Source organism: Fulvia fulva, chromosome 5, assembly GCF_020509005.1.
Source record: "Fulvia fulva chromosome 5, complete sequence".
NCBI lineage: Eukaryota > Fungi > Ascomycota > Dothideomycetes > Mycosphaerellales > Mycosphaerellaceae > Fulvia > Fulvia fulva.
This window is the reverse complement of record NC_063016.1, coordinates 2,801,155-3,078,993: the sequence shown is the minus strand read 5'-3', so window position 1 is coordinate 3,078,993 and position 277,839 is coordinate 2,801,155. Positions and strand designations below refer to the sequence as shown.

The window sequence follows — 277,839 nt, the reverse complement described above, 5'->3', positions numbered from 1 at the left end:
ATACCCTTATAGTTCTAAGACTTCGAAGACGTCTATAACTATAACGAGAAGGCGCGCTATAGACTCTTTACTAGTATATACTATATAATAGATCTAAAGCTTAGTACGACGCTACTCTTTAAGCCTCTATACTATTAGTCGTAGACTAAGCTAGAGGAGCTTAGAAAGTATATCGCTAAGGCGATTAAGGAGGCGTAGATTAGGCGCTCTACTAGCGAGGTAGGTACGTCTATTCTATTTATCTTTAAGAAGAACGGTACTCTCCGCCTCTACGTCGACTATCGTAGCTTAAACGAGATTACTATTAAGAATAGGTATCCCCTTCTACTAATTAGTAAGACTCTTAATCGCCTATAGGGATCCGAGTATTTCACTACTATTAACTTAATAGATACGTACTACTATATATCTATTAAGCGCCTCGATAAGTAGAAGACGGTATTCCGTATTCATTACGGCTACTATAAGTACCTAGTTATAATATTTAGGCTAACTAATACGCTAGCGACCTTCTAGAGGTAGATTAACCGTATACTTATAGAGCTCGTAGATAAAACCTATAGTATATACCTTAATAATATCCTCGTCTATAGTAAGACGAGAGAGAAGTACGTACGTACCGTACGCGCTATACTAGCGCGACTTTATAAGTATACTTTATTTACTAACTCTAAGAAGTATTACTTCTTTTAGAAGGAGACTAAGTTCCTAGGATTTATTATAAGTACCGCCGGCGTATTAATAGATAGAAGTAAAGTTATTACTATTTAGAAGTAGCTAGGGCTCTTAACTTTTTATAACGTATAGTTATTTCTAGGATTCTATAACTTCTACCGCCGTTTTATAGAAGCGTACTCGAAGGTCTATAAGGCTTTAATAGACCTTATAAAGGACGCTAAGAATAGTAAGAAGATAGGTTCTCTACCGTAAGGCGACGCTAAGAAGTAGACGTTCCGCCGACTAAAGTAGGGCTTTCTAGAAGTACCTATTTTAAGATACTTTAACGCGTTACTACGTATACGCGTCGAGACCGATACGTTAGGCTTCGCGATTACGTATATCTTATCGTAGCTCTTCGGGTCTAAATAGTACTCTACCGCTTTCTACTTAAAAAAGATAATCCCGGTAGAAATATAACTACGAGATCTACGACTAGGAACTACTAGTAGTAATAGAAGCCTCTAAGTATTAGCGACCGTCCTCGAAGACGCTACGTATACGGTATAGGTACTTATCGATTATACTAACCTTAATAGATTTATAACCGTAAAGTAGCTAAATAGTAGGTAAGCCCGATAGGTAATATTTCTGTATACCTTCGACTTCGTAATCGAGTATTAAGTAGAGAAGATAAACCTAGCTAATAGGCTATTAAGGCGAAGTAACTACGTAGGCGTTACCTAATAGACGTCGAACTTACTACCTACTTTATAGAGTAAGCTAGCTTTCTAGAATAGTACCTTATAGAGCAATAATATAGCGATAGTATTATAAGTAAGGGCTACCTACGGCTCGCTTAGAAGTACTTCCAAATACTCTATTAAGTATCTAAGATCTCTTTCTACTAGAGTATACGTAGCGGTAATAGCTAGAGAGAACCTCTATAGCTCTATAGATAGTATACTACTAGCCCTTACTAAAATCTTATAAAGATACGACCTAGAGTATATCGAGCGCGTAGCGAAGGCAAACCGTAAAGAGGTCGTAGAGTTTACCGTCTAGAATAGTATTCTATATTACGCTAAGGAGCTATATATACTACTAGACTATATACTTAGGACGTAACTATTACGGATATACTACGACGACCCCTTAGCTAGTTATTTTAGGGAGATCAAGACTTAGACTTAAGAGTTACTATTACGGAAGTACTAGTAGGCCTCTTTATTAATAGATATAGCTAAATATATATAAGAATACCGTATCTACTAGGTATTAAAGACGCGGCGCTACTATCTATATAGTACACTATAGCCTCTTCTAAGGCTAGATAGACCTTAGTAAGAGATACTATAGACTTTATAACCGGCCTACCGCTAAGTACGCGCGGTAATTAGGTATTCGACGTAATTCTAGTAATTATTAATAGGTTCTCTAAGATAGTTCTATATATCCCGACTACGAAGTAGTATACGGTCGCGAAGCTAGCGCGTATCCTTCGCGACGAAGTTATATAGTATTACGGCGTTTCTATAGGAATTATTAGTAATTAAGCGTCGGTATTTACTAACTAGTTCTAGAGTAACTTCTACTACGAGGCGTATATAGTACATAAGCTTAGTACTACGTTCTACCCTTAAACTAATAGGTAAACTAGAAGGGTAAACTAAACCCTTAAATAATATCTAAGGTACTACTACTATAAGTAGTAGAGTAAGTAGTCGGAATAGCTAGTACTAGCGGAATTTATAAGTAATAACAGCGTATCGTAGTCGCTATATATTAGTCTCTTCGAGGTTATATATAGCTAGCGTCTAGAGTTAGCGCTATATATAGCGAGGCCTCGGGACGAGGCCCCTAGAAGGGAGGTACTAGTAGCTCTAGTAACTACGAACCGTATACGTAAAATATACGTAATACTAGAGGAGCGCTAGAACGTAGTAGCTAAGTAGTAAACTAAGTACTATAATAAGTCCTATACGCTAATAATATACTAGGTACGTAATATAGTCCTACTATCGATAGAGAACCTTAAGCTCGACGTCCTTCCTTAAAAGCTTATATATTGGCCGAGCGACGATTACGAACTAGGGGACCTAAATCCGGAAGTAATTATAGATCCTAATATAAACTCGAACGTCCTTTACGTACTTTAGGGTTAGCTAGTCTAAGATCTTAGCTAGTAGCTTAGGATCTAGATAGCGGCCGCTCGGGCTAGTAATATAGCCTACGATCTTTAGGGTCTTATAAAGCCACTACGACTTCTCCCCTACGACTACCGCTCCGGCCCTCTCTAGGTCCGTAAGAACAAGATTAAGGGACATAATATATTCTACGACCTATCGTCGAAGGCTAGGCTCTACCTTAGCGTTACTATAGTCCTTAGTAGGACCTTTTACGCCGATATCGTTAAGAAATAGTTTTGCTCGGTAAGAAATATAGTCTATTAACACCTTAGTTACTACCCGTACGAACTGAGTAACTAAGTTCGTCGTACCCTATAGTACCGTTATATACCGTATAAGCCTAAGAGGCGTTATAAAGGCCGTTAAGTCTCGGCTGCTTTCGTTAAGCGTGATCTAGTCGTACCCCGAAAACAAGTCTACTAAAGAGGCTACTCTATACCTAGTAAAGTCTTCCGAGAACCCGTCCGTATCTAGGGGAATGTTCGTATCCCTTATCGTCACCTCGTTTAAGAGTATAGTAGAGTTAATCAACCTATATAGTATAGCTTCGCTATTTAGCTCGACCTTCTTCGCTACTAAGAACTAAGTATTCGTATAAGCACCTTAACTATACTTAAGAATTCTATTCTTAATTCGAGCGCGGATTATCTATTCTATAATCGCTCGTAAGCTTAGGTATAACCGAATATTCCGCGCCTACTACGGTTTGTACGCAATCGTTATAATCTTCTAAGGAGGTACAATATTATGTCTAATCTGCCGTATATAGCTAAAATCCTACGCTAGGACACCTTCTTAGTTAAAGAGCATTTTATTAAACATTTGTCTTTCCTTAGCCGATAGAGCGATACTAACCTTAATACTAGCGAGCCTTTTAGGTGTAATCCTCGAGCCGCGCTCGATACTAGAGAGCTTTTTAATATAATACCTCCTATCGAACGGGCCTTACCCTACTAGTATTAGAGATTCCTAGTAAAGGGCCTTCCGCTTCTAATCTATATCACTATCTACTTTCGACTAAGGCCTCTCGTAAACGCTCGTATTAATAGGTCTTTTCTTATTAGCTTTACGCTTATATATAGTAAATATATACGGCATCCTAATACCGGGTCTATATAACCCTACGTCTCGTTTCTAAGCCTACCTATTAATCTAGCCCTGTTTTAGGATCTCCGTATACTAGTCGCCCTATACGGAGTATATATTTATAATAACCTACCCTCCTAGAGCGTTAGTAGTCACCTTAGCGCTTAAGTATTAGCAGTTCCCGAGTAGTCCTAGTAATTCCTTCGAATATAGGCTAAGGTCGAGGACATTTTCTCTTTGTTATAATACGGGGCCGCGGTAGTTCTTAAAGTAGTCGAAGACAGTCGTGTCTATAGGCTTTAGGTTTAGCTTCGTTATGCCTTCTTATCGATGTCGATACGCCGTATTGTTAGAACACTCCGCCCCTAATATATTTACTAAGGTCTCCCCGACTAGACTCGAAAAGCAGACTTGTTTTAAAACCGGACTTCTAATGCTTATAGCGGGTTGACTACCGTGAATTAACCCGCGTTCGTATTTTTTGAGGACTATAGAAGTTCTTAAAGAGTTTTGTACTTGTTAGTACCTATAATAGCCGTAAACATTACACTTTTACCTTTCCTACTAGCGATTGTTCCCTCCTATAATCTATCGTCGTAGTTACGGCCTATTAGTCGTACCTTCCTATACTAAGGGCGGCTAAGGATCGTAGGCGAATCTAGATTAGCGGAGACAAACATATCGATCTAGTATATACTAAACACCTAAGTATTAAGCTTTGAAATTACCCCCTTAAACTTCGCTCTTCTACCCGCTCCTCGAAAGGACAAGTAGGCGCTAGATACGATAGGCAAGCTAAACTTATATACTATCCTCGGGCTAATAATATTGACTTTAGATCCCTCGTTAAGTAGGGCTCGAGTCTGTCCTTTACTAGTCCTAAGCTCGGTAACTACCTAAGGGCTAGGTACTATTATAGAATCGTCTAGTATACTAGAAAGACCGATCTTTTTAATGTTCTCGTATAACTCGGCGGTAGGGACAGTATCCTTACTATATAACATCGTTAAGAACACACCTATAAAGCGAGCTTAATAATCATCCCGAAAGACTTCTTTATTAGCCTCTTCTTCCTCGTCTTTATAGGTAGCGATATGACTCGTACGGACTTTAGTCCCTTCTTAGCTAGCTAACTTATAGACGGTAGTAAGCTTAGACTATAGATCAGGGGTATTTGCTACTCTCCTAAACAAGGCAGTCTTAAACTAGCGACTATACCGAAACTAGTCCCGGGTATTAACGTTTAGAAACGTAGTCTAAAGAATTTGATCAATCTAATAGGTCACTCCCTCCTCCTTAGTAACGGGCCTATCTCCTATACTATACTATCGGACGTAGTTATTAATCCTTATCGTCTTTATATTCTACAGCCGTTTACGCTATACGAATAGGGTATTAGTAGGCCCTACCGGCTATTCCGAGGGCGTAGGCCTTAACTTAGCTCGAGGCCTAGGTGCCCTCCTTCTATAAGTCTCCCCTAACGCTATCGTTAACTAGCTTCTACTAGCCCTAGAACCGGCGTCTTTAATCTTCTCTACCTCCTACTAATCGAGTTCTTCCTACCGGATCTCCTCTTCGAGTTCTCATTATATAGCTTTAGCGGCCTCGGCTCGTACTCTTAATGCCTATATACTAGACCTAGTTCGAGGATTCGGGTTCTTTATAATTCCTACTAGAGCTTTGCCTCGAGATATGTTACTCTAGATTAGGTAGGCCTTAACCTTAACCTCGTCGTAGTTTATAATCCTACTCCCCTATAGCGCCGGTTCTTCTTCCTTAAGCTATATCTAGTAGCTACTAGCGGCCGTTAGTTACTACCTAGATCTAGTATCTTAAGGGCCGTATTCTATAAGGTGTCGGTTATTAGGTAGAGGTTTAGAGTAGTTAGGAAGCTTTATACGTAAGACACTAGTATAATCTCGACCTATCTATTGTTTCTAAAGCGTAGGGATTTTTATGTCCTTATTAAATAGAATCGGGCCATAGTGTTCCTTAAGCTACGAAAGTATATAAAGGAGCTTAGGCTTACTATAGTCCCGTCGGAAGTTAAACTTAGGGGGATTTAGATCAGTCTTCTTTCCTAGGTACTACTAGTTATTCGTCGCTAAAAAGACATACCCTTATAAGATAAGGAATAGTATCGCGGGACACCTATTAGCCTAATATTCCGTACTACTATAGTTGTAATAGTACCTATTAAGCGCTTTAGACTACTCGCGGTTCTATAACTACGGGCGCTATATTGAGTAATCCTACGGTTTAGGTACTCGATCGGGGTTCTCTAGTTATATAGACCTTTGATTTTTACTAGGGTTAAAGGATCTAACCTCCGCTACGCGACCTCGTTAGTAAGCTCGAATGCTTATTTCTACTATTTTCTAAATAAGGTCATCGTCGATAGTAGTAGAAACAGCTATTTTATTAAGTTTATTAATCTTAGGGATTAAGCGCGGTATCTACTTTATAACTAATCGATAGAGCTACGGTAAAGTAAGTAGAAAGTCCGTATATATGGCCTTCTATCCTTCTTTACTATTAGCAATACTTATCGCCTCGTCTAGTATCTTTTAAAAGCGCCGAAACTTCTTAGGCTACTTCGGATAGAGTCTACGATTCTTATAAACTACCTTAGTAACTGACTCTAGGAGCCCCTAAAGTAGAAGACGGCTACGGGAGCTATTCTCGAGGTCTTCGGGATCAATTAGGTTACTAAAGGCTACGAAGAGACGGATAAACTCCTTTATATCCTACTCCCTAGGGCTTTTCCCTTTCTCGGCCCGGACTATCTCTTTAAGATATTCTCGACTTCCTAATATCGAATAGGTATCGGATCTCGAAAATTTAGCTAAGAAGGACCTCCTAAAGGTAGTCCGCCTTACTTACTATCCCCCTAACCTTATTACTAAACGTCGGATAGTAGTCTCGTAGTTACTATTACGGTTCACCTTATAAGGCTATACTTAGTATTACGTAACCTAGTACGCTAGCGCGCCCGGACCCTAGACCCTAACCTTAACGTTTACTTTATCGCGGCTTCGCGACTTTCTTATCTTCTCTTCTTCGTAGAACTTATTCGATTCTAAGGTATTGATACGTTTGCGCCCTATCTTACGCCTTATCCGTATTATTAAGTTCTACCGCCCTTAGATTACCGAGCCGTACGATAATAGACTACGTATCGCTACTACGACCGCGTACGACCGAGACTTAAATAGCCGTAGGTACTAATACGACTATCGGACTAGACGAGTTATCCTTTATCCTAAGACTTAACCTAAACCCTCTTACGAAGGCGTTCCTCCGAGAAGCCCGATAAAAGCGGAACGGCGTACTTAGCGTAGCGTAGTAAGAGGTAGAAGACGAGTCGTAGTAGGATCCGTATTTCGACGATACCGTAGGTATAGAACGACTACGTAATATAGCGTAATGTTGAGAACATATAGGCCGTAGGACAAGTATATAGGTGTAGGTATGTTATATAACTAGATCACGTAACTAGGGTTTGCTAGCCTATAGGCTAGTAAACATCTAGACACCTAGCATCTACCTATACTAATACTAGCGATACTATATATAGATATACGCTATCCTATTAGGTCCTTCTTCGTCTTTCGTATAATCCGCCGTCTTCTACTACTACGTAACTCGTACCTGTTTAATAGGTTATAAGCCCGGGTTAGTAACTCGGTATTTCACCCTCGATAAAGTCGTATTAGAGTTATTCCTCTTTAGAACAAAAGGAAGGTAGACTAGAGGCCGCACCCGTATTGTATCGGAAGCTAAAGCCGTACTATAGGTGTATATAAGACGTATAAGAGCCTAGTGAGGCACTATTAGACTCCGAGTTAGGGAGCCTATACTAATACCTTAGACAAGTAGGCGAGCTTACTAAGAAGAGTCGCTCTCCGGACATCGCGTTCGTATCGACTAACTGTTCATTCTAAGAGAGCCGTAGTGTCTTAGAAACCCCCTCTACTAAGAGAGTTACGCTATAGTGTCTTAGTACTAACACGATCCTTCGACTTTCCTCCCCTTCCCGGCGGATAGCTATCCTCTCCGCTATTAACCTCGCGTTCGTTTTATCCTATTTCGATCCGATCGCGTACGACCGAATACATCCTTTTACCTAAGGGTAGCTAAACTATCCCTTAACTTACAAAAAATAGAGAACGAGACTAGGTTTATAAGAAAGAGAGTAGTACCTATTCTAATAAGAGAGAACCACGAAACATGGTTCAAGCTAATAAGAATACACCTAGTATTAAAGTAGGTTAACTAGGTCCTCGAAGACATTATTACGGACATTCCTACTACAACCCTATCTATAGCGACACCCTCTATATTATCGGAGTCATCCCTTCCTTTAGATCAAGCGATAAGGAAGGCATCGTATAGACGGCATAATATAACGGCCCTGTATAAGATGTATATCTATCTGTTGATAGATAACTAAGAGATAATATACGAGATCCGGTATACGAAGGAGTTATAGGAATAGGCTAAAGCTAAATATAAGAGAAGACTTCTCGCTACTAGAAGAAGTTTGCTTTAGCAATACACTAATTTCGTGATAACAGAGAACTAGTCAATAGATAACACCTAGTAGGAGCTTAGCTCAATTATAAGGAGGGCTGTTTCAATCTCGCCTTAGTTCTAAGACATTAAGACTAAGGACAGAAAGATCTAGTAACTCTTAGTAGCTCTACTAGACTCATTTGGCTCAATTCGCGATGTAATTGATGCCTAGGTAAATCTCTTACTATAAGACATTCTTACAATTCTTAGGGAGAAGCAAGAATCAATAATTTATTAAGGGATAGTTATATTCGCTAAGAAGGGTTTCTAGGGCAAGCTTACGTACTATCTCTATAGTAGTGACCATTTTATAAGCAAGTGCCTATACCTTTCTACAGCTTAGTAGGCTATTAGAAACAAGGATAAACTAGCTAGGGTTACCTACCCTACTAAGAGACAACCGTCACTACCTCGTAGGATGTTATTATTACTAAACCTTCGTGATGTCCTTAAGGTAATAACGGACCTTACAAAGTAGATGAAGGAGAGCCGTAAGCTAAAGGCCTCCTCTAGTAAGCCTATAAGGGCCTATACGACCTAGGAAGACGTATTAGACTCTAAGATACTATCAGAAGATGATAATGTTAATGAGGTTGCCTATTCTACTATAGAAGCTAAAGGTAAGTACCCCTCGTCCGAGTAGTTACTTAACTCTTGTGCATCATTATATATAACTGACTAAGATTCACTATTTAGGACACTAAAGTCTCTTTAAAAGAGGAAGTGGATCAAGGTTAGGGGTGGCTATCTATAAGCTATATATATAGGAAGTATAGTAATAGGTAGTCCTTCTAGAAAGTAAATTGTCTTAGAAAATGTCCTGTTTGTTCCTAGCCTTAGAGTTAGTCTTGTTTCGTAGAATTAGTTTAGCTAACAGTTTGCTATCTAACTACCTAGTTTCACCCTAAAATCCTTATCTAGTAAACCCGTTGTCTAGACTAAACTTTGAGGAGGAGTACCGTTTATCTACTCGATCTCGGAAATTCTTAAGCTATAGTATGCTAGTATACTCTCTTAAGAACGTGACGGTACCGCTTTAGCTAATACTAAGTCCGAAGATTAGTAGGAGCTATAGTATAGAAGATGTGTACACCTTGGTAAGGGACTACTAAGAAACCTATACAGAGTCACTAATAAGAAAGATCCTATTCCTGTTCCTTCTAAACACTAGAATTGCAAGGTCTACTCCCTTACAAACATAAGAAAGTTCAAAGGACCTACTATAGAGAGGAAAGGGGAGAGGCTAGCCCTCATCTCTATTGATATATATAGGCCTTTTCAGGGCGTAGTCTCTAGGCTAGGATATAAATATTAGCTTAAGATTGTAGACAACTTCTCTAGGAAGAAGTAGGTAATCCCTTTAAAGGCTAGGAGCGACGCTCCTACAGCCCTACGGGATTAGAAGGTCTAGGTAGAACGGTAGTCAAGGTGCTTTCTGTCTACGATCCGTAGTAATAGTATAAAGGAAATTCTCGCCTTACTAAAAGAGTAGGAGAGGGAGTTTAGCACTTAGATAGACACAACTAATGCCTACAACTCTCTTCAAAATAGACCTATAGAAAGGTCAATTCAAGCCTCTAAGAACATAGTCCGGGCTATACTTAAAGACTCTAGTATGCTAGTTAAGTTCTAGCTAGAAGCTTTATAAGTACAGACTGTAATTAGAAATAGACTGCCTAATAGTCCGATCATTAATAGTATTGCTCTTTTACTAGAAGAAGTCTTTACTAGCTAAGTACCGTTAGTCGACTATTTCCGCGTCTAGGGATATAAAGCTATAGTCTATATAGACCTAAGAGCCCAACCTTAAGGCTTAAGGAGAGACAAGTTAATGAATCGAGGAAAAGAAGCCGTGTTTATAGGCTACTTAGAAAATACTACAAAACAATAGCTGTTCTAGGATCCCGATATAAAAGCTATAAAAGCGTATAGTCACGTCGACTAGTTTGAGAATAAGAAGGGGGGAGATATAGATCTTAGTATCACCTTCACTAACTAGCCGAGTCGAGCGCTATAGCGTAATCCTATTAGGAGGAAGCCCTTTAGGGCGAAATTTTCCGATAGGGGATTATTAGAGACACCGTTACGAAGGCTAGGAGAAAATATTAAGGCGGTTTTAACACTATCGAAGGCCGATAACGGTAGATCTATACAGAACCTACCTAAGTCATTAATACTATAGCAACCGCTATTTGTACAACTTCCCCCTCCCCTAAAGGACATTAGGGAATACTAGAAGTTTAGAGATTAGGGTACTCTAATAAAAGAAAAAGAAGATGTCGTTCAGTTCGACCTATCCGAACACCTAGCGCCACCTTAGGTTATAGGGCTTAAGAGGTTAAGGGGGGACGGAGATAATAACTCTAAAGAGTATAAGGCTAAACACTATAAGGCTCTTATTGCCTAGATGTTCTATCTAGACCCTATAATAAGCTAGGTAGAGGAGATTCTGAACGACGTAGAAGAACATACATTTGCTACTATTAGGTAGGCCATAGCCTATTAGTAGGAAGTGCTAATCCCAAAGTCCTATAAGGTAGCCGTAGGAGACCCCGAATAGGGACATATATAGAGAGAGGCAATCGAGAACGAACTTATTACCTTAGTAAGCAATAACACCTAGGAAGCAGTTGTACCGCTAAAGGGTACGAATCTAATTACTTCTAGGTAGGTCTTTGATGTGAAAAGAATGATTAGTAGAGCTATTAAGAAGTTTAAGGCAAGACTAGTTATAAGAGGGTTTTTATAGAAATATAGGGTTGACTTCGAAGAGACCTTTACACCTACTATTAGCCATAATACTCTCCGAGTATTCATAGCAGTAGTATATAAGAGAGATCTCGAGATGCACCTAGTAGATATAAATAATACTTTTACCTAAAGTAGCCTTCTTAAAGACATCTATATAATCCCACCCCTAGGAGTTGAAGCACCTCGAAACATAGTGTTCAAGGTCCTATAAAGCCTTTATAGGCTTAAGCAAGTAGCTAGAGATTAGAACAAGCTCTATATTACGAAGCTAGAGAAGATTAGATTTACCTAGTCCTAGGTAGATCTATGCCTACTTATCTATACGGATAGAGACCTTATAGTCCTTACCTATATAGATAGATAGATATTTCATTAAGCTGTTGTAGTGCCCTTTGGCCTATGCAGCTATGCTATCTTGTTTTTGTATATATAGAGGGGAAACCGTGTTGGTGAAAACCCCTCCTCCTTCCCGCCTGTCTTTTCCTCCTCGTTGTCGTCTTAAATTTCCCTTGTTAGGGGTACGCTAGTGTCATGGGCCTGCCCTGATGACTACCCTATCTGCAACCCCCCTCGCTTCCGCCTCTTGTCTATCCACTCCTCCGTCTCGCTCGCGAGGCTAAACTGCTGGAGGTATCCCTGCTGTAGTATCCACCGAGAGATTCGGCGAATGTTGCCTTTGTCCCTAATAATTGACTTGTAGTCTCTCCTTCCCGCTTGGTGCCTCCAATTTCCCCTGCCTCTCGCCCACTGCGGGCATCGTAGTAGCATATGTTCTGGGTTTTGCGATGGGTAGCCACACTGGCAGGCTGGGCTATAGATGTCTAGTGCGCGTCTCCTGAATAGGTAGGCCCTTAATCCAATGTGTTCGGACCTGATTTGGATCGCTATGCTTGCTTCGGCCCTTGTCAGGTCCCTATATAGCTGGTAATTGTGTCTCTGGAAGGCTCGGAGCGCTATCGGGGCTGTTGTCTTAGGGGGCTTCCTTTTCCAGTCCTGCTCCCATAGGCAGCTCGCTATCTGTTCCGCTAGGTTTTGGGTCTTAGCCTTGCTCCCGCCGGCCTGGCGAGTCCTACGCTCCTCCTCCTTTCGTGCTAGCCATTCGGTGCTTGTCTGTACGGCCGTAAAGGTAGTAAGGTCATCCTCTTTTTGGCTTGTCCTATATCCTGCCCCTCTCCGGTAGCGGCTTTCTATCTTATTCTTTGCCTCCTAGATCGTGGTTTGTGCTAGGTAACCTGTCGTCTTTGCCGCGTATTGAATTCTCATTCCCCGGATGTACTGGCCGATTGGTGGTATTCCTGTCTCCATTTCTACCGTGCTTGTTGACGTTGTCTTGTATGCGCCTAGTACCCTACGTAGGTTGCCTGCCTATGTCCTGTTTAGGGGTTGCTCTATCCGTTTCGGGATCGGCTTGCCTGCGCCTCCTGTTCCCCAAATCTGTGCCCCGTATAACATAGCTGGTCTGACGATCGCCTTATACATTACTCTTGCCTTGTCGAATGTTGCTCCCCATGTAGATGCCGTAAGCCTCTTTATCGAGGCTTCATTGACTTGCGCTCGACTCTGGGCTTTCTTAATCTGTACATTCCAGCTTAGCTTCGGGTCGAGCCAGATCCCTAGTACTCGTAGCTCCGCTGATGGCTTGGTCTCGTAGCCTTGGATTCTTACCGCCGCCTTCATATTATGGTGTGTTCTCGCTTTACTGAAGTGTATAAGTTGGTACTTTTTAGGGGCGAACCGGGCACTATGCTTCTTTGCCCACTCCTCGCATTTCTTGTGCCTATCTTCAAGGAGGCGACAGTTCTCTTCTGTCGAGTCTGACCAGGCTAGGATGTTTGTATCGTCTACGAACCCCGATGCTGAGGTTTGCGGAGAGGTGAGTAGGGGGATTAGATCCGACATAAATATCAGAAACAGGATAGGGGAGAGAGTAGATCCCTGAGGTATTCCAGTCTCTGCCTTCACCGGGTCGGACGTGTACCTTCCTAGGACTAGGTATGTCGTCCGTTCCTGGAGAAAGGAGAAGACGAACGACGTTGCCCACTGGGGGATGCCTTTCTGCTGTAGGATATGTATTAGCCTTTGGTGTGAGACGTTGTCGAAGGCCCCTGCGATGTCGAGGGCAAGGAAGGAATCGTATTTAGCAAGCTAGCTACGAGATAAGGTGACAAGTCTTAACCGCGCTTTCCTACTCATCTAGCACTACCGTGTAGCCTCGTTTCGAGAGGTTAGCCCGGAGCAAAAGCTTCCCTCTACGCCCTCCCTCCCTGTTTGCTCCTTAAGCCAATATCCACCTCCATAGGCCTAAGCCCTTTAGTGCTCTCTATTGACCGACATGCGCATCCGTCCTCTCGGGCTGTACAGACAGTGTCAGCCGTCGCTGCCAGTGTACACCACGCCCCAGGTTTTGACGCCCTTCGCGTTACCGCAGCCTATCTCTAGAAAGCGGCCGTCCATGCCTCGCAGGTTTGCTCGGGGCACACACCACGCCGGGCAGCGTACTCCTTGCGTTTCCACCTACTAACCAATATGAAGTTCCTTATTACCCTGCCCTCGATCCTCCCCGATCACAGAACTAATCCACTTGCATTGTACGTCTTTTCCCCGTCCTAACAGCCGTCTTTTCCTTGCTCAGGCTATCGTCTTTTCCTCGTCGCAATCTACCATATCAGACTAGGTGCGTTGTGTAGCGGGACAGGCAGTGCCTTAGGCAAAACCCTCGTTCCCATACCGGGTGTTCAACAGGCCCTTACAGGCTTCGTCGCGTGTCCACCTACCCACCGCATTGCCCGCTCTCAAACACCAGATTGTTTCGTAGTCCGCTCGACGCCGTTGCATAGTCCGCTCAGTTGTTGTTCTGTAGTCCGCTCGTCTAATGTTCGTCGCTTAGCCCGCTCGGTTTGCGGTCTCCGGAGGTGAAAATTCTGCACTCATACCAGAGGTGTCCTGTCGAGTGTATAGGCCACGGTTCCGCGCCCTTCTTACACGTAGAAAGAAGAGGGACTCGCTCCCGACACGAGTACACGCTCGTCGGATGGTTTTTATACCCGTTTTGCTGGTAGTCCTCTGTTCGCCGCGGCTTCGCCTACGCTACGCGCCCGTCGCGCCCACGACGCTCCAGCGTGAGAATACTTGGCTCTCTCGTAGCTAGACGAGAGGTTCGTAGCCGACACCACGTACAGGTGATTCTCGTCGTCGACCTCCTTACCTATATAGATAACATACCTATTATAGCTCCGAAGCTATTAGATGTTCAGTGGTTTAAGGCTAAGCTTAGAAAAGTGTTTAAGATTAAAGATCTTGGTGAACCTACGAAGATCCTTAGAATAAGGATTATAAGAGACAGGTCCTAAGGCACTTTAAAGCTTAATTAAGGACACTATTTCTACGCTAACTTGGCCAAGATGAACATAGCTAGAGAGAAGGCTACGCTAACCTACTCACCTATAGAGAGCTACGAGCATTTAGTGCCTACGGTACCTATAGATAAGAGGTGCAACAAACAGGATTACTAGAGCTATAATAGTACCTAGATGTGGCTAATGACAATGACAAGGCTAGACTTAGTATTCCCCCTCAGAAGAATTAGCTTATATGTTACTGATCCCTCGTAGTAGTATATAAAGGCTTTAAAGAAGCTCTCCTAATACCTACGGTCGTACCTAGACCTAGGTCTTATATATAGATAGGGAGGGGGCAATCTCTAGGGATACTCGGACTCTAACTACGCTATAGACAAAGTGGATAGAGTCTTAACTCTAGGATACGTATAGCTCCTTTATAGATCACCTATGTCCTAGATAAGTAGGAAGTAGAAGTCTATTGTAACATCAATAATAGAAGCTGAGTTTATAGCTATAAACGTAGCCGTAAAGTAGTCACAATTTCTTAGGCTAGTCAAGCTTATAGGTAATAACTAAGCCGCTTTGACACTTGTTAAATATACCTATATATATAAAAGGTCAAAGCATATTGATGTTATATATAACTATGTTAGACATCTCTAGTAGTAGAAGAAGATTATAGTGGACTACTACTATATAAAGGACATAGCTACTAATAGGTTAACAAAGCCCCTTAATAGCTAGTAGTTCTAAAACTTTATAAGGTAGCTCTAGCTTACGTAAAGGGATTGTAAGAGACTATGTAGCCTAAGTAGGAGTGTTAAGAATATATAGGCCGTAGGACAAGCATATAGGTATAGGTGTATTATATAACTAGATCACGTGACTAGGGTTTACTAGCCTATAGGCTAGCAAACATCCGGACACCTAGTATCTACCTATACTAATACTAGCGATACTATATATAGATACACGCTATCCTATTAGGTCCTTCTTCGTCTTTCGTATAATCCGCCGTCTTCTACTACTACGTAACTCGTACCTATTTAATACGTAAGAGATATAGAACGAGACTTAGGGTCGCGGAGATACTAAGTAGGCTCGTTAGTAAGAGGAAGAACGTCGGCGCTAGAAGCACTAAGAGCTACTACGTAATAAGTATAACCGACGTTAGTCTAAGAAGGAAACTCGACTCCGTATAGGTAGAGAGGATAAGACCTTATAATAGGGTATACGTACGCGGAAGGAGGAACATCTTAGCTACCGCTATACGATACCGATTAACTTTACCTAGAAGGGCGAAGAGGTAGAATATAGGCTACGGTACAACCCTACCGAGTTCTAGATCGCTATAGCTAAGGAGCTTTCTTACTCGGTTACTAAGAACCTAGAAGCCTAGCTAGATATCCTAGACGAACACCGTCTCGCCTACCTCGGTCTTAAGGAGGTACGGGAGGTATTAACTACTTAGAAGAGTCGGCTATAGGCTAAGGCTAATCGGTATAAGGATAAGTTAGTATCGGTCTAAGTAATACTCGACGAGCTTAGGGACGATAAGGACTTAGTAGCTAAGATCGCTTACCTAAAGAAGTTAGGTAAGAAGGCGGCCGCTAAGATTAAGAACTTACGTAGTCGTAATATAGATCTAGCTAGTAAACTCGAAGCGACCTAGACTAAGTTAGCTACTAAGTAGAGCTTATGTAAGCGTACTACCGCGTTTATTACGGATCTATAAGCCTAGCTAAAGGAGCGCGATAACTATATCGCTTAACTAAAGCCTAAGGAACCGACACCTCTACTACCTCCTATAAGGTAGAAGTCCGCCCTCGAGAAGCTACTCGACGGCGAGGACTCTAGTATTAAGATAGGTATAACGAAGACTAAGAAGGCTACCTCTACTGTCATGGTCTCCCCACAGAGTGTACAGAAGGTGGGGACAGAAGAGCCTCAGAGTGCTCAGAAGTCGTCAAGAAGTGACAGTCCAGCTTGGTGTGTGAGCGCCAAGAATCACATGCCCCGCAACATTCGCTACGGGACCCAGCCCTCCAAATTCACCCCTCTACCAAACCTTGACAGATTCACTTCGGCTCGTGACTGTGTGACTCACGGCACTCCCGCGAGCACCCGCGACTGCGCTGGACCCTGGAAGAAGCACGTGGAAGACTCGGAACGTAGGGCAGGTTGGAATAAGGTTTTGAGCAAAGCTGCTGAGCGCGGCTTCGCACGGGTTAGCCCTGTTGATGCGGGGACACGCACTCGCGAGGGTCGCGTATAAATATCTGGCCTTCCCCAGGCCTCTCTTGCTTTCTTCGTCTTTTGTTTTGTGTAGCAATCATACCATACCCTTTTGCATCTGCACTTCGCACCTGCATTCTCGCTTTCACCCTTGCATCTCACAGGCCAGGCTCTCGCCCTGACATCACAAAAGACCAACAAACCGTCAACCACTCGAGTCATCCTCATGGGTGACCACGCCACCGATAGAGGTGTCAACCTCGACAACCAAGACACTCCATTCCACTTCAGTGAGTGGACTGACATCCCCTTCTCGAACGCCGCTGCCTTCGGTGCCTGGGCAAACGCCAACCCCGACACCGCCTACGCTCTCATCAACCGCACCGTCTCCTCTTTCCGCGAGACCGCCCAGCAGGTCGAGCAAGCAAACAACCAAGCAACATACCTTCAAGGTATTGTGAACACCTTCCAGAACCTCGCCCCGCACGCCGACGACAACCGCCGCCAGCACTTCTCCAAGAAGGTCAACGACCCAGACGAGTTCGACGGCAACAAGAGCAAGTTTGAGGCATTTGAGACACAGCTCACCATCAAGCTGTTGGCTAATGCCGACCACTTTCCGCAAGAGAAGGACAAAGTCACGTACGTCTTCTCCCTCCTTCGGGGAGACGCCGCGGCTCAGGTACAACACTACATCGACAACGCCACGCAGACTATCGGCTGCCCGGACGTCCTCACCTTGATGCAGGACCTCCGTGCTGCCTTTGGTGATCCAGACCGTAGAGCCACCGCCCAGAACGCCATCCACAACCTCCTCCAGAAGAACAAGAGCTTCGCCGAGTACCTCGCGGCCTTCAACCGCGACATCGGGTTCACCGGCTACAACGAAGAGACCAAGAAGAGCACTCTCCGCCGTGGTTTGTCAGCAGAGCTTCTTCGAGCCCTCGAGGACAAGGACGTCGGTGCTATGAGCTTCCGTGAGCTCGTCGAGACCTGCCAGCGCCTCGACTCCAACATGAAACACACCGCCTCTCTCCTCGCTTCCCGTTCTCAAGGTCGTCAGCCTCGTGGTCCCGGAAGCCACTTCGCTGCTCCACTAGGCGCCGCCGCTCCTACGGCTCTCCCTCCCGTCTCTGTAGGTGACGCTATGGATCTCAGCGCTGGTGCCGCCGTCCCTCGAGTCCAGGGCCTCGTCAACGGTAAGCTCACTCCCGAAGAGAAGCTTCGCCGTCGCCAGGCCGGACTCTGCACCTACTGCGGCGGTCCAGGCCACATCGCAGCCAACTGTCCGCAGCTCGCTGCTCGTAACGCCCGCAACCCGGTTCGCGGCGCTGTCGGCGCTATCGAGCCTGCTCCTGCTGCTCCCGCTGAGCAGGAAAAAGCCTAGGTCTTCCTCATCGACGCGATGAAGACCAAGAACAACGTTTACCGAAAGTGAAGAGAGGAAAGAAGTTGAGGATCAATACAGCACAGCTAGACCTGTACGACGAGACGGGCAAGGACCACGCTTGCAAACCGTTCGTCACGAATGTAAATATCGGCTCAAAGAAACTCTCTTCTTCCAATCTCACTCTCATGGACACTGGCGCACTAGGCGAGTCTTTTATGGACTATAAACTCGCGACCTCTCTCAACCTCGAACCCCAGGAACTGAAGTACCCTCGCACCCTTGAACTCTTTGACGGCACGGAGACTACCACTGGTAAGATTACTCATGTTGTACACACGTCAATCACCCTCGGAGGCAAGCGTATGTCGATCACCAGCTTCCTTACGTCCCTACCGCATCAGAAGTTTATCCTCGGCCTCCCCTGGTTCAGACGACACCGACCTATCATCGACTGGACTTCCCTTACTGTCAGCTTCCCTCCAGAAGTTCCTCCGGCACCTCCGCCTTCTCCGCCGCCTCAGCGCGGTCCTGAGTATACCAAGATCTTCCAGGTGAACGCCGCTGCCTTCACCACTGCTGCTAAGCAGCCCAAAGCTCAAGTCTTCGCCGCCTCTCTCCGCGATATCGACATCGCCCTCGAGAAGCTCGACAAGAAGCGTACACCTACCGACCCTGCTACGAAGGTCCCTCCTTGGGCACACCACATCCTCCACGTATTCGATGCTAAAGCCGCAGACGAGCTGCCTCCTCATCGCCCTCACGACCACAAGATTGAGCTAGAAGAAGGTGCAGAGACACCGTTCGGACCGTTATATTCCATGTCCCGAGAAGAGCTTATCGTCCTCAAGAGATACCTCGAAGAGAACCTAAAGAAGGGGTTCATTCGAGCGAGCCGTTCCAGCGCTGGCAGTCCCGTCATGTTCGTCAAGAAGCCCGGCGGTGGTCTACGCTTCTGCGTAGACTACCGAGGCTTGAACGCTGTTACAAAGAAGAACCGCTACCCAATACCGTTGATTCAGGAGACGCTCGAGCGCCTCTCTAAGGCCAAGTACTTCACCAAGCTCGATGTCATCGCTGCGTTCAACAAGTTACGAATGGCAGAAGGACACGAGTATCTCACAGCCTTCCGTACTCGCTACGGGCTGTTCGAGTCGCTCGTTATGCCCTTCGGCGTTTGTAACGGGCCTAGTACCTTCCAGAACTTCATTAACGACATCCTTCAGGAGTTCCTCGATCAGTTCTGCACTGCCTACATCGACGACATCCTAGTCTATAGCGAGACCAAGGAGGAGCACCGCGAGCACGTCTGTAAGGTCCTTCAGAAGCTCGCAGACGCCGGCTTGCAGCTCGACATCGACAAGTGCGAGTTTGAGAAGACCGAAGTCAAGTTCCTTGGTTTGATCATTACCGCAGACGGCATCAAGATGGACCAAGAGAAGATCGACGCTATCGTCGAATGGGATGCTCCTACGAACGTCAAAGAGGTCCAGGGTTTCCTAGGCTTTGCCAACTTCTACCGCCGCTTCATCCACGCATTTTCGGGCGTGGTACGCCCTTTGACGAAGCTCACGCGCAAGGGTGAGAAGTTCGCCTGGACCGACGAATGCCAGGAGGCTTTTGACTTGCTCAAAGCGAAGTTTGTTGAGAACCCGCTTCTACGGCACTTCGATTTCGAACTGGAGACCCGTGTAGAGACCGACGCATCCGACGGCGTGGTGGGCGGTGTCCTGCTACAACGCCGCTCGCCTGAATCCCCCTGGTTACCTGTCGCCTTCCTCTCCAAGAAGATGACCGCCACGGAGTGTAACTACGAGATCTACGACAAGGAGCTTCTCGCCATCGTCAAAGCTTTCGAAGAGTGGCGCCCCGAGCTCGAAGGCTCTGCTATGCCCGTCCAAGTAAGCTCCGACCATAAGAACCTCGTCTACTTTATGAAGAGCAAGCTGCTCAATCGTCGCCAGGCCCGCTGGAGCGAGTTCCTCTCCCGGTTCAACTTCGTGATCTCGTACACGCCCGGCAAGGCCAACTCGATGGCCGACGCCCTTACCCGCCGCCCTGGTGACTCTCCAGTTGATCGAAGAGGGGGCCGGCAAATCGCAGGGCAACAAGTCATCAAAGAGCACAACCTCTCTTCCGAGCTTCGAGAGTACCTATCGAATGGCCAGCCTACGCTCGCCGCTTCCTTTGCTACTCTCGTGCTCGCTCCTGCCTACCTTGACGAGAGTGACGATGAATCCGAGCCTGAAGAATACGCCTCGGACGCTGAGGACTTGAACGACGATGAAGAGGGCTCAGTAACGACCGACGGCTCATCCGAATCAGACTTTAAGGGGTTTGATAATGAGGAGCAGCCCGAAGGCATCATGGCACGAGTACGAACAGCGTACGATGCCGACATAGACGCCCAAGAGTTAGTTCAGGCCCTTGAATCTGGCGCGAGGACATTCCCGGGCTTCTCGCTGTCCGAGTGCGAGCTCCAGGAAGGTGTCGTCTACTTCCGTAAGAAGCTTTACGTACCGCAGCCCGAAGGCTCTAATATCCGAGCTGAGATTCTTCAAATCATCCACGACTCCGCCTCTGGGGGTCACCCAGGCGTAGCCAAGACCCACAAGCTCCTCGCTAGGTATTACTGGTGGCCGCATTCCTGGAAGGACGTCCGCCGCTACGTGCTGAACTGCGCTGCTTGCCGAAGAGCCAAAGCTAACCGCCACCGTCCCCACGGTCTCTTGCACCCTCTCCCGGCTCCTGATCGTCCGTGGAAGCACATCACTATGGACTTTATCACCGATCTTCCTCACGGCAAGACCTTCAGCGGCGTGAAAGCAAAGGCCCTTCTAGTGATCGTGGACCGTCACTCCAAGGACCGGTACATGATCCCGTGCTGGAGCATGACCGCAAAGGAGACTGCTCGCTTGTTCTACGAATTCGTCTGGCGCTTTCAAGGCCTCCCGGATAGCATCACCTCTGACAGAGGCACCCAGTTCATCTCGCACTTCTGGAAGCGTCTGTGTGCTATCCTGGGCATCAAGCATAACCTCTCGACCAGTTTTCAGCCACAGACCGACGGCCAGACCGAAATTACGAACGCTATCCTCGAGCAGGTCCTTCGTTGCTTCGTCGACTACCACCAGAAGGATTGGCCTCAGCATATCCCTGCGGTGGAGTTCGCTACTCGTAACTGGGACTCGGAGACTACTGGCTACTCTCCCTTCTATACTACGAGAGGTTACCACCCTCGTACAGGCATGGAACCAGAAGAACCTCTCCCGCCTACCGAAGACGCAAACGAGCAAGCAGCAGACGAGTTCGCTACTATGCTCTCACAGATCCATGAAGAAGTTCACGACGAGATGGTGTACGCACAAGCAATCTACGAGGATCAAGCCAATCGTCGTCGCCAGCCAGCTCCCGACTACCAAGTAGGCGATATGGTCTACCTCAACTCCAAGAACATCAAGACAGACCGCCCCTCCAAGAAGCTGAACTGGAAGAACCTAGGTCCTTTTGAGATCACCGAGCGTATCAGTTCACACGCCTACCGTCTAGCTCTTCCTGCGAACATAAAGATCCACGACGTCTTCCATCCCGTACGCCTTCGGCCGTCGGCTGAGGACCCATTCCCGAACCAAAACCAAGACATGCCAGGTCCTCCCGATGAAGTAGAAGTCGACGAGCCTGTTAACCTACCTTCTGACGACTATGCCGTCCGCAAGATCCGGGGAATCCGCGTAGAGCCCAACGACGTTGAAGGACTACCGCCGATCAAGTATGAAGTCGAATGGCAAGGTTGCCCTGAGTGGGATACCTCATGGGAACCTATCCAACATATCATCTTCAATCGTCAAGCAATCGAAGAATACCACGCCCGCGCAGACGGCCCAGAAGTCAACATCGGCAGGCTCTTCGAATCTGAGCTTTTCGACGGGGCTTACCAATGGTGTATCGACCATGACATCAGGCCTAGGCCTGGTACTGAAGCTGAACATCCTCGATATGTGGAACTACTACGGCTTCGTAGGAACTCAGCTTTGTTCGGGGGGGCTACTGTCATGGTCTCCCCACAGAGTGTACAGAAGGTGGGGACAGAAGAGCCTCAGAGTGCTCAGAAGTCGTCAAGAAGTGACAGTCCAGCTTGGTGTGTGAGCGCCAAGAATCACATGCCCCGCAACATTCGCTACGGGACCCAGCCCTCCAAATTCACCCCTCTACCAAACCTTGACAGATTCACTTCGGCTCGTGACTGTGTGACTCACGGCACTCCCGCGAGCACCCGCGACTGCGCTGGACCCTGGAAGAAGCACGTGGAAGACTCGGAACGTAGGGCAGGTTGGAATAAGGTTTTGAGCAAAGCTGCTGAGCGCGGCTTCGCACGGGTTAGCCCTGTTGATGCGGGGACACGCACTCGCGAGGGTCGCGTATAAATATCTGGCCTTCCCCAGGCCTCTCTTGCTTTCTTCGTCTTTTGTTTTGTGTAGCAATCATACCATACCCTTTTGCATCTGCACTTCGCACCTGCATTCTCGCTTTCACCCTTGCATCTCACAGGCCAGGCTCTCGCCCTGACATCTACCGTAACTAGCGGTAATAATAACACTACGGTAGTCTTAGTTAACGCCGCTATCTAGCGTAGTAACGGCGGTACCCGTAACCCGATTAACTCGAGGAAGATTCCTATATTCTTAGCTAATATACCTAATTATAAGGATGAACTCGGATTTATAGAGTAGAAGGAGAAAGTAGAGGACTATATAACTATAGAAGAGTTATATAGCCGATTTTATATAGTATACTTAGTAGTGTTTAATAACTTTGTCGTCGGTAATACTAACGCCCGCCTACGGCTATATAAGAAGAAGGGTCGACGACGAGAATCACCTGTACGTGGTGTCGGCTACGAACCTCTCGTCTAGCTACGAGAGAGCCAAGTATTCTCACGCTGGAGCGTCGTGGGCGCGACGGGCGCGTAGCGTAGGCGAAGCCGCGGCGAACAGAGGACTACCAGCAAAACGGGTATGAAAACCATCCGACGAGCGTGTACTCGTGTCGGGAGCGAGTCCCTCTTCTTTCTACGTGTAAGAAGGGCGCGGAACCGTGGCCTATACGCTCGACAGGACACCTCTGGTATGAGTGCAGAATTTTCACCTCCGGAGACCGCAAACCGAGCGGGCTAAGCGACGAACATTAGACGAGCGGACTACAGAACAACAACTGAGCGGACTATGCAACGGCGTCGAGCGGACTACGAAACAATCTGGTGTTTGCCAGCGGGCAATGCGGTGGGTAGGTGGACACGCGGCGAAGCCTATAAGGGCCTGTTGAACACCCGGTATAGGAACGAGGGTTTTGCCTGAGGCACTGCCTGTCCCGCTACACAACGCACCTAGTCTGACATGGTAGATTGCGACGAGGAAAAGACGATAGCCTAAGCAAGGAAAAGACGGCTGTTAGGACGGGGAAAAGACGTACAATGCAAGTGGATTAGTTCTGTGATCGGGGAGGATCGAGGGCAGGGTGATAAGGAACTTCATATTGGTTAGTAGGTGGAAACGCAAGGAGTACGCTGCCCGGCGTGGTGTGTGCCCCGAGCAAACCTGCGAGGCATGGACGGCCGCTTTCTAGAGATAGGCTGCGGTAACGCGAAGGGCGTCAAAACCTGGGGCGTGGTGTACACTGGCAGCGACGGCTGACACTGTCTGTACAGCCCGAGAGGACGGATGCGCATGTCGGTCAATAGAGAGCACTAAAGGGCTTAGGCCTATGGAGGTGGATATTGGCTTAAGGAGCAAACAGGGAGGGAGGGCGTAGAGGGAAGCTTTTGCTCCGGGCTAACCTCTCGAAACGAGGCTACACGGTGGTGCTAGATGAGTGGGAAAGCGCGGTTAAGACTTGTCACCTTATCTCGTAGCTAGCTTGCTAAATACGATTCCTTCCTTGCCAAACGACGCTAGGGGTGAAGGCGATAGAGGAGCCAGCAAACGAACCACGCCGTAACTGGAAGAAGGCACGCTGGGACGACATAAGAGGCTTCCTAATAGCGAACCTACCACAGCATAGAGAACTCGAGACGACAGCTCAGCTAGATCAAGCAGCGGAACAGATTACCTCGGTCATATGGCAAGCAGCGGAACAATACACGCCGTTACTCCGGCCCTCAACGCAGCAGAAGGCCTTCTGGACCCCTGAATGCTCTACGAAGGTAAGGGAGGCTAGAAGGGCAAGGCGACAGTGGACGAAGGAGCACACCCAAGAGACGTGGGAGCAATACTGCCACGCGACACAAGAGAAGAAGGCACAGATAAGACGCGATAAGCTGCAGGACTGGAGAGCGACGATCGGGCTCGTTACAGAAAACCCGGAACAGATGTGGAGACTTGCTAAATGGGCACGACTACCTGAAGAGCAACAAGCCCCTCACTTCCCCCCAATCGTAGACCGCGAAGGGATTGCCCAGGCTACGCCCCGGGGCAAGGCAAAAGCGTTAGCCGACCATTTCTTTTCGACGCAAGTAGAGGCAGACCTTACGGACATCGACCCGAGCACATACCCGGAACCCCTGGACATGGATTGGGCGGTTAGCTCTAACACAGTAACAGGAGTCATAAGTAAGCTAAAGGGACGAAAAGCCCCAGGCCCAGACAGGATACCAAACGTACTGCTAAAAGAGTGTAGAGAAGAGATCGCGCCGAGCCTTGCAAACCTATTTACCGCGTGCCTACGGCTAGGGTATCACCCGAAGCCGTACAGAGAGTCTATGACAGTAGTGCTACGCAAGCCACAGAAGGAAGACTATACTCAGCCCAAGTCGTACAGACCAATAGCACTTCTAAATACGATAGGGAAGGTCCTAGAAAAGATAGTAGCCCAGAGACTTACGCAGCTTGCCGAGGACAACCACGTACTCCCAGCAACACAGATGGGGGGAAGAAGCCAGCGATCGACACTAACAGCAATGGAGCTAATTACGGAGCAAATTCAGACCCTCTGGCACTACGGCAGGAACCGAGCGGCGTCCTTACTATCCCTCGACATCGCAGGGGCCTTCGACAACGTCTCACACCAAAGGCTAATACATATCCTACAGCAGAAAGGCATCCCCCAGTGGGCAACGTCGTTCGTCTTCTCCTTTCTCCAGGAACGGACGACATACCTAGTCCTAGGAAGGTACACGTCCGACCCGGTGAAGGCAGAGACTGGAATACCTCAGGGATCTACTCTCTCCCCTATCCTGTTTCTGATATTTATGTCGGATCTAATCCCCCTACTCACCTCTCCGCAAACCTCAGCATCGGGGTTCGTAGACGATACAAACATCCTAGCCTGGTCAGACTCGACAGAAGAGAACTGTCGCCTCCTTGAAGATAGGCACAAGAAATGCGAGGAGTGGGCAAAGAAGCATGGTGCCCGGTTCGCCCCTGAAAAGTACCAACTTATACACTTCAGTAAAGCGAGAACACACCATAATATGAAGGCGGCGGTAAGAATCCAAGGCTACGAGACCAAGCCATCAGCGGAGCTACGAGTACTAGGGATCTGGCTCGACCCGAAGCTAAGCTGGAATGTACAGATTAAGAAAGCCCAGAGTCGAGCGCAAGTCAATGAAGCCTCGATAAAGAGGCTTACGGCATCTACATGGGGAGCAACATTCGACAAGGCAAGAGTAATGTATAAGGCGATCGTCAGACCAGCTATGTTATACGGGGCACAGATTTGGGGAACAGGAGGCGCAGGCAAGCCGATCCCGAAACGGATAGAGCAACCCCTAAACAGGACACAGGCAGGCAACCTACGTAGGGTACTAGGCGCATACAAGACAACGTCAACAAGCACGGTAGAAATGGAGACAGGAATACCACCAATCGGCCAGTACATCCGGGGAATGAGAATTCAATACGCGGCAAAGACGACAGGTTACCTAGCACAAACCACGATCCAGGAGGCAAAGAATAAGATAGAAAGCCGCTACCGGAGAGGGGCAGGATATAGGACAAGCCAAAAAGAGGATGACCTTACTACCTTTACGGCCGTACAGACAAGCACCGAATGGCTAGCACGAAAGGAGGAGGAGCGTAGGACTCGCCAGGCCGGCGGGAGCAAGGCTAAGACCCAAAACCTAGCGGAACAGATAGCGAGCTGCCTATGGGAGCAGGACTGGAAAAGGAAGCCCCCTAAGACAACAGCCCCGATAGCGCTCCGAGCCTTCCAGAGACACAATTACCAGCTATATAGGGACCTGACAAGGGCCGAAGCAAGCATAGCGATCCAAATCAGGTCCGAACACATTGGATTAAGGGCCTACCTGTTCAGGAGACGCGCACTAGACATCTATAGCCCAGCCTGCCAGTGTGGCTACCCATCGCAAAACCCAGAACATATGCTACTACGATGCCCGCAGTGGGCGAGAGGCAGGGGAAATTGGAGGCACCAAGCGGGAAGGAGAGACTACAAGTCAATTATTAGGGACAAAGGCAACATTCGCCGAATCTCTCGGTGGATACTACAGCAGGGATACCTCCAGCAGTTTAGCCTCGCGAGCGAGACGGAGGAGTGGATAGACAAGAGGCGGAAGCGAGGGGGGTTGCAGATAGGGTAGTCATCAGGGCAGGCCCATGACACTAGCGTACCCCTAACAAGGGAAATTTAAGACGACAACGAGGAGGAAAAGACAGGCGGGAAGGAGGAGGGGTTTTCACCAACACGGTTTCCCCTCTATATATACAAAAACAAGATAGCATAGCTGCATAGGCCAAAGGGCACTACAACAGCTTAATGAAATATCTATCTATCTATCTATATAAGAAGAAGGTAACCGGTTAGCGTAAGTTAATAACAGTGCTAAACGACTCTTACGGCGAGTACTATAAGCTTAAGAAGTACAAGAAGGCTTATAATAACTATACCTAAGGTAATCGTACATTTAACGTATTTTATACTAAGTTCCTAGAGCACGGGTACTACCTAGAGAAGATAGATAAGGAACTTATCGACGATATCTAGGACAAGCTAAACGACATGTTAAAGTAGGCACTAGTATATCGCGACGACTTTAATGACCTCCTAGCCCTTTAGCGATACCTTCGCGATGTCAAACTAAAATTAGACGATATTAGGGGTTCCGGCGGAGGCGGTAGCGGCCGTAATAATAGTAGCCGTCGCGGTAGTAACGAAGGTAAGCCTAAGTATATCTACTATAACGAGAAGATTCGTAAGGAATATAATCTTAAAGCCGCTAAGTACGATAGTTATACCTTCCGTAATCTTACTAAGGAAGAAGTAGCTAAGCCTAAGGAGGATATGTTCTACTACGTATATAAGGCTATAGACTATAAGGGTGCCTAGTCGCCTAAGTGTCCCTTTAAGAAGTATAAGAAGACTAGTAGCGACGCTAATAACGCTACGAAGAACGTATCGATCTAGGTCGGCGACGTACTAGTAGAGCTTAAGGCTACCGAGTCGTAGGAAGCCTAGGCTCTAGTCGTATACGTACCGACTAGTAGCCTATACTCGCGCCTAGTACTAATCCTCCGAAGACGGTACTACTAGAATCTCCTAAGGTTACGCCCTTATTATATTACCGTTATAGAGGAAAGAGGAACCCTATATAGTAGGAAATAGTAATTAGTAACATCCCCGTAATCTTTAGTCCGGAGGTTATACTATATACTATAAAGACGATAGACCTTCCGCTAAGAAGCTCGTACATTATAGTAGTAGGCGTAGCGGGTAGTAAGCTAGTACGTATTCTTATAGATCCCGGTACCGAGTCGCTATTTTATAATACGAAGTTTACGAAGAAACATCTATTATAAACACGACTGCCTTAGGCTTAGAAGATAGACCTAGGAGCTAACCCTAAAGTATCTAGTTAAGCTACGGGATGTATTAAGACCAAGCTCGACCTAAACGGTTATGTCGAGGAAGTTAGTTACTTCGTTACTAACCTCGACTACGAATTCGTGTTTAGTATACCCTAGTTCTAGAAGTACTACCCTATACTAGACTAGGGAGCTAATATATTTATATTTACTAAAAAGTACTATACGGATTATTACGATCCTTACCCTACGACTATCGGCGGTACAAAGGTTTGTATATAGCACGCTATCCCTTATTTATAGACTCTAGAACCTAACATCTAGGTATCTAGTATAACGATTAGCGAAGCCTACGAAGAAAACCTAGACGAAGGTTACCTTATTTAGGAAATAGGGACTCTTAACCCTAATAAGCTAGAGCCTATAACTAAGGAACATATTTACGACATTAGTATACGGCTAAGTACTATATTAGCTAAAGACAAGGCTATCTATATAAATAAGAAGCAAGCGACTATACGAGAAGTCGAATCCTTACTACCCTTATAGCTAATAGACCTAAAGCACGGATTTGACCCGTCTGTCGCTAAAGGCCTACCTCCCTATCGCCCCAAATCAGATTTAGCGATTGAATTCGTTAAAGGCGCTAAGCTACCTTTCAAGCGTCCTTATTCTATATCGAAACTAGAGCTCGATATAACTAAAGCCTACGTCGATAAGGAAGAAGCCGCTAGTAAAATCCGACGCTCTACGTCCTAGATCGCTAGTCCTATCATTATTATTAAGGAGCTAGGTAGAGGACTCCGTGTCTACGTAGACTATAGAGCTTTTAACGCTATTACCGTTAAGAATAGGTACCCGATACCTTAAGTCCGTAAGACCCTAGCTCGTATAAGCGGCGTATAGTAGTTCACTACCTTAGACATTATTATAGCATTTAACGAGCTACGTATCCGTAAAGGCGACGAATAGAAGACAGCCTTTACTACCCGATATAGTACCTACGAATGGCTTGTAGTGCCATTTAGTCTCTATAACGTACTAAGCGCGTTCTAGGTATATATTAACAAAGCATTATATAGACACCTAGACGACTTCGTGTCTATATACCTAGACGACTACATCGTGTTTACGTATAGTTCATTTAAGGAACACGTGAAACACGTACGTACTATTATTAAGTGTCTAATTAACGCTCGACTTCCTATAGACGTCTATAAGTACCGCTTCTTCTAGAAGAGCGTCAAGTTCTTAGGACTAATCATTACTAATAAGGGCATTTAGATAGATAAATCTAAGGTCTAGACTATTATAGATTAGGCTACTCTATAGAGCTTAAAGGATGTACTGTCCTTCCTTAGGCTAGCTAACTTCTATAGGAGGTTTATTAATAACTTTTCCGGTATCGTTATACCTTTGACCGACCTTATACGCGGTAACGTACTTAAGAATCGTGTACCCTTCGTATAGAGCCTAGACTACTAAAGTGCGTTCGAGACCCTAAAGGTAGTATTCTATAAACGCCTAGTATTAGTACATTTTAACATTACTAAGCCCTACGTTATAGAAACTAATTCCTTAGATAGGTATAGAGCTAGCGTATTGTCTTAGGTTAGAGAGGACGGTGAATTGTATCCTATCGTATTCTACTCGATAAAGATAAACCTAGTAGAATATAATTACGAGATTTACGACAAGGAGCTAATAGCTATTATTAGAGCGTTCGAGGAATAGAGGCCGGAGCTAATAAGCGCTCCCTCTAAGGTTCTTACCGACTATAAGGGCTTAGAGTAGCTCATAACGACTAAGTAGCTAACCCGCCGATAAGCGCGCTAGAGCGAGTTCCTATCCGGGTTTGACTTCTAGATAGAATATTGCCCTAGTAAGCTTAGGACAAAGCCCGATAGCCTTACGCGCCGTAGACAAGATATAGACGATAAGGATGATATAAAACATAGGTAGTAAGCTATATTAAAGCTACGTAATCTCCCTCCTAATATACGTAAGCGCTTTAAGCTATTAGCTATAACTACTCCGCGTACTACGGCCGACTAGTATTAATTAGTACTTTACGTACTTGAAGTAAACAAGGCCTCTATTAAAGAACTTATCGAGGAAGCCTATACTAAAGACGAGCTAGCGTACGGTATTAAGAAGGCCCTAGACGATAATGCTCGTACTTTACTACTAAGCCTAGAAGGCTCTAGCTATATCTCGCTTAGTAACTATAAGTTAGACGGTAACCTAATTAAGATCTAAGGACGTATATACGTACTGTATAAGCTTCGTCCGGAGCTAATAGCGAGGTACTACAATACTCTATTAGCTAGGTATTCTAGGCGTAAGAAGACAGTCGACCTACTTACGCGTATATACTACTAGCCTAGTCTAGTAGTAGATGTCGCTAAGTACGTTAAGAATTGTTACCTATATATACGATCCAAGGCTTTTTATAATACGTACTAAGGTATACTCCGACAGTTACCTATACCCTCGGGTACCTATAAGGAGGTAGTACTCGATTACGTAGTAGAGCTACCGGAAAGTTATAGTACTAAGGGCGTGAAGTATAACGCTATCCTTACCCTGACCTATAGACTTACTAAGAGGAAGCATCTTATACCCGTAGTAGATTTGACCCCTAAGGTAGCGGCCGACGCCGTATTAAAGTACGTGATTAAGGATTAGGGCCTATTCGATACGGTAGTATTAGACCGTAGTAGTTAGTAGGTAAGCTAATTCTAGAAGGCTCTTATAGCGCGTCTAGCTATACGTATAAAGATCTCGACTACCTTTTACCCTTAGACTAATAGGTAGTTAGAACGTACGAACTAAGCTATAGAATAGTACCTAGGCGCGTACGTTAACTATACGTAGGACGATTAGGTCTAGTAGTTACCTATCGTAGAGTTTGCCCTAAACAATTAATAGAGCGCTACTATAGGTATATTACCGTTCTTCGTAACGCTAGGCCGTAATCCTCGAATAGAGGTATTACCTTAGGCTACGAGCGGTAACGGTACTAAGCTTCCGAAAATATAGGCCTTATCGAAGTAGTACGTAGAAGATTTCGCGACTTTTATAGAGAACGTTAACGTATACTATATTATATAGCTTAGATATACCTAAGAGTAGTACGTAGACACCGTAGCGAATAAGCGTAAGCCTATACTAAGATACGCGATCGGCGATAAGGTTTAGCTAGATACTAGAAACATCCGTACTTAAAGGCCCTATAAGAAACTTGACTATAAGAATATAGGTCCCTTTACAATTACCCGTAAGATTAACGTAGACGTATACGAGCTCGACCTTTAGGAAAGTATACGTATATACCCGAGGTTCTATACTAGCGTACTACGCCTAGTAAACGACGACCTATTCCCTAATTAAAGCTTAGGTTAACTACTTATCGAGGCCTCCGAAGGCGATAGCGAGGAGCTAGATAAATACGCGGTTAAGGCGATTATAGACAGTAGATAGACTAGTAGAGCTAAGAAGTATATAAAGTATACCGTCCGTTAGGAAGGTAGTACTATTATAGAAGTGCCTTATAGCAAATTAAAAGGTAGTACCGAGGAAGCGATAGTAGATTATTATTATAAGAACCCGTTAGCGGCCGGTCTACTACCTAGATAGCGTAAGCCTAAAGGTTAGATATTAGACGACCTAGATATCGTTACTAATAGTCGACCTTACGACGCCCGCGTAATATAGATATAACTTAAGGCAAGCTAAGGCTTGATATATAGTTAGCTTGTCTAAGATATACTACGGTATAATATAGACTCGACTTAAGGCTTACTACGGCAAGATATATAGTCTCTCTACGGTTAACCCGACGTAAGCTAGCGCTTCCTAATAGTACGGTTCTTCCTTACGGATATACCCTACGGCGATATATTTCCGCGTACGAGGGCGTACGGCAGTTTAAGAGGGGGAGGGTATCACGGTCTACCTCGTAAGGCTACACTTAGTGTCACGTGACCTAGTACGCTAGCGCGCCCGGACCCTAGACCCTAACCTCGACGTTTACTTTATCGCGGCTTCGCGACTTTCTTATCTTCTCTTCCTCGTAGAACTTATTCGATTCTAAGGTATTAATACGTTTACGCCCTGTCTTACGTATTGTACGTATTAGTTCTAGTTCTATACTTAGAGTTAGGGAAGGTCTTCGACCTTAAATGTCCTAGGGACCCTATAGACAATAACGGTATACTATTAGTAGGAGACTCGTACTAACTTCGCGACTTTAGTAGTCTACTCCTTATAGGTCTCTAGTTTTTGTCTATTAGACTCTTATACGGTAAAGAGTCTTACTACGCCTATTGCCTCTACCTTCGCTCTAACTACCTCCTTTTAGCCGATTCTGTTAACAATCTCCTTACTTATTAGGGCTACGATTTCTTGTTTCTCCGCCGGATTAGTAATGTATAGGCGTACCGTATTACTTGCCTTCGTAGGGGGTTAATTCTTACCTACTACTACTATTATCTATATAGTTAGTCCCTAGGCTACCTTCTGTATTACTTGTTAGATTGTCCTTAGGATTTAGTATAATAGCGCTTTTAGCGCTCCTAGTAGCTATACTATAGTGTTCTTATATACCCGGGCTAGGTGTTCGTTATCCCCTAGTAAGTTTTCCGCCTCCGTATATAGGGTCGTCTACGCTATATTATTTGTCGTTAGCCTCTACTTTCTATATAGTAGGCCTTAGCTTATATCCTAGGTTTTTTCTTAGTTTATTCCCCGGTTTAGCTCTTAGTATAGAATGTTCGTAATACTAAGGCTCTCGTTAGTTACTATTCTCCGCTACGATTCGGGGTGAGGTCGCGCTTCCTAATTAGGTAGTTATCCTTCGTAACTCCGTAACTCTAGGGTCTACTATTAGGGGAACGGAACCTTAGTTTTAGGGTTCTTTATACTACGATTACGCCGCCGCTAGCGTAGGCGGGTCGCTACTACTTAAGTAGATTACTCGTCTTAATAAGGGCTATTAAGTAGATAGTCCTCGTCGATGTTCCGCTCTTAAAGATCCGTTTAGTCTCTTTAACGCTATAATTATATACGTTAGTAGTAGCTTTATAAAGCTAGAAATATATTATTACGCTTCCTTTAAAAATATTAGCTAGATTCTTAAGAGAGAGATTATTATTATCTAGCTCCTTATTAGTAAGATCGAATAGAGAGCCGTACTTAATTAGCGCTATAGTAGTAATAGTTATACGTATAGTAGAGGATATCAAAATGATAGTAAGAGCTATATAGATAGAAGAGATCGAAGAGGTTATTATAGTTAGTAAGAAGGATTAATTTACTTAGATAGAATATCTTATATTAACGAGAGGTAGCGACCGTACGTATAAGCTATATAGTAAGTATATACGACCTTATCTTAATAGAACCTCTAAGAAAGGAGCGAACCTTACTATTACTTACCTTTTGCTTTAGGCCTTACTTTACGATCGTATCTTTAATACCTTTCCTAATCGTAGCCTAGGCTTTACCTTACTTTATATATATAATATATACTAGGCTCCCGTACGTCCTAAGCCTTACTATTCTATATATTACCTTCGGGCTCTATTAACTATAATTACTTTTTAAAATATCTTTAATCCTATAATCCTAGCCTATCCCTTCTTAGAGAAGATTCTTCCTAGCTAATCCCTCGGTACTATATATATATATAATTAACGTTCCCGGTAGTTCTCTCTTAAGTATTGTATATTAATACTACGATAAGGCTATTACTATATATTAATACTATTACAAAATCTTACGATAATATATGTCTTCTATAATAGACGGCGATATTAATACCCGCGTAAATTGGACGTACAATACGTATTAAGCGTATTATAATTAAAGAAAGAAGCGAGGTCTCCTATAGAACGCGAAACTGCTTTAGCTATTTCTATTTCGAGTTGTTGCACAAAAGTCTCTAACGGTCGTCCGTATAGGTGTCAAAAGGATTCAGAATTTCAGAGCGGAAGGAAACGAGACGAAACGCCACAGCCGAGCGCTAGACTATTTCCCACGTGCTCGGGAAGGGAGACGTCAGGTTCAGCTATGGAGTACATGTAGGAGGTAGGAAGTGCTCACACCACCATCAAATACTGTCTGTATACACCTGCTCCAAACAGGAAGCGCCGAGGCTAAGCAATACCACGTTACTCGAGCCCGAGCCTCCACTCCGCTTGTGCCTCCTCCCGGTGAGCGCGTACGATGGCCGCTTGCGGTGCTAGCAGCGGTGCTGTCCGGGTTTGCAATGCTCGAGTACCCACCCTCTCGGAGGTCTGTAGACTGTGTGCACCGTGTGGCTGCAGAGAGGCAACACTATCACCCAACGCGGTGCGGAAATCTGGTGATGCGGGGGCCACTGGGTCATACAGTACATACATACTCATGCTTCAGCTTCAGCTCACGCGCCTCGCGTCGTGGACACACCGCATGGGACATTGCCAACACCGCTGGAGGAGCAGAATTACATCATACGAGAGTATGTTTCTGTCCGGATGATGCTTCTACATGTATGTACATAGCTGACATTATTGTGTGCCGGTACTGAGCCACGACTGTGCCGCCATGTCTCGCACAATTTATCCGTCCACAGGGATCAAGGATCACACAACGGATGCCCTAACCGAAGGCCAGGTGCTCCTCTACCGCATACAGCAGACCTTCCGTGCAGGTATTTTACACATGTGGCAGCTGGCTTGCAGGAAGCGCATATATGGCGTCGATCTCATTCATGCCCTTATCACATCGGCCTTTGGCCATCTCATGCATTCATTGCCTAGCTGCGGGCCTTGGCTGAGAGAAGACGCAGACCCTGCCTGCATCTCACAGCGCTTCCCGGGATTGACCAGGAACTATTCATCCGAACTTCTGACTTTGCGGGAGCCACCTCAACAACCATGTTGTCTGCGCTGGCGGGAGCTGTAGACAGTGGGGACAAGTTCGTACACGCAGAGCGGCACTTCTGCGCTGAATCGCAAGTCATGATGGTCAAGTATGGTAACGTGGTCTCTGCAATACAACCCAAGCGCAGTCAGCGTCGCGGCTCACTCACCGCAAGACTTCCAGCGGATCAAGCTACCTGGTGAGCACGCTGCCTGTGATCGGATCGATCTGCGTTGGAGGTGTGAAATAATGGTAATGGTCGGGAGCACAAATGCACCCAAGTGCGAGCCATCTCCGCGTGCAGCACGGAGGACCCGCCTATCTCGGATTGTATCAGGAGCCCTCTCCTTGCTGCAGAGAGTTTTCTATCCTGGATGTTCAGGCATCTCGTATCCAAGTACGAAACCAACATGAGACCGCTGCCTTCACCACTGATGCTAGGCCCCGGTCTTTGCCAAGGCCACGCGAGCCAATCTTGGGTTAGGGAGAGTGGAACTGAGTATCTCGCGCCTCACTCTTTGTGTTTCGCAAAAGATGGTCGACTTTGCGCGTGTGGAGCGGTTCATGCGCACAACTTCACTCCTCGTTGCACAACAGTGATAGAGTTTTGGTAGCGTGCTCTGCCACGGTTCTTTGCGGCTTGCGTGCGCCGATAACCTGGATTTCATACTCGATGCGACCTTCATAGCGGTAAGCGCTTCGATTTGCCCTGCTTGCCCTATTCCGCATCCAGTGTCACAGGGAAAACAGCTTCCTACGGCTGATTGCACCGTGTGCTGGCAGGGGAGAAGGTACCAGGTCCAAGGTGTCCCACAGCGCAACAAATAGTTCGACTTGCCCGGCCCATGTTTGTCCACACCTCTTGACTAGGGCCGTATACTACTGCGCCCGGCAAGTCCCACACGCGACGCAGTCGATTCCTGACGTCTTGCAAAGCAGTGACTGGCCTGCACCACCCTTGCGATTCGCTACCGAGAAATCGTCTACTTGTTGCTGGCTTTCGACGCCTTTGTGCAGGTGCAGCAATGCTCGAAACCAGGGTGTCTTCATTCGACTCCGCTTGCTTTAGCGCTTCGAGGTGGTGTAGCGGCGAAGGACATGATGTAGACGGAGGTATCCCTGCTTCGATTGGACCGACCGCTGTTTACATTTGTTGCTATACACTGCAGTGCTTCACCCTCCGTGCCACACGCTCTTGTCCACTCGTCCCTACGAGTCGCCCAAGACGAATATAATCCGTTCTCGTACCCAGATTGCACGCAGCGCATGATCTTCGGCTCGGGTCCACTATCTCACACAGCATTCTTGCCGGGTGGATTTGGTCTCACTACGTCGCCGCAAAAGGCGATTGACACTACTCAAATCCCGTACCGGACTCAAGGAAAGCATCAGCCTGTATCATGCATGCATGAGTGGGTACATAATTGCATATCAGCACCAGAGTCAGCCAGGCAGCTCCTCGAGCAGCTCCATTCGAAGAAAAGTCCCAAGTGCCGGCCACGGACCAAAGATTCTCTACATTACAGCTTGGTCACCACTACAGCATCAGCATCTCAAATCAACCACAACAGACAGCATCCTCCAGGTCTGTACGAGACTGTGTCTGATGGTTATCGCTTGATTAGCTTTCACAGCACCAGGATCTATGTCGCATTCAGGACGGCCTTTGCCAACTCAACCGCCATATCAGGGCTACAGTACCGGTAACATGGCGCAAACACAGCATCCGCCGTCCTTACCACGTGCCAACTTCGCAGGACGACCGGAACAACGACGTCCAGGACCACAGCTACCTCCAATACAGTCGGTGCCAGCGAACTTTGCCTCGTATGACAATGGTAGACCAATGCAACTTCCACCAATGCAGGTGCCGCGGGCCGGAGCGATCTCGTCACCCAGTACCGCATCGATACGTTCAATACCAGTCGCCCAGCTACTGTCGACCGATCCACCGTCACCACCGAGGTCACATCCTCTTGCACAAGCTACTCATGAAACGTATCAGCCATCGCCACCAAGGGCTCACATGAGATCCCCTCTTGCAGGCTTTCCACCGCAGCACCATCACTCCTACCCACAAGCACCATACCACCGCCACGAGCACAGCATAGGCGCAAATCGAGCACCAGCACCGTCATACTCGACAGACCAATTTCCTAGACGACAATACACCCCGGCGCCAGGGCCACCACCCCACAGCTACCCTCAACGACCATCCCAGCAGACCAGTCCTTCTCTGAGCGCTCACTCTTCCCCGAGCTACACCCACTCGGAAACCTCCCCTCGCTCCTCCATTGGCCCCTCGACCACAACCTCTCTTACCCAACGTCCTCAAATCTCCAAGCCTCCACCACAGTTCACTTACAACCTCTACATTCGGCAACAGCCCGCTGCTGCCCGCGCCTGCGGTTTCGGCGAACGAGACCGCCGCGTGATCGACCCACCACCAATCTTGGAACTAAAGATAATGAACCGAGAAACAGGAGCTCCCGAGCAGGACCCCAATGCCATGTTAGCCTTGACATGCTCGCTCCTCTCCCCGGACGGGAACGATGACGAGACAGAGTTGCCGCCAGCGCATCCCGATATGCCATCCACACGTCGACTGATGGGAACGCTCGTCGCATCTCCTTACCAAGCCAAAGACGAGCGCGGAACCGCTGGGACGTTCTTCGTCTTCCCTGATCTCTCCTGTCGAAGCCCGGGAAAGTATCGCTTACGCTTCAAGCTCCTGCGTGTGGATCCGACGAACACGACCCCAGGCTCCATAAGTGGCAGCGTAGCGGGCATTACGACCGAGGTCTTCAGCGTTTACACCGCGAAAGACTTCCCAGGAATGCGGGCGAGTAGTGCACTCCTCAAAGCGTTGCGGCGGCAGGGCTTGAATGTCGGCGTGAAGAAGGGGAGTGAGGCGAGGAAGGGAAAAGGCGGTGGGAAGGGCGCAGGAGGGGCGAAGAAGGAACATGATGGGAGTGAAAGTAGTAGTGAAGAGGAGGGTGATGGTGGTGGTGGAGGTAGTGATGGCGGAATGCATAGTAGCAGTGGGGATGCGAGTCCGAAGACGATGGCAAGGAAGAAGGGGAAGAGGAGGAAGAGGGACGAGTGAGATGATATACGTGATGCGCTCTTGTGGCAGCGGCGGATCTACACTACAGCTCTTGGCTGTGAAGAGCGGTCAACGATCCGGGCCTGATCTGGACTGCGTCTCGATCATTTGGCGTTTGTGTGACGTTACACACAACCGCGAAGACCTTGATCAACGACACTGCACGGCTGGATCTCAACTGCCGACAGGGACACGACATGTACATGAATGACGTTCAGACTCTGGTACAAGGCACACTATCATCTCCGCATATCTTTCGCTCGACATTTACAATTCCTTTTCGGTGGCAACATATCGTCGCATTCAGCGACGACAGCATATTCTATCTTTCAAGCGGTGACAGAGCATAGCGACGGAGTGTAGCGGAGCGGAGCATCGTCTTCATTGTGGATGAAGCGACTGTTGGTGGAAATGTCTCGGCTTACTCACGATCGGTGGCCTGACATGACGATGTGTTCTCTTCTGTTACCAGTACCCAGAGGTGGACTCCTGTAATGTAAACTAGGATAGACTTGACCATGACGTGATGATGCTTTTCTGCAAGCTTTGCTATGGGCTGTCCTGTTCCGGAGGTCCTGGTCTGAGAGATGGTCTTTGCTTTTACTCTCTACGTCCGGGGCGGTGCGGCTGTCGTTGACCTGCACAGGGCAACGATACTGTATCTCAGTCATGACTCGCACGTCGCGACTGTCCTGACAGCCAGGAAGTTTGGCTGCGGTCCATGTACTGACATTGCGGCCGAGCTCATCCACTCGTGAGACCATGTGTCCGCTGCAATTCAACCTGATCGCGATCTGTTGCATAGCAGTGAGGCAGATTCTCGAAATGATTCTGCTGCCCGAGCATCACATAATTACCTCATCTGGAATCTGGACAACAACCAAAGTATATTCATCAATGTCATGGAGCATCCCAGGAACAGTCGCGAATCCCGCCAGGTGAACAAAGCATATACACGAGGCGGCTAGGGTACCGATGAATGCGAGAAGCTTGTAGCGTTCGTCACTCATGCAACCATCGATTCTCGGAGGATGGACACTCATTCGCCGACAATCCAGGTCTTCTCAATTGACCTCGCCGACTTTTCAATTCCGCGGCGGATGCGTCTAGGGATTAAGCATCGACACGTGATTGCGCCAGCAGCATCCCAGCATTGGCTTAGTATTCCTCAACTATCCTTTTGCATTCTCGTTGACAAACCTATTCACCCTGGTCACAGGGCTTCAAACTGGATTACGTTCACAAAAATTGCCTGTGCAAGCCATGCAGCGACAGACCGGACCAGTCAGACTCTGTCTGCGTTGTTAAACAACGTTTAAAACTAGACAGGGCCTCCGCACTGACTTGGACCGACAAAAGGTGCAAAGGGATGGGAGATGCATCCACCAATGGCATAGGTCTGTCATGACGAGATAGTAGAGTTGTCATCTCAATGTAGGTCCTGCAGTACTTCTTGTGCGCTATACGGCGGAAGCCCTGGGCACCGCCACGGGCATGGCGATTTAGCTCTGAAGACCCACCGGAATGAGTGCAAGGGCAAAGTAACAGTACTGTCTCTGTGGTTGTTGCAAGCAGCGGGCGGTGCCTTTGGGTAGTAAGAGCTTCGCCCTGACTGTTCACTCACCCTCATCACTTCCCCGGACCCCAGCTAGCCGATCGGACCCCAGTGACCCATCAAGTTCCCAATCAAGTTCCATCAAATGTCGACAGTCTTGCACGTCGCCGTTGCGCCTCCGGGAGGGCACATCGGCGGCGCCCTTACCCCTGCCTTGTGAGGGACCCCCTCCCACTCGTTGCCGGCTCGAGTGCGCGGAAAAGATAGATTCTAAGCGGTTTTTGAGGTGCAGTTTGGAGTTGTAGTAGCAAAAGCTCAATCAATATAAGCGGTAAATGATGGGGTCCGGTCGGCCAGCTGGGGTCCGGTGAAGTGGTTAGGTTCACTCACTCTAGTGTCTTAGGCTTCATACACCGCCTTATTCCATGTCATAGGAAAATCAAAATTGTAAGGATCCAAAGATCGAGGCTCTTCACGGTTAGCGTTGCGACTTCAAGCGTTCTTTCAGCGTTCTAGAAACAGTGTTGTCGTCGCAACGAACATACAGGCCTGTCCGAGGGAAAGTAAGCAGCTAAGGCAGCCAATAGCAAGGTGGTTTGGTGACTCACAAGAAACAATCATACGGAAGGATAGCCTGTATCTGCGAGGAAGACCTGTCGATATCGAACTTTCAATCCATGGCATTCCTATGATCGAGAGAAGCCGGTGTATCTCATGCGACTTTGCTCCTGACTCCCGTTTCCCGGACTCCATGTGGTGTATCTCTATACTCAATCCCATCTTGATCAGGACAGCCAATGCGCCTGTGCCTCAGACCTCTGAAATGCAATACGGAATCAGACCAGCGTTCCCTCTCACTCAAGCTGATGTCTTATCGCCATTCGTCAGTCCATGTGAAGAGTCCTCGTACAGCCCTGCTGTTGGTGACATGCGACCAGTAGGGCTGCCACCCCGGAGAACCTCGTCGAGCATACCCGCGCTAGCCGCAATGAAGCCAAGGTATGGCTTTGAAGGGTTTAGGACACGAGATAGATACTCCGGATGATATTGGACACCAACGAACCACGGATGGTCTTTGAGCTCGATGACTTCCTGTCTGACGCCTGTCGAATCCTTGCCGATGAACGTCAATCCGTTCTGCTCAAGTTGGGCGGTGTAGGCGGGATTAACCTCATATCGATGACGGTGTCGCTCATCGACGCTGTCGTTCTTCAAACCATAAAGTGCGCGAAGCTTGCTCCACTCTGTATCTGGCTGCCAGAATGTTGGTTTGATTCCAAGACGCATGGTAGCGCCCATATCTCCTGGGTGATGCTCTGGCATGTCAATGATGACTCTGTCACTGTCCGCTCCGTCAAACTCAGACGACGTTGCTTGAGGTAGAGGCACATTGCACACGGATCGAGCGAATTCGACCACTGCGATCTGCATTCCCAAGCAAATGCCAAGGTATGGTGTATTGTTCTCCCTCGCCCAGTTCGCTGCTGCGATCATGCCTTCTGTACCTCTGCTGCCGAAACCGCCCGGTACGAGGATGCCGGAAGCTGTACAAACATCGTGCCAAGCCTTGTGGAACTTTGCGGGATCCTTCTTGTTCGTGTGTTTCTCCAAGTGCTCCGCATCGACGTTCTTCACCCTCAACTTCTTCCGGCAGAACATGGCGGCATGCTCCAGAGATTTGATGACTGAACAATAAGCGTCAGGCTGATCGAGGTATTTGCCAACGAGCACAATCTCCAGCTCTTCACGAATATGCTCAAGTCCCAGCGTCAGTCGCTTCCAGGTATCCCAGATCTTGACTCCTTTTTGACGAAGCTCCTGTGGTAGCTTGAGGACATCCAAGCGAAGCGCTGAAGTCATGAGCTGTACCAATTTCTGCTCGTGGAGCAGAATCGGGACTTGGTATGTGGATGGCATGTCGCGGACTGCGAGGACGTTCTCGTTCGTCACCTACAGCGAACAGTATTAGCCATATTCAAGCACCATGTGGCAGTGTCTGAGCAACTTCTGCTTGACTGGAGATGCAGCAAGCAAGTCTAAGACGGACTGTGCCTTCTCTCCGCATTCACTCACGTTACAGAAGCGTGCAATTTTCTCGATTGCACCAGATTCCAGAGGATATTCGCAGCGGCAAGCGATCAAGTCCGGAATAAGACCTGCTGAGCGGACCGCTTTGATGGCCATCTGAGTAGGCTTGGTCTTTTGCTCCCCGTGCACGACTGGCACGTAGGAAACATGGATCTGCATGAAGTTGTCACGGCCAGCATTTCTGCGTAGCTCGCAAAGCGCTTCAACAAAAGCCATGCTCTCGATATCTCCGACTGTGCCACCAAGCTCGACGATGCACACATCTGGCTCTTCACCTGTATCATCGACTGTCACCTTGGCGACTCTCTCGATCCATTGCTCAATCTCGCCAGTCACATGCGGGACCACCTGTACGGTCTTGCCAAGGTATTCTCCCTTGCGCTCTTTCGAGATGACCTTTTCGTAGATCTTGCCCAATGTGATGTTGTTCTGTCGAGTCAAGGTAATGTCGAGGTATCGCTCGTAGTTGCCCAGATCAAGATCAACCTCGCCACCGTCGTCCAGTACGTAGACTTCGCCGTGTTCTCGAGGGTTCATAAGACCTGCGTCGACGTTGATGTAAGGGTCGATCTTGATGCTGGAGACCTACGTGATAGAAACGCGTTAGCTGTACTCGACAGCCACGTTGGCTCGTTGCAAAGTGTGAATATTGAAGCAAGAAGCACTTGAAGAGCCGCGTGTTTCGAGCACTCCGCTGCTGTCTGAGCCACGTACCTTAAGTCCCATAGACTTAAGCAGCAGCCCGGCAGAAGAGGCTATAATGCCCTTGCCGACGCCGCTGATGACACCTGTAGCACTATCAGTATGCCAGAGTCCGCAGTATCGATTCTTTGTGAGGTGGTTTGAAGGAAAGGAAACATTCCGTTTTGCTGACGCTACTGATATTGCGATGGAGATGGTATTGTTCTGCATGAAAAGTTGCAGTATAGTATGGTAAGCCACTCACCTCCAGATACAAGAACGTACTTCATCTTGTCGTTCTGCTGTCGTCTACCTTAGCGTCGCCTCGCTCGCTTGTGGCGAGGGGAAAGAGAGGAGGGAGAAAGACTCGAACTTCCCGCGACACTTTTTCAATCTCAGACGCGACTGCCTTGCTTGGCGGGGTTGCACGCGCGCCACGCGAACCACCAAGTCGGGATTGTTTCTTTCACGTGTGTGGCTGAAACCTTGTTCGCACATCCTGCTTCATCATCGATATAGGTAGCATTGCGTCTTTTCGTACGGCAATGCTTCGTGGAGACGGGGGCGTCTAAGGTGTCGTTCAATGGGTAGCAATCAATCAATCAATCAATCAATCAATCAATTAATCAAAAATGTGCTGTTAGCGGTTATGAACCTCTAAAGGTAAGCGTAGCGGAGTGGAGCTCTCTACTAACCCTTCTAGACTATAAAGTAGCGTGCGATCCACGCTACCGCTACCCGACGTACAGTGCTTATTATACGACGACATAGGCGTTAGCGACGAGTATATGTTTACGAGTTCGCTAATAGGTATAGTACGGTAGGTCACGTGACCCTAAAACTTGAAAGTTGACTAATCAGAGCGGGCGCCAAGGCTAGTTGAGGGCTAGTATAGAGCTTCACTCCCTCGCTAACGCCTTACCTATGTACTCGTAAGCTCGTACTCCGGTATAGCTAGCGCTCGGTCGCTACGCTTAATTAATTAATTAATTAATCTATCATCCTCGAAGACCTCCCTAGGCTATATTAGTAATAGAGTAAGGCAAAGCGGCTCTAGATCCTAATAGCGGAGACGTATATAACATAGTGTTACGCGGTACTACTATATAATAGAATAGTAAAGTAACGGGCTAAGCGTATAATATTTAACCTCGGTTATACTATACTAATAAGACTATTCTACTTATATATAATCGTCTACGCTATTACTATTAACTACTATAGTCGCTATTACTATTAACTACTATAGTTACTATTCTTCTAAGCCTTCTCTAGGTTGTCCTTCGCCTACTATACCCTACGCCTAGCGTTAGTAGTAGACCTATTACGCTCTACCTATTCGATACTACAACGACGAGACTCTTATACTCTTATTAAGTCTAAGTTTAGATATAACTAATCTCTCTCTACGCGTAGATAAACACCGTAGTAGGTATTTAGCTATAGATTAGTAAGTAGCGTCTACTACGGATTACTAGTAGTGCTCTCCTTTATTATTTCCTAGATATCGCGTTTACTAAACGGTATAGTAGTAGCTTTATTACGTTTACGTTATAGCCTATTAAGCTCGGCATTATTAAGTAATACCCACTATAGTACTAGGTCTTTATTCTCCTACTCCTCGAAGACCTTACCCTTAACGAGCTACTTAAACCTAGCTCTATCGGCTTTATAACGGTCGTAGTCCGCTTGTCTTATCTTCGCGAGACCGGACTTTAGAGTACTAAAGTAGTCCTTATCGAAACCCTTATAAAATAGTAGTCCCTTTAGTAATATAATACGAGATGTCGCGATCCGAGCGTATATATAGGCAACATCCTATTATTAAAACTTGAGGCCACGTACGCTAAGAATCAGGTGACTGATTAGTCACCTATAGCCTCTTTAAGAGCAACACTTGTCCATTCTAGATAGACACATGCAATACACAACCTGCTTTTGAAACACCCTATATAAACCCGTATAATAACTTCCTATACTTCTAACGTGATAGTTATAAGCCCGATTAGCGCTCACTAACATTCGCTACGATAAGGAAGCCCTAAAGCAGAGTTTGTATCGTCATAGCACTACTACTACAACTAGTACAGTAGTATCCCCTAGGCCTAGTGAACCCGCGTAGAACTTTTACTAGCCTATAACCTATTTTGTAGTTATAGCTACTACCGAGACGCTGGTGACTACCGGTGCCCTACCTTAGGGTACCGTAGTTCTAAAGAGCTATAACTAATAGGACAAGTTTGACCGTTAGCTAGAGCTCTACGTAGAGTCTTTAAATGTCTAGAAGTATATAGATCCTCACTAACTAAGTAACGAGCTAACAGAGCCTACTTACTTAACGTTTAAGGAAATCTAATAAGCGTACACGGTAGGAGACGCTATATTAAGAGATCTTATTAAGCTACGACAAACAGACGTAGACCGAAGGCAACGGATGTACGACATCTTTACTACTACGCGATCAAAGCTTATTACCTACCTTATCCGTACGACGATAGAGCTAGGGCAAGAGCTAATATACGGCTAGAACACCCTTAGAGCGAAATACTAGGCTCTTAAGGATCAGTATAGTCTAGACGATATACTACGTAAGCGGTAGCTCACGCTTAAGCTGTCTAGGCTTTAGAAGGCTAGCGTACGTAGAATCGATAACTAGTACTCAGACTAGTTAGTTTTATAGACTAAGATACTTAAGTGTAACTACGCCGAGTACGACGACCTTAGTAGACACTTCCTACTTACTATTCAGTAGAAGTAGGCTCTAGCCTACGGTGCTTCTCTATATAACGAGTAGAAGCGTAACAAAATGTCACTACAAAAGCTTACTAAGCGTTACCTCGAATAGATACGCGATACCGTACTAGTAATAACTAACGGTCGATTAGTCTTCGTAACCTTCTCCGGAGAAACCTTAGTAGAGGATGAAACAGCACCTATAGGTACTAGTCAAAAGGAGGGTGACCGTAGTAGTAGCCGTGGTAATAACCGTAGTAATAGCCGCGGTAATAAGGGTCGTAGTAGTAGGCGCGGCGACAAGAACAAAGACAAGGATAACAATAGGCTAAGCGGCTACTAGAACATCACCGGCGAGCCTAAGGACACCTATCATAAGGGCCTATTCTTATACGATATGATCAACCCCGATAAGCGCCTAGTAAAGGATTAGCGCTTAGAGTAGTAGAAGAAGTACTAGAGAAACTTTATTAACTACTGCTTAAGCGACGACGGCGAGCGTCTGCTTAGCGTGTTAAATCGTAACAATCGTAAGGACTAGGAACGTGACAAGGCTATTACTAATGCGAAGAAGGCATCACTAAGCGATAAGGGCTTTGTTGGCCTTACTGTTCTTTCTAGCTTAATTAGTAAGTTAAGCGTCAACTTTAGGGATTGCTAGGTATATAATAACTGTTCAGACACTTATATAATCAATCATTATGACTAGGAGGGTGTAGAGTTCATTACAGAGCGCCTCACCACCTCAGAAATCTAGGCTAGAACAACCACCTTTCTAATTATAGCGTTAGGGCGCGTTTATATATCAATTAGGGGCCATTTATTCACCTTGCTAGATGTGGCTTACTGCCTAGGCTTTTATATGAACGTCATCTCCTATATACGTATAGAAAGAGCCGGACTCTAGTAGCACGGACGTAGCAATTTAATGTGGCATAACGACACTAAATTGATAGACCTATACCGCCCTACTAGTACAATCCCTTTCTTTAAGGTGGTCACACTACCTAAGTCACCTATCATTTACTAATAGCCTATAAAAGAGGGCCTAGTACTGCCGAAGGTCACTAAAAAGATACGTAACGCGCACTTCATTAGTACTATTAGTAGGGGTGCAAACATCGGCGATAAACCTACTAATAGCGTAGCATCTCCAACTGCTTAAGAGGATAGTAACCGCACCGTTCTCGTAGTCATAAACAGTACTAGGGGCACTTAAGGTATAGCTACGTCTAGTAGGACCCCTATTAAACACCGAAAGCTCTCTAGCCGCTAGTAGTATTGTAAGGGCGCGCGTACCATAGGGTCCGAATGAGATAGTTGTTGTTCTACGAAGCTACGAAAGAGGAGCGCGAGGCGCGGCGAAGTTATAAAGTAAAGCCAAGCCGCGCTAACCCGATGCAGAAGGTCCGCGGTTCAGCCGGGCCGACGCAGCTACAGTGAGGGGTCGCGGGCTGCCCGTGACAGTACCCCCCCTCCCAAAACACGCCTCAGTCCTCTGAGCGTTATTCACCTTGTGAGGCCACTTGCCTGTCGAGCTCCATAATCGCGCGAACGCCGAATCATCCTCTAGTGCCCTGTCGTCATCCGATAACATCGCATTCGCTCTATCAAGACTATCCTCGACCGGCTTCCTTCGAGAAACATGTTGCCTAGTTAGCTGGCTTGCCCCAGATCTAAGTCTGTCTTCGGCTCGCACTCGCGTATGATCCTTATGACCAAAGTTGGGTATCATTGCAGGCTCTGTAGGCTCCACTCGAGTATCGAATATGTGCGGAGCAGATTCTATTAGAGGCAAGGCTCGAGGCGACTCATTCGTGACGGTGTCTTTCGGAATGACCCTGATCGAGTTGAGCCCGAGTATCTCAGTGGCTGGTAGGGACCAGTCAGATGGAGCTGCGAAGCCTACAGGCGTAGACAACTCCGGCCGGTTATGGTGAAAGTCTGCAACAGCGGCGGCTGCGTGTTCAAGCATGTCCTCTGCAGGTTGCCAGGTCTCACCATCCTCTTCGTTCTGATATCCAGCCCATTTCACCTTGTACCATGTATCTACTTTGCGCTTGTGCCCCTTCTTCACCTTGCCTGCCCGCTTACGGGTGTACATGTCAAGGATCTTTTCCACCTCGTACATGTGCGTAGGTGCTGCCACTACATCGGCTGCTGCATCAGCCTCGGTGGTGTCAGGTTCGATAGTTATCGGTGGTGGCGGCGCCAGATGCTGCCCTTCAAGTGGTGGGAAATCGGGGTGGTCGGCTCGTTGTAGTAGTGAGGTGTGGAAGCAGTTATCAAGTCCTACTAGAGCGTCTGATAGTTTCAGTCGATAAGAGAGTCTGGCCGGCATAACTTCCGTGATCTGGTAAGGGCCGGCATATCTCCTGTCCAGCTTCTTAGATGGTCGAGTCGTGCGGATGTTCTTGGTGCTAAGATACACCCAATCACCCACCTTGTAGTCTGGAGGAATGCTTCGGTGGCGGTTTGCTGCCTCTGCTTGGAGAGCTTGTGACATTCGCATATTCTCTTGAAGGTGTTTGTGAAGCTCGCAAATTCGACGCACAAAGGTTTCTGCTGATCGCGCGTCCAGTCGCTGGAGAGTGGTCAGTCCTCCCTCCTTTCCAGCGTTCAGGTCAACTCGCTCTATGAACTCAGGGTTGTATCCTAAGGTGGCGTAGAACGGCGACACACCAGTAGTCTCAGACAGGTGATTGTTGATCGCGAACTGAGCAAGGCACAGCCATTCTGCCCAGTCATCCTGTGCCTCGTTGGTGAACATGCGGAGATACTGTTCCATCGCCTGGTTAGTGCGTTCTGACTGTCCATCAGTTTCTGGGTGATACGAAGAACTCAGCTTGCGATTTGTGCGGAGCATCTTGCAGAGTTTCTTCCAGAAGGTAGCAACCCACTGCTTGCCACGGTCTGATGTAATGGTGTCAGGAAACCCGCGCCGACAGAACACATGTTTGAGGAAAAGCCTTGCCGTATTCTGTGCTGTCATTGCGCCAATAGGGATCAGCTCGACTTCCTTAGTGAGCCTGTCAGTGACGGTCATAATGTTGTTGTAGACCATGCCGTCAAGAGTGCTGTCTGGGAGTCCGACAACGAAGTCGACTGCAATGTGTTTCCAAGGCCGATCTGGAACAGGAAGTGGCTGTAGTAATCCTAGTGGCTGGGAGTGCAGAGATTTTGTTGTACGGCAGGTGCGGCAATTCGCGGTGTATCTGCGCACGGATCTCGCTAATCCAGGCCAGTAGAATTCACGTGCTACGAGTTCATAAGTGCGAGCTCGTCCTGGATGGCCTGCTGCTGGAGCGTCATGGTTTATCTTGATTATCCTGGTCTGTAAAGCTTGGTCATTTGGTACCCATAAGCTCCAGCCGTCGTATTGGTTTCGAACATATAGCAGGTCGCCATCCACTTTGCAGTGTGCTGGGTGAATCTTCGCTCTCTGTAGCAGTGTAGGAGTGCGGTCTTTCTGCAGGTCCTTAATCGCGGTCTTGAGCTCGTTATCGGTTACGTACGCCGTCGACATTCGATACTCGAGTTCGGCTTCCCGCTGACTTTCACGCGTCGCCGGTTGTTCAGTAGGCGCATCTCGTTCTGTAGGCATAAACTCTTCAGCTTCAGGGTTTAGCGGTACTGGTTCCTCTTCTTCCGGCGCATCTTCTACTGTTGCCTGTAGTGAGGCGATCTTAAGGAATCGCTTAGGAGGCAGCAATGTCTGATGCTGATGCTGGTTCCGAGGGTCGTCCACCCCCTGCGGAAGGTCCTGGCTGCGTCTCGTCAGGCTGTCTGGCTTTGTACCTTGAAGTCCTGGACGGTATATTATCTTGAAGTTGAACTGTGACAAGAACTCAGCCCAACGCGCTTGTCGCCGATTTAGCTGCTTTGTCGTCATGAAGTATTCCAGGTTCTTGTGGTCGGTGTAAATCTTGACTGGCTGTGAGTCCTCATCATCTGCCTCGCAGGCGAGCTCGGGTCTCCATTCCTCAAAAGCCTTGATGATGGCTAACAGTTCCTTATCATAGATTTCATAATTGCACTCCTGTGGACTCAACTTCTTCGAGTAGAAGGCCACAGGATGTAGCACACCATTCTCGTCATACTGCGAAAGCACGCCGGCGTTCACAAAATCTGAAGAATCTGTCTCTATTACTGTTTCCCTGCCTGGCACGTAATGTGCGAGCATGCCGGCTTTGCTGAACGCAGCTTTCAAATTGTCAAAGGCTCGTTGGCAATCTAGTGACCATTGAATCCTTCTGTTCTTGTGATTGCTTGGTCCGTCCGACTTGGTCAGGTTTGTGAGAGGAGCAGCTATGCGCGAAAATGCTTCGATGAATCGCCTGTAGAAGTTGGCAAATCCAAGGAAGGCCTGGACATCCTTCAGGTTCTCAGGAGCTTCCCATGTCTGAATACATTCGAGTTTCTCGGGGTCCATCTCGATGCCGTCAGGGGTTATGATTAGCCCAAGATACTTCACCTTCTGTTGGTGGAATTCGCTTTTGTCGATGTCCACTGTAAGTCCTGCATCGCGTAGCTTGGTGAGAACCTTCCGCACGTGTTCAATGTGCTCCTCCAAGGTGTCACTGAAGATAAGTACGTCATCCAGGTAGGCCGACACAAAGTCGTCTAGGTGTTCTTGCAAGACCTTGTTGATGTATGATTGGAACGATGCTGGTCCGTTGCACAAGCCGAATGGCAACACTAGACACTCGTAGATGCCGTATCGTGTCGCAAACGCTGTCAACCACTCGTGCCCTTCAGCTATCCGTAACTTGTTGAAGGCTGCTACAATGTCCAGCTTTGTGAAGTACTTCTTGCCGTGCATGCGGTTGAGCGTCTCTTGTATCAAGGGAATCGGATACCGGTTCTTGATAGTGATCGCATTCAATCCTCTGTAGTCGATACAAACACGCAGCCCACCTCCAGGCTTACGTACCACTAGCACTGGTGCAGGAGACTGGTTCGTCTTTTGCCCTGCTTTCCGCACCTTCCCTTCAGATGTTTGCTCGTCTAGCCATTTTTTAACTGCCTCGTTCTCCTTCTCAGCTAGGCCGTAGGGCTTGCGGTATGGTGGCTCTTGTGGACCATCAGGCTTAATGTGAATCTCATGATCTACGCCTAGTCGGTGAGGTGGGAGTCCTTCATGATCCTTAGCTGAGAAAGCGTCCGCAATATCGTGGTACATTGGCGGCAACTTCTCCTTCGGGTTGTGATTGAACTGCTTGTTCAAGAATTGGTCCAGATCATCAGCAGCCATTGCACTCAGCTTAAGCTCTCCGCCGTCGCTCTCACGCCTAGTGGGCATGATGTAGAAGCACTCAGCCCCAGGCCGGTGCGCGTACATCCCCCACGCGCGTTGAGAAACGCCCTGGCAGTCCACTTCTTCATCGTCTATGTCTTCCAGGTCATATGATGAGGCATTCAGCTCTGCTCCTCCTGCTGTGAAGCTCGCTACATCTCCAGTGAAGGGCTCTGGTCCGTACCGTACTGGTGCCTGCTTCTTCTTCTCGCGGTGGTTCAGGGATTGCACTGTTGTCGGTGTCTTATTCTGTAGACAGTGACCAAAGCAGTAATCCGACCTGAATGCCACCTCGCCTGTCTCCCAGAAGATGTTTGGGTTGTGCGCTGTAAGCCACGGCAGGCCAAAGACGATGTCGTATTCGAGGTCGGTGACGTAGCATAACATTTGCTCGTGATGATCGCCTATGACTACGTCTACAGGGGCCGCGTGTGTAATCTGCCGCGCAGTGGCCGTTCCATCTCCCAGTGTTAGTCGTCGGCTTTGCGTCAAAGGGATCAGGGGTATTGTGTATTTGCGTGTGAATTTCCAGTCAAGAAAGAGAGAGGTGGAAGCAGAATCTACAAGGCCTCGAGCCTTTCTCTGTTGTATCATTACGGGTAACACTATGTGAGGGTACACAGCTGGCTGTTGCTTATCCAGTGCGCATGCCGATATCTTAAGCTCCTCACTATAGTCTGTTACCGTCTCTTGCGTTCCGTGTCTCTCAATCTCATGCTCTTTCTGTCCTAGGAAGTTCGGGTGACCGCTGTCTACCACGCTTAGGCAGCGGTCGTGCCATTTCCCTGCCGCGGATCGGCGGCTAGGGAACTGAGGTTCGCGTTCGGATTCGGCGTGGTATTGCGTGGACGCGGTGGGCGATAGTCGCCATCGTACCCATACATTGGGCATTCAGGGTTGGTCGACACGTGAGAACCTGTACGGCAGCGGTAGCACTTACCCTGCTTCTTAAGGTCTTCGCGCTGCTCACGGTTGAGCGTAGGCAGGTTCTGTAGATGTGTCGGCAGATCCTCCTTCTTCTTGGTACCAGCGTACTGTAGTGGGCGCTGTACCAAGGCACCTGCTACACCGGCAGCGGCACTAGCAACTGCGTTGCCGTTGTTCTGGTTGTTCTGGCCGCCATTGCTGTTCGAGTTGCCATTGCCCCGGGGGCGCTCCTTCTGCGGGTATAGTCGATCTGTCTCGTAGAAACTCTCGTCCAGTGCGGTGCACTCCTCGATAACGTCTTGCATGCTGTCTAGGCGGCGGTCGACTTCGCGGTCGCCGAAGGTCTTGATGAAGTACTTGCGGTTCAGTCGGTTACGGAACAGCATGAGCTCGGTCTCATCGGTCCATGACATCCAGGCGCGCAACTTCGAGTAGCGGGCATGGAAGGCTACAAAGGTTTCGCCTTGTTCTTGCTTGCAGGTAGCAATGTCAACCATAGCCTTGGTTCCCTCATTGCGTGTGCCATATTGGCGTGTCATCCAGTCTAATAACTCTTCTCCAGTCTTGAACTCGTTGAAGGACTGCTGTCCAGGCACAGGGATCCTCGGCTTGATGCTTCGCTGAGGATCACCTTGTGTCCACCCATACACGAAGCGCAGACCATCTGCCTCAGTGCGGAAGGTTGCTACAGTCAGCTTTAGGAGAACACTGCTGTACCAGCTGTCGAAATTGGGGTCGTCATCGTTCTTGAAGTGCTTAGGGTCGGGCACACCCTTGCCGATCTCCATGCCGCGAGTGAGGGTGCGGTCAATGGTGAAGAGACGTTCTGGAAGGTCAACCAGTGGTGTCTGGGTGCGGGTGTTGCGCATTCTCGAGTCACGACTGTTGTTGGGTCCTGGTCGCGGACGGTCGTTGTCACGTCCTCGGCCATTGTCGCCACGGTCATCGTCGTCTCCATCGTTATCGTTATCACCACCACCGCCACCGCCCCCTCCACCAGCAGCTTCGCGATACCTACGCAATAGCTGCTCGAGTGAGGTCTCGCGTGGGCGGGAACGAGAGGGTCGGCGGCCTGAGCGGCCCCTACCTCCGTTCTGTGTGGTGTCTCCTGCCTCAAGCCGAGCCTTCAGGTCATCGACTTCTTGTTGTAGGGCCTGGTTCTTCGCCTCAGCATCTTGTGCCTTCTTCTTCTCCTTCTCGCAGATCTCGCTGAACTGCTTGCACAGGTTGTTGGCTTCCTTGTATTTCTTCCCCAGCTCTTGCAACTTAGCTGGGTCGCAATCCTTCTTGCTCTTGAGATCTGCTGCCATTTTCTGTGTGACAAGCTCTTCACTTCGCAGCATCTTGTAGATGCGGTCGTATTCGGTGTACAGCGTGGTGTACTGGGTGTTCTGGAGGTCGTTGGCTCGCTCCATTACATCGAGTTGTCTGCCCTTAGTAATTGCCGTGTTGACTGCTTGTAGCACGAAGTCGTGGGTGGTCTTCGGGTGTTGGGATGCAAGGGTCGTGAGGTTGTCTGGGGTGACATTCTGGTATTCGGATGCGAGAATGTGTTCTGCCTCGTCGAGTGATAGATACACCTCGTCTGGGTCGCCGCCTGGGTTCTCTTCGAGCTTGAACTCGAACAGTTCTGTAAAGTCAATCTCACCACCTTCTTCTCGCTCGAAGGCCTTCTGGTAAGCTTTATCAATCTCTTGTTGTAGCGCGACACCGGTGTCTACTGTGACCCGCCGGTTGTCGTCCTGTGTCTGACTCTGAGGAAAAGAGGAGAGGTCGGGGAAAAGAGATGTGCGCTGCTTGCTTTTGCCCTTAGGCTTAGGTGGCGGTCGCATGCCGCCGTTCGCTGTTTGTGAAGTCATGTTGTCTGGGTTCGGGGGAGGCGTGACGGTGCCTGTATCCTGACTGTCTACGAGCGCGCGACCACCTGCTGATGGTGTCGCCGCGTTGCGTTCTCTAGGCATCTGCGCGCTGTGCGCCTTACCGTGTTCTGTGTTCTGATGCGGCTCTGCGCGTTCTCGAGTTCTGCGGTTCTGTCTGTTCCTGTTGTTACGCGTCCCTTACCTAGATCCGCGATCTGGGTAGTAAGGTAGAACAAACTGTAAGGGCGCGCGTACCATAGGGTCCGAATGAGATAGTTGTTGTTCTACGAAGCTACGAAAGAGGAGCGCGAGGCGCGGCGAAGTTATAAAGTAAAGCCAAGCCGCGCTAACCCGATGCAGAAGGTCCGCGGTTCAGCCGGGCCGACGCAGCTACAGTGAGGGGTCGCGGGCTGCCCGTGACAAGTATCAAATCTTTAGTCACATTAGCGCTAAACGTATTAAGTAGTTACCGCTTAGAGTTAAGGGGGTGATTATTAACGATAGTCTAAGCGCACCCCTTACTATACATTGTAGAGCATGTGGGCTTAGCAAAGCTTATAAGGTATATAATCGGTCTTAGCCTATTAGGGTGATGACCCTATACGGCTATATAGCTATAGACTTGGCAGAATTTACTGTCGCCTATAACGGTAATAGGTACCTCGTCTACTTCTACGATCTAGATACCTATAGACACTTCTAGTTCACTATTAAGAACAGGGATTAGCAATCGGTATTAGCTTGCTTTAATAGCCTACTAAGCTTTATTAACTTCATTAGTCGTAGGTTCGTATACTTCTATAGCGATAACGAGCCCGCTATAAGGAAGGTGTTTCGCTTAGTTATTAATAACAACAAGATTGAATAGCACGTAACCGCGGAATACGCGCCTACGTAGGACCTAGTAGAAAGAGCTAGAGCTCTAATCATCACTATAAGTAGAACTATTCGTATCTACGTACGATTGCCGGAAAAGCTTTAGCTAGAATATACTATAGTAGCGGTATATATCCTCTAGCGATCCCCTATCTAGTCAAAGGGCTAGAAGACCCTATTCGAATTAGTAATAGGACGAATTCCGAACGTAGGTCATATAGTAGTATATAGATAGATAGATAGATATTTCATTAAGCTGTTGTAGTGCCCTTTGGCCTATGCAGCTATGCTATCTTGTTTTTGTATATATAGAGGGGAAACCGTGTTGGTGAAAACCCCTCCTCCTTCCCGCCTGTCTTTTCCTCCTCGTTGTCGTCTTAAATTTCCCTTGTTAGGGGTACGCTAGTGTCATGGGCCTGCCCTGATGACTACCCTATCTGCAACCCCCCTCGCTTCCGCCTCTTGTCTATCCACTCCTCCGTCTCGCTCGCGAGGCTAAACTGCTGGAGGTATCCCTGCTGTAGTATCCACCGAGAGATTCGGCGAATGTTGCCTTTGTCCCTAATAATTGACTTGTAGTCTCTCCTTCCCGCTTGGTGCCTCCAATTTCCCCTGCCTCTCGCCCACTGCGGGCATCGTAGTAGCATATGTTCTGGGTTTTGCGATGGGTAGCCACACTGGCAGGCTGGGCTATAGATGTCTAGTGCGCGTCTTCTGAACAGGTAGGCCCTTAATCCAATGTGTTCGGACCTGATTTGGATCGCTATGCTTGCTTCGGCCCTTGTCAGGTCCCTATATAGCTGGTAATTGTGTCTCTGGAAGGCTCGGAGCGCTATCGGGCCTGTTGTCTTAGGGGGCTTCCTTTTCCAGTCCTGCTCCCATAGGCAGCTCGCTATCTGTTCCGCTAGGTTTTGGGTCTTAGCCTTGCTCCCGCCGGCCTGGCGAGTCCTACGCTCCTCCTCCTTTCGTGCTAGCCATTCGGTGCTTGTCTGTACGGCCGTAAAGGTCGTAAGGTCATCCTCTTTTTGGCTTGTCCTATATCCTGCCCCTCTCCGGTAGCGGCTTTCTATCTTATTCTTTGCCTCCTGGATCGTGGTTTGTGCTAGGTAACCTGTCGTCTTTGCCGCGTATTGAATTCTCATTCCCCGGATGTACTGGCCGATTGGTGGTATTCCTGTCTCCATTTCTACCGTGCTTGTTGACGTTGTCTTGTATGCGCCTAGTACCCTACGTAGGTTGCCTGCCTGTGTCCTGTTTAGGGGTTGCTCTATCCGTTTCGGGATCGGCTTGCCTGCGCCTCCTGTTCCCCAAATCTGTGCCCCGTACAACATAGCTGGTCTGACGATCGCCTTATACATTACTCTTGCCTTGTCGAATGTTGCTCCCCATGTAGATGCCGTAAGCCTCTTTATCGAGGCTTCATTGACTTGCGCTCGACTCTGGGCTTTCTTAATCTGTACATTCCAGCTTAGCTTCGGGTCGAGCCAGATCCCTAGTACTCGTAGCTCCGCTGATGGCTTGGTCTCGTAGCCTTGGATTCTTACCGCCGCCTTCATATTATGGTGTGTTCTCGCTTTACTGAAGTGTATAAGTTGGTACTTTTCAGGGGCGAACCGGGCACCATGCTTCTTTGCCCACTCCTCGCATTTCTTGTGCCTATCTTCAAGGATATAGTAGTATATAGCTCCCTTATATACGTGTTTATCTATAGACTAGATCAGCCTAGTAAGAGCGAGAAACTCTAAGAGAGAGCGCTTATAGGCTACCTTATAGGATACGACTCTACTAACATCTACCGCGTATAGGACCTATTAAAAGATAGGGTTATACGAGTCAAGGACGTCCTCTTCGATAAGACTACGTTCTATGACCTATTACGCCTAATAGCAGGGTATACGACCCCTGTCGAGAACATCGTAATAGCGGAACCGGCTAAAGAGCCTAAACAATACTACGACCTATATATCGCTTATTACGAGTAAGACATAGTATAGGCCGAGGGGGTAGAAGAATAGGCTTAGTAGCCGTATATCTAACAACCTCGAGACGCCTACTAAAAGCTCCTTAGGCAAGAACTATACTAGCCGTAACACCGCGAGTTAGCAATATATAACTAAAAAGACCGGCAAATCGAGTACGTAACAGATCACGTGACTCAAGACAACACACAGTAGTTAGTACCTAAGACTACTAACTACTACGATACCCTGTAGTAGTAGATAATAGATGCCCTTACCGTAGAAGACCGTAAGGAGATTATAGGTAATACGGACCCTAATCGCGAGCTATATCTATTCACATTTACACTACTAGAAGACGCGTTAATATATAACGCGTCTAATATACTACTCTTCCCCCTAGAGCTAGAGCTCTACACACTAGAGGAGTCTAACTATACAGTTATAGAGAATAGAAAGCGCCTACGAACGGCCTACTTCTACTATACACTACACTAGATCATAGTCGCTAATATAATTATCGGCTAGATGTCCGGTATACGACCTAGAACACGCGCCTATCGCGACAAGAGCGATCGAAGCCCTATACGAAGAGGCAATAGCCCTCTAAGGCGTGTTAATACCACTACCTCTATACACCGCGATAACCTTCCGCCCGAACCTTCTAACTACCGAGCCGCTATAAAACACCGCTTCTCCTAATAGTAGATCGAAGCTATAGCTAAGGAGTTTGCTAAAGCCCTAGCAACAGGCACATTTAGATAGGCAATAAAGGAAGAGAAGGATTAGGATGCTTAGTAAGAGGAGGGACTTTAGCTACTACTGCCGCTTAAGTAGGTATACAAATATAAACTAGACGAGCACGGTATACTAAAGAGCTTCAAGGCTAGGCTATACGTAAGAGGCGATTTATAAGGAACATACTTAGATATATACGCCGCTACACTACTAGTAAGTATGTTCCGCCTCTACTATACTATAGCCGCGAGCTTCGACCTAGAAGCCGAACAATTCGATATTATTAACGCCTTCCTGAACTCGGACCTACTATACACTATATATCTATAACTCCCTCCTAGAATCGACAGGCCATCCTATAGACACGCCCTTAAGCTAGTTAAGGCCCTCTACGGTCTAAAGGAGTCCCCTTTATTATAGTACAACTCCCTAACCGAGACGCTAGCCTCCCTTAGACTAGTACCCCTATCGGACTCCGAATGTATCTACTATAATAACAAGGTTATGTTCTTCTTCTACGTTGACGACCTAGTTATGCTCTACTACCGCAAGCACAAGGCCTATACTACTAATATTAAGTAGCGGCTACTTACTAAGTACGAGATATACGAGCTCGGTAATCTCTCCTAGTTCCTAGGAATCAAGGTTACGCGCGATAGAAACAAGCGCTTGCTATAGCTCTCTTAAGAAGACTACATTAAGAAGCTAGCCGCTAAATTTAGCATATCTACGAATACACGCAAAACGACAGTACTAGTAGATCAACACCTTGATTAGACCGTTCTAGAGGGTCATCAACCCACCTCTATCGCCATCCTTACGTACTAACAACGTATAGGATCCCTTAACTTCGCCGCTATATATACGCGGCCTAACATCGCCTTTTCCTTGTCTATACTATCGTAGTATCTAACTAAGCTAACTGAGACACACCTTAAGCTTATAGATCAGTACTTGCGCTATCTCCTAGAGACTAAGAACCTCTGCCTTGTATATAGCGCCAGCAAACACATCACTAGCCTTTATAGCTAACTAGAGCACCTCGGTAGTAACTACGAGTTCTTTAGAGCATCGGACGCGTCCTACGGTATAAATAATAACAGGACTAGCTCAAATAGCTAGGTCTTTATGCTGTTCGGTAGACTAGTAGATTATAAGGCATCTAAACAAATCACTGTCACCAAGTCCTTAATAGAGGCTGAGCTACTCGGGCTTTCGTAAGCCGCCTTAGAGCTTATATAGTGGGAACGAGTCTTCGCTAAGATACACCTTCAGTTCAATCAGCGCACCCACTTGTACTACGACAACACGTAGACTATCCGCCTTGTTAACTAACAAGGGCAAAAGCTTGACACGAAGCTACGCCACGTTAACATCCACTACTACTAGCTCCGATAGCGAGACTAGCGCGGAGACATTGAGATCAAGTATCTTAGTACTAACGACATGCCTACAGACGGGCTGACCAAGCTGCTTCTACTATAGAAGCATAAGCACTTCGTCAAGCTGCTTAATATAGCTAAGGAAGGCGTAGACCTACGCACCTCAGTGCCCTCTATAGCCGTATTAGGAGGTAACGGGCTAACAGACGCCTAAGAAGCCCGTAGTAGCGGCCTTACCTTATCTCGAAACGAACACCGAACGGCTTCATCTTTACGGACACCTCTCTAGAAGCGCTAGTAGGCGCAAAACACGGCTACTAGTAGCCACTAATACTGTAGACGACAACGAAGCTAGGGCAAAGCATCCACTATTCACCGGTACGGCCCTAGCACCATCATTAACAGGTGTTTCTCGGACTCCTATTGGCTAACAGCGCAAGGGCGAGAAACACCCCTGTCACTAGCAGCAGCGCACGCGCGCGACAAAAGTAGCGCGTCTAATTAGAAAGCGAGAAACGCCTCCAACTTGCTACTAGCAACAACACTACCACCTTGTCACCACATCATCCGCTGCTTTCGCACCTCATACATAGCTCATACTTGCCCAAAACAAAAAGGTGTCACCACCCTATAATGACCTTTGAAAGTGTAGAAAGTAAGGCACCCCGAAGGTGCCTTTTTAACTTTACGATACCGTTGCTCCGGTGTTACCTATTAGAGCCCTATTACACCTCATATAGTGCAAGCTCTGTCGTAGACAGCCCAGTACATTGCGCCACTGACTAGTATCTCATACTCCCTAGGGGCAGAGCGAGCTCTCTCACTATTCGCCGGAGCGAAATAACTTAGTATAGAGCAATTATCGGACAATTCAATAAGTTGAGCGGACGACAATATATGTTTAAGCATACGATAGGATTAAGGGTACCCCTAGATTGAACTCAGGACCTCTGATGTTTGCCGGTAGGTGAGATAATTGCATACTTAAGTGAAAGTCCGTGCAACGGGACCATCACCTAAGCCATCTCACCGGTATTAGTCACACATTCTATACTTTATTATATAGGTAACAATGGCAGCAGTGAAAGTGAGGAATAAGGGAAGGGGTACAAAGCTCACCTTACTCACCTCACCTCACTTCACTTGAAACAGCTGACTTACCCTTACTATAGCAGTAGCAACACCGAGGGCCTAACGTCACTACTATAGATAGGGGGGGTAGTTATGACAGGGTGCACGCGATCACATAGGAATCAGCTCATTCACTCTAGCGCACGAGCTGAGGGGGTGTGTCGCGATCCGAGCGTGCATATAGGCAATATCCTATCATCAAAACTTAAGGCTACGTACGCTAAGAATTAGGTGACTGATTAGTCACCTACAGCCTCTTCAAGAGCAACACTTGTCCATTCTAGATAGACATATACAATACACAACCTACTTTTAAAACACCCTATATAAGCCCGTATAATAACTTCCTACACTTCTAACGTGATACGAGATACTATAACGTAGGATAGCCTATTAGCGAAGTCCTTACTAAAGTTAAGGACAGCTTTCTCTATAGTAAGGCCTTAAGCCTTATAGATAGTGACCGTATACGTAGTAGTAATAGGGAATTAAGGACGTAAGTAAGTAGTCCGCCTAACCTTATATTTACGGCGTACCCTAAAGATAGGTATAATCTTACGTGTTCTTCCTAGCTATTTAGCTTTACGGACTAAAGGACTATCTCTATCGCTAGCGGCGATATAGGCTTTACGGTTAAAGTCGTACTTATTAAAGCGGATAAGTAGATATAATAGAGGATTAGTAGCCGAATCGTCGCTATCGGCCTATACTACGTCGTCTAAGTAGCTAGTAGCTCTATTTATAAGTCTAAGCTCGACCTATATATTAGTTACTAATATAATACGATAGCCGAGTAAGATAGGTACGGCTATATAAAGATTACTATTAAATAGGTACGGGTGGATGGCAGCGGAGTGGAGTAAGAGATCAATCTTTAACTGACTAATAGCACGAGCATGCAGCAATATATCAGGAACCAATATGTTGATTGTGTTGGATGTCTATCTAAGCTAAAGGGGAGAGAAGGTATCTCCCTACAAGCTGAGTCATCGTGGATGCCTCAGGCTGCCAGATCACTTCCTGATTGTTGACTCCCTTTGAGATGCTACATCTTAACACTCCCACTCATCTCGTATGGGAGGTTACAGTCTGCTCACTTCCTGTCAATAGTACTTGGACCTTTTTATAACAGGTTCAGCTGGCTTACAAACCTCTGGAAGTGTGGACCAGTCTTTGGTTTTGTAAACCCGTCTGCAACCATCTCAGAGGTTGGGGTGTACTCAACAGCAATAAGCCTCCTCCACCAAAGTTTCCTAACAGCGTTATAGGCAATGTCAATGTGCTTCGACTTGTCATGAACATGTGCATCTTTCACTAGGGTGAGGGCAGCTTGATTGTCACCTCTTAATTGGACTGGTCTCAAATTTGATACAGTCTCCTGGTTTCCAGTGATTCTTGGTTGATAGGAACAGTCTCCCACTAACTCTGGACAATCCATTTCCCTTAGCAGTGAAGCTAGGAATTGGGACTGCTTCGCACATGCATTCATGGCTATGTATTCAGCCTCCATTGTGGATGTTGCTACAGACTTTTGCTTCTTGCTCATCCAAGAAACTGGTGCCCCACAGAGGAAGAAGACATACCCAAGGATTGAGACTCTGTCTGCTTTGTCCATTGCATAATCAGAATCACAGTATCCAATAAGGTGTCCTTTTCCAGACTTTGAGAACTGAAGTCCTAGATCAGGGTATGATCTTAGGTACCTAGTGATCTTCTTCAAAGCCTTCATGTGGTAGGTGGATGGGTCACTCACAAATGAGCTCATCCTTCCTAGGGCAAAAGCAATGTCTGGCCTTGTGATTGTTGCTGGCCACATCCAAGTACCATTAATACTCTGGTACTCTGCCTTGTCACACCTCTCATCCATGTGGCTTGAAGGTTTGAGGGCCTCATAGCTGTCCATGGGTGAGTGTGTAGGTGCTGCCTTCTCATGGTTCCTTCCCATCTTGGCTAGGCTGTCCCTAACAAAGTGTCCTTGGTCAAGTTTCAGGATTCCTCTCTTCCTGTCCCTTGTGACTCTCATGCCAAGGATCTTTTCAGGTTCACCTAGATCTTTGATCTTGAAGATCTTGCCAAGTTCTCTTTTGAACCAGAGAACATCTGTCAACTTTGGTGCAGCAATTGGAATGTCATCCACATGTATAAGGATTATGATCTCCCTCTTCTTATGGATAAGTAGGCATGGATCCACTTCTGACTGTGTGAATCCAATCTCTCTGAGCTTTGACACACAGAGTTGATTCCAATCTCTAGCTGCTTGCTTAAGTCCATACAAGCTTTTGAGGATTTTGAACACCATGTTTGGTAGAAGCTCAACTCCTGGTGGTGGTAACATGAAGATGTCTTCATGGAGGGTGCTTTCTGTGAATGCATTGTTCACATCCACTTGGTGAAGATGAAGATCCTTCTTACACACAATAGCCATAAACACCCTAAGGGTGTCCTGTCTTACTGTAGGTGCAAATGTCTCCATAAAGTCAACACCAAACTTCTGTGAGAAGCCCCTTGCAACTAGTCTAGCCTTGAACTTTTCAATAGCTCCACTAATGCTTCTCTTAATATCAAAGACCCATCTTGATGTAACCAGATTTGCTCCTTTTGGTGGAACAGAATTTTCCCAGGTGTTGTTACTCTGTAGAGCATCTAGTTCCTTTTGGATTGCTTCCTTCCAAAGATGTCCCCATTTCTTGTCATTCACAGCATCCTTGTAGGATTTTGGAATTGGGACCTCTTGCTTGTATGCAATGGCTTCTACAGTTGCTGCAAAGGCCATTTCCTCAACTTCTTCCAGGAATTCGCTATCCCATGGTATTGAACTGTCCACTGATTGCATGGCTGCAAAGAAAGCTTGGTGAAAAGCAGCAAGGTTCTCTGAGAGGTCCATTGCTTCTCCCACTTCAGTGGTTAGTTCGGGCTTAGGGACCATGGATTTTGGGGCTTTCTGTTTCATGTCATAGCCCTCAACATCATAGTCAGCCTTTCTCTTTCCAAGGGATGATTTAGGGACCGTCACTTGTGACCTAGTAACGTCTATTTCCTGGGGATCTAGGGAGCTTCTCTCAATTGGCTGATCGATTTTCTGAAATTCCCCTACGTTCTCCGGAGGCTGGGGAAGTTGCACAAACAGCTTTCTCGGCTGAGCGACTTTAGGGCTGTCAATTGGCTGATCTATTTCGGGGGGGCTCTGATGGACGCCTGAATGGTAGGTAGATTGTCCTAAGGATACGTTCTTCCTCGGCCTTCCTAAGGGCTTCCTAGCTGGTGCACTGCTTGGTAGATTCAATGTTGGAACATTGAGACCCATATCACCTCCAGGCTGGTCCTCAAAGAAGTCTGCATGTGTGTGTTGTTTAACAGCTCTCATGTCTGGTTCCCAAAAGAGCCAGGCTTTAGCTGTGTTTTCAACATACCCAATAAACACTGCTTCTTTACCCCTATTCATTAGCTTGTCACTTCTTGCCCATTGAGGTTGGGATCTTGTGTCCATATAGACAACAGCTTTGCATCCCCAAACTTTCAAATGGTTGATGGTCGGTTTGATACCATCAAGAGCCTCATCTGGTGAAACCTTGAACCCATCGTAATCTGGGCCATTTGGCAGTTTGTTCCTCATATAAGTTTGGGCCTCTAGTGCTTCAGGCCAAAATTCAACCGGCATTTTAGCCTCTTCAAGCATTGCCCTTATAGAGTCCTCTGGGGTTTGTATTGACCTCTCAACTGGTCCATTCTGTAGAGAGTTGTATGCCTCAGTCGGCTCGAGCCCAATCCCCAAATCCTTCTCCCACTGCTTCACTAATACAATAAGTTCTTTTGCATTGTCAAGTCTTACTGCTTTCAGCTGCGCTGATGATTTCCTCTCTGCTTTGATCTTCCAGTTCTGGAGAGCAACTGGAGCATCTTCTCTTTTCCTAAGAGGAAAGGTCCACTTCTTCCTAGAGAAGTTGTCAACAATCTCAAGCCAGTATTTGAATCCTAGTCTTGAGATTGGTAGTGGGCCACATATGTCAATAGATACAAGGGCAAGTCTTTCAGGTCTTCTCTCTGTAACTTTGCCTTTGTACTTCTTCATCTTTGCTATTGAGCATACTCTGCACTGGTGAAAGCCATCCTTAGGGATAGGAATGGGTTCTTTCAAGTCTGTTACCTTGTGAAGATTCTGGAGCAAATTCTTCCCAAAGTGTGCAAATCTTCTATGCCAAAGCTCCCACTGCTTCAGGTCGGTCTCTGATTGAGCAGTCACAAAGCCATTCTCCATTGGTGGTGTACATGATGAGTAATGTGCCCGTTCTTGTAGGAGAGGAGAAATCTCATCAATGAATGGAAACCCCCCAAGGAGCTTTGTCTGGACAACAGTCTCACTAGAGGGGGAAACAAGAGAAAATGATGGAGGTTGCACACCAAACTGCTTGCTAAACTGGTTCCATGAAACCAGGTTCACTCCTAGCTTGGGTACAAGCAGGACATCTTCCAAAACAACTTTTCTGCCAGCTCTCCCACTCATCTCTGCATTCCCAATATGAGTGGCCAATAAAAACCCACCTCCCACTTTGATCCATTTCTTCCTTGTTAAGGGAGTCATAGATCTAAAGAGGCAGCTTTGGTCAGTCATATGGGATGAAGCACAGGAGTCAAGTAACCACTCTGACGAGGGGAACTTGCCTTGGACTTCTGCAGTTGAGTGAGCCACTTCATCATACTCATCATCATCAGACATTGTCTCTGGGGATGAGCTGCATAGTGACTCTTGGGCGGAGAAACCTTTTCCAGTCTTCTTTGCTTTAGAGGTATAAGACTGGGCCTGGTTCTTCTGGAGTGACAGCATGTCAGAGCTGAGTTTCTTCACCATTTTCTTAAGTTCTTCCATAGAGGACTTCTCTCTTGGTGTCCTCCTTGAAGTGGGTGGTGGAGTTCTCTTCTTCTTGACATGTGTTGTATTCTGGGAAGATGGTGGTTGGGAATGAGATCTAAGGACCTTTCTTGCCTCAGGCAAACTAGGGCAGTCCTTGATCAGATGATCCTTCTTACAGAGAAGGCAGGAGAGTGGTCTTGCTAGACCTGAGGGCTTGACCCAGGTGGCTGCCATGCCATACTCAGCCTTAGAGGGATCCAACCTGGCTTCTTGAGCTTCAAGGATCTTTAAGGTCCTTTCATGATCCATCTTTGGCTGAGCCATGATAGTATCCCTGGCTACATGGTAGTCAGGTGGCAGTGAGCTTAAGAGCTGGGTCATCCTCACATCAGCTTTCCTGTAATGCTGACCCTCTGGGTCAACATCAGCAATCCTTTTTCCAAGAGAAACCGGGTGTGTCCATGCAGATCTGATGGTGAACTCTTCACTCATCTCAAAGGTCACAAATTGCTTTGTGAGCTCATGTGCATGGGTTGGTAGCACCTGGCTATACTTGTTCCAGAGATACACCCACTTTTCAGCAGCTCTTCCAGATTCACATGAGCCCTCAAGCTCAAATTCATCTTCTTCTGTGATCCTACTAAGGATACTGAAGTTGCATACTGCATTGTGTCTTGTCCATGTTGGCGTATTGAGGATCTCTTTAGTTGTAGCCTCTTCTTGGAGTTTCAGAGTCTTGCCCTTGATGTTGTCAAAAGACACTTCTATTAGGTCATCAATTGCAAAGAATGCTGATTGGCTCTCCATCTTGTATCTCTGAAGGTTGAACCATCTCTTCCAATTGTCCCTCCCAAGAATTGGGATTTTGCCTCCCTTCTCCTCTGTCTTCTCTTGGTATGGATCCATAATAAATTGGATGTAATGAAACAAGGTGTGTATGTTCCAAAGTGGTGGCTCAGATCCTGCTGAGGCTTCTGGTGTAGAATGGGAAAGTTCGTAGGTGTGGATACTAAGGCCTGCTTGGTAAAGTAAAGGAGCGGTGTGAGGTCTCGGGGCTAGGACACAGGTCTGTCTCTCCTAGCAGAGCTTCAAATGACTTACTTGAAGTCCTTCTTGATAGTATCTCGATGCAGTTCTGCCTACAGAGTATCTTCAAGGTATTGGCTTTGAGTAAGCCGCACAGAGTCCTTGTCTGGGTTACCTATCACTTAGTATCGAACTAAGCTCCTTGACAGGATAGACGGGGTAGACTTCTGATTCCCAGATGTTTTCTGCTACGATAGCAAGGGATACAAGTAACCTGTACTGATATAGGTTGCTCTTATTCCTGCACAAACCCGGGCTCATAACCTGTTGAACAGGTACGGGTGGATAGCAGCGGAGTGGAGTAAGAGATCAATCTTCAACTGACTAATAGCACGAGCATGCAGCAATATATCAGGAACCAATATGTTGATTGTGTTGGATGTCTATCTAAGCTAAAGGGGAGAGAAGGTATCTCCCTACAAGCTGAGTCATCGTGGATGCCTCAGGCTGTCAGATCACTTCCTGATTGTTAACTCCCTTTGAGATGCTACATCTTAACAATTACTACCTTACTCGAATATAGCGTCCTTTATGCTAGACCCGGTATAGTCTACCTATAATAGCTTGATCGCTTTACTAGACTCTTGTATTCTAATATAGTTATAGAGCTTAGCTTTGTCCTTACGTCTAGATACCCGGGTAGCGTTATTAAATATACTAGGGTATAACCGTAGTATATCCTTATAGTACCGATTACGTATAAGTAGTCTCTTCTACTAATTATTAGTTATAGCGTAATGTCGTATACCTTCTAGTATCTATAAGAACTTAACGTCGCCTTGCTATAGAACAAGCTGTTTTAACCCTAGAGAATAATCAAACGATCGATATATATTCCGCCCGTCTACTTCGGCCTATATCGACACCTTACTACTCGACAACGTCTAGATCTTCTATTAGGACTCGCTAACAATCGTATCTACGTGTTATACGAACCTTTAGCTCACGATGCCGCCTAATAAACCTGTCTGTCTAATTAAGACTAGCGGGCTTAAGACCCTTCTCTTATAGTAATAAACCGGCTATTGCTCGTATACTAGCCTTTAATAGCGGGGAACCTCTAAGATCTAGCTCGAGTATATACTTAAGTATTACCCTCTCTTCTAGCTCTATAAGCTTCTTCGAATTAGGCTCGTAGTCACCCCGAGGAGGTCGTCTATTCAATCGATACCCTAGTATAGTTCGAGACGCGTCGTATACCTTTATAGTAAGTCGATTCGTAATTATCGCGTCGCGTTTTATAGCCTGGACAGCTAAGGTCAGTTTAGCCTCGTTTGAAGACAATATACGCTATGATAGTAGTTGTATAGCTATATCTATAGAAGTGGTATAGTTCTTAGTAAAAGTGGCCCGCTCGGTAGTATAGCCCGCTCGGTAGTAAAGTCCGTTAGTAAGCTTAATACGATAAGCTAAATTACGAGCAAAAGATGCTATATAAAGTAGTCCTCGGCTACTACTAGAAGATTCGTTAGAATAAGAAGCCTATACCTTTACGGATTAACGTTAATAGCTAAACTAGTACGGGTAAGTCTTACGTTATTTGTATAATCTCGGCGTACCTCTAGCGTAAAGCTAAGTAGGCTAGCTACCCTAACCTAGGGTTAGTTATCTTAAGATATACTCCTATAGGTATCGTAGCTTTTAGTATTAATAGCTAGACTATATAACGTACTTTACTACCGAGCGGGCTATACTACCGAGCGGGCTACTTTTACTAAGAACTATACCACTTCTATAGATATAGCTATACAACTACTATTATAGCGTATATTGTCTTCAAACGAGGCTAAACTGACCTTAGCTGTCCAGGCTATAAAACGCGACGCGATAATTACGAATCGACTTACTATAAAGGTATACGACGCGTCTCGAACTATACTAGGGTATCGATTGAATAGACGACCTCCTCGGGGTGACTACGAGCCTAATTCGAAGAAGCTTATAGAGCTAGAAGAGAGGGTAATACTTAAGTATATACTCGAGCTAGATCTTAGAGGTTCCCCGCTATTAAAGGCTAGTATACGAGCAATAGCCGGTTTATTACTATAAGAGAAGGGTCTTAAGCCCGCTAGTCTTAATTAGACAGACAGGTTTATTAGGCGGCATCGTGAGCTAAAGGTTCGTATAACACGTAGATACGATTGTTAGCGAGTCCTAATAGAAGATCTAGACGTTGTCGAGAAGTAGTTCCTACTTATACGTAATATAAAGGAGAAGTATAGTATCCTTAACTAGGACACCTATAACTTCGACGAGATAGGGTTTATAATAGGTGTTATTACGTCTTAGAGCGTCGTTACGGGTTCAGAAAGGCGTAGTAGAAAGAGGAAGGTCGTTCAATAGGGCAATAGAGAGGGAGTAGAGAGATAGCGTATTAGATAGCTCTTATACGAAGCGAGATTAGTAAGCTACGTAAGTCTAACGAGGCCCTTATATAGCGGAAAGCACGAAAGCGCAAGTATATTTAGTCTAGAGGGTCTCTAACCTTTAATAAGGCGTCGCAATTGATACCTCTAGAGGATACTAGGAGGTAGGAAGTAAGTAGAGAGTCGCTAGATAGTATTCGGCTAGTACTAAGGCTACGGCGCTATAAGCGATATAGCGAGTCGGGGCATAACGTACGTACCTATTAAGTAGACTCGCTAGATAGCGAAGAATCTAAAGAGGAATTGTCCTCCTAGTAACGATTCTATAGCATGTCGTCGTGTTAAGATACCGTCGCAATTAAAGTAGAAGTAGTATAGTTCTTAGTAAAAGTAGCCCGCTCGGTAGTATAGCCCGCTCGGTAGTAAAGTACGTTATTATGTCTAAATAGCGAGCTCTATAGGGTATTTCGCGATCTTAATAGCCTACTAATCTTATTGTTAGCCTACTAATCTTAACTGAGGGTATAGATATCTAAGCTACTATATTTACTAACGTGTTTAGTATTATATAGATATAGTATATATATATATATAGAAGTTAGGACAGGTAATAGGGAACGAGGAAGGACTAATATAGTATTCGACGGTATATAGTAGAATAGCTTTCCGTTATAAAGGTATCTTATTCCCCAGGATTAAAGACGTAGTCTCTTATACCTATATAGGGGAATCTAGATCTCTAGCCTCTACTCCTTTCCCGACGCCTTAGCGGTTTTACCTACGTTTTACTATACGACGACGATCTCTATAGTAGTCTCGTACTAACGCTATACTAGTGTCTCGACTAATACGATATACCTACCGACCTATATTCGTAATACTTCTACTTAGGTCGTAAGGTAGGGAATAATTGTTCCTACTATACTAGCTATAGCTATCGTACGAAGGTCTAGAACTAGGGACCGGCTAGTAGTTTAGTTAAACTATCTATAACTATCTCCTTATAAGGGCGCGCGTACCGTAGGGTCCGAATAAGAGGGTTGTTATTCTACGAAGCTACGAAAGAGGAGCGCGAGGCGCGGCGAAGTTATAAAGTAAAGCTAAGCCGCACTAACCTAATACGGAAGGTCCGCGGTTCACCCGGGCCGACGTAGCTATAGTAAGGGGTCGCGGGCTACTCGTAATAGTACCCCCCCTCTTAAAACGTGTCTTAGTCCTCTAAGCGTTATCTATCTTATACGGCTACTTACCCGTACTACTCTATAACCGTACGAAAGTCTAGTTATCCTCTAATGCCTTTTTATCGTCTAGTAACATATCTATATCTAGTCTATCTATAACTAGCCTATCCGCGACCGGCTCCCTTCGAGAAATGCTTAGGGGGACCTAATTAGATAGAGCTACGAAGCCTATAGGCGTAGACAACTCCGGCCGGCTATAGTAAAAGTCTATAATAGCGGCGGATACGTGTTTAAATATGTTCTTAGCCGGTTACTAGGTCTTACTATCCTCCTTATTCTAATATCTAAGCTATTTCACCTTATACTAAGTGTCTACTTTGCGCTTCTACCCCTTCTTTACTTTACCTACTCGCTTACGGGTATATATATCTAAGATCTTCTCTACCTTATATATATAGGTGTTACGACTACATTAGCGACTATATCGGCTTCGGTAGTGTCGGGCTCGATAGTTATTAGCGGTAGTAGTACTAGATACTAGCCTTCGAGTAGTAGGAAGTCGGGATGATCGGCTCGCTAAAGTAACGAGGTATAAAAGTAGTTATCGAGTCCTACTATAGCGTCCGACAATCTTAGTTTATATAAGAACTTAGCTAGTATAACTTCTATAATCTAGTACGGGCTAGCGTATCTTCTATCGAGCTTCTTAGATAGTCGAGTCGTACGGATGTTCTTAGTACTTAGGTATACCTAGTCGCCTACTTTATAGTCTAGCGGGATGCTTCGGTAGCGGTTTACTACTTTAGCTTAGAGAGCTTATAATATCTATATATTTTCTTAAAGGTGCTTATAAAGGTCGTAAATCCGGCGTACGAAGGCTTTAGCCGATCGCGTATCTAGTCGCTAGAGAGTAGTCAGTCCTCTCTCTTTTCTAGCGCTTAGGTCTACGCGCTCTATAAACTTAGGGTTATAGCCTAAAGTAGCGTAGAATAGCAACATACTAGTAGTTTTAGAAAGGTAGTCATTAATCGCGAACTAAGCTAGACAAAGCTATTCTACCTAGTTATCTTATGCCTCGTTAGTAAATATACGGAGATACTATTCTATTACTTAGTTAGTACGTTCCGACTGTCTATTAGTTTCTAGGTAGTATAAAGAACTTAGCTTACGACTTATACGAAGTATCTTATAAAGTTTCTTCTAGAAGGTAGTAACCTATTGTTTACCACGGTCTAAAGTAATAGTATTAGGAAATCCGCGTCGAGAGAATATATACTTAAGGAAAAGTCTTGCCGTATTCTATATAGTTATCGCTCCGATCGGAATTAGCTCGACTTCCTTCGTTAGCCTATCTATTACGGTTATAATATTATTATAGGTTATACTATCGAGGGTACTATTAGGAAGTCCGACTACGAAGTCTACCGCAATATACCTCTAAGGTCGGTCCGGTACTAAAAGTAGGTATAATAATCTAGGTAGCTAGGAGTATAGAGATTTCGTTATACGGTATATACGGTAATTCGCGGTACATCTACGTACTAATCTTACTAAGCTAGGCCAATAGAATTCTCGTGCTACGAGTTTATAGGTTCGAGCTCGTCCTAGATGTCCTACTACTAGAGCGTTATAATTTATTTTAATAAGCCGAGTCCGTAGGGCCTAGTAATCGGGTACCTATAGGCTCTAACTATTGTACTAGTTTCGTATATATAACATATTACTATCTACCTTATAGTGCGTAGGGTATATCTTCGCCTTCTATAAGAGTAGAGGGATAGTACTATCTTTCCGTAGTATCTTGATTGCCGCCTTAAGTTCTTAGTCTAGGGCGTAAGTAGTCGTTATACGGTACTCGAGTTTAGCTTCGACTTCGGCTTTATTCGTAGTCTATACTTCCTAAGCTAGTACTAGCTATATTTATAGTACCTATTCTAGTTCTAGAATAAACTCGATTACTTTAGGATTTAGGGGAGTCGTCTCTTCTTCTTCGGGCGTATCTTTAATAGTAGCTCGTATAGAGTTGATCTTAAGGAATCGCTCTAGCGGAAGTAATGTCTAATACTAGTACTAATTTCTCGGATCGCGCGTATCTTCGATAGTAGCTCGTATAGAGTCGATCTTAAGGAATCGCTCTAGCGGAAGCAATGTCTAATACTAGTACTAATTTCTCGGATCGTCTACCCCCTACGGAAGGTCCTAGCTACGTCTCGTTAGGCTATCTAGCTTCGTTCCTTATATACCTAGGCGGTATATAATCTAGAAGTTGAATTATAATAGAAATTCTACCTATCGCGCTTATCGGCGATTTAGCTACTTCGTAGTCATAAAATATTCGAGGTTCTTATAGTCTATAATCACTTTGACTAGATCGCCGTCCTCGTCTACTTCGTAAGTAAGCTCCGGGCGCTACTCTTTGAATACTTTAATAATCGCGAGGAGTTCCTTATCGTAGATCTCGTAATTATACTCCTAGGGGCTTAGCTTCTTCGAATAGAAAGCTATAGGATGTAATACTCCCTACTCGTCGTATTGTAAGAGTATACCTATATTAATAAAGTCGAAGGAGTTAGTCTTAACGACGGTCTACCTACCCGGTATATAGTATACTAGTATACCCGCCTTACTAAACGCTACTTTTAACGCCTCGAATACCCTCTAGTAATCATTAGTCTAGTTAATTCAACGGTTCTTATAATTACTAGGCCTATCTGACTTCGTTAGGTTAGTTAATAGAGATGTAATACGAGAGAAGGCCTTAATAAACCTACGGTAGAAGTTCGCGAATCCTAGGAAGGCTTAGACATCCTTAAGATTAGTTAGTACTTCCTAGGTCTATATACATTCCAATTTCTCCGGGTCTATCTCGATGCCCTAGGGTATAATAATAAGGCCTAGATATTTTATACGTTCCTAGTAAAACTCGGACTTATCGATGTTAATAGTAAGCCCGGTATCTCGTAGCTTAATTAATACCTTTCGTACGTATTCGACGTATCGCTCTAGAGTGTCGCTAAAGATAAGGACGTTATCTATTAAATAGGTACGGGTAGATAGTAGCGGTATAGAGTAAGAGATCAATCTTTAACTAACTAATAGTACGAGTATATAGCAATATATTAGGAACTAATATGTTAATTGTGTTAGATGTCTATCTAAGCTAAAGGGGAGAGAAGGTATCTCCCTATAAGCTAAGTCATCGTAGATGCCTTAGACTACTAGATCACTTCCTAATTATTAACTCCCTTTAAGATACTACATCTTAACATTATCTAGATATACTAATACAAAGTCATCTAGATGTTCCTATAGAACCTTATTAATATATAACTAAAAGGTTACGGGTCCGTTATAGAGGCCGAACGGTAATACGAGACATTCGTATATACCGTAGCGTATTACGAAAGCTATTAGCTACTCGTGCCCTTCCGCGATACGTAACTTATTAAAGGCTACTATAATATCTAATTTCGTAAAGTACTTCTTTCCGTATATACGGTTAAGCGTTTCCTATATTAATAGAATATGATAGCGATTCTTAATAGTAATAGCGTTTAGCCTACGGTAGTTAATATATACTCGTAGCCCTCCTCTAGGCTTTCTTACTACTAATACCGGTGCCGGTAACTAGCTTGTTTTCTAACCGGCCTTACGTACCTTACCTTCTAAAGTCTATTTAAGTAACTATTTCTTAACGGCTTTATTCTCCTTCTCGGCTAGTCCGTATAGCTTTCGATATAGCGGTTCTTAAGGTCTACCGGGTTTGATATAAATCTCGTAGTCGATACCTAGTCGGTAAGGTAGGAGTCCCTTATAATCCTTTACTAAGAAAGTATCTACAATGTCGTAGTATATAGGCGGGAGCTTCTCTTTAGGATTGTAGTTAAACTGCTTGTTTAAGAACTGATCTAGGTTATTAGCTACTATCGCGCTTAGTTTGAGGCTATTATCGTTATTGTCGTTATCCTCGCGCCCCGTAGGTATAATATAGAAGCACTCGGCCCTAGGCCGGTACGCGTACATCTCCTATACGCGCTACGAGACTTCCTAGCAATCCACCTCTTTATCTACCTCTAGAGCGGACATATTTAGCTCCGCCCCTCCGACTATAAATCCTACTAATTCGCTAGTAAAGGGCTTTGGTCTATATTTTGTTTACTAGGTTCTACCGATATAGTTTAGAGATTATACTATTATCGATGTCTTATTATATAGATAGTGACCGAAGCAGTAGTTAGATCTAAACGCTACCTCGCTAGTTTCCTAGAAGATGTTCGGGTTATACGCGGAGAGCTACGGTAGTCTAAAGACGATGTTATATTCGAGGTCGGTAACGTAGTATAGTATTTACTCGTAATGACCGCCGATAACTACGTACGTCTATAAGGGCTATATATATGATCTGACGCGCTATAGCCGATCTATCTCCTAGTATTAATCGTCTATTGTTCGTCAAAGGGATTAAGGGGGTTATGTGTTTACGTATAAATTTCTAATTAAGAAATAGAGAGGTAGGGGCAGAATCTATAAGGCCGCAAGCCTTTTTATATTATATTATTACGGGTAATACTATATAAGGGTGTATAGCTAGTTATTATTTATCTAGTATATATACCGATATCTTAAGCTCCTTACTATAGTCCGTCTCTTATATTCTATATCTCTTAATCTTATACTCTTTCTATCTTAGAAATTTCGGTTACTAAGCGCTATCTACTACGCTTAGGTAGCGGTCGTACTATTTCTCTAATACTATAGGTCGGTAGTAAGGGAGCTAAGGTTCGGGTTAGCGTTCGCGTTGTTCCGTAGACGTAGAGGGCGGTAGTCGCCGTCGTAACTATATATTAGGTATTCGGTATTCGTTAATACGTACGAGCCTATACGGTAGCGGTAGTACTTACCCTACTTCTTAAGGTCCTTACGCTATTTACGGTTTAATAAAGGCAGGTTCTATAAGTGAACCGGTAGGTCCTCCTTCTTCTTCGTACCTACGTATTATAGTAGTCGCTAGACGATTATAGCGGTCGTACTAGTAGCTACGGCGCCTACGGTATTACTACCGCCCTATACGCCGTTATTGTTCGAATCAGGGTTACTACGTAGGCGCTCCTTCTATAGATATAGTCGGTCGGTCTCGTAGAAGCTCTTATCTAATACTATATATTCCTTAATAATATCCTATATGTCGTATAAGCGTCTATCTACTTCCCTATCGCCGAAAGTCTTAATAAAGTACTTACGGTTTAGGCGGTTACGAAATAGTATTAGCTTAATCTTGTCGGTCTACTCTATCTAAGCACGTAGCTTCGAGTAGCGAGCGTAGAAGGTAATAAAGGTCTCGCCCTACTCCTACTTATAGGTAGCAATATTAACTATAGCCTTAGTTCCTTCGTTACGGGTGCCGTACTAGCGCGTTATCTAATCTAGTAGTTCTTTACTAGTCTTGAACTCGTTAAATAATTATTATCTAGGTACGGGGATCCTCGGCTTAATACTTCTCTAAGGGTCACCCTATATCTATCTATATATAAAACGTAGGCCGTCTACCTTAGAGCGGAAAGTAGTTATAGTTAGCTTAAGAAGTACGCTACTATACTAACTATCGAAGTTAAGGTCGTTATCGTTCCTAAAGTACTTCGGGTTAGGTACGCCCTTACTAACCTCGATACCGCGTATTAGAGTACGGTTAATAGTAAATAGGCGTTCTAAAAGTTCGGTTAGGGGAGTCTATATACGGGTATTACGCGCTCGAGAGTCGCGACCGTTATTATTATTAGGTCGTAGACGGTTTCTATTACGTCCTCGGTCTTTATTACTATTACCGTTATTATTATCGTTACTACCGCCTCCGCTACCGCCGCCTCTACTAGTAGCTTTACGATACTTACGTATTAGCTACTCGAGTAAAGTCTCGCGTAGAGGTAAATAGGAGGGTCGGCGACTAGAGCGGCCCCTACCTCTATTCTATATAGTGTCTTTAGTAGCTTAGAGTCGAGTCTTTAGATCGTCAACCTCCTTCTATAGAGCCTAGTTCTTAGCTTCGGCATCCTATACCTTCTTCTTCTCCTTTTCGTAAATCTCGCTAAATTGCTTATATAGGTTATTAGCCTCCCTATACTTCTTCTCTACCTCTTATAACTTTACTAGGTTATATCCTTCTTACTCTTTAGGTCTACGGCTATCTTCTATATTATAGCCTCCTCGCTTCGTAGTATCTTATAGATACGGTTATACTCGGTATATAGCGTAGTATACTAGATGTTCTAGAGGTTATTAGCTCGCTCTATTATATCGAGTTATCTACCTTTAGTAATTGCTATATTTACTACCTATAGTACGAAGTCGTAGGTAGTCTTCGGGTACTAGGATACGAGGGTCGTAAGTTTGTCTAGTATAATATTCTAGTATTCGGATATAAGAATATACTCTACCTCGTCGAGTAATAGGTATACCTCGTCTAGGTCGCCGCCTAGGTTCTCTTCGAGCTTGAACTCGAATAGTTCTATAAAGTCAATCTTACTACCTTCTTCTCGCTCGAAGGCTTTCTAGTAAGCTTTATTAATTTCCTATTATAGCGCGATACCGGTGTCTACTATAACCCGCCGGTTATCGTCCTATATCTAACTCTAAGGAAAAGAGGAGAGGTCGGGGAAAAGAGATATACGCTACTTACCTTTGCTCTTAGGCTTTAGTAGCGGTAGTATACCGCCGTTCGTCTATAAAGTTATATTATCTAGGTTCGGGAGAGGCGTAACGATGCCTATTTCCTGACTATCTACGAGCGCTCGACTACCTACTAATAATGTCGCCGCGTTACGTTCTCTAGGTATTTACGCGCTATACGCCTTACCGTATTCTATATTCTAATACAACTCTACGCGTTCTTCGAGTTCTATAGTTCTATCTATTCCTATTGTTACGCGTCCCTTACCTAGATCCGCAATCTAGGTAGGGTAGTAGAACAAACTATAAGGGCGCGCGTACCGTAGGGTCTAAATAAGAGAGTTATTATTCTACGAAGCTACGAAAGAGGAGCGCGAGGCGCGGCGAAGTTATAAAGTAAAGCTAAGCCGCGCTAACCCGATACGGAAGGTCCGCGGTTCACCCGGGCCGACGTAGCTATAGTAAGGGGTCGCGGGCTACCTATAATACTATCTAATTAAGACTAGCGGGCTTAAGACCCTTCTCTTATAGTAATAAATCGGCTATTACTCGTATACTAGCCTTTAATAGCGGGAAACTTCTAAGATCTAGCTCGAGTATATATTTAAGTATTACCCTCTCTTCTAGCTCTATAAGCTTCTTCGAATTAGGCTCGTAGTCACCCCGAGGAGGTCGTCTATTCAATCGATACCCTAGTATAGTTCGAGACGCGTCGTATACCTTTATAGTAAGTCGATTCGTAATTATCGCGTCGCTTTTTATAGCCTGGACAGCTAAGGTCAGTTTAGCCTCGTTTGAAGACAATATACGCTATGATAGTAGTTGTATAGCTATATCTATAGAAGTGGTATAGTTCTTAGTAAAAGTGGCCCGCTCGGTAGTATAGCCCGCTCGGTAGTAAAGTACGTTAGAGATCTTCTTAAGCCTTAATATTCTTTATACGAAAGTTACGGTATTAAGGATACTAGTAGTAGTAGTAGTAGAAGAAGTAGATAGGGCCCTTCGGAGCGAGGGCTAGAAGAGTAGTATTTAAGGCCTACTATAAGGTAAATACTTTTATAACTTACCGCTAATATTATCTACGTAATACTACCTATTTTACGTAATACGTAATACTACCTCTTTTAAGTAATATCACCTCTTTTATACTAGCTCGAACCCCTTATACCGCTTTAAGTCGTATACGTCGCGCTTATCGATAGTATCGTAGCCTATAAGATAGTTATTACCCGTCTATTAATAGAATACTAACTTACTAGTCGGGCTTCTAGCTTACTAGCCGGGCTACCTATAGTAGGCTATATATACTTCGCTAACCTTAATCGAGTACTCGTAAGCTCGTACGTCGTTACGGCGTAAAGTTACGTAGTACTATCGTATCTATAATACTATAAGCTTAAGATAAAGCGTAAGGTTGTTAAAGCCTTAGGCTCTATTTAGATTAATTAACGACTAATAAGAAGACAGCTTAGTACTTCCCTTACGTAAATATAGTACGCTTACTATTACCTTTAGTACTACTACTTAAACTACGTTATAGACCTACGGTCGTAAGCTCCCTTCGGTACGACTAATATTCGAACGTAGCTTTAGGAAATAGTTTACTTTACTAATAACAACGCTAGGCTATTATATTACTATAGCTCGCTATAGTAGAGGTAGGTATAGGAGAGTATACTTCGTATATAGACCTTCTATTAACATTATACTAATAGTTAATTTACTATAAAGTCTATACTCTCTCTACTACTATTGCTAGTATTAGTAGTCTTAGAACAATAACAACAACAACAACAACAACAACAACAACAACAACAACAACAACAACAACAACAACAACAACAACAACAACAACAACAACAACAACAACAACAACAACAACAACAACAACAACAACAACAACAACAACAACAACAACAACAACAACAACAACAACAACAACAACAACAACAACAACAACAACAACAACAACAACAACAACAACAACAACAACAACAACAACAGGTCCCACTCAGTCCCATCAACGGCCTGACCCTCGATACCCTGCCACGCCTTGGCTTTGGAACTTGGAATCTCAACGAAGGCAACATCAGCGAAGCCGTTTCATACGCCATCCGTACTGGCTACCGACACATTGACTGTGCGGCAGCGTACGGCAATGAGCAAGAGGTTGGCAAAGGCATTCGCGATGGACTCCTCCGAACTGGCCTACAGCGAGAGGACATCTGGGTCACCAGCAAGCTATGGAACAACAAACACGACATCAATCAAGTCGAAGGCGCACTCGATGCTCCGCTCCACAAGCTAGGCCTGACTTACCTGGACCTCTACCACATGCATTGGCCAGTAGCCGACAAGCTATTCGGCGGCAAGGAGATTAACTACCGTGACGCATGGTCAGGCATGGTCCTGCTTAAACAAAAAGGCAAGACGAGACACATTGGTGTCTCGAACTTCTCGCCAGAACAGCTCGAGGATCTGTTGAACCACACCTCCACCCCACCTGAGGTGCACCAAATGGAGCTGCACCCATACCTCCAGCAAAACGAATGGATCGACTTCCACAAGACTCACAGCATCCACGTCACGGCCTACTCCCCACTCGGCGGCACAAACCCAGCCTACGACAAGAAGAGCAAAGACAAGAAAAATAAGAAAGACAAGCACGACGACCCAACCCCGCTCCTCAAGAGCAAGGTAATCCACAAGATCGCCAAGAAGCGCGACTGCACACCAGCGCAGGTTGTCCTGCAATGGGGCCTCCTCCGCGGCACGAGCGTGATCCCGAAGAGCGTGCACAAGAACTACATCAAGGAGAACTTCAAGGCAACGGAGTTTTCGTTGAAGGAGAAGGATATCGAGAAGATTGACAAGCTGGGGAAGTACCATCATAGGTATAACAACCCTAGTGGGAGCTGGGAGGTGCCGCTTTATGAGGGGTTGGAGGATCAGGATGGTGAGCACAAGGGGGCGAAATTTTGGCATGACAAGTAGGATGTTCCAGGCGAGGCAGTGCCGTAGGTATAAGATGGTGACAGCAGGATGTACTGTTGACGTGGCATAATACATAGGCACGGCACGCACCAGTGCCCTGGGACGATAGGCTCCTATGGCCCATTCAACTATCGATATTTGGTCTCGTATCTTCTCAACCCTACAGGTTTGGAGCATCACCAATAAGGCTATGAGTAGGACATAATCTCGCCACCAGAATAAGGGCACAACGTCGACGTTCCTTGTCAAGATTCCGAAGAATGAGTCTGGATGGCCCAATCGGTTTAGAGCTCCTCCTTCGTGGTGGTGTCATCTTCACGTAGAAGGCATGTATAGCCGCGCCCACAACCTCGGCATTTACCAGCACAACACCATCTGGGGTTACCGAAAGGCCCTGGGGATATACTGAGCCGGCTATGTCTTTGGACTCGGACCTGGTGTTACCTCCCGCCTTCAGAAATAAGTTAAACGAGAAAAGGTTGCCTACTGTGGGCTAGTGGTCGTCGTCGACCCATCGAAGTCTCACCAAACTCCTGGGTCGAGTTCGCCGTCGTCGCCAGTAAACGCAAGCGTAGGACCTACGTGCGCAGACAGCATGCAGTCTTCAAGGACGCGCTGCAGGAGTACGCAAAACACGTCAGCAAGGACATCTACTTCATGCAGTTCGAGCACAAGGGGACCCGTATCAGTGGTAACGACACCAAGACTGTGGAGCAGCTGAATATCAAGGACGGCGACGAGATCCGTATGCATGGAGGCTGACTTGAAACGTATATCTGGCCCATATTGACTAAGCCGATCAGGCATATGCTTCGGATCAAGATGAGCTAAGGAGACTTGGGTAAGGCAAGCCCGAGGCTGTACTACTAGAAGATATCCCCATTGCCCCTAATCCAAAGAACTCCATACATCATCCACTACCGTCCCGTATGATCCACAATCCCCTGTCCCGCATCCGCCTCATCTCTCCTATCCTCCACATCCCTCCCTTGACTCAGCTTACTCGTCTCCGGCACATACCCACCACTCATACCTCCCGTCGCAGTCCTCATCGAACTCGCTCCTGGACCTAGGCCGTCACCCATCGAAGACCTACCAAAGCCGCCCGCTCCGCCCATTTCGCCAAGCATCCCGCCACCATACTCGGCACCAGCATCCATCTGAGGGTCGACATTGATCTTAACGTTAGCTGCACTTGGACCCCCAACGTCGTCGAATCGATGGTGTCGGAAAGCGGTATTGGAGCGACCTAAACCGGGTCGTGGAAGGGGATCGGGATAAGGGGGTTGTGTATCGAGAGGTCTGCGGCTGAGGAGTGGAGAGTGCATGGCGCCGGACATGGTCTGTGGCATGGTATCTGCCATACTCATCGTATTGGGAGGGGCATGAGAAGCGAAGCGACTGGGCGTCGTACGTGGGAACACATCCCCTGCTCCTCGCGGACCATCGAAGGGACCACCAGGTCTAGGACGCGAAGGCATAGCTACAAGTCAAGACATCAGTCATTCGGCCGAAAAGGAGCTTGGGAAGGAGGATACGTACTCACCTCCACCATCCAACATATCCTCGTCTGGTCCACCTCTCCTTCCAAACCTTCCAGGCCCGGGACCATGATGAGGGTGAGAATCCCACGGCGTGCGTCTCTGCTCAGTATCAGAACAGAACGCATCGCCGTCATCGTATCGATCCTGCCACCTCTTCCTCCTATAAGGCCTCCGAGGCGGGACAGGCTCGTTATAATATCCTCCCTGGTTCTGAACATACGGACTCTGCATCGTCGGCGGGGGTCCTTGTTGCATGTTCCCCATCATGGCAGGATTGGGAGGGGCGTATGCCATAGGGTTCTGAGGCATCTGTTGTGGAGGCATCGCACCCATCTGTGGAGGCATTCCCATGCCCATCATAGGATTGACGCCACCCCTCATACTCTGCTGCGCCATCATTAGGGCGAGCTGGGGCATGATCTCTTGTAGGGTCTTGAGCATCGTGGCGCGATACTGATCTTTCTGACGGTCCTGCTCTGTGCCGAAGAGGACGCCCATATGTCTGTTGTACTCCCGGAATTTCTCCTCGAGGTCTTGTTGAAGGCGTTGGAATTCTTCCATTGATGGGTGTTGATGTTGATAGTGACCACTGCCTCTAGAACCATCTCCATTCGGTGGCATATTCGGCATCATGGGCATCATACCTGGCATTCCCATTCCCATCATTTGTGGATTCATGCCCATCCCGGGCATCATACCAGGATACATCGGTCCCATACCCATCGCTCCAACCCCACCACCCTCGCCAGGCGCCCATTTCCCCCGTCCCCGTTCTCTGTCATAATACTCCTTCATCACATCGCCCAACCTATCATAATCCCTAATGGTCCACTCCCTTGCGTCTCGAAACGGCCAGCCCGTTCCACCTGCCATCTGCGCCCCCATCCCTCCTCCCATCGCTCCATTGTTCATAACTCCAGGCCCACCTCCTCCATATGCTCCCATCCCACCACCCTGCATGAACTTTCCCATGACCTCCATCATATCATGGTACCGTTCCCTCCCATCACTTCGTCTATCGACATATACATACTTCTCTTTCCTGTGGTAGCCGCCATTACAGAAACAGCGCCCGTCGTGGCCGCCGTGGCAGATGCGAATGGCGTTGGAAGGCAGCGTGGTGTGGTAGTAGGAGGTTTGGGAGGGGATCACGCCCATCCTTGATCGTGCTGATCGAATGCAGGAAGCTCGAGGTTGAGACGATCAGATTGCGGGTACGATATGGAGATGAAAACTATCTGGAGGTGTGTAATGGAGGCTGGTAGTGTGGTAGGTTGGTGGTGGTGGGAACTACACAGAAGAGACGGTGTGGCGAAGCAAACAAGAGAGCATGCGTAGATCAGCAAGCTAGAATTAAGGGTCAGTTTTCAGAGGAGGGAAAACACATCACTTACCGCTTCTTGCAAGAAAGCAGACGGATAGGTGCATACATCGTCCCACACGGCCTCGGCGGAAGCGGAGCGTGGCAGCTAGTGTCACGTAGAGGGTGGTATCTCGAGTCTTCGAGGGCTTGGAGTAAATCATTATGCATTCAACATTCAATGTATCCATGCCCTTCACTATGATTGAGCAAGCCATGCGGTAATGCCTCAGTAATGCCAGCGCAACTTTCAGAGTACGCACTCGAGCGCGCCCTCCCTAGCCTCAATGCAATGCTGCCAACGCCGAATCGACCTCCATTGGAATGCGCCACGCGCTCTCCATTTCAAGAGGTCTATGCTGTGCTGTGGGCCCGACAATGTCACTCACATAGTCATCCTCGCAAGCTTTCTCCTGCTTTCACTTCGTCTTGGACTGCCCCTCAAACGACTTGCGCGATCTGGTTTCGACTCAGACTCTTGACTCTCCTGTCGGTCGGAGATCTCCTTCTCCTTCAACACTTCCGCCAGTGCTTTCTTGCCTTTCCTCTCGAAGCGCTCTTCTTCAGGGTCGATGAAGCGGTGGATCTGGCGGTGGTCAAGGATACGCTCTTCTTTGTCGTGTTTACCTTCCTTGTCGGTCTTGGGCCAGTAGTAGCCGTATAGCTTGCTGTGTCGTTCACACCTGGGGCAGGCGATGCGGGTTTGGTAGGCATCGGATTGCACGAAGAACTCGTCGCAGTTGCGACATTCTACCCAGCGGTGGTATGCGGTAGAGAGTAGAGCCTCGCAGAGATGGTAATCTCTCGGTATGCGCGCTTTGCCTCGTACAACCGATTCTTCAGCACCATCATCAGAGTCAATCACCTCAATACTTGTCACAGTCGCCTTTACTTCGGTCTGCGATCCGCGCGTGCTCTTGCGCCGCATCCCTCGATCGTGATCCGCGCTGTCTGGAGAGAGAAGCTGCGCATCACCTCGTCGCGCAGATCGCGTACGGGTCATGCTCGCCGTTGCTTCAGTGACTGTGACTTGCACCTTGCGAGAAGACGATCCTTCTTCTGCATCAGGACCAGTTGTCAGCATCTCACAGATACCTTGAGCGATGTTACCGCCAGTAAAGGTGTCCATAGATGTGGCACTAGACGCCTGCGAGGCAGAGGACGAATTATCGGTGTTCGCCGAAGATGGTGAGCTGTCATCCGCCACAGGATCAATGTCTTCAGGTCGTGGATACTTGCGTGGTCGTCCGCGCCCACGTTTCTTCGAAAGCTCTTCCCGCGGTGCTGGGGATGGCTGTATGCTGTACGGATCATCATCTGGCGAGTCGTTTGCGTTGACCACATTCCGCAAGTTGGAGAAGCTGCGTTCCTTCTTGACGGATGGGAGCTTACTTTTCGAAGATTGCGGTCCCAGCTCCACTCCGGAGCCCTGTCTGCTTCCTAAGGAGTCTGAGCTGTTCTTTCGAGAGATGTGTGCCTTCCCGAGGCGGGTGAATCTACCACGAGCGCCGCGCAAAGTCGTACGACCGTTTCTCATTTGTTCAAGATCATCATCCTCTTCGTAGTCCTCCATGTCCTCGTCTTCTTGTTCCGGAGGCGTCGGAGGTGCTATTGGTGGAGCTGGTGCAGGAGCTGGTAGTGTATTACGACGAAGTTTTTGGCGATCAGCAACACTGCCCAGCATCCGTAACACCTTGTCAAGTATCGGGTCTCTGCGATCGCCTGAGCTTAACTTGCCGATCTCTGCGAACGATCCTTGGTTTCGAGCAGGTCTGAAGGCTCGACCGAAGAGGTTGTTGCCCGTTCTCTCCGGCGCTGCAAGCTCATCTTCAGAGTCCATGTCGTCCTCCTGCTGAGCTTTAGCCGCCGCTGTTGCTTCGTCAAGTCTCGGATATTTTCTCGGTCGTCCTCGACCTCGCTTCAAGGATGGTCCTTCGCCATTAACTTTTTGCTCATCAGCGTCCTCGCGCTTTCGCTTCCGAGCAGGACTGGGATCTGGCACTCTTCGTCTTGCTGGCGCAGCTTGCTGCGAGACATCTTCATCAGACTCTTCCTCGCTGCTGCTCTCCTCGTGGATGATCTGACCGCGCGGATCCCAGCCATTCCGCAACTCATCCTCACACGTGCCACATAAACACTCACAATTGTCGATGCCAAAGTAGTCGTCGCCATATGTTACAGTAATCTCTTCGCCAACGTCGATATCTCTGCGCGCGACGATGTGAATTCCATGGGGACCGGTCGTGTTAAGGCCGGCATTGGATTTACAGTCGTGGTTCGCAAAGCGTGCTGGGCCAAGAAAGAGCGATGGTCGCTTCCGCCGACTGGACACAACAACACTGAAGTCTGTGCGTCCTTTCATCTCCTTTTCGTCTTGTTCGGACATCTCCACCTGAATCCCACTGAGATATTTGATCGGCTCGCCCTTCTTGATGTACCTTCTCGCGGTGACCGCCGCTTCTGCAGTCTCAATCGTATATCGATTCGTTGTTGTGACCTCGAACGGACAGTCTGGCAGATACATGTTCACGTACTTGCGCAGGTGGCGCTCAAAGTGTCCCTTCTCATCCTCGGTCTTGAGCATGTTTTTGAACCTCTTCAAACCAGGGAGGTTGAGCAGCCTCTCGTGCGCTTTTGCAGCGTCTTTATTTATGACCACATCTTCCTGCAGAATCTTGCACACGTCTTCCTGTTGTACGCCTCGGCTCGGGTGGAAGTTGGCTTTCAATTTGCGGATCGTTGACCAGAAGTAGACCTGAAAGTATGTCAGCGATCGATGCGGAAGGTGCGCATAGTATGCGATGGACGTACGCGATCAACCAGCGCATCAGTAATAACATCGTCGTAGTTGGCCAGTTGCGACAGAGTAAGACCGCCCTTCTTCTTCAGCGCCGTCTCAAGGTCGGCGGGTTGGTGTGGCATGATGATGATGTTGCTGTAGAGACCGACATGCAAATGCAACACTCCCAATCGCTAGCTCGCAAGACCAGAACGCCAGTATACCAGTAGAGTAAAGCAACAGGAGTATAAGGAGGAGGAGGAGGCGGCGGCGTCTGTTGCCCTTCCTTCAGAGCCGCATGCCAGGTGGTGCTTTGGGTGCTCCAGATTCCTTTATGAATTTTGTTTGGCAATGTTCCACATCGTGTCGGCGCTGTGCTGTCTTCTCTTTCAGCGTGCAAGTAACAAGCAAGACAAGGCTGGGAAAAAGGAAATACGGTATTGTGTATTGTGGTGTTTGGTCGGTGGTGGTGACAATAGGATTGCACGATTGGTACTCGGCCCAGCCACTTCTTTCGCATAGCGCATCACTTTCGTGTTGACGCGGAGCAGCCGAAAGTGCAAGGGGGAGATCCTCGCCGACCAGCCAATCGGAGGCTGCGATCTGACTTCGATACTAGGTACTGTATGTGCATGCGACATCTGTAGATCTACCCGGACATTGTCTATACACTGAACGACATCTCCTGGACAGCGTCTATCCGGTGGAGGAAGGCTGCGTGCCACACACATCGTTCATCATGATTCAACTGAAGGTATGCGCCCACCACACAGCACCACATGCAACCACCATCCACACCCACTCGAGGCTCATCTATACCATACCCAATGCTAACGACCCCAGACCATGGTCAATGTAATCGACAACTCCGGCGCCGCAATCGCCGAATGCGTCAAAGTCCTCCGCAGTAAACGCCACGCCCGCATCGGCGACCGCATAATCGTCGTGGTCCAAAAACAACGCTCCTTCGACTCCTCCCAAGCCCAACTCTCCGCCGCCAACAAAGTCCGCCGCGGCGACATCCGACACGCCGTCGTTGTCCGGACGAAGAAGAAGTACCAAAGACCCGATGGGAGCGTGGTGAACTTTGACGACAATGCGTGTGTGCTGATCAACAAGGGCGGAGAGCCGATTGGGACGAGACTGAATGGAGTGGTGGGGAAGGAGTTGGGGAACTTCAAGTGGAGTAAGATCTTGAGTTTGGCGCCGATGCATTTGTAGAGGGTGGAGGGAGAGGGAGGATGTGGAAGGGGAGGAAAGAAGCGGAAGAAACTGGAAAAGATTCGAGGGAGGAGGGGAACATGAAGCGAGCATAAGAGGAACGCAGTGAGACCTAGAGACATTCCGAGGCTCATGGGGAGGATGATGTCGGGCACGAGTTGTCCTGTATAAAGAAAGAAGCATGGGTTGCGATAGACGTATCGAGTCCAGGACGAAACGCCGTGTACGAAAAGACATGGGTTGTGTATAGGAACAGCATAGCGATGGAGTTCTGGCGCAGACGAGAGCTATCATGCAGAAAAATCATTCTGAGCTATCTTGGAGGCTACGGAGCCACAGTCTCAGGCTCTGAATTATACCTCTTCATCATACCAACCCAACGCCTCGCTAATAAAGACTAAGTCTGCTGACGAGCGGAGCTACCTGGTCCGCCCCATGCTGGGCTGTTCGCCGACTCCTGAAAAAATTGGTCGATTGGGGTAATTGGTGGCTTGCCCATGATCTCCTTCTCTTTCGCCTTGATTCTGGCGGCTAAGCTTTTTCCTGAACCATTCTATCGTCCAGTAGCCGTCGACCAGACATTCGAGCATCCGCAGCAGACGTAGAAGAGTTGCTACGTTATAATGTCAGCGTGAGTCCCCGCGGAAGATCATGTTGATACATACCATTCCAGTTTCAGCAGTGCGCTGTTGACTCTGGAAGAAGACGGCGTCGCGCGTCTGGCACTTTGCGCACTCGATGTCGGCGTGTGGGAGCTATAGTACCCATCTGTCAGCACCAGAGCTCAACAGATTTGACAAAGACAAGACGCAAAGCATGTATGTATGGGTATAGTCCTCCTCTTGCCTCCCTCATCTGCCTGCGCAAGACCCCGACAATGCGCGCTCCCTCTTCTCGGCGTCGACCAAGTCCTCCTTCTTCTCCTGATTCTTCTCAGCAGGATCGTCGACCTCGAGGGCGAGCATGCCGTCGGTGGGCTTTTCGCAGATCGGGCACAGAATCTCCTGTCCGCAGAGGGTGCACATCTCCGGCACGACGTCTTCGCCTTCGATATTCTCTACATCCTCCATCGCTGTATCGGAAGAGTCACCCACCGTAGGATCCTGAGCGACATCATCAATCTCGCCTTCGGTCTCTTTGATGTCGTCCTTCAAGGCGTTGCGCCAAATGCAAGATGCGGTTGCGGGCTCGCTGAACTGGCAGGTGCGGCAAGCGAACATGAGGGTGCTGTTGATGCGGTCCTCCTTTGGGTAGAGCATGTTCGAGCTGTGGTCGCGTTAGCCTGTCCCTAGATATCAGTGACTGTCGCACTCACCACTCGCGACAGAAGCGGAAGCTGATCTTCTTTGAGCCTTCCATCTTGTCCTCGGGGACCGGCGAGTTGTCCATGTCGTTGTTTGACATTTTCGCGTGACAGTACGGTGGTCGTAGTTGTGGTTGTGTAGAAGTGGTGAGGTTGCGTCGAAGTTCTGAAGATGGTGGTGACGGCAAGGGTGCGGGTGGTCCTCAAGAATCAAGATCGACGTCTTTTAGGTTCGCAAGGTTCGGCTCGCGTCCTCCGATAACCCCGCCAACGGCTTTGTCGCGTGGCCTTGAAGAATCGGTCTGTCTCTTTGCATTCGGGCAGCTGAAATCAGCAAACACGGGCGACGCAGATAAGAACAAGACGAGCGTACAGATCCAGACAAAGCTGCATTCACTCGCACGGCTGTATATACCGCATCGGTCGAGCTATCTCTGCGATCCAGTCAAGCCCTCTGCGCCCAACCCACGTCCGCCCATACCCCACAGATTCAGATTCAGATTCAGATTCAGCAACCATGGTGAGCGAGCCGCCTGGCGCTGTCTCTCCTGACATGTGATCTGACCAGACAAATGTAGGCTACAGGTCTGCCTGCCGGCTGGGAAGTCCGACACTCGAACAGCAAGAACTTGCCCTACTACTTCAACCCAGCGACCAAGGAGTCACGATGGGAGCCTCCGGCAAACACCGACAGCGAGACGCTCAAGCACTATATGGGCCAGTACCACACGGCTAACCAACGCCCAGACGGCGCAAACCAGGCGAATCTTGACGGCAAGATTCGATGCGCCCACCTCCTGGTCAAGCATGCCGGTTCGCGACGCCCGTCGTCGTGGCGCGAGGCAAACATTACTCGCTCCAAGGACGACGCAATGAACATTATCCGTCAGCACGAGAGCAGGATCAAGAGTGGCGAAACTAGCTTGGGCGACCTGGCTGTGACGGAGAGTGACTGCAGCTCTGCCAGGAAGCGAGGTGACCTGTAAGTTGATGTCCGCCAGCGATGCACTCCATTCGTTCGTACGACACGACACGACACGACGTCGTACCCACCCCGCTGTTGCACTCGTCCTACACGTTCAATCTACTGACAGTGTTCGAAGAGGTTTCTTTGGAAAAGGCGACATGCAAGTCGAGTTCGAGCAAGCATCATTTGGCCTCAAACCTGGTGAGGTATCACTGGTGATTGAGACGCAGTCTGGACTTCACATCATCGAAAGGTAAGTCTTGCAAAGTTCCGCCGGCACCGTCTTCACGTGGCACACAGCCGCGCGTTTCGACATACTCCTGTGCCTGGGCGCAGCCCTACAGCAGCATGCTTGCGGCGCAGCATTCCGGGATTTCATTGTTTCTAACGTGCTTTGTGCAGGCTGGAGTAGAGTCCGATGTGCCGACTTCTGACATGAATCGGGTGGCACCGCTTACCTGTGCAGACGCACGTGCATCCAACAGGCGTGCGCGAACAGTCTCGAGTCACAGAAAATATAGCATGGACAGAGCGAGTTCCAAGGCACTGCCCTGGTGACAGCAGTTGCAGTTGGGGTACAGCCCATAACAAAAAATGCCACGGCAGAGTAAGCAAGGCTTAAACGGCAAGCGATGGGTCAGCCACCGCTACCCAGCGTGCGAGCACTTTTCTTTGTGTCAAACGTCAATGCGTATCATCGTACAGTTTTACTTCGCGCCGCAGGGTATCGCTGTTGTAACTACACTTCTGTCACCTTCAGTGCATCCAAGTACAAGTACCTTCCGGATAATCTTGTGCCCTGTCGCTTCGGCTAGCATGCTTCGTAGGAATCAGCAGACAAACATCCAAGCGACACGGCCTTATCTTGCATGCGACGCAGTACTTGGTACACTCCGCAGGAAGCAGGCGACAGCAAAGCCACCGTGAATCCCGTCATTCACTCGCAATCATCTTAGCTTAGCATCAGTGCTAGATCGCCGCTAACAACCGCGATCAGCAGCAAATCGCTCGTGTGCATTTGGGCAAGGAACTGCTGTCGCATCACTGCGCGGCAAGGGTGACCTCACTGCCGGCGTCGAACGAGAAAGAATAACGCACAAGCTTTCCATCACGCGTCGCGGGTGTCACTTCTCGGGCTGCCCAGGTGCTCGCCTTCCACCCAGCACGGCACTCGAACACAAACCTAACATTAAAACCCCACACTCTTTCACCACTGGACCCAGTCGCTCCCTTGACATACCACACTCTGCTTGACAACATCCGACACCCACGTTCACTTTCTGCCCAAGACAAAGTTCAACTTAGACATACATACAACCACACCCGACTCGACTGCGCCTACCTCCCATCATCATCCTACCCATCAACACAACAAACGCCACGTATAGAAGCTACGCTGGCACCGTCAAGCGAGTTCCACAAAGCACCGACTCGACATCTCGTCGCCAAGATACGAGAACCACCTTAACCATGTCGACCACTTCCTCCCGAATCGGCCGCCAGCCAGTCTACCGCCGCCCGTCGTGGGCACACACCGAGGCATCGTACAAACACTACATGCGCAAGGACCTCGCCGCCGATCGCTCTCCAGGCGCTGATCACGGACTTGACACCTTCTCCTACGACGAGAGTCACCTGCCAGAGTGGAAGATGCCCACCGATCTCCACGGGCGCCTTCCTGAGAACCTCAAGTCTCAGGTCAACGAGTGGGAGTGTGCTGGCGCCGCCGTCTCCACCTCGCTCGAGCGTATACAGCAACTCGAGGACGAAGCCATCTACCGCGCATATCCTGAGAAGTCGAGTCGCCTGGCCTCGCTCTCTCGACAGGGCTCCATCCAGGGTTCTACTGGTCCAGGTGCCGAAACTCCACCAATGAGCTCGCCCATCTCACCGATCCCGGAGATGCCATCTTCTCTGCTTCCACTCGAGAAGATGTCGTTCGACACCTTACCGCAGCGCCGCCACATCATCGGCATGGAGTCGCCACCATTCACGCCGGCCGACAGCAATGCATGCACCACTCCCATCTTCAGTGGCATGGAGAAGAACATGCCGGCAGACGCCCATGCTCTCACTCGTCAGCTCTCACCCATCTCAATGAGAAGTCGTGCCGAGTCTACTTCCACCTGGGCCGAGTCGAGCGCTTCGGGCACCGCTCTCTTCGACGAGAATGCCTGGGAGACTTACCTAGGCACATTCAATGCCGAATTGGAGGACTTGCGCAAGTACTGCTGGGCTCGCTTCAAGGGTGCCGGTCACAAGATCGACCAGACTCGCACCGAGCTGGCTTACGAGAAGACCAACCACGCGCTGCTTGAGGACTTCAACAAGTGGTGGATGGAGACCAAGCCTAAGGTGGCCGAGTACGAGAAAAAGCAGCGCGAGTTGGAAGCGCCAACTCTAGAGCTTGTGCGTATGGAGCGCATGTCGCAGGGTCTGGCTGTCTAGGCCTCATCTTGCCATGATAGGACGACAGTCAAGGGAAGAACGGCAAGATAATGTTGATGAGACCAAGCTTTCCTTTGTACATGAGCCAGCATAGGACCAGGGCTTCTTTCAACGGCGTAACGGTCAGGAATACCATTGGCGATGGCGCTCGTGGAGTCAGTTTTGCTTGTAACCTAGAGAAAGATCTCACAATCAACGATGAGACCCAGAATAGAAGCCAACGCTGGTTGTTGGTCATTATGAACGCGTCGCACTTTTTTCTTGCTTCTATATCCATTTACCACGTCGTAGAGTACCATACCCTCTCAGCTATCAGTCCAACTGCCGTTCGAGTAGATGACAGCTCCGTAACCATGGTCTGATACATGTCGCGTGTTCCATCACTTTCCTGTGCTTATCTGTCGTCAATCTTTAGCACTGTTTCGCTCTCCCAGTTCATTCATCACATCGTCGCCATGACTCCTATCGCCCCTCACGCCGCTGTCCTCATCACATCACATCTTCCTAGTATGATTACTCGGAAACACGCCCACCCTTCCAGCATAAACCCCCACCGCCCAATCGGCATTCAAATCCTCGCACTCCCGAACTTCGGCATTCCGAGGAAACGCTAACTCGTCCCGGTTTTCTTCAGCAGGGAACCAGCTCCAGCCGGCAGTCCTCTTGCCGGTATTGCCTTGTGGCGATGGTGGCGGTGCGCTTCCTCCTCCCCCTGACATGGGCTCCTTGAGACGAAAGCCGCCTACTGGGTCTCGGGTGGAGGTGCGGACTTGACCTTGCGCTGTGGAAGAGAAGCCGATGATGGACATGCGGTGATTGTTGAGACAGCGGCGCCATCCGTTGGGACCGTTGGTGATGGATATTTTACCGGTGGCGACGAGGCTGTTGTAGCAGGTGTTGCAGATGTCGTAGTCGCCGTCGCTGCATTGGGTGCAATGGTACCGCGTGGCATTGCTTGGGATGTCGAGGGTGCAGATGTCGCAGGCTGTGATTGCGGGGACGTGGACGTAGCTGTGTTGTTTCAGATGTGGGAGTGGGAGGAATTGCAGGCGTGATGGGTCGCGGGAGGAGTCTGGGGGGAGTGTGCTGATGTGGGCGAGTGGGAGGAGAGGGTGTGTGCAGTGCTTTCCCTGGAGGACGCAGGCGTTGCAGAAGCCCCAGGCGCCGTCGAGACAAGTGGCGCAGTACCAGTAGTTTGTGTTGGCGTTGGTGAAGCAGGATTCGCAAAAGGCGCCTTCCTCGAGGCCGGTGGAGCTGGAGGTGTTTGAGCTTGGTGATAGAGTATCGGATGGGGCGACATGACGACGAGGTGTCAGGATGTGAGGGTAGTCGTAGCCTCTGGGGTATCCTTCCGGTGGCGCTTCACGTTGGTATTTTGACATGGCCACAAATCCGAAGCCGAACCAGTGGCGACAGCCTTGACTGCCACGGTAGCACTGAAGGCATAGGTTGAAGTTTCCATCGTCGCATTTCGAGCAGTTGTAGTGCAGCTTAGCCTCAATGTCGGGCTTGGCGCATCGCGAGCAGGAGAGTCGTGGCGCGTTCGAATGTAATTGCTCTGCTTGAACGGCTTCTGGAGCGAAGGCTGACTTTGATACTGCAGGCCTTACTGATGGCTGATGTGCTGTGGTCTGAGCTGGGACATGGTCATGATTCGCTGTGAGCGGCGCCTGGCTAGTGCTGGCAGCTGGTGGGTTTGTCTGCCTCCGATGTGGTAGGACCTGTGAGTCTCGGCTACCAGGCCTCACTGCGTCGTCGACAGTGCTTGATCCTAACGTCGAGGATCCTCGTACTCGCTGGACATCACTGCGGAGTCCTGAGGGATCAGTCGTGCTGCGAGCATTACTGGACGATGCTCTGGGCCTTGATCCCTGCATGTCGTCGGATCTTTGCCCTGGCGAAAGATCTGTGGCAGAACGAGCAGGCGGTGTACCTTCGGCTGTGTCGGACCTGGCTTCCGTTGAAGGCACTCTGCGGTGACTGGTAGAGCTGGCGGATCTTCGTTGATTGCGCTCCGCTCCTGCTCCTGTTTGCTCAAAAAGATGTGGTCGGCTGATGGGGGGTCGTGCCCGAGGCTCTCTTGCTTGCTGTTGTTGTGATTGCGAGGGATCCGCACGATGTTGCTCTCTAGCAGGACTTTCCGCGCGAACGTCTTGCGATTGTGAAGGTCGACCCTGCTGATCATCTCTCTCGCGATTCCTAGACCGCTCACGGTGTCTTTGCCGCCTTCGATATGCCTCCGCAATACGTTCAGTCAGTTCCTCTTCTTGAGCCGGAGTGAGGTTGTCCATGTCAATGCCATTCAGCAGGCCTTCTGAGTATATTGACTGCAGTATCTCCTCTTGCACATCCTCTGAGCTGATATCCGAGCCACTGAGCAGGCTGCGCAACGATGGCTGATGCTCGATCTGCCTATCTTCGACAGACTCTTGCCTAGTAGCCTGTCTTGCCACCCACCGGCTGGACTGTTGCTGCCGCCCAAGCTCCTCCGCTGTATGGCGAGACTGTGGACTTGCTCGTCGCTCTTGCCGCCGCCGCTGTCTGTCTCTGGTGGCTCTTTCCGCCCTCCGACGATCCGCACTTGGATCTACACTCGCCATGCTCAGCTCTCTGACTTCAGCGGTCAGCCTCTCATCCTCGCTGTCTTCCTCGTCGCGCGGTGTATGCACCGGAGGCAGCACATCGTCGCCAGGCTTGTAGTGCTTGCGCATCTCATCTTTCTCTTCCTCTGGCTTGATCCGATCCGGATTCGCCCTGAGATAGCCTTCCAGCAACGTGGACAGCCTCCAGTCGGCCTTGGTGGCTCGTACAGTCTCGCGACATGATGGGCAGGTATACGGGTGATTCGATCGCCCGCTGCTGATGGCCGATGCTCGCTGCCATGTGAACCATTCTTGCAGACAGCAGCCGCAGAAAGTGTGTAGACAGTCGAGCAGTGTCAGAGGTTGATAGAGGATGTCCGTGCAGATCTACGTCTCTTTGTTAGGTCGTGTGCCCAGTCGATGCTTCATGTCTACCAATGGACGCCATGACATGCTCACACTGCACGACAGCTCCTTCTCCAGATCTACGCCATTCGCTCCACTACTGCCTCCTTCTGCCATTCTCGTAGCCAATCTAGGGTGTTGCTCTTCCAGGAACGCGGTACAGCCTGCGTTTCAAGTTTCAAGCGCAGCTGTCAAGACAGGATGATCGCCAGTGGCTTGGGAGATGCGCTGTCAGCTGCACCACACATGACCACCAAGCCGGATCTCGCTGCAATACAGGAAGCAGCCAACAATGTCAACAGAGTTGGCGGGTGTAGTGAGACCTACCGAACGGCGAGTGCATAGTTCCTGCCCGCCTGGAGGAAAGTGGCGACACTGCAGCGGTACCTGAGGCCAACGATGCAGGAGCAGCAGACGTGCTGAGGTCTTGTTGCTTCGTTCTCAAGCCAGACCTCTGTACAAGACGACGCGCATCGCTACTGCTCGAGGGAGATGGAAGGGTTATGAAGGATCTCGTCTCAGCGTCTGACCATAAGTGTCGCCGTGTTCCTGCTGGTCGGATGGTAAACAGCCGACACCAGCATCAATGATCATGCCGACCATGTCTCACCGCCTTGGCGGTTGAATCGGACCGATCCCGCCTCACGATCCACCACCGTTCCTTCATCTTAATCTCACCATCCTGCCATCCTTATGTGTTTTCTCACCTCATCCTCCCGCCATCAAGCTCGACGGACGAACGTGCAGCTTACACACGCCTCTCGCTTGGTGACATTCGTGGCGGAGTCACTGGGCTGCATAATGAACCATTTCACAGCTATTTCTTTACCGCAAACACACAATAACGTTACCATCTGTCACACATCATTGCATCGCAAACGCTCCTTCAAGTCTTGTTTCTGGAGCATGGCATAATCCACGGACCAACATCTACCACGGTCATTTCGGATCCTCAGCATCTCGGTAGCGCGCGGGTACATCCTCTCATATTTTGGCTGTCGAAGCGGCGTATATTCCGACACGCTTCCGAGATTCCGAGGTCCATCCAAAATGATCGTGGTAGATGTTATGCACTACCTCGACATGCATACACCAGGGACGCGGCCTAGGCCATCTCTAATCGTTTTCAGGTCGTGCTCCGAACACACTAACGGCACCTAGCCACCATCTCATGTCCGCCTCTTCCATATATGGGGACTCCTCGGCCCCTGCACGTAGGACTATGGTAAGTCCCACCTCTCGCACTTCACCTCACTCTCCTCAGTCAAGGCCAACAGTATGGCTGTCCGTTCACTTGTCGCCACTCTCGCTTTGTGCGCTGCTGCACGTGCAGCACCCGCGCCAGAGGCCTTGGAACCTCGCCTGATACCAGTCGTCGACTTCGACTATGCTCCAAAGCCAACAAGCTGCCCGAGCACAGCACTTGTACGCAATGCAGACAGTGTCAACGCCGATGAGAAGAATTTCGTCTCTTCCAGGAAACCAAAGGCGGACAAGAGCCTCGCTGCTTGGTTGAAGAAGCAAGGCAACTTCAATGCGGCCTCCCAACCATTGGTTGGCTTCACTTCTTCTGGAGGTGGCTATCGCGCTCTGCTCGAGACTGCCGGTGTGATACAAGCAATTGATGGACGAGACAGCAACTTTGGCACCAGTGGTATCTTCCAAGGTCTCACGTATGAGGCTGGTCTTTCAGGTGAGAGGTAGTCTAGAAATTTCCAATGATCTTTACTGACCAAGGACAGGTGGAGCATGGTTTCTCAGCTCGTTAGCTGGTAACAACTGGCCCACAATTTCATCCCTACGCGATGAACTATGGGAAGAGGCCTTCCAAGCCAGTCTCTTACTGCCGGCAAACATTCTCGCCTCCGACCAGTATGTAGAAATTGCAGTCGATCTGACCGCCAAGGACGTAGCCGGCTTCGACAACACCATCGTCGACCCATATGGCCGCCTGCTCTCCTACCAGCTTCTGCACGGCAATGACGGCGGTGATGACATCCGCCTCTCCTCCCTGACCGGCCTCAGCAACTTTACTTCCTACAACGTCCCCTACCCAATCATCACCACTCTCGGTGTCGATAACAGCTACGAAGGCCAATGCTATCCAACCATAAACGCCACTCAATACGAGTTCCACCCCTACGAGTACGGTTCCTGGGATAAAGGCGTTGCGGCCTTCGCCCAGTCAAAGTACATGGGCAGCGATCTCACCAACGGCAAACCCACAAACGCCAATAAATGCATCAAAGACTACGACAATATTGGCTACGTCTTCGGCACATCGTCCGACATTTTCGCCGCGGTGTGTCAAGCTATCGAGCCCGCTACCACTGGCAATGCATCACTAGCGCAAGTCCTCCAAGCCCTCGTCAACGAGACCAAGACGCCAGCCTTTCAGGACTTGTTTGGCATCTACCCCAACCCCTTCTACAAGCTTCCTCAAAGCCCTACGGTCAAGGATAGGCAGCTCATCACCATGGCCGACGGCGGGTTGGCAGGACAGAATGTCCCCATCTGGCCTTTTATCCAAAACAAAGGACGAGTCGTAGACGTCCTGATCGCGAACGATAACTCCGCCGACACCACCGACAACTTCCCCAATGGCACAGAAATCCACCAGACGTACTTGAACGCTCAGGCCACTGGACTGACGCGCATGCCTTACATCCCCGACGTTGCTGAGTTCGTGGCCAAAGGTCTTAACAAACGCGCCACATTCTTCGGATGCGAAGACAAGTCCAAAATGTTCATCATCTACCTCCCCAACGTCAACTACACTTTCGCGTCCAACCAGCCGACGTCCAAGATTCAGTATAGTGTGGAGGAGACGAACGCTATGATCAACAATGGCAACCAAATCGCTACGCAGAATGGTGATAAGCAGTGGCCCTTCTGCTTTGCTTGTGGGATTAAGAACAGAGATGGGGCGAAGTTGCCAAAGGGGTGCGATGCCTGCTTCAGCAAGTATTGCTACAAGAGATGAGGCCATCGACAGCGCGATAATTCGGCGATGCGTTGGAGTTGTATGTATCCTCTTGGTGAAATCGAATGGGAACGGGTCTTACTGCACTGCACACAGACGACTCTCGTCATATATATGACCTGTGCTTGCCTGTGAAGCTGCGATCCTGTCCCCATGCGGGACAAAGGCGATTTGAGAGCTCAGAGACGGTCGCTCGGATGCTCCGGCCCACTCAGGATACCCAGAGTCACGGATCTACGAGTTACGAACTAGCGTCAGTCGATAGCAAGGTACGATACCGACTTCTCCGTTCAGCTAACTTCAAGCCTGGCAAGCAAGCTCATCCACGCCTCGTCACCTCACGAACAGAAAACACTCTCCGTACAGCGCATGCGGCACAGCGGCAGTTCTTCTCCCGCTTTGCGACTGCCAGAACCTACCAGCCTGGCCACGACCATCCTCGGCAATCTACTGGTCTTGCAAGTCGTTCGAGCGTTGACGTTTTACGTCCTGGGCTTGGATGCCGCCATCATTACTGGCAGTGTGGCGCAATACCGCTGGAGTCAGTTTTCGTGAGATACATAGATAGTGACATATTGAAACCATACGATCCATGGTCTAGCTTGGTACTGTTTGCGATGACTTACCTAAGTTACCTTTGAAGTCGTGTCTTCCAAATGAGGGAGGCAAGGCGGCCGCGAGCGCTTCACGCAGGTGGCTACAGTCTACACATCGCCTTAGCACGCTCGACGGTTGAAGCAATAATGTTTTGCACGAAAGTGACCGACCGTGACGAACTTTGTCCACAGCCTTTGTCCATATGTTTACGTATCCGCAATCCCGGCTTGAAATCGGCACACAAGCAAATGTTTGAAAAAAAAAGCAAAAACATACAGCACGAGGGATTCCCACATAGTCACCTACCGTAGTACTAGTCTCGCGGTCGAATGCTTATATATGAAAGAGCGGACGGGGTTTCTAGTTCTCATTCGCCTATGGCCGTATGTGGTAGACCTCATGACCGCACGACCTATGTAGAAAAAGTTTGTGACCTCGTCAGAACATCAATGCTTCCGTGTCTTGCACTTCATGGCGGGAATGGCTCATGTACAGACATGCTCCATGCTGCATGATCGATGACTGAGAAGCATCGCCATCACTTTTCCCTTGCCTTGTATGTATTGCACTCTTCACCCGACCAACCTCTTTTCCCACAACCCCTTTCTACTCTTCATCCTCTTCATCATCATCATCCTCCGGCTCTACTTCGTAGCTTCCCGTCACATCCATCCTCGCTCCCGGCGCTTTTTGACTCACGTACTTCACAAACTTGAGTGTGCCTTTGTCTCTCAACACAATACTCATCGTATTCCATCCTGCAGGGTTGCTGAACAGGATTCCATCATCCTCGTCATCTGCGGCGGCCTGATACACCGCGGGGTCCGCTTCCCTCTTCTTCGCTGATCTTCTCTGTCCTGCTCCAGTATGAGACTGAACGTTGGCTGGGATTGTGACGCCGTCGTCAGACCCTTCGTCGTCTTCTTCATCATCGCCGGCCATGTAGAGTTCGTAGCCGCCGACGTTATCTTCTTCCGCGCTGGCAGTGGGCTTAGCGTCGTTTGATGCGCCGCCTTCAGCTTGCGGTTCTTCATCGGGAGCCCAGCCAGAAGATGGTGTGATGCAGAGTGTGAACTCTAGCTGTGGTTCCTCACCTTCGTAGCCTTGCGCGAGTTGGTAATCGAGACCTTGACGGAAGCGGCGTGCGAGGATTGAGCAGCGTTTCAGGGAGAGACCTGTCACGAGGGAGAGCCATTTGCGGAATGCTAAGCTCGGTAAGAGCTCATTCAGGAGTTGTTTTAGAGGCGAGTCCGGGTCTGGTGGAGATGTGGTAGAGGCGTGCAGGTATTGGTAGCGGTGTTTGTGAGGCGGACGGGAAGTTTTGAAGGCGATGGCGTCTTCGGAATGGGATTCTAACGCTGTGCGGAGGGCAGTGGAGAATTTCGGACTGAGGAAGTCGGTCAGTTGCAGGACTGATTCTTCGGAGAAGAGTTCATTAAGTTCTTCGACGGTCTCAGGGGTGAGGTAGTTGGGAGTCATGAATTTGATGAGATGATCGAGTTCCGATTCGGTGAGCTCGTCGTCTTCGCCTTCTGATGTTTTGTTGCCGTGGCTAGGGTCATGCCATTCATGTTGTGGCTCGTCAAACTCATCGGCTTTGCCTTGAAGTTGCTGGAGTGAGCTCTTCTCGGCAAGTCGTTCCTCAAGTCCTGGTTCGAACGCTTCTTCGCCTTCTTGCGGAATGTGGAACCAGCCGCTGATTGCCATACGTACACGACCTCCGTCGTCTTCACTAGCGCCAGCGCCACGATGGTACACCTCTTCGACATCGTGGAAGCTCTCGCCAGGTTGTACCGCGAAGAACGAGAGCTGGTTCCAGGCGGGAGGGATGACCTTCGTCCACATTGATTGTGGGAGCTTGAAGGTTTTGCCTTCTTGGTCCTTGATCTCGTCTGTCGGGTAGAGACGAAGCGCACCTCCCCATTCTGCTTTCCAGGGCTTATCGGGATTCGTAAGGTACAGAATGTAGCTGACTCGTCGACTGCCGATCACATCGTCATGGCAGAGGAGATGGCATCCAGGGACATAAACATTGACAGCCATATCGGTCTTCTTGCCGGACAATGCACCAGCTCCAGAGACCATCGAGACCCATTGCCGAAAGTCGTAGCTGTATAGCGCATCCCTCAGCTTCAATAACGACGGCAGTTTCTCCAGCGCCGAAGCAGGAAGACCATCCAGATTCGCCAAGTCGCCAGATTGGTGGATCTTGTAGATGTCGGTCTCCTTTGGTGTAAATTCAATGTTCTCGACAATCTCATTGCGAACATCACGGAGTAGACTGTCGTTCATCAGTTCGTGAATGACAGCATGCTTATATGGTCCCGATTCGACATATTCATTGGCATAACTTTTGACACTTTTCGGGTCAAAAAGACCGCTGCGGAATTTTTCGATGGCAGACTGCTCAGTGGCGGGTCTCTTGTTGCTGCCATTGCCATTGGCCTGGTTGTCGTCCGCTCTGCGCTTCATGGTGGAATTGTGTCGATGATGTTAGAGGATGAGAATTAGAGGTTTTGTTCCTCGACGACCAGTCGGCGCGGCTGGACTTCCCTCCGCGCGCCATGAGCGCGAGAGCGAGCTTCACTGTTTCAACTTCATCTCCTTCATGACCACGAAGATCGACTCTTGCTCCCTCATCACGGTAATCATCGTACTGTTATCAGGGCTCCTGGGCGAAGCTATTCGTCCGCTGGATGACTTGCCGCGAGAAGCACTCCTCCACCTCATTGTGGGAGAAAGGACCAAGAGATTCGCCCCTCGGACTCATTTCCATCAAGGCGCTCTCAATGTCAAGCATTGCGTTTTCGTAAAAAGCTACCGCCCCAGTCTTCGTCAGGCTGTGACCAATGCTTGGCCGGCAGATGTCCCAAAGAAAGGGCATATAGCTCGGTCCAGTCCGACCATGATGAGCAAGGTTTCGGCAGGTGGAGGAGTACAACTACACAGTCCAGAACCATCTCCTCATCTCTGCTCTCCACGGTGCCCAGTACCTTGCAGTAGTGAGGAGATCTTCAATCAGCCTAATGTGCTGTGCTACCGATATGCTGTCATCGGCGAAGGCACGGTGACGCTTCAACGGTACATATTATGGGCTGAATATTGCTGTAGGACTTGGCCATCCTCGCGTGAACGTTACATGCACGGTACCGCACCATGCAGTCGTCAACACTGTCTCCCATTCTGGCTGCTATCAACCTACCAGTGACAGTATTTGCTGAGTACAGCAACAGCAGTAGCGATTACTTTGCGCCTAATTCGACTGGATTTCCGGATTCAGCATGGCTTTGAGACTGTGCTAGTTCAGCATTTGGCTATGGTGGGTTCCGTGTCCGAGCCTGGCCATTCAGACCACCGAATGGCAACGAAATCAGCTTTATGTACGATCCGCCGCTGGAAGGACCGGAGAATGGGGCTTTGACAGGCATGAAGTACGATGTCAAAGTCAACGGCACGCAGACTGTGGCTATCAGGAACGGCAAAACTATTGTGAAGACATACAGTCCAAATCAGAACAATCAGACGATTGTGCGGCTGGCCTTCTACAGAGTCGAACAGGATGGGAGCGAGACACTGCTGGCCAACGAGTACTCGCCGCTGAAGTCGATCAATCGCGCTATCACTCGTGGAAAGACCGAGGCTACGACTTCTCTGCAGCGTTCTCGTTCAGTACGACGCCCGATGAGCAGATCTATGGCACTGGAACTCAGCAGGATCACCTCATAAATAAGAAGGGAAATGTCATCGACCTCATCAACTTCAACACACATATACTTTTTTTGATCCGGCTACATTGGCTCCCAGCGCTTCTGCAGTATGATCTGGTCCGGCGACACAACGTCAATCTGGGACACCCTCTCCGCCCAAGTCGCCAGCGGTCTCAGCGCCGCAGCAACCGGTTGGTCCTGGTGGACTGTTGACATCGGTGGCTTTCAAAGCAATCCTACTGTCTCTTGGAGCGGAAATATCGACGAAGACCCCTATCGTGAGCTCTTATGTCCGCTGGCTGCAGTGGGGTACGTTCCTCCCTTTCATGAGAAACCACGGCGCGCGAGCTTGTGACGTCCAAAGTGCCTACACCTGCAATAATGAACCGTGGACCTACGGCGAAAGCAACCTCCCCATCATAAAATCGTACAACAACCTCCGGTGCCAATTGCACGACTACCTCCGATCCGTCTTCGACCAATTCCACCAGACAGGTCGTATGATCATGCGTCCCCTATATATGGACTTCAGCCTGACGGACCCCAACATCTCCAACATGACAAGGATGAACGCAAATGTTACGACGCAGCAGTACATGTTCGGGCCGAAATTGCTGGTCACGCCGGTGACCTTGCCGTATGTGACGGAGTGGGACGTGTACCTCCCGAAGATGGACGCGAGCAATGGAACGAGGGAGTGGACGTATTGGTGGACGAATGAAACGTATGCGGGTGGGCAGATGGTTGCGGTGCCGACGCCGTTGGAGTGGATTCCGGTCTTCCATCTTGGGGGAAGGGATGAGCTTTTGAGGGGGAATGTGTTTTGATCAAAGAGGTCAACAGATGTCGACGTATATCTCGTTGTATAACTCGTGCTGAGTCCTATTTCTGTGCTTTCGTGGGTAAGGTAGCGAAAGCACCGTAAAGGGCAGGTGACAAAGTTCATTGCTACCGAGCGCTTGGACTTATCCTTAAAGCCAAGGCTTTTGCTTAATTGCTAATGTGTAGCTTAGTAGCAAGGCCGTATCGATGCAGTCGAGCTTGTAGCGCGTCGCCGTATGTCTAATCAACAGCTATACGCCGTTTGGCTAGCATTTTAGAAGTGAATTTAATGTTCCAAGCCGGCAATACACTTTATCACAGGCCCTTGCGAAGTTGCAGCTAAGCATAATTAATGAATACGAAAACAGGCTCATCAAGCGAAGACTCCAATGCCTGTTCGCATCTCAGCACCTTGCCCGTCCTCGCCCACAGCATCTGGCGGTCGCAACTTCTTCTTCAAATGCTGCAAACCGATCGAAAGCTTCTCGAATGGGTCGAATAAGTAGATGACAGTCCCAACGGTAGGGACCGCAACGACAGCTGCTGCTGCCAGAACTGCCCACCTACGCGGACTGCCCTCGTTGATCTCCCAGATATTCATGCTGAAGATGCCGGTAACCAGGGCCAAAGGCAGGTAGATAGCTGCAAGTACTGACAGCCTTTTCATCACCTTCGCATCTTAAATGGTGATCGATCCGATGATATACTGCAAGGTGTCGCTGAAGGTCTGTGTCAGTCGAGAAAATTTCTGTTCCACGTCTTCCATGAGCATGCCATGAGTGGGGACCTCGTCCTTGATGATACGGTCCGCGCGACGTGCTGATATCTTTGTGAATCCAGCTATTGCTGTCTCCATCGTGGTTCTGAGATCATCGAGTTCCTGACGAGCCTTGGAATGATCCTCCAGAACGTCTGCATTGGCCCCATTGACGGCTCGATTCGCTATAGCCCAGTTCTGCTCAATCAGTGTCTCGAGCTTTGAATTCCATAGCCATGCACCAAGCAGCCAATGTATGTAATATAACACCCAAGTGTCAAGCTCCATTGGTTGAGAATTCGCCACACTGTTGAATATTATTTCGAGGAAAGTGGTCGAGAACAATGCGGTATGCTGCCATGCTGCGTAGAAAGCATTCACCTTATCGTGAGCATAGGTCCAATTAGGAAAGATCCACATCCGAAAAGCCAGAGGAACTTGGCTGTCATTCGCTTCAGCGGAGGGCCGAAGGATGTCTAGGAGCTCTTGCGCATCTTGGAGAGAACGTACGTGTAGAAAGGCGGCCATGGTTTAGTCGTACGTGTTAGCTCGGGGTCGAGATGGAACAACCGCTGACGAGGATATGGCCACAGCTGAACCACTTAACGTCGCACAAAGCCACATGCACCTCCCCACTTCAACGACAGCTCTAAGCACGCCTTCTGCACGCCTCCTGCGAGATGTTCACGGCTGACATGTCATCACTTGGCAACGAGTTGCGCATATGATCGAGGACAATATATGGCTGCCACCCAAGTATATCGATATGGAGCGCGTCGAAGCTGTCACTAGGAAGTGATTGGACATTGGTGTGGTCTGAATAACTTCCCAACGTGAAGATACAGTCACAGCCTTGGCCTTCCAACTGAGCACGGTGTTCCTTCTGTGGCCCATCGAACCAACATGTCACCCGAAGCACCTCAGTATCGCTCTGAGCTTAACATGGTAGTGGATATATGTGCCACGACATCACCTGTGCTGGCAGTTTGTATCACGAAATAGATGCCAGTAAGGCTGACAGCTCGGCGCCTCTCCGAGATTGGTGTAGTATGCTTCCTAGCTTCATTGATCGAGCGGATCCTATGTCAAAATGAAACCAAAGAATCGTAATGTAGCCCCGACAGCCTAAAGTACTGCGTCCAATGTTCGAACGTCCAATGTTCGAACTCTTGCATGATAGAGGCTTCGACGTAGTCGGATGTCCTGAGGTTAGTGTCCAGCATAGGAGATTGTCGTACGAGGCCTGGTCACAAAGTACCTTGCCGGCTGAGGTCTGGACTTTACTCCTAAGAATGCTGTCCAACGGGCGCATGATCAAGGGCTCGACGCGCTACAAGCTCGACTGCATCGGTGCGGCCTTACTGCTAAGCTACACGCCTGCGCGTTCAGGCAAAGGCATTTGCTTCAACAATAAGTCGAAGCGCTCGGCGGCAATCAACTTTGTCACCTGCCCTTGGTAGAGTGCATGGCCCGAGCACCCCGTCAACTCGCCATGTAACTCGACCGTCATCGCAGGACTTGAGCTCAGAAAAAGCTTTTGATTCTTCCAGAATTTTATCATGGTCATCTTGAAAGGGGTCGACGACGATAGAATATGGCACAGCTGGTGGGTATAAGCTGCCCGAGCAGTTCGATCACACTGCCAGGCCTGTAATCCAGGCCTGGGTTCACGAGTTTCCCTCAAACATCCTCATAACCGCCAACGTCACAATAGGATTGCCCATAATGACATCGTGGAGTCCGAACTTCAGAACCTCTTCTCTGATGACACCATGCTCCGTCTGCCATTCCACCACATTACCTGCGCCTCCCAGGTCAACCCTACGCTTTGCCTTCTCCGCTTCGAGCTCGTCGAAAGTAATGTCCATAGACTTCGTGGCTCGCACAGCATGCCAGAAGAGGGTGGGAGTATGCGTCCAAGGGATGTCGTAATCATCTTCGGCATGTAAGATCGTGATGCGGTAGCTCTTGCTGTTGGCTTCCGCCGCGGCGACATATGATGCGATGCGATCCTTTGTAGACCACTTGTCCCGAATGTACGACTTGAGATACGTGAAAACAGTCGGATATCGAGCCAGTGGACCGAGGATTGGGATTGTGCCAGCCACGCTGTATGTAGATACTAAGGTAGGGAAGTCTACGAATGGTGCTGTTAGGATGTGGCCGGCGAATATGGTTGGCGGATCTTGCTTCGCGTAGTGTTCTGCTACCGCCATATTGACCGCTGTGCCCAGAGATTGACTGTAAAAGACTATGCGATCGGGCGGGATGTTGGCTACATTCGTGGCCCAGTCTGAGACTGATAGAGCATCGAGGATGACGCCGCGCTCGGAGGGAGTCCCGGGACTGCGGCCGAAGCCTCGATAGTCGAAGGTCAGGACGTGCATCTTTTCAGGCTGCCCTGCTGACAGAGCGCGGTAGTTGGGACATCGATAGCCAGATGCAACGGTACCTCCTGCTCCGTGAAGGTGAATGACTAGTCTAGCTTCGGGGTCCTCGCGAAGCAGTCTGAAGGCTGTTCGCAACGTAAAGTCCGATACCAGTCCCGAGTCCTCTCCCAATAGCGTTTGCTCATTCTTGCGGTATAGGCCAACAGGGAGGATGTGCCAGGCATAGAGAGCGGTGCCGTCGAGGGAATTGATCTCGAAAGGTGTGACTTGATTGTGTAGGAAACCAAAGACCTCTGGCATATCAAGATCCTTTCCCCAAGTCATCTGGATCGCGTGCAAGTACACAACATGAGACTGGAACCATGACGTCGTTAGAAGGCCCAGGAGGCCGAGATAGAGTGCCCCAACTGAACCAATGGCGATCGCGCCGTACTTCAGAAGTTGCGTGAACATTCTGAAAGGCTTAAGCCAGCTCGACAGCTATGGTCTCGAGTTGATAGCAGAGAAAGACGAGAAGAGTCGCTGCTTTGCCATCTCCAAGGTGCAACAAGGAAAAGAGTGAACGCTTAAGCAAAGGTTGTCATTGCGTCGGAGCACAAGCCCGTGTAAGCGCCAGGCGTTCCTATTGGTTCGAGAGACGGCGGGTAATGGTTCGCGCCGAGCTGCTTTTATGCCGTGCTGCATGGCGACCATGTTCCACAAGCCTGCCTGATGGCACAAAGAACGCCTGTTCTGTGTCTTGTACTTACTGTGCCGCACGAGCTTACTGTCGAGCGTGCGTGGCGATATAGTGCTTTGGGCATCCTGCTGCAGGAGGTGTAACAGATCCATGTATAGCAACATGTTCGTCACAAGCCTGGCCACCATGTGCGTGGTTCAGATGGAGCCCGTACTGGCTCCAACATCTCCTTCGCTGCATATCGAGTCTGTCTCCTGAGGCTCAACGGTTAATCTGGCAGCTTCCTCTCTTTGCTATACCAGAAGCTTGCCCACTTACCATGCAAGGCGGCGCGGATCAGAATGTCACAGCACCTGTCAACTCTGCTGGCCTCGTGGGATGGCAGGTTGAATCTTCTGGTCGAGGGACGCTCAAGCTGATAGCAAGCTGTCTAGCGACCACGGCACTCTGCACCTGGATTGTAATCCATTCTCGCATATACAAGCGGAAGAAACACCGGCTTCCACACAAAGCTGCCTTGTGGTTAAAGACGATAGTCGCCCCAGAATTCATCGCCGTTGAAGCTGCTCAGGAGTGGACGCAAGCGCGAAGGGTGATGGAGAAATGCTCCAAGCTCACAGGTGGTCAATTCCAGATGGTCCATTCCTTATACATTGGTATGTTTGGACTGCGGTATCGTACATCCTGCGGTACTAGAGTCTTGTGGCCGAACCAATTTATCTGGCTGCTGGAAGAAGGACTCCTAGATTGGCAACGCCACGTGGAATGGGGCATGTCAAGAGAATGCACCAAGGACAAGGGCAATGCAGATACGACCGCGAATGTCCTTACCTTGGCACAAGTCAGCTGGTTCGTCGCTCAATCGATTATGCGACGCGCTCATAATCTTCCACTGGCACCGCTGGAGTCCATGACGTCAAGTTACATACCTCTTTTCGCTGTTGCGTACGCGTATTGGTGGATCAAGCCAAAGGATATCGAGACGCCTTCGGAGATCGATCTGCCGCAAATGAGCGACAATCAGGCGGCTGTCTTCGAATCTCTTGCAGTAGACGGTCGCTTTGATGATGAGGCCACTGCTGAGCAGCAGTCTTTATGGGGGATCTGGGCATTGACTCCGAGGACATTTGAGAAAGAGGCCGACTTGAGGGCGTCAGAAGAGGAAGAAAAGCAATATCAGCACAAGCAGGATCACTTCGAGAAACATGTGGAAAAGTGTTCAGTGAGTGACTGCAGGGCGCCCGACCACAAAGTGCCATCGTTCCCCAAGCTCATTAAGAAGCTCAAACTGTCGCATTGGGATCCGGATCTGTATCATTCGAGACTTCTGTGGCCAGTGTGTTGTTTGGCTGGCATTTCGTTCCCGGCATTGCACTTGATATCATGGAACTCGGTCTTTCCAACGTTGGTCGAAACCTGGCTTTGGCGTGCATCAGCGATCGCTTCGCTTGTTGGCATGCTGATTTTCATGCAGTTCGACGTGGTTGTGGTATCGTGGAAGGATCCTTTGATGTTGGTGAAGGTTCTTTCTCCTGCAGTGTACTTCGTCACCCGCATTATTCTGTTGGCAGGTGCATTCGCAGCGCTTCGAGCGTCAGATCCTGCCATCTACGAGACATATGTTGTGTCCACGTATTGGGTCCACGTGATATAGTCATTTAGACATAAAACCAAGCAGTAGACGATGGACCGTACTTTCATGTAATGGATGTTCTCGTAAGAGGAGGGGGGTGTTTAGGTGTTGTTTTGTGGCTTGAGATGAGACAGTCAGGCCGAATTGAGCTAAACCTTTTATGCGAGATGACTTCGGTCTGGCGCTCTCATTTGAAGCATTCATGCATGATTGATCTTTCAGCTTTAGATGCGAGGCTATGGTTGCTCTTGATGTTTGCAGCAAGGCAAGTGTCGTGGATCCGGATACTTCAATGCCATGATGGGCTGGCGCGTCACCTTTTGTACTCTCTGAGGCGGCCGTAGAAGCAATGCTAAGGTCCTACTTGCCGTCTGTTCACATGCGGACTGTGGCTGTAGGGCAGTCCGGCAGCTCGGCCGATCTCGCTAGTCCGGACGTAGCTTCCTCCGGGAAGAGCACACACAATCAAGGGTTCAGTAGAAGAGGGGACATAGTTCTGATACATGACTGATCAGAAGAAGAGCCACATGCCGACCGCTTCCCTCGCTCTTTCCACCCCTGACCCTTCGCCCACGGACTCAGCTTAGCCTTTCGGAGCATCTCATCACGTTCCTCGAGCGTGTAACCCTGGTCGTAGCGATCTGTGACAAAGTCCATTTCCTCCAACCTGACGAAATGCGTCTTCTTCAAGAGCTTCCAGCCAAGGAACATGATGAGCATGATCGGGAGCTCAACATAGAAGCTGACGAAGTCGACAGCCTTGAAGCGAGGCGAGAAGCAGGACCATCCTTGGACCAGAACCAACACACTGTTGAGAACAACTGATGCTACAGGACCATATGGATATGTCCAGTTCTTGAAGGGTAGAAGGTGCTCGAGGCCTTGCTTCCTTATACCAGTGCGGAAGCGCAGTGACGCGAAGCCAATTGCAATCCAGGAAAGCTGATTCGAAACACCAACGATATTTTGCAACCATGACCACAGCTGACCAGCACCAATGTGGCTTGCTCCAAAGCAAAGTCCGCCGATGGCAGCAGTGGCAAGTACAGCGATCCAAGGAACCTGGTGTCGGTTGAGCTGGCCAAGGAATTGAGGCGCATGGCGATTGACGGCCAGCGAGTACATCAGTCGAGATCCTGCGAAAAGCGCGTGGTTGCCAGCTGAAATGACCGATGTCATCACAACCGCGTTGATGAAACTGCCAGCAGCTTTGCTGCCTGCCATCTGGAAGACGATCGTGAAGGGTGACGTTCTGGCGTCCTTTGTGGCCAAACTGGGGTAGTCGTATGGCACGTTCAGCCCTATGATTAGTACTGAGAGGATGTAGAATATCAAGACTCTCCAGAACACATTGCGAACCACCTTGGGTAGTGTACTTTGCGGGTCTTTAGTTTCTCCAGCAGTGATCGCGATCGACTCGGTGCCACCATATGCGAAAGAGGCCGTCACAAAGACGCTCGCAAATCCACCAATGCCGTTGACGAACGGGGCGTCGCCTTGGTACCAGTATCTCGTTCCGATGTATTCTCCGGTAGTGTTGCCACCGCAGTTGACTGCAATACCAAGGATGATGAAGATTATGATAGTGATGACCTTGAGCAACGAAAGCCAATACTCCATTTCACCATACGCTCGGACAGAAACGATGTTCAAAGCGAGCAAAATGAATAGGAAGATCAAGCTTAGTGCCCAGCCAGGGAAGTTGTCGGTGGTGGTCCAGTACTGTAGTAGGAGCTGCAGTGCCATGAGATCGGCAGCTGTCGACACAGCATCGTTGAACGAGTAGTTCTGAAGCGCATTAGCATATGCCAACAAGAGGACCAGCATACAGCACACTAGCGCACAGCTGAACGTTTCAACCTACCCAGGTCAGTGCGAACCCAAACGCATCGTCAACGAACCGCCCAGCAAATGTGCAGAAAGTCCCTCCTACCGGGATGAAGGCAGCCATTTCGCCCAGCGACAACATCGTAATGAAGACAATAGCTCCAACGATCGAGTATGCGATCAGCATCGAAGCAGGACCCCCTTTCGCCAGCGAGTTTCCAGTACCGAGAAAGAGGCCAGTTCCGATTGTTCCTCCAATTGCTATCATTTGGACTTGCCGAGCAGTGAGTTCGCGAGCGAGTTGTTGGCTCATGGGCGCTTCTGGAGGTAGTTCATTGTCGTGTGTTGGTATGTAGTCGACATCTGTGCCGGACTTGTCCCAGTTGCGACCTTTGGAGGCCTCGACATCGTGGGCGTCCATTGTGGTCGCAGCTAGTCTCCAGCAGGCGATATGCAGACCCTGAGGTTGTGAGATGTCCAGTCGGTGGAACGAAGTCTCTCGCACGTCGACCTTCACCTGAACAACAGTTCATGTGTGTGGCTCGATGTAACTAACCTTGACTGAGCTCTAGCTTGATCGGGCGATGGCGTGCTCAGTGCGCGTGGAGGCGGGTCCTGATGGTGACTGTCGAGACTGCACCAATTGCAGCAACTGCCGTGACTGTGTTGGAGCAGTAGGGCTGAAGAAAAATGTGCTGTTGGCGGTTGTGAACCTCCAAAGGTAAGCGTAGCGGAGTGGAGCTCTCTACCAACCCTTCTAGACTGCAAAGTAGCGTGCGATCCACGCTACCGCTACCCGACGTACAGTGCTTATTATACGACGACATAGGCGTTAGCGACGAGTATATGTTTGCGAGTTCGCTGATAAGCACAGTGCGGTAGGTCACGTGACCCTAAAACTTGAAAGTTGACCAATCAGAGCGGGCGCCAAGGCTAGTTGAGGGCTGGTGATAGAGCTCCACTCCCTCGCTGACGCCACCACCTACGCTCGAGTGTTCGCAAGCTCACACGTCGCTACGGTGGATGGCTAGCGCTCGTCGGTCGTTACGCTTAACAAGAGTGGTATTGTGGTACAGCCGCCAGCGTATACAGCATGATGGCCGAGAGCAGTCGTTCGTCTAGCAGCGATGACATCCAGGGTCGCGATAGGAAGCAGTGTGCCAGTGCATCGCATGCCACGTATATCGTACGACAACATGATCGCTCATACCGCAGACGACATGTGTCCTGCCGAAACACTGCTATTTGTTGATGATGGTTGGCATGCAGCGGACTGATCGGGCTGAGAAACTCCCCGAAGCTCGACAATGTCGTCACCAAGGCCGCCATCCTTTGCAACCTTCACTCTCCTCCCGCACACGGTACACGTTGAGAGCCTACGCGTCGGCCATATCCATGGCCATGCCTCTTGCGTGAAATCGATAAGTGCATCTCTTCCCTCTCTTCACAGATCACATCGAAGCGCTAGAGCTTCGTGTACCACCGCAATGTCATCCATCCTGAACAGCCTCCTCCACGCTACCAACTACAGAAATCCATTCCTACGCACTCTGGTCCCCTCCATCGGTCTAGCATTCGGACTGCAAGCAGCAACAGCAGTGCCCTCGATCCTGTTCCAGACCGAGCGTTTCTACGACCTCTCGGGCTCCATCACCTACATCTCCTGCGCAGCCCTCTCCCTCTACCTCCCCACCATCCGTGCCCGTCTCGCAGCTGGTGCAGGCAATGGACCCGCATGGCCAAGTCTTCTTGCCAGTCTAACCTCCAAGGGCGGCGTCAACGCCTGGAACTGGCGACAGGTCGTGCTCAGCGCAGCGGTGACCATCTGGGCGACACGGCTGGGTAGCTTTCTCTTCAGCAGAATCACCGCAGAGGATGGGAAGGACAGCAGATTCGACAACATTCGAGAGAAGCCACCAAAGCTCTTGGTAGCGTTCGTTGCGCAGGCAGCATGGGTCTCGCTCTGTCTTATGCCAGTCCTCGCCATCAACAGCATCCCGTCAGCAACTCTGGCTGCGTTGCCATTTGTGACCATTACAGATGTCATTGGCGTGCTCCTGTACGTTGGTGGTATCACCTTTGAGGCTACGGCAGATCGACAGAAGAGTCAGTGGATGAAGGAGAAGAAAGAGAAGAAACACAGCGAAGACTTCTTGACCAGAGGTCTGTGGAGCAAGAGCCGTCACCCGAACTACTTTGGAGAGTCCACCTTATGGACTGGTATTGCTACCACCGCAGCGGGTGTGATGATGAGCAGCATTGGACAGGCCGGTATGGGCTTCAGTGGAAGTGGTACCGCGAGGATCGGAGCTTTGGCAATGGCTGCCGTCTCCCCAGCTTTCGTTACCTTCTTGCTCTTGAAGGTGAGTTCGAAGCGACAAGTCTGTAGAAGCAATGCTAACTGCGAGTGTGTGACAGGTCTCCGGAATCCCAATGAGCGAGAACAAGTACGACAAGCGATACGGCAACCGCAAAGACTATCAGCAATGGAAGAAGGATACACCCATGTTCATCCCAAAGCTGTAGTAGAGCCACAACATGTAGTCTCTACTAATAACATCGCAAGCACCATGCATAGTGTAGGCCCTAGTACAAAACCCGGATCGTCTCATCTCACACATGTCACCCGCCAATCCTAAACAGAGACCCATGTATCGTGTAAGCTTTGGCGAAGATGCTCGCACGTGGTACTCCTGCTAGGATCAACGTCTGGTCGCGGCCGCCCGGAAAGAGACGACCACTTCATCCAGACCTCAGTGGTTCGGAGGCGTGCAGCCGCGCCAAGGCCCGGGTCTTGGCAATGGCGGTGTCTGTAGTACAGCCATGTGTTGACACTGGTACACCTACCGTGCACCAGATACCGGAGATCTGTATCACGGTGCGGTATGTGTCAAGGCACGGTATACCTGATTGTACGGCATATGCACATCAGTGCGGGGATTCGGATTGATGAAGATACGTGCGCAGCAGGATACGAGATGACTCCCCTGGAGAGGTTTGAGGTGCTATACATGCCTGTGATGATTCTCCGGCCCTAGGTGATGACGGTGAGTACGAAAGCAACAATCCGCCAATGTCGATGCTCGGGAGGATATTTTAGTCACATCCTGTCATCTGCTTGTCCCATGTGCAGACACGAGTAGTGAACTCTACTGTAGCCACTAGACTGCGGCACGTCGTCACTGCTAGGCGAATCCGTGCCGCGTTTGAAATTGATAGCAGCTCGCAGAACTTCGTACATCTCGTGTTCTGCTAGCATCCGCGCACCCAGCCATACATACGGCGCCTCCATCACCACCATCATCTCCCCCCAGACCCGCCCGCCCATCCTCACAAAGAGCTCATCCACCTAGTTCGCACACCAAATCGTTCCCCCAGCACCGCAAGAAGTCGTCTTCCCATCCGGAGCGTAGCCCTGATTGAGAGGCTCCTTCTCGTACTTATACTCCCCGTTCTTGTTGGGCATGCACTACACAGCAAACACAAAACATTAGCAACCAGCCCCGTGGAACCCCTTCGAGAGAGTCTCATACGCAGAAAGTGTACACGCCCGGTGTGGCGTCGCATCGTCCGTCACCGCTCGTGCCTCTGTTGCAGTACCAAGTCCCTATCTCTTGTTCTGTTTCACCATCACCTTTGCTGCCACCTCCCTTGACGCGGCCGTGTTTGGCTTCGGCGTGGGTGGCTGCCACTATGAGAGCTGTGTAGAGGTAGTTGAGGAGCTTCATGGTGATGTTCTGTGTTGTGCTGTGGTGGATTCGGCAGAGTCGTGCGTCTGGTCGGGCTTGGGGCTTTTATGGGTGGGGGGTTGTCGCTCTGTTTGACAGACACTTGTCCAAAGAGGTGCCGTTCCCCGAGTGAAGATCGTTCACACTCTTTGTCTCGCAGGTAGTGTGCGCTTAGCCATGCTATGCATCGACAGGCTGTGGACAATGTGTCTCGGCCTGGTGATGATCTGCCACTAGTCTGTGGCTGCTATGATGTGCTACCAGACACGTGCAAGATTCCACGCTCGTGCGGAACCTTGCGTAAGCAATGGCACCATTGCCTGTGCAAGCACGTCAAACGTTCATGATACGTCTTGTGTAGCGCATCTTCCAACGCGAATAGTCAACCTACATTCACTGCAACCTTCTGCTTGTGGCTTGCTGGACAGCGAATGTTGTTTCTTCCTACCGACGCTTGTTTGTGCTTGCGCGTCATTGTTCGTTTCACGGCCTCGATCTCGTCAAGCGTCAGAACGTGCTTGTTGGCTGATTACAGACTAGTATCTTCGGTGCGAGACGGCCGTGATATTGCCGAATCGCCATCACGGAAGTAGAGCGATGCCAAGCACGCTGGCATTGGTAAAGGTCTTACCAATGCGATGACAGCGGTAGGTGATGACCAAGCACAGCCATGTGGCAGCGGTGGAATACTTTCTCTTTCCAGACTTCAACAGTGCAAAACGGCGGACTTCGGCTAGTGCACGTGTGTACTCCTCTCGCTAGTCACGACCGTCAGCGTGGTGGTGTTCACTTCAATCTGCGACGTCCCCGCAGGATTCGTTGTCATGCTTCGCCCCGATCAACATCTTCGACAGCAGGCGAGAATAGGTACAGTGTGCATATGTCTCTCAAGGAACGTGTGGCCTCATGCGGCGAATTTGATGATACCGTGCTCGGAAACGCTGTAGTTTTGGGAAGAGCCGCACGTTCAAGTCTGTCTTACTACCAGTATCTTCTAATCAGCAAGGGCCAGCGTGGACTATTCGTTTGCTTATCTTCAGCAGGGAATCTCACCTTTGTGGAAGCGTCCCGCCATACGTATGCGCTCTCAGCATATCGGCGGGACGCATCAGCGGCATTCAGGCAAGCTTTTACTTGCCCTCTGCGCGCTCAACAAGTCTTTCGTCAAGACCAAGCGGATCGAAGACGCTTCGATCTCCCTTCTTCTGTGCCCAGACAATGTCGCCCTTTAAGAATACAACCACTCCACCCTTGCCGGTAGCGCTGGCAGTAATTCTGAAGAGTGGTAGTCCGTTTTGCGGATGTGCTTCACGCATCGGCACCATCGTGAGGTCCTCTTCCGCGCACCACGCCTCGACAATATCCTTGAAGTCTTGCACTAGCTCGCTTGGTGCCGTCTTTTGCTGGGCAGCAGTGGCCTGCGCTTCCATCTTTTTGGTGAGCTCTTTCGCAATCGGTCGTGCGGGGCCTGCAGCCGGTGCAGCCAGTTCACCCAGAGAGCGGCCCTCGTCCAGCAAGTCCATAGCCTGGTTGATCATGGCGGTGCCCTTTTCCCACTGAGCGTCAATATCACTATGCGCATTGAGCTTGGCTGGGATCTGTTGCTTCCACCAAGTGAACCACTGTCCCACTTCTTCAAGATTTGCTTCGTCTGAAGTCAACCACATGTGCAAGGTAGCGAGCCATTTGGGGAAGAATTCGGCTGCCAAGAGACGTGCGAACACTTCCGTCTTGAAGTGGTCTTGCCACGCGAGCACTTTTTCTAGAGGTGTCAGATCCTGGTCTGATGGATCAACCTCGAAATTCTGCGAAAGGTGTCTCGCAAGTTTCGGCAGAAGGTGCCTCACGTATACGTGATCCAGTTCGGCTCCAAGCAAGTCACGCCACTCTTGGAGACCGGCCAAGATGCCAGACGCGATGTCCCAACCATCCAGTACTTGCCGTAGCCTTCGTTTGGTCTCGATAAGAAGGCCTGTAGACGCCTTGGGGTCGAGCTGATATGGTGGCAGGTATGGTAGCCAAGGGAAAAGCCAGGTATGAGGCTGCGCATACTTTACAGTGATGGTCTTGTGATTGTGACTCCGCTTCCTCGGATCCCAAGCCTGAAGGGCTCCTGTCAGCCTTGGAACAATGAGCTGATCGATCAAGTTGCTGTAGATGAATGGTGGAAGAAGTGGCCGCCAAGCATGCACCAGACTAGTCAGTGGCGCATGATTGAGCACATCCCAATTGGTGATCGTTGTTCGAAGCTTGGGTAGCCAGATGGTGTACATCATCGTCGCGTAGGTCATGGTCTCTTTTTGTCGTCTCGATCGGCCGTAGCTTTCGTCAAAGCGCGCAGCTTCGCGCACATTGGTGACTTCGTCGAAGGACGGCAAGCCGAGCATCGTCCTAATACGTTGCAAGTCATCGACCAATATCGCTGGATCTGCGAGTGGGTCCCAGTTCGCCATCTCCTTCTTGAACAGCGGACTGAGTGCTCCGATTGCAGCTTCCGAAAGGCCAAAGCGCTCGACGTCGTGTTTGTGGTCGGTCTGGATGGCTTCAATTTTGTCGACCAGTATCGACCACATCGACCGAGAATTGTCAGTTGATGAGCCTGTAGCGGTAGTCAGCTTGAGGTTCTCGACTGCCTCAACTATAGCTTGAAGCTTCTCCACTTCGTCTCGCTGCTGGTCGACCTCAATCTGATGTCGGCCAGACTGCTCCTCGATGAAGACTTTCTGTTCTTGTATGCCATGCCACGCTTCAAGGAATGCTTCAAGCTCCATGCGCTCGCGCTTCGCGATCTTGTCGGCCTCCGAGTCTGTGGAGGTTCCTGCTGCCACCATCAGACCAGCAGCACTGGTCAGCAACTTCGTCTGCGTGCCAGTCGCATCCACAATCGAGCTCAGCATCTGCGGAGGCACATGCAGTCCAGGCGCCGCAGCCTGCACATCCGCGATCGATCGGTACTTCGTCTTCTGCTTGCGTGGTTGTCCCCCGGGCGTACTCGTTCCACTGGTGACACCACCCAGACCACTGCGCGACTTCTTCTGCCGCTCCTTACGCCTCTTGCGTTCCTCGTCGCTGCTGTCTTCATATTCCTCGCCTCGTCGCTCTGCAGCTCGTCGCTGTTCCTGCTTGTACTGCTCCGTGCGCTCCTTGACAGTACCCACGCCTGCTCCTTGCGGACGCAGCTTCACTTCGATCGGTGCTGCAATACCTTCTCCCTCTTTTCCTAGACCCTGCCCTTCCTGCCAGCCCATCTTGGACATCATCTTTTGCGCGAACTTGGACATGCCGCCGCCTCCACCACCTCCGCCACCCATCTTGGGCGCTTTGTGAGGCCCGTTGGCACCGCCAGCGAACTTGCGCTTATTTGTCTGCGCGTCCATTGTGGGAGGGAGGTGGTTCCAGGTTTGGTGCAGACGTCTCGGCCGCCAAATTCCAGAGCGCGCAGGGATCTGCCTGAGTCATGTGCAGGTCACGTGAACGAGGATTTAGTCTTTACGGCGTTCACGCTGCTTCTTCCATCTTCTTCCATCATCGCCATCAACTTGTGCCCATCACGGCTTACCGCGACATCCAGATCCGGAACAGCATGTACGAGACGTGCCGTGCATAGCTGACTGCACATTCGGCCTCTCACGTATGCCAGAATTGTCGTCGTGGTCTGGTTGGGAACGAACGCGTTTCGGCGAGCTGTGCACAACAATCGCAGCATGTCCCTATCTGGCACTACCCGTGGTCAAGTCTCGAGATCCGACGTTCCATCTCTTGCTGGGATCTCCTTATCTCCGTCACGCCATTGGGTTTCGCTGCTGGTGCGTGTACCTGCAGGCTGCAGCTTCGTCATCCCAATTTTCGACATGCGTCAGGTTTCCTATCGATTGTCCAGAATGCCGGGAAGAGATCACCTCGCTTCGAAACATCTTCTAGAAATGAACACCTTCTAGTTGTAACGGGACGGAGCCTTGTCGATATCATCCTTCTACGGATTGTCTCATCTCATGTTTGTAAAGTATTTTCATTGTCGATTGTAACACATAACAAGCATACTCTACAAGGCTCAGCAACTTCACCAACGCCGGTCTCAAGCAAGGCCTCCTCAGGTCGTTGAAGGCATTTCAATGGAGGAAGGGGAAAGGGCACGTGCCAGAGCGCGAGCGCAGGTATACAAGCATCAATGCAACGACCATTTTGCCATTCATGAACCAGACTAACCGCAGGTAGAGTGAGGCCATTCCGCCACATAGAGAAGTCCATCTTTCGCCCGCAGCAAGAGAGCCAGAGCAACAGCCTCGAACCTCTGGAGAAGACGAGGAAATCGAGAGCCAACAATTCAACGCACCACGCAGAGCAGCAACAGCAGCGACAGGGGCAAGAGATCTCCATGAAGGCCACGCATCGTCGCTTCACGATGTGGCAGAACATGGAGCCTCTACTTTGCGCCGCAGGAGCACGGCAGTCTCGAGAAGGAGTGCTAGGCGCAGTGCTGCCGCGAACAAGTCAAGACTCGGGACTGTAGGCCTAGCTGGCCCAGAAGACACCACACAGATCCAAGCTGCAGCCGAGAACTATGTTGCTCCTGGTTATGCTGCTCTCAATCCTGCATACGAACAGGCCCCTGCAGCTAAGCCGGTTTGGAGTTTGGCAAAACCATTGCCTCGTGTACTTCGCCCGGGCATGATACCGATGAAAGACGAAATTCTGGATGGAAGAGCAAATGGACAGGCGCCAGCAGAAAATATCAATAAAGTGGGAGTTGAAGTCGATCCGAATGATCTCGAAGCAGGTAGGGTCCAGCTTACCGCAAACCCTGCAAAGCTGTCCGCGCAACTGAAAGACAGCAGAGCGCAAAGGGAGCAGAACTTTTACACCAGCATCCAAAGAAGAGGCACGACGGCAAGCAGGATCTCGACCAGGCCTGCGAGAGCGGGTTCGACGGCTTCTCAGACGGCACAAAGACGGAGGGCCGGAAGTCGCGTCTCGATCACACAGCGACCCATGACACCAGCATGGGAGGATGGCGATGCCGAAGCCGAGCTAGAAGACGAAGACAAACCAGCTGGAGAACTGCCTACACCAGCAGAAGGCGCCCCATTGTCTCCAAGTGCAGAGCAAGCACTAAGGCTCTCGATACAGCACAGCGCCGGAGAGAACCTCAACAGCCAGCTCGGAGCTATACCTGAACACCAAGTACCTATAGCCGAGCCCAGGCTCTCGCAAGATTCTACAGGCGCTCAATCCACGATCAAGGTCGACGACTACGCCGATGTCTACAATGACATGACCGACCTGAAGCTCGAAGTAGAGAACCCTCCTCTGTACGACGAGGTGCATAATAACCACACCAGCTGGTCCGTCGTCCGCACCCACAATCGCGAATTCTTGGCAGAACTCCTTGCCGTCGTTGTGCAAGAAACCATCGGCTTCGCCGCAGATGTCTCCGCAACACTCAGCGCCACTTCCAACGTAAATACCACCGCATGGGCCTGGGGCTTCGCAACCATGATCGGAATATACATCTCTGGAGGCATCTCAGGCGCACACCTCAATCCTTCCATTACTATAATGCTCTGGTTCTACCGTGGCTTCCCAAGGCGTAAGATGATGCCATACTTCGCTGCGCAATTCCTGGGGGCGTTCATGGCGGCACTGATCGCGTATGGGATGTATCTGGCGAGTATTCAGAATTACGAATTGACGAATGATCCTATCAACATCCTGAACGGGTTCGTCACGAGCTGCAGATACGACTACATTGATGCTGCTACTGCATTCTTCAACGAGTTCATCGGCACGGCTTTCCTGGCTTGTACAATCCTGGCACTGGGAGACGATCAGAACGCCCCACCTGGAGCTGGCATGAACTCTCTCGTAATTGGTCTTGTCATCACAGCGCTAAACCTAGCCTTTTCAACCCAGACCGGTGCGGCGCTGAATCCCTCGAGAGACTTCGGGCCGCGTCTTGCTATGTTGGCGCTTGGATATGGTTCAGACCTTTTTACAGACCCGTATTGGTTCTATGGCCCGTGGGCTGGGTCTCTGTGCGGTGCCTTTGTTGGCGCGGCGCTGTATGATGTGTGTATCTTCACTGGTGGCGAGTCGCCCATTAATTACCCTTGGACGAGAACGAAGCGCTCCTACAAGAAGGGGAAGGCGAAGTGGACTAGGAGGCTGCACTTGGAGAAGAGGAGGAAGGATGAGGTCGGAAATCGAGTATCGTGAGGCCGCTTGTCAATCAATAACACTATACCTCTCTCTTTCGAAGGACAACTGTCTGATGTACTGCACATTGCCCAGTACGAATGAAGCACTATGCTATGCACTGACTGGACTCGCTAACGCGTATACCCTGTATTCTCAAGGCAAGGGACTGACATAGATGTAGGTCGAAAGTACTGTGCATTTCCCAGTACTTCAAGGCACTATGCAGTAAGCGCGCTACTTATCCCCAAAATCGCCATGCCGCAAAACGCTCCAATCATGCACAAATGCTTCGAATGCGTCAAATCCAGACTCTCCGCGAAAAGCTGCAACGCAACACTCGCCATAATGCCTGCTGTCACAGCAAACATCCCTCCATACCCACTCTCACTCGGCTCCCACTTGCCATTCCCAGCCAACTTGAACCATATCGCTGCAACGCCAGCACCGAGCGGTTGTGAGAGACCTCCGAGGACGAAGGAGATGACCATGGCTTTGAGGCGGTTGTTGATCGCTAGGTAGAGGGGTAAGGCCATGGCGAAGCCTTCGGTAATGTTGTGGATGAAGAGGGCCAGGAAGACGGAGAAGCCGAGCTTGGGGTTGGCGTGGTTTGTGGCGTAGGTTATGAAGCCTTCGGGGAGTTTGTGGAGGGCGATTGCTATTGATGTCTGTAGGCCGATCGAGAGGAAGGCATTTGTAGGTACGTGGTGGTGGTGATGCTCAGGTTCTTCGTCGTCTTCGGGATCTTCATGATGATGGTCGTGGTCGTGGTCGTGGTCGTGGTCGTGGTCGTGGTCGTGAGATGATGTTTTGTGTAGGTCCGCCGTTCCGTCGGCCGTGACTGCTGTTGCTGAGCTATCTTCTGAATGGCCGTGATCGAGCCCTGCTAGCTCGTCGGCGTATGTGATGGCGCTCTCCTCCGTAGCGCCTCGAGTTCGTGGCCGCGTCAGTGTACCCTCAGATGGATCGTGTAGAAGAGGTGTTGCTTCTGTGGCAGTGGCCATCTTCATGGCCGAAGGTCGGTTCACGCCAGAGGTGGGCTTCGGCGCCTTGATACCTCCTGGCTTGTTTACATTAATGAAGCAAGCCTCTTGGCAAATGTCGCTGTAACCATAGCAAGGTCCGTCGCAGTCGCACGAAGGATCCTGTCCTGATGTCAACTTCGAAATACTAGACGTTATCTTCGATTGCAACGTCGGTCTTTGGTCTAACGTCGGTCTTTGGTCTAACGTCGGTCTTTGTTGCGTCTGATCGCGGTCAGCGGTGGAATGGTGCCCAACGCTATGGCCGTGTGCGAATACACTTGCTGATGTCGAACGCTGCTTCATCTTTGGTGCTTGCGCCGATCGTAGGCTCTTTCGTGAAGGGTTGTTTCGAGGCTTTGCGATGGGCGTGTGGTGATCATGATCATGGGCATCCTCGTGGCTGTGGCTGTGGTCATGGGCATGTGCACCCTCCTTGTGGGCTTCCTCGTCCTCATGACTGTGCTCACAACCGACCACATTATGCGGTACATACTTATGCAGCACTCGTGAGACGACCTGAATGCCAACAACGCCACCCAAAAAGCAGCCGATCATGATCCATGCGGCTTCTCTTGATGTGTAGCCCCCAGTCACCAAGGATTGTTTTGCTGACGGAAGCATGCTATACAGCGCAGAAAACAGCTGCATAATGTCAGTCATGTTCGCAGTCTTTGGACACTGCATCGACTTACCATGACACCAAAGCTCAAGCTTAATGATAACGAAAGGAATGTATCACTGTCCTGGATTCTCCAATTCCGCTTTCCAGGGAATTGTCGGACGATGAGGTCTATACATATGAACGAGGCTCCGAATATGCAAGCTACACGAATGTCAGCAGTGCACCGTGTCGATGTGCTTCCAGTCGTCCTTACCAAGTCCGCTCAAGCCGGTCATCACCCAGCCCCGGCCATCGTTGGACAAAGGCATGGTGAAAGTGTAATCCGTGGATAATAGCCCGTAGAAGGTATCAAAGCATTTAGCAATGTCCGAGCGTCTTGGTGGAATTCTTCAATGCACTCTTGACCGGCTATGTCGTGATGTCGTGTCTCTGTGCTTCGTGCCTTGGTCGGAGTGTCTTGGAGTTGGATCCAAGATTATCGACCACGCACCGCCACGTGCTTGCGCCACAATGTAGTTCTACAGAGCCGTGCGTCTGTTTCTAGCGAGTCCACGGGTCCGAGTATGTGCCGCAAATTGATATTGGAGTCGTGAGAAGGGCCGTCAGGTGTAAAGTCGTGCCGTGTAGGGTCGTGAAGATGAGTACATGTCGAGAAGGATCAAGGGATAGATCAAGTGACAAAGGCGGCTTCCAGCATGACCTTGATGGCAGAGGCGACCACTCTTTTCACTTTCTGCGCAGATGGCAGCGCGTGGAACGGATCGCATCTGGCGCTAAGGTGAGAAACAGCGTGGGGGCCTTGCGATGACGCGCATCGGAGTTGTGCATGTGGAATACATGTATGAGTAATGCGCATTCAGGTGGATGTCATCGGAATAGCCTCTTCTTGCATCTCGACGTGGCTTGCACTGTGCATTCCTTGATATCGCGCATACTCCGAAAGCCAAACCATGGCACAACAGCACACCGCCGAGAAGCTGCTGCAGCGACCGCTTTATGGTAGGCATACCTGCTTCGCTGGTGGCGTGGCCGGCACGGGATGTTGCCATGCTGACATTGAATAGTCTTTGATCTCCCGGAGGAGATCCTCTACACGCTGCAGCTCAGGACGCAGCCGAATGCTGCACCCGAAGTCGAGGAGCCCGTACCCCAGCAGCCTTCCCTACAGACTAGCAACGGCGACGACAAGCAAGATGCCGGACCATCGAAGGCGACATCATGTGCGTTGTGTGCACTTAGCTTCTCGGATCTGCTCGGGCAGAGGAGCCATGTGCGATCCGATCTCCACAGTTACAACCTCAAGCAGAAGATGCGTGGGAAGAAGGTAGTCGGCGAGGCAGAGTTCGAGCGACTCGTAGGACAACTCGACGAGAGTCTGTCTGGGTCGGACTCTTCAGACTCGGAAGATGATGAAGACGATGAGCTGGGAGCAGGACCCAGGTCGAAAGAGTCTACGCTGCGAACACTATTGAAGAGGCAGGCCAAGATCACCGACGGCGATGCAGACGATGCGCCCACGAAGAAGAGGAAACGAGGGGCGGGGAAGCCTCCTCTGCTATGGTTTTCGACCCCGAAACTGCCGTCAAACACATCATTAGCTCTCTATCGTGCCATCTTCACCACGGGCGAGCAAGACCAGGAGGAGAAGTTAGTGGACACGATCAAGCAGAAACAGTTGGCACCCAAGCCTCCGCCAAATCCCCTGCAACAGAAGAAGGCACAGCAAGAGCAGGAGGAAGATGGGCGCGTCCCACTTCCAGCATCGATGATACAGGCACAGAAGGGCACAAGTGCTGCCGGTCCGCACTACTTTCTCTGCATGATCGGCGGAGGCCATTTCGCTGGCATGATCGTGTCACTTACCCCCAAGCTGACCAAGAAAGCCGGCATCGAGGATCGATCGGCGACCGTCATTGCACACAAGACGTTCCATCGCTACACCACGAGGCGGAAGCAGGGTGGTTCGCAGTCTGCGAATGATAACGCCAAAGGTAACGCACATTCTGCAGGTTCGAGCATCAGACGATACAACGAGACTGCATTGACCGAGGAGGTCCGGGTGCTGCTACACGAATGGAAAGACTGGATCGATAGTTCTGATCTGGTCTTTATTCGAGCCACTGGAGTCACGAACCGTCGAACACTATTCGGTCCGTACGAGGGCCAGGTGTTGAACTCACGCGATGATCGCATCCGAGGCTTCCCGTTCAGCACACGACGTGCAACTCAGTCGGAACTCATGCGCGCGTTTGTAGAGCTCACCAGAGTCAAGGTCACCACTGTCGACGAGGAAGCCTTGGCACGACAGGCTGCAGAAGCCGCTGCTGCAGAGCGTGCCAAAGTGGAAGCAGCTGTCAATGGCAAGTCAAGTGCGCCCAAACCTGCGAAGCTCTCCAAAGAGGACGAAGAGGCTGCGCTGCATACCACCCAGCTGCAAGCATTGATTCGCAGGTCAAAGGCGCCGGGAATGGTTTCCTACTTCCAGTCCAACAAGCTAAGTCCAGACTTTCGCTTCTTTCCTGCAGAGCAGAATCACCATGCTCCTACTTCATTACACCTCGCGGCGTCATCGAACAGTCCAGCTTGCGTGACTGCTCTCTTGGTCAAGGTCGGTGCAGACCCTTCGACACGGAATGAAGACGGCAAGTCTGCCTTTGAGATTGCTGGTGATCGTGCCACTCGAGACGCCTTCCGGTTAGCGAGATCCCAGCTTGGCGAACACCGATGGCCTTGGGACGCAGCAGGTGTACCAGCAGCATTGTCACAGGCCGAAGCAGAGTCTAGGACTGCCAGAGAAAAGGAAGAGAAGGCCGCTGAAGATGCTGCAGAAAAGCAGCGTCGTCAGGTGGAGATGGAGCGACTACGGAAAGAGGACGCAGAGAAGGTCACAGCGAGCAAAGAGAAGAAGTTTGGCAAGGGCAATGTACTTGAGAAACCTAAGCTGACTGCGGAAGAGCGAAGGGCGGAGGATGCACGAGGTATGACTGATGAGATGCGTATGAGGCTGGAAAGGGAGAAGAGGGCGAGGGCTGCTGAGGAGAGGATGAAGAGACTGCAGGGCAAGTAAGCCCGTTGCCGGGGTCCAGGAGATGCTTGCCTTAGGGCATGGGCTTTCGTCTGAAAAGGCGTCTCCATTGCTCGACACCTTCCATCGGTGATCCATTGAAGATCTCGACGCGGAACTACTTGGTGTAACAGCGTATGAGAGCCACCAAGACGACTGTATGCTTCAACGATGCGATCAGTCCAGAGCACGCATCCGGCCATCTTGAAGGTATACTGCATCGATTCTGTGGCCTGATCTCTGAGCTTCTCGATCTCCTACCAACTGGTCAAGTTTCATGCGGTGACTGGAGAGAGGGCGACTGCAACCCCTACTGGTGTGGTACGATATACAGCTGTCCTTTCACCTCTTCCCAGGAGACACCACACCGTGGCTTCTTGGCGAGAACAGACAAGCCTAGTTGGCAAGCCGCTGTAACACAAACCAGTGCGAACCGCCATTAGCGCACGTTTGCCGAAGTGGGAAAAGGCCAGTGGGAAAGTTCTGTCGGGGTCGACGAGGAGGAGGAAGGAGGAGATGAAGTTTTCAAGACAGCCAGTTAGGCTAAGGCAATACCGTGTTGAGGGGATTCGGCGTGGCCAGTACCTTGCGTCAAACATAAAAGGCACACGCCTTAGCGCTTGCCGTCAGTCAACGCTTCTCATTGGCCACGCGGTCGAGATGTTCGCAGGCTCTCCCGAGGTCCGTCTCATTACGCCTTCAGTCCTCATCAACACATCAACTTCACAGATGCGCGATATGAGTTTGCCACCAAATCTCTCTGAGTGACTTCGACCTACGTCAAGCGGATGCTTGAGCGTCCGGTAGCGGCGAAAGCAGCGCTGCGCCTGCATATCGCCCGCCCTTCCTGCCGCCCTTCGGACCTGCCCTCAGCGGCTAAGACTCATAGTCAACACAGGTAGGAGATCCACGTGGAATCGCATTCAGGTCTGAATCGCACTCAAGATCGAGTACACGTCAAACTTGCAGCTGCATCACCTACATGTACAGCACCTGCGCCAGCTCTCGAACTACACAGCACTTCACTTCACTCATTCATCCCTACGAGCAGGGCTAAACGGTTCAACAGCACTACATCGCCGTCATGGGCCAGACAGAGCGCCCGGATGGCGAGCGGCTCTGCGACTACATCTCACGCACGACTATGCGCCAACTGACGATGGAAACATCTCTTGAAGATCACTTGCACAAATGCCACCAACAGGACCAATCGCCTCTTTTCGGCCAGCTGCCAAAGGAGATCCGAGACCTGATTTTCTCGTTCGCCACGGATCAGTACGAAGACATGCAGAACAAATACAGCGAGACTGCTTTTCACTATCGACCCGGTAATAGAGGTCCTCTGACAACCAGCACCAGTCTCCTCTCGACGTGCAGAAGAATCTGGCTCGAGACCAGCCAACTACCCATTCGCAAATCGAAGATCACCATGTGGTTTGAAGACAATCGCGGTCCACCAGCCTCGGATCAGCCCAAGTAGGTGCTTTTGCTGCTTCAAAGCTATCTACTGCAGTTCCACCGCTGTATGGAAGCTTGGAAGACACGCCGAAGTCTTCCTTAAATCAGCTGTCTTCCGTATTTGTCTCAAAAGCTGACTCACCACAGATATGAATTCTCCCGTGCTTGGACAAGTCTGAACAAGAGGAACTTCAACTCTATCCACGTATTCGCCCAAAAGCACGAGCTTGATCGGATGTTCCATGGCCGCCGATTGAATTGGGCCCATCAACAGATAATCCCTCGAGTGAGTAGCCCAGGCTTCCAAGGATGGCTCGGAACTAAGACTATCACAGGTCCTTCGAGTGACGATGCGTCACACCGACTGGAACAGATGGTAAGTGAACACACTGACTGAGCTCTTGGAAGCACGGTCTGATACAATCTTTCAGGGAAGATCCTTTGCCGCTTGATTCCAGCCACTTTTGGCTGCAGAGAGCTCTGTATAACCATGATTTGAGCACGATTGACACATTTCATCTGGAGCTGGAAACGCTCGAAACATACAAAGACCAATTGCAGGTCATCATTGACCGCTTGATGGACATTCACGGTGCGCCTAGACCCTTAGATCCGGTAAGTCTTGACCTGATTCCACCTCGAGCGAACACACGACCATCCATGCTCTGCTAGAGGTTCGTAGCTAACAAGAACGTAGGTCACCGCACTCATTAGGAGTGCGGAGCCGTACTTCTGGCACTGGGATGGGCCGCCTACCATCAACGAAGAGATATACCCTGCCCATGCAGGCATGGCCAGGCTACAGTATCGTGTTGCAGTCATGACATGGAGAGCCAAACGCTCTGAGCCAGGCACCGTGCCGCCGCCCGCGACAGCCCAGCATGGAGGTCGCCGCCGCCCCCTCGATCCGCAATGGATTACTGGTCCGCCCGGACCATGACCACTGCGTCTGGGCGACTTTCAAATCCGCCGCAGTCTGGCACAAGATGGATGGCAGAGCATGCAATTTCCTTTCGCGCAGTACATGGTAGCAGCACAGTCGATCACAGTCTCACAGGCCGAAGAGTATCGCCGGTGCTTGATGTTCGACAAGGCATTCGCGGATGTGAAAGCAAGAGACATGCAACAGATGTGGAAAGCACAAGACTCTCTTCTGAAGTTTGAGTAAGTGCGATCGCTTCGAGGGTCTCCGCATTAGTGCTCATGCCACGGTAGGCAAGGCGAAGCCTTGGTGGAGGAAGATACCACTGAGGTGGTCTCACAATTTGAGAGTGGTATGCTCCAGGCCCTAAACGACAAAATCGATACTTTTCGCTTCGACGAGCTTGTATGCCCTTCAGATCCGTCGTGGCCACCGGAAAAGTTCCGTACATGGCTCTTGAGACACGACTTTTCCGCACAGTGGTATTCTGCATTGCACACTTGGATTTACACGGTCTCCATGTCATCGATCTCATCGCCAAGTCGAGGAGTCGAGGGGCGGGATTTCTTGCCACAAACTCTTCTTCCTGAAGTTGCAATCGAATATGCAACTGCTGGTATTATGGATTTCAGACTTCATGAGCTTCGTCGAGAAGGACAGAGACTTCGATCGAGCGCGAGACTTATTCAAGAATTGGTATGTGCCTGCTGAGCTGAATACGCTGCTCATGTTACGCCATGGCATTTGTACAATGATCGTCAATAGTCACTGGCGAATGCCGAACCGCTCGATGGGCTCACTGCTTCCGAGAGCTCCTGACAAAAGAAGGCGCCGCTCCTTGCTCGAAAAACAGTAGCGATTGTAGCCTGCGAAGAGTGCTTCGAGCACCTTAGACAGAGCCAATGTTGTCAAGCGATGCGTGTATCGTTCGCCTCTACTTCGCGAGCAGTCGCTATGCCCTGGTATTGCTGTCGTCACGATCAAGAGATACTCGCATTCTCGTACAAGCGGCTACCTCTTTTGTCGAGAGCCCGTGTTCTGGTGATCAAGTCACACAATACATGTACGGAAGACGGCCAAAACTAGCTTCATCAATATCCCATAGCTTTTGCTGTTGGAGAGGGTCTAGACTTGAACATCTTGGCGACCCCTCGCCCTCGAACCTCATCGTCGTTACCAAAGCAGGTAACACATCACGCGACACCACCAACGCCATCACCTTTGCATGATTGAGGTCCGCAACGCCGGTGTCAAAGGACTCGGTATCTTTGCAACCAAAAACATACCCCGTGGAACTCGAGTCCTAGCAGAAAAGGCCCTTATCAAAGTAAAGAACGAGAGTGGCGTTTTCGCTGCCTCTCGCAGACTTCATCCCGAAGATGAAGCAAAACTGTTGAAGCTCTCCGTCCACCCTGTCCAGAAATCCGCACTCTTGATATGGACCCAGGCCGCCTGGCATGCTCTCCTACCAGGAAAGACCGTCACTACTACTTCCCAGACGATAACACCATTCTGGCCATCCCTGCTGAAATACCCAACCCTCCTCTCCATCTTCCGCAACAACAATTTCGACATCGGAACCGGCCACCAAGCCCTCTTCGGCGAAATCTGCCGCATCAATCACGACTGCGTTCCGAACTGTCAAGGGAACTTCAACCAGAATTTGGATCGTTTCACGATTCATTCGATTCAACCGATTCAGCAGAATGAGGAACTTACAATCAGCTATTTGAGCGAACACGGCGCTCTGAAGGAATCGCGCCAGGGCCGCTTGAGGCAGCAGTACGGGTTTTTGTGTGATTGTCCTGCCTGTGATGCGAAGAGTCCGAGGGGCAAGGTGGGGGAGGACAAGAGGGTGGATTTGCAGGAAATGTTGCACGAGTTTGCCGAGGATGCTGAGCAGCGGGCAGGGCCGAGTGCGGAGGCCGAGCTGAGGATGATGGTAAGGATGATTGAGGTCTATGAGAGTGAGGGTATTGCAGGGAGGGAGCTTGCTACGATGTGTATGACGGCGGCTGAGGACTGCGGCGAAGCTTGAGAGGGAAGGAGAGGTACGGCGTTTGGCGGAGAGGGGGTTGCAGCTGGATAGAGAGTGCTTGGGGGAGGATAGTGATCTGTTCCAGCAGACGAGGGAGCGCGTTGCGGGATTGCTGAAGGCGATTGCGTAGAATGGATGCTGTTTGGATAGCACGGTCTGGTCTGGTGTTGCTCTGCGTCGTTCTTCGATAATTCATGTCGTCCACCCCAGCCTCTTCAGTCTCCCTCTCGCGTCCATCCCGTGTGACCATGCGCGTGAACCTTGCATCTCCTGCACCACGTTGTTCTCCCTCAATCTGCTCCATACCTCTGCCGAAAAAGCGCAAGCCTCCTCCTCTACGCTCGAAGCATGGGCTCGCGGCTGGACGCTGCCGTACTTTGGCAGACGGTTTACTTGACCCAAGGACAAGAACGACCGCATACACCATGGTAATCCGACACACCCTGCTGTCGGAACGCACGTCTACCCCTTCTGCGCCACCGGTGCAGGAAGAGCGTGTCCAGCCCATTTCAACTGTACTTCGATTCGTCGTCCCTTCTTCACTCTTCCTTCACATGCCTCAAGTCTACCGGCAACTCCATGCCAACCCTCCGCGCCGTCAACCTAACCTTGTCCTCCTCACTCATATTCATTCCCGGGTTATACCGTTCGATCAGCGTCGTATACTGCCTCTGCGCCGTGAGATATTGTGCGAACTGCTCGGCCTCTGCGAAGCGATGTTCAATGGGCTTTTGTGCTTGGTGCGCTAACGACAGAGCATCGTTGCTGTTGCTTTGCGAGTTCGAGAAGTCAAGGCGGATGTGTTTCTGAATGGGAGATGGGTTTGCGAGGATTGAGGGTGAGCGGGCGGGGAGTTCGCGGAGAAGACGGCGGTAGAGGGCGCGGGCTTGAGGTGCGTGGGTTGACATGGTGGTTTGGTGTTGTGTGGTGTAGGTGGGAGAGTTGATGGAGAATGAGAGACACCTAGGTTCGCGAGAGAGTTCGAACCTTAGGTGCTGGGCGTTTCGGGGGACTGAGTCCGAGCTGCGAGAAGCATACAAGGGGTTTTCCGAATCGATGCTCTCTCTGCATAATCGGCCTTCCAGTTCAAGATGTCACTGCACATGGAAGAAGTTGATACATTGACTTGATGCCGCATACGCCCCTGTGAGCATGCGAAAACAATAGCCATCAAGGTTACTCTACAATGCCTCTCCCTTTTGCCATCCCCAGCGCCGTACTTTACATTGCCTTCTCCGCTCCGTCAGATCCATGTCTAAGCAGCAGTGATAGTCCAGTCAACGTCGATCTGCGAGCTACCAGATCCAGTACCACATGGCACCTCACCAGCGGCACCAATGGAGACCGTTCCCTTGCCAGCAACAGTCTCGCCCTTTGCGAACTTGGCGATAGAGTCCCTCAGGAGATCGATGACATCCTGGTTACCAATCCTGGCACCAGCGGCCTCAGCGACAGCGTTGAAAGAACTTGTATTGCGAGATTAGCCCCAGCAGTGTCTTGATGATGTTACAACTCTGCGTACATGTTCCCATGGAAGTGATGGAGCCTCCCTCAGTAGTGACCGGCCAGTCGGCGTCACCAGCCAAATCGGCAATGAGAGCCTCGCAGTCGCTGACGAGTGGGTTCTTGCCTGGGTTGGCAGTGACCCCAACGAATGAGGATCCACCACAGCTGTTGCTGATGGCTGCTGCGAAAGCTGGAAGGAGGATAGCGAGGGCTGTGGTAGTGAACTGCATGGTTGCTGGTTTGTTGATGCTGTTGTCGTTGACTTCTGTATGTGCTTGAGACCTGAATGGAGATTGCTGTAGTCGACACAAGGCTGCATCCCTCTCGTATATATCCTGCGAACATTGGTCGGCTTGGCATAAGCGCCAGCAGAGTGGCTGCACCGTCGACTTACAGCCGGCGTTCAGCCTGACCAAGCACAGATTGTGGAAACTGACGGAGCCAATTTGCGAGACATTGGCATCGCGCGCTCTTCTTCACTGGTTCTAGTCGCTTCCGCGGCATGAATTGCTGGAGCGAAGAACCTGTTGGAAGGCCTGGTTCCAGAATGGCGCAGCCTGATATAGCACGCATATTCTTCGGTCAGCCCTGCAGCAGTGGTGCTATACCATAGACAGCCCATGCTCGCTGATAGAGATTGGAATGGAAAGTGTCGGCCACGCGTTGCCCAGAAGATGCGGTGTCAATAGCTTTGCAAGGCGTTCGACCTGAAGACACGCAACATCGACTTGCGTCCTTGATGCTATGTTGTCGAGTCCAGTAGCGAACAGGGTACCAGAGCTCTCCAGATGATCTCGGGACTTCTCTAAGGCCATGAAGTCTTCTTCCAGCAAGATCGAGCCTCAGTCGACGGCGCCACCATTCTGATACATGGGCGCCACTTTAGCACATTTGTGCCTCAGCATGAGTGACTGAGACATCACTACGACCACCGAGGGTAGCCGATATCATTGTACCGTCGAGCGTCTCGCTGCATTGAAGCCGCATGCGGAATGCACGGTGTGCAGCAATGGCGAGGTCTGAGTACGTCTCTGGCTGTCTTTTGACCTCCAGGAGTCATGTCGCATGTCTTGGGAGCAATTCTCAATTCAACAGCCGCTCCTAACGAGGGATGAAGGTGCGATCGTACTCGCAGGCTTGGCAGCAGTAAGTTGTGAGGCCCAGCTTGGTGGCGTCGAGCTAGACGTTCTTACTGTCACTCGGTCGCCTGCATGCATCCACATGCGAATGGCATACGCACTCGCTTCATGTTGACCAGCGTCCAGGAACCTGGCGACGCGATTCAACCGGGATGGTGCATCTTGCGCAAGCGTACACGGTAGTGCCTCTTCCTGCTCTGGTACTTTGCAGATGATGTCTCGCAGACAGCGTCCTGGATGAAGCGACCATGTGCATCAGGGAAGCGGGTGATCCTGGCCCAGTGATGTGTGTGATGCTTTCTGGGACCATGATCATGCTGCTCCGCCGCAAGGTTCAACTGTCCAGCAGTGATCTCGAACTCCAGGCTCTCTAGCGAGGGCAGAGCATTCTTCTCATAGATGCGATAGTACAGGAAATCCTCGAACGCAGCCGTTGCTAGATAATCCAAGAATCGCAGGTGTACCCGAATGATAGGCCTGTTGAGACTTGGCAGCACGGTCAGGAGAGTCCTCAGAGTGTGGCTGATATGCTCGCTTTGAGGCGAGCGAAGCTCAGAGTAGCAGGCTGAAAGATCGAGGATTATGTTCCGAAGACAAACGGGCACTGGATCCTCGCCGTAGCAGCTCTCTACCACGGACGCCAAACGAGCCAGGTCTTCGACATTTTTAAAAAGGACCTGTAGGCCAGGATTCCGCATATGTTCAAGTCGAAATTCGTCGAGTGCGTCCTTCGAAAAGTACGGGTCACCTAGCATTGAACTCAACCAAGTACCATCGATGATTCCATGGGCCTTTCCGATGGATGTGTAGAGGCTGTAGTTGAGGATTTGGTACCTCACTTCCTGGGGCAAATCCCTGATGTATGCTGGTTGCCTGTATCGTGACCAGGCTGCATCTGTGGTGCTGTGGGTACTCATGGTCGCTATTCTTTCAGTCAGTATTACTTCGCAGGGACCAATTTGGCCAATACGCCAAGCTGTGCTGCAGTAATGCTTTTATAGCATGAAAAGATTGCGGCTCTGTAAGCATGGAGCCTGCTCTGCAGCCACGGGCAAAAGACGTACAACGATCTAGAGTCCCGAGATGCTGCTGCATGATCACCAGGTCCTCTCAGTGTGGGACGTGGTTCGCAATCAAGGGTACGCCGAACGATGCGCTGGTCGTACACTCATGTGCTTTGAGTGAGTGCCAAGGGACGGCTGACAGCGTGTCGATACTTACGGGCTGAGGAAAGTGTCCAGATTGTCTGCGCGTTGAACCGTTGCTGTGACCTGATCTCCGTGGAACGCCGCGTACCTCTTGCGAAAGCATGTTGGAAGGAATCGAGATGAAGCAGAAGTGGCTCGGAGCAGGCCTCATACACCGAAGTGGAGGTCAGTAGAGGAATCTTCATCAGTCTGACATAGAAGTGTGGCTATGGGGGGTTCAATCCTTGTCCGTTCAACGTCATACCTTCTACGCAAGATCTGCGCTAGGACTCGATAGAACTTTGAGCCTACAGATGGACAGTCGTTATCCATACGGCTGCGTATCCGCGGGCAAGATTAATTCTATACGGCGCTTCGAGTCTCTGCCCGGCGAAGATTCCGGCGACGATGCACGTTTCGTTCCGCCAACAAACTGTTTAGACCAGTTGCGCACGCGACTCAATTTGCTAGCGGCCGGCGCCGAAAGTCCGGTGATTGAACCCGATAGTCTGATCAACGTCGTGTTATTCCTCGTGGTGCGCTTGCTCAGACTATTGCCATAGACGTTGCCATTGAAATCGTTCAGAGCGATGTGTGTCGCTATCACAACATCGCCAGAGCGCAGTTGCGAGACTGTCTCCCGCAGACTGCCTTGCTTTGGCAAACGGGCGGCTTGACTGTCGACAGGTACCAACCAGAAGCTGATGGTAAAGTTCGCCTTGGTCTCGTCGCCAAAGATTATCTCCACGATGTCCATCTCTGCGTTACGGCGCCGTAGCTGCACGGTACGCGTCGGCTTGACCACAATGACGGATGCAAGTATGTTCACAGTCATGGTCTGAGGTTGAATCGCGTGTAGGTGTTGCGCATTCGGGATGCGCCTCAGATCGGTGAGTGGTCCTTCGAATACAATAGCTTGTGGTCCAGCCGGTTCTGAAGATGTGCTGACCATAGAAGCATCGCTTTCTTGTAGCGACAGCTCTGAAGTAAGTGTCCCGCCGAAAGAGCCAAACCTCATGGTGTTCGTATCGTCGAGGTCGGTACCGTCTGGTACCTCGATTTGAGACGAGTCCAGATCCTGCAGGATTGCCAGAGAATGCTCCAGAAAGCGTCTGTGCTCAAGATCATCGTCGTCGTTGTTGAGGCCTTCCCCAAAAGATAGAAACTGCGCGCCTTTCGCTGGATCTTGGTCCTGCTGCGATGCATCTGCAGGCATTGGGACAGAGCGCCATTTGGCAAGAGGATGCGTTGCTGAAGTTGTTGTGATCTGCGTAGTACTGTCATCCTCAATGCTGTCGCCCAAATACCGTCGAAATTGGGGGCCGAAGTATGGCGTAAGGTGGGTCTCGGTCCAGCGCAAGTCGTTTCCAGCAGGTGCTCCGGTGAGGAATATCATCTCTCTGGACAGTGAGGCCATGCTCCCACGTGTTTAGCTATAGCGGTGTCACGGCCTCGGACGGACTATCATCGCCCTGAGGAGCGCCTATCGAAGATATATGTACGCTAGGGTGTAAAGCTGTAACTTCGTTCTTGCAGTGAATGACTGACCAAGCGTACCTACCGCTCAACATGACTCCAGATGCGTTGCGACAACGGGAAGTCGCGTGTCTAGTAGCGGCAGCGACGAAACGCGACAGGAACCTGTTGCCGTCACTGACGCCTCAGATGCCTCCGCAGGATGGCATTGGCAGTACAGTTCGGTGGAAAGTCCGTGGAGTTGGATACACTTGTTCTCGCGAGAACCGTCCAGTATGAACGCGGTTTGTTCAATGCTTCCGCCGACCGCAGTCTCGGCGTCCGAGCTCGACTGGCTGTACTTCGTACGACGCTGATTCGACGCAACAAACATCGAAGCAAGATATATTCATTGCTGCGACAGTACGGAATCTTGAAACGAGCACTCGAGTTTGCTAGTAATCTGCAAGCGACTACTGGTCCCCAAGCACCCGACATCAACAAAGGACGGCGCGGCTTTGGGCGGACATTAGCGTTCCGACAGTGTGGCCCCGCAATCTGATTGATTGATAAGGTATACCCGCCTGTTCGCACGAGCCGACATGACCAAGCTCCGCGCAAAAATCATGCTACGAGGCCTGAGCGAGAGGTGGCTTGGTACCCCTGCAAACGACGAGCTCAAGCCTCGCGACGATGGATTCCAGACAGCGAAGGGCATCGACGCGCTCTTCCCTCGAACGAGACCTGAGATAGACGGCGACGATTGCCTCCGCGACTGCGCGAGCTGCAGCATCTCCTACCCGAAGAAGTTCAGCATCGAGGAGGACGACAAGCTTTATGGCGGAATCAATGGCTGGAATAGACATCTCCTGGTTGCTACGGGCAAGACCGACTGGGTACGGGCTGTCGAAGATGAGAAGGGCAGTGTAATGGAGGCGATTGGGAAGCACATCAGTGACGTCGACGGGAAGCTCATGCTCAGCGCGACCAACATGCCAACCCCAGAACACGGCGATCCATACGGCGAAGACAAACCTACCACAGTCCTGCTCATGCCCTCCTTCACATTCGTCGATAATGTAACACCAAAGCACGTACCCGAGCTCATACGAAGCGTCATCAACACCGCACCTACCAACACAACCCCTCTACCACAGCACTCGCTCACCAACGGCGTAACAAACGGCAATGGCTCAGTATCGGATCCTGCATCGATCGAGAAAGTCCCAATGCCATCCATACCGAAAGACCTCCCAGCCGGCCTGTCACTGCGGACTTGCCCACACAAATACATCATCCTCATCTGCTCGCAAGCCACCCGCGATGCCCGCTGCGGTCAATCCGCACCCCTCCTGAAGAAAGAGCTCGAACGTCAACTACGGCCACTGGGTCTATACCGCGATCTGGACGATACCAGGCCTGGCGGCGTGGGTCTATACTTCATTTCGCATACAGGAGGCCACAAGTACAGCGCGAACATGATGGTGTACCGCAAAGCAGAGCGAAGCCGAACAGTGCAGGAGCAGATCAACGGTGGCGCTGAGGAGAAGATCATGGGTGGGGACGTAGAAGGCGAGGCGGCGCAGTGCATCTGGCTGGCGAGAATCCGACCTGAGGACTGCGAGAATGTCGTTCGCTATACAGTATTGCAAGGCAAGGTCGTGAAGCCAGAGCGCCAGCTACGAGGAGGGTTCGACCGTGAGAGGGGAGTCGTGAGTTGGTAGTCGCTAAGGCAGTGGTAATGAGGTGGGTGAAGGATACATGGCAAGTGTACATGTGTGTTCGGCAGAAGCTTCTTGAACAGAACCAACACCCTAGATATACATACCTGTACACGCAACGATCGCATCGTGTTTCGGAGGGTCCTTTCTCTCATTTGTTATGCACAGAGTTCAACTAAGAGATGTGCATGAAGAAGGTTCAGTGTGGGATTTCTAGAGTTCGTGATGTTGGAAGCAAGGTTTGGCAGCAAAGCCGGCTTCACGTGAGAGTGTACGCATGGCATTGCGTGGCATCGGATGGCTGTCGCTGGACTGCAGGTCCTGGGAGATGTGTTCCCGTGATATGCGAAGTCTTGCCAGGCGACGTGACATGCACAACGTGAGAGCCATGAAGTGTGATCACTGTCAGCACCGTCATGTGAGATCGTCGTCCCGTGTCGGGCTGATATCCAGCGTCGGATAGAGCTCGCCGATGCCCTAGTCGTTAGCCTTTTCCACTGGCGGCTGGGCGAGACATCACCGGCATGTGCACTGCATGAAGCAAGGTGGGTAACGCTACTGCTTGCATGAACTTCATGCAACCACGGAGAAAATCTTGCGGAGAACAGAAAAGAGGTTGGGAAAAAGTTTGTGACCAGTCAAGACATCTCTCATTGCATCTTGGTACTGGTCTATCGTCTGTCGTGTCCCATCATCTCCTCCCGTCATCTTCAATCATCTCGCTCCAGCCTGCACAAAAGCTGCAAGCTCCCAGCACTTGGAAGCCAGCCGAAGCAACACCGCAAAATGCTCTCAGGTGGTATAATGCTATTTCTCTCAACCAATGCATACAATAAGGACCAAGAAAGGACCAGCTCATGAAGGTCCTGCCCACCGAGCCAAGTCGTCGCGCCATGCCGTATGCATCATGTCGTCGTTTGCTGTGTCGCTCCTTTTAGTTCGTTTTGGTGGTTGTTGTGGTAAAGACCGTATTAGGTAAGTGTCTATGTTGTGCATCGAAGCTGTGAAAAGTGTCTGTCAAAGAACTTTTGGGTGTGTCTAGTAGCCGGTGACCTGGATCGGGGGTGGTGCAGGTCGGCTAAGCGTCGTGGGCAAGAAGCGGCTGAAGATGTTGGTCTTCTGCTTCTTTGCTGGCTGTTGGTCGGTGTGCTCGAGTGGCAGGCCATGAGCGTGCAGCGGCGCTTTTTGTAGCACTCGTGGCACGTTGAAAACGCAAGGCACATTGTGGCTTGCATAATGCTGTATGTGTGCTGGCTCTTCGTAGATGGGCTCGACGTTGGAAGAGTAGACGCTGGCCGGCGACGACGAAGTTGCAAACGATTCTGCAGACGATGTTGATGCTGCTGATCGGCTTCGGGTTGGAGGTGACAGCGATGGTGTTCTCGACGGCGCTCGCGATGAGGATGTGGAAGAGTTGGCGTAGTACATCGGTTGCTGGTAGGTGTATTGTCCCATAGACCGAGGAGATTCGTAGTATCTGGGAGCCTCCATCGCTGCACGACGTTGTTGCTCGGCAGCAAAAGCGCGTTGTCGCTGCTCCATGGCAGCCATCTCTTCACGCATTCTCTGCTTCTCTGCTTGGCGTTGCTGCCATGATCTGATCGGGCCAAGGAATGGCTCAAAGTGGTAGTAAAGGTCATCTTCAGTGACGCGAAGCTCCCAGTCAAGCAAGCTCAGGAGTTGCTTCTCCATGAGGTTGACTTCGGTAAGACTGAATCCAAAGTTTTCGTAGCCGCGGACAGCGGTATAACGTGCCCAATGCTTGTTCTTGGGCGAAGAGTCGTTAAGGTTCTTGGCTGAAAGAATGAGTGCTGCCAGAAAGATGCGGTGTGCAGTGCACTTCATGCCCTTGGCAACTGGAGGCAAACGCTCTTGTAGTCTGCTGAGGTAGACAAGAGTAGTCATAAGAGTGGGCACCTGCACGTGTGATCGCTCAACCAGTGTCGTGATGAAGGCCTCAATGGAAGGCAGTGCAGGCTCAAATGCCGACTGTTGGGGTGGTGTTGTTGGGGGCGTCGGTGGCAGGTTCTTGTTAAGTGGTTGCTGACCTTCGCATCGGATGACTTGAGCAGCCTTGTGAGCGAGGAAGCTGATCATGTCTGTCGACACAGGCAGGAAGATGAAGTGTTCCAGAGCGGCAGCATTCTGTGCTGGGGTAGGTGGTGAGTAGGCCATGTCGATAATATGTGGTCGTCGAGGTCGTTGCAGTGTGGTTAGGTGTCGGCGGTGAAGACTCGAGAGTCCGAAGAGTCTTATAGGCAGGAGAAGGTCACCTTGCTATTGATCGTCGTGACAATAGCAAGATTGTTGTCGAGGATATTGTCGAGGTGAGATGTCCACAATAGGCAGATCCGTCGAAACGTGCACGGAGTATTGCTCAACAACAGGGACAATAGTAATTAGGAGGGCTTTCGAGCTGCTGCCTGAACAAGTTCGCGAAGACCCGAGATATTAGTCCTTAGCTTTCACTCGATCTAGAGGAGCTGGGATCTTGTAGTAGTGTCGTGGCTGTCAAATGACGGTGTGTGACTATGGTCACTGCCGGGGTATCGCCTTTGGGTTTCGGGAAACTGGCGGGATGAACAGCGAAGCTTGGAAAGATTGTCTTGATTAAATTCGGTGACTTTCCGGCCGGCGGAGAAGTGCAACTAGATGTAGCGAGATCCAAGTCGAGGATGGTCGCAGGGCAGTGGTACAGAGTGTGGTACTGCTGGGAGCACAGAGGCGGTGATGGCTGTAGTCAACGGCGGGCGAGAGGTTAGGCGCAGATGCGAGCTGTTTCCTGCAGGCCGGGGGATGGCGAGAGAAGGTGAGGAGAGCCTGAGCGTGCGTGTATTAGGAGTCCGGGCGGTACAGATGGCGAATGTGATATCAAACACACTGGCAGGCGGCGGGATCTCAGCCATACTTATTCGCCATCGTCACCCGCCTGGGAGGTAAGGCATACGACCTGGCAGCGCCTGCAGGAGATTCTTAGAGATGGCTTGGGTTTTGGCATGTAGCGTGTGGAGAAGCCGATCGCGTGCCTGATTGGCCGGCTGCCCATCGCGCCTGCCGCGACTTTGGAGCGCGCCAGGGCTTGCTGCGCCCAAGCGGGCGCCTGACAGCTTTCTACTGGCCCTCGACGAGCGTTTCATCTTCTTGCTTGCATTGCGCTTAGAAGCCCACTTTCGCTGGTCGTTTCAACCCTTCCAGACAGACCCGCCCACAGCCATAGACGCTGCCTGCACTCTGCAGCGCTGGATGATGGTATGCGGCAGGCTTGAAGATGGCGCAGAGGCTGCACGTCGCGACCAGTGCCGGCTGGCGTGTCGTGAAAGCTGCGCATGCCTGCGCTGCAAGGACGGCACTGCACTCCCTGACGTCCCAAGGAACGACAAAGAGTCGCCAGCGCCAGGAGTCGTGCTGTACGGTGCCCGAGATCGCCGCAGTGCCGCCTTCTGGCTCTGTGACACCCTCACGGATCTGCTGCATGTGTAGCTCTTTGTGCTCACCATCTGACTCGGTTTGCTGCCCACGCTGGCGGTGGCGCGTGGAGTACCATCCAGCACAAACTCTCGCGTATCAGGTAGAGTCGGCGGCATCAAGCGTAGTGGTGCTGCATCGACTATCCGGGGTCAGAAATGAACGTGGAGCACCAGAGTCCACACTGTGTCTACGTGTTGTCGTGGCCAGCGCTTGATGTTGCGAATGCGTATCCACTGGTTGACGATGCCCATCTCGGGCGTGCGAATGGGTGGCGGACACGAAAGTGCTGCGTATAGCCCAGCCATGCGATCCACAATCCGGACTTGGACATGCCAGCAGGAGAACGACAAAGGCGCGCCTGAGTCGCTGCACAAGGCAGATTTGCACTTCCTGGCCTGTCCAAACACTGTCGGAAGAGTCTACAGACGTAGCTAAGACATTGCAGGAGATCGTCAACATCACTCGCGAATGAGCGGAAGAAAGCGAAGTGGCTGTGGCGGTGCGTGCAGCTTTCGGCAGGTACAGCCACAAGCTCGGCTCGAACAGACTTTGAGAAATCGAGTTTGACTTCCTTCTCGAACTGCTCCGTGAGACCAATCGCACCTCCTGCATGGCGTCCGGCTCCCACCTCCTGAGATGAGACAGACTCGCATGATACCGCGTGGATGCAACAGACACGTTATAGGTCGGCTCACTGTTCCGTGAGCAACTCTACTCCTGGAGCCGTACAACTGCTACCTCAATGCCGTGGATCATTCGCTGTCGGAGCCATTCAGGCCGTGTGTCTATGGAGAGCCTCGGGGCTCGAAATCATCAGCAGCCATCTCGTGCCCGCCATCACGCTTTCAGATTGCCAATGTCAGTCCAGTAGCCCTGGAATTGGGACCTTGCTGCAGCTCGGCGATGCCACAACCTCTCACCAGTGAGCGGCATACATAAGGGTATTTTCTGCATGCCTCGTTATTAGCTCACCTTGCACAGTGTCTGGACTACGCACCGAGTCCCATCACCATTGTATGTAACGATCGCCCCCGCATCTGGTCTTAGCACTTCATCTCAGAATAGTGACTAGCATAGACCGTAGCCATGCTCTGGAACCTGGTCAGCACGGGTCTGTTCTATCTATGGCCAAAGCGAATCGCTAAAGCGAATCGCTACAGTACTGTGGAGATCTGGTGTTCTGACACCAGCTTGTCGTTGCCGCACGAGTAGCCGCCCATCTGAAGACTGCGCCCGCCCGAAACAGCCGCTGGTACGACATCACTTGTCACACCACTGCTGCGATCTCATTCGAAGCTCCGTGGCAGTGTCTGATGTATGCTCGACACACTCGAGCAGAACGGAATGCGTAGACAATCTTCCGGCTAGCATTCGACATGAGCCTCTCATCACTACGCAACAACAGGGTGGACCCCACTACACCAAAGCTTGCCGTGCCCACCAGACTGTAGCATCGAGAACGGGCAGCCACCATGCGGTCAGTCGCGCGATTCGAAGCTCCAACCAGCCCTTGTGCAGTATCGCCGGTCGCTTCAAGATGCTCAACTCTGGTGCCAGCAGTCAAGCTCGTGGCTGTACATCCAGGCGGTATATTCAATGGTCCTCAGGTCTTGCATACCCTCTCAACCGGCTTCAATGTATGGGCTCTTGCAAGTACGAAGTTTTTAACATTGTCGAGCTACAAGGCACGGTCGCCCAAGGATCACAACGCAAAGTAGGCAATTCCGCTCATCTTCGTTCTGTACTTTCGCCGCCGTCCAGCCCAATGAGGGCGCTCTCGACCTAAAGACAGGCCTCCACGCGATAGAGCGCTTACTTACGAGTCAGATGGACATGTCCCCGTTGTTCTGCAATCACTGCAAGTCGATTGACAACATCATCAAGTTGGAGAGTCAACCATTGTAGTGCCAGACAATGCGAATGGAATATTTTCTTAGCTGAAGTCCATTTTCAGACACGGGAGCTCATCGAAGATGAATGCTTGACAGCATCATTCTGAGCACATGGACTGCACGTCTTGTAGCAAATATGATCGCATTCACTCTTGCAGCTCGACATCATGCCTCGCACATTCGGGCCCGAATACGCCCCGCTGCTCATCCCCTGTCACCACAATCTTGCTATACACGAGGGTCGATTCTTCATCGTGGTGTCTCCCGGATTATCCTTCAGCTTTAGCTGCTGCTTGCTTCATTTCGCACACCTATGCAGTCGAAAACTTACCATATGCAGCATGCTTACGTGGCAAGTCGTCGTATTGTTATTGTGCCGCTCAAGCCGACCACTTCCACTCGTGATGTCATTTGACGTCGCCAAAATCTGCTGAAAGCTGCAGCGAGATGATAAACTTGGCATTGGCCACTTGAGGTCCAGAAACATTTTCTCTTGAGCTCACCCAGTCCCTCTTGGTCTCTGCTTCACCTCTTCAGAACCATAGTCAAGCAGCAAAGATGGTTCACCAACACGGAGACCACCACGAGATCCCTCACGAGCACCATGTGGATCGTGCAGGTGCATGGTTGCCAGCTGATGTATGCTCTTGTGTGGCCATTGTCGAGGTGATGATGCTGATCTGAATAGCACCGTATCAACGAGGAGTGGTTGGGCAACCAGATCGAACATGCGAAGAACAACAAGAAGGAGCTCATTCCAGTCTTGCAGGAGTTCAAGGAGTTTATCGAAGGCAACAGCAGAATTTACATGTACTTCGTGAACATGTTCCAGGAAGTGCCGATGAAGCACCCTTACGTAAGTTTTGAACGAGTGGGCAGTGGAGAAGTCTCACTTACCTTTGCGACTGCAGACTAAAGACCCCACCGGCCGCAAGCAGGTCCGCGACTACCACCATCTCCTCGAGATCCTCAACCATACTTTCACCACCGCACCAGGATGGATCGATGCCGCAGCAAACGTTGGCATGGTCGGAGTTCCGATGTGTGCCATTCTCGACTATCCAATGGGTACCCCATCCGGCTACGCCGCTTTCCTCGACCCAGATGTCAACAAGATGCTGAAGAAGGTCCTGAACGAGTGGGGCAAGTTCCTCTGCAGTCCAAAGAGCGCGGAGGTTCTCGGCACACATAAGCAAGGCTGGTTTGGAGAGACTGGCCAGAAGGATATTATGGAGGTTGCAAATGCTCCGTACAAGACTTCGCACAAGTTCGAAGACTTCTTCGTCTGTGATCCGAAGGCGAAGCACTATGGCTACAAGAGCTGGGACCACTTCTTCACCAGACAATTCAGAGATGAAGTCAGACCAGTCGCGAGCCCGGAAGATGACAATGTCATTGCCTGTGCCTGCGAGAGCAAGGTCTTCAATGTTGTCAAGGGCGCACACTTGCGCGACAAGTTCTGGATCAAGGGTCAGCCATACTCCGTCCGCGATATGCTTGCGTTCGATCCATTGGCTGAGCAGTTCGCTGGAGCCACGGTATACCAGGCTTTCCTATCAGCCCTGTCGTACCATAGATGGCACGCTCCGGTGTCCGGTACAGTGAAGAAGGCTTTCGTGCAGGACGGTACCTACTTTGCGGAGCCCTTGTTCGAAGGTCTAGGTGATCCAGGTCGCGCAAAGACCCAGGAGATCGATGCTGGGGGTATCTCCGTTGGCCAAGGATACCTCACGGCTCTGGCGACACGAGCGGTCATCTTTATTGAGGCTGACAACCCGGCTATTGGCCTCATGGCTTTCATCGGTGTAGGCATGGATGAGGTATCAACATGCGAGATTACCGTGAAGGAAGGCCAGCATATCAAGAAGGGAGAGCAGACCGGTATGTTCCACTTCGGTGGTTCGTCTCATGTCCTGCTGTTCAGGAAGGGAGTCCAGGTCGATGGTTTCCCACAGCCAGGGAGAAGGGAGAACGTGCCAGTCCGTAGTGAGGTGGCTCGCGTCCAGGCATAATGCTGCAGGTCAGCATTCACAAAAGCTGTAATGTGTACATAGACGACAGGCCATGAAATCAGGAACCTTTTGAATGTCAAGTCTCGACGCTGAAGATATGTTTCAACATTGAGCAATGGATCAGTCCCTCACGTCGCCTTCCCGAACAGGTTGAGTTTCTTCACGCGTCGTCTCTGCTTTCTTCCAACGTCTTTCTGAACGTCCACTTCAAGTTCACCATTGTTGTCGTATCGGGTAGCTTGCAATGTTTGTCGGTGTTGCCAGAAGGTAGGGAAGGGATTGAGAAGCAAGGAAGCGTCGTTTCTCAACCAAGACTTCCAAGCATTGGCATGGGCCCATGCTTCAGCCACTGCAAGCACCAGCTGCCAACTTCCATCTTCCATGATCAACATCACTTGTCTTCCTCTCGTACCCTGACATCTGCACCAAAAAGGCGATAGCTGTTGAGCGGCATCATGACTTTCGCCAACCAGCACGGCACGAACTCTTCACACCACGGCGAAACATCGCCATTATTGCCTTCCTCAAATGGTCATGAAAACGGGCACTCACCTCACACTTTTGCAGATGGCATCGCCCACGAAGGCGAAAGTGGCAGATCTGGATTCCACATTCGACACTTCTTGCACTGCGTTTGGCGCTCCTCGAGCAACGTTTCGAAGGCGGTCAACATTCTCTGGCCATTCGTGATCATTGCGATTGTGCTCAACTATGCAACAGAAGCGCCACTCTGGATCTTCGCGATGAGCTATATCGGCATGGTACCTGCCGCAAATCTTCTCGGCTTCGCTGGCCAAGAGTTTGCAAGGAAGATGCCGAAAGTCGCGGGCATCTTGATCGAGACGACTTTCGGGAGCGTTGTGGAGATCATCCTGTTCGTGGTGCTGATTGTCAAGCACAAGACCAGCGATGAAGCTGAGGGAGGTAATGGTGATGAGGGAAACCTGATACCAATAATCCAGGCTGCTATTCTTGGATCGATATTGACCAACTTGCTACTTTGCCTCGGAATCTGTTTCTTCGTTGGTGGCATCAGACAGCACACGAAGAACCAAGAATTCCACGGCGTTATCTCAGAAGTTGGAAGTGGACTGCTATTGGTGGCTGCCTTTGGACTTCTCATCCCGAGTGCCTTCTACTCTGCTCTCAAGTCCGAGACTGTCGCGGCACTTCAGGAACACTTCACCAAAAGCAAGCTGCAAGAAGACATCCTCTCTATCAGTCGTTCCACGGCCGTAGTACTCATCGTCGCATATGGCTTGTACCTGCTCTACAGTTGCCTGTCTGCTCACAGTATCTTTGACGAAGTCATAGAGCAAGATGAGCATCGCGATGCAGACCGCGAGCAAGATGAGAAGAAGATGAAGCTTACGCTCACCGAGACCTTTGTTGCTCTGGTGATCTCGATTATCTTTGTAGCTTGGCTCCTCATCATCCTGGTTGAGCAGCTGGAGGAAGTGGTGGAAAGTGGTGTGCCGGATCAGTTCCTGGGTCTGATCCTTCTGCCGCTGGTTGAAAAGGCGGCCGAGCACTTGACTGCCATTGATGAAGCATGGGATGGTGTCATCAACGTTGCTCTCTATCACTGCATTGGCCCATCGATACAGACTGCTCTCTTCAATGCGCCGCTGGTCGTGCTGATTGCTTGGGCGCTCGGAAAGCCACTGGACCTCAACTTCGAGATCTTCATGATCGCTTTACTGGTTTTGTCCATACTGGTCGTTGGCAATTTTCTTCGAGACCAAGAGTCGAATTGGCTTGAAGGCGCACTTCTGGTGGTGAGTCTGGCAATACATGTGTCCTAACGTATCGGCTGACAGTACTTTAGATTGTGTACGTGATCATTGCGATCGCGTCTTTCTACTACCCAGATCCAGATGTGGCGACATCCAACGGCCTGGAAGAGCTTGTCACACAAAATGTCACCATCCCGGCGGAGCTTTACAAGCAGCTTCTAGACTTGCTGCCTGTGCAGTAGTTTTTTTTATAATGACTTGTTAGAGCTCAAAAGAGATCAAGCTTATCAAACATTACTTCTTAGACTTGCTGGTATCTGCAGCTACATATCGCTTATGTGCAACAAAGCTCCAAGGACTCTTGACCTAGAAGTGGCCGCTCGAACAGCAGGATCTTCGTAACCACGATTCTAATTGCGCAGCGCAGTGAAAGCTTCTGGGGTGGAAGCGTTGAAGCACGCCACCCTCGCCAATGTCCCATACATCGAAGCTGCCTGACGCCCTTCCAGCAGGTCATTAGTGCTATGCCTTTGAGAGTAAAACGACCACCTCTATCGTCAGCAGCCCTTGCTCGCGGCCCTCGTCGCTCTCCACTGACTACCACCCGTCTATTTGCTTGGTACTTCTGCCTCACCACCATCCAAGGAAGACAAGTCTCTTCCGTTGAGAAGCCCAGTAATGCCCGGCAGCAAACCATCTAAACCCAGCCCGGTCAGAGGATCCTCACCGGCCCCCCCTGGACCAGACACTTTGTGAGCCACAAAGCGGCCACTGCCTGGCGTGTACTTTCCATCTGTGTCCAGTAGGCCCTTCAACGGACTGCTCGCGGGACAAACCCCAAATCTTCCATTGATTATATCCAGACATCGAGGCGGCGCTTCTTGGCCTTGGCACGCTGCAACCGAAATATGTCAGCGGGATGTCAGTATAAATTGCCAGCACGGCTGTACTCACGTCCTGGTGGTGGTCCACAGTACAATCCAAGGAGTGGGTCCAGCAGGACGTGGCAGCACTGCCAGTAGCCAGGACAGCTACCATCCGCATCGGGTGTCGTCTCGGTGAGGATACAGTTGGTTGTTGCCGGTGTGAGATCGTAGCACGAGAGCTCGGTGAGCAATTCGACTGGTGCATTGTCGCCATTGAAGACCGCGCCGCAACAGCGCAATTCTCCACCGTCTGTACAGATGGGGCGGCCTCCTTGTTGTCGTGATACACCAAGGTCTCGTGGTGTTGCGTGTGCTAGGCTTGCGATCAAGCCGAGGCCAGATAGGATCTGCATCGTGTACATGGTTGGGGTTGGTATATGGGCGCAATTGATAGGTTTCTGTGCTCGCGCTCCAGTTTCTATTCGGTCGCTCTTTATCGACACGGTAGGTGGGAACTGAGACGCAGGAAACAATGGAATTATGGAAAGTAGGCAGAGAGATGAGGTGATCCCTTTGCACCTTCTCTCGAGCCAGTGCGGAGGCCCCGTCTAACTTTTGAACGTTGCTTAACAACGACAGAGTCCGACTGGTCCGGTCTGTCGCTGCATAGCTTGCACAGGCAAATTTGTAAAGGCTATGCAGCTTAAGCCCTTGTTTCGAGGCTGCAAATGGAAAGTATTTCTTGTGGACCAAATTTCAAAGTGCACTGCAGACCTGGTCGAATTGGTGATAATGGGAAGGGGTTGGCGGCCGCTCGGAGCAGTGCCCGCGAGCCTACGGCCAGACATCTTGGCTTGGCAAGAAGCTCCCTGCTATAGCCTATAGGTGTATCGGCGGCGACTGACAGCTGGACAGCCTGAGTCCGATCCATGCGGGCTTCCTGACAGATACATGACCCATTCGAGGTCTGATCAGAATACAATTGCTTAGAACACCATCAAAACAATCTTGAGCGCCGTATAGAGGGCTAGGTTCATGATGCCTGGTCCATGACAAGCCGTGAACTGCTGCCGCCGGGCTAATCTCGCCGTGCCAGACTGCCAGGACCTTCCTGGCATCGCCAAGACATCCCAAACGGTAGCACGACTCGTGAGCAGAACCTTGATGTTCTGACAGATGGGTCGGTCGTACTTGATGACTGTTGTAACCTGCGTATAGTGCTCCAAGCACCTTGGACAAAGCACTTGATGTTGTCGAAATGGTGCGCGCGCTTTAGTGGCTCTGTTCCACAAGCATAGTTCTGATTCCTCATCGATAGCAAATATCTGAAGTAGGTGCTTGCCATTTCGACGAGAAAATGCGCAAGGCAACAAGGCAACCCTCGGCAGCCAGATCTCGGCATCAACGGCAAGAACCCAGCCACCGAGCGTTGCGTTAGCCACACCTGCACTTTACATATGACTTCAACGCCGGCCACATGAACATCGACACAACAATGTCCATACCACGATAGCATCACCTTCTTCATCTTTAGGCCATAGTGGCTAGGGCTATGAGCCCACGCAACAGGGCTCCGATCTGGGTCTCGAGATTCATACCAGCTCTCCTCGTCTTGATCGTCGGCTATGCGAGCTGGGTTGTCGTGGGCCCGCTCGGCATCAACTACCTGATCAACCCACCCAAGGATCAATATGGCACTCTTCTACACCCACAACGCGTCGAAGCCGGCCTTGCCATATCCATAGTCTACTTCGCCCTCTTAATACCAGTAGCCGTCACCTGGCTTCGACTGCTTCTGATAGTAACCAGGGATCCCGGCTACATACCCCAAGGTCCCGAGCAGGAACGACATTCCAGCGAGCCGCAGCCGGGTATTGAAGACTTCTGGCGAAGAGATGTCTTCGTGTGCGACCCAAATGGTCTGCCGATCTGGTGTGCTCATTGCAGGAACTGGAAGCCGGACCGCACGCACCACAGTCAAGATGTTGGCAGATGCACGCGGAAGATGGACCATTTCTGCCCTTGGGTCGGCGGTGTCGTCGGCGAGCGCACGTTGAAGTTTTTCATCCAATTCGTGTTCTACACCATGATCTTGACTGGCTACCTGACCGTCGTCCTGGCATACTGGGTAGCACGACAGAAAGGCCATGTGCATTGGTACGTGGCTCTTGGTCTAGCTGGATTCTTCTTGTTGTTCACACTGGGTATGGTGATGAATAGTTTGAACATGGTCTTTCAGAACATCACCACAATCGAGAACGTGAGCAGGAGAATGTATTTGGCAGTGCTTCTCCCTCCGGAAAGACAGGTGGACCCTACCATGCCTCCACCGCCAGCCAAGGTTTCGCCTACCGCGGACGACGACAGTGACCGGCCCATGACTTCGCACCTCGACGATCCGGCACACCTCAACTACTTCAGTCGGCCATCGCGTTCTGGCAATCCTATGCAGCCTCCGGACCCGGCCCCACCTGCAAAATCAAAGATCTGGAAAGGAACCATCACATTTCCCTTACATCTTCCTGTCGATAGGCCGCCCTTGCCAGCACCTCAGCCGAGGATCTTCGCGATTCTGCACACCCCACCCGGCCTCAACCCTTGGAACATGGGAAGCGCCTACACCAACTTCAAGCAAGTCTTCGGTGATAAACTGCATGAATGGGTGTTTCCGATCAAACATTCGCCTTGCTGCGACCACACTTCGCAGATATCCGAATTCCCACTTGGCTCGGAATTTGAGCTACTCCTGATGGATGCTGGCCTAGTACAGCGCGAGAGACCTCACAGAAAGGACCGACGATCAAGTACTTCTCGTGGCGGAAAGCGGAAGCGTAGGCTAGACGTTGGTTGGCAAGACGGAGAGCGCCCAGATGGGTGGGTCAGCGAAAAGGAAGCCCGGAGAATCAGAAACGAATGGCGAAGGCGCGCAGAGCAGGGACAGCAGCCACTGGAAGTACATTGAATCACTAAAAAGCTGATCTTGGAAGTCTTCAATTGGAACGGAAGTGGCGGGCGTCAAAAGTGCTACGAGAGCTGATTATAATTGCTGGCAAGAAGAGCCCTCCGAGGAGCAAGGAACAAGCATCCGACAACGCATCCGACAACGCCAAGGGTGCACAGAATTGAACAGTCAGCAGGGCCTCTATTGTACGCGATATAATGATCTAACGAACGCCCAACGAACGATCAAACGAACGACACGGACTGCTATGTAAAGCCAACTGTACTTTCCGAACTCCAGAACACCCAACCCGCCATCCCGGATGCCCTCTCCGTCTGTGCTGGTCAGCTTGCAGCGAGATTATACGTGCAGTGCCGAATGCTCACCTCAATCGCTATCCCGTCATCCAGTCTCACCACGTTGCGGTCATCAGTATACATGACACGCGCGGCACTTGAAATGTGAGCAAGTGGGGCATCGTTCCGGAGCAGTGTATGGGCTGTTTGTTTGTCTGCAGTTGTGGCAGACCCTGTTCAACGTGAGAAGAGGATCCGAATTGCCCTTCGATGGTCACTCACCAAGAACCACGAACGACACCGCAACCACTGCCGGCTCGCGTGGCAGCACCATGGTCGATGCCGTTGCTGTTAGGAGGTTGCTGCTGTTGAATCCCGAGCCTGGTAAGAGGCGTCTGTGCTGAAGGCATCACGTCGTAGTCTGGGAACATCTTAGAAGTTTTGATGGAAGTGAAGCGTACTGTGGACCGCTGGGACTGTTGCTGCTGGTTGTCGGAAGTGTCTGAGTGATGTCCGGACGGCCAGTCTGACGGCCCTATCCTATATATCATCGTCCATGACGGTCAGAAGGCAACTTAAAACAGACGGCTGCCACGTCCGTTGGTTAGCACCGCCATACTGCTGCTACTGTGCGCAGAGAAGGGCGACTGAAGCTGACGGATCACCGACAGTGAAGAAAGAAGAAGTGAGCCACCTTCTTGCGAATTCGACAGTGAGCAGCAGCACCGCCAACTGTCTCGATCAAGGTCCTCCGGAAGTCAAGACGAATGCAATTACGAGGCGGTGCTTTCCCTGGCGATGTTGGAGTGACCGAGTCGTCACGACACTTCTAGGAGCACCAACCGTTGTTCCACAGTGTCCGGCTTCTTTGTACTAATGGTATGCGCAGCGCAATGAGCTGTGGCCACCGCCAGGCAATGCTATGGACGATGTCATCGAATGGCGGGTGTCGTTCTCACAAAGTGTGCGCTAGCTGGAGGGAGCCTTTGAACATCAGCCAGTCATGGTCCACGTTAGATGTCAAAAATTGATATCCGTGCTCCAGCCACTTTCAATCAAGAGATCCATTATCGGGAGGTGCGCTGGAGGTGCGGCAAGTCGATGGCGTCAAACGCTTCACGCGGCAGTATCGACATGTGGTCTCCGAGAAGGGCGACCTCGGTGGATCTGCCTCTCGAGTCATGCGACTAGGCAGTGTCGAGGCGTACAAGGTCAGCTTCTGCTTGAGAAGCCTCACTAAACTTCCTGCCAACGACTTCAGCCACGACGGCCACAGATTGCCTGAACTATCTGTGAAGCTAGAAGAGTGGAGTTGCGGCCGGCAATCACTGTGAAGACACAGGTTGGCGAAGGATCGTGGCAGATATATGTTTGGAACGGATCTTCTAGCACAAAAGCCGTAGGGCTGAGATCCCCTCCGCTATAACGGTCGGACAAATATTTGTGATACTACCCAACACGCTCAACACAGCAATTCTACGCCTCGCTGTGTCACTGTATACACTGTTCCGTAAATTGAGGTAGGACAACTCCGAGAATAAAGCTGCCTGTGCTGCTGCGCCTTCACCTTATCTTGATCACTGTGTAACTCACACCCGTGATTATTCTGTATCATCATCAGCTAGCTGCGCAGGCGTGCGCTGTTCGATAAGCGCAGTGAACTCCACGGCAACCATACGTTGTCTTCAACAATGAGGCGAAGCCGGATACAGGAGATCTTGCTAGGCGGACAATGACTCTCTGGCTGTCCAGAGACGGTACCATAATTACCTCGGATGTTTGCCTACCCATGCCTTGCAGGCGAAGATATCGTCATATCAGAGGAGTGAGCCGGGTCACTGGCGTATGCAGTGCGACGCGATCTGGCAGGTGATCTCGTCGCCCTGCAATACGGCTCGGGCCTGTGCACCCGGCTTGCAGTGTGCGCAGCGCAGCGCTAATGCGTGTTGGCCGGCTCGTTCAGTGGAGATTGGTGTGCAATTTGAAAATTGACAGGACTTGTATGGCAATAGAACGCCTGGACTTCAACGTGAATTCTTTGCTATCAAGGGGTAATCGTAAACCCGGCGCAATCCTCCAAAGTCCCAGCAAAGTGCTCAGAATTGAACTACGCCCCAATAACAGACGCCATGTCCTGTAGCAGTGATCTGAACGATGACCCTGTTAAGCACTGCACAGAAAATGACCCAATGACGATCTATGCAGGAGCCATGTGGTAGCGACAGGAACCTACCAAGTGATCAGTGAGAACTTCGACAGGTGGAATCCTGCTCATGCTCACCTGTGGGCAAAGCGGGGTGTTCGTGGTTCTGCGTGCGGCGGAGGATGGTATTTGGCAATTCGCTATGTCGTGGTGCAACTTCGGGGTTGTCGTCTCACATTTGTGAGCATCTTTGTTCATGGATAGTAGTACACCACACTTCGACTACTTGATCGTGGTCCATGATGGTGCCAGGACGATCGTCGCCTCGAACGGCTTCGGTTCGACGAGATGACTGTAGGTGGTGTGCGTCTCTGGTTGCGACTTCTTCGAGCGTAGGCGTGAGTCCTTGGTTCGTAGTCCACATCCCTGTGCTGGGATGCAGAGGGTCCGTAGAAGATGTCGTATAGAAAGGAGAACATGGTTGGTTGATGGGTGATGCACGTTCGTGCCAATGACAGGGAGACACGAGGGTGTCAATTTATACTATAGGGCTGCCCACCTCGTCCAGTCCACTGCGGAGTCATGAGGTTGGCACCGCCATACTATCCCTCCGATGAGATCATGGCTACCAAACATGAATGCATAGGACGAAAGCTGTTCAGTAGAGGGTGGCGTCGCAGCATTTCACTCGACAGGCGGGAGGTATTGCAAATCCGTGGGTGAAGTGCAAAGGGCGACGTGGGCCTCAGGCTCCTAGCAACAGGGCGTAACCACGAGGCCGCTCAAGCAGCTGGAGTGCACCGCCGATAGTGTTCAGCGTCCACCGCCCGGTGCCAAGAGAGCGACGCTGTGAAGTTCTCCCACTGATCTTGATGCCTGGCAGGGCGAGGCAGATACAGATACAGCAGGTTGTCAGGGCTGCGCCTTTGGTAGAGCCAAAAGTACCGCTGGGACATCAGCTGAACCAACACAGCCAGCGGCCTCGTGATGTGTAGTACACTGCTTCGACGAAATTCCTTTCTCACCGAGCTCTCATGCTTCATTACCTGTTGTATGCGCCCCTTGAGGGTGGAGGTGGCTGTAGCGGAGGCCGCTTCGAAGTCGCCTTGTACAGTAATCGCCGGATCGGGAAGCATTTTGCGCTGCCAGTGTCGCACATGACTTGCAGGTGGTAATGTGCATGACTTTGTCCGAGCAAGCACATGCTCATGTAGTGATGGAGTGATGCTGTTGTCGTCGGGACCAAGTTTGAAGAAGTGAATACGACTCGCCTGCGTCCTCACCGCCGGAGCAAGGTCAACCACACCTTCTTCACTACTCCGACGCCGATGAATGCGAGACCCGTCAGCAGGTCTGGAACGTGGCAGGCACTATCGCAGAGCATCACCTTCGTGCCGTGTCGCCTGCAAGACGCTCGACTAAGAAATGGTCGCTTAATCACTCGCGCCATGTCCACGTGTGCTGAGTGAGTACAGAATGCGGAAGGCATCATCCATGGGTGACACGCGCGTTGCATCTCTTGTTCAGCACGACTCGCTGAGTGGGCCGCACGCCAAGTTAGACCATAGCTCACGCCAATGGGTCTGAACAGGTCCTTGAAGCACGAGGCAATGACAAAACCTCGGCGTACACTCGTATGGGCGACAAGTACAACGCCCACGTGCGTACTTACCACTCGGACGTCTACACTGCTTGCACCAAGACCAAGACAGTCCAGACCACCAAGACCGACGAGATAGTCAATCCAAAGGACAGATTCACTACCACAATCCCATCCCCTACTCCGGCCCCGTCGGCTCCTCACTAGCAGCCAAATTACACTGCCTAAAGATTCTCACCTCATCCACCTCAAAGCTGCCCGTAACAGAATGCAACACCCCGTGACTGTTAAACAGCGCAAAATCCCCCTCCTCCTAATCCACCGCATGCACAAACTCCGGCTTGATCCCAGGTCTCTGCAAGCGGTGCACAATCTCCCGCACCTCTTTTAAATTATTAACGACAGTGCCATCTTCTAGATGTAGCTTCTCCACGGCAGAGGGATGGATTTGGAGCGCTAGGTTGCCTGTGACGGAATTGCGCCAGCACATTGGGAAGATCTTGATCTTGCTGCTGTCGATTGGGGGGAGGTTGGTGTAAGGGAGTTCGAGGCCGTCGGAGATCAGGCCCAAGCCGTCGGAGCGGGATTTGGCGTGGCTCATCCAGATGTAGGGGTGGGGAGCGTATTGCACTTTGGTTGTGCGGGCGAAATGTTGATCTTCTGGTGAGAGGAGGTCGTACATCTTGTACGAGCTTACGAAAGCCGTGCTGCCGCGTGGGACTTGCAGCTCGTCGTTGGACTCGTCGTCGTAGCGAAGAGTTTGGTATTCCGTCTTGGAGACTTTGGCGGCCATGAGGGAGGTGACGCGTGGTGGGTTGTGATCATAGAGCGCGGCGTCAATATGCCAGCGATAGAAGCGCGTGTTATCGCGGTCATGTTCTTCTGATATGGGGTGTTTGTGGAACGTCTTGTGATGGAGGTGCTTGAGCGTTATATCCTTGAGCCCCTCAAAGTCTTTCACGGGGCCATTGCCAATGTCCCGAACTTGAGGCTGGTGCGGGATAGTCTTCAAGTCTGGATGCAGAATTGAGCGCTTCGCATCGAGAGTCTTGCCATGGCCGTAGGCCTGGACGGTAGGGTCGAACCGTCGAGTGAGCTCGTACTGGGCTGCTGGAGAGACGTGCTGCTGGCTCTTGAAGATGATGATTTGATGCTAGTACAGGGCCCTGCGTATCACTTCGAAGTCGATCTGGCTGATGTTTTCTAGATCTGCTCCCTGTAGTTCGGCGCCAAAGTCTGTCTTCGAGTCTTGCCGTGGTGTGGTTTTGTGGACGCTAATCTTGCTTTGGATCGCCATGGCGAAGATGGCGGGGATGGCAGGGTGCAATGGCAGTCTGAAGCTGTTCTGCTGTTATTGTTTAGTACGGTATTCACAGCTTGTTTCGTTCTATATACTCAAGATTGTTGGTTGCTCTTATCTTTTGGATGACTGCGCTCGGCGCTCTCCGCTGTCAACAAGTGGGTCTGGGCTTCTAAACCTGGAGCTCAACATTGAACAATTTTCGTGGTCGTGGATATGCGCAGCGCACCTGTCCGCAATCTAGGCTGTATCTTTGGGAAGTGCGGTGAAAAAAGTAAGCACATCGCAGAATTCCGATCGTTACTCGGTACGCGTGTTTTGATGATGTTGGCTACTTTCTGCACCGTGTGAGGCCTGTGAACATGTCAGTGTGATCATAGCGACAGAACTCATGGTCTCGACATTGAAAGTCAAGCTCATGTACAAAATGTGATCATATTCAAGTCCTGGGTATATCCAACGTAAAGATCTTAGCCGCACCAGTGATAATCTGCGCCAAAAGGTCTTTCAAGACCGTACCTGTTCCTGCGTTGCTTGATTGCGTATCAATTCAGCATTCCGAGCCATAAAGGACTCCCCGACTGATCCTGGGGTGAACGAGCCTTTGTTAGGTCGATTGTACGATGACCCATAGATCTCATTCGTAACAGAATTGTGCTCAGCTTGTGCGTAATCCTGCCCTCTGTACACGGGATCCAGGGATACCGATGGTCTACGAAACCCAGGATTCGTGGGTTGCTTCGAGAATGAGACTGACCCGGGTCGAAACTCGACATGCTCGGCATGGTCTTTTGAATCGTGATCCGGCACTAGGCCGGCATCATCATCGTATATTTCGTCTTCAGATCCTGCGGGGCCCCTTTGTACCCGGCCGGTAATATCATCCTCGCTGTCCATCGAGTCGTCAGCTGAGCGGTCTGTCGGGGCAGGAAGATCATCGTCTTCATCGTGTAAATCAAAGAGGTCTCCATCAGCGTCAATTGATGACTTCTTCGTCGCGGCTGCACTTGGAATCGATGGCGGCGTCGATGCGGGTGAAATGACTTTCGTCGATTCGGCTGTCTTGCCATTGGACTGCGCAAGCTTGCCATCGATTGAAGGAGAGTCGGTGGGCGAAGCTGTCCATGAGTTGGAAAGACCTGAGGAAGACGAGGATGCCATGACGGAATCGCGAGCTTGCCTACGAACAGCATTGAGTGACTCAACCGCTTGCGCGACAAGTGCATCGTCTGAACCATTCGTGGGCGAACGTGTCCTAGAATGTGAGGGTGTGCTATTGTTGCTAGTCATGCTTGACGGCACATTATCCGATGGCTTCACAACGAAGTCTCCAATCGCTAGCGATACCCTCTTCCGATGAGGGCGTGCCGGATGAGTAGGCGACTTGAGTACGGAAGTCAGTCGGCCGTCCGTGGATGAGCCCGAAGACGACGTCCTATGTGGCATCTGCAGCTCTACGGGGCGTTTGTTCTTTGCTTGCATGGAGTCGGAATTGGCGCGCTGCACGCCGTTTGGCTCGGGGGCATGTGGGCTGGCATTTCTAAGGAGAGGCGCGGAGTCACCGCGCTCGGGGAGCTCGCGATCATGACTTTCGTCGTCGTTCTTGTTGGCGAGAGCAGGTAGAAAGGCCGGTGTGAAGACACCGACAAAGTCCTTGTCTCGTTCCACGCTTGCCCTGCGATCTACCAGGCCAGCGAGGTTGGGCCTCGCTTCCAGTGTTGTGCCAGCACCGTTGTCTTCGACCACCGCGACTGCAACCGACTGACCCAATTGGTTGCGCCGTAGGCCAGCGTTGATCAATGCGTCCAAGGCATTCTGATGCTGGTCGTGGACGCGGTGTGTCGGCGACGTCGACGCAATGGCCGGCTCTGAGGTCGTCGTCTTTCGTAGCTTGCCCGAAGACCCCCCTCTGTCCTGCTCGAACTTGTAATGCTGCCTCAGTTCCTTCTCAAAGGCCTTGTAGTCTCTTTCTTTGGCTGCAATGTACTTGTGGATTGAGTCATCGAGCTGTTTTCGTTTCTGTTCGAGAGCATCGAGATATTCCTGCGGGAGGCCAGCGTCGGCGAGGGTCTTGCGAAAGGATTGTCGCCTCGTTGCGGTGTTGCCTTCGCGGCCTGCTGCGGCCTCGGCCATGGAGCCTCAAGTCCTCCCTCCAGTGTGTCGGCGTCGGTGTTGCTGTGCGCAGTGCCGGCCGGTACCTTAGCGCAACGTGACAAGGCTGCGACTGCGACTGCGACTGCGACTGCCACTGCCACTGCCACTGCGACTGCCACTGCCACTGCGACTGCGACTGCCACTGCGACTGCCACTGCGACTGCCACTGCGACTGCCACTGCGACTGCGACTGCCACTGCGACTGCGACTGCGATTGCGATTGCGACTGCGACGATCTGACATGAGCCTGCTGCTGGCGATGATGTGCAGCGAGTGGTAGTTGCCGAGCGGAGCGGTCAGACGGCTCGTCTGCGGTAGACTCATTCCCAACGAGTCGCGGACACGGCAGAAAATAGCATGCAGAATGCAGAAGGAGATGTGTGGTGGTGCGTGATAGTAGCGCGAAGGTCATGTGCAAGGACAAGGACTAGGACTCGGACGAGGACGAGCTCCGCCAACAGCCCTGGAGACGATTAGTTCTAGGTTAGCCTCTAGACCGCGCGGTGGGTACTGTGGGTTGGGCTGCTAAGGGCCTAGGACCTAGTTCTAATAAGGCAGAGCGAGGGGGACGTGTTTTGTTTGGCATTACCACCTCCTACTCCTCCTACTACCACAACGCCGCATGTGAACCCTCTCCCGCCAGCTGGAGCAGATGGTCAGCTGCTCATGTTCGCCAAATTGCGGTGAGCCACACGCTGTTTGGAATCGGATGACTCGCTCTGCACGGCACTTGACACCACGCCCACGGCTTCCTTCGCCGCCACTGTTCGGCAATCTCTCCCCGGCGTCGATCCATAGCGACAAACGCTGGCGTCGCTGGTACTATATCAGTCTATATGCTATGTATCTGGTTTCCATGAACCATTGCCAGCACTCGTCGTCGCCAACGCAGTCATCGGCTGCCTGCTGATCAACGTCGTGCATATGCGGGCAATGTGGCATCTCTGCACCACGACGGAGCAGTCTGCTGTCGTGTACATGTAGACTGCCGTGCGCGTCGGCGCTGCAGCAGACAGTCACTACTCTCTAGTAACTACGGCCGGTCGACAGGGATCGGATGTCGGTCCTTCTTTCACAAGCGAGTCTCACGTGCCCACACCCTTTCCTGCTTCCTGCTTCCTCCGATCCCCTGCTTACAGTTCGCACGGCGACCACTGGCAGCACTGAACACCCTCCGACCTTACAAATACTGTTCTATGAGCCAACAGCCTGTATATCAGGTACTTGTTGAGCAATGTACACCAGAAAACCGCACGATTAGCGAACTGCGAACTGTGCTCTCCACTTGCTGACGACCACGTTACCATCGATCGCCTTCTCGTGTTCTGGAACAGGATCGTACCGGACACTAGGCCATGTCTGGACCAAGGAACACTTCGTACAGACTGACCTCTACCGGTCTTGCTACAAGTGCTCCGAGCCGATAGGTGTCGAAGAAGTGCGAGTGCTTCATGGGCTCTGTACGAAGTGCATTGTTGCGGGACGCTTCGTCTCAACCGCCACCAACGCCATGCCTACGCGAGACTGCCATTGTGCAGAAGCCATGCATAATGTACGCAGATCTACTGGAGGCAGCACGTCGCTACATATATCTTTCAGACCTGCAGGCGACGTTTACTCGGCACTGCTGCGTTGCTCGGGCAGATCGAATACTTTACCCGGATTCAGAAGCCATCTACTCGAGGTCAGCTTCAGCACCATAGCAGTAATGATGCCACATACTTAGGATCAACCGCTCTCTTCAGCGTCTTCATGAAATAGATAGTGGTCTGCCCCAGCTCGTCAACGAGACAGTCCTACATCCCGACACGTTAGCAACCCGAGCATGCGCCACGGATGAGGACAGTCTCACTCTTTTGCCAATGCCAATGGCATGTTCTCCAGAAACCGTGCCTTCCATCTCCAGTGCTTGGTCCATCATATCATGCACGACCTTACCAACGGCTGCCTTTTGTTCTGGATTCTGAGGATCAAAGAACATTGATGCGTGGAAGTTACCATCTCCTACATGCCCAATTATGCTTGCGAATAGTCCAAGCTTGCTGCAGTCTTCCTTTGAATGCACTGGACAGGTCAGCTGTGTTCTTATCCGTGGCAGCTTGGACTTACCAATGATATCTGCCAAGCGGGAGAGAGGCACAGCAACATCGGTTGACCAAATCTCCGTACCCTCTGGCTTGGTATTGACCATTGTGAAAAGCGCTTCTTTGCGCGCAGCCCAGAGGTCCTGCTCCTCCTGTTTGGTCTTGGCGAAGATGAAACCGCCGGCATTATATGGCTTCATGAGCTGCTGGACACGACCGATGTCACTCTTGATGGCATCCGTTGTGCCAGAGAATCTGAAATTCGGTCAGGTCTGTGTCCTTCCTGGTTTACGCCCACTCACTTCAGGAACAGGGTAGGCTTCTCGTCCCAATTACGCTTCCTGACCGCAGCACTTCCATGGCGGTTGACGACTTGCATCTGGCCAGGTCAGCTTGGGGTGGCATGGTCAAATAGAACATGCTAACCTGCACATCATCCATGAACTCAAGCGCTGCTAGCTGGATGCCTGAGCGAATGATGCTACTAGCAGCGGTAGCAGCCTCTCGTATACTATCGAATGACACGATAGCTACGCTCGTATCTTGGGGAATGGGCGCAAGCTTCATAGTCACTTCCGTGACCATACCTAAAGTGCCTTCAGCACCAACGAAGAACGTGGTCAGATTATACCCAGCTGAAGTCTTCCGCGGTCGTCTCTTAGTCTTGATAACAGTCCCATCGGCCAGTACGACAGTCAGATTGATGACCCAGTCTTTCATTGTTCCATACCTCATGGCATTGGTTCCGGAACAGTTCGTAGAGACCATGCCACCTATCTGTGCTGTTACAGATGGGTCCAGTGGGGCGAATAGGCCTACAGACAGAAGGGCATTAGCCAAAGTCAACAAGCACGAAGCACGTATCAGTATCTTAAGTCATGATGCAGAGGATTCAGCGAAGTATCCCGTGCACCGCACGTCTCGAACAACCCAACCTAGTCTGGATTATTGCTCGGTGCCTGTGCTATCCAGTCACATACCTGTGTGCTGGATTTTGTTGTTCAGATCAACTCAGTTGACCCCAGGCTGAACAACAAGTCCTCGGGATGAAAGGCAATGATCTTGTCCATGTACGTGAAGTCAATGCAGATTCCTGAATATGGCGAAGAGAAGTTGCCTTCCACACTAGATCCAGCTCCAAAGGGCACCATTGGTACGTTGTGCTCGCTGCAAATACGAGCAATCATAACGACATCTTCTGTGCTTCGCGGATAGACTACTGCTACTGGCCGCTCCTTCGTGCTGGACGTAGACCATTCGGAATGGCCATGATTCTCGATCACATCTTCGTCGTAGCTGACTACATCCTCGTCCTTCAAGCTATCGGCAATCTCCATGGCGGCCTGGGTAGTTGTCAGATCAGCAGAGTGTGCGAATATAGCGGAGAGACTAAAATTGAGCATTTGCGCACGGCTAGCATATTTGATGCCGTCGTGCTCCAACGAGGAATCGACGCTATCCTCCTTCTTTTGGAGATAGTGATGTGCGCCGGCTCCCACAACGCCACCAAGTGCACCAAGCGTAATGTTCCATAGTGTTGAGACAGCAGTCTTCGCTGACGACGAAACATGCCTGGCCTGAGAGATTTGTGCATTCCGCAGCGAAGTAGGCCGCCTCTGGGCTATGAGCAGATGTCGAAATGCACGAGAGCATTTCATCGCCATGGTGTAGGAGTGATACGCCGGATGGCTACTTCATGAATATCGTAAACTGATGCACATATTCCGGCGCATATGGGCGATCGTGCTATGGCTTTTGTTCACATCCTGCTAGGAGAGCAGACTTAGCATTGTCGCGGCTCTGTTCAAACAGAAGGCGAGGTCGCTTCGGCACAGCTGATAAGCCGATGTGCCGAGAAGCGGAGCAAAGGCCGGCGACAAGCTCGTTGAAATATTGATGAGAGTTGGAAGCAAAGTTGAGGCTCGCATCACCCGTTTTCTACATGTGTTTTGAGCTTGGTTGTTTGTTACCGAATTACTGCAGCAGTGAAGTTGCTCAATGAACGAGTGCACAAGACATCATCACTCACTGCATCGTGGACCTGCATGGGCAATGCGAGGGACTCCCGCCTGGATCGTCGAGGGGCAGATGCATGTCTTGCTGCTGGTCGTCCCCGCGCTGCACGGAATCGGCCAGGCCCATGGCAAACACTGTTTGTGACAACCGGTCTCTGCTTCTCGGCGGCCAGCCTCTGAGTCGAAGATCGTTGTGTAGGAACGTTTGTCCCGTCGAAGCCGTTTGGTACAAAAAAAGACTCGTTCTTGAGTCGCTCAGGGAAAGGAAGGCATGCAGTCTTATGCAGCAGCGGAAGCATCCGGGAGCGTTTACTGGCCTGCAATGATCCGCGTGTCTGTCGAGCTAGGTTGCGGGTGGAGTAGAGCTCCGAGCCTCCCGTGCCCTTCTATCGCCAGCCATCACCTTTATCTACTAGACAGGCCAGATGCGACAACGAGGGGTTGATCTTGGTCCTGGCAGCGAGATCGCATTGTCCTGTACCTGCTTCCCGTCGCATACACTTCCTCGTTGTAGGCAGAAGCGTCACTTTCGCGGTAAGGCTAGGCTCCGCAACAATCAGACACGCGCCCAAGACAGCAGATGCGACAGTCGCGGGCACATACCCAATCTTCCCTTCAAGTTCCCACGTCGCCGCGCGCATTCACGAGACGAGACCTGCCGCACAAGCACGAGCGCAATCGATCACTCAGGCTGCATCACCCGTCCCAGATTCACCCTTCACCGATTCCGCGTCCTCATATACTGTCCATATTCACTGCGCGCGTTCGCGGCGAGTGAATCGCTGCACGTAACACACAGCGCATGATCGCCCCGGCCATGACCTCGCGACAACATTATCTCGACTCGCATCCGAGCTTAGGCGCATCCATGGACGACTTCGAAGCCCGCGAATTCTCTCCCACTATCCCCGACATGCCTTCGCAGCACTCTGGCTTTCGTGAAGGCTACCAAAGCAACCAGCACTCCGAGTACAGCGAACGAAGCTCGAGGAGGAGTTACTCCCCGCCTGCATGGCGCAAGGCTGGCAGTGGCTGGTTCCAACACCACCAAGCGCTCTCGCCGAATCGCAGAGGCTACAACAGCAAGGACCCAAGCCCACAGTACCACAGCGCGGACGAGGAGGGCGACAATGGCGACGTGACCGCATATCGGACTGCTAGGCGCATCCCGTTGCCCGAGTCACCCGTCAAAGGTCGCACTCCAAGTGGCACTCCAGAACCAGCAGCAACATTAGCAGCAGCAGCAGCAGGCGACAAAGGTGGAGGCACGAGCGCGACGCCGACCATTCGAGGGATCAGCCATGACCCGGAACCAGAGGATGATATCGAGTCGCCCACACTGCGAACACCTACACAGAACAACTACATCCGCTTTTCAACATCGCTTGATGTTGTGCAAAGAACCGAGCCCATCGAGCAAGCAGTGCGCGGTGTACGAAAAGCCATAGACCATGTCACCAAGTCAACATACAACACATTCTTCTATGCGTTGTCGACACTGATGCTGTACTGGGTGGTGGTGAGTCTGCTATCAACGCCTACCAATGGACCATCGCCGGATCTGATCAAGGTTGCTGGCCTCGCGAAGTCTTTCGAGCCCGTTATCTATTACTCGGAGCACGGCCATGCACAGATTGAGCAATTACAGGAAACTGGCGTCGCGGTATGGGATCTTGGAGAGAGCGTGCGAAGTACCAATATGACCTCGGCGCCACTCATCGTCAATCAACTCGACGACCTGTCTGACAGCTTGAAGACCCTGGCACAGGAGTTGACGAGATTCTTCGCTGGTGTCGATGCCGACATTGATGGCATTCTCATCGTGATGGAGTGGGCGCAGCGAGAACTCGCCACGATCTCAAGCGAGCCACCAAGCACGATCACATCAGTATGGTCAAATGCGCACTCCTTCTTGACCAAGACTGGCATTCTGAGCGAGAGCAAGCTCATGCAGGATTTACTGGGCCAAACGTATCAGCAACGTACAAAGTCGGCACTTGAGCGAACCTTTCACGAGTTCCTAGGCGTTCTAGAGGAGAGCATCAACAACGAACTCACCTACTCCATACAGCTATTCTCACTCTTCGAGGCGATCGACAAGCAGTTCCTCAACCTACAGCGAACGGTCATCCGGGAGCAGGATCAACAGGAGCGCATGGAGAATGATTTCCTTGGCAGTCTTTGGACCAAAGTCATCGGCGTGAACGCGTCGAAGCTTCGCAAGTATGAGAAGAACAAGAACTTGCTACACTCAGTCCGGGACCGGACTGTGCGCAACAAGCACATCCTGGTCGACCACAACCAGCGTCTCCTCCAGCTCAAATCGAATCTCGAGATTCTGAGGAGAAAGCTCGTCAGCCCGCTTGTACGATCAGCAAACTCCAGCACATTGTCTGTAGACGAACAGATCAAAGGTCTCGACACTACATATCAGCAGCTGAAGAGCAGCCGCGAGACACAGAAGAGGAAGATGATGGAGATTGTTTATGGCGCCGGCCACAGACGGGTGACGTTACCGGGTGACGCGAACGACGACCGCAGTATTGATGGCGGCCACGTTACGTCGGCATACTCATGATGAAGAGTATTGGCGTTAGGGTGCTGCGGTCGGCTTACTTGCTTGGCGTTGAGAGATGGGAAGGGCGTTTGATCGGAATACCACGGGTAGGCTTTCCTGGGACATAGCACTGCGCGGACATTGACAGGACATGATGGGATGGGAGGATGTGTGCATTGCTTTTGTATTTGGCAGGAGGTTAGGTAGATATGCCCTGTGCGGGACGTATGAAAAGGTGCTTCGTGAAGAGCTGCTGTAGGGACGAGAGTTGCCCCCAAGGCTGTGCTGCCACCCTCATCATCAGCATTGATGTTCTTGTGTAAGATTGCCGACTCGGACGATGTCGCATCGGCGTTAGCCGTTGCGATACAAGCTTCCTCAGCAGCATTGGCACGCATGTCGCTATGAAGAAGCGTTTCCGTCGAGTGGCAATGTGTATGCTGTCTTGGCATGTACGCCCATTTTCCGTCCATCAATCAACCTGTAGACCTATGTCGATACGCCACGTGCATCATGTGTACATAGTGTCGATGCTCAGATGATCATGCTGGCGCTCCGGGATCTGTCCATGCGCTTTCCGAGATGCGGGTATGATTGAGGCTGTGCAAATGACGCAGCATTACTGGTCGACCAGCCAAGCACAAACACCCAAGCCGGTTCTGCTTCAATGCAAGCTACAGCACTGCGCCTCGTTGTTCTCTTCCCGATCGTCTCAAGTACCTAATAAGGAGGCGTCTGTTGCGGGATCAATCGCGCGCATTGCTAGAGCAGAAGCTTCAAGCAGCAGCTGGAGTAGTGATATCCGCATGACTACCAGGCCTTGGCGGCGTCAATACCAAGAAGTCCATCACATTGCAGGGGAGCTGCTGGCACAGGGAGAGAGAGGGTTGCAGCACGGCTAATCCATCACTACCACACGAGACACGATGAGTGAGTATCATCCGTTCCATCCTCTCTGCACTCTCACCGCCCATCGCCGCCCTTGGCATCTGCCTTCCTTCCCTTCACACGCCGGCTGCTGGGGTCGGATAGACACAAGAAACAGCGCCTCCATACAGCCTCTTGGAAGTCAGCCACTCTCTTGGCCCGCTCACCAGCAGTGTCGGGTGGTACTGGTACACAAGTAAGCTTTATCGACCAGAGTCATCAAAGGCTGCTCTGTTATATGCGCCCGGGGGCCGCCGTCGCTTTGTTCCTGTTCCTGTCATCGTCACTGTACTAATGCGATTCGCGACACCACAGCCCAAATCAAGCGAGCCTTCTCCAAGCACAGCCGGTTCGGCAGCAGCTTCACCACCACAAACTCCACGTCCAACACCACGATGACCAACGACGAAGAGCGCGGCATCAATGGCGCTCCACGCGAAGAGTCGAACGAGGAGACGCCGCTCATCACGCGCGGAGCTAGTAGCTTGGGCAACATGGCGAGCGGCAGAGTCCGGAAGAACTCGAACGGACAGCCGCTGCACGAAGACGAGCGCGCGTGGGTGCGGTATCCGTCCAACTTCTTGCGCCTGACCTGGGCAACACTGGCTAGCAACTATGTCAACGTGCTCCTGGTCTGCGTCCCAGCCGGCATCGTTCTGGGTGCCATGGGTGCCAACCCAACCGCTGTCTTCGTCGTCAACTTCTTCGCCATTGTTCCGCTCGCAGCACTGCTCAGCTTTGCGACTGAAGAGCTCTCTGTCAAGCTTGGACAGACCATTGGAGGTCTCATGAATGCGACCTTTGGAAACGCCGTCGAATTGATTGTGAGTGCAGTCGGTCATCACAACGGATCGCAACACTAACCTCTGTAGGTCTCCATCGTTGCGCTTTACAAGGGTGAGATTCGCATCGTCCAGGCCAGCATGCTGGGCTCGATATTATCCAACATCCTGCTCGTCCTGGGCTGCTGCTTCATCTCTTCCGGCATCAGGCGAGGCGAGAGCAGGTTCAACGAGACTGTCGCATCGACAATGTCGTCGCTCATGGCCGTCGCCGCAACGTCCCTGATCATCCCCGCGACCATGTACGCCGCTCTCACACGAAGCACCGCCGACTCCGATGGCAACATTCTGGTCCTGTCGCGCGGCACAGCCATCATCATGCTTATCCTTTACGTTTTGTACCTTGTCTTCCAGCTCAAGACACACGCCCACCTCTTCGATGCAGAGGGCCAGGATGAGGAAGGCGGCGAGCAGAAAGAGCCGGAGATTCTCGGTCCAGTCGCGGCGACGGTTGCCCTGGTCTTGGTCACCATCCTGGTTGCGGTGTGCGCCGAATACCTCGTGGACAGCATCGACTCGATCGTCGCTAGTTCCGGCATCAGCAAGACCTTCATTGGTCTCATCCTGTTGCCCATTGTTGGCAATGCAGCCGAGCACGTCACCGCTGTGGTCGTGGCCTACAAGGACAAGATGGATCTCGCCGTGGGTGTAGCCATCGGCAGCTCCATGCAAATCGCACTCTTCGTCACCCCATTCCTCGTCATCTTGGGCTGGATCATCGGCCAGCCCATGTCCCTTCACTTCCAAGGCTTCGAGACAGTCGTCTTCTTCCTGAGTGTCCTGGTCGTCAATTACCTGATCCAAGATGGAAAGAGCAACTACCTTGAGGGATGCATGTGCTTGGGCACATACATCATCATCGCTTTGGCGTTCTGGGTCTATCCAGAGGACGCCGGTGATATCGGCGAGCTAGTCTCGGGTTTCTTTGGTCATTGAGTTTGTAGTATACCACACGGGTTATTGGGTCGCAGTCCCGAGACAAGGATGCCAAAAATTGAAGAGCGGCAGGGCGTTAAATAGGAAGTTTTCTTCGGGCCATGGAAGGCTCGATATGATATCCTTTGTAACCTGTACAGTACTTGGAAACCAAAATGGCTTTTCAAAGTCACACTGTATCCCTCATTCTGGGCACCAGGGAATCCGGCACGATCTGCTTCTTGCATGTCTTGGCTGGCGACTTGATCTCGGAACGAGCGAAGCAAAATGACGAAGGTTGAGCAATGCTTTATCTTTCATTACTTCACTGGTACGGCACACGCGTACACGCGTCGCGGCAATCATACCATCGGCAAGGTATGAGCTATATCAAGGCACGGATGAATACCGCCAGGCCCTGGACCAGCTGAACTTACAATATAGCAATGCACGATTTCGCGCCATTCTCCAGAACTTGGCGCACGTCAACGTCAATTCTCGTACAGCGTCCAATCGGTAGTCTTCCAGCTTGCCCACAGGGCTGAATAATACAACTGCGCCGGGCTCTGCCACCACGGTCTGCGGCATCCCAAGAGTCATGCACGGAATGTTCTGATGCTGCGCTTCTGCTGCGGCTACTATTTCCCAGGAGTGGCTTGTATACAAGATCTTGCGGCGTCGCTGCACTTATCATGTGGCTTCCACCCACTGCGCGATTTGAAGTCGTTGGGTGGCTAAACGAAGTGCTTACCTTTCATTCGTTCGTTGCATCTTTTTGCGCCTCACTTCTGGTTGTTGGACGGCTGCGCTAGCTGGAGAGAGTAAATACTGGTTTCCGATCTGGGGAGACGATGACTATCCCGGTTGTCCGCAAGAGAGCAAAGGTTAGTACACTGAAAGTCAAAAGACATCGCCTGGTCCAGACATGCCTGGCACGACCCGCGAAGACATTGCCACGTAAATTCCGAGTATGGCTGACACCCTTCTGTTTGGCAGAAACCGAAGACTAGGACGGGGTGTAAGACCTGTCGGCAGAGGCATATCAAGGTACGTTCCGATTTCTCGTACGTGATTCGAGCATGTCACATGGACTTGTTAGGCAGTTTGATCACCTAGCATCAATTCTGTAAGGCAGCAGTGTCTCACTTGCGGTCGTGAGTTTGGTACAAGCCGTGCGAACTCCCTCATGCTATAAATCATAAAGGCAAACGCTAGCACCGTGCTTCTGAAGGAGGCACAACGCTTATGCGCCCCTATGAACTTCGACTAACACGTCAGTTCTAGTGTGATGAAGAACGACCAGCTTGCCGGCGATGCAGGATCTCAGGTCGCGAATGTGCTGGCTACGATGCTCCGCGGCCTGAGACATGTAGGAGCCAAGCAGTGTTGCTTCCCAAAGGCTCTCAAGTCGCGTCGGTGAAGCTACCGACACTCTATCCTGTTGAGGTCAACCGCGGGCCGTCGATGATCACCACTTTAGGCATGAGCAATGTCGAAGCATATGCCTTCGACTTCTTCCGGCTACAGACTGTCAAGCAATTGCCAGGAAGCTCATGGACCCTCAGCTGGGAACGGCTGGCACTGCAGATGGGACATCACGAGCCCGCGGTCACCCACGCCGCCATTGCACTTGGCTCCATACATCGAGCACTTACCTTCGACGCATTCCGAGGGCCTGCTGGCATTGACAAAGAACAACATGGCTTTGCGCTTTGCCAATACAACAAGGCGATGAGTTACATTCGGGGCTATATCGAGAATCTGGGCACTGGATGCTCTGACAATGACGTTGAAGTGGTGCTGCTGGTCTCATTACTCTTCTTCTGCTTCGAAGTGCTTCATAGTGAAGATGCACGGGCAACAATACACCTGCGCACTGGACTGCGCATTCTCTATGAGCGGATTCGTGACAAAAGTCCTCCCGCGACACCATGGGGTGACGGGGAGCTCAAGCGTACTGTCATGATGAAGCCAATGCCCCAAAGCAACATGGATGTCATCCTCCAGACATTCGTGAGGTTAGATGGAGACTTGACCATCGTTGGCGAGGACGAGCCTTATCTTTTCCCAGTCTGCCAGGAGCGGCTGCCGTCAGCTTTTTACTCGCTGGACGAGGCAATGGTACATCTCGATGCGATCGCATCGAAGACGCACGACTTTTGCAGAGACATAGTCTGCTTGACTGACCAGGAGATTATCAGCAAGCGTGATGACTACGATTCCTTGGACGATGATATGCGCAATTGCCTGGCCTGCGCTGCGTCTCGGACTATTGATCTTCAGACGGACCCTGACCTGCTACACCGGATGGAGCAAATCAAGCATGAATTGACAGGGTGGATGACTGCCCTGTCATCCTACACAGTGCGCGCGGAGAAGGAGACGCAACACATTCTGACACAGGTACACTTCTTCTACGTCTATTTCATCGTATCGACTTGGCGCGATCCATCCGAGGTGTTTGTCGACCGGTTCGACGATCAGTTCCACCACATACTCACCCTCATCGAGCAATACGTGGACCTCCACTTTGATGGCATGGCATCACCCAATCTACAAGAACAGCCTGGGCAGTATTCTTCTGCTACGACCCGACAGGCCTTCACGTTGGGAACAGATCTCGTTCCCTGTATTTCCATGATTGCGTTCAAAGCACGTACCAGCTCCCTTCGCCGGCGGTGCATCGGCTTGCTACGCAGCATCAACTTGCAAGGCGTCTTCGACAGCTACTTCCTCGCTTCCTTCATCCAGCTCATCTGCGATCTTGAAGAGAATCGAGCTGGAGACCTTACTGGGAAACCAGAAGGCGAAGACTTTCACTGTCACGAAATACCAGAAGCGGCTCGCTTCGTTGAGATTGAGCTCAGTCCGATGCAGCATGCTTCGGAATTCTACAAGGCAGACATGGGTCGCTTGGTATACTGCACATCCAACGAGCATGGCGACCTCTCTGTCCACGAGGACTGGTTCAATGTGATACGGCCAGCCACGCCGATTACACATGACTATCAAGGCAGAGCGGACAGTCCAGCTGAGCTGTTCTGGAACAGCAATAGCAACAATGCAAGGTGCGCGTCGCTTCAGAACACACCACGAATCGAATCCGGAGGCTGAATGAGGTATCTAGTGGGTCTCCCAGACGCGAAAATGGCGGTCCAGAAACGCCAGAGTCGTTGGGACCGTGGGTAGACGCACAGACGGTGCACAGCAGACGCATATCACCCATTTCAGGTGCTCCGCGGAACGGATATAGGTCCACATTGACGAGCAATTCGAGGCCGCAGTTTCCACGCGAGTATCCTATCGAGCACGCGGTAAGTGGATACCAACGAGCATTGGCGTAGCGTCCAGCGACGTTGGCAGCGAGCGGTGATGCGGGCAACCCGCAATCTCGCGGCGAAGAGGCGACTGCTCCTCCCAGGACGCAGTACGAGAGACCTTCAGGATAGCGATTCACCGACTGTCAAATGGTGGCCCTTAGTGGTGGCACCCAACGGAGGCCAACACTCAAACAGACGATGGACGATGATTGCAGACAGAGGCGGCTGTCCGTTAGCGCGCCGCCCTCTGCAGGGTAGTAGTAATCATGATTCGGACTCACGGACGACTCATACACCTGCAGGGTAGCCATTTTCTTTCGGAGTCGGCGCGCTGCCTGGGCTTAATTCAGTGCCCGGCAAAATGACCATCTATCACAATTTTCATGGCAGTAGGAATCGCCATGTGGTATTGGGACGATCACAACGGTAAACAAAACTGGTTGCTCCTCTCGGAAGACCTTCGAGCTATGCAGTAGTTCTTCGCTTAGACAACATGATCCTCCAGCTCGAACTCTTCCTTGACAGCAGCCGCAAAGCGTCGCACCGCTTCCTCCAGCATGCTCTCCTCTGCCGCAGCAAAAGTCATCCGAAAAGCTACAGCACTTTCCTTCAAGCCTTGCTCCACCGCAAACCAGCTTCCCCTACTGACCTGCACCCCTCTCGCCTTCGCACCGGTGAAGATCTTCTCCTCAATCATCAATGCATTGCACACTTTCCCGCCCCTCGGACTATCCGTCTTAGCACCAGGGTATCCATCAACATCGATGTTGATCCAGACAAACATTCCCACAGTCGGCTCGGTCCACCGACAGATGGACTTCGGCAGATACCGCTCGCAAGCCCTCATCATGGCGTCTCGACACCCCTTGTACTGCGACGAGAGCCTCATCAGCCACATGGTGAAGCCTTCATGGCCCCACGCCTCATCGAGAGTTTTGTAGAGCATGACTTGTGAGGGTCCGCTGGGCGCTGTAGTGCTACACTCAGTGTGACAAAGAAATTTGGTCATCAGTTGAGTACAGCACGTCAGCCATCCTGCTCGCAGGCCTGGAGCGAGGATCTTGGATGTGGCGTCTAGGCGGAGGACCCGGCCCGAGTGGTCGAGGGAAAGGTACGAGGTAGGTAGGGTCTTGATGTATTGATCTGGTGTTGCGGTATGAAGGTCTTCGTGGAGGGTCAAGAAGTAGTATGGGTCGTCTTCGATGATGAGGAGATCGTGAGCCTCGGCGATAGCGTAGATGGCCTTTCTTCTTTCGAGAGGTTGTGTGACTCCTGTCGGATTCTGGCCACATGGAACTGTGTACAAAACAGATGGCTTCGGGCCGTGAGCTGGATCCCACTGTCGCAGCTTCAGGTCCAGCATGTCAGGTCTCAGACCGTGCTCATCCATGGCGACGGCGATGGCTTTGATGCTGAGCGGGCGGACGGCCTCCAAAGTGCCAGGATAAGAATACGCCTCCGTCAGAATTGAGTCTCCACGATTGCAAAGGATGCGAAAGATCATCTCAAGCGCAGAGGTGGTGCCGGAGGTCACGCAACATTCCCAGTCCTGGTAGGGCGGATTATGGATCAGCTCTACGTGTTCTGTCACGAATCGAAGCAGCTGTGGTGATCCTGTGGCCCAGCCATAGTTCACTGAATCAAAAGTCAGTGACTTTTGCGGAAAAACTACCAGCATCACATACTCGCTGTCCCAAAATCCCATCCAGCTTCGCCTTTCTCACACGCCACGTTCATGACAGGGCTGGCTTGACCTCTATCAGTGCCCCGAGCCCACGGGTCGAATCCGCCCATGGCCATAGATTGCCACGGAGAGTACTTGGATGATGGTCTTGCAGTGCCAAGGTTGATGGCCTCAATGGTCGATGTGACGCTCGCCGATGCTTTCAGCGTAGCGGCGTGTCGTGCTCGACTCTCATCACTGAGTCGATGCTCGAAATTGTTGGCTCTGGGCTTGTGGTTATTCTGTGTGTCTCTGTATAAGAATGAGGAAACCTGAGGAGCAATGCCGACAGGCAGGGCAGCTGATGTGGCGCGGCGATGCTTAACGGCGGCGAGCTTCTGGTGGAAGTCATCCATGCTGGCTGTCATACTGATGGTGTGTCGTTGATGCTCGATTGTGAAAGAGTCTAGCAAGCTAGCACTGTTTGCTATGCTGACCCTTAGGACAAACCTGCCGGAGTCTCGGTGTAATTGCCCGGAGTGTTGGTTTCGGTGGGTCATAACGGCGCCGGCATATGCTCTTAACACCATGAGATCGATCTGGTCTCTCAGCTCCTTGAATGCCTGCAGGAGTGTGACTCAACTTCGAGCGATCCAGTTTGCAGCGTGTGGAAGGAGATGCGCAGCAATACAACGTAAGTGATAGCTGTTGGGGCCGGAGACTGACGATACATCTCGTTCGACGACGACGTGGAGAAACACCTGTGGCCAGCTCTGTTGCTTCAAGTTCTATCTATAACATGAGCCCCCTTCTCATGATGCTGCGAAATTATGTGTAGGGTTGCTGGACAGCTCGGGATGATCGGCAAGGTTCAACCAAAAGTCGAGTTCGAAATCCCAGCCGCCTTGTTCAGCGCTCCATGGAGCCCAGTCGGGAGGTGCTGGAGTCTCTAGAGGTCTACTGTGCACCTGATATGGTTGTGTAATGGTTCCTGAAAGAGTCTTCTCGAGCAGGCTCTTGACAGTCCCGGTGGCGGCGGCCAAGAGCGAGTAATTGGGCTCGTCCACATGGATCAGTGCCCCAGTCTCTGTGTGGGCGACGAGTACTCCCAGGTCTTGGATAGTTTGAAAAACAGGTATGCCACCATTATGCGTTCCGAGGCGCCGGTTCAAGAGACATAAGCAGATGATTCCAGCTGCTGGCAGGCCGTAGTACGCAACCTGTGACCGATTAGCCTGAGCAACGGACAATATGATATTGTCACCAACCTTCCACACATGACCAGTCCCTGAGTTCTCAACATGGCTTTTCAGCACCGTCGCCTCTACGGTCAAGTTGAGTATCTGTACTGCGACGCCCAGAAGCTCGACATCCGGCTCTGGGGTACACTGTGTCAGTGTCAGATGGATCAGAAAGTGGACGTGGAGGTAGTTCAGCTTCGCGCTGGCAAGAAAGTCGCGCTCCACAGGAGAGAATTTGTCGCAAAGCCTCAGGGGTCCTTCGAGGCGGAAACGACTGGGCAACGACTGCCATAGCTGCTCTGCTTGAGCCTGCACATCTCTGGACGGAAGTCAGTCGAGCTCTTGACACTACTGCGCAGATGATTCACAGACCTTGCGATACCCAACCGCTGCTCGTAGCCTCGATTCCTGGGGCCGTCGAGAATCTGTTCTTTGAGCAGTGCGCATGAAGCTGTCCACCAGGATTCAAGTGCATAGCTGAAGCGTATGTCACCTCCTTGCTCAGGGAGTTGCTCACATGCACTTGGTGGGGCGATGCTGGTGATCACACTTTTGACCTCACAGTAGTTGCTGTGAATACGGGGTGGCCGGCCAAGAAATATCGAGACATTCTTGTCTCCGGAGAAGGTACGTGCCAGCGCAGTGCTACGCAAGTCTTTCAAAAAGGCCGGCAATTGTCCTTCCGTGTCGATTCTCTCGTGATATCCCAAAGCGAAGAGGGAACTGATCACGTCGCCGAGCTTTCTCCAGGAGTGATAACCTGATGAGTTAGCGAAATACGATGCGCGGGCGAGAAAGTCAAACCTACTTTGATCTCCATCTACCATGGAGTGTGCGATCCAGTTCTCGTATTGTAGTAGAAGCTGTAGATCGTTTAAGCAATCAAGACTCAGGCATATCTCTAAGCACTGATCAGACAGCTCAAGGGCGGTAGTTTGCCACTTTCGCCTGTCTGGCTGAGTTCGGTAGAGCTCACCATACTCGTCTAGATCTGTAGCAGCACGACTGATGGCGACAAGGAATAGACCAAGACTCTCCCACCTGATATTGTCGTTGACAAACTGAGATCGATAGCGACTGACATCGTACGTTGAATCAGCTTTGAGAGCGACCAAGGAATTTGTCAACAGCTTCTGGGAAACGTCGATGCTTGGGCATTGACTTGATAGCACACGAACAACGGTGTCTATACAAGGCCGCAGCAGATCCCCGGCTAGTGCTAAGTTGGTGCCTTTCCACGACCAAGCTTTGAGCAGATTCGCGCACGATGATGGCCGCAAGGTGCTCCGCAGACTGTCAAGTAAGGCAGAGCCTCGAAGTAGTTGTGGGCCCTGAGAAGCTTGCCGACCTTGCGCTAGGTGAGCCGTGACGATGCCTGGTGTCGTTGGAGTGTGCACTTCGCTACTCTCGTGGCTGGCAACGATCTGCTCGAAGATAGCCGTATGGCTTGAATCTCCAAGGAAGCCAGGATTCGGGTAGGCATGTACGGGCAGGGCGAGCGGACGCTCTACGAAGGCTGGAGAAGTACTGTTGCTGTCTGGTCGGGCGGTAGCAGGTGTTGAAGGCGGACGAGGAGATGCATTTTCGCTTCGCCGGCGCCTCTTGAATGGCCGGTCTCGATACACACATCCTTCGACATTGTTCTCCTTGTGGCACCGACTGCAGACAGGACGGACATGGTCGCAGGCGACTCTCGAGATCCGACATGGGTCGCAGGCCGCCAATCTAGCCGGCATCGTGGTGCGAGGTGCGAGGGCCGCTGGGGAAGTTGCTGGTCGCCGGGCGCTTCGCCTTACTTTCTCAGCAATTGTCTTTGTAATGAGCCTGCCGGCGTGCTAGAGCAATGCGTAGAGCATGTCAACAGCAGTGAACGAGTGTTTGCAAGTGCTTGCAAGTGGCAGCGGCAGCCGGAGTGTCGGAGAAAAGTCCAAACATCCCAGGGGTTTGCCGCTGACAAAGAAGATGGACAAACTCCTAGCTACATGTATGTACATCTTCACACCATCACAATTGCGACGCCGCCACCGCCGCCGCCGCCGCCGTGCTGCTGTGCAAGTCTAGGATCATGTCGTACCAGCCGCCATTCCCGTACGGGTTCTTGCTCAAGCCCATGTTGACGAAGCCGAAGCTTTCGTAGTAGCCAAGCAGGTGGGCATGAGCCAATATTGCCACACGATGCGCCATATCCTTCTGCTTCAGGTGCTGCACATATGCTGTCAACATTCTCCTTCCCAGTCCGAGCATCTGGAATTCTGGCGCCACAGCAACGGCATGTATGCACACTGTCCGGCCTTCTGGCCTGTGCCCGCCTGCGATGTGATCCTTGGGCCTCGGACTGGCCATAGCAGCTTCTGTCACCGTGGCGTCGGTTGTCTTCGTCGCGCTGATCTGCCCGATGAGGAAGCGTCTTTTCACTACGTGGCTATCGAACTGAAGTTGCCTCGCAAGTCCACCAAGCTTCGCCGCCTCCTCCGAGTTGATGAACATACCCATGCACAATTCAGGACATTTAGCGAGTCTGTACTGGAACTAGGTCGTATCAGCAATCCTGCCCGCGGACGTTGTATGGGAACACGGCATCGACGTCATTAATCATCTGCATGTCATGGACAATTGGCTCACCTTCTCCAGAGTTGCACACTCGGCCGGCGGAAAGGTCATTGTTTCGAGGGCATGGCAGATCGCAGCATGCTCGTAGGACAGCGGCAGGAAGAACGTGTCAGGTTTCGTTGAACGATCTCGCCGAGATCTGGTTGATTCGCTTGGTATAGAACCCATTGCTGAAGACGCAGGTGAGTGGTCAAGGTATGTGATGCGAGATCTTAGGACGATGAACGTGGCTGATGGTGGATGTATCGAACGCAATGTTTGCAAGTGCATACATGATTGCTAGTGGTGGTGCTTGCGCTCTTGCTGCATCTCTTGCTACCCCATGTTTGGGTATGAGCGATCTACTCCGACACTCCGGGTCCAGAGCTGGGGTACTGGATTGCTGGCACTGGACTCCACTTGATTGAAAGAGGTGGTGGAGCTTTGCCGAAGAACCCCGGATATAGGGCAATCACCGCCTTTGCCTATGTGCCTTGAACATGTCCAGCTTACTTGCTACATACATACACACCCACGGATTGAACGATTTGAACATGTCTGACACGACCACACTCGCAGAGTACCTCTTCGAGAGGCTGAAGCAGCTAGGTGTTGCAACAGTACATGGCGTCCCAGGCGACTACAATTTGACCTTGCTGGACTATGTCGAACCATCGGGACTACACTGGACAGGTGGCTGTAACGAACTCAACGCTGGCTATGCCACTGATGGATATTCACGGATCAAAGGTGCAGGAGCTCTCATCACCACGTTTGGTGTAGGAGAGCTGAGTGCTATCAATGCCATTGCAGGTGCTTATGCCGAGCTGGTCAAGCTGGTGCACATTGTCGGAACGCCTCAAAGACCACAGCAAGAGTCGAGAGCACTGATTCACCACACTCTTCTGGATGGAGACTACACTCACTTTGCTGACATGTCTAAACATGTAACAGTAGCGCAGGCGAACTTGCTGGACCCACGCACAGCTACACAACTCATCGACGCTGTTCTACTGCAGTGTCTGATACACAGTCGCCCAGTGTACATACAACTCCCGGTCGATATGGTCTCTGCAAAAGTATCTGCCAAGCGTCTCAGCACGCCGCTAGACGTATCACAGCTCGTCGCTTCACCAAATGAGAGTGCTGCAACTTCTGAAATCATCGAGCGTATCAAGAACAGCAAGCGACCAGTCATTTTGGTCGACGGCGAGAGCGTCTCGTACGGCACGATGGACGAGCTTCACAAACTCATAGAGACAAGCAAGTGGCCCACGTGGATGTCGACCTACGCCAAAGGATCAGTAAACGAAGACCTTCCCAACGTACACGGTGTCTGGGCAGGCCCATTCGCCACGCAGGAAGAACAGGACTACATCAAGTCTGCAGATCTGATCCTTTGTTTCGGACCACACCACAGCAATACGAACACCTTCTTATACTCTACCATCACAGCTGCTGACAAGACTATTTACTTCAAAGCCAAGTCGGTACATGCAGGCGACAAAGTATTCAGAGACCTACCAGCCAAACAGTACCTAGCATCCCTTTTGACCAAACTGGACTCGTCTGCGTTTCAGACCAGGTCAGAGGCCAACTTCACGGGCCCTCCGCCAAAACAGCTTCCAGGCCTCTCTTCCAACGAAGCCATTAGCCAGGTCTCCTTCTACCGCAAGTTCACCACCTGGCTTCGACCAGGCGACATCATCCTCGCAGAGACCGGTACTCCAGGCTACGGCTGCCGCGACATGACACTTCCCTCCGACGCCCGTCTCTTCAACCCAGTCACCTGGCTCTCCATCGGATACATGCTTCCCGCCTCCCAAGGTGCTGCCCTTGCCCAGCGAGAACTCCACTCAGCAGGAAAGTGGAAAGATGCAGGCAATGGGCATGTGCCTCGCACAATTCTCATGCAAGGCGACGGGAGTTTCCAAATGACAGCACAGGAGCTCAGCACGATCATCAAGGAGAAGTTGAACGTCCTCCTCGTCCTCATCAACAACGACGGCTACACGATCGAGCGGTGCATTCACGGATGGGATAAGGAATACAACGACGTGGCGAGGTGGCGGTACCTCGAAGCGCCGAAGCTGTTTGGTGCGGAGATGGGCGATGGGGACGGGTACAGGGCGAGGACATATAGAGCGAGCACGTGGGGTGAGCTGGAGGAGGCTATGGGTGCTGTGGAGAAGGTGAAGGAGCCAGCGTTGCATATGGTGGAGGTGATGATGGACAGGGAGGATGCGCCGGATATTTTGGCGAAGATGTTGCGGGATCAGAAAGTTGCTGAGCAGAAAGGTGTGAAACAGTAGAAAAATTGAGTGTCACAGTCGAGAGGATTTGTGCCAGAATGTAGATCGCTTGGGGTATCTCTGAACCGCTAGACAAAGACCAAATAACCCACCGTCCCTCTAAACCGATTTCCGATCCGCCTACCGATTCGAACCCGCCGCTTCATCATCCCTCCCAACCTCCGCGCCACCATCACCAACAATCCCCCTCCCACCATCCTTCCGAATCGGCCCCGCCTTGCCAAAAATCGAATACATCAGATTAAGAGGATTATTAACCCGAACGAGCATCGTATACCACATCAACACCCCCGTCACAAGAATCTCCCGCCTCGCCTCCAAATCCTCAGCCTTCGGGCCAACAAATTCTATCACTCCGACCTTTTTCGTTGCCCATATTTTCGTCGCATACCGAGCCACAGCCTCCCCCTTGTCATCAAGACAGATGAAGTCCCAGTCCTTGGATGAGCTGCTTGTGGTCCAGGACATGACCATCGGATTCGCTGGTGTTCCGAAGTTGGGGAAGAAGGGCTGGTAGCGTGTGGCCCACCTGGAGGAGGCGCGGAGCGGACCTTTGAAGCCGTTGCATTCGTAGTCTGGGTGGATTGATATGGCGTGAACGGTTCCGGTGCCGAAGGTGGTTTTGTCGTCTGGGGTGCGGAATTCGAGGGATGGTTCACGGAGTTTACAGCGAATGATGGCTACGTCTTGGATTGAGGAAGTGTCGGTGATGAGGAATCGCTGTTTGCCCCATTTGAAGTCGACTTTCCAGGGACTAGAGGGTGCTAGGGCGGAGGAGTCTTGCGGCTGATCTTGGGACATTGTTGATGGTATTGATGTGGCGGTGGTGAGGTTTGTGTGTCTGGTGGGTGATGTCATCTGTGAGAGTGCGTTGCACTGCGGTCCTGGAAGGGCGGCATTCTTACATATATTCCAGCCAGGGCTGCGCAGCTGAGGTCGAAGTAGTACAAAGAATCTCTTCTCGTGTTCGTACTGCCACTGGTCTCCACGACCCAAGGCGTCTCTCCACACGTGCTGCGGCGCAGCCCGCGTGAAAGCGCTGCAGTACCTGCAGATCTTCCAGGGTTGAATCCTTCCGCGAATACGCAGCCAGTCATGTCTCGACATGCCGGCGCAGATTGATATTGTGGACCTCCATCTTTTGGCGGTGCTGCTGAGCCCGAGGCTGAGATTGAGGCAGCCATTGACGATACTAATTGCAGAGGCTGCATGCGACAAGGACTCACTGTGAGTCGATGCCGGTCGGCTTGACATCGAACCAATGGCTTCTCTGTGTAAACATCAGCGCACTCAGCAGACCTGACAGGACGCGCACCCAAAATGGTCTCGGTCTCGAATTGAAGCGTCTTTGTACATTCCTGCTCTCTCACACTAAGACATCCAGATCCAGCCCGCACTGTTCATTACAAAAGTCTAGAGAACCTCTTGGGCGTTTCTTACAGCTCAACAACATGCTAATCGACACCAGCATACAGATCGACGACGATATTGATGCCGGCGACGAAGATCTCAGCGGCAATAAGCACAATGACGATCCACTCCAGGTATTCACCTAGATGTTTGTTAGCATCTTGGACTCAAGACATACATCATGGCACTCACCATGCGTATGACTGAGCTGGTCCTTGAGCACAGCCAACAGATCAGCAATCACACTGACACGCTCTTGCAGTAGCGCAACTCGTTGGTCCATCTCCAGGTAGCTCCGGACTGCCTGGTATACAGGGTCAAGTTGTGGTTCTGCCCACATCAGCTCCGGTGCATCCAGGACTGAACCCTGCAAGTGAATGTTGATTCGGAGGATGAAGAGCTCGCCGATCTGCATGTTGATTTGTTTCCGAGTGAGGTTGATGCGACCTGTCGTCGCGATCTGCGATGGGATGTTCTGGGTGGTGGAGATGGTGGCATCGACCAGGTCTTCGTAGAGGGACGTCTACAGATCGTGTCAGCGGAAGGCCTGTCAATATTAATCGTGATGCATACCTTCACTGATTGAGCCAGTGCATGCGATATTGCCAGCTTCGTCATGTAATTCCTCTTCTCCCTCAACGAGATGAAGTCGTTGTATATGCGCGCTTGGTACTCCCGCGTGTAGTAGAAGTTGAATTCCTCTGTCTGCACATCATCCTTTGCCAGCTTCTCCTGTTCAAACTTGGAGATTTCCTTCAAGAAGCGCTGTTCCTCCTTCAACGACATGCCCCACAGCACAACAACGCCATATTCAAACAGGAAAATCTCCGGTATGTGCACTGTCGTGTCGAGATCAGGCTCAACACGTCTTTCTATCACGGCCTCCGAAATGATGTTCGCGTCGTCTATCGAGACTTGCCGATCGATGGGTTCGCCTTCGTCCAGAATGGCCGATGTTTCGGCGTTGTTGAAGTCGATAATGTCCTCTCTCCTCTGCTCTGTGTTCTCCTCAACCTCCAATGCGCTGTCTGAGAACCGTCTCTGGGGTTGTGAATGTATTCTCGTGGCCTGAGGACTGTCGGGCTGGTCTTCCTGATCTCCGCTCATTCTCCGCCTCCTGTCCATGTTCCGCGCCTCTTTCCGGTAGGTGTAGGGGGAGTATATGCACTCATCGAATAGCTTAGGATTGGTGTTCTTAGTCTTCGTCCGGCCTTTGAGGAAGCGCATGAGGTCGTCCAGCCGGTACGAGCCCGCAGTGCAGTAGGCAGTCACGCGTGGAAGTTTCGCCCTGTCGTCTTTGCCCAATCTTGCAGCATCTCGTCGTGCTGTGGGGTCCTTGATGCGCGTGAACTGGCTGTACACTTCTCTCCCGCTCTCCTCGTCTGGTCCATCTTCTGCGACATCTGGGTTTGGTAGAAGTTTGAGCTTTTGTGCTGTGCGCGACGTTCGCTGAGGGCCAATCTTCGACGCTGGATTGGACGGAGGCAGTGCGAGTGCTGAGCCAGAGCTATTCCGCCTCCGTAGTTTGCTGTTGAGCGTAGCTAGAGGTCCTGGACGGTCTTGGCCCGATGTTTGTAGTGCTGCGCTGCCGAGGTTGGTCGTCGAGTTGCTGGACTGCGCTGGGAAGTTGGGTCGTCGTTTCGGCGGACTCGATGTCGATACCTGCGGGTTGAAGGTGACATTGCGCGCTGGCTTCGGCGAGGGAACTGGTCGTGATGAACTGCCGTCGTTTCGCAGCAGGGGCGATGCTTCTGAGACTTGGCTGGACGATGCCATTGTCGATGCTGTGTCGGGGTGATGGCGACCTGCGCGACGAGGGAGAACGAGGCGGCGAGTATTATCCTGGACCTGGTCGAGGCACTTTCGAATGTACAGAAAATGTAGTGTCGTCGCACCGAGGCGCTGGTAGCACGGCAGCTGTCAAGAGTTTGACAGAGCTGGAGCACGTTCTCAAACGCGAGAGCTCGGTAATGACGTCCATGTCTCAAAGCTGCAGTGGCTTACATCAAGTTACATGTACGGAACCACATTAGACTAATGTATACACTGCATACAAGAAAACAACCTGGTTGTTTGGCGTGCATCTATCCTATGTATCTCCTCGCTACTACTTCAAGACGCCTCGTTTCAAAGCTGGACATAGTTGGCTGGAAAGGAGCCCGTCTTGCCTCTATTCTCGCCTTCCCACCAATCGTCCGTGCTATCCGTCTTCTTGATCACCCGTATCTTGTCACCCTCTCTGAACGCAAGGTCTCCCGCATTCTGTCCGTCAAAGTCATAAAGCGCTGTAACAAACTGCGTTTGCTGACTTGCCAGACGCTTCGCCGGTACTGGCGGGGGCGGCTTCTTCTTCCCAGCAGCGATGCCAGCTACACTCGAGGCAAACGATCCTGCTGATGTCTTGCGGTCAAGTGATGGCTTGAAGTAGTCGTTGCCGGCGTTCAGAGCCGCAGAAGCTGAAGGCGATCGACCATTGATGGGCGTATGGTAGCTCGATGGCGTTGCTCCTCCGGATGACGCAGTCTCGGTGTATGGCGGAGGGGCTTGCTGACCTGCGTAGCCAGGTGATGGCATCGGAACAGTGGGCTTCTGATCATACCGCGCCATGTTGCTCCCATAAGATGGCATGCGAGGTATGCCCGGCTGCTGGTCGTAGGCAGCGTTGTAGTTGTTCTGGCCGTTGAATGATGACATTCGTGGCTTGTTTGACATAGGTACGCCCGGCGAAAGCGATGGCGAGTAGCCTGGTGAGTGTCCTGGTCGAGGTGGCTTGACGGGCGCATCCTCCTCCTCGTAACCTGCAGCGCTATCGACTCTCGCGCCTCCATTGACCTGAGGTGCACTGTCCTTGGTCTTCCCACGATGCACCATACTTGCGCCCTTGTTGTAGCCTGCCATGCTCTTGTTCCGGATACCGAGGCCAGTGTAGGTGCTACCTTCTTCCTTAGGAAGAGCCATGCTCTGGTGGACAGCTTTGCCTTGTGTGACTATGCCTATGCCGCCATCTTCCAATTCCTTCCTCAGACTCGTGAACTCTCGGTCGTGCTCGCTGATGATTTTCGCATCACTCGGTGCCGGACTAGGCATTCTATTCTGCCTGCAGTACTGATCGAGGGTGGTGTAGATTTGTCCGACGAGCGTGGTCTGAATCATGATCTGGCTTGCGAGCAAGTGCGGCAGAAGACTGATAACAGCTTCCGTGACTGGTGGAAACGTCTGTACGACCTGGTCGTCCGCTGTCTGGTAGTCGATCTGTGCCTGTTGCAAGTCGCTCTCGTGTTTCGCGAGCGCAGCCTCGTCCTTCGGAGTCTTCGTGCCCTTCTTACGCGCATGTTCTGCTCTGCTGAGGTAGCGCTCGTAGTCCAGCTTCATGTTCTCGCGGTGCTTGATAGTCTTCTGCAAACTCTTCATGGCACCTTTGGCCTCGTTGACTGGACGAATCACCTTGTTGTCGATCAGAGTGATCTCTTGCTGCAGGTCGATCTTCATGTCCGAGTACACCTTCTGTAGGCCCACACATTTCTGTATGTACTCTTGTGGTGTGATTGAGGGAGTGTGACGCTGCTCAGGGTCGTTGGAGGGCTCGATGGGCTTATAGAGAGTCGCAAAGGCCTCCGTGGTATCGTACTGTAGCTTGAGGATGTCGTCCCAGCCGTTGCGCCAAGCAACAAGGTCTTTCGCAAGCTGTTGTCCTCGCATGAGCCATTGAGATGGTGGGAAGCTCGAAGGTGACTTACTCTGTCCAGCATGTCGTCCGTCGCTTTGAAAGAAGCAATCACAGCACCGACGTCCTGCTGGTCTGCTGACCTCTTGGTCATCTTCCCGGCCATGCGCTGCATCGACTTCATTTTGGCGGTGTCAGATATCTGCTAGGAAGATGTTGGTGTTGGGAGTAATTGCTGTTGTGCATTAATGCTGCGTTGAACAGGTTTAGCTCTCCAATCTCACAGGGTAGCGGCCAATGCTTCAGGAGATGTTTTCGACTTGCAAAGTATTGAAGGTTGGGCTACGAGGACGCGAGGATGTTGCGTGTGGAGCGAGGCTGATGCACAACAGCGGGGGCGCTAGAGCAAACCGGTTTCTGTACTTAGCCTCTCCGTCAATTGACCAGGCGCAGCATTGAGTGTGTCAACTGACAATGTTCACATCCCATCAGCGAAATGCATTGCGTTGACAACATTGATGTCGAGTTATCACAGGGCAAGACCCTTCGCGCTAGTGAACTCTCAATCATCCCGACCCAGACCCAGGCACGCCACCTGCAGGAACCACAGAACTTGATCGATAACTGCTTGTATGGTGAAAGCGTCAAATCGCGCGTGACACCTTCAATACCACCCGACAGGTTGGAGGCACTCATGTCGCTTCACGTCTGTGACAATTGCCATCGGCTGCAGCAGTACTTGTGTGTATCGAGGGTTGAGACCTTGAGGTATGCTTAGAGGATGCTTGCGCTTACGCCTTCATTCACTAACTAGCTAGCTCGCGCTGATAGGAGATGTTTGTGCCGCAATCCCCATCTCTCTCCGTTCGATGTAGCTGTACCGATGATGCTGCCGACTGGTGACAGCGCTGCTGAAATAGAGTACAAGGGTATACATTATGCTGGTCGGGTATCAATAGATGACGGTGTCCTCGTCACCTTCCTCAACGTGGTCACCATCATCGTCGTGATCCTCTTTGGGCTCTTCCTTCTCCTCGTCGTTGGCTACAGCAGTGGCTGGTCCAGTGGCCCCTTTGCTCGAGGTCTCTTTCTCTTCCTCTTTCCTGTCCGACGCTTGGACTTGGCCGCTCTCTCGAGGACTCAGGTCCGATTCTGGCACCTCTGCTGGTTTGGTTGAATCTCCTGTGTCACCAGCTTCATTCTTGTTTTCGTTGTTAGTGTCAACATTGGGTGGTTGATCAGCTTGTTCTGAACCCTTAGCTTTGTCATGACCGTTGGCTGACGGACGGTCTTGCGTTTCGTCGTCTTCGGTGCGTCCCTCAATCTCGTTCAACCGCCGACGCTTCTCGATGTTCCATTCGTCGAGCTCTTTATCGATCTGCTTCTCCGCGTCTCGGATATGATCTTCGATGCGGTCTTCTTCATCAGGAAGGAGTTCCCAGGGCTTGTAGTACTGCTGTGCATTAGTAAAGACACCTACGAAGAGCCTGAGTTTGGACATACCAGTCTGGGTTCTGCTCGTGTTTGCAGGTAGTTTGCGCTGCTCAGCAGATTCTTATGCCGTATATGCATCTGTTGTGCGGTCAGCGGGCCATATCTCCGTTGTGACAGTGTGATACTCACGTTCTGCTCGTCGAAATTTATCTGCTCCGTCTTGCGATGTTTGGCGAGCTGCTCCAACCGCTTCTGCTTGTCCTCGAGGCGTTCGTCATCCTGCTTTTGAAGCTCAGCCTTTCTTCGTTGCTCAATCTCCGCCCTCTTCGTCGCGTTCCTGTCACTGGGACGATTCAGATTGCCGAGCAACGCGCCAAACAACCTCTTGCTACGCTGCTTCTCATCTCCAACAGTCTTCTTCTTGCGCACGTCTCTGGCACCTTGCTCCTTGGAGGATGTGGATGTTTCTGGTTGCTGCTTCTCCTCCGTGGTAGGTGCTGCTGGTGAGCTCTTACCCGGACTTGTACGCTGTCGCTTGCTCTCCTGCTCATCCGACTCCGACTGTCTCCTCTTCAAACCGTTGCTGTTCCCATTTGTGTCGGGTGTGGCATCCCTCGCTTCCTCGGGCACGACTATCGCTGATGCCATTCTGTGGTTGTGATAAGCGAGCCGATATGATCGAAGGCCTTGACGCGACTTACACTTCAGCCATGTCTCTATGTATACAAGGCGTGTCGTGCTGGAAGAGAAGATGGAGACCTGGGTGGAAGTCGCGAGACCAGCTCGAAGATCTCCGCATCGAGTTGCATGCCAAGCCGCCGATCACCCTTGTGAACACGACTGCAGCTCCTCCAACACACTAAGCTCAGGTACTCAGCCTACGTGGCCTCAGCTTCCACGCTATACCGCAAGCGGGCGCGAAGCTGTGCTTTGGCAGCCTGGACTTGTTCCTATCCGGCAACGAAGCGAGCTTGCGTCAGGGGTTCTGATAGGCTGAGATTACCAACACACTTTCACATGCATGGGACCCCATTCACCTGCTGCGGTGGCCGAGCATGACCCATTGAATGACTTCTCGCAAAACATATGTGCCAATGGTGTGTACTACGGCACATGGTCGGATCCGATGTGGCCATTTCGAAGTTGAGGCATTGATCTGTCGAGACTCTCACACGACACGACATGCGGCAGCATGATGCTTTGTGTCATCGCCATCATGCTTGATGTATAAGACCGTGGATGGTGGACTGGGGTGAATGATCATGTCGATCGTCGCCACGATACTCGACTGATCGCAGTGCCTGCGGCCGCCTCAGCTCGAAGAATGTGTTACCACCGAAGACCACACGCTCTCATCACTATTTGGTATCTTTTTGTTCACCTTTGCGACCGGTTAACCCAGGAAAGACTGTACATATGTACAGCGACTGCAGTAAGCGTGCAAAAAAAGCAGTTCTACAAGAGGCACAAACAGAAAGATCCAGTTTCCACCCATTGATGCTCTCGGCGCCACGACCAACGGACGAGAACATATAACTTTTCTACGAAGCTCGAACACCCGACCTTACCATGCTTGGGTGCAGCAAAAGTGAGCCCCCGATCCTGGGGGTCACTTTAAGGACAACAACCCTTAGAAAGGGAAGACCTATTCGATCAAACACCCAAGCAAGTCAATTGCAGTCAATCCCAATCATGTGTTCTCATGGAGGCTTCATCAAATCGGTCAAGATTCTTAGGCACAGCGCATTAACATTTGAAGGGAAGCTACTTGCATCTGACTTTGCTATTGAGGCTGTCTAGATGCTTTCGCCCCAATGGTTGTGATTGGCTTGCTTGAGTGTTGATGGCAGCTAGAGAGTGTTGACTGTACTTGTAGGTTAGCATTGAGAAGGACGTCATCAATGGCAACAACGCCGGGAGACAGCTTCATTCACTGCATCTGAGACGACTGTTGCCTAGACGCACGATCCACCGCACCGATTGATACCTTAGACAGCACCTACTGTCCGTTCTCCTAACATGCTCCCATCAACTACCAAACACCTCGACCGCCAATCACCACCACCACCGTCACCACCACCACAATGAAGCAAATCGGTGAAGCAACTGTATGGTTGTTCGTTCGAATCATTGACTGTACAGGCCATTAACCGTGCCACAGCCAGCATACGTCGCCTACCGCAAGCTCAAGACTATCCCCAAGAACGCTCCGCTCTTCGACCGCACCATCAATGGCGGTGCTGTCGTCCACGAAGGCGAGATCTTCTGCCGACTCCCAGGCCTAGGCAGCCGCATCTGCGGTGCCAAGTGCGGCAAGGACCAGGACCACCTACCATACCACATGGAGCAAATGACGGAGCCAATGATAAAGGCGCCATCCGAGGACAAGGTCCACGCAGGAAGAAAGGAAGGCTCAACTCTGATGAATTCCAGGGACTGAAAGGTACGACTCACCACAACAGTACTTGAGATGGGAGACATCCGCTGACAACAGGTAGCATTCTACGACAACGTCCTGATGAAGGATGGAGACTATCCCGGCAAGCCGAAGGAGCGCAAGCGGGAGGCGGAGGATGACGACGAAAGCGACTCAAGTGGCGATTCTGGGCGACGCGAACTGAAGAAGTACAAGGTCTCCGACATCCCTGAGTTGGAGGACAAGGAAGTGAGGGCGAAGACAGAACTTGCCAGAATCCAGCACCGCTTGGCTGTTCTCAAGCGTCACCAGGCTGCCAAAGGAACTTAAACATCGGATTACGCAGCGGTGCTTTTGATGTGCATCTACCGGACAACCACTCGCGACTCCATGGGAAGTCTCTTGACTTGAGTAAGAAGCAGGGCATGCAGAAACAGTGGCGCTTCGAGTGCCATCTTGGAGTACGCTTCATGAATAGACATTATGAAGCTCAGAATGTCCCCTCCAAATACCGCTCCTCCCCCTGTCCCTCCCACATATCCTCAAACTCATCCTTAACCTTCACCTTCTTGCCCATCTTGCGAAGCCTCCTGTCTCTCGCATCTTCAACGGCCTTCTGGTGTTCCGCATACGCAAAAGCCCTCGCAGCAGCGTCATCTCCTAGTGGTCCAGCCTCCAAAATTTCGTCTTCTTCCTCTGGTGGCGTCGGTAGACGCCAGGGTTCTTGATGTTGTTCAGAATGTTCTGCAGGTCGAGTTGTTCCTTCGAGTTCAATCTTGGTTTCTGTGCTTCTGGTGCGGCTTCCGGTTGCTTCTCTTCGAACATAGCATTCAATGATTTCAGCTCGCCTGCTGTTAGGAAGAGATCTGTGCTGATGACCCCAAGTCTGAGTTTCTCGTACTTCTCCTTCACTTTCTCGCTGATGTGGTGTGTCTTTCGCTTGGGATTCCGGACATATTTCGTCCTTCTGTTTTGCCAGTATGGGTCGTGTGCTTCAGGGTCGAGGTACCAGCCTACGATGTTGCCTTTGCTTGTGACTTTGGAGTAGTATCTGTTGAACCATAACATGTGCCGTCTGTCCTGCCTGAGAGTTGCATAGCTGTAGAATTCAACGTCGTTGCCGCGTGGCTTGGCGCGTCCCTTGATATTGCTGGACATGGTGTAGCTCTAATGGTCGAAGGGCTGTGCTGGTGGCGTGCGTTGTTCGGTGTGCTGGAGGGATGCGACGCGCTGCAGAGAGAGGAAAGGTCGAAATGCTGTTCTATCAAATGTCATGTAGAGGTGTCTTGTAGATAAAGCCATCTTTGTCTCGCGTGGTGGTGTTGGATGTCATCTCGCTTCGTGCAATCTCTGAGACAAAGGATCGTTGTCTCAAGCAGACTGCTGGCCAGACTCCAGAGCGCGACGGACCTTGACCTCATACGAAAGATTGAGGTCTCTGCTGACGAGAATGGTTGCATTGAAGAAGGCGCAATGCAATACACCCTTGAAACCATCGATCATGGCAATAACATCGTCAGGCGTGAGGACTTTCACGCGCTTGGTCTTTCCCATGCGTCCGTGCGTCAGCTTCTTGCGCTCGTTGTCGAAGGTCCTCATGATGGCGTAACTCCTGTTCGAATAGATGATGGTGTCGTCCTCTCGACGCGGCAATTTTGCATACCAATGCTCGTCTAGGAAAGTGAGGAACTCATCGGCTCTAGTGAGGAGCCGTGCGAGGGCAACCTTGCTGTCGGTGGTCATGGTGGTCTATTCGTATCTGTAGAGTCTGATGCGTCAGTCTTGGTATTTCGAATCGAAAGCAGAGGCAATGGCAATGGCTGTGGCTGTCTGTGCCAATGAACAGTGCAGAGCGAAGATATTTGTACTGCCATTACGCAAGTGAGGTGAGTCTCGAGAACATCACATCGTATTGTCGCATCCCACCTTCACCTAGGCATCAAGAGGTAGGTGAGGTGAGGTATGCTATCATCCCGAACAGGAAGAACGTGTCGTGCTACACAGTAATGGGGCTGGTGTCAATGGTCTGAGGCCACCTTCAGTGGCATGCTGTGCAGCAATTCGACGTATCGCTCGAAGCATGTCACGATGCGCGACGCGCCCTCTCCATGATTGTCAAAGCACCATGCAATGATTTGACCTTTCAGATACACTGAATTGACGCGATGGCACGGTAGTCAGGGCGCGATGATATTCTTCGGTTGTTGCCGAGCCCTACAAGTACATGTAGCCCTGTAAGTGTGATGATCCTGCAGGATTGATCGTGTGAGAGTTCGAAGCGTGGCCTAACCCTGGTTTCACCGAGTTTAGGACAGGTCATGATGGTCGTGGACGCTGCATTCTTATGGTCCTGGTACAGAAGGGCTTGTTCATGCAGTCCATGTTCCTGGCGCTCCTCGAAGTTCAGCGCCGGTAGGGCCAATGTCAAGCAAGTCGTCGGAAATGCAAGTGCTTATTACTATGGATGGTGAGTACTCATCAATCAACGTTTGCAGATATAGTGCCGTAGCCCTAGACGTGGACTTGTGACGGTACATGTAGGAGTCTAGATCCATCAAAAGTCCTGGCTCCCTTTCAACCTGCTGGACTGCTGCTGCTGCTCCTCTTCTGGACCTACACAGACAGGAACAGGATGTCGAGAGACATTATCGTGACCGAGAACAAGTACGTACTATCTGGCGCTTTGCGACCTGAGCTTCTACAGCATCTGACCAGCGGAACAGTTCACGGGGCGCAGGCATGGCAACACAGAATGGTGACATCGATACGGCCGCGAACCTGCAAATGCGCCTTGCCAGGCTTACTCTGGAGGCTCAACCTGTTCGGGCGGAGGAAGCATCAAGAACCGCCGAAAGATTGCTGTCAGGCCAGGAGTTTGCGAGTTATCGTCTGCTGTTGGGCGACTTTCAACGGCAGCATGAGTTGGAGGCAGCGGAGCGAAGTCAGAGGCGATCGTGATGGAAGGCACATCATTCAGGATGTTCAACAGGATGGCAGCCTTTGTGCATTTCCTAGCACGTTTTTGGAGTCATTCCATCGTTGGGGCGCACGGAGTCGAAACATGCCTTTCATAGCATAGCATTGCCACATCTGCGTCCACAGAGAGTGTTAGCTGCCAATGAACTGAGCCGCATTCACCTTCGTCGGCAGGCCTCGCTCTCAAGGTGCAGTCTGTCCTTGCCGTCGATCAGGATTGTCAGCAGTATCTATCTAATGGGACGCCTTGATGCTTTTGCGAAGGTACCACTAGCGAAAAAGACTGCGTTGATCGATCGAGGCACGTGTAAATGATCAGAAAGGCATTAGGAAGCGTAGCTGATGATAAGGAATTGTGCCTGGTGGAAGAAGAGGAAGAAGATGACGGCGGAGGGAAGATTTTGGTGTCGGAATTGGGCTGACTAAACCGCCGAAATGGCCGCAACTTCCCATGCCGAGCAGGAGATGGAGGAGCGTCCCAATGTCAGTGTGATATCGCTTTGGCCATTACAATGAGTGTCAGTCAGCAGGGAGCGAGGCGACTGGCGTCTAGCAATGGTAGAACACATCTGACCTGATGGCGATGGTGGCGATGCTGACCTCGAACAGTCCTCTCACGCGACACGGTATGCTCCTCATGTCGGCATCGGATATCGAACACGACATCGAGACGACACGCTTCGGCGGCAGTGGATACCGGAGGAGCCCGCACGGGACAGCCAGAACCAACAGAGCCTGCCACAGCGACAGGGCCCCAGAAAGCATTCAGGCTCGCCTGCAGTCCAGTACTATCACGGTCGCCTCTAATTACACGGGAACTCACATCATTCGAGAAAGCATTCTACCTATATCAAAAACGACTTAACGAGCGACTCGCATTACCCTTCACACGATACTTTTACTACAAGAAGGGCACGCCGGCAGATGTCGAATGGAAACGGAAAGCCAAGGCGCGGAAAGGTGTCGCAGCGAGAGACATTGGCCTGTACAATGCGTATACCGAAGAAAGCTGGAACGATGAAGTGCTTGTTGGAAGTCGATTGGGAGAGCCGGATGAGGTTGTGGAAAGACTGATCCGAGATGCTCAAGGCAAAGACATTGAGCAGGCACAGTTGCAAGGCGACGCAGAAGCCGGCAAGACGGAGATCAGCGGTGATGCGAAAGCTGGCGAGGGTGTGAGGAAGCCAGTGGGCGAAGTTGCTGTGGAACGACCTGCGCCGCGCACCACAGAAGCGGACCAGAAGAACGACCTGCGGAGTCTGAGCAGGAGGCTCGACCGAGCATTGTATTTGCTCGTAAAGCGGAAGGATGGTTCATGGCGCTTTCCTGAGGACAGAGTGTACGGGAGGGAGAATCTGCACCAGGTATGTGATTGAACATATGAGACTGCATGCACTCGCTCTAACACCACACAGGCAGCCGAACGCATCTTGGTACAAGCAGGCGGTATCAACATGAACACATGGGTCGTCAGCAACCATCCAGTCGGCCACTTCGCTCGTTGGTACTACGCATCGCCAATCTTGTCGAAGATCCCACCAAATCGTCTCGTCAGCACGTCCATGGAAGAGGTAGCGCAAGAAGAGCATGGAGAGAAGGTCTTCTTCATGAAGTCACGGATTTTGGCCGGCCAAGCAGACATCTCGAAGAATGAGCTAGGCGATCAGGAGTTCCAGTGGCTGACGAAAGAGGAGATTCAAACGATGGTGACTCCATCATACTGGTTTCACATCAGGAATATGCTCACCGAGCGGTGAGCTGTGTATAATGGAAGCACTGATACCACGACACGAGTGAATACTGTACAGCAACTGCATCTTTTGCGCCTGGGTCGCTGTTTCGACATTCGAGGCAGTGACCATGCCAATTCCGCTGCAAGACTGCTTTTTCCGAGGCACGACTGCTTGACAAACGTTCGAGCGTCAGCTTCAAGCTCGGATCATAGTTACACTTCCTCTTTCACCTCATTCAATGGGCTCTGCATGTACACTTCCAGCGCATCGGGGTGGACTTTCGACCGGTATGTCACGCCGACAAACAGCATGAGTCATTAAAGGGGCAGGTGCGCAGTGCATAACAAGTATTGAAGCAACATGCTGCTGTCGCCACATGTATAATGTATCGTTACTCAGCAACAGCCTTTTACACATCGCAAGGATATGCTCAATGCCCCATACCTGCTCCATACATCTCCGCCCCATCCCACTGAAAAGCCATCGCCTGCGCTCCCAGCACACCCCAAAATTCCTCCTCATTCGTCCAAAAGTCCAAGGGTGGCTGCTCGTCTAAGAATGGGAGATCGCTCAACAGGTCAATCCCGGCTCCACTGACGTCTTGATAGGCTGAATGTCCAGGAGGTCGTACAGTTTCTGTGTGATTGACCGGCGGCGGCGCTAGGACTTGGGTCAACAAGCTCTGAAGTGAAGTCGTCGCTCTAGAGAGCAGAGCATAGTTCGGTTCCGTCACCGTTATAACGCCTCCAGCCTGAACCTCTGAGACGAAGACACAGAGGTCTTGGATAAATTTCGCGCCAAGATGGTCATGATTGTTGCGGATGAGGGGAAGAGCGACGAAGCCGGCGGCTGGAAGGCCGTATTGGACAATCTGGAACACAAATCAGTGGGTTATATAGAGCACTTTCGCCGGTGTGGAAACACACCGTCCAGTTGAGACTGCAGCCAGAATCGACCAAGCCTTTCCGAAATGAGATACACTCAACCACAAGTGACAGCATCTCTTTCGCGACGATCAAAGCCTTGGAATGGTGTATGGAAGCAGCGGGCTCGGGTTGCTGCAAGTTGCCTTTATGGAGCAGGAACAGGACTTGTAGAATTCTGGGCACCTGAAAGCAGCAGAAGACACGACTGAGTCGAGGCGGCCGACCCAGGAATAGCAACAGCTCTTTATCGGCCAGATAGATCTGGGCAAAGCAATTCCGTCTCACTTCGGCCAGGAATAGAGGGCATGCAGGTCCACGTTTGTTATCCTCATTGTGGCCGAGGAAGAGGAGAGAGCTGATCACATCGCCCAGACGTCGCCATGCATCGAAACCTGTGGTGCTATCAGCAGCGATTATACATTGGGTATATTCGATGAAGCGTACTTTGATCGCCAAAGAGCACAGTATACAGAATGAAGTTCTCATATTGACTGATCAGCAGGAAATTGTTCACGCGACCGAGAGACACAGCTGATTCCAGACAGCGCTCTGCCAATCGGCTGAGCAGTTTCTGCAACTCATCGCGCTCAGTGTCATCTTTGTACAATGGAGGAAAGAACCTGATGTCAGCAGCTGCACGACCTCCGGCCACTAAAGTGATGATCAGAGTCTCTCAACGAATGTGCTCGCCACAATGCTCGCTCTTCATCAGCTGAAAAGTTGAAGTCCCGTCGAACGTCAGTGGCCGCTTGGAGTTGGCGGTCGTTTTAGAAGCGAGCGCAGACGCGAACGCAACGACGTCTTGATGTGGTACCAATAGGTTGTCTTCGACTGTCTTCACACAGCCAGGTACGAAATGGCCACTCAATGCACCTAAATTGGTGTCTGTAGCAAGCCAGAAGCTGATCGGCGCAGAGACTCTATACAGGTCTAGCTTGACGAGGCAGTCTTCCATGATTTGCTCTCCCTGGTTCCTGTTACAGTAGCAGTGCGCCAGCGATCTCGCGGCACCGCCAGTGCTGGTTGTGACTGTGGGGATGGGAGTTTGCTCTTGGTCAACATGGCATGGGAGCTGTTGAAAGATGGCCACATGGTTCGAAGTGCCTTGGAATCCTGGGTTAGGGTATCGTGGAGTGTCGGATACTAGAATGCCATTGGCCTCATCTCTCGGCACGGCCGATGCTGAGCCTGTGGAGCCAGCAGGGGCAGGAGTCCTGGCCAAGTCAGTGCAGGCCAGAATTGGTGTATCACTAATTGGCTTTGCACGCACTGTGTTTGCACTAGCTTGCGTTTCTTGAAAGGCCGCTCTCGGTATACGCATTCATTTTGAAGGCCGCGTCGTATGCATCGCGAGCAGACTGGCCTCTCGTGGTCGCACGACTGCTTGTTGTACCTGCAGGGCTCAAATTCTGCGCTCCGAGTCGGCTTCGGAGCGTTCAGTGCCATGCCGTTGAGTGTATACTATGTCGGAGAGAAGTCAATGATGTTCGAGCAAAAGAATCAAGGGGGAGAAGAGGCCCATCGGAGTAATCGACGTGGTCGGCGTGATCCGACTACGCCGATGCTGACCCTGCTGAGTGATCTGAATGCGAGTAAACGAGGGTTAGGGTCTCTTCAAGTTTAGGCTCGCACAGCTCGCAGCGCACTGATTTCAATGTCCACTGTACGCACAGCCTTGACCTTGTCTTGATGTTTGAGTCAGTACCGAGGGCGTATTGTACTCGAACGCCATGACTTGAATCATGTTCGGCCGTACAAGAGTTTGTGTCATCGTGGAGATGGGCATTGTTCATTTCATCCAGCATACTTGAGTCGAGTTCTTCTACCTTTCATCCTGTCTTGCTTGGAGTGTTGTCCCTGGTGCCTGCGCCTCCTCCAGCCTTCTTCGCCAGACTATTGAAGAAGTCATTAAGCTTATTCGGATCGAAGTCAGGCGACTTGGCGCTAGATGTGTCTCGTGCACGGCCGACAGGCGTGAACGTCTCCGAGCCTCGCACATCGTCGCTTGTCTCTCTGTTGGTTCGAGGCGGCTTGGGGGTACCGGTCCTCGGTATAGTTGAAATTGGACTACCCAATGTCTGAGCGGGCCGCTTCAGTCGCTCAATGGCTGCCTCAGCGCTGATGGTATCGTAGCTCACACCTCCCACGTTGAAGGAAACGTCACCGAGCTCGTTCAAGGCGCCAGTCTGCTCACCAGAAGGCATGCCAATGTTACGACCGGTCGAATGGCCAGTGTTCGAAACGCCGGCTGAGCGGCCATTGTTATCACGTTCTTGATCCTTTAGTTCCAGCTGTTGTAGATGTTGACGCATCTCAGCCAGGAACTCTTGGTCTGGCTTCGTGGTAACTTCGATACGTGGCGGTGGCTGCTGCTTGTGCGCCTGCGGATCGAGGATGCGACTCTCATATTTCTTGACAGCCGACTGCGGAGCCTTGGAGGGGGAGAGTGGTGTTTCTGCGAGCTCATCGTCGTCGCCGTCAACAGGCGAAGACTCGTAGACTTCTGCCCCGCCATTCGACTGAGCAGAGTCTTGACCTTCCGCTTTAGCATCGTCCGAATGCTTTCGGCTGGGCTGTGGTGTCGGGTCCGGACTGGGCTGCAGATCTGTGTACCAGCCATGAAGCACGTCTTCCGGGGAGAAGGTCTCGCTCAATGTTCTGATAAAAGCTATGCTGTCCCAGCCTGCAGGGATAACGATGGCCATGCGGTCCATGAAATCATGCCTGGGTCCCAGCTCTTGCTTCTGCGGAGTGTCTCCCGACCGTTGCTGTTTTGGACTCAGAGCAACCAAGTCCAGATTGAGTGAAGTACACAGCACTTTCTGAGGCTCGCTCAGGGCACTTCCAGGCTGCTGCGGAGGCGTGTTGGTGTTGGTGTACACCAAAGCGCTGAGTGGGTGAAGCGGCAGAATGGCACTGCGAAGGCACTGCGAGATGTAGTCGAAGTCGTCTTCCTTGTAGCCTTCCTTCAGCAGGTCTTCCTGGGCCTCTGTGTGCTGGACGACAACTGAGATGAAGATGTCGGCGTCTTTGACGACATCCATGGGATCCGTTGCCTTCTGTCCCTCAGGCAAAAGTGCCTTGGCCAGCACCTGGATCCACCGCCTCAGCTGCTCCAAGAACTTCCATGGCTCTCTCCAGCTCAGCAGCAGGCACACGCTGGGCTTCTGAGGTACATGCGACCCTGCTTCTTGGTCTTCTACATGATCATTTGGCGCCTCGCGCGGCTTCTGCAGCAGTCCTCGTAGTGTTGCGACATACTCGTCCTTGGCCTCTGGAATGGTGTGCAGCTCAATCCTAGCCACCTCCTCAGCATCCGAGCCCAGTGCAGCAATACCGCTCCCACTCTGCTGCGGTGGAGAGTACAGGGTGACATGTCCGTAGCCATATGCGTACTTGTTGCTCAAGCGCAAGTCACCCCTAGGTCTCTGCTGGCGTCGTTCGTTGCCTCGTGATGGCGGCTGTGGAGGTGGTGGACGTGTGATGGCCTGCAAGAGTTGACGCTGGTCATCCGGCGAGGCACCACATACGATGAGTTCTCGGTGCTGGACTGCCTGTGTCCGCGATCGTGCCTGGGCTTCGCGTGTCTGGCGGAGGAGGTTGGACCAGATGTCGCTGCGCTGGTCCTTCTTGCGGCGTGTCGTTGGCTGGCGGGTGGTAGTGACAGTTGCCATGGTGTGGCAACCGATGCTAGCAATTCCAATTCGAAGTGTCGCTGTTCTCGCTGTGTCGCATGCTCCAGCTCCTTGTCACGCGAAGTTGGGCGACGTGTGTCGGCGTTGACGATGGCGGCGGTGCTGACACACTCCGCGGGAGTGAAAGAGCGCCCTTGACTTGAAGATCAATCGACTTGCCTACATCTCCACCTACTTGACCAATTCCACTGCAGCATACTACAACGAATTCGCACAGCAATCCAAAGCTCACCCCAAATCTACACAATGGTCCTCCGACTACGACTGGCTCGCGTGTCCACGCCGGGCGGCGCAAAACGCCATCAGCCATTCTACAACATTGTTCTCGCCCAGGGACGATCAGCACGCGACTCGAAGCCCATGGAAGTCCTGGGCACATACGACCCCATCCCGAAACTGCCAGTCGGCGCAGAACCGTCGGACCGCAAGATCAAGGACATCAAAGTGGACGTGTCGAGGGCGAAATACTGGCTAGGAGTGGGAGCACAGCCAAGTGATACCGTCTGGAGGTTACTGTCGATGGTATGTGCAGCTTCAGAAGAGCGAGCCTGATTTACGCTCGCAGTACTGACTGATTCCTTGTAGATTGGTCTCCTCGAACCACGCTATCTACCATCAGGACCTCAGACGATCAAGCAGTCGCGATTCCCCACACATGTACCGAAGCCAGACAAGGCAAGGAAGGACACCAAAGCCGACGGAACCATGAGTCAGAGAGAATCGGAAATCGTGGCTCGCCGGTGAAGACGCGCCCGAACATGCCCAGCTCTAAGAAGAGCGTCGAAGTGGCGGATTTGGGTCGCTGCGGCCCTTCCTACCTAGCGCAAGCGACGTGTGTTACAGTAGCAGCGAGCCCTTGCCACGGACTTCAGCCCTTGGCCCATCGTACACAGTGTTACACAGCATCATCACCATCATCACCATCCGGCTAAAGATGTAGCTCGACACTGCCATGGGCCAGGGTCTTTCAGCTGTGTCTGCCATGACTTCAGCTTCGATGGAACAGGCGCCGACTGCAACAGCACATCCACATCCGGTCATTGCACAATGTCAACCACACGCCTGACGGCAGACGATTTCATACAAGACCAAGATCGACAGCAGTTCGAGCTGTTAGCGGCAAAGTGTGCTATTCCGTGGACTTCTTCCGTCTCCAAGTATAAAGCTGTCACCACCACCAGAGCAGTGCATACTGCCACACCACCGAATGCAGATGCCTTCACGGATGTGCAAGATCTGATCGGCTGGCACGCAGCGACAGAGCGGGCCTCGGATGAACACGTCTGTGTCATTGAGAACATGAGCCTGGAATGGATCTTAGCACTGGGGAAAGCGTGGGTTGTACACTTTGCTCACTTCATATATCACCTGCGCAACCATGGCAACTATCCAGCTTGGGCCAGTGCGCTCGAACGAGCAGAGGCAGCTGAGGACCAGACATTGCAGCCTCGGTACGAGATCGAGAAAATGAGATGCACATCAATGCGGGAGCGCGCGGATCATTCCACGTTAGCATAAGCTGTCGAGAGACCGTCGCATACCTCCTCTCGACTACAGCTAACGCACTGTGGTGTGTAGGTCTTGTACCATGCGTGGCCACTTTGTCTCCGAGAGAAAGCTAGAAAATACCAATCATGTTCATCGCTTTGGCACTCGCCATGCAGAAAGAGGTACCCCAGGAATGATGCCTAGAGTACGGTCCTGCATTACTTTACTTGCAATAGAGGGTTTTTGTGAGTCTCGTTGGACTTCTAAACCCGCAGCCGCTGACATAGATCTTCAAGTGCTCATACTCGTCGACGCTCCCCCTAACATCACAGAGGTTTGCGGAAGCTCTGCCATAGAGTTTGAAACACTGTCGACTGCACAACCACACGGTCATACTGCCTGGCGCTTTTTATGCGGACCTCCTTATCACGACATGTCTCTGCTACGAGCCATCTTCAACTATTGCGAAGACAAATGTCAGCGGGACCTATTGCAGCTCTAGCATCGGCACCGCGACGGACACCGAAAGGATCTTGTATTGATGGCGTTAGTGACCTCATGGCGACGTTGTTTAAGCGCTATCCCCCTACAGCTTTCCCCAGTCAGTTTCGGTCAGATCAGGACCATCAACAGCAACAATCTGAGCAGCTTCAATGACCGGCTTCATGCATTACGTGAGGACCTCTCGAGGCTGAAACGCGTCATTCCTATAGAGCAGAAGCTCTTCTGCACGGACGCTGGAGGCTCCTAGTGCGCAGATGTCAACCAACGCATTGCGGCTTCCGGATTCGAGCGCACTGCGTACTGGAACAATTGGGAAGCGTGGGCACCGCTCAAAGCAGAAATTCAACGCCAAGAAGACATTCTGGTGCAGACTTTCCAGATCTTGCACAGTACCGTCGCCATCAGCGAGAGCCAGGCTAGTGTCAAGCTTGCTGAGTATATGGCGGATGAGACACGACGGAGCGCGGAACAAGCTCGCCGTGGCCAGCTTCTCACATATTTGGCCTTCATCTATGCTCCGCTGTCCTTCGTGACCAGCATTTATGGCATGAATGTCAAGGAGATCAATGATTCGCCGCTTTCGGTCTGGGTGTGCTTCGTTGCTTTGGCAGCTGTGTTCGCTGTGACGCTGCTGATATGGTTGGTGTATAAGGTGTGGGGGAAGTGGCGGTCAAGTCCAAGAGCAGAGCGACATGGCGATGAAGATGTCGAGAAGATGGCGTGAAATGGTGCACTGGAGAAGCGACGCACCCGTCTGCCACACTCTACCCGCGTACGGCACTTTGCCAAGCACATGTTACAGCAACGTCTCGCCAGCCATACGTACTGAGAGCGCTTCGCGCACTCTATCCACCACAATCGTTACTTCGACCCGCGGCTCGCCTCAGCAACGCACAGCAACATCACAACGCGTGAGGCTTAAAGCGCATCGCTCCATCGACTGAGGGCAACTAGGCCAATCTCGAGTGTTCAGACGGCAGATGAGGCGCATGATGTGAAGAGGGCGATGTGTCGATGCTTGGCGACGAAACTGGTCAAAGCTTTCCACATGTCTGGTGCAGCCGTTGTGATCAACGGTTACGCCGCAGCCTCTCCAGCAACGAACCACACATACACTCGACTTAACAACGCACAAACATGCTCGCGCCACGTCTGCCACACTTTGATAGCACAACATGAGCTGGCTGTTCATTTCACCGCTGGGGAGGAGGAAGGAGTTCAGTGGCGTTCGTATGAATCAACCTCCTGTCCTGACATCCTCCAACGTCTTTTCATGGCCATTTTCTTCTGTACACTGCTCATAAGTTCAGAATAACCACTGCTTACCATGCACAGGCTGGGCAATTCATCTTACGAATGGCTGATGGCCAGCTTCTCGAAGCCCAGCATGCCACCACCTCGTATGGCCCAGCGATTCGATGGCTATAGTGGAAGAAAATGGCTCGAACATAGTTGATCATGCATATATGATCGTACATGTTACCATCGTAGAATAGCACAACAATTGCACATCACTCCATCATGGCTCGTCTCTTATCCTCCAGCCTGGTCGCAACACTCCTAGTCTCACAAGTTCTCAGCAACCCCATCATCCCCAAACGCCAGGAACCCTCATACAGCAAACCACTAGGTCACTCCATCGCCATAGCACAAGCATCTACCAGCAACGACAGCATCGTCCCCGAATCCCTGACCTGGTCCGAGGATGAACTCTCCCAATATCTCTCCTTCAACTCCTCATCTACCCTCGACCCGTCCAACAACTTCACCCGCAGCAGCCCCCAATACCGAGACCACCACTCCAAACGCTTCATAGACGGCGCCGACAACCGCTACGAATTCGACAGCAAGGACTACCCCTACCGCTCCATCGGCAAGCTCGCCTGGTCCAATGGTGTCTACTGCTCCGGCGCCCTCATCGGCCCTCGCCACGTGCTGACCGCAAAGCATTGCTACGTCGCCAACACCCCTGGTACTTTCTCCCCCGGCTTCGACAACGGCGAACCTTTCGGCCACGCGGACGTTACTGTCGCCATAATGTCTTCGTATGAATGGGGTACGCCTTGCGGCTGGAAGAATGACTGGATGGTTCTTGTATTGAACAAACGACTAGGCGACAAGCTGGGCTATTTCGGCGCCAAGTTGCCGGACAAGAGGTTAGAAGACAAACCGATTTTCGAGCATGTGGGCTATCCAGGCGACAAGGGTGGGAATGAGCCGTATCGAGTTGATGGAAACACGATTGAGAGTTCACGGCCTTGGGATTGTGATGCGACGGGGCCGTATTACACTGCTACGGACTGTGCGGGTGGACAGAGTGGTGGACCGCATTGGCAGCCGAAGGGTGTAGCCGGAGCGGATGGACATTATATTTGGGGGACTTTGTCAGTGACGATTGATTATGGGAATGGAGTGGCGGCGAGTGGGTGGGGGAGTGGAGATTTGATGTTGGGTGCAATTAGGCAGGCGAGGAGGAATTATCCTTAAGTCGTGGTCGAAGCGTTGGTGCGTTGTGCAGAGTAGTAATATCTTTCGAACTAGCATGATAATTCATTGTCACGGTTTCAGTAGCAGCACAGCTTACACCTTTTGATCGTGACGCACCATCCCGTGGGTCGAAGCCTTGTTGTAGCAACACTGCACTCTCACAAGCGCGGATGTCCTGGGTACTGAGTATGCATTGTTCGAGTATTGATCTATGCTACGAGGAGCTGTTGCGTAGTCATTGCTCTGCTCCACAGAAAAGCCGCCTGCCTCTGCAATAGCCCGACGATCTCAGGTCACCACAGCTCCATATCTCGAATTCAGAGCATTGGAATTTGAGTGAGGTAGGATGTGTACAACAACACCAGTCAACACTCGTTGGTTGACAGCTGTCAGATGCCCTTCAAAATGTCGTGCATCCAAGACTTGATAGATGTCTCTGCTGCTGTAACCTTTAGCCGACTTGTGTATGCAAACACAGATATTTGCAGTAGCATGTCAGCCGAAACATTCGAGTGTAGCACGAGGCTGTGGTAACAAACATTCTTCGCTCATCATAAGTTCGCTGAGCGTCGTCGAGATTCTAGTAGAGTCGTCAACGTGTCGCTCCATCACTCCAGACTCATCACTTAAGACTCATCACTCCAGACAATGCGACCCATTTACCTCCTCCCTCTCCTCCCACCCCTTCTCTCCGCCTCTCCCACTCCTGTAACCAAATGGTTCAACCCCCTTGAGGTAACCAACATCACCTGCAACGACCCCGCCGATTTCGAAGGCCACGCCGACATCTACGGGGACTTCCAATATAAAAATGCGCTCTATCTGTGTAATTACGAGTGGCATGGCCTCACCATGGATCCGTCGAGCAAACCTTTGTACCAGAGGGAGAGTCCGTATGGCGTGAGCTACGACTACTCCATCAGCTGGGTTGAAGGGTGCGAAACGACTGTGCCATCTCAAGACGTTCAGGTTCCGCTTAATGATCAGGCGCCGGGGTGGTCTTGTCATGCCATATTCTCGACGCTGTATAAAGGGTGTACGTGAGTGAGAATCAACTAATTCGGTCGGAGCTGATCCTTGCAGGTATCAATGGTGGCATAGGCGGCTATCTCATCGCTGGGTGCCTTCGGTATCAATTTGATGGCGGATTGGGGTAGACGGCACAACGATCAAGTCATGAACGTGTCTTGAACAAGCATGGCACTGCAGCTTTCACAACAACTTACAGTCATCGCTGCTTCTTGCATGTTCCAGCTTCAGGTTGCTCCTTCAGTGACCTCAGAAGGTCCTTGGGCATCGTGCTGTCCTCGCGCATGGTTGTTATCGCACACCTGGGCTAGGTGAAGACAGCTTTTATCAAGATCCTGGCAATGACATGCTTTACTTTTCGTTGAGGCGCACACATCGCTTGCAGAAACAGCCACATCACATGCGAACCTTGGGAGTGGCCGGAGAGCTATTTCAGTGGTAGTGGATCCATTGTCCGGACAAATGCACCGCGAGCCTCATTGAACGCGTTAAAGGATTCCGTGTGAGGATTAATGCCGTTAATCTTGTCCCGTTCACCATGAGTCGATCGATATTGGGCGAGCATGACCTTCCGTGATGTTGGTAAGAATGCACGCTCCACACTGACCAAACCGCCCAAAACAACTGGTGGGATTATGTTCATTTCTGAAGGTGTTGTTCTATCTCTCTATTCACATCCACACCACCCTGTTCTTCGTTCTGCTGCGTCTATAGTCACAATGTGTATCTACTGCGTTCTTCTGACCCCTGCTGAATATGATATTCTCCAATCTCTCGGGTGATATGGCTGTCTTGAGCCTGCAGTGTCCAGAGCATTGCGCACCTGATGCCTTGTGGGTGCGAAGAGCGGTTTGAAGGTCTTAACAAGGTCTCTTTGCGAGCACTTGATGCCCTTAAGTCTGCAGTAGTGATAGGCTCCTACTATCTGATTCTTTTGAGGTGTTGAAAGGTGTTTGGTCATCTTGCAGTAGCTTCTCCAATCCAAGAAACAGGTGAAAAGTTTGCGACGGTAGCATGCGACAACAACACCACATATAGCCAATCCAAGCACGACAATTTGTTCAGTGATGTATCCAGATACGTATATAAATTTGCTAAGGCCATTCTAACGATCTACAAAGCAGGTTACTGCCCCTAGAATTGAGGGAGTTCTACCTCATTCAATTTGGACAGCTTGAAGTTCTCTTCACCCTGTTTCTTCAGCTCCAAACGCCGCGGAGGTGCCAAGCTTCATTAGGCAACTCCTAGGCAATAGCAGCGCAGGCTACGGCACCACCGGCGCCTACGGCTCCATAGGCGAAGCTCCCCCAAGACAACTGGCAGCAACTTATAGAGGACGCAAAAAGCATAGGAACTAACGATCAGCTCCTATACCGGTCTCTATAGGTAATGATCACTTAGCTACGTACGGCGCTAGTACTATCGTATTACTAAGGGCAATAAGAAATAAGGACGACGTCTTAGGCGATTAATAAGGCCACCCGGAATTGACACCCCTATAGTGTCATGGTCTCCCCACAGAGTGTACAGAAGGTGGGGACAGAAGAGCCTCAGAGTGCTCAGAAGTCGTCAAGAAGTGACAGTCCAGCTTGGTGTGTGAGCGCCAAGAGTCACATGCCCCGCAACATTCACTACGGGACCCAGCCCTCCAAATTCACCCCTCTACCAAACCTTGACAGATTCACTTCGGCTCGTGACTGTGTGACTCACGGCACTCCCGCGAGCACCCGCGACTGCGCTAGACCCTAGAAGAAGCACGTGGAAGACTCGGAACGTAGGGCAGGTTAGAATAAGGTTTTGAGCAAAGCTGCTGAGCGCGGCTCCGCACGGGTTAGCCCTGTTGATGCGGGGACACGCACTCGCGAGGGTCGCGTATAAATATCTGGCCTTCCCCAGGCCTCTCTTGCTTTCTTCGTCTTTTGTTTTGTATAGCAATTATACTATACCCTTTTATATCTACACTTCGCACCTACATTCTCGCTTTCACCCTTGCATCTCACAGGCCAGGCTCTCGCCCTAACATCACAAAAGACCAACAAACCGTCAACCACTCGAGTCATCCTCATAGGTGACCACGCTACCGATAGAGGTGTTAACCTCGACAACTAAGACACTCTATTCCACTTTAGTAAGTGGACTGACATCCCCTTCTCGAACGCCGCTACCTTCGGTGCCTGGGCAAACGCCAACCCCGACACCGCCTACGCTCTTATCAACCGCACCGTCTCCTCTTTCCGCGAGACCGCCTAGTAGGTCGAGTAAGCAAATAACTAAGTAATATACCTTCAAGGTATTATAAACACCTTCTAGAACCTCGCCCCGCACGCCGACGACAACCACCGCCAGCACTTCTCTAAGAAGGTCAACGACCTAGACGAGTTCGACAGCAACAAGAGCAAGTTTGAGGCATTTGAGACATAGCTTACTATTAAGCTATTAGCTAATGCCGACCACTTTCCGTAAGAGAAGGACAAAGTCACGTACGTCTTCTCCCTCCTTCGGGGAGACGCCGCGGCTTAGGTATAACACTACATCGACAACGCTACGTAGACTATCGGCTGCCCGGACGTCCTTACCTTAATGTAGGACCTCCGTGCTGCCTTTAGTGATCTAGACCGTAGAGCCACCGCCTAGAACGCTATCTATAACCTCCTCTAGAAGAACAAGAGCTTCGCCGAGTACCTCGCGGCCTTTAACCGCGACATCGGGTTCACCGGCTATAACGAAGAGACTAAGAAGAGCACTCTCCGCCGTAGTTTATTAGTAGAGCTTCTTCGAGCCCTCGAGGACAAGGACGTCGGTACTATAAGCTTCCGTGAGCTCGTCGAGACCTGCTAGCGCCTCGACTCTAACATAAAACACACCGCCTCTCTCCTCGCTTCCCGTTCTTAAGGTCGTTAGCCTCGTAGTCCCGGAAGCCACTTCGCTACTCTACTAGGCGCCGCCGCTCCTACGGCTCTCCCTCCCGTCTCTATAGGTGACGCTATAGATCTTAGCGCTAGTACCGCCGTCCCTCGAGTCCAGGGCCTCGTTAACGGTAAGCTTACTCCCGAAGAGAAGCTTCGCCGTCGCTAGGCCGGACTCTACACCTACTACGGCGGTCTAGGCTATATCGTAGCTAACTGTCCGTAGCTCGCTACCCGTAACGCCCGTAACCCGGTTCGCGGCGCTGTCGGCGCTATCGAGCCTACTCCTACTACTCCCGCTAAGCAGGAAAAAGCCTAGGTCTTCCTTATCGACGCGATGAAGACTAAGAACAACGTTTACCGAAAGTGAAGAGAGGAAAGAAGTTGAGGATCAATATAGTATAGCTAGACCTATACGACGAGACGGGCAAGGACCACGCTTATAAACCGTTCGTCACGAATATAAATATCGGCTTAAAGAAACTCTCTTCTTCTAATCTCACTCTTATAGACACTAGCGTACTAGGCGAGTCTTTTATAGACTATAAACTCGCGACCTCTCTCAACCTCGAACCCTAGGAACTAAAGTACCCTCGCACCCTTGAACTCTTTAACGGCACGGAGACTACCACTAGTAAGATTACTTATGTTATATATACGTTAATCACCCTCGGAGGCAAGCGTATGTCGATCACTAGCTTCCTTACGTCCCTACCGTATCAGAAGTTTATCCTCGGCCTCCCCTAGTTTAGACGACACCGACCTATTATCGACTAGACTTCCCTTACTATTAGCTTCCCTCTAGAAGTTCCTCCGGCACCTCCGCCTTCTCCGCCGCCTTAGCGCGGTCCTAAGTATACCAAGATCTTCTAGGTAAACGCCGCTACCTTCACTACTACTACTAAGTAGCCTAAAGCTCAAGTCTTCGCCGCCTCTCTCCGCGATATCGACATCGCCCTCGAGAAGCTCGATAAGAAGCGTATACCTACCGACCCTACTACGAAGGTCCCTCCTTAGGCATACCACATCCTCTACGTATTCGATACTAAAGCCGTAGACGAGCTGCCTCCTTATCGCCCTTACGACTATAAGATTGAGCTAGAAGAAGGTGTAGAGATACCGTTCGGACCGTTATATTCTATATCCCGAGAAGAGCTTATCGTCCTTAAGAGATACCTCGAAGAGAACCTAAAGAAGGGGTTTATTCGAGCGAGCCGTTCTAGCGCTAGTAGTCCCGTTATATTCGTTAAGAAGCCCGGCGGTAGTCTACGCTTCTACGTAGACTACCGAGGCTTAAACGCTATTATAAAGAAGAACCGCTACCTAATACCGTTGATTTAGGAGACGCTCGAGCGCCTCTCTAAGGCCAAGTACTTCACTAAGCTCGATGTTATCGCTACGTTTAACAAGTTACGAATGGCAGAAGGACACGAGTATCTTATAGCCTTCCGTACTCGCTACGGGCTGTTCGAGTCGCTCGTTATGCCCTTCGGCGTTTATAACGGGCCTAGTACCTTCTAGAACTTTATTAACGACATCCTTTAGGAGTTCCTCGATCAGTTCTACACTGCCTATATCGACGACATCCTAGTCTATAGCGAGACTAAGGAGGAGTACCGCGAGCACGTCTATAAGGTCCTTTAGAAGCTCGTAGACGCCGGCTTGTAGCTCGACATCGACAAGTACGAGTTTAAGAAGACCGAAGTCAAGTTCCTTAGTTTGATCATTACCGTAGACGGCATCAAGATAGACTAAGAGAAGATCGACGCTATCGTCGAATAGGATGCTCCTACGAACGTCAAAGAGGTCTAGGGTTTCCTAGGCTTTACTAACTTCTACCGCCGCTTTATCCACGTATTTTCGGGCGTAGTACGCCCTTTGACGAAGCTTACGCGTAAGGGTAAGAAGTTCGCCTAGACCGACGAATGCTAGGAGGCTTTTGACTTGCTTAAAGCGAAGTTTGTTAAGAACCCGCTTCTACGGCACTTCGATTTCGAACTAGAGACCCGTGTAGAGACCGACGCATCCGACGGCGTAGTGGGCGGTGTCCTACTATAACGCCGCTCGCCTGAATCCCCCTAGTTACCTGTCGCCTTCCTCTCTAAGAAGATGACCGCTACGGAGTATAACTACGAGATCTACGACAAGGAGCTTCTCGCTATCGTTAAAGCTTTCGAAGAGTAGCGCCCCGAGCTCGAAGGCTCTACTATACCCGTCTAAGTAAGCTCCGACTATAAGAACCTCGTCTACTTTATAAAGAGCAAGCTACTTAATCGTCGCTAGGCCCGCTAGAGCGAGTTCCTCTCCCGGTTTAACTTCGTGATCTCGTACACGCCCGGCAAGGCTAACTCGATAGCCGACGCCCTTACCCGCCGCCCTAGTGACTCTCTAGTTGATCGAAGAGGGGGCCGGCAAATCGTAGGGCAACAAGTCATTAAAGAGCACAACCTCTCTTCCGAGCTTCGAGAGTACCTATCGAACGGCTAGCCTACGCTCGCCGCTTCCTTTGCTACTCTCGTACTCGCTCCTACCTACCTTAACGAGAGTGACGATGAATCCGAGCCTAAAGAATACGCCTCGGACGCTAAGGACTTGAACGACGATAAAGAGGGCTTAGTAACGACCGACGGCTTATCCGAATTAGACTTTAAGGGGTTTGATAATAAGGAGTAGCCCGAAGGCATTATAGCACGAGTACGAATAGCGTACGATGCCGATATAGACGCCTAAGAGTTAGTTCAGGCCCTTGAATCTAGCGCGAGGACATTCCCGGGCTTCTCGCTGTCCGAGTACGAGCTCTAGGAAGGTATCGTCTACTTCCGTAAGAAGCTTTACGTACCGTAGCCCGAAGGCTCTAATATCCGAGCTGAGATTCTTCAAATCATCCACGACTCCGCCTCTAGGGGTCACCTAGGCGTAGCTAAGACCTATAAGCTCCTCGCTAGGTATTACTAGTGGCCGCATTCCTAGAAGGACGTCCGCCGCTACGTACTAAACTACGCTACTTACCGAAGAGCTAAAGCTAACCGCTACCGTCCCTACGGTCTCTTGTACCCTCTCCCGGCTCCTAATCGTCCGTAGAAGCACATCACTATAGACTTTATTACCGATCTTCCTTACGGCAAGACCTTTAGCGGCGTGAAAGTAAAGGCCCTTCTAGTAATCGTAGACCGTTACTCTAAGGACCGGTATATAATCCCGTGCTAGAGTATAACCGTAAAGGAGACTACTCGCTTGTTCTACGAATTCGTCTGGCGCTTTTAAGGCCTCCCGGATAGCATCACCTCTAACAGAGGCACCTAGTTTATCTCGTACTTCTAGAAGCGTCTATGTGCTATCCTAGGCATTAAGCATAACCTCTCGACCAGTTTTTAGCTACAGACCGACGGCTAGACCGAAATTACGAACGCTATCCTCGAGTAGGTCCTTCGTTACTTCGTCGACTACTACTAGAAGGATTGGCCTTAGTATATCCCTACGGTAGAGTTCGCTACTCGTAACTAGGACTCGGAGACTACTAGCTACTCTCCCTTCTATACTACGAGAGGTTACTACCCTCGTATAGGCATAGAACTAGAAGAACCTCTCCCGCCTACCGAAGACGTAAACGAGTAAGCAGCAGACGAGTTCGCTACTATACTCTTATAGATCTATAAAGAAGTTCACGACGAGATAGTATACGCATAAGCAATCTACGAGGATCAAGCCAATCGTCGTCGCTAGCTAGCTCCCGACTACTAAGTAGGCGATATAGTCTACCTTAACTCTAAGAACATCAAGACAGACCGCCCCTCTAAGAAGCTGAACTAGAAGAACCTAGGTCCTTTTAAGATCACCGAGCGTATTAGTTCACACGCCTACCGTCTAGCTCTTCCTACGAACATAAAGATCCACGAAGTCTTCTATCCCGTACGCCTTCGGCCGTCGGCTAAGGACCTATTCCCGAACTAAAACTAAGACATACTAGGTCCTCCCGATGAAGTAGAAGTCGACGAGCCTATTAACCTACCTTCTGACGACTATGCCGTCCGTAAGATCCGGGGAATCCGCGTAGAGCCTAACGACGTTAAAGGACTACCGCCGATCAAGTATAAAGTCGAATGGCAAGGTTGCCCTAAGTAGGATACCTTATAGGAACCTATCCAACATATCATCTTTAATCGTTAAGCAATCGAAGAATACTACGCCCGCGTAGACGGCCTAGAAGTTAACATCGGCAGGCTCTTCGAATCTGAGCTCTTCGACGGGGCTTACTAATAGTATATCGACTATGACATTAGGCCTAGGCCTAGTACTAAAGCTGAACATCCTCGATATATAGAACTACTACGGCTTCGTAGGAACTTAGCTTTGTTCGGGGGGGCTACTATTATAGTCTCCCTATAGAGTATATAGAAGGTGGGGACAGAAGAGCCTTAGAGTGCTTAGAAGTCGTTAAGAAGTGACAGTCTAGCTTAGTGTGTGAGCGCTAAGAATCATATGCCCCGCAATATTCACTACGGGACCTAGCCCTCCAAATTCACCCCTCTACCAAACCTTAATAGATTCACTTCGGCTCGTGACTATGTGACTTACGGCACTCCCGCGAGCACCCGCGACTACGCTAGACCCTAGAAGAAGCACGTAGAAGACTCGGAACGTAGGGCAGGTTGGAATAAGGTTTTGAGCAAAGCTACTAAGCGCGGCTCCGTACGGGTTAGCCCTATTAATGCGGGGACACGTACTCGCGAGGGTCGCGTATAAATATCTGGCCTTCCCTAGGCCTCTCTTGCTTTCTTCGTCTTTTGTTTTGTGTAGCAATCATACTATACCCTTTTATATCTACACTTCGTACCTATATTCTCGCTTTCACCCTTACATCTTATAGGCCAGGCTCTCGCCCTGACATATAGCTAGGCATCGGTCGCGGTATCGATACTAGGCCGCCGCCTAACGTACGATATAGTTACGATCCGTATTATAGTAATAGAAGACTAGGCCGAAGTTACGAAGCTATAGAATAAGGAGCTCGCCTAACGAATTAATTAACTAGGGGTAGTCGTAGTAAACTAATAGTCTAACGGTACTCTATAGATCTGTACTAGCTCTACTACTACTAGGAGGTACCTAGAGGTATAGCTATAGTAGGTATCTAAGGTTACGTTATTAGCGAAGGTCTTAACGAAGTAATTTACGATCCTAGTCTATAATATACCTAAAGAGTTCGACCTAACTAACTAAGGTCACCTATATACTCTCTAAGAGGACAACCTAGTCACTCTTAACTCTCTAATCTAGAAGGCGACTTAGCTCTATAGGAAATAGCTAGAAGGCTAGAAGGCCTCGGCGCTAATTATATAGCTATAAGACGTAAAAGCGGCGGATCTAGTAATAGAATAAGGCCTAATCTAGTAATATAGCCTTAAGATAGTCGAAAAGTACTCCTTATCCTTTTATGTCCTCTAATACTTTAAAAACTAATAGTATAGACACTAAACCTATACGTATATAAATAAGTAGGCCTACTTAAACTATATAGGAGGCTATATATCTAGGGACTATATATCGGCTACGAGGCGGTACGCGAACTGTCTAGGGTACTACCTATCGTATAGCGCGGAATGTGTTACGGCCGCTCCGTAAGTAGAGGATTCGAATCTTATCACGTGACCCCGGGTCACGTGACCCGGATGACTAAGCTCGGCCCGATGCCGACGCCTAACACCTCGGCCTTTAAGTATAGGCCTCGTTCTTAGACTCTCTTCTCTCTTTAGCTATCGACTTTGTTATTACTATACCCTTATACTCCCGTACTATAGTCTCGTAATACTTCGATAGCTTATATTAAGGACGCTACTCTATTTAGCGCCGCTTAAGACTCTAGAAATCGCGACATTACGACTCCTTAAAATTCCCGACTCGTACTAGCGTAAAAGTAGCGTAGTGCTCTCTCTTTCTCCCTAGATTAAGACGCTTAGAAGGCGTATTACTATATTATAGCTAGGCTATAGGGCACCGGTAGCCCTAGCGGTAGCGGCGGCGCGAATACTTAATATATCGAGCGCCGTACGCGACTAACTCGAAACTTAGAACTTTTTACGCGATCCGATTAGTATACCTAGTCCGACGACACCGTCCTACTAGATCCCTTTACTAAGTACGCTAATAAGGAATGCGCGGTTCTCGATAGGCTCCTAGAAGAGGAGGAAGGAGAGGATACCTAACCCGAAATTATAGATACTTTTGACCTCGTAGTATTACTCTACGAGGGCGATATTTGTCAGGGCGAGAGCCTGGCCTGTGAGATGCAAGGGTGAAAGCGAGAATGCAGGTGCGAAGTGCAGATGCAAAAGGGTATGGTATGATTGCTACACAAAACAAAAGACGAAGAAAGCAAGAGAGGCCTGGGGAAGGCCAGATATTTATACGCGACCCTCGCGAGTGCGTGTCCCCGCATCAACAGGGCTAACCCGTGCGAAGCCGCGCTCAGCAGCTTTGCTCAAAACCTTATTCCAACCTGCCCTACGTTCCGAGTCTTCCACGTGCTTCTTCCAGGGTCCAGCGCAGTCGCGGGTGCTCGCGGGAGTGCCGTGAGTCACACAGTCACGAGCCGAAGTGAATCTGTCAAGGTTTGGTAGAGGGGTGAATTTGGAGGGCTGGGTCCCGTAGTGAATGTTGCGGGGCATGTGATTCTTGGCGCTCACACACCAAGCTGGACTGTCACTTCTTGACGACTTCTGAGCACTCTGAGGCTCTTCTGTCCCCACCTTCTGTACACTCTGTGGGGAGACCATGACAGTAGCCCCCCCGAACAAAGCTGAGTTCCTACGAAGCCGTAGTAGTTCCACATATCGAGGATGTTCAGCTTCAGTACCAGGCCTAGGCCTGATGTCATGGTCGATACACCATTGGTAAGCCCCGTCGAAAAGCTCAGATTCGAAGAGCCTGCCGATGTTGACTTCTGGGCCGTCTGCGCGGGCGTGGTATTCTTCGATTGCTTGACGATTGAAGATGATATGTTGGATAGGTTCCCATGAGGTATCCCACTCAGGGCAACCTTGCCATTCGACTTCATACTTGATCGGCGGTAGTCCTTCAACGTCGTTGGGCTCTACGCGGATTCCCCGGATCTTGCGGACGGCATAGTCGTCAGAAGGTAGGTTAACAGGCTCGTCGACTTCTACTTCATCGGGAGGACCTGGCATGTCTTGGTTTTGGTTCGGGAATGGGTCCTCAGCCGACGGCCGAAGGCGTACGGGATGGAAGACGTCGTGGATCTTTATGTTCGCAGGAAGAGCTAGACGGTAGGCGTGTGAACTGATACGCTCGGTGATCTCAAAAGGACCTAGGTTCTTCCAGTTCAGCTTCTTGGAGGGGCGGTCTGTCTTGATGTTCTTGGAGTTGAGGTAGACCATATCGCCTACTTGGTAGTCGGGAGCTGGCTGGCGACGACGATTGGCTTGATCCTCGTAGATTGCTTGTGCGTACACCATCTCGTCGTGAACTTCTTCATGGATCTGTGAGAGCATAGTAGCGAACTCGTCTGCTGCTTGCTCGTTTGCGTCTTCGGTAGGCGGGAGAGGTTCTTCTGGTTCCATGCCTGTACGAGGGTGGTAACCTCTCGTAGTATAGAAGGGAGAGTAGCCAGTAGTCTCCGAGTCCCAGTTACGAGTAGCGAACTCCACCGCAGGGATATGCTGAGGCCAATCCTTCTGGTGGTAGTCGACGAAGCAACGAAGGACCTGCTCGAGGATAGCGTTCGTAATTTCGGTCTGGCCGTCGGTCTGTGGCTGAAAACTGGTCGAGAGGTTATGCTTGATGCCCAGGATAGCACACAGACGCTTCCAGAAGTGCGAGATGAACTGGGTGCCTCTGTCAGAGGTGATGCTATCCGGGAGGCCTTGAAAGCGCCAGACGAATTCGTAGAACAAGCGAGCAGTCTCCTTTGCGGTCATGCTCCAGCACGGGATCATGTACCGGTCCTTGGAGTGACGGTCCACGATTACTAGAAGGGCCTTTGCTTTCACGCCGCTGAAGGTCTTGCCGTGAGGAAGATCGGTAATAAAGTCCATAGTGATGTGCTTCCACGGACGATCAGGAGCCGGGAGAGGGTGCAAGAGACCGTGGGGACGGTGGCGGTTAGCTTTGGCTCTTCGGCAAGCAGCGCAGTTCAGCACGTAGCGGCGGACGTCCTTCCAGGAATGCGGCCACCAGTAATACCTAGCGAGGAGCTTGTGGGTCTTGGCTACGCCTGGGTGACCCCCAGAGGCGGAGTCGTGGATGATTTGAAGAATCTCAGCTCGGATATTAGAGCCTTCGGGCTGCGGTACGTAAAGCTTCTTACGGAAGTAGACGACACCTTCCTGGAGCTCGCACTCGGACAGCGAGAAGCCCGGGAATGTCCTCGCGCCAGATTCAAGGGCCTGAACTAACTCTTGGGCGTCTATGTCGGCATCGTACGCTGTTCGTACTCGTGCCATGATGCCTTCGGGCTGCTCCTCATTATCAAACCCCTCAAAGTCTGATTCGGATGAGCCGTCGGTCGTTACTGAGCCCTCTTCATCGTCGTTCAAGTCCTCAGCGTCCGAGGCGTATTCTTCAGGCTCGGATTCATCGTCACTCTCGTCAAGGTAGGCAGGAGCGAGCACGAGAGTAGCAAAGGAAGCGGCGAGCGTAGGCTGGCCATTCGATAGGTACTCTCGAAGCTCGGAAGAGAGGTTGTGCTCTTTGATGACTTGTTGCCCTGCGATTTGCCGGCCCCCTCTTCGATCAACTGGAGAGTCACCAGGGCGGCGGGTAAGGGCGTCGGCCATCGAGTTGGCCTTGCCGGGCGTGTACGAGATCACGAAGTTGAACCGGGAGAGGAACTCGCTCCAGCGGGCCTGGCGACGATTGAGCAGCTTGCTCTTCATAAAGTAGACGAGGTTCTTATGGTCGGAGCTTACTTGGACGGGCATAGCAGAGCCTTCGAGCTCGGGGCGCCACTCTTCGAAAGCTTTGACGATGGCGAGAAGCTCCTTGTCGTAGATCTCGTAGTTACACTCCGTGGCGGTCATCTTCTTGGAGAGGAAGGCGACAGGTAACCAGGGGGATTCAGGCGAGCGGCGTTGTAGCAGGACACCGCCCACCACGCCGTCGGATGCGTCGGTCTCTACACGGGTCTCCAGTTCGAAATCGAAGTGCCGTAGAAGCGGGTTCTCAACAAACTTCGCTTTGAGCAAGTCAAAAGCCTCCTGGCATTCGTCGGTCCAGGCGAACTTCTCACCCTTGCGCGTGAGCTTCGTCAAAGGGCGTACCACGCCCGAAAATGCGTGGATGAAGCGGCGGTAGAAGTTGGCAAAGCCTAGGAAACCCTGGACCTCTTTGACGTTCGTAGGAGCATCCCATTCGACGATAGCGTCGATCTTCTCTTGGTCCATCTTGATGCCGTCTGCGGTAATGATCAAACCAAGGAACTTGACTTCGGTCTTCTCAAACTCGCACTTGTCGATGTCGAGCTGCAAGCCGGCGTCTGCGAGCTTCTGAAGGACCTTACAGACGTGCTCGCGGTGCTCCTCCTTGGTCTCGCTGTAGACTAGGATGTCGTCGATGTAGGCAGTGCAGAACTGATCGAGGAACTCCTGAAGGATGTCGTTAATGAAGTTCTGGAAGGTACTAGGCCCGTTACAAACGCCGAAGGGCATAACGAGCGACTCGAACAGCCCGTAGCGAGTACGGAAGGCTGTGAGATACTCGTGTCCTTCTGCCATTCGTAACTTGTTGAACGCAGCGATGACATCGAGCTTGGTGAAGTACTTGGCCTTAGAGAGGCGCTCGAGCGTCTCCTGAATCAACGGTATTGGGTAGCGGTTCTTCTTTGTAACAGCGTTCAAGCCTCGGTAGTCTACGCAGAAGCGTAGACCACCGCCGGGCTTCTTGACGAACATGACGGGACTGCCAGCGCTGGAACGGCTCGCTCGAATGAACCCCTTCTTTAGGTTCTCTTCGAGGTATCTCTTGAGGACGATAAGCTCTTCTCGGGACATGGAATATAACGGTCCGAACGGTGTCTCTGCACCTTCTTCTAGCTCAATCTTGTGGTCGTGAGGGCGATGAGGAGGCAGCTCGTCTGCGGCTTTAGCATCGAATACGTGGAGGATGTGGTGTGCCCAAGGAGGGACCTTCGTAGCAGGGTCGGTAGGTGTACGCTTCTTGTCGAGCTTCTCGAGGGCGATGTCGATATCGCGGAGAGAGGCGGCGAAGACTTGAGCTTTGGGCTGCTTAGCAGCAGTGGTGAAGGCAGCGGCGTTCACCTGGAAGATCTTGGTATACTCAGGACCGCGCTGAGGCGGCGGAGAAGGCGGAGGTGCCGGAGGAACTTCTGGAGGGAAGCTGACAGTAAGGGAAGTCCAGTCGATGATAGGTCGGTGTCGTCTGAACCAGGGGAGGCCGAGGATAAACTTCTGATGCGGTAGGGACGTAAGGAAGCTGGTGATCGACATACGCTTGCCTCCGAGGGTGATTGACGTGTGTACAACATGAGTAATCTTACCAGTGGTAGTCTCCGTGCCGTCAAAGAGTTCAAGGGTGCGAGGGTACTTCAGTTCCTGGGGTTCGAGGTTGAGAGAGGTCGCGAGTTTATAGTCCATAAAAGATTCGCCTAGTGCGCCAGTGTCCATGAGAGTGAGATTGGAAGAAGAGAGTTTCTTTGAGCCGATATTTACATTCGTGACGAACGGTTTGCAAGCGTGGTCCTTGCCCGTCTCGTCGTACAGGTCTAGCTGTGCTGTATTGATCCTCAACTTCTTTCCTCTCTTCACTTTCGGTAAACGTTGTTCTTGGTCTTCATCGCGTCGATGAGGAAGACCTAGGCTTTTCCCTGCTCAGCGGGAGCAGCAGGAGCAGGCTCGATAGCGCCGACAGCGCCGCGAACCGGGTTGCGGGCGTTACGGGCAGCGAGCTGCGGACAGTTGGCTGCGATGTGGCCTGGACCGCCGCAGTAGGTGCAGAGTCCGGCCTGGCGACGGCGAAGCTTCTCTTCGGGAGTGAGCTTACCGTTGACGAGGCCCTGGACTCGAGGGACGGCGGCACCAGCGCTGAGATCCATAGCGTCACCTACAGAGACGGGAGGGAGAGCCGTAGGAGCGGCGGCGCCTAGTGGAGCAGCGAAGTGGCTTCCGGGACCACGAGGCTGACGACCTTGAGAACGGGAAGCGAGGAGAGAGGCGGTGTGTTTCATGTTGGAGTCGAGGCGCTGGCAGGTCTCGACGAGCTCACGGAAGCTCATAGCACCGACGTCCTTGTCCTCGAGGGCTCGAAGAAGCTCTGCTGACAAACCACGGCGGAGAGTGCTCTTCTTGGTCTCTTCGTTGTAGCCGGTGAACCCGATGTCGCGGTTGAAGGCCGCGAGGTACTCGGCGAAGCTCTTGTTCTTCTGGAGGAGGTTGTGGATGGCGTTCTGGGCGGTGGCTCTACGGTCTGGATCACCAAAGGCAGCACGGAGGTCCTGCATCAAGGCGAGGACGTCCGGGCAGCCGATAGTCTGCGTGGCGTTGTCGATGTAGTGTTGTACCTGAGCCGCGGCGTCTCCCCGAAGGAGGGAGAAGACGTACGTGACTTTGTCCTTCTCTTGCGGAAAGTGGTCGGCATTAGCCAACAGCTTGATGGTGAGCTGTGTCTCAAATGCCTCAAACTTGCTCTTGTTGCCGTCGAACTCGTCTGGGTCGTTGACCTTCTTGGAGAAGTGCTGGCGGCGGTTGTCGTCGGCGTGCGGGGCGAGGTTCTGGAAGGTGTTCACAATACCTTGAAGGTATGTTGCTTGGTTGTTTGCTTGCTCGACCTGCTGGGCGGTCTCGCGGAAAGAGGAGACGGTGCGGTTGATGAGAGCGTAGGCGGTGTCGGGGTTGGCGTTTGCCCAGGCACCGAAGGCAGCGGCGTTCGAGAAGGGGATGTCAGTCCACTCACTGAAGTGGAATGGAGTGTCTTGGTTGTCGAGGTTGACACCTCTATCGGTGGCGTGGTCACCCATGAGGATGACTCGAGTGGTTGACGGTTTGTTGGTCTTTTGTGATGTCAGGGCGAGAGCCTGGCCTGTGAGATGCAAGGGTGAAAGCGAGAATGCAGGTGCGAAGTGCAGATGCAAAAGGGTATGGTATGATTGCTACACAAAACAAAAGACGAAGAAAGCAAGAGAGGCCTGGGGAAGGCCAGATATTTATACGCGACCCTCGCGAGTGCGTGTCCCCGCATCAACAGGGCTAACCCGTGCGAAGCCGCGCTCAGCAGCTTTGCTCAAAACCTTATTCCAACCTGCCCTACGTTCCGAGTCTTCCACGTGCTTCTTCCAGGGTCCAGCGCAGTCGCGGGTGCTCGCGGGAGTGCCGTGAGTCACACAGTCACGAGCCGAAGTGAATCTGTCAAGGTTTGGTAGAGGGGTGAATTTGGAGGGCTGGGTCCCGTAGTGAATGTTGCGGGGCATGTGATTCTTGGCGCTCACACACCAAGCTGGACTGTCACTTCTTGACGACTTCTGAGCACTCTGAGGCTCTTCTGTCCCCACCTTCTGTACACTCTGTGGGGAGACCATGACAATATTATAGACCACCCCGATAAGAATAGATTAACCGACAAAACTCGTAAGGACTTTACTATTAACTATATAGACGACCGCGGTCGTACCGGGATATACCGTATCCTACTCGACTAACTACGGTTACTTAACGCGACTTAGTTTTACGACTACGTCTAGAACTAACTAGAGGTAATTACCTACGCCCTTTGTAAACTCGAGGCTAATTACCGCTAAGCTATCCTAGATAGGGCGGCGCTATATTAAGCTAACGAGCTAAATAAGAAGAAGTTCGAGGAAGTATATACCGAACTATAATATACGGAAAAGTATAAGTAGGAATATAAGTAGGACCTAGAACAAGCTAATAAGGACCTTATAAAGGCTAACTAGGACGTCACTAAGTATAGGAAGTAGGCTAATAACTAGTATAGCTCTACTAAGAGAGCCGAAAAGGAGGTCGATATATTTAAGGTCAAAGTCGCTAAACTAGAAATACTCGTAGCGGACGACTCCGCCCCTACGGCTACCGACGTAGTAGGGCTATAGTAGACTATCGCTACGCTTAAATAGGATCTCGAGGAAGCTAAGCGTAGCCGTACTACCGAGAAACCTAAGGAGCGTAGCGCCCGCTCCCTCTCCGAGTTATAACGTCGACGTAGTAATAGACTAGCTAAAAAGCCCGCCGAATAACCCGCTACGAAGCCTACGCGGAAGTAACGTAAGGAGCGATTCGCTAATAACTCCTCCGACCCCGATTCCTCCGACTCGTCCTTAGACTCTAATTCCGATCTCGAAGAGCGTCCGCGCCGTAAGAGTAAGGGTAAGGATAAGAGATCGAGAAAGAGATAAGAGACCGTTATCGTCGACGACGACGACTTCGAGATTATAGATAGTAGCGTAGATATCGTACGCTATGACCTAACTATAGTAGAAGACTTTAAGACGAGTTCCTATATCGAAGTACCTAAGCCTAAATTCTTAGGAGAGAATATAGGTAGTAAAGACTCGCCGATACTTAGTAAGTAGACTACTTAACTCGGTAATAAGCTTGCCGCTTCTATCTTTAAGGACGTGCTATCCGCCCTACGTTTCGTATAAGAAACTACTATAGGGTTAGTATACTCTATACTCCGTAACTATATTCCCTAGAAGATCGTCTTCTCTAAGGTTCCCTCCGCGAGCCGGCTATTTAAGAGCGTAAAGAAATACCTACGTTTCCTAGATAAGAGCTTCGGCGACTATAATCCCGAGGGTACCGCGCGTAATAATATAGACGCGCTTAAGATAGTAGAGAATAACAAGTTCTCCGAGTTCTATACTAAGTTCTAACGTAAGCGCGCCTAGCTCCTATAAGGCGCGAGCCGTAAGTACGAGGTTATCGAGCTTAAGAAGAAGCTAAGCTTTAAGTACCGTAATTAACTAGTCGTACTACCTAACGTAAAGTCGGTTAAGGAGCTTACTCGGTAATACTACCGCCTAGAGAGCGAGCTAGCTCAACTTAAACACGATCTACTACGTACTAAGAACGATAAGAAGAAGGACAAGAAGACGACTATACCTAAGGGTAACGGTACGGTATCGGTACCTCCTATAGTAGGGTAGATTATACTACTAATACTCCCTTTAGATAACGGTATACCTCTCGGCCGCTCTCCTTATACTAATTAGCCGCTCCTTCCGTAGAAGGACCGCCCTAATTAGTATAAGAACCTTATATAACTTACTTAAGATCAGCGTACTTAGATCATCGCTAGCGGTAGCTATATACGCTACTAGGGTACCGGCTACGTCTTAGGCGCCGCCGGCTACCTACTTAACCTATACGAGCGTCCTAAGAAGAAGGCTTATAATAACGGCCTTACGGTCACTAAAGCACCGGCGGGAAATGACTAGGCTATTATTTGAGCGCAATAGATAATAGTCCGCCTTAGGAAGTCTTATACCCTTACGAACCTTATAAATACACACGTACTATATAGGCGTTTTCCTTATAAGCCCGAGCGAGTACGCCCTCTTCTATAGAAGTAGATAAAGGACCCGAAGTCTCGTATTACTTTGTAGTAGAGGGTAGGGTAAATAGAATATATATTAAGATGTAGTATCTCAAAGGGAGTTAACAATTAGGAAGTAATCTAGTAGCCTAAGGCATCTACGATGACTTAGCTTATAGGGAGATACTATCTCTCCCCTTTAGCTTAGATAGATATCTAACACAATCAATATATTGGTTCCTAATATATTACTATATACTCGTACTATTAGTTAGTTAAAGATTAATCTCTTACTCTACTCCGCTACTATCTACCCGTACCTATTTAATAGGTTATAAGCCCGGGTTTATGTAGGAATAAGAGCAACCTGTATTAGTATAGGTTACTTATATCCCTTGCTATCGTAGTAGAAAACATCTAGGAATTAGAAGTCTACCCCGTCTATCCTATTAAGGAGCTTAGTTCGATACTAAGTAATAGGTAACCTAGATAATGTCACGGGTCTAGGCTGCTCTCGGTAGGTGAAAGGGTGTCGTAGCTAAGTAATCGAATAAGTTCTACGGAGAAGAGAAGTTCTAGCTAAGGCGCGTATCGAAGATAAGCGCGACGTTCGCCGAGCCGAGGCGTTACGTTATGTTTATAAAGTTACGTAACCCGTAGGCCGTAGGCCGTAGGGCTACACTATGACACTACTCCCCTTCTCAAATCGCCTTAAGCGCCTACGAGGCGGTATCTATTAATTCAAAATAAGTAACGCTCTATAGGGTATATCTATCTAACTCTATAATCTAAAACTCCGGTATATATAAAGATACGACTATAGACGAGCCTAAGCTATAAGCAAAGCGACGTTACTAGCGGTAGCGAGTCCTAGGCGCAGATCGTAGAAACGAAGTGACTGTTTATTATGCCTTAGTACGCCTTAGGTTATATCGTAACTAGTGCTTAGCGTCGGCGGTAACGGTCGCGTCGTTATTAGTATCGCTAGTACTGTCCGCCGAGTCTATTAGCTCGGTTATATTAGGCTCTAGTGCTTACTATCCGCGTAGAGGTCCTAGAGCGCGAGGGTTCTTATAATAGTAGTCTGCTATAAGTTCGTCTATAGTGCCTTTCAAGTTGATATAAGGTTCTTTAGTATATAACCTATCTACCTATTTGATAGTATAGCAAATACTATTCTTTACTTTTCTAGTCTAGCGACTATCTACCACTACTATAGCATTGTACTATTCCTTAACTTCGCTATCGACTTCGGTAAGCGTAGGTTCGTACGTCTATAAAGGGAACGGGTCTTCGGCGGATAGTCGTAGTAGGTCGGTATAGAACACGTAGTGTATTCTTATACTCGTAGGCAGGTCGAGTTCGTAGACATCGGTCGCTACTTTCTTTATAATCGTGAAGGGGCCTACGTTCTTATGATCAAGCTTCTTCGCTAGTCGTTTAGTACGAATATTACGTAAATTGAGCCAAACCTTATCTCCTACCTTATAAGACCGCGTAGGTCTCCGGCTATGTTTCTAATAGTCGGCTTTAAGCTATGCTTATATATACTTAAGCTAGTTGATGCAATGTGTATATACACGGCTTATATAAGTTGTAAAAGCGTCTGTATCTTATTAGCTAATTTTCTACATAGCTAGTAGTACGTCTATACGGGTAGGTCTACTAAGAACTTCTATTCTTAGGTTTCTTCCTAAGGTTATAAAGAACGGTGACACGCCGGTAGTGCTTTTTATGTTATTTAAAGCAAACTCCGCTATTAGTAGCTAGTCGTACTAGTTGTCTTAGGCGTAATTAATAGATATACGTAGGTACTACTCTATAACTTAGTTCGTACGTTCGGACTAACTATCGGTCTAAGGGTACTATACCGTCGACATCTTATACTTAATGCCTAGGCGTTCGCAAAGCGTCTTCTAGAAGCGACTTACCTACTACGAGCCGCGGTCTAAGTAGATAGAGCGGAACAGGCCTTAATTCTTAATAACGTAGCGGATGATCATATCTATAGCTATCTCGGGCTCTATGTCGACGACTAGTATAAGGTACTTGCGCTTTATAAGACGATATGTTAAGGTAAGGATATTGTTGTACTTAACGCCCTCCGGGCTATAGCTGTCTAGAAGTGCTATAATATAGTCTAGGGCCACTTCCTCGAATATACCGTTAGGTATTAGGATTTGCTTAAGGTTGCCCTAGTACGTATTATAGAAAGCCTTGGTTCTAGTATATATATAACAGTTCTTTATATATCGTACAATGTCAGCCTATATACTAGGCTAATAGTACGTACGAGTTATTAGCTCGTATATCTTCTCGCGCCCCGGGTAGCCGGCTATAGGGGCATTATAACAAGCGGCTATAAGTTCTTCGTAGATGTTACTACTATTAGGTACGTAGAGGCGGCCTTGAATATAAATTAGGTCGTGCTCTAGTTCGTACTCGCTAAGATTGATATACGTGTTCAATTTCTACGGTAGCCGACTATTACTAGCTTATAGGCCTTTCTTAATTACTACTACGAGCTCGTCCTGATCGTAGGCGTTCTAGATCTCTTCCTTAATAGACGCCTCGTTCGCGTTAAGCACGGTAAGCGCGAGCTAATATTAGTCGCGAGCGTTCGTGTGCGTTATTATTACTAATACTCTAAGAGACTCCTATACTTTAGGGGCGAGGTTACGTTCCTTTAAGACCGTTTGTTGTCTATTCTTAATATCGTCTATTACGTCTATGTCCTAAGTACGGCGTGTTAGGGCATTAGGCTTACCGCCTAGCTTGCCTAGTCGGTATTCGATCTAGAAATCGAACCCGGACAAGAATTCACTCTATCGTGCTTATCGGCGATTTAGCTACTTAGTAGTTATGAAGTATTATAGACCGCGGTAATTAGATAATACCCTAGTCTTACTACCTATTAGCTCTAGCCGCTATTCCTTAAAAGCTCGAACGATAGCTATAAGCTCCTTATCGTAGATCTTATAGTTACACTCGGCTAGATCTATCTTCTACGAATAGTATATAACTAGGTAAAGCTGTCCGTCTTCTCCGATCTATAAAAGAACGCTACCGGTATATCTATTAGAGGCGTCGTATTCGATAACGTAAGGCTTACTTAGGTCAAAGTGCTATAGTACTAGTTACTTCGTAAACTCCGCCTTAAGCCTATTAAAAGCTTACTAGTACTCTAGTATCTAGTTCTAAGTGTATTTCGTAGGTCGCTTTGACTTGTCCTTACTACCGACTCCCTTCGTAAGAGTAGTTATAGGTAGTACGATGTTCGAGAAGCCTTCTACGAACCTTCGATAGAAGTTCGCGATACCGAGGAAGGAAAGGACGTCCTTTACGCTTCTCGGTGTCTCCTACTCGAGGATCGTCTTGATCTTCTTTTGGTCTATCTTAATACCTTCGGTAGTAATAATTAGACTAAGGTACTTGACTTCCTTCTAGAAAAACTTGCTCTTCGCGATGTCTAATAGTAGTTTAGTATCGATAAAGTAGTCTAGCACCTTAAGCATATGTTCTATATACTCCTCTCTTGTACTACTAAAGACGATCGTATTATTAAGGTATACGGTAACGAAGTCGTCAAGGTAAGGCCTTAGGGCTTTGTTAATATAGGCCTAGAAGACGCTAGGAGCGTTATATAATCCGAAGGGCACTACTAGGTACTCAAAGGTCCTATACCGTAAGGTGAATATAGTCTTCTATTCGTCGCCTACTCGGATACGTAGTTTATTAAAGGTAGTAACGACATCGAGCACGGTAAAGTATTAGTACCCGCTTATTCGCTATAGTGTCTCTCGAACCTACGGGATAGGGTATCGGTTCTTGATCGTAATAGCGTTGACTACTCTATAGTCTACGTAGACGCGTAGTCTACTACCTAGCTTTCTAATAATAATGACTAGCGATGTGATACGTAAGGTACTTTCTCTAATTTTGCCTTTCGTCTTCAAGTCGTTAATATACTTCTTTACGACTTCGAGCTCCTATAGGCTTATTAGATATAGTCGAGCGAAAGGTAGCTTAGTACCTAGGTCAAAGTCGATAGCGAGGTCGTCTCCTTTACGGTAAGGAGGTAAGATATCGTCTCCTATACGTAGAACGAAGGCCTTACGTCGCGACTTAAATTCACGCGGAAGCGATATATCTAGGTCCACTTCGTCTTTACCTTTTATATATTGTTAGAAGTCGGACGCTACTATAGCGCTAAGCTGTATACCAACTTCTTCTATAGCCTCCTCCTTAGTTATAGGTAGCGCGTCGTTATTCTACTCCTAAATCAGGTAGCCTTCTTATAGTTATTAGCCCTCTTTAAGCTAATCTTCTAGACATTCTACGGCCTCCGTAGTACTTATAGACGAGATGTCAATGCCTATAATTGCCGCTACGTCTGTCCGATCGGTACGCTATTACTACCGAGCTTATGCTTATTTTTCTAGTTAATAGCGTACCGTCGTTAGTATTCTTTCGTAATAGTCTCTATAGTAAGACGTGAACGTAACGGTGTTCGTCTAGTTCCCGAAGTCTAGTAGGTGTTTCTATACCTACGGTATACTAAGAATAAAGTTATACTTAATGCCGGTAACAAAGCAGTTTAATTCTTCGACGTAACCGTTTAGGTCTAGAGTCGCTTTTACGTACTCCGTAGCTTCGTTCTTCTTAGACGAGTCTACTATACCGATTCTAAATAGAGTAGGTAGCTTTATCCGATCACAATCCTTTATAAACTTCGTACTACAAAAGATCGACTATACGCCTAGATCTACTAGGTATCTAGTAGGCTTGCCTTTAACGGTGCCGTATATAATAAGACGATTACTACGTAGCGGGATGTCGACTTTGATTACTCCGACCTTTATAGTCTCGATATCTATAACCTTAGGTATATCTACCTCCGAAGTCTACCGCTATAGTAGGTTGACCTTTTTGTTTCGTTACTAGAGTATCGGCGTAGGTTCTAATATCCTTAGCGGGCCTTTACCTAACGGATATGTACTCGGTTCTTCTAACGTAAGGTACTCGTAGATGTTCTTAGGAGGATCTTTACTAGGCGCAATGTTAGCTATAGTAATAGTAGCTACATTCTAAACTATACGCCTTAGTCTAGAGTCGCCCCGTTTCCCTATTATTAGGGTTCGAAGTCGATAAGGTTCTAGTCGACCGTAGTAGCTACGTTACCTCTAGTATTACCCTTACGGAACTAGAACTATTTGTAAGATCGGTACTACTAGTTATAGTCCGGGCTCTTATATACGTAGTAGAACGTCTTGTCCTTCTAGTACGCCGCTTTATCCTTCGTGAGCTTACGATATGTTAAGCTAGTACGCTTAGCGGCTACTATGTTATACTATTAGTACACCTTCTCGTCTATACGCTCGCTACGCGGCTTACCTATAGGTCCTCGACCGCCGCCGCCGCCGCCGCCTCTAGTGCTACCGGAGGAACCTAGTCGCGCGTTACCTTAGCTACCGGTCTAGCCTCCTCTACTTAGCTTCTTACCGGGTAGTTGCTACTACTAGCGCGGTATATCGTCGAGGTCGATCTCGATATTACGGAGAGTATCTTCTATCTCGGTTAGGCTCCTAAACCGTATACCCGCGATCTTCGCGCGTAGACGTAGAAGAATCTTCTCCTTAAGGTTCTCTATTAGTTCTTCGCGCCCGTCCTTAGTGGTATGCTTCCTAAGGTAGTACGTATACTCGGAAAACTTCGTATAGAAGAGGTTAAACTTCTTACCCTACTTCTGTTCGAGTTCGTAAAAGGCCTTACGGTAACGACGCTTCTCGAAGTAGTCGCTATACGATAAGTCGAGGATCTCGAGAGCCTCATTCTAATACTTAATAGTAGGCTTATAAGGTCGAATACGGCCGAGAGCGTTTGTGCCTACTAGGCCGTAGAATATAATACATAATTCGGCATCCGATCGATTAGGTTCTATAAGTAGGTACTTACTAACCTTCTTACGCTACTTAATATAGCTGACCTTGTCTTCCTTTAGGTCGGCGTAGAAGATAGGTAGGACCTTAATAGGGTTCTTCTAAGATATGTTAATAGACTTTATAGACTACGTACCTAGAGTTAGGGTAGGGGTAAAAGGACGCGCGTATAGATTAGGCGCATTATTAGCGTCGCCGAACCTACCGAGACCCCCTAATATAAACTAGTATAGAGTTGATGTGCGTATATTGCGGATACTATCGTCGTAAGCGGTCTCGAAGTCATTAATACCTATAAATTCGACTTCTTACCTACGCCCGCCTAGCGCGCTAGCCGTGCGTTATAGTAGCGTAGTTCCGAGCCCTCGTAGTAGGACTTTCTCTATATACGTATTGACGCGAACACCTAGAGTGTTTCCTACGTCCTTCTTTCGTGAATCTAGGAGGGCGCGTAGCTTAGAGGGCTAGCGAGCTAGTGTCGTTAGTCTCTCCGGCTATTACTATTACTTCTAAAGTACTTCGAGCTCCTTAATACGCTACTTCAGACTCTCGACTAACCTACGCTAAGTGTTGTTATCCTCTTATAGGCTCTCGATTTCTGCTATAGCATCTTCCGTATCGCCGTCCTTAGTCTATACCTTAGCTTCTAGTTCTTAAATTCGCCTATCCTTTTCCTCGTTCTGAACGGTCAGACCTTTAATAATGCCCGCCGCTTCTTCCGAGTCCTCCTTTTCTTACTAAAGGGCTGCCTCGAGGTTGACTTTCTTACCCGTTAGGTTAACAACTCGGTCGCGAGAGTTCTTAAGTAAGGCCTTACTATAAGTATATATCTATATCCTAAAGTCGAGGACATTAAGCTAAGCTTTAGGTCTCTTTTTGACTAACGCCGCCAACTCTTTATAGGTATATAGCTTGAATACTTATAGATCGTATCGGAACTAAGCGCCTTTACTATCTTCTATAGGATCTAGGGGTATAGTATATAATAGGTCGAGCGGCGCGTACTAGCCTCCCTACCTATCTGCTCTCGACGATATATCCTATCCTCTATCTTGTTAGTAAATACGCTCACGCCGGTCGTACTTAGTCTTAAGAGTCGTGTACGTAATTTCCGTCTTCTACTATTAACCCGCCGTCGCTTATCGTATCTAGTAGGTCTGATCTTAGCTATCGACTACAGTCTGACTTCTATTATTCTGTTAGGTCTACTACGGTTACGGTTCGTAATTGTCGGTAGCTATAGTCGCGGCTGTCTCGAATCCTCGACGGTTCGGCGGATATTAATATTAATCCTACGTGTCTCGACGAACTCCTACGAAAGTGTCTACGACTAACTATATCGTATCCTCCTCTTCTATACACTTCCTACGTATATAGGACACCCGATTGTACTACTATAATCCGCCTCGAACTCGGGGTCTTGTTCGCTAACTCCTACTAAAGTGTCGTAAACCGGTCGGTAATATCGCCGATAATACGCGTACTTACTACAGAGGGATTTAGAGTAGTAGAACTTAATGTTACGGGTCTAGGCTACTCTCGGTAGGTGAAAGGGTGTCGTAGCTAAGTAATCGAATAAGTTCTATAGAGAAGAGAAGTTCTAGCTAAGGCGCGTATCGAAGATAAGCGCGACGTTCGCCGAGCCGAGGCGTTACGTTATATTCACGAAGTTACGTAACCCGTAGGCCGTAGGCCGTAGGGCTACACCGTGATAGATAAGGACTCTATACGGCTTACTTAAAGCCAATACCTTAAAGATACTCTATAGGTAGAACTACATCGAGATACTATTAAGAAGGACTTTAAGTAAGTCATTTGAAGCTCTACTAGGAGAGACAGACCTATATCCTAGCCCCGAGACCTTATACCGCTCCTTCTTTACTTTACTAAGTAGGCCTTAGTATCTATACCTACGAACTTTCCTATTCTATACTAGAAGCCTTAGTAGGATCTGAGCCACTACCTTAGAACATACACACCTTGTTTCATTACATTCAATTTATTATAGATTTATACTAAGAGAAGATAGAGGAGAAGAGAGGCAAAATCCCAATTCTTAGGAGGGATAATTAGAAGAGATAGTTCAACCTTTAGAGATATAAGATAGAGAGCCAATTAGCATTCTTTGTAATTGATAACCTAATAGAAGTGTCTTTTAACAACATTAAGGGCAAGACTCTAAAACTCTAAGAAGAGGCTATAACTAAAGAGATCCTCAATACGCTAATATAGACAAGACACAATATAGTGTACAACTTTAGTATCCTTAGTAGGATTATAGAAGAAGATAAATTTGAGCTTAAGGGCTTATATAAATCTAGAAGAGCTACTAAGAAGTAGGTGTATCTCTAGAATAAGTATAGCTAGGTGCTACTAACCTATATATATGAGCTTATAAAGCAATTTGTGACCTTTGAGATGAGTAAAGAGTTCACTATTAGATCTGTATAGACACACCTAGTTTCTCTTAGAAAAAGGATTGCTAATATTGACCTAGAGGGTCAGTATTATAGGAAAGCTAATATAAGGATGACCTAGCTCTTAAGCTCACTGCTACCTAACTACTATATAGCTAGGGATACTATTATAGCTCAGCTAAAGATAGATTATAAAAGGACCTTAAAGATCCTTAAAGCTTAAGAAGCTAGGTTAGATCCCTCTAAGGCTAAGTATAGTATAGTAGCCACCTAGGTCAAGCCCTTAGGTCTAGTAAGACTACTCTCCTGCCTTCTCTATAAGAAGGGTCATCTGATCAAGGACTGCCCTAGTTTGCCTAAGGTAAGGAAGGTCCTTAGATCTTATTCCTAACCACTATCTTCCTAGAATATAACATATATCAAGAAGAAGAGAACTCTACTACCCACTTTAAGGAGGACACTAAGAGAGAAGTCCTCTATAGAAGAACTTAAGAAAATGGTGAAGAAACTTAGCTCTAATATGCTATTACTCTAGAAGAACTAGGCCCAGTCTTATACCTCTAAAGTAAAGAAGACTAGAAAAGGTTTTTCCGCCTAAGAGTCACGTGACTCATGTAGCTTATCCCTAGAGACAATGTCTGATTGTAAGAACCTTAGCGAGTGTGAATCTAAGATATAGGAAAGCTACCTAAGAGAAATCTAAATATAAAGCTAAGCGCTAAGCCGGCGGTATGTTCGGATAAGAATGTCACATCCTCCCCTACTAGACCCTAACACACCTATGTCAGCCTAAGGCGGCCAGCCTGATCGCCTATATACTTGAATCGATAACAAAAGAGATCCTAAAGCTTCAGCTTCCTTCGTCGTAGCTTCCTAGCCTACGACCCTTTAGCTTACTTTACTCCGTATATATAACTGCCTTACGCGGCTTAACTCTACTACCTAAGCTCACTACGAGCTTACTAACCCCGTTAGATGACCTCGCCGCAAGCTTCTTACGCGTATACGCGCCTTCCTATATCGTTAGAAGCTCGTAGTATTAGGTAGCTTATATAGAACGTAAGTACAAAAGCACGCTCTTATTCTAAATTAATCTGACTACGAACATTAACCTTCAAGCTTACTAAGTCTTTAACAACCCCTTCGCCCTTCGGCAGCTTCTTCCTTAACCTTCTTTAGCCTTAGCTAACTCATTCTTAATCAGATTAAGGTATATAAGCCGCGCCGCGGTGTCGGCGTTAACGTAGTAATACTAACGTGTTTTAGACTCCTTTCTTCCTTATAGCTCACTATAGCTCCTGTCCCGCGCTCTCCTTAAGGCGAGGAGTTGATAGCTTAGATAGACGCCCTTACCGTTACCTATACTTCGGCCGTGTCTAATAACTTCCCGCGACTCCCCGTTCGTACTAAGACGCGCCTTCCGGATACACCTACCGGATAGTTAGCCGGTTAGTAGACTCGGCTCTACGCCTTCTAGTTTGAAGTCTAGTTCTCTCGCGACGTTATTAAGCTAGACGATCAGATCGCGCTATAGTTAGCCCGTGTCGCGCGCTAGTGTCTAAGGATCGACGGAGGAGCTAGATTCTTTAAGATGATTTATATACTCCCTTCGCGCTATAGCCGCTTCTAGTTTAGCGGCGTTCTGAAGCTAGTAGCCGCGTTAGACTCCGACTTCGACGTTTTTGAAGAGGTCCCTAAGGGCGGTATTCTAAGGCAGCCTGTCGCTTTTAGACCGTATACCGTATAAACTAGGCTAGCGGCGATCGTCTTTAGCTACTATAGCGGCCGCTCTAGATCTACGCGATGCGTACAAAGCTGCCGTTCTAAGGGCGATGCCGAGCGTCCGCTAGGAACCTTTACTAAGTACTAGCAACTTAGCCTACCGAGTAGCAAGCTAGAGAAATGCGACTAGGAGGATCCTAAGCCTAATACTATAGGCGACTTTACCTTTATCGAGCGCGGCGGCTGCACTAATTGTTTCTAGACTAGCAAGCACTCTACCTACGACCGTAGCCGGTCTCGTACTAAGTTCAGCCACACTGAGCGGTCTTCCCGGTCAAAGGACTCTAAGCGCCTAGTCACCCCTAGTAAGGTGGCTGACTTCTCTAATCTTCCCTAGGCCTACGATGTTACTTAGGTCACGGAGTCTAGTCAGTTCTAGAACACTAAGTTTAAGCATCGCAATCTAGCTCAGATTGACGCCCCGACCCTAGCTATGTATAGTCTAGTCTTCTAGGTCAGTCGCAAGCCTTATACTGCCCGCGACGCCGCTAGCCGCCTGAAGGCCGCGTTAAAGGCTGACTTGGCTCACGTCCGCGCCTTCATTCGCGAGAACGCCGAGACTGATACGAATAGACCTGGCTAGGAGGAGAACACCTTAGATAAGGAGGATGACGGCTTGTTCGTGTCACTAACCAAGCCTAGCAAGTCCGCTAGTGTACCTAAGGTGCCTAGGAAGCCTCCTAGCAAGAAGCCCGTGTCTTTAGCTAGCAAGAAGCCCGCGGCCTTAGCTAAGAAGAAGTCGGCTCCTAGGACTCGGCGTGGCCCTCGGCAGATGTCGCCGCGCTACACCCTAGACCGTGACGAGCCGTAGGAGGGTCTGAGCGATACCTCCGACTACGTCAGGCAGCTCCGCGAGATTCCGGCACAGACGCCTCTCCTAGAAGACTCTAAGGGTGAGGGCGAGGCGGTCGTGACCTCGCCTACGGTCTACGGTCGTGTAGCTAGTCCTCCCGTTCTTCTAGTAGCTGAGCGGTTTAGGCGGTCAATCGCGACTAGACGCACTTCACGATTCGGCTCGATCACCGAGAGGCCGAGAGGGGCCATAGTTCTATCTAGCTCCTTAGCTCGTTCGCCTACACCGATGATAGAGGATAATGATAGAGAGGATGATGATAGAGAGGATCTAGAGGTGGTGCCTAGCAATTTCCGGTTCCTAGGTTAGAAGTAAGGCTCTAAGAGCCTAGATAATGATGAGCCCGAGGCTGCTTTGTGATTTGGTGCTACGTTCTTGTTTCATACGAGCGATAGGTGGCCGAGTGGCCTGACTTAAGAGTACTATAGACTGACAACCCTAATTAATGATTCTTACGACCTGACTCCCTTAGCGCCGCTTCGGCAACCAGGCTTGCTCCTATAGTTTCTTCTTCGTTATCCGCTGCCTTAGTCCCTTTAGGCGAGCGGTCTTAGCTACTGCCTCGGCTTCTTGAAGTAGCTGCTACGATAGGTCAGCTTGTCTAACCTCCGGGTCTACTAAGTCCGGTATGTCTATATCTAAAAGGCTATTAGCCGCTTCAGGTTCGGCCATGACTTCGTCCGCTACGCTTGATCCAAGCAATGTTCCCTAAGGTGGGGCTAACTCTTTTTCGTCGGCCTAGGGATGGAGCGTCGAGCTGAACACTTCAATCTCCCTGACCGGCATCTCCTACGGGACCTCAGCGGGTTCAGCTAGGGCAGGGATGGCTTCCTGAGGACTTTCTTGTTGTAGAGGCTGACGATCTTCCTAAGTGTCCTTCTCGAGTGGCAGGGAATGTACCTGATCTTGCTCCTCGCCTGCTCTTCTTAACTCAATCTAATGAGATCGCCTTTGAGACCTGAGTACTTCAGCTGAAGTCTTTTGCCCGCTTCTTTTCCTCTGAGCATTCTTCGCGACTCTTAGGTCTCGCTGAACTTGCTCTGGCAAGTCAGCTTCTCTTCTTTGACCTTCCTCCCCTACTAAGAACCCTCGCGCTCCTGCGTAAGGCTGGCCACGTTCTTTCGCAGTCTAGAGTTCAACTTGTTTCTTCAACCACTCAGCCTCCGGCATAGTTAAAAGGTCCTTCAGATCAAGACTCGTGTCTTGACTAGTGCCTAGAACTTCCTCAAGTTCTGGCTTATCTTCTGAAACACCGGACCTATCTAGAAGTCTCCTAGCTAGATGCCGATGCCAGAATTCAGCTGGATCCTTGCACACGGCTAACACAAGCCTGTTCCTATAGACGAGATGCCTTAGAATCCTACCCGTGGGGGTCTAAAGTGTATACGTCCCTAGGAAGCTCGCTTTGCGGATCTTATAGGGTCCAAAGTACTTGGGTTCCAGCTTACGCGGATCTGGGTTTATCAGTAAGACCTATTCTCCGACTTTACGTCTTGGCTATACCTCCGGCGGAAGCAACTTCAGACTTATCAGGTTCCTAGTCTAAGCTCGAGAAAGTAGTCTTTTATTTACGAGTTGACGCGTATAGCGGACGCGGACGATACGCTTCCTATAGTCGTCAACTGAGACATTCTTAGCTCGTAGCTCGTTCTCGTCTTCTAGGATTCGTGGGTGTTAGCTATACACAAGGTAGAAGGGGCTGAGGTGGGTTGTTATATGCTGGCGGTATCTAGTGTAGTAGACCGCTTTAGGCAGGAAGGTATCCTATAGCCTGACATCGTTGCCGATACATAGCTTCGTTAGCATCGATCCTAGCACACCGTTCAGGTTTTCCACCTTCCTATTCGTCATAGGATAATATAGGGATGCCAGACGATGATCAGCCTTGAACTGCTTTATTAGGTGGCTCACAACCCTGCTCAGGAAGTTCTTGCCATTGTCTAAGAGGAGCTCGCGGGGTGGCCCGTAGTCCTAATAGATTCTCTCGTATAGGAATACTATAGTCGCTTTAGCATCCGTACGCGGAACGGCCTAAGCGACTGGCCAACCCGTAGCGCAATCTATCGCCGTGATGATGTACTCGTTCCCTAGCAGACTCTTCGGCAAAGGCCCTACGACATCAATCGCCTATCTCTCGAAGGGCCTAAGCTTGTCGTCAACCTAGTGAAACCGCGGCTCGCGTGTTTCAGGCTTGTTAGGCTTCTTTTTCTACGTTAGCTAGCATCTAGGGCAGGATTCGATGAACTTTCGTACGTCCTTTCTTATACTAGGCCACTAGGCTCTTGTCTCGAGCTGACCTATTAGCCCGGGCGCCGCAAAGTGTCCGTATCGCTAGTGTACGTAGTTCACTAGATCAAGACGCTAGGTTGGTGCGAGGAAAGGCGCTGTTCCCTTGTCGTCTGGAAGAATGAAGCCCAATCTAGGTTCCTTAGACTCGTCGATCGGTAGGAGCAGCTCGAATTCCTCTTCTCGTGCCTTAATCAAGCTCTCGAGGTAGGGACCGCAAGTTAGCATCTGTCCCGTCAACTTGAACTGCCTCATCAGTTCAGGGAACAAGTCGGTCTCGTTAGCTTTGAATCTTATAGCTGCGAGTTGCTCAACCGGCTGAGCTAGGTTAGTAGGTCCTTCTCCGATAAAGTCAGGCCGACGGGAGAGCGCATCGGGAACGATCGCCTCTTCCCCCTTACGATACCTGATGTCCAAGTTGTATTGCTAAAACTCTTCAGCCTATCGTACGATCCTCTTGCTCTGGCCCTTAGTGCTGTTAAGGTACCTGAGCGACTAGTGATCGGTTAGGATCGTGACCGTATAGCCATTTTCTACGTAGTTGTCCTAGGTTCGGAGGGCTTCCTTAATTGCCAGGCCCTCCTTTTCGTGAACTGGGTAATTCAGCTCGGCTCCCTAAAGCTTCCTTCTAGAGAAGGCCACAGGGTGTAGCTGGTTGTTAGCTCCCATTTAATAGAGAGCAGCGCCTACAGCCTATTCAGATACATCAGTCTCAATCGTAAAGGGCTTCTTAGGGTCAGGCGGGATCAGTACAGGCCCTGAGGTCAGCGCGAGCTTCAGGCTCTTGAAAGCGTATACGCACTAGGCGTTCTATCGTACTAGGCGACGCTTTTTCCGCCTAAGGGACTCGTCGCTTTCCTTAAGAAGATCTAAGAGGGGTGCTACGAGTTTCGCGAAGCCCTTAATAAAGCGGCGGTAGTAGCCTACGAGGCTAAGGAACTACCTGATCTACTGTGTATTAGTGGGCGTAGGCCAACTGTTGATCGCGTCGATCTTGTCTCGCAGTGGCCTAATCGAATTCTTCTCGATCTAATGCCCGTAGAAGGTGACTGACTTGACTCTAATGTCGCACTTCTTAGGGGAGCAGAACAGTTCAGCTTTCTTTAGGCGGTCGAAGACCTCCTTTAGGTCTTTTTCGTGCTGTTCCTTAGAGTCTAAGAAGACTAGGATGTCGTCGAGGTACACGACGACCTTCTTCCAAAGCAGATCTCTTAGGATCTCGTTCATTATAGACCAAAACGAGGCTGGGGCGTTTGTTAGCCTAAAGGGTATGACGAAGAACTCGTACTTCCTATCCCTAGTGTTAAACGTAGTTTTGTACGTGTCGGCTGAGTCGATCAGCAGCTGCTAGTACCCTAAGACTAGGTCCAGTTTGCTGAAGTATTTAGCCTTCGCGACCGTGTCTAGGCACTCCTAGATGCGTAGGAGGGGGAAGCCGTTTTTAGTAGTTGCGGCGTTTAGGGCGCGATAGTCGATATATATACGCCACTAGCCGTCTGGCTTAGGGACAAAGAGGACTAGGGATCCCTAGGGTGAGGACGAGACCTTGATTAGTCCGCGATCAAGGAGCATCTGGATCTAGCGAGCCTGTTCTCGAAGCTGACCCGGGTTCAGACGGTATACGGGCTAGTTAATAGGTCGAGCGTCACTAGTAGGGATAGTATAGTCGAAAGCTCTCTTCCGTAGGAGTCTGGCCGGGAGCTAAGCTCTCTAGATCTCTAGGAAGAGATTAACTAACGTCTAGAAGACCTGGTCACCTACCTACGGTGGCTAAGACTCGTCGTCTGGGTCCCCTACTATAGCTATAAGGCGTTCGTATGCCTTATCTAAGCCGTGCTCCTCGAAGTCGATGTCAACTAGGGCATCGTCGGGGAGTCGCCTAAGCGAGCAGAAGAGCTAGGGTCCTTCGTGTCGTATAGCGAAGTCTGCTAAACATATAGAGTTGAACATTTCCAGCTCGCCTTCGTCGTCCTTCAGGTCGAACACCTTAGAGTACGACCTGATCGTATAGTACCGGCCACGCCGGTCCCGTAGTCTAGTAGAGCCAGACTACTAGTTTACGTTAGGGTTGACTTCCTAGAACTACTTGAGGCCTAGGATAAGGTCAAATCCTTCTATGTCGATGACTCTAGCGGGGACTGTGTCCTGCTAGGTGCCAATCTGATATGGCAGAAGGATACCCTAAGTAGAAATGATCTCCTTACCGTTCGGGAGGACGATCCTTGCTAGCGGTAAGTCCCTAAAAAGCGATCGGGGGAGTTGCTTCGATTTTCGGGCTAAGAGGTACACTTTGGAGGCTGCGTAGTCTAGGGTAACCTTGGCCCGAACCTGACTAGGTCCTAAGCGGGCATCGATAGTGAAGAGCCCTCCGCCTATCGCTATTAGCCTCTCTATCGTGTGGTCGACCTCCTCTTTAGTCTCCGACTCGGGTTCTTTAGATAAAGACAATGCTCCATCCTCTTCTACTTGTGTCTACTAAGCCTCACCCTTAGTAGCTAGGGTCGTCCCATCCTAGCAGGATTCTCTAGGTAGGGGTGTAGAGGCGTCTAATGATCCTAAGTACGTCTGCCTCGATTGAGACGTCTTAGGCTCTATTTTTTTGGCTTAGAGCAGTCGCGCGCGAAGTGGCCTGTCTTACTACAGTTGTAGCATTCGTCTAAGCGCCCGGAAGGGCCTCTACGATTGCCTCGCCCGCGTCTACGTCCGCCGCGGCCTCTACCGCGGCCTCTGCCGCGCGCCGAGCTACCTAAGTCGCTCCGGAGAGCTATAAAGGCTTCAGTGTCCCCGTCTACGAACTTCTCGACGGCTGACATCATTGCGGCCAGCTTCTGGTCTCTTCCGCGGCTAAGATAGAGTCGCTGGTCGGCTGTAATAGCCTACTAGAAGTAGACGCGGATATTCGTATTAGTCGCTCGGAAGTTACGATTGTCTAGTTCAGCTAGCATATCGGGCTTCAGGCCGGCTAAAAACTTGCGTAGGTAGGTAAAGTCATCTAGTAGGGGAGTCATACGGCTCCTAGTCAGCCTAAGCGACCTAATGAAGGTCCTGACACTCCTAGTTTAACGGGTAGTCTCCTACTTACGCTAGATCTGCTCCTAATAGTCTAGGTCGACTATGAAGTTAGAGATCTACGTGATTATGTCGTCGAAATCGCCGTGCCTAAGATAAGGGGGTTTTAGGCGCGTTTCTTCGATAGCTTCAAACTAGAACTAGTTAAAGTCGCTACCGACGAAGCTGCTAACGAGCTCTAGTTTCTCTAGGTCGGAAAGGCGTCGTTTAACAATCCATTTCTTATTCAGGCTAATCTAGGCTCTAATAGACGATATCTAGTTAAGGCACTCGTCGTTCTAAGCGTTAGACTTTAGAACAGGGGGATCCCCTATCCTAGGCGCCTTGCCTCTACTAGCTAGCTCGTCATGTAGGCCGAAGTCATCTTCGTCTAGGTAGTCCGCCCTATCTATCTCCGCGTCGCCATCGCGGTTAGGGCGGCGGTACGACCGAGTAGCTAGGGGTATAGCCTAAGTGGCCCTAAAGGTGTCGTTTAGGCTAGTAGGCTAAGCCGCGTAGTTGTCGCCTAGGGCGCGACTATAGGCTAGGCCCTCTCCGATTAGATAAGTAGCGAAACCTTACTGATCCGGTAGGTAATAACCGCCTTGATTAGGGTGTTAGTTAGTGTCCTCTATACTGAAGGTTTGAGTGGCCCGCCCCGTTCGTAGGAGCTAAGATAAGGTTAGTGAGGTTACCTCGCTTAGCTTTAGTACTAAGGTCCGACTGAGGCGTAAGTTAGAGACTTATAGCTTAGGAGATTCACTTATAGGCTGATTTAACCTAATAGAAAGGCTAAAAGGAAGGGAAGCTACTAGATATAAGAACCTTAGCGAGTGTAAATCTGAGATATAGGAAAGCTACCTAAGAGAAATCTAAATATAAAGCTAAGCGCCAAGCCGGCGGTGTGTTCGGATAAGAACGTTATATAATAATAATGAGTATAATGAAGTGGCTTACTTAACTACAGAAGTCTAAGGCAAGTTCCCCTCGTTAGAGTAGTTACTTAACTCCTATGCTTCATCCTATATAACTGACTAAAGCTGCCTCTTTAGATCTATAACTCCCTTGATAAGGAAGAAATGGATCAAAGTAGGAGGTGGGTTTTTATTAGCCACTCGTATTAGGAATGTAGAGATGAGTAGGAGAGCTAGTAGAAAAGTTGTTTTGGAAGATGTCCTACTTATATCTAAGCTAGGAGTGAACCTGGTTTCATAGAACTAGTTTAGTAAGTAGTTTAGTATACAACCTCTATCATTTTCTCTTGTTTCCCCCTCTAGTAAGACTATTGTCTAGACAAAGCTCCTTAGGGGGGTTCTATTCATTAATAAGATTTCTCCTCTCCTATAAGAACGGGCACATTACTTATTATATGCACTACTAATAGAGAATGCCTTTGTGACTGCTTAATTAGAGACCGACCTAAAGCAGTAGGAGCTTTAGTATAGAAGATTTGTACACCTTAGGAAGAATTTGCTCTAGAATCTTTATAAGGTAACAGACTTAAAAGAACCTATTCCTATCCCTAAGGATAGCTTTCACTAGTGTAGAGTATGTTTAATAGCAAAGATGAAGAAGTACGAAGGCAAAGTTATAGAGAGAAGACCTAAAAGACTTGCCCTTATATCTATTGACATATATAGCCTACTACTAATCTCAAGACTAGGATTCAAATACTAGCTTAAGATTGTTAACAACTTCTCTAGGAAGAAGTGGACCTTTCCTCTTAGGAAAAGAGAAGATGCTCTAGTTGCTCTCTAGAACTAGAAGATCAAAGTAGAGAGGAAATTATTAGCGTAGCTAAAAGCAGTAAGACTTAACAATATAAAAGAACTTATTACATTAGTAAAGTAGTAGGAGAAGGATTTAGGGATTAGGCTCGAGCCGACTAAGGCATACAACTCTCTACAGAATGGACTAGTTAAGAGGTCAATACAAACCTTAGAGGACTCTATAAGGGCAATGCTTAAAGAGGCTAAAATGCCGGTTGAATTTTGGCCTAAAGCACTAGAGGCCCAAACTTATATAAGGAACAAACTACTAAATGGCCTAGATTACGATAGGTTCAAGGTTTTACTAGATAAGGCTTTTGATAGTATCAAACCGACCATTAACCATTTGAAAGTTTAGGGATGCAAAGCTATTGTCTATATAGACATAAGATCCCAACCTCTATAGGCAACAAGTGATAAGCTAATAAATAGGGGTAAAGAAGCAGTGTTTATTAGGTATATTAAAAACATAGCTAAAGCCTAGCTCTTTTAGAAACTAGACATAAGAGCTGTTAAACAACACACATATATAGACTTCTTTAAGGACCAGCCTAGAGGTAATATAGGTCTCAATGTTCTAACATTGAATCTACTAAGTAGTACACTAGCTAGGAAGCCCTTAGGAAGGCCGAGGAAGAACGTATCCTTAGGACAATCTACCTACTATTTAGGCGTCTATTAGAGCACCCCGAAATAGATCAGCCGATTGAGAGCCCTAAAGTCGCTTAGCCGAGAAAGCTATTTGTGTAACTTCCCTAACCTCCGGAGAACGTAGGGGAATTTCAGAAAATCGATTAGCTAATTGGGAGAAGCTCCCTAGATCCCTAGGAAATAGACGTTACTAGGTCATAAGTGACGGTTCCTAAATCATCCCTTAGAAAGAGAAAGGCTGACTATGATGTTAAGGGCTATGACATAAAACAGAAAGCCCTAAAATCTATAGTCCCTAAGCCCGAACTAACCACTAAAGTAGGAGAAGCAATAGACCTCTTAGAGAACCTTACTGCTTTTCACTAAGCTTTCTTTATAGCTATGCAATTAGTGGACAGTTCAATACTATAGGATAGCGAATTCCTAGAAGAAGTTAAGGAAATGGCCTTTATAGCAACTATAGAAGCCATTATATACAAGTAAGAGGTCCCAATTCCAAAATCCTATAAGGATGCTATAAATGACAAGAAATGGGGACATCTTTAGAAGGAAGCAATCCAAAAGGAACTAGATGCTCTATAGAGTAACAACACCTAGGAAAATTCTATTCTACTAAAAGGAGTAAATCTAGTTATATCAAGATGGGTCTTTGATATTAAGAGAAGCATTAGTGGAGCTATTGAAAAGTTCAAGGCTAGACTAGTTATAAGGGGCTTCTTATAGAAGTTTGGTCTTGACTTTATAGAGACATTTGTACCTACAGTAAGACAGGACACCCTTAGGGTGTTTATAGCTATTGTGTATAAGAAGGATCTTTATCTTCACTAAGTGGATGTAAACAATGCATTCACAGAAAGCACCCTCTATGAAGACATCTTTATGTTACCACTACTAGGAGTTGAGCTTCTACCAAACATAGTGTTCAAAATCCTTAAAAGCTTATATAGACTTAAGTAAGTAGCTAGAGATTGGAATCAACTCTGTGTGTTAAAGCTCAGAGAGATTGGATTTACATAGTCAGAAGTGGATCTATGCCTACATATCTATAAGAAGAGGGAGATCATAATCCTTTTATATATAGATAAAATTCCAATTGCTATACTAAAGTTAGTAGATGTTCTCTAGTTCAAAAGAGAACTTGGCAAGATCTTCAAGATTAAAGATCTAGGTGAACCTAAAAAGATCCTTAGCATAAGAGTTACAAGGGACAGGAAGAGAGGAATCCAGAAACTTGACTAAGGACACTTTATTAGGGACAGCCTAGCTAAGATAGGAATGAACTATAAGAAGGCAGCACCTACACACTTACCTATAGACAGCTATAAGGCCCTCAAACCTTCAAGCTATATAGATGAGAGGTGTGACAAGGCAGAGTACTAGAGTATTAATGGTACTTAGATGTGGCCAGTAACAATCATAAGGCTAGACATTGCTTTTACCCTAGGAAGGATGAGCTCATTTATGAGTGACCCATCCACCTACTACATAAAGGCTTTGAAGAAGATCACTAGGTACCTAAGATCATACCCTGATCTAGGACTTCAGTTCTTAAAGTCTAGAAAAGGACACCTTATTAGATACTGTAATTCTGATTATGTAATAGACAAAGCAGACAGAGTCTTAATCCTTAGGTATGTCTTCTTCCTCTGTGGGGCACCAGTTTCTTAGATAAGCAAGAAGCAAAAGTCTGTAGCAACATCTATAATAGAGGCTGAATATATAGCTATAAATGTATATACGAAGCAGTCCTAATTCCTAGCTTCACTACTAAGAGAAATGGATTGTCTAGAGTTAGTAGGAGACTGTTCCTATCAACTAAGAATTACTAGAAACTAGGAGACTGTATCAAATTTGAGACCAGTCCAATTAAGAGGTGACAATTAAGCTGCCCTTACCCTAGTAAAAGATGTATATGTTCATAACAAGTCGAAGCACATTGACATTGCCTATAACGCTATTAGGAAACTTTAGGGGAGGAGGCTTATTACTATTAAGTACACTCTAACCTCTAAGATAGTTACAGACGGGTTTATAAAACCAAAGACTAGTCCACACTTCTAGAGGTTTGTAAGCTAGCTAAACCTGTCATAAAAAGGTCCAAGTACTATTGATAGGAAGTGAGCAGACTATAACCTCCTATACGAGATGAGTAGGAGTGTTAAGATGTAGCATCTCAAAGGGAGTCAATAATCAGGAAGTGATCTAGTAGCCTAAGGCATCCACGATAACTTAGCTTGTAGGGAGATACCTTCTCTCCCCTTTAGCTTAGATAGACATCTAACATAATCAACATATTGGTTCCTAATATATTGCTGTATACTCGTGCTATTAGTCAGTTAAAGATTGATCTCTTACTCCACTCCGCTACTATCCACCCGTACCTATTTAACAATATATATATATACCTTCCTTAATAATAGTACTAACTCTAAACTCGTAAATACTTCCTTTACGTAAAAACACAAATTCCCGCTCTACAATATTAAGCCCTTTAGGCTAGGCCTAGGTAATAGCTCCTAAGTACTAATAATTATTACTAAAGCTATAAACATTAAACTGAACCTTTAAGGCTATATCGAGACGGTCAAATGCCTAGTTACCGATACCTACTATAATATAGTCCTTAGCCTTAGATAGTACGCGAAGCATAGCCCTTATAAAGACTAGAAGCGAAGCGTGCTCACCTTTAACGACGTTGACTATTAGAATCACTCTCTCTATAAGGACGTTAGTCTACTAGTAACGTTACCTATCCCCGAGTTACTACTAACGCCGGTACCCGACTACGATAGCCTTAAGCGACCCGATATCCGCGACATACCGGTCCCTTAGCCCCTCGAAGTCGGCGCTAAAAGAGTTAGGGCTAGGTATAGAGACGATATTAAGTAGATCAACTTATACGAACTCCGGAGACTCTATCGTACGAGAGGTACGGAAGTATATACTATATAGATTAACCTACGCGAAGTATATACGGCTAAGAGCGCGGCCAATCTAGTTATAGTATAAGCGTTAGGGCTTTACGCTATAATAGTACGAAAGGTTATAGACGGTAACGCTATATTCGCGTACGCTATATATATTAAAGATAGCTACTATAGAACGCTCCGTTATTAATAGGAGTACTAGGTAGAGGCCTACGCGATGAACGTAGCTAGTTATAACGTGTTTATAGAAAAGCTATACCGGAAGTAGAAGGACCCCGACGTACTCGGTAAGCTACCGGCTATATACTATTATCGGTAAGCTCTATTCTCGAAGTTAGAGTTAGACAAGCTACTACCTTATCGCCCTAGCCTAGATTATGAGATTAAGCTAAAGAAGGATACTCGGCTACCGTTTAAGCGGCCCTATCCGATTTCGAATAGAGAGTCAGAAGTAGTAAAAGCTTAGATAGATAACTAACTTTAGAAAGGTAATATCTAACGTAGTACCTTACCTATAGCATTACCGGTGATTATCGTACGTAAACTAGGTAGTAGACTACGCGTCTATATCGACTACCGCGCCCTAAACGCTATTACTATAAAATCGAGGTACCCTATCCTACTTATTTAAGATACCCTTAACCGGATCAGTAGTAAGAAGTACTTTACTAAGCTCGATATAATCGCTACCTTTAATCGTTTACGTATCGCGGAAGGGGACGAGTAGAAAACGGTATTTACTACGCGCTACGGTCAGTTCGAATATCTAGTAATACCCTTTAGTCTCTATAATACACCCGGTACCTTCTAGTTATATATTAATAACGCGCTCCGAGAGTACCTAGACGATTTTACCTCCGCGTACCTCGATAACGTACTTATATTTAGCGATACCCTAGAGGAGTATATCGATTACGTCGAGAAGGTTATAGCGAAGCTATAGGAGGTAGGACTTCAACTCGATATTGATAAGTACGAGTTTTACGTCTAAGAGACGAAGTACCTTAGCTTAATTATAGGCGCGGACGGCATTAAGATAGATAAGGACAAGATCGCCGTAATCTAAGAACAGAAGACCCCTCGTAACCTAATAGATATTCTGTCCTTCCTTAGCTTTTATAACTTCTATAGGCGGTTTATTCGTAACTACTTAGGTATCGCCTACTCGATAATATAGCTTACTAAGAAAGACGTACTATAGGTATAGGGTAACGAATGTTAGGACGCTTTCGAACGTATAAAACAAGCGTTTACTAAGGACGACATTATACTCGTACATTTCGTATCCGGGCGAGAAACGAAGCTCGAAACAGATATATCGGACTTTGTTACTACTATAGTAATGTCGTAGCGAGGAGAAGACGGTATATAGCGCCTAGTAGCTTTTATGTCTAAGAAGATGTCGCCGTAAGAATATAACTACGACATCTATAATAAGGAACTACTCGCTATCGTAAAAGCCTTTAAGGAATAGAAGCTAGAGCTTATGTCTAGAGATATTAATAGAGATAAGGCCGAATTCGAAAACCTTACCGACGAAAGCGGCAAGCTAATCCTAGTATACTCCGATTATAAGAACCTTAAATAGTTCACGAGTACTAAGGTCCTAAATAGACGCTAGGTACGTTAGTCTAAGTTCTTATTGTAGTTCTACTTCATGATTGTCTATATCCCTAGTAAGACGAATATCAAACTTAATACTCTAATACGGCGGCTATAGGACGTCTCTATAAACAATAACGACCTACGAAGACAGTATTAAGAATAGACGTTACTGCCTAAGTACCGATTCCTTAATATCTCGCCGATAGAGATCCGTCTAGGCCGATAGGACAATAAACTTATAACTAAGATCCCCGTTATACGGAGAAGCGAAGCTATAGTAAGCGTTACGCTAGTTAGACGTAGGAGAGCCTTATACGCTACTACGCTAGTACCGTATAGATAATAGCGAGGCGCTAGCTATAGGCGGCCTTATCTATATTAAGAATAGATACGGCGGCTATAACGTCTTTATACTAGACGTACCGGGTTTACGCTTTAAGGTCTTCTAAGTATATTATAGCACCCTCTCTACTAGTTACCTAGGTCGTACGAAGACCTACGAGCTTATTACTTACGACTTCGTCTAGCCCGGCCTTTTATAGTATATACGTAATAAGATCTTTAAGTACTACAAATACCGCTCGTCAAAACCCTCGTAGACGTAATACCTAGGGCTACTAAAACCCCTACTAATCCTATTTAGACTATAGGACGAAATTACTATAGATTTCGTAGTAGGACTACCGAAGAGTACTAATTACAATAGCATTATATATACTAATGCCCTTACGATTACTAACCGTACGGGTAAGGGATGCTATATAATCCTAGTAGAGGAGATAACTACCGAATATATCGCCTAGGTCTTCGTCCGGGACTACTACCGCTTATATAGTACCCCTCTGTCTATCGTTATAGATCGAGGTAGTTAGTAGCTATTAGCTTTTTAGTAACGCTTCTACGAACTAGTAGGGATAGTCTATAAGTTGTCTATAGCCTTCTATCCTAAGATCGATAGACAGTCTAAGAACACGAATAAGGAGATAGAGAAGTACCTCCGTATCTTTATCGACTACGTATAAGGAGATTAGGTATAGTAGCTTCCGCTAGCGGAATTCGTAAAGAATAACTATATTATAGAAGTAATATATATGTCGCTATTCTTTACCGAACGAGGTCGTAATCCTCGTACTAGTAACTTTAATAGAGATAGCCTCCCTAAGCGTCTAATACCTACTAAGTAACGCCTATCCGCCGAAAAGGTAGAGCGTTTTACTTAATAGATAAAGGACTTCTATACGTACCTATACGAATACTTACTATAACGGTTTATAGTCGTATTGATATAAAGTAGCTAGGTACGTAGGAAAGAGGAGCGCGAGGTACGCCGAGGCTATATATAAGCCGAGGTGCTACGCTAGTACGCGCGGTCACGTGACCTACGTACTAGCCAGACATTTACTAGGCCTAGGGCCGTAATACTTACGTTACGATTAAGCCCTATAAGTAGATAACGCTAACATATACCGTACTATACTACCGCGATATAGCCTAGGCGACCGTATCTATATTAATACTAAGAACTAGAAGTTATTACGCCTAGCTAAGAAGCTTAATATTAAATAGTTTAAACCGGTAGTAATCACTACCGCGCTCGGTAAGAATACGTATAGTATTGCCCTACTAGAGACGATCTGCGTATATAACTCCTTCGATATCTTCTCCGACCGGTAGATCTAGAAGATAACGTACGACCGCTACCGATCGAGGTTACTAATAAAACTAGTAACACGTTTAAGACCTAGGAGGTTAAACGCGTCCTAGATTCTAAGCCGAAGGGTAGAGGCATTACTATACTAGTAGAATAGAAGGGCTATTTAGATAGTAAGTCTACCTAGGAGCCCGCGAGCGTAGTATATAAGGATATACTAAAGGTAGTCGTAGACTTTAAGTATAATAACCTAACCAAGTCTATACCGGTCAACTTTTATCCGCTAGAAAATTAGATTCCGAATAAGACCTTAGTCGATATAAGGCCGGACGTAAACGTAATAGATCTAGTACCCTAGTTAACTATAACGGTATAGCCTCTACGTAAAGGTAATAGCCCTATAGCTCTAGCTAAGGATAACTATACGCCTAATACTAACTATAGCTATATTAAAAGGGTTTTAGTGCCTACCTCTAGTAAGTTATTAGAGCTAATAGACGAAACGAACGATATAGAGGATAATAAAGCTTTTACGTTTACGCTAAGGGAGATTTAAGGATATACGCTTTAAGACGAAGGTGTTTTAGAGGGGCGGTAGTGTTACGGCCGCTCCGTAGGTAGAGGATTCGAATCTGATCACGTGACCCGGGTCACGTGACCCGGATGACTAAGCTCGGCCCGATACCGACGCCTAATACCTCGGCCTTTAAGTATAGGCCTCGTTCTTAGACTCTCTTCTCTCTTTAGCTATCGACTTCGTTAATACTATACCCTTATACTCCCGTACTATAGTCTCGTAATAGAATACCTATAGCGGAAACTAGTAAAAAACAAGGTAATTATAAATAGAACCGTCGCCCTAAGATTCTACGGTAACCGTAAGGCTAGTCTATACCGGAACTAGCTAGCGGCGGTCGGGTATAAGCGCCCTAGGGCCGAGAATAAGATAAAGGATACGTAACTTAGGGCGTACGGGAGGCTACGAACTCTACTAGCTACGGCGAGGGAATCTAACTAGGCCTAGCTCCCCTTTAGTATATAACTAATAGGCGTAGACTAGGACGCGCTAGGTAGTAGGATATAGGATATTATAGAGGAAATGATTATCGAAAACGATAACTAGCCTCGACACGCTTAGTATTATCTAGTATAACGTTAACTATAGTAAGGATATAGTATAGAACCATTTCCTATATAAGGCGGACCCGTACGTCTACTACGTCCTAGTAATCTAGGAGCTATAGATTAACCCGTACTATAAGAGACTAACGACCTATAAGTTACTAGGCTATACGATATACCTACGAAGCGACGGTAGACCCCGTACGTACTTCTATATTAGTAAGGATATACTAGAATCTAACTAGGAGGTAGTATACTACGTAGACGAAGAAGGCGGGGGAGACATTACCTCCCTCTACGTAGGTAGTACTTTATAAGGGCGCGCGTACTATAGGGTCCGAATAAGAGAGTTGTTGTTCTACGAAGCTACGAAAGAGGAGCGCGAGGCGCGGCGAAGTTATAAAGTAAAGCTAAGCCGCGCTAACCCGATATAAAAGGTCCGCGGTTCACCCGGGCCGACGTAGCTATAGTAAGGGGTCGCGGGCTACCCGTAATAGTACCCCCCTTCTTAAAATACGTCTAAGTCCTCTAAGCGTTATCTATCTTATACGGCTACTTACCCGTACTACTCTATAATCGTACGAAAGTCTAATTATCCTCTAATACCTTATTATCGTCTAGTAATATATCTACATCCTGTCTATCTATAACTAGCTTATCCGCGACCGGCTCCCTTCGAGAAATATACTACCTAGTTAGCTAGTTTACCCTAAACCTAAGTCTGTCTTTGGCTAGTACTCGCGTATAATCCTTATAGCTAAGGTTAGGTATTATCATAGGCTCTATAGGTTTTACTCGAGTATCGGTACTACTACCGGTACTATCGTAGAGCTAAGGGTAGTAGGTAATACCGGAGTCCTTAGTTAAGATAGTAGGCTTTTCCGTAACCTAGTTAGTATAGCGGTACGTAGTAAATATATACTAAGTAGATTCTATTAGAGGTATAGCTCGAGATAACTTATTCGTAACGGTATTACTATTGACCCTAATCGTATTAAGCCCGAGGACCTTATTACTTAGGAGGACCTAATTAGATAGAGCTACGAAGCCTATAGACGTAGATAACTCCGGCCGGTTATAGTAAAAGTCTATAATAGCGGCGGCCGCGTATTCAAATATATTCTTAGCCGGTTACTAGGTCTTACTATCCTCCTTATTCTAATATCTAAGCTATTTTACCTTGTACTAAGTGTCTACTTTACGCTTCTACCCCTTCTTTACTTTACCTACTCGCTTACGGGTATATATATCTAAGATCTTCTCTACCTTATATATATATATATATATAGGTGTTACGACTATATTAGCGACTATATCGGCTTCTATAGTATCGGGCTCGAAAGTTATCGGCGGTAGTAGTACTAGATACTAGCCTTCGAGTAGTAGGAAGTCGGGATGATCGGCTCGCTAAAGTAACGAGGTATAAAAGTAGTTATCGAGTCCTACTATAGCGTCCGATAATCTTAGTTTATATAAGAGCTTAGCTAGTATAACTTCTATAATCTAGTACGGGCTAGCGTATCTTCTATCGAGCTTCTTAGAAGGTCGAGTCGTACGGATGTTCTTAGTACTTAGGTATACCTAGTCGCCTACTTTATAGTCTAGCGGGATACTTCGGTAGCGGTTTACTACTTTAGCTTAGAGAGCTTATAACATCCGTATGTTTTCTTAAAGGTACTTTTAAAGGTCGTAAATCCGGCGTATAAAGGCTATAGCCGATTGCGTATCTAGTCGCTAGAGAGTAGTTAGTCCTCCCTCTTTTCTAGCGCTTAGGTCTACGCGCTCTATAAACTTAGCGTTATAGCCTAAAGTAGCGTAGAATAGCGACATACTAGTAGTTTCAGAAAGGTAGTTATTGATCGCGAACTAAGCTAGATAAAGCTATTCTACCTAGTCATCTTATGCCTCGTTAGTAAATATACGGAGATACTGTTCTATTACTTAGTTAGTACGTTCCGACTGTCTATTAGTTTCTAGGTAGTATAAAGAACTTAGCTTACGACTTAGACGAAGCATCTTATAAAGTTTCTTCTAGAAGGTAGCAACCTATTACTTACCGTAGTCTAAAGTAATAGTGTTAGGAAATCCGCGTCGGGAGAATATATACTTAAGGAAAAGTCTTGCCGTATTCTATATAGTTATCGCTCCGATCGGAATTAGCTCGACTTCCTTCGTTAGCCTATCTATTACGTCTATAATATTATTATAGGTCATACTATTAAGGGTACTATTAGGAAGTCCGACTACGAAGTCTACCGTAATGTGCCTCTAAGGTCGGTCCGGTACTAAAAGTAGGTATCATAATCTAGGTAGCTAGGAGTATAGAGATTTCGTCGTACGGTATATACGGCAATTTGTAGTGTATCTACGTACTAATCTTACTAAGCTAGGCTAATAGAATTCTCGTACTACGAGTTTATAGGTTCGAGCTCGTCCTAGATATCCTACTACTAGAGCGTTATAATTTATTCTAATAAGCCGAGTCCGTAGGGCCTAGTTATCGGGTACCTATAGGCTCTAACTATCGTACTAGTTTCGTATATATAATATATTACTATCTACCTTATAGTGCGAAGGGTGTATCTTCGCCTTCTATAAGAGTAGAGGGATAGTACTATCTTTCCGTAGTATTTTAATTGCCGCCTTAAGTTCTTAGTCTAGGGCGTAAGTAGTCGTTATACGGTACTCGAGTTTAGCTTCGACTTCGGCTTTATTCGTAGTCTATACTTCCTAAGCTAGTACTAGCTATGTTTATAGTACCTGTTCTAGTTCTAGAATAAACTCGATTACTTTAGGATTTAGGGGAGTCGTCTCTTCTTCTTTAGGCGCATCTTCGACAGTAGCTCGTATAGAGTCGATCTTAAGGAATCGCTCTAGCGGAAGTAATGTCTAATACTAGTACTGATTTCTCAGATCGCGCGTATCTTCGATAGTAGCTCGTATAGAGTCGATCTTAAGGAATCGCTCTAGCGGAAGCAATGTCTAATACTAGTACTAATTTCTCGGATCGTCTACTACCTATAGAAGGTCCTAGCTACGTCTCGTTAGGCTATCTAGCTTCGTTCCTTAGATACCTAGGCGGTATATAATCTAGAAGTTAAATTGTAATAGAAATTCTGCCTATCGCGCTTATCGGCGATTTAGCTACTTCGTAGTTATAAAATATTCGAGGTTCTTATAGTCTATAAACACTTTGACTAGATCGCCGTCCTTGTCTACTTCGTAAGTAAGCTCTAGGCGCTACTCTTCGAATGCTTTAATAATCGCGAGGAGTTCCTTATCGTAGATCTCGTAATTATACTCCTAGGGGCTTAGCTTCTTCGAATAGAAAGCTATAGGATACAATACTCCCTGCTCGTCGTATTATAAGAGTATACCTATATTAATAAAGTCTAAAAAGTTAGTCTCGACGACGGTCTACCTACCTAGTATATAGTATACTAGTATACCCGCCTTACTAAACGCTGCTTTTAACGCCTCGAATGCCCTCTAGCAATTATTAGTCTAGTTGATTCTACGGTTCTTATGATTACTAGGCCTATCTAACTTCGTTAGGTTAGTTAATAGGGATGTAATACGAGAGAAGGCCTCGATAAACCTACGGTAGAAGTTCGTAAATCCTAGGAAGGCTTAGACATCCTTAAGATTAGTTAGTGCTTCCTAGGTCTATATACATTCCAATTTCTCCGGGTCTGTCTCGATACCCTAGGGTATAATAATAAGGCCTAGATGTTTTATACGTTCCTAGTAGAACTCGGACTTATCGATATTAATAGTAAGCCCGGTATCTTATAGCTTAATTAATACCTTTCGTACGCGTTCGACGTGTTCCTCTAGAGTGTCGCTAAAGATAAGGACGTTATCTAGATATACTAACACAAAGTTATCTAGATGTTCCTATAGAACCTTATTAATATATAACTAAAAGGTTACGGGTCCGTTATAGAGGCCGAACGGCAATACGAGGCATTCGTATATACCGTAGCGTATTACGAAAACTATTAGCTACTCGTGCCCTTCCGCGATACGTAACTTATTAAAGGCTACTATAATATCTAGTTTCGTAAAGTACTTCTTTCCGTATATACGTTTAAGCGTTTCCTATATTAATAGAATAGGATAGCGATTCTTAATAGTGATAGCGTTTAGCCTACGGTAGTTAATATATACTCGTAGCCCTCCTCTAGGCTTTCTTACTACTAATACCGGTGCCGGTAACTAGCTTGTTTTCTAACCGGCCTTACGTACCTTACCTTCTAAAGTCTATTCGAGTAACTATTTCTTAACGGCTTTATCCTCCTTCTCGGCTAGTCCGTATAGCTTTCGATATAGCGGTTCTTAAGGTCTACCGGGTTTAATATAAATCTCGTAGTCGATGCCTAGTCGGTAAGGTAGGAGTCCCTCGTAATCCTTTACTAAGAAAGTATCTATAATGTCGTAGTATATAGGCGGGAGCTTCTCTTTAGGATTATAGTTGAACTGCTTGTTTAAGAACTGATCTAGGTTATTAGCTACTATCGCGCTTAGTTTAAGGCTATTATTGTTATTATTGTTATCCTCGCGCCCCGTAGGTATAATATAGAAGTACTCGGCCCTAGGCCGGTACCCGTACATCTCCTATACGCGCTACGAGACTTCCTAGCAATCTACCTCTTTATCTACCTCTAGAGCGGACACATTTAGCTCCGCCCCTCCGGCTATAAATCCTACTAATTCGCTAGTAAAGGGCTTTAGTCTATATTTCGTTTACTAGGTTCTACCGATATAGTTTAGAGATTGTACTATTATCGATGTCTTATTATATAGATAGTGACCGAAGTAGTAGTTAGATCTAAACGCTACCTCGCTAGTTTCCTAGAAGATGTTCGGGTTATACGCGGAGAGCTACGGTAGTCTAAAGACGATGTCGTATTCGAGGTCGATAACGTAATATAGTATTTGCTCGTAATAACCGCCGATAACCACGTCTATAAGGGCTATATATATGATCTGACGCGCTATAGCCGATCTATCTCCTAGTGTCAATCGTCTATTCTTTGTTAAAGGGATCAAGGGGGTTGTATATTTGCGTATAAATTTCTAATTAAGAACGAGAGAGGTAGAGGTAGAATCTATAAGGCCGCGAGCCTTTTTATATTATATCATTACGGGTAATACTATATAAGGATATATAGCTAGTTGTTATTTATCTAGTATATATACCGATATCTTAAGCTCCTTACTATAGTCCGTATCTTATATTCTATATCTCTTACTCTTATACTCTTTCTGTCTTAGAAAGTTCGGTTACTAACCGCTATCTACTACGCTTAGGTAGCGGTCGTGCTATTTCCCGGTTACTATAGGTCGGTAGTAAGGGAGCTAAGGTTCGGGTTAGCGTTCGCGTTATTTCGTAGACGTAGAGGGCGGTAGTCGCGGTCGTAACTATATATCGGGCATTTAGGGTTCGTTAATATATACGAGCCTATACGGTAGCGGTAGTACTTACCCTACTTCTTAAGGTCCTTACGCTACTTACGGTTTTATGAAGGTAGGTTCTATAAGTAAATCGGTAGGTCCTCCTTCTTCTTCGTACCTACGTATTATAGTAGTCGCTAGACAATTATAACGGTCGTACTAGTAGCTACGGCGCCTACGGTATTACTACCGCCCTATACGCCGTTATTGTTCGAATTAGGGTTACTATATAGGCGCTCCTTCTATAGATATAGTCGGTCGGTCTTATAGAAGCTCTTATCTAATACCGTACATTCCTTAATAATATCCTATATGTCGTATAAGCGTCTATCTACTTCTCTATTGCTAAAAGTCTTAATTAAGTACTTACGGTTTAGGCGGTTACGAAATAGTATTAGCTCAGTCTTGTCGGTCTACTCTATCTAAGTACGTAGCTTCGAGTAGCGAGCGTAGAAGGTAATAAAGGTCTCGCCCTACTCCTACTTATAGGTAGCGATATTAACTATAGCCTTAGTTCCTTCGTTACGGGTACTATACTAGCGCGTTATCTAATCTAGTAGTTCTTTACTAGTCTTAAACCCGTTAAATGATTGTTATCTAGGCATAGGGATCCTCGGCTTAATACTTCTCTAAGGGTCACCCTATGTCTATCTATATATTAAACGTAGGCCGTCTACCTCGGAACGGAAAGTAGTTATAGTTAGCTTAAGAAGCACGCTACTATACTAACTGTCGAAGTTAGGGTCGTTATCGTTCTTAAAGTACTTCGGGTTAGGTACGCCCTTACTAACCTCGATACCGCGTATTAGGGTACGGTTAATAGTGAATAGGCGTTCTGAAAGTTCGGTTAGAGGAGTCTATATACGGGTATTACGCGCTCGAGAGTCGCGACCGTTATTATTATTAGGTCGTAGACGGTTTCTGTTACTATTAAGTCCTCGGTCGTTATTACTATTACCGTTATTATCGTTACTACCGCCTCCGCCGCCGCCGCCTCTACTAGTAGCTTTACGATACTTACGTATTAGCTACTCGAGTAAAGTCTCGCGCGGAGGTAAATAGGAGGGTCGGCGACTAGAGCGGCCCTCACCTCTATTCTATATAGTGTCTTTAGTAGCTTAGAGTCGAGTCTTTAGATCGTTAACCTCCTTCTATAGAGCCTAGTTCTTAGCTTCGGCATCCTATACCTTCTTCTTCTCCTCTTATAACTTTACTAGGTCACAATCCTTCTTACTCTTTAGGTCTACGGCTATCTTCTATATTATAGCTTCCTCGCTTCGTAGTATCTTATAGATACGGTCATACTCGGTATATAGCGTAGTATACTAGGTGTTTTAGAGGTTGTTAGCTCGCTCTATTATATCGAGTTGTCTACCTTTAGTAATCGCTATATTTACTACCTATAGTACGAAGTCGTAGGTAGTCTTCGGGTACTAGGATACGAGGGTCGTAAGTTTGTCTAGTATAATATTCTAGTATTTGGATACGAGAATGTGCTCTACCTCGTCGAATAATAGGTATACCTCGTCTAGGTCGCCGCCTAGGTTCTCTTCGAGCTTAAACTCGAATAGTTCTATAAAGTCAATCTTACTACCTTCCTCTCGCTCGAAGGCTTTCTAGTAAGCTTTATTAATTTCCTATTATAGCGCGACACCGGTGTCTACTATAACCCGCCGGTTATCGTCCTATATCTAACTCTAAGGAAAAGAGGAGAGGTCGGGGAAAAGAGATATACGCTACTTACCTTTGCCCTTAGGCTTTAGTAGCGGTAGTATACCGCCGTTTGTCTATAAAGTTATATTGTCTAGGTTCGGGGGAGGCGTAACGATACCTATTTCCTAACTGTCTACGAACGCGCGACTACCTACTAATAATGTCGCCGCGTTACGTTCTCTAGGCATTTACGCGCTATATACCTTACCGTGTTCTATATTCTAATACGACTCTACGCGTTCTTCGAGTTCTATAGTTCAGTCTGTTCCTATTATTACGCGTCCCTTACCTAGATCCGCGATCTAGGTAGAGAGGTAGAACAAACTATAAGGGCGCGCGTACTATAGGGTCCGAATAAGAGAGTTATTATTCTATAAAGCTACGAAAGAGGAGCGCGAGGCGCGGCGAAGTTATAAAGTAAAGCTAAGCCGCGCTAACCCGATACGGAAGGTCCGCGGTTCACCCGGGCCGACGTAGCTATATTAAGGGGTCGCGGGCTACCCGTAATATACTTAGATATATAATATATATATATAACCGCTAGCCTCGAGGTCTAGTCGCGACCTTAGGGTCTATAGATACCTAGATAGTACGCCTAAGAGACAAGGGTACTATATCGTAGTAGAAGACTTTAATATATACTACCCTTCCTAGGAAAGCCTTATATAGCCGTACTCTATAGCCGACGAAGTAATCGATTTAATAGCGAGTAACGTAATTACCCTTAATACCCCGAAGGACCTAGGTACCTAGAAGAGAGGGGGACTCTAAGGCACAATCGACCTCTCCTAGATCTTAGATAGCTACTACTATATAGTAACCTACTATAGGATCGAACACGAACTCGAGGCGTCGTTAGACTATATACTAGTCAGGACCTCTATTACGATATAGATATAATATATACTAGCGAGAACCCCTAAGCTAAACTAGGGAAAGGCCTACTAGGCCAATATCTAGGTATACCTCGACGACTCCGAGAGGCTAGTCTAGATCGCGTAGTAGTAATATAGATAGATAATTCATTTACCCGTTATAGTGCCCTCCGGCCTATACGGGTTATGTCTATATATATTGCTACTAGGTTGTAGGGCATAGTAGACGCCCTTAGCTAGCGGGACAACCTAAGGAATAGTTAGCTACGAAATCCGCGGTCAAGCACCCCCGAAGCTTATCTACTACCGCCTTACGAGGGTATAGAGTAGCAAAGTAACCTAACTACGAAGCGAACACATCGGCCTCTAGGGGTACCTATTATAGAGGAAGGTTCTAGAATACACGAATACTAGCTACCCCTACGGCTATCACTCCTAGAATATACGGCACGTACTCCTCGTCTGTCCGAGGTGGTCGCTAGGAAGGGGGGAGTGGATAGTAAAGGCGAGGAACCGGACGATTAGGGCACTTCTTAACAACGTTAAGGACCTACGGCGTATTACGAACTGGATACTAGAGAAGGGCTGGCTAGAACAGTACCGCCTAGTAGGAGCAGTATAGGAAGAGAGGACACGGCGTAGCGCGACGAGACCGGCTAGGAGCGGGGGCTAACGGGGTAGTGACATAGACTACGCACGTTTAGAGGGAAAGCTAATCTAGACAAGGAGAAGTCGGGGGCGGGAAGGGTTTTCACCTATTCGGGTGTCCCTTTGTATATAACAATAGATATATACCTGCATAGGCCGAATAGGGTCCTAGAACAGGGGAATGACAAATCTATCTATCTATATATGTTGCTGCATAAGGTAGGAAACCTGTTCCTAGGTAAAAACCTCCTCTCCTTCTCTAATAGCTTCCTTGCCATGAGTTCTCAGTTTTCCTTCCATTAGGGTGCACTAGTGTCATAGTGGTTAGCCTCTGACTACCTTGTCTGCAACCCTGGAGTTGTCCCCCTCTTCCTGCTCTCCTCCTCCTTCTTTCTCTCCTCAATCCATCTCTCTGTTTCCCTAGTAAGAGAGAACTGCTCCAAAAATCCTTGGTGGATGATCCACCTTGTAATTCTCTGGAGGTCTCCCTTATTGCTGATCATGGCTTGGAAGTTTCTGTTCCTTGCCCTTGCCCTCCATTCACCTCTCCCTATACTCCATTCTTTGCAAACCAGAAGTCTATGTTCGACATTCTGGGACAGGTAGCCGCATAGGCAACTCTTGTCTTCGATACCTGGGACTTTTCTCTGATGCAGGTATGCCCTGACTCCGATGTGTTCAGAGCGGATTTGTATTGCTATGCTTGCTTCTGACCTGGTCAGGTCTGAGTATAGTAGGTAGTTGTGGCTACCAAACTGTTGGAGTGCCTTTGGGGTTCCTAGCCTCTGTGGGGTTCTTGTCCATTCAGTCTTCCAGAGGAGTCCTGCCATCCTTTCAGCTAGAGACTGTTGCTTCTTCCCTTGGCTAGCTGCTGATCCTCTCCCTTGAGCCCTTCTGTCCTGTTCCTGCTGGGCTAGGTACAGCTGTTCTGTTAGTTCTTTGAACTTCTACAGGTCCTGCTGCTTCTGTGGGGCTGGATTGGGTCTTGCTTGTCTGTGCCTTCTTGTGCACTGGCTCCTGATTTTGTTAACTGCCTTCTGGATTACTAGCTGGGCTGGGTATGCAGACGTCTTTTCTGCATACTAGTATCTCAACCCTTGAAGGTAGAGCTTGGCTGGTAGGGAGCCAGACTCCATTTCGACCACCCTTCTTGGAGTTGACTTGTATGCTCCAAGCACCTTTTTCAGACAGGATGCTTAGGCTCTGCTAATGGGATCTGCAATTCTCTTTAGGATCTTGTCTTGGGCTGACCAGATCTGGGCTCCATATAGCATGGCTGGCTTCACAATGGCCTTGTACATAACCTTTGCTTTCGCAAATGTGGCTCCCTATGTGGAGGCTGTAAGCCTGTCAATTGATTGCCTGTTGTTGTCTGCTCTTGCCTGTGCTTTCTTGACCTGTGGTCCCTAGCTGAGCTTTGGATCCAGCCATATTCCTAGCACCCTTAATTTACTTGAGGGTTCTGTTGTGTGTCCCTGAATAGTGATTAGGGCTTGCATATTGTGTCTGTTTCTGGCTCTACTAAAGTGGATGAGTTGATACTTCTCTAGGGCAAATCTGGCTCTATGTTTCCTAGCCCATTCCTCACATTCCTTGTGTTTCTTCTGCAAGATTCTGCAGTTCTCTTCTATGCTGTCTGACCAGGCTAGGATGTTTGTGTCATCCACAAACCCTGAGGCTGATGTGTTTCTAGAGTTTAGCTTTGCTAGCAGGTCTGCTATAAAGAGGAGAAACAGGATTGGAGACATTGTTGATCCCTATATGATTCCTGTCTCTGTAGGCATACTGTTAGATTTGTATCTGCCTAGTCTTAGTCTTGTGGTTCTGCCTCTAAGGAAGGACTGGATGAACTAGACTGTCTAGTTGGGGATAGCCTTCTGTTTCAGGATGTGGATCAGCCTCTGGTGTGAGACATTGTCAAAGGCTCCTAATATGTCCAGTGAGAGGAGTGTGGCTGCTTTGTTGTTCCTAAAGTGCCACAGGGTCTTGATCTGCTCTGTGATAAGTTCCACAGCTGTTAGTGTTAATCTTTGTTTCCTGCCTCCCATCTGTTCTTCAGGAAGGATTCTATGTTCTTCAGCTAGGTTTGTCAGCCTTTCTGCTATGATCTTTTCTAGGAGTTTGCCTAGTGTGTTGAGCAAGGCAATAGGTCTATATGCCTTTAGCTTTGTGTAGTCCTCTTTCTGTGGTTTTCTCAAGACCACAGTCAGTGACTCCTTGAAGTGTTTAGGGCAGTGTCCTTAGGCTATGCACTGTGAAAAGATGTTTGACAGTGTAGGGGAGATCTGGTCCTTGCGTGTCTTGATGAACAAGTTTGGGATCCCATCTGGTCCTGGGGCCTTGTTTCCTGAGAGTCTCTTAATGATGCTCTTGATCTCTCCCTCTCCCACTGTGCAGGATTGCTCTAGTGGTGTTGGATACACACTGCCCTCTAGATCCTGCAGGTCAGCTTCTACCTGTGTGCCAAAGAAATGTTTCCCCAATGCCTGTGCCTTTCCTAGGAGAGTGTGTTGGATTACTCCTTCCTGGTCTTCAATGTTTAGAAACTAGGGCAGTATGTTTCTGTCCTGTGTGGGTTGTCTTGCCCACTTTGCTAGTTTCCACATCTTCTCAGGATTCTGGGTAATGGATCCAACTGTTGACCTCCACTCCAGCATCTTGTCCCTCTTGATCTGGGCCTTCTTGTCTCTGGTTGCCTGGTTGTATCTGTCCCATGCTTCCTGGGAGTGACTCTGGGTAAGGGCTCTCCTGGCCTGCCTGGCTGCCTTGACCTTCTCTGAGCATTCCTTTGTCCAGAATGGCTTCTGGTACAGTGACTGTTTCTTTTCTCTAGTGTGGGCTGCTGCAGTTTCCTGCATTGTTCTAACCAGTTCTGCCACTGCTTGGTCTATGTCTAAGGCTGTTCCCAGTCTCCTGGTCTCTAGTCCAGCTAGCTTCTGTTCCAGGTCTTGTCTGATCTGTTCCTAGTTGGCTGCCTTCCAGGCCAGCTGAGGTTCTAGGTCTCCTTCCTGCTGTGTCTGTGTTTCAAACTCCACCTGAATTGGGAGGTGATCTGATGAGGACTCCAAGTCCTGGTTAACCCAGCATCTAGTGACCTTCTGCTGCAGGTCATGTGATGCAAAGCACAGGTCAATGGTGCTTGAGCTTGCTCTCTGTGACCAGGTAGTTAGGCCCTTTGGGGTAACTAGGTGCATGTTGTTGCTTTGGGTAGTGGAGAGGAGTCTGTTAGCTAGAAAGTGATGGGCAGGTGCAAAGTCTGATCCCTATATAGGATGGTGCAAGTTGAAGTCTCCCAGCACGATGTGTTGGGAGTCACTCTGCAAGATGTCTGGCAGCTGTTGTAGTGTGCCTAGCTAGGTGCTGCTTCTGGAGCTGGGGGGTGGGTTGTATACACTGTGGATGTGGATGCTGCCTTGGTTGGTGTTGAGTCTGACTGAGGTGATGTCTCCCCCTTCCTGTTGGATTTGTTCCTAGCTGTCTGTTGCCATCTCTTTGCTGATGTACATACATGTTCTAGGGGTGCCTTGTTTGGCTAGGAGTGTGTGATACCTTGGGTCGTTAGCAGTAGATAGTCTGTTAGATTTGCTGTTAATCTAAGGTTCCTAGACTGCAATGACTAGGGGTTTCTTTAGGTCCAGTGCTTAGAGAAAGCTTCTCTGGACCTTGTGCTAGCTTTTGTTGACATTGTACTAGATAGTGGTAAGATTGGATGTCTCAATAATGACTCATCTATGCTAGTCTCCTGCTGGTCTTCTCGTGCTTCCTGCTGCTGGCTGCTATTTGGGATTGTAGTAAGGTTGAGCCTGCTTTGTGACGGGTCTCTTCCTGCAACCATAATTGATTTTGGTCTACCTATAGCAGGGTGGCCTTGGGCCTGTGTGGTCTCTTCTGTTCTGCCTCTTTTCAGAGGGTTGTAGACAGTTCTTAGGGGTTCTTGGGTGATTGTCCCTGTCTGGAATCTGATAGGGGTGTTGATCCTGGCTTCTCTTGCCCTCCTCTTTGCCTCAATCCTAGCTGTGCAGTCTTGGGACCAGGAAGGGTGTTTCTTTCCACAGCATACACATCTGGCTTCACTCTTTAGGGCTGTGCAATTCTGTACTTTGTGGCTACCAGCACAGTGGGAACAAGTGTCCTTTTGGCTTGGGCATCTAGTAGAGATATGACTATACTGTTAGCACTTGAAACATTGTAGTAGTCTGTGGGTGCTTCTATAGATTTCTGTGTCCATTCTTTCACATTCCCAGAAGATGCCCTTGTCAAGCACGGTGTTTGCCTGTTCTATAGTGCCTATCTAGAGCACTAGAGAAGACTCTCTCTTTGTGTCCTTTGTCTTTCTGTTGACCTATACTGCTTTTGTGATCTGTAGCCCTGGGCATACAGTATGGTTCTAGTCCTGCAGCCTCTTAAGGTCTCCTTCAATGTCAAACTTTGTAGTCATCCTATAGGCAATAACCATATTTTGTTGGTGTGAGACCTTAGCCGTCTTGCCTAGTTTGACTGTCCACTCCTTCTATATCTCTAGCCTCTTCCTGTCTTGCTCCTATGCTGTGAACAGCTTAAGGACACCTCCCTTCTCTTTCCTAGCTCTAATGATGCCTTGTATCCCAATCTTCTGTATGATCTCCTTGCCTAACAGGCCCTCAATCTCTTTCTGCTCTTGCTAGTCGGAAATGTAGACCTTGATAGCTGTTTTCTAGGGGGGAGGGTTTTGGGATGCAACTACTGCCTAGGTTGGTTGGCTTAGTTTCTGGCCTTCCTGTGTCCTCTTCTTTACTGCTGCTGCTACTGTCCTGTTAATGATCTGTCCTGTTTGGCTCCTTAGTGCCTTTAGCCCTCCAAGGAGCTCCAAAATCATCCCCTTAAGTGCTCTTTCTGGGTGCTCGCCATCTCCTGCCATTGCCATTGTTTCTGCCTTCCTGTAGACCTCCTTCCACTCGTTACTCTCCTGCTCCTAGTCGTTTCCTACGATCGCTATCATCGTGTCTTCAACTCGTTAGCTATAGTAGCAATAAATAGTAAAGACGAGATAGACGAGGTAGTCTAAGGGTTAATAGACGAAATAAGAAAAGCGACCTTACTTTACGTTCCGCTTACCTAACTAACGATATAGTCTAGACTATACTAGACGCCGAACTATACTACGGTAGTAAGAGAAGTAAGGAGAGCCCGCCGGGTATAGACGAGTAGCTATAGCGAGGAGGCCTAGAACGTATATAGGGAGGTATACTAATAGAAGAAAGCTACGATACGGAGGGAGAACGTAGTCGGCTAGAGAGCTATAGTAGAAGATATCGCCGACAAGCTGGCGAGGATATAGAAGCTAGCAAAATAGGCCTAATAGGACCCTATATAGGGCCCCTCCTTCTCTATCCTAGCGCTATAATCGCCTAGTAGCCCGGTTAGCGACCCCGAGGCTAAGGCGCGTCTACTAGCTAGTAAGTTCTTCCCGCCCCTAGTCGAGGCTAATCTAAGCGATATAAATAGCTCTACTCTCCTAGCCCCTAGTATTACGGTCTAATAGGATATGTCCGAGGGAGATATTACTACTATACTTCGGAAGTTACCGGTAAAGAAAGCCCCGGGGCCGGATAAGATCCTAAACGAACTACTAAAGAAGTGTAGTAATTAACTAGCCCTAGTAGTATTGACGAGCTAAGGGCCCCCTTTAGACCCTGAAATTTACGCGTCAAATCTCGTTAACCTTTAACGGTTAATTACGTAGTAGGGGTATATAGGGGTGCTACTAAGATATATATAGTTAGGAGGCGATCTTAGTAGGAAGTAGGATTTACGAAGAATCTCTCTATAAGGCAAAATACGGGAATCTAAACATTTCAGATTTATCTTTTTAGGATTACTATATATATTTCACGGCCCGCAAACCGACAAGTATATATACCTACGCGTAAGCTATCCTAGGGTTACTAGGCGCGCCCTTTCTTACTAGGGTAGTTAGTCGTCTATATTTTAGTAGTTAATAAGGGGGGGTCTAAGTATATACCCGGTGGTATTATTAGTACATTTTAGTAAAATCAAGGTTAAGGTCGACTCGAAGTCGAAATCTTAAGGTATTAAGGCACCTAAGGTCAAGGTTCTTAGTATTAAGCAAAGTAAGTATAACGTTACGAGCAAGGTTACGAACAAGGTCATAAGTTTTAGTTATATCTTTATCGAGGTTCGAGTCGTTTACTAGTATTAGAGCTAGCTAAGAGTTACTAGAAAGTCTAACGAAGGTATATAGGTCTTATAGGGAGGCTATAATCCTAGAAGGGATAGAAGACTCGGATAGCGACAAAGATAACACCCCGGAGGCTTTAAGCTCTAATAAGGGTAAGGAAAGAGTACGACGAAATAACTAAGAAGAGGATGACTTGTATAAGGGCACTATAACGTTAAGAATGCCCTATAGTCTAGATATAATAGTAGCCTTATTTGGCCGTCTTACTATTACTATAGAAAATGTAGGACCTCGCTTCCCTACTCTAGGGAGTCCGGAAAACCCCCTCTTTAATAGTAGGAAGGCTACTAAATTCTAGGAGAGGTTCAATGATCTTATAGACTAGTATCTATTAAGGCCATTAATTAAGAAAGACAACTTCTAGGGTCGTTTCGAGCGTAACTACGAGACTACTATCCGACGTTTAGTATTAAGGTTAGAGGGATAGTAAGTAAGGCGGAGTACCTTTAGGAGGACCTTCTTAGCTAAATTCTCGAGATTTAATGCCTATTCGATATTAGGAAGTCGAGAATATCTTAAAGAGATAGTCTAGGCCGAGAAAGGGAAAAGCCCTAAGGAATAGGATATAAAGGAGTTTATCCGTCTCTTCGTAGCCTCTAGTGACCTAATTGATCCCGAAGACCTCGATAATAGCTCCCGTAGCCGTCTCCTACTTTAGGGGCTCCTAGAGTCAGTTGCTAAGGCAGTTTATAAGAAATGTAGGCTCTATCTAAAGTAGCCTAAGAAGTTTCGGCGCTTTTAAAAGATACTAGACGAGGCGACAAGTATCGCTAATAGTGAAGAAGGATAGAAGGCCGTATATACGGACTTTCTACTTACTTTACCGTAGCTTTATCGGTCAGTTATAAAGTAGGTACCGCGCTTGATCCCTAAGATTAATATACTTAATAAACTAGCTGTTTCCGCTACTATCGACGATGACCTTATTTAGAAAATAGCAGAAATAAGTATTCGGGCTTACTAACGAGGTCGCGCGGTAGAGGTTAGATCCTTTAACCCTAGTAAAAATCAAAGGTCTATATAACTAGAGAACCCTAATCAAGTACCTAAACCTTAGGTTTACTTAATATAGCGCCCGTAGTTATAGAACCGCGAGTAGTCTAAAGCGCTTAATAGATACTATTATAACTATAGTAGTACGGAATATTAGGCTAATAGGTGCCCCGCGATACTATTCCTTATCTTATAAGGGTATGTCTTTTTAGCGACGAATAACTAGTAGTACCTAGGAAAGAAGACCGATCTAAATCCCCCTAAGTTTAACTTCCGACGGGACTATAGCAAACCTAAGCTCCTTTATATACTTCCGTAGCTTAAGGAACACTATAGCCCGATTCTATTTAATAAGGACATAAAAGTCCCTACGCTTTAGAAACAATAGATAGGTCGAGATTATACTAGTATCTTAAGCGTAAAGCTTCCTAACTACTCTAAACCTCTACCTAATAACCGACACCTTATAGAATACGGCCTTTAAGATACTAGATCTAGGTAGTAACCGACGGCCGCTAGTAGTTACTAGATCTAGTTTAAGGAAGAAGAAGAACCGGCTCTATAAGGGAGTAGGATTATAAACTACGACGAGGTTAAGGTTAAGGCCTACCTAATCTAGAGTAATAAATCTCGAGGCAAAGCTCTAGTAGGAATTATAAAGAACCCGAATCCTCGAACTAGGTCTAGTATATAGGTATTAAGAGTACGAGCCGAGGCCGCTAAAGCTATACGACAAGAACTCGAAGAGGAGATCCGGTAGGAAGAACTCGGTTAGTAGGAGGTAGAGGGGATTAGAGACGCCGGTTCTAGAGCTAGTAGAAGCTAGTTAACGGTAGCGTTAGGCGAGACTCTTAGAAGAAGGGCACCTAAGCCTCGAGCTAAGTTAAGGCCTACGCCCTCGGAATAGCCGGTAGGGCCTATTAATACCCTATTCGTATAGCGTAAACGGCTATAGAATACGAAGACGATAAGGATTAATAACTACGTCCGATAGTACGGTACTAGAGATAGGCCCGTTACTAAAGAGGAGGGAGTGACCTATTAGATTGATTAAATCTTTTAGACTACGTTTCTAAACGTTAATGCCCGGGACTAGTTTCGGTATAGTCGCTAGTTTAAGAGTACCCTATTTAGGAGAGTAGTAAATACCCCTAATCTATAGTCTAAGCTTACTACCGTCCGTAAGTTAGCTAGCTAAGAAGGGACTAAAGTCCGTACGAGTCATGTCGCTATCTATAAAGACGAGGAAGAAGAGGCTAACGAAGAAGTCTTCTAGGATAATTATTAAGCTCGCTTTATAGGTATGTTCTTAACGATGTTATATAGTAAGGACGCTATCCCTACCGCCGAGTTGTACGAGAACATTAAAAAGATCGGTCTCTCTAGTATACTAGACGATTTTGTAATAGTACCTAGCCCTTAGGTAGTTACCGAGCTTAGGACTAGTAAAGGTTAGACTCGAGCCCTACTTAACGAGGGATCTGAAGTCAACATTTTTAGCCCGAGGATAGTATATAAGTTTAGCTTGCCTATCGTACCTAGCGCCTACTTATCCTTTCGAGGAGCGGGTAGAAGAGCGAAGTTTAAGGGGTAATTTCAAAGCTTAATACTTAGGTGTTTAGTATATACTACTAGATCGATATATTTGTCTCCGCTAATCTAGATTCGCCTACGATCTTTAGCCGCCCTTAATATAGGAAGGTACGACTAATAGGCCGTAACTACGACGATAGATTATAGGAGGGAACAATCGCTAGTAGGAAAGGTAAAAGTATGATATTCACGGCTATTATAGGTACTATTAAGTACAAAACTCTTTAAGAACTTCTATAGTCCTCGAAAAATACGAACGCGGGTTAATTCACGGTAGTTAACCCGGTATAAGTATTAGAAGTCCGGTTTTGAAACAAGTCCGCTTTTCGAGTCTAGTCGGGGAGACCTTAGCAAATATATTAGGGGCGGAGTGTTCTAATAATACGGCGTATCGACATCGATAAGAAGGCATAACAAAGCTAAACCCTAGGCCTATAGACACGACTGTCTTCGACTACTTTAAGAACTACGGCGGGCCCGTATTATAACAAAGAGAAAATGTCCTCGACCTTAGCCCGTATTCGAAGAAATTACTAGAACTACTCGGGAACCGCTAATACTTAAGCGCTAAGGTGACTACTAACGCTCTAGGAGAGTAGGTCATTATAAATGTATACTCCGTATAGGGCGACTAGTATACGGAGATCCTGAAACAGGGCCAGATTAATAGGTAGGCCTAGAAACGAGACGTAGGATTATATAGACCCGGTATTAGGATACCGTATATATTTACTATATATAAGCAAAAAGCTAATAAGAAAAGACCTACTAATACGAGCGTTTACGAGAGGCCTTAGTCGAAAGTAGATAGTGATATAGATTAGAAGCGGAAGGCCCTTTACTAGGAATCTCTAATGCTAGTAGGGCAAGGCCCGTTCGATAGGAGGTATCTTATTAAAAAGTTCTCTAGTATCGAGCGCGGCTCGAGGATTATACCTAAAAGGCTCGCTAGTATTAAGGTTAGTATCGCTCTCTTAGCTAAGGAAAGACAAATGTTTAATAAAATACTCTTTAACCGAGAAGGTGACCTAGCGTAGGATTTTAGCTATATACGGTAGATTAGATATAATGTTATACCTCCTTAGAAGATTATAACGATTGCGTATAAACCGTAGTAGGCGCGGAACATTCGGTTATACCTAAGCTTACGAGCGATTATAGAACAGATAATCCGCGCTCGAATTAAGAATAGAATTCTTAAGTATAGTTAAGGTGCTTATACAAATGCTTAGTTCTTAGTAGCGAAGAAGGTCGAGCTAAGCAGCAAAGCTATACTATATAGGTTAATCAACCCCGCTATACTCTTAAACGAGGTGACGATAAGGGATATAAACATTCCCCTAGATACGGACGGGTTCTCGGAAGACTTTACTAGGTATAGAGTAGCCTCTTTAGTAGACTTATTTTCGGGGTACGACTAGATCACGCTTAACGAAAGTAGCCGAAACTTAACGGCCTTTATAACGCCTCTTAGGCTTATACGGTATATAACGTTACTATAGGGTACGACGAACTTAGTTACTCAGTTTGTACGGGTAGTAACTAAGGTATTAATAGACTATATTTCTTACCGAGCAAAACTATTTCTTAACGATATCGGCGTAAAAGGTCCTACTAAGAACTATAGTGACGCTAAGGTAGAGCCTAGCCTTCGATAATAGGTCGTAGAACATATTATATCTCTTAATCTTATTCTTACGGACCTAGAGAGGGCCGGAGCGGTAGTCGTAGGGGAGAAGTCGTAGTGGCTTTATAAGACCCTAAAGATCGTAGGCTATATTACTAGCCCGAGCGGCCGCTATCTAGATCCTAAGGTAGTAGCTAAGATCTTAGACTAGCTAACCCTAAAGTACGTAAAGGACGTTCGAGTTTATATTAGGATCTATATTTACTTCCGAATTTAGGTCTCCTAGTTCGTAATCGTCGCTCGGCTAATATATAAGCTTTTAAGGAAGGACGTCGAGTTTGTCTAGACTAAGAATAAGTAGTTCTCAAAAGAGAACCTAGTAAGATTCTTAGTAATAGCACTAGCGTTAGTAACTATCTCCTACGCCCTAGGAGCTAGTAGGATCTTCGTTTCTATTAACGCGAGTAGTATTAGGTAGGGTTGTATAATATCGTAGGAATTACTAGATAACACTCGACGAAGACACCTAGTAAGGTATAAGAGCGGTACCTAGAACGTAAACGAGGCTAAGTACGACGTAGGAAAGCGGGAGTACCTCGGAGTACTAAAGGGCCTTAAGAAGGTATAGCGCTACCTCGTAGGAGTAGACTTCATCCTCGAAGTTGATACTAAAACGCTAGTATAGTAGTTAAATCGGCTATTATCCGACATTCTAAACTCTATAATAGTAAGGTAGGTTACTTAGATCCGGCTATTTACCTTTGAAGTAAGGCATGTCGATAGGAAGAAGTACTCCGGACCGGATGTACTGTCTCGTAAACTACCTATAGCTAAGGAGCTTACGGAACCTAACGATAACATTAATAAGATAATTAACGACAAATTCTTCCGTTACGCCGAGCTAATTAATACTTTCCCCGTTATTCTAGAGCGTAAACGACTCCTCGAACCCTAGTATAGTAATAACTCCGAGCTTATAACTTATATTCTAGTATATCGAATACGACCGGAAGGGGTTACCCGGGCTAAGTATCGAAACCTCGTTAAGAAGAGTCCTCGGTACTACTTAAGAGACAAGCTCTTATTTTATTAGCCGCGAAGGGGTATACCGATATAGCTAGTAGTAGACGATAATAATACTTAGAAAGAGATCGTAATACACTATTATAAAAAGCATAGTCACCGGAGTATAGAGCTAGTATATAATCTTATTGCTAGCCGGTATTACTAGGAGGGCTACTTCTCCGACGTATCGAATTAGGTAAGGACTTATACTCCTTATAACTTTCGCGAAGGTAACTAAAGAGTAGGAGAAATGTACTTATCGACTTAGTAGGTTATAGGAGAGAGGTAGTACTACGATCCCGTCTACGTATATAGAAACGGGTACTTACTTATCGCCCGAGAAGCTCTAGGTAGGTAGATTAAGGCGAAGGTCGTATAGAAGCCTCTAAATTCGCGGGCGATTACTAAGTTCTTATACGAAATAGTGTTTAGCCGGTATAGATACTACTATAAGATTATACTTAATAACGCTAGTATTAGCGAAGGGGAGGTAGAGAGGATGCTTATTAGTATAGGCATTAAGTATATCCGGATCCTACCCTACTATCCGTAGTCAAATATAACTATAGAAGTAGGATATCGACGTGTTCTAGCTATATTAGCTAAGCTTACTAAGAACACCTATAAGTCCTAGGAACGATAGATTACTACGGTGCTTTAGGCTAACAGAACTACGGTATCTAGAATTACGGGTATAACGCCGGCGGAGGTCCTATATAGCTATCGTACTGTTCTCCCGATCGAGGTAGAATACCCGATATAGGCGAACTTTAAATAGGGATCTATTAGATTAATAGAGGAGCTATTAGCTATTCGGGCGCGTCAATTATAGGTACGGGACATAAGTCTTTAGGAGTTATAGTTACGAAGAGTAAGGCTTCGTACCCTAAGTAAGGAATACTTTGATACTAAACGTAGTATTAACTTCTAGGGGTTCTAGGTCGGAGATCTTATAGTCAAGTTCGACAAGCCGTATAAGGATAACCTATCTAGAAAGATTAGTTACCGCTAGCTTAGGCCGTATTGTATAGCTAAGGTGTACTCGGGATTTAGTATATACGTCCTCGAGGAGCTTAATAGTACGAGGTTAAAGGGTATATAAGCCCGAGAGAACGTAAAGCTGATCCTATAGTTAAGACCGGACCCGGAGCTTGATCTTCCTAAAGCTAAAGACATTATAGCGCTAGAGGATAGGGTTAATGTCGAGAATGTCGAAAAGGGCGATCTTCCGAACAAGAACAGACCTACTACGTCCGGATCTAACGACGAAGAGGATGACGATATACTTCTAATAGGCATTAATAGGGCTACTATACTTCCGGAACTAGAATCTAAGCCGACGAGACTATAGGTACGGCCTTATAACCTTACTACGGAGGAGATAGCCAGATTCTCTAGGATTTAGGTCAAAGGAGGGATAGGACTCTATTATACCTTTTTCTTAGGCGTAAGGAGTTCACTTAGTAGTTTTAGTTTCTAACCTTAGTTTGACTAGCTTCTAGTTCTAGTGCCTAGTTTCTAGCGTGCTTAACTAATCTCTAGGCTATATTTATAATTCAAGAGTAGGCTTACTACGAAGACTAGACTTTGACTTAGCCTCCTTAGCCCCTTATAGAATGAACTTACGATCTCCTTAGTATCTCTAGACTAACTACTTGACTAGACGCCGGATTAGCCTTCCTTACGTATAACTTATAGGTATAGTTTCTTAGTTTATATTAGCGTAGCGGAGGTGAAACTAGGGACAGTTTCGTAATAGGGGAGGATATGTTAACGAGCTAAGGGCCCCCTTTAGACTCTGAAATTTACGCGTCGAATCTCGTTAACCTTTAACGGTTGATTACGTAGTAGAGGTATATAGGGATACTACTAAGATATATATAGTTAGGAGGCGACCTTAGTAGGAAGGAGGGATTTACGAAGAATCTCTCTATAAGGCGAAAATACGGGAATCTTTAAAAATTTCAGATTTTTTATCTTCTAGGATCGCTATATATATTTCACGGCCCGTAGACCGGCAAGTATATATACCTACGCGTAAGCTATCCTAAGGTCACTAGGCGCGCCCTTACTTACTAGGGTAGTTCGTCGTCTATACTAGATATACTAATATAAAGTTATCTAGATGTTCCTATAGAACCTTATTAATATATAACTAAAAGGTTACGGGTCCGTTATAGAGGCCGAAAGGTAATACGAGGCATTCGTATATACCGTAGCGTATTACGAAAGCTATTAGCTACTCGTACCCTTCCGAGATACGTAACTTATTAAAGGCTACTATAATATCTAGTTTTATAAAGTACTTCTTTCCGTATATACGGTTAAGCGTTTCCTATATTAATAGAATAGGATAGCGATTCTTAATAGTAATAGCGTTTAGCCTACGGTAGTCAATATATACTCGTACCCCTCCTCTAGGCTTTCTTACTACTAATACCGGTGCCGGTAACTAGCTTGTTTTCTAACCGGCCTTACGTACCTTACCTTCTAAAGTCTATTCGAGTAACTATTTCTTAACGGCTTTATCCTCCTTCTCGGCTAGTCCGTATAGCTTTCGATATAGCGGTTCTTAAGGTCTACCGGGTTTAATATAAATCTCGTAGTCGATGCCTAGTCGGTAAGGTAGGAGTCCCTCGTAATCCTTTACTAAGAAAGTATCTATAATGTCGTAGTATATAGGCGGGAGCTTCTCTTTAGGATTATAGTTGAACTGCTTGTTTAAGAACTGATCTAGGTTATTAGCTACTATCGCGCTTAGTTTAAGGCTATTATTGTTATTATTGTTATCCTCGCGCCCCGTAGGTATAATATAGAAGTACTCGGCCCTAGGCCGGTACCCGTACATCTCCTATACGCGCTACGAGACTTCCTAGCAATCTACCTCTTTATCTACCTCTAGAGCGGACACATTTAGCTCCGCCCCTCCGGCTATAAATCCTACTAATTCGCTAGTAAAGGGCTTTAGTCTATATTTCGTTTGCTAGGTTCTACCGATATAGTTTAGAGATTGTACTATTATCGATGTCTTATTATATAGATAGTGACCGAAGTAGTAGTTAGATCTAAACGCTACCTCGCTAGTTTCCTAGAAGATGTTCGGGTTATACGCGGAGAGCTACGGTAGTCTAAAGACGATGTCGTATTCGAGGTCGATAACGTAATATAGTATTTGCTCGTAATAACCGCCGATAACCACGTCTATAAGGGCTATATATATGATCTGACGCGCTATAGCCGATCTATCTCCTAGTGTCAATCGTCTATTCTTTGTTAAAGGGATCAAGGGGGTTGTATATTTGCGTATAAATTTCTAATTAAGAACGAGAGAGGTAGAGGTAAAATCTATAAGGCCGCGAGCCTTTTTATATTATATCATTACGGGTAATACTATATAAGGATATATAGCTAGTTGTTATTTATCTAGTATATATACCGATATCTTAAGCTCCTTACTATAGTCCGTATCTTATATTCTATATCTCTTACTCTTATACTCTTTCTGTCTTAGAAAGTTCGGTTACTAACCGCTATCTACTACGCTTAGGTAGCGGTCGTGCTATTTCCCGGTTACTATAGGTCGGTAGTAAGGGAGCTAAGGTTCGGGTTAGCGTTCGCGTTATTTCGTAGACGTAGAGGGCGGTAGTCGCGGTCGTAACTATATATCGGGCATTTAGGGTTCGTTAATATATACGAGCCTATACGGTAGCGGTAGTACTTACCCTACTTCTTAAGGTCCTTACGCTACTTACGGTTTTATGAAGGTAGGTTCTATAAGTAAATCGGTAGGTCCTCCTTCTTCTTCGTACCTACGTATTATAGTAGTCGCTAGACAATTATAACGGTCGTACTAGTAGCTACGGCGCCTACGGTATTACTACCGCCCTATACGCCGTTATTGTTCGAATTAGGGTTACTATATAGGCGCTCCTTCTATAGATATAGTCGGTCGGTCTTATAGAAGCTCTTATCTAATACCGTACATTCCTTAATAATATCCTATATATCGTATAAGCGTCTATCTACTTCCCTATCGCCGAAAGTCTTAATAAATTACTTCCGGTTTAGGCGGTTACGAAATAGTATTAGCTTAGTCTCGTCGATCTACTCTATATAAGTACGTAGCTTTAAGTAGCGAGCGTAGAAAGTAATAAAGGTCTCGCCCTACTCCTACTTATAGGTAGCGATATTAACTATAGTGTTACGGGCGAGAGTACTATAATAGGGTCGGGCAAAGATATATATAGTTACGCGAGCTATCTAAGAGAGCGCGAGAAGCGCGAGAAGATAAAGTCGCGCGAATCGAGCTAGCGGGTACTAGCGGCCGCTAGCGCGCGGGCGTACGGCCGACGATACTATATTACGAGGCAGTTCGTAAAAAGGGCTGTCTCGTAACAGTACCCCCCCTCCTCAAATAAGGAGCTCCTACGACGTTCCTACGTTTAATACTCGGAGCGTATAGAGGGCTATCGCTAGTACTAATACCGGTACTAGTTTCGAGAGCTTTATCGAGGAAGCTATAGTTATGTCGCGTTTATATATACGGTCCGAGGATTAGCGCTAGCCCGTATTAAGTTACCGGCTAATCGAGTCCGTCGAAGGTAGGCTTAGGTTTATCTAGGTGTCGCTAGTAGAACGCGATCGCGAGTTCTTTATATCTAGGTAGTACGGCTAACTACTTAGCCTAGCTCTACGTACGATCCTTCTAAATAACTATATACTATATATCGTTATACCTAATCTTAGAATCTACTAGATCCTCTACTTCGTGTTCCTCCGATACCTAGCCTTCGCGTTCGACGATTACGGGCGCTAGTAGTAGTTCGCGTTATCTAGGTATCCCTTTAGTTACTACGCGGCGTAACTTACTCGTATAGAACACGTTATAAATTTGTATCCTATTACTAAGTTCGAGTTTATACGAGCGTCTACCTACGGCCCTAACGACTCGAAACGGTCTAAGGAACTTATAATCGAGTTTCTTACTTAGGCGTATAGTCCTAATGTTACGGGTATCTAGTAGAACTATATCGTTAGGCTAGTATATAGGCGCTAGCGCTCGCCGAGTATTTACGGCTTCGGCCGTTCGTACCTACGTAAAAGTATATACGTCGCGTAGCTCGTCTAGGCGGTCGCGGCGTATAGACTCGAGTACCCGCCGTATTTATACTTAAGTATCTTATATATTATTAACTAACGCGTTAGCGGCCTCGACGTTAGGTACTTCCCGAGCTATAACTTATAGTTCAGCTAGGCTACTAAACTCTATCTACGGGTAGCGGCTAGAGTCGGCGAAGAATAGAGTCATTCCGGTACTTATAGACTCGTAATTAGTAAGGGCGAACTCGGCGTTAGGTAGTAACTCGACCTAGTTATCTTATTAATAGTTAGTATAGGCGCGGATATACTGTTCGAGTACTTAGTTCGTACGTTCTAATTGCCTATCCGTTTCTAGATAGAAGGCTATAGAAAGATTTTAGTAGATACTAAGCCTTACGTAGAGTCTACGGAAGAGCGTACTAACGAATTACGTACCTCTATCGCTTACGACTATCTCCGGTAGGCCGTATACGGGGAATATATACTTATATAACAAGGTAGCGGCGTGCTTAGCGTTTAAGTCATTAGTAGGGAGTAGCCGTACGGATTTAGTCAGTATATCGGTAACTATTATAATATGTTTATAGATTAGTCTAGTATCGGGATCTTTACTAGCGGGTAGGTCGACGATAAAGTCTACTATAATATACTTCTATTCATAACCGGGCGTATAGTATAGGGATAGGGTGCCTTACTTTATTAGTCTTAATAGAGTCGAGCGCCTATATATTAGGTAGTAATATACGTATCTTACGACGTTACTTACTATACTAGGCTAAAAGAGGTTTTGCCTTTATAGTAGATTAAAAGTCCTCGCTATACCTTAGTAGCTAGCTACTCTACTATTATAGTATTTACGTACTATCCGGGTACGGAGGTTCTAAAAGGCTAGGATATATAAGGCTTTGTCGACGTATAGTCGATCCGCGATAATTTTGTAATCTAACGCGGCGATCTTCTATTATTATAGCTATACGTTAGCGATCCCCTACTAGAGATCGGACTTGAGTTTAAGTATACGTATCGTTATAGACCGGCTATTATATACTTCTATATATAGTTCTTCTTTATATAACTCTATTTGCTCCCGTTCCTCTAGTAGCGTAGGTTTATCTAACGGCTCTATACTTCCTTCGACAGGTTACTCGTTACTAGGCATCTCTTCGACTAGGACTCTATTATCTAGTTCCGAGTCGACGTTACTACGTGCCTCGGCGTCGTTTAGTTCGAGTAACGGCTATATTACGTCTCGCTAGGCGGGGCGGGTTAGTCGCTAGGGGTAGCAATATCGCTAGTATAGTAGTCTTCTTATTTATCGTCCGAGTCGCAAATTAATAGTGCTTAATAGTTTATTAGTAGGTCGTCCTATACTTATATAGCGAACTTAGTAACGATGTCTAGGTTTTAGGGTTTTAGAATAGTCTACTATTAATACTACGTTCTAGTATTGTCTACCCCCGCCGGTATATCCTAAGAGCGACGGGTAAGACTATCCAGTTTCGTTCCTTAGGCGCCCGGGCGATAGGTGATCTTAAAGTTGAACTAGGATAGGAACTTAGCCTAGCGTACCTAGCGCCGGTTAAGCTACTTAGTAGTTATAAAGTACTTAAGATTACGGTAATCGGTAAGTACCCGAACTAGTTTGTCGTCTATAGCGCCGATAAGTTCCGGTTACTATTCCTCGAACGCCTTAATAATAGCTAGTAGCTCTTTGTCGTAAATGTCGTAGTTATATTCTTATAGACTAAGCTTCTTCGAGTAGAACGCTACGGGTCTAATGACGCCGTTAATTATCTATAATAGTACCCCTATATTAACCTAGTCGCTAGAGTCTATTACTACCTAAATCTGCTCGCCTAGTTAATAATAGGCTAGTATACCTACTTAGCTAAAGCGCTACTTAAGTTCCTTAAAGGCTATATCGTACTATTAGGTCTATATAAAGGGTAGCCTCTTAACTACCTTACCGTCGACTTTACTATTTTTACCTATCTTTGTAAGGTCTATAAGGCACGCGGTTACTTTAGAGAAGGCGTAGATAAACTTCCTATAGAATCTAGTAAAGCTAAGGAATGTAAGAACGTCCTTAACGTTACGAGGTACCTCCTAGTATATAATAGCTTTAATCTTTATAGGGTCTTTCTTAACGCCCTCCGTTATAATAATAAGGCCTAGGTATTTAATCCGTTTAACGTAGGATTTATACTTATCGATGTCTACTAGTAGCCCTATATCCCGTAGTCTATATAGGACCTTTCGTACGTAAGCTCTATAATTATTTAAGGGGCCGCCCGTATAAATTAGGACGTTATCGAGGTATACTATAGCGAAGTCGTCTAGGAATTCTCGGAGGATATCGTTAATCTTACGCTACTAACTACTAGGGCTATTATAGGGGCCGAACGGAAGGACCTTAAACTAGTATAATCTATACCTAGTAATAAAGACGGTTATCTGTTCGTCCCCCTTACGGATACGTATATTATTTAATACGGCGGCGATGTTAAGCTTAGTAAACTACTTGGCCTTAGAAACTCGCTTAAGTGTCTCCCTTAATAGAGGCATTAGGTATTGGTCCTTAACTATAATAGTATTTAGGGCGCGGTAGTCGACGTAGACATAGAGCCCGCCTCCTAGCTTCTTAATAATTAATACGGGAGACGACATGTCTAATTTAGATAGTTCGACCGTACTATTAGCTATACTATTATTAATGAAATTCTTAACAACTACTAGCTAATCCGTGTTTATACTAAAGGCCTTCTTATAGGGTCGCTACCCTTCTAATCCTAGTTTCAAGCTGATCGTATAGTCGGACGGGCTATACTTAGGTAGCTTAAACTTGCCCTTATACCTAAAGGCGTCGGCTAGGTCGTAATATTCGGGCGGTAGCTTAGCCTTCGGGTCCTATACCTTGTTCCTATTTATAAAGATTTCTAAATTATCTAGCGATATAGCGAAGGTAGAGGTATGCTCCTCGTCGTCGAAATCCTCCGGCTATAGTACGAAGAGCTTATCGGCGTCTAGCTAGTCTTATCGCTTCTAGGCTTGCTTCGCTATACGATAATAGGCGTCCGCGCTAATAAAACAGATATCGGGTTCTAGCTCGGGTAGTACTAGTTTCGGCGCCTTAGGCTTACTACCTTCTATTATTATCGTATAAGGCATACCGTTCTAGTAATAATGTTAGTAGTAGGTAGGCTTATCAAAGCTAAGTATCTTATATTTAAAGCTATACGAAGGGTCGTATTCTTCGAGCTAGGAGATACCTAGTACTAGGTCGTACTTGTCGAGGTTAGTAACGTAGTATAGCTCTTAACTAGTATAGCTACTAATAGTAACGTCTATTAGTACTACTTCGAGTAGTCGTACAGCCGCTCCGTTAGCTATACGTAGGCGTCTTAGCCTTTCTAGCTTAAAGGTAGGGACTTTATTTACGCGAACGAATCTTAGGTTAATAAACTTAGAGGAGGCGCTAGTATTAGAGAGGGTAAGTACGTTTGCTTTTCTACCTAATATACTAGTTATAGTACTAGTATACACTATATACTTTCTATACGTTAGTTATATATATATACGCGTATAGGTGTCTCTCTTAGCTATTACTATATATAGGTATTCTTCCTCTTAGGTATATATCTCGTAGTCTTGTTCTTCGTGTTTATAATTCGTAGATTCGTATATTACTCCTTTAGCGCAACGGTACTAAGGAGCTAGGCATTTCCCTAAACGGGTAGTACTTCGATCTAGAGGGCTAGCGCGTCGGTTATAGTGTTAAGAGCGATAGGTATCTTATAGTTAACGTCGCCGGTACGCTACTTACCGCGGGAGTTATAAAGAATATATACGGGGTCGAGGCCGGTATATCTAGGTTTACGATAGTAGAAGTAGCGGCCTTACTAGCGTAGCTAGTCGCGGAGTTCGTCGGTAAGCTTAGGTAGTATAGTATAACGCTAGGGGATAAGGCGTACGGCCGGGCTAGCGTTCTAGGTACGCGTAGAGACCGTAAGCGTATTGTTTATAGTAGGCGGCGCGGCTCGTAGTACTATACTAGCGCTCTATTATCTAAAGCCCTATTAGCCTTATCCTTAACTACTACGACGCCCGTTAACGCCTTACTAGGTGTCCTTATCCTTGTCCCTCTTACTATATATACTCTTTACGGTATTATATACCTCTTCCTTGTCTTTAGCGATACGAATGAACTAGCTAACGGGGTCTATAAGCTAGTAGTCCTCTATCTTCTTTATCTAGAACTCGTTTAGGCTAATCTATAGCTCGTACGACACTATAGGATTACCGGCCTTAGCGCTAAGGCGGCGGTATTTGACGATATATTTACTAAACTCCTAGCCGTACTCCTACTTTAGCTAGTATAGATCGCGTCTAGCCTTAAGCTTAATGTCTCGAAGATTCTTACGGAAGTTGTCGTCTAACTCGTCCTATATATCCTCGAGGCTTACCTATTCGTTGTTCTTAATAGCCGTACGGATAATATCCCTAGGGGTACCGAGAGTATAACGCTTAACGTAGTTAAAGATATCGAGGCAAGGTGTTTATATAGTATATCGTACCGTAATAGAGTCCTTATAGCTCTCTTTCTAGTCGATATATAAGAGCTCGCCTAAGTTGTCAAACTCTTTAGAATAGGGGAAACGTTAGTCGGTTTAGGCGGCGAATATCGTAGTGTTATTAGTACGGGCTACTAAGAGTATAAGAGAACCGGCGCGGGTAGTACGGTTATAGGTACGGGCCCGATAGCCGCTACCTACTAGAGTCTAAGAACGACGGGTACCGGCTTATAGGAATCCCTCTAGACTAGTAGTCTACTATTCCTACTACTACGGCTATTACTAGGGTCGTAACTACTTAGAGAAAGTAGGCGGGCGGTCTTACTCGCTTAGTAAGGCGGTAAGCCGGGCTTATATCTTAAGTTACGAGATCTTAGTGTCCTACTATATAATCTTAGCCTTAAGTTAGTCGACTTCGTCCTCTACTTGCTCGAGATAGCTATTAGTAGTATTAATACGGCCTACTAGCTTATCGGTAATCTTCTTATAGTGTTCCTTAGTTACGGTATCGTCTAAGGCTATTTATAGTATCTAGATACGGGCCTTAGTATCTTCCTAGGATGTCTAATATATTATAGTATCGGCTTATATCTTATCTCGTTTGGTCGCTATATCCTATCGGTCTTCGAAGACGATATTATATTCTTCTTAGAGCTTTGCGAGTTTAGTATCGACTTGATCGCGTTCCTCGTAATAGCGTCGTACCTAGGCTCGGGAGTAGTCTAGTATAACCTTCTAGTAGGCGTACCTATCTATAGTGCTCTTAACTTTAAGATATATAGTATTAGGCCGTAAGGTAACTACCCTCTTAAATGCTTCGGTATTGGCGATCTTATAGTTTATTAGATCGTACTCTAAGTCTATATCGTTAAAGTCGATCTAGTCTATACGAGGAGGCGCTACACTATTAATAAACTATATAAAGTCGATACCTTTACTATCGTTCCTCGTAAGACGAGAGACGAGTATCTTCGATATCTAGTCGTACTAGCTTCTTACCCTCTACCCTACTACTCTCGTATTGTGTTAAAGACTAAGGCGTATTATTAGTTAAAGGAATTTGTAAATCGGGTATATAAAGATAAGAGAGAGTGGACCTGTCTATTCTGTTTCCTTACTTATACTATATCCTACTTACGCGGTCCGGATATATACTATCGCTAAGGATCGAGTTAAGCTAGTTCTAAAGTTCTAGGTTCTAAGGGTCTCCGTTTAGTAACTCGGCTAAGATAGAGGGCGTACAATATAGGTATTACTATCGCTAAATAGTAGCGCTAGGTCGTATACTTAAAGGTCGTAGGGGAGGGCGTCGAGAGGCCTCGTCGGCATTCTCTATTATCGCGAATTAATCGTACGGTCTAGTACTATCGTACTATCTCGGGCGGTCTTAGTATCGTACGTAGAGGTTAGCTCTCTACTCGTAGATAGGCGTAACTAACTATTACGGGCGAGAGTACTATAATAGGGTCGGGTAAAGATATATATAGTTACGCGAGCTATCTAAGAGAGCGTAAGAAGCGCGAGAAGATAAAGTCGCGCGAATCGAGCTAGCGGGTACTAGCGGCCGCTAGCGCGCGGTCGTACGGCCGACGATACTATATTACGAGGCAGTTCGTAAAAAGGGCTGTCTCGTAATATATAGCCTTAGTTCCTTCGTTACGGGTACCGTACTAGCGCGTTATCTAATCTAGTAGTTCTTTACTAGTCTTAAACTTATTAAATGTTAAATAGGTACGAGTTACGTAGTAGTAGAAGACGGCGGATTATACGAAAGACGAAGAAGGACCTAATAGGATAGCGTGTATCTATATATAGTATCGCCGGTATTAGTGTAGGTAGATACTAGGTGTCCGGATGTTTGCTAGCCTATAGGCTAGTAAACCCTAGTTACGTGATCTAGTCACATAACATACCTACACCTATATACTTGTCCTTCGGCCTATATGTTCTCGATACTCCTACTTAGGCCACATAGTCTCCTATAATCCCTTTATATAAGCTAGAGCTACCTTATAAAGTTTTAGAACTACTAGCTATTAAGGGGCTTTATTAACCTATTAGTAGCTATGCCCTTTATATAGTAGTAGTCTACTATAATCTTCTTCTACTACTAGAGATGTCTGATATAGTTATATATAACATTAGTATGCTTTGACCTTTTATGTATATAGGCATCTTTTATAAGTATTAAAGCGGCTTAGTTATTACCTATAAGCTTGACTAGCCTTAGCTCGTTAATAGTGCCCTTACTTACCCTTATACTCGGCTAGAAAGAGCTCTTTCCTACTAGTTTCAGGCACCCCATTTCCCTAAGGACAGTAGTAAGAAATTGTGACTACTTTGCGGCTACGTTTATAGCTATAATCTCAGATTCTATTATTAATGTTATAATAGACTTCTACTTCCTACTTATCTAGGACATAGGTAATCTATAAAGGAACTATACGTATCCTAGAATTAAGACTCTATCCACTTTGTCTATAGCGTAGTTAGAGTCCGAGTATCCCTAGAGATTGCCCCCTCCCTTTCTATATATAAGACCTAGGTCTAGGTACGACCGTAGGTATCGGGAGAGCTTCTTTAAAGCCTTTATATACTACTGCGAGGGATTAGTAACAAATGAGCTAATTCTTCTAAGGGGGAATGCTAAGTCTAGCCTTGTCATTATTATTGGCCATATCTAGGTACTATTATAGCTCTAGTAATCCTGTTTATTACACCCCTTATCTATAGGTACCGTAGGTACTAAATGCTCGTAGCTCTCTATAGGTAAGTAGGTTGGCGTAGCCTTCTCTCTAGCTATATTTATCTTGGCTAAGTTAGCGTAGACATAGTGTCCTTAATCAAGCTTTAAAGTATCTTAGGACCTGTCTCTTATAATCCTTATTCTAAGGATCTTTGTAGGTTTACTAAGATCTTTAATCTTAAACACTTTTCTAAGCTTAGCCTTAAACTACTGAACATCTAATAGCTTCGGAGCTATAATAGGTATGTCATCTATATAGGTAAGGACTATAAGGTCTCTATCCGTATAGATAAGTAGGTATAGATCTACCTAGGACTAGGTAAATCTAATCTTCTCTAGCTTCGCAACACAGAGCTTGTTCTAGTCTCTAGCTACTTGCTTAAGTCTATAAAGGCTTCGTAGGACCTCGAACACTATGTTTAGAGGTGCTTTAACTCCTAGGGGTGGGATTATATAGATGTCTTTAAGAAGGCTACTTTAGGTAAAAGCATTATTTATATCTACTAGGTGTATCTCGAGATATCTCTTATACACTACTGCTATGAATACTCGGAGAGTATTATGTCTAATAGTAGGTACAAAGGTCTCTTCGAAGTCAACCCTATATTTCTATAAAAACCCTCTTATAACTAGTCTTACCTTGAACTTCTTAATAGCTCTACTAATTATTCTTTTCACATTAAAGACCTACCTAGAAGTAATTAGATTCGCACCCTTTAGCGGTACAACTAGTTCCTAGGTATTGTTGCTTACTAAGGCAATAAGTTCGTTCTCGATTACCTCTCTCTATATATATCCCTATTTAGGGTCTCCTACGGCTACCTTATAGGACTTTAGGATTAGTACTTCCTACTAATAGGCTATGGCCTGCCTAATAGTAGCAAATATATATTCTTCTACGTCGTTTAGAATCTCCTCTACCTAGCTTATTATAGGGTCTAGATAGAACATCTAGGCAATAAGAGCCTTATAGTATTTAGCCTTATACTCTTTAGAGTTATTATCTCCGTCCCCCCTTAACCTCTTGTTACCTATAACCTAAGGTGGCGCTAGGTGTTCGGATAGGTCGAACTAAACGACATCTTCTTTTTCTTTTATTAGAGTACCCTGATCTCTAAACTTCTAGTATTCCCTAATGTCCTTTAGGGGAGGGGGAAGTTATATAAACAGCGGTTGCTATAGTATTAATGACTCGGGTAGGTTCTGTATAGATCCACCGTTATCGGCCTTCGATAGTATTAAAACCGCCTTAATATTTTCTCCTAGCCTTCGTAACGGTGTCTCTAATAATCCGCTATCGGAAAATTTTGCCCTAAAGGGCTTCCTCCTAATAGGATTGCGCTATAGCGCTCGACTCGGCTAGTTAGTAAAGGTGATACTAAGATCTATATCTCCCCCCTTCTTATTCTTAAACTAGTCGACGTGACTATACGCTTTTATAGCTTTTTTATTAGGATCCTAGAATAGCTATTGTTTTGTAGTGTTTTCTAAGTAGCCTATAAACACGGCTTCTTTCTCTCGGTTTATCAACTTGTCTCTCCTTAAGGCTTAAGGTTAGGCTCTTAGATCTATATAGACTATAGCTTTGTATCCCTAGACGCGGAAATGGTCGACTAACGCTACTTAGCTAGTAAAGGCTTCTTCTAGTAAAAGAGTAATACTATCAATAATCGGACTATTAGGTAGTCTATTTCTGATTATAGTCTATACTTATAAAGCTTCTAGCTAGAACTTAACTAGTATACTAGAGTCTTTAAGTATAGCCCGGACTGTGTTCTTAGAGGCTTAAATTGACCTTTCTATAGGTCCATTTTGAAGAGAGTTATAGGCATCAGTTATGTCTATCTAAGTACTAAACTCCTTCTCCTACTCTTTTAGCAAGGCGAGAATTTCCTTTATACTATTACTCCGGATCGTAGACAGAAAGTACCTTGACTACCGTTCTGCCTAGACCTTCTAATCCCGTAGGGCTATAGGAGCGTCGCTCCTAGCCTTTAAAGGGATTACCCACTTCTTCCTAGAGAAGTTGTCTACAATCTTAAGCTAATATTTATATCCTAGCCTAGAGACTACGCCCTAAAAAGGCCTATAGATCTCAATAGAGATGAGGGCCAGCCTCTCCCCTTTCCTCTCTATAGCAGGTCCTTTGAACTTCCTTATGTTTATAAGGGAGCAGACCTTGTAATTCTAGTGTTTAGAAGGAACAGGAATAGGATCTTTCTTGTTAGTAACTCTATACAGATTTCTTAGTAGTCCCTTACTAAGGTGTGTACATCTTCTATACTATAGCTCCTACTGATCTTCGGACTTAGTGTTAGCTATAGCGGTACCGTTACGTTCTTAAGAGAGTATACTAGTATACTATAACTTAAGAATTTCCGAGATCGAGTAGATAAACGGTACTCCTCCTCGAAGTTTAGTCTAGATAACGGGTTTACTAGACAAGGATTTTAGGGTGAAACTAGGTAGTTAGATAGTAAACTGTTAGCTAAACTGATTCTACGAAACAAGACTAACTCTAAGGCTAGGAACAAACAGGACATTTTCTAAGACAATTTGCTTTCTAGAAGGACTACCTATTACTACACTTCCTATATATATAGCTTATAGATAGCCACCCCTAACCTTGA

General features: G+C 48.9%; 62 protein-coding genes across 62 annotated transcripts; 29 read left to right on the top strand and 33 right to left on the bottom strand.

The window, feature by feature from the left end:
• Positions 1-36,587: 36,587 nt before the first annotated feature.
• On the top strand, positions 36,588-38,048 carry CLAFUR5_06049 (Sexual development regulator velC; the record flags this gene model as incomplete). The annotated part of the gene is made up of 1 exon (XM_047905197.1): positions 36,588-38,048. The coding sequence occupies one exon, from the start codon at positions 36,588-36,590 to the stop codon at positions 38,046-38,048; it is 1,461 nt and encodes a 486-aa protein (XP_047762697.1).
• A 2,413-nt stretch (positions 38,049-40,461) lies between these two features.
• On the bottom strand, positions 40,462-42,662 carry CLAFUR5_06048 (CTP synthase; the record flags this gene model as incomplete). The annotated part of the gene is made up of 4 exons (XM_047905196.1): positions 40,462-41,553; positions 41,677-42,276; positions 42,406-42,479; positions 42,638-42,662. The coding sequence occupies 4 exons, from the start codon at positions 42,660-42,662 to the stop codon at positions 40,462-40,464; spliced, it is 1,791 nt and encodes a 596-aa protein (XP_047762548.1).
• Positions 42,663-77,751: 35,089 nt separating this feature from the next.
• On the top strand, positions 77,752-78,411 carry CLAFUR5_06047 (uncharacterized protein; the record flags this gene model as incomplete). The annotated part of the gene is made up of 1 exon (XM_047905195.1): positions 77,752-78,411. The coding sequence occupies one exon, from the start codon at positions 77,752-77,754 to the stop codon at positions 78,409-78,411; it is 660 nt and encodes a 219-aa protein (XP_047762694.1).
• Positions 78,412-79,328: 917 nt separating this feature from the next.
• On the bottom strand, positions 79,329-80,936 carry CLAFUR5_06046 (uncharacterized protein; the record flags this gene model as incomplete). Its single annotated transcript, XM_047905194.1, has 2 exons — positions 79,329-79,894; positions 79,958-80,936. The coding sequence occupies 2 exons, from the start codon at positions 80,934-80,936 to the stop codon at positions 79,329-79,331; spliced, it is 1,545 nt and encodes a 514-aa protein (XP_047762693.1).
• A 764-nt stretch (positions 80,937-81,700) lies between these two features.
• On the bottom strand, positions 81,701-84,237 carry CLAFUR5_06045 (Histone-lysine N-methyltransferase SET9; the record flags this gene model as incomplete). The annotated part of the gene is made up of 2 exons (XM_047905193.1): positions 81,701-84,070; positions 84,127-84,237. The coding sequence occupies 2 exons, from the start codon at positions 84,235-84,237 to the stop codon at positions 81,701-81,703; spliced, it is 2,481 nt and encodes an 826-aa protein (XP_047762707.1).
• Positions 84,238-84,833: 596 nt separating this feature from the next.
• Positions 84,834-85,315, top strand: CLAFUR5_06044 (54S ribosomal protein L38, mitochondrial; the record flags this gene model as incomplete). The annotated part of the gene is made up of 2 exons (XM_047905192.1): positions 84,834-84,848; positions 84,938-85,315. The coding sequence occupies 2 exons, from the start codon at positions 84,834-84,836 to the stop codon at positions 85,313-85,315; spliced, it is 393 nt and encodes a 130-aa protein (XP_047762692.1).
• Positions 85,316-85,846: 531 nt separating this feature from the next.
• Positions 85,847-86,719, bottom strand: CLAFUR5_06043 (DNA-directed RNA polymerase II subunit RPB9; the record flags this gene model as incomplete). The annotated part of the gene is made up of 4 exons (XM_047905191.1): positions 85,847-85,928; positions 85,981-86,070; positions 86,192-86,581; positions 86,631-86,719. The coding sequence occupies 4 exons, from the start codon at positions 86,717-86,719 to the stop codon at positions 85,847-85,849; spliced, it is 651 nt and encodes a 216-aa protein (XP_047762691.1).
• A 416-nt stretch (positions 86,720-87,135) lies between these two features.
• CLAFUR5_06042 (Peptidyl-prolyl cis-trans isomerase ssp-1) lies at positions 87,136-87,997 on the top strand (the record flags this gene model as incomplete). The annotated part of the gene is made up of 4 exons (XM_047905190.1): positions 87,136-87,138; positions 87,197-87,600; positions 87,722-87,838; positions 87,988-87,997. The coding sequence occupies 4 exons, from the start codon at positions 87,136-87,138 to the stop codon at positions 87,995-87,997; spliced, it is 534 nt and encodes a 177-aa protein (XP_047762690.1).
• Positions 87,998-89,055: 1,058 nt separating this feature from the next.
• CLAFUR5_06041 (uncharacterized protein) lies at positions 89,056-90,033 on the top strand (the record flags this gene model as incomplete). The annotated part of the gene is made up of 1 exon (XM_047905189.1): positions 89,056-90,033. The coding sequence occupies one exon, from the start codon at positions 89,056-89,058 to the stop codon at positions 90,031-90,033; it is 978 nt and encodes a 325-aa protein (XP_047762689.1).
• A 494-nt stretch (positions 90,034-90,527) lies between these two features.
• CLAFUR5_06040 (uncharacterized protein) lies at positions 90,528-93,137 on the bottom strand (the record flags this gene model as incomplete). Its single annotated transcript, XM_047905188.1, has 2 exons — positions 90,528-93,002; positions 93,075-93,137. The coding sequence occupies 2 exons, from the start codon at positions 93,135-93,137 to the stop codon at positions 90,528-90,530; spliced, it is 2,538 nt and encodes an 845-aa protein (XP_047762705.1).
• Positions 93,138-94,298: 1,161 nt separating this feature from the next.
• On the top strand, positions 94,299-96,003 carry CLAFUR5_06039 (Lysophospholipase 2; the record flags this gene model as incomplete). Its single annotated transcript, XM_047905187.1, has 2 exons — positions 94,299-94,713; positions 94,763-96,003. 2 exons carry the CDS (start codon positions 94,299-94,301, stop codon positions 96,001-96,003), a joined length of 1,656 nt encoding a protein of 551 aa, XP_047762327.1.
• A 1,203-nt stretch (positions 96,004-97,206) lies between these two features.
• On the bottom strand, positions 97,207-99,072 carry CLAFUR5_06038 (Prolyl 3,4-dihydroxylase ofd1; the record flags this gene model as incomplete). Its single annotated transcript, XM_047905186.1, has 1 exon — positions 97,207-99,072. The coding sequence occupies one exon, from the start codon at positions 99,070-99,072 to the stop codon at positions 97,207-97,209; it is 1,866 nt and encodes a 621-aa protein (XP_047762328.1).
• A 906-nt stretch (positions 99,073-99,978) lies between these two features.
• CLAFUR5_06037 (Alpha-xylosidase A) lies at positions 99,979-100,326 on the top strand (the record flags this gene model as incomplete). Its single annotated transcript, XM_047905185.1, has 1 exon — positions 99,979-100,326. One exon carries the CDS (start codon positions 99,979-99,981, stop codon positions 100,324-100,326), a length of 348 nt encoding a protein of 115 aa, XP_047762315.1.
• Positions 100,327-100,864: 538 nt separating this feature from the next.
• On the top strand, positions 100,865-101,134 carry CLAFUR5_06036 (Alpha-xylosidase A; the record flags this gene model as incomplete). The annotated part of the gene is made up of 1 exon (XM_047905184.1): positions 100,865-101,134. One exon carries the CDS (start codon positions 100,865-100,867, stop codon positions 101,132-101,134), a length of 270 nt encoding a protein of 89 aa, XP_047762318.1.
• A 674-nt stretch (positions 101,135-101,808) lies between these two features.
• Positions 101,809-102,414, bottom strand: CLAFUR5_06035 (uncharacterized protein; the record flags this gene model as incomplete). Its single annotated transcript, XM_047905183.1, has 1 exon — positions 101,809-102,414. The coding sequence occupies one exon, from the start codon at positions 102,412-102,414 to the stop codon at positions 101,809-101,811; it is 606 nt and encodes a 201-aa protein (XP_047761805.1).
• A 1,139-nt stretch (positions 102,415-103,553) lies between these two features.
• Positions 103,554-104,729, bottom strand: CLAFUR5_06034 (Lysophosphatidylserine lipase ABHD12; the record flags this gene model as incomplete). The annotated part of the gene is made up of 1 exon (XM_047905182.1): positions 103,554-104,729. One exon carries the CDS (start codon positions 104,727-104,729, stop codon positions 103,554-103,556), a length of 1,176 nt encoding a protein of 391 aa, XP_047761806.1.
• Positions 104,730-105,274: 545 nt separating this feature from the next.
• Positions 105,275-106,609, top strand: CLAFUR5_06033 (uncharacterized protein; the record flags this gene model as incomplete). Its single annotated transcript, XM_047905181.1, has 1 exon — positions 105,275-106,609. The coding sequence occupies one exon, from the start codon at positions 105,275-105,277 to the stop codon at positions 106,607-106,609; it is 1,335 nt and encodes a 444-aa protein (XP_047761809.1).
• A 444-nt stretch (positions 106,610-107,053) lies between these two features.
• On the bottom strand, positions 107,054-108,836 carry CLAFUR5_06032 (putative amino-acid permease; the record flags this gene model as incomplete). Its single annotated transcript, XM_047905180.1, has 2 exons — positions 107,054-108,376; positions 108,453-108,836. 2 exons carry the CDS (start codon positions 108,834-108,836, stop codon positions 107,054-107,056), a joined length of 1,707 nt encoding a protein of 568 aa, XP_047761810.1.
• A 1,066-nt stretch (positions 108,837-109,902) lies between these two features.
• On the top strand, positions 109,903-110,941 carry CLAFUR5_06031 (uncharacterized protein; the record flags this gene model as incomplete). The annotated part of the gene is made up of 2 exons (XM_047905179.1): positions 109,903-110,778; positions 110,834-110,941. 2 exons carry the CDS (start codon positions 109,903-109,905, stop codon positions 110,939-110,941), a joined length of 984 nt encoding a protein of 327 aa, XP_047761807.1.
• Positions 110,942-111,764: 823 nt separating this feature from the next.
• CLAFUR5_06030 (Ecp9-8) lies at positions 111,765-112,143 on the bottom strand (the record flags this gene model as incomplete). The annotated part of the gene is made up of 2 exons (XM_047905178.1): positions 111,765-111,884; positions 111,949-112,143. 2 exons carry the CDS (start codon positions 112,141-112,143, stop codon positions 111,765-111,767), a joined length of 315 nt encoding a protein of 104 aa, XP_047761808.1.
• A 1,130-nt stretch (positions 112,144-113,273) lies between these two features.
• On the bottom strand, positions 113,274-115,520 carry CLAFUR5_06029 (G-patch domain-containing protein; the record flags this gene model as incomplete). The annotated part of the gene is made up of 1 exon (XM_047905177.1): positions 113,274-115,520. One exon carries the CDS (start codon positions 115,518-115,520, stop codon positions 113,274-113,276), a length of 2,247 nt encoding a protein of 748 aa, XP_047762451.1.
• Positions 115,521-116,255: 735 nt separating this feature from the next.
• Positions 116,256-118,356, top strand: CLAFUR5_06028 (uncharacterized protein; the record flags this gene model as incomplete). The annotated part of the gene is made up of 2 exons (XM_047905176.1): positions 116,256-116,297; positions 116,359-118,356. 2 exons carry the CDS (start codon positions 116,256-116,258, stop codon positions 118,354-118,356), a joined length of 2,040 nt encoding a protein of 679 aa, XP_047762450.1.
• A 200-nt stretch (positions 118,357-118,556) lies between these two features.
• Positions 118,557-120,290, bottom strand: CLAFUR5_06027 (Zinc-regulated transporter 3; the record flags this gene model as incomplete). Its single annotated transcript, XM_047905175.1, has 4 exons — positions 118,557-119,582; positions 119,637-120,002; positions 120,053-120,183; positions 120,236-120,290. The coding sequence occupies 4 exons, from the start codon at positions 120,288-120,290 to the stop codon at positions 118,557-118,559; spliced, it is 1,578 nt and encodes a 525-aa protein (XP_047761632.1).
• A 642-nt stretch (positions 120,291-120,932) lies between these two features.
• CLAFUR5_06026 (uncharacterized protein) lies at positions 120,933-123,049 on the top strand (the record flags this gene model as incomplete). The annotated part of the gene is made up of 2 exons (XM_047905174.1): positions 120,933-120,981; positions 121,047-123,049. The coding sequence occupies 2 exons, from the start codon at positions 120,933-120,935 to the stop codon at positions 123,047-123,049; spliced, it is 2,052 nt and encodes a 683-aa protein (XP_047762290.1).
• Positions 123,050-124,130: 1,081 nt separating this feature from the next.
• On the top strand, positions 124,131-125,444 carry CLAFUR5_06025 (uncharacterized protein; the record flags this gene model as incomplete). The annotated part of the gene is made up of 5 exons (XM_047905173.1): positions 124,131-124,522; positions 124,652-124,790; positions 124,840-124,880; positions 124,936-125,119; positions 125,202-125,444. The coding sequence occupies 5 exons, from the start codon at positions 124,131-124,133 to the stop codon at positions 125,442-125,444; spliced, it is 999 nt and encodes a 332-aa protein (XP_047762589.1).
• Positions 125,445-125,504: 60 nt separating this feature from the next.
• On the top strand, positions 125,505-127,464 carry CLAFUR5_06024 (uncharacterized protein; the record flags this gene model as incomplete). Its single annotated transcript, XM_047905172.1, has 3 exons — positions 125,505-125,668; positions 125,720-126,122; positions 126,874-127,464. 3 exons carry the CDS (start codon positions 125,505-125,507, stop codon positions 127,462-127,464), a joined length of 1,158 nt encoding a protein of 385 aa, XP_047761634.1.
• Positions 127,465-128,003: 539 nt separating this feature from the next.
• Positions 128,004-128,372, bottom strand: CLAFUR5_06023 (uncharacterized protein; the record flags this gene model as incomplete). Its single annotated transcript, XM_047905171.1, has 1 exon — positions 128,004-128,372. One exon carries the CDS (start codon positions 128,370-128,372, stop codon positions 128,004-128,006), a length of 369 nt encoding a protein of 122 aa, XP_047762384.1.
• A 490-nt stretch (positions 128,373-128,862) lies between these two features.
• On the bottom strand, positions 128,863-129,200 carry CLAFUR5_06022 (Ecp2-2; the record flags this gene model as incomplete). Its single annotated transcript, XM_047905170.1, has 2 exons — positions 128,863-128,930; positions 128,987-129,200. 2 exons carry the CDS (start codon positions 129,198-129,200, stop codon positions 128,863-128,865), a joined length of 282 nt encoding a protein of 93 aa, XP_047762383.1.
• A 1,052-nt stretch (positions 129,201-130,252) lies between these two features.
• Positions 130,253-131,026, bottom strand: CLAFUR5_06021 (uncharacterized protein; the record flags this gene model as incomplete). The annotated part of the gene is made up of 1 exon (XM_047905169.1): positions 130,253-131,026. The coding sequence occupies one exon, from the start codon at positions 131,024-131,026 to the stop codon at positions 130,253-130,255; it is 774 nt and encodes a 257-aa protein (XP_047761647.1).
• A 595-nt stretch (positions 131,027-131,621) lies between these two features.
• On the bottom strand, positions 131,622-132,713 carry CLAFUR5_06020 (uncharacterized protein; the record flags this gene model as incomplete). Its single annotated transcript, XM_047905168.1, has 1 exon — positions 131,622-132,713. The coding sequence occupies one exon, from the start codon at positions 132,711-132,713 to the stop codon at positions 131,622-131,624; it is 1,092 nt and encodes a 363-aa protein (XP_047762385.1).
• Positions 132,714-133,353: 640 nt separating this feature from the next.
• Positions 133,354-134,475, top strand: CLAFUR5_06019 (Actin patches distal protein 1; the record flags this gene model as incomplete). The annotated part of the gene is made up of 1 exon (XM_047905167.1): positions 133,354-134,475. One exon carries the CDS (start codon positions 133,354-133,356, stop codon positions 134,473-134,475), a length of 1,122 nt encoding a protein of 373 aa, XP_047762063.1.
• A 1,035-nt stretch (positions 134,476-135,510) lies between these two features.
• CLAFUR5_06018 (PHO85 cyclin-1) lies at positions 135,511-136,647 on the bottom strand (the record flags this gene model as incomplete). Its single annotated transcript, XM_047905166.1, has 1 exon — positions 135,511-136,647. One exon carries the CDS (start codon positions 136,645-136,647, stop codon positions 135,511-135,513), a length of 1,137 nt encoding a protein of 378 aa, XP_047762272.1.
• Positions 136,648-140,390: 3,743 nt separating this feature from the next.
• Positions 140,391-141,844, top strand: CLAFUR5_06017 (L-tryptophan decarboxylase; the record flags this gene model as incomplete). Its single annotated transcript, XM_047905165.1, has 3 exons — positions 140,391-140,471; positions 140,521-140,688; positions 140,744-141,844. The coding sequence occupies 3 exons, from the start codon at positions 140,391-140,393 to the stop codon at positions 141,842-141,844; spliced, it is 1,350 nt and encodes a 449-aa protein (XP_047762061.1).
• Positions 141,845-142,299: 455 nt separating this feature from the next.
• On the top strand, positions 142,300-143,822 carry CLAFUR5_06016 (Vacuolar cation/proton exchanger 5; the record flags this gene model as incomplete). The annotated part of the gene is made up of 2 exons (XM_047905164.1): positions 142,300-143,622; positions 143,673-143,822. 2 exons carry the CDS (start codon positions 142,300-142,302, stop codon positions 143,820-143,822), a joined length of 1,473 nt encoding a protein of 490 aa, XP_047762062.1.
• A 366-nt stretch (positions 143,823-144,188) lies between these two features.
• CLAFUR5_06015 (Ecp14-1) lies at positions 144,189-144,868 on the bottom strand (the record flags this gene model as incomplete). The annotated part of the gene is made up of 2 exons (XM_047905163.1): positions 144,189-144,475; positions 144,535-144,868. 2 exons carry the CDS (start codon positions 144,866-144,868, stop codon positions 144,189-144,191), a joined length of 621 nt encoding a protein of 206 aa, XP_047761649.1.
• Positions 144,869-145,998: 1,130 nt separating this feature from the next.
• CLAFUR5_06014 (Palmitoyltransferase pfa5) lies at positions 145,999-147,408 on the top strand (the record flags this gene model as incomplete). Its single annotated transcript, XM_047905162.1, has 1 exon — positions 145,999-147,408. One exon carries the CDS (start codon positions 145,999-146,001, stop codon positions 147,406-147,408), a length of 1,410 nt encoding a protein of 469 aa, XP_047762269.1.
• Positions 147,409-151,739: 4,331 nt separating this feature from the next.
• On the bottom strand, positions 151,740-152,723 carry CLAFUR5_06013 (Alpha-ketoglutarate-dependent xanthine dioxygenase xanA; the record flags this gene model as incomplete). The annotated part of the gene is made up of 2 exons (XM_047905161.1): positions 151,740-152,579; positions 152,604-152,723. 2 exons carry the CDS (start codon positions 152,721-152,723, stop codon positions 151,740-151,742), a joined length of 960 nt encoding a protein of 319 aa, XP_047762047.1.
• A 510-nt stretch (positions 152,724-153,233) lies between these two features.
• On the bottom strand, positions 153,234-154,859 carry CLAFUR5_06012 (uncharacterized protein; the record flags this gene model as incomplete). The annotated part of the gene is made up of 1 exon (XM_047905160.1): positions 153,234-154,859. One exon carries the CDS (start codon positions 154,857-154,859, stop codon positions 153,234-153,236), a length of 1,626 nt encoding a protein of 541 aa, XP_047761601.1.
• A 1,635-nt stretch (positions 154,860-156,494) lies between these two features.
• CLAFUR5_06011 (D-lactate dehydrogenase [cytochrome], mitochondrial) lies at positions 156,495-157,732 on the bottom strand (the record flags this gene model as incomplete). The annotated part of the gene is made up of 5 exons (XM_047905159.1): positions 156,495-156,555; positions 156,603-156,676; positions 156,733-157,219; positions 157,267-157,343; positions 157,391-157,732. 5 exons carry the CDS (start codon positions 157,730-157,732, stop codon positions 156,495-156,497), a joined length of 1,041 nt encoding a protein of 346 aa, XP_047762059.1.
• Positions 157,733-157,965: 233 nt separating this feature from the next.
• Positions 157,966-158,628, bottom strand: CLAFUR5_06010 (D-lactate dehydrogenase [cytochrome], mitochondrial; the record flags this gene model as incomplete). Its single annotated transcript, XM_047905158.1, has 1 exon — positions 157,966-158,628. One exon carries the CDS (start codon positions 158,626-158,628, stop codon positions 157,966-157,968), a length of 663 nt encoding a protein of 220 aa, XP_047762060.1.
• Positions 158,629-159,781: 1,153 nt separating this feature from the next.
• Positions 159,782-161,557, top strand: CLAFUR5_06009 (uncharacterized protein; the record flags this gene model as incomplete). Its single annotated transcript, XM_047905157.1, has 1 exon — positions 159,782-161,557. One exon carries the CDS (start codon positions 159,782-159,784, stop codon positions 161,555-161,557), a length of 1,776 nt encoding a protein of 591 aa, XP_047762482.1.
• Positions 161,558-162,858: 1,301 nt separating this feature from the next.
• On the top strand, positions 162,859-164,241 carry CLAFUR5_06008 (Vacuolar calcium ion transporter; the record flags this gene model as incomplete). The annotated part of the gene is made up of 2 exons (XM_047905156.1): positions 162,859-163,287; positions 163,336-164,241. The coding sequence occupies 2 exons, from the start codon at positions 162,859-162,861 to the stop codon at positions 164,239-164,241; spliced, it is 1,335 nt and encodes a 444-aa protein (XP_047762481.1).
• An 830-nt stretch (positions 164,242-165,071) lies between these two features.
• CLAFUR5_06007 (Aspercryptin biosynthesis cluster-specific transcription regulator atnN) lies at positions 165,072-167,669 on the top strand (the record flags this gene model as incomplete). Its single annotated transcript, XM_047905155.1, has 5 exons — positions 165,072-165,104; positions 165,217-165,267; positions 165,505-167,288; positions 167,360-167,534; positions 167,565-167,669. 5 exons carry the CDS (start codon positions 165,072-165,074, stop codon positions 167,667-167,669), a joined length of 2,148 nt encoding a protein of 715 aa, XP_047762487.1.
• A 355-nt stretch (positions 167,670-168,024) lies between these two features.
• Positions 168,025-169,631, bottom strand: CLAFUR5_06006 (Aminotransferase swnA; the record flags this gene model as incomplete). The annotated part of the gene is made up of 2 exons (XM_047905154.1): positions 168,025-169,175; positions 169,226-169,631. 2 exons carry the CDS (start codon positions 169,629-169,631, stop codon positions 168,025-168,027), a joined length of 1,557 nt encoding a protein of 518 aa, XP_047762486.1.
• Positions 169,632-170,015: 384 nt separating this feature from the next.
• Positions 170,016-172,180, bottom strand: CLAFUR5_06005 (uncharacterized protein; the record flags this gene model as incomplete). The annotated part of the gene is made up of 4 exons (XM_047905153.1): positions 170,016-170,423; positions 170,472-170,763; positions 170,817-171,204; positions 171,253-172,180. The coding sequence occupies 4 exons, from the start codon at positions 172,178-172,180 to the stop codon at positions 170,016-170,018; spliced, it is 2,016 nt and encodes a 671-aa protein (XP_047762485.1).
• A 268-nt stretch (positions 172,181-172,448) lies between these two features.
• Positions 172,449-173,222, bottom strand: CLAFUR5_06004 (Polyamine N-acetyltransferase 1; the record flags this gene model as incomplete). The annotated part of the gene is made up of 2 exons (XM_047905152.1): positions 172,449-172,973; positions 173,067-173,222. The coding sequence occupies 2 exons, from the start codon at positions 173,220-173,222 to the stop codon at positions 172,449-172,451; spliced, it is 681 nt and encodes a 226-aa protein (XP_047762484.1).
• A 311-nt stretch (positions 173,223-173,533) lies between these two features.
• Positions 173,534-175,345, top strand: CLAFUR5_06003 (Pyruvate decarboxylase; the record flags this gene model as incomplete). The annotated part of the gene is made up of 1 exon (XM_047905151.1): positions 173,534-175,345. One exon carries the CDS (start codon positions 173,534-173,536, stop codon positions 175,343-175,345), a length of 1,812 nt encoding a protein of 603 aa, XP_047762489.1.
• Positions 175,346-175,465: 120 nt separating this feature from the next.
• On the bottom strand, positions 175,466-176,146 carry CLAFUR5_06002 (uncharacterized protein; the record flags this gene model as incomplete). Its single annotated transcript, XM_047905150.1, has 1 exon — positions 175,466-176,146. The coding sequence occupies one exon, from the start codon at positions 176,144-176,146 to the stop codon at positions 175,466-175,468; it is 681 nt and encodes a 226-aa protein (XP_047762488.1).
• Positions 176,147-176,799: 653 nt separating this feature from the next.
• On the bottom strand, positions 176,800-178,531 carry CLAFUR5_06001 (Sporulation protein RMD1; the record flags this gene model as incomplete). Its single annotated transcript, XM_047905149.1, has 3 exons — positions 176,800-176,897; positions 176,948-177,278; positions 177,329-178,531. The coding sequence occupies 3 exons, from the start codon at positions 178,529-178,531 to the stop codon at positions 176,800-176,802; spliced, it is 1,632 nt and encodes a 543-aa protein (XP_047762143.1).
• Positions 178,532-178,882: 351 nt separating this feature from the next.
• Positions 178,883-180,603, bottom strand: CLAFUR5_06000 (SH3 domain-containing YSC84-like protein 1; the record flags this gene model as incomplete). Its single annotated transcript, XM_047905148.1, has 2 exons — positions 178,883-180,439; positions 180,493-180,603. The coding sequence occupies 2 exons, from the start codon at positions 180,601-180,603 to the stop codon at positions 178,883-178,885; spliced, it is 1,668 nt and encodes a 555-aa protein (XP_047762139.1).
• Positions 180,604-181,371: 768 nt separating this feature from the next.
• On the bottom strand, positions 181,372-182,652 carry CLAFUR5_05999 (uncharacterized protein; the record flags this gene model as incomplete). The annotated part of the gene is made up of 4 exons (XM_047905147.1): positions 181,372-181,875; positions 181,923-181,991; positions 182,043-182,502; positions 182,555-182,652. 4 exons carry the CDS (start codon positions 182,650-182,652, stop codon positions 181,372-181,374), a joined length of 1,131 nt encoding a protein of 376 aa, XP_047761821.1.
• A 1,285-nt stretch (positions 182,653-183,937) lies between these two features.
• CLAFUR5_05998 (uncharacterized protein) lies at positions 183,938-184,599 on the top strand (the record flags this gene model as incomplete). The annotated part of the gene is made up of 3 exons (XM_047905146.1): positions 183,938-183,961; positions 184,015-184,264; positions 184,352-184,599. The coding sequence occupies 3 exons, from the start codon at positions 183,938-183,940 to the stop codon at positions 184,597-184,599; spliced, it is 522 nt and encodes a 173-aa protein (XP_047761822.1).
• Positions 184,600-184,929: 330 nt separating this feature from the next.
• CLAFUR5_05997 (uncharacterized protein) lies at positions 184,930-185,427 on the bottom strand (the record flags this gene model as incomplete). The annotated part of the gene is made up of 1 exon (XM_047905145.1): positions 184,930-185,427. The coding sequence occupies one exon, from the start codon at positions 185,425-185,427 to the stop codon at positions 184,930-184,932; it is 498 nt and encodes a 165-aa protein (XP_047761824.1).
• A 213-nt stretch (positions 185,428-185,640) lies between these two features.
• Positions 185,641-186,012, bottom strand: CLAFUR5_05996 (uncharacterized protein; the record flags this gene model as incomplete). Its single annotated transcript, XM_047905144.1, has 1 exon — positions 185,641-186,012. One exon carries the CDS (start codon positions 186,010-186,012, stop codon positions 185,641-185,643), a length of 372 nt encoding a protein of 123 aa, XP_047761825.1.
• Positions 186,013-186,587: 575 nt separating this feature from the next.
• CLAFUR5_05995 (uncharacterized protein) lies at positions 186,588-187,227 on the top strand (the record flags this gene model as incomplete). Its single annotated transcript, XM_047905143.1, has 3 exons — positions 186,588-186,736; positions 186,811-186,933; positions 186,993-187,227. The coding sequence occupies 3 exons, from the start codon at positions 186,588-186,590 to the stop codon at positions 187,225-187,227; spliced, it is 507 nt and encodes a 168-aa protein (XP_047762604.1).
• A 530-nt stretch (positions 187,228-187,757) lies between these two features.
• On the top strand, positions 187,758-189,002 carry CLAFUR5_05994 (54S ribosomal protein L17, mitochondrial; the record flags this gene model as incomplete). The annotated part of the gene is made up of 3 exons (XM_047905142.1): positions 187,758-187,803; positions 187,855-188,609; positions 188,661-189,002. The coding sequence occupies 3 exons, from the start codon at positions 187,758-187,760 to the stop codon at positions 189,000-189,002; spliced, it is 1,143 nt and encodes a 380-aa protein (XP_047762605.1).
• A 406-nt stretch (positions 189,003-189,408) lies between these two features.
• On the bottom strand, positions 189,409-191,350 carry CLAFUR5_05993 (uncharacterized protein; the record flags this gene model as incomplete). Its single annotated transcript, XM_047905141.1, has 5 exons — positions 189,409-189,849; positions 189,905-190,296; positions 190,349-190,555; positions 190,583-191,118; positions 191,175-191,350. 5 exons carry the CDS (start codon positions 191,348-191,350, stop codon positions 189,409-189,411), a joined length of 1,752 nt encoding a protein of 583 aa, XP_047762598.1.
• A 383-nt stretch (positions 191,351-191,733) lies between these two features.
• Positions 191,734-193,578, bottom strand: CLAFUR5_05992 (uncharacterized protein; the record flags this gene model as incomplete). The annotated part of the gene is made up of 1 exon (XM_047905140.1): positions 191,734-193,578. The coding sequence occupies one exon, from the start codon at positions 193,576-193,578 to the stop codon at positions 191,734-191,736; it is 1,845 nt and encodes a 614-aa protein (XP_047762599.1).
• Positions 193,579-193,845: 267 nt separating this feature from the next.
• Positions 193,846-194,343, top strand: CLAFUR5_05991 (Ribosomal protein S16, mitochondrial; the record flags this gene model as incomplete). Its single annotated transcript, XM_047905139.1, has 2 exons — positions 193,846-194,121; positions 194,185-194,343. 2 exons carry the CDS (start codon positions 193,846-193,848, stop codon positions 194,341-194,343), a joined length of 435 nt encoding a protein of 144 aa, XP_047762600.1.
• Positions 194,344-194,646: 303 nt separating this feature from the next.
• On the top strand, positions 194,647-196,315 carry CLAFUR5_05990 (uncharacterized protein; the record flags this gene model as incomplete). Its single annotated transcript, XM_047905138.1, has 4 exons — positions 194,647-195,050; positions 195,178-195,332; positions 195,384-195,421; positions 195,839-196,315. The coding sequence occupies 4 exons, from the start codon at positions 194,647-194,649 to the stop codon at positions 196,313-196,315; spliced, it is 1,074 nt and encodes a 357-aa protein (XP_047762601.1).
• A 797-nt stretch (positions 196,316-197,112) lies between these two features.
• CLAFUR5_05989 (uncharacterized protein) lies at positions 197,113-198,078 on the top strand (the record flags this gene model as incomplete). The annotated part of the gene is made up of 1 exon (XM_047905137.1): positions 197,113-198,078. The coding sequence occupies one exon, from the start codon at positions 197,113-197,115 to the stop codon at positions 198,076-198,078; it is 966 nt and encodes a 321-aa protein (XP_047761761.1).
• Positions 198,079-198,726: 648 nt separating this feature from the next.
• On the top strand, positions 198,727-199,235 carry CLAFUR5_05988 (uncharacterized protein; the record flags this gene model as incomplete). The annotated part of the gene is made up of 2 exons (XM_047905136.1): positions 198,727-199,114; positions 199,162-199,235. The coding sequence occupies 2 exons, from the start codon at positions 198,727-198,729 to the stop codon at positions 199,233-199,235; spliced, it is 462 nt and encodes a 153-aa protein (XP_047762013.1).
• Between the last annotated feature and the right edge of the window lie 78,604 nt (positions 199,236-277,839).